The sequence below is a fragment of the Fringilla coelebs genome (assembly GCF_963513975.1).
Source record: "Fringilla coelebs genome assembly, chromosome: 27".
Lineage (NCBI taxonomy): Eukaryota > Metazoa > Chordata > Aves > Passeriformes > Fringillidae > Fringilla > Fringilla coelebs.
The window spans coordinates 1,800,269-2,057,431 of NC_140053.1; the positions used below are offsets into that span (position 1 = coordinate 1,800,269).

At 47.8% G+C, this 257,163-nt stretch overlaps 5 protein-coding genes across 7 annotated transcripts; 1 reads left to right on the top strand and 4 right to left on the bottom strand.

The window, feature by feature from the left end:
• Window positions 1–4,269: 4,269 nt before the first annotated feature.
• DCAF7 (DDB1 and CUL4 associated factor 7) lies at window positions 4,270–15,148 on the bottom strand. Its single transcript, XM_084222028.1, has 7 exons — window positions 14,711–15,148; window positions 9,816–9,974; window positions 9,387–9,498; window positions 8,241–8,359; window positions 6,566–6,775; window positions 5,887–6,004; window positions 4,270–5,423 (listed from the first exon to the last, which is right to left on the bottom strand). Exons 1-7 carry the CDS (start codon window positions 14,846–14,848, stop codon window positions 5,251–5,253), a joined length of 1,029 nt encoding a protein of 342 aa, XP_084078154.1. The 5' UTR covers window positions 14,849–15,148; the 3' UTR covers window positions 4,270–5,250.
• A 994-nt stretch (window positions 15,149–16,142) lies between these two features.
• Window positions 16,143–49,032, bottom strand: KCNH6 (potassium voltage-gated channel subfamily H member 6). Of its 3 annotated transcripts, XR_014616781.1 has the most exons (17): window positions 48,755–49,032; window positions 45,592–45,822; window positions 37,942–38,097; window positions 35,229–35,338; window positions 33,213–33,516; window positions 31,482–31,693; window positions 26,549–26,977; window positions 25,431–25,830; window positions 25,010–25,209; window positions 22,756–23,008; window positions 22,173–22,366; window positions 21,570–21,669; window positions 20,657–20,944; window positions 19,658–19,838; window positions 18,147–18,345; window positions 17,090–17,448; window positions 16,143–16,320 (listed from the first exon to the last, which is right to left on the bottom strand). XR_014616781.1 is itself a non-coding variant. In XM_084222078.1 (16 exons), the coding sequence occupies exons 1-16, from the start codon at window positions 48,828–48,830 to the stop codon at window positions 17,161–17,163; spliced, it is 3,621 nt and encodes a 1,206-aa protein (XP_084078204.1). In that variant the 5' UTR covers window positions 48,831–49,032; the 3' UTR covers window positions 16,143–17,160. The 3 variants fall into 3 exon arrangements, 2 of the variants coding, with proteins under 2 accessions (XP_084078204.1, XP_084078205.1); XM_084222078.1 differs by having other exon boundaries at window positions 16,143–17,448; XM_084222079.1 differs by lacking the exons at window positions 33,213–33,516; window positions 35,229–35,338 and having other exon boundaries at window positions 16,143–17,448.
• A 7,041-nt stretch (window positions 49,033–56,073) lies between these two features.
• Window positions 56,074–73,524, bottom strand: ACE (angiotensin I converting enzyme). The gene is made up of 25 exons (XM_084222223.1): window positions 72,914–73,524; window positions 69,433–69,600; window positions 68,086–68,173; window positions 67,422–67,565; window positions 66,989–67,180; window positions 66,747–66,844; window positions 66,042–66,214; window positions 65,547–65,770; window positions 64,025–64,169; window positions 63,646–63,744; window positions 63,323–63,445; window positions 62,643–62,854; window positions 62,014–62,150; window positions 61,598–61,756; window positions 61,123–61,210; window positions 60,770–60,913; window positions 60,360–60,551; window positions 59,914–60,011; window positions 59,459–59,631; window positions 58,812–59,035; window positions 58,434–58,578; window positions 58,157–58,255; window positions 57,634–57,756; window positions 56,925–57,112; window positions 56,074–56,675 (listed from the first exon to the last, which is right to left on the bottom strand). Exons 1-25 carry the CDS (start codon window positions 73,121–73,123, stop codon window positions 56,488–56,490), a joined length of 3,834 nt encoding a protein of 1,277 aa, XP_084078349.1. The 5' UTR covers window positions 73,124–73,524; the 3' UTR covers window positions 56,074–56,487.
• Window positions 73,525–83,260: 9,736 nt separating this feature from the next.
• Window positions 83,261–85,022, top strand: CYB561 (cytochrome b561; the record flags this gene model as incomplete). The annotated part of the gene is made up of 5 exons (XM_084222305.1): window positions 83,261–83,462; window positions 83,626–83,724; window positions 83,854–83,957; window positions 84,036–84,193; window positions 84,824–85,022. The coding sequence occupies 5 exons, from the start codon at window positions 83,261–83,263 to the stop codon at window positions 85,020–85,022; spliced, it is 762 nt and encodes a 253-aa protein (XP_084078431.1).
• A 6,624-nt stretch (window positions 85,023–91,646) lies between these two features.
• On the bottom strand, window positions 91,647–217,543 carry TANC2 (tetratricopeptide repeat, ankyrin repeat and coiled-coil containing 2). Its single transcript, XM_084222419.1, has 28 exons — window positions 217,495–217,543; window positions 211,489–211,588; window positions 198,783–198,854; window positions 193,896–194,075; window positions 176,724–176,831; window positions 161,168–161,316; window positions 155,476–155,662; window positions 147,298–147,561; window positions 144,034–144,159; window positions 140,936–141,217; window positions 138,118–138,251; window positions 129,635–129,866; window positions 127,721–127,887; window positions 125,704–126,311; window positions 114,182–114,290; window positions 111,500–111,622; window positions 109,521–109,757; window positions 108,002–108,187; window positions 107,034–107,127; window positions 103,742–103,875; window positions 103,077–103,200; window positions 100,982–101,157; window positions 100,001–100,133; window positions 99,415–99,444; window positions 98,436–98,527; window positions 96,799–96,945; window positions 94,847–94,947; window positions 91,647–93,708 (listed from the first exon to the last, which is right to left on the bottom strand). Exons 2-28 carry the CDS (start codon window positions 211,553–211,555, stop codon window positions 91,701–91,703), a joined length of 6,270 nt encoding a protein of 2,089 aa, XP_084078545.1. The 5' UTR covers window positions 211,556–211,588; window positions 217,495–217,543; the 3' UTR covers window positions 91,647–91,700.
• Between the last annotated feature and the right edge of the window lie 39,620 nt (window positions 217,544–257,163).

A 257,163-nucleotide genomic window follows, 5' to 3' on the forward strand; every position in this document is an offset into this window, starting at 1 on the left:
GGGGCTGGAGTTGCATTTTTTGCACATGGAAAGCAAACTCCAAGGAATGGGAGCTGGACCACAGGTTTGCAGTTGCACATGGCCACAATATTTTGTCAGGAATTAGCTTTTTTTTTTCCTTAATTTTGTTAGATTTCCTATAAAGAAACAAACTTGATGGAAGCCACTGAGATAATTTTTTTTATGACTATGGAAATTCTTGCTTGATGCTAAGTATCAGAGACTGCACAAAAGGCCACTGAGGTCCTTGGCAGACACACCTGTCACCTGAAACAGGCAGCACCAACTCTCACAAGTCCCTTTGCATCTGGTGTCTGCCATGAATCACCAGATGAGCCTTCAGTGACTGGTATTTAGCTGCATCTCTAACTACTGTTCTTTTTACTGCTGGTGAAAGGTGCTGATTGGAAGTTCTGGAGATCCCTTCCAGAAAACAAATCAAGTCAGGGGCATCCTAAACTCTTCTCAATACTCTCAAGAATGAAACATTTCTGACTTTTCTTGGGTAAGGAGGGGAAGTACAGCTGCATCAGAAAGTGCTCTTTAAGTGCCACATACAATTAATTCCCTGGATTCCCTGCAAAGATCAAGAGAAACTGGGACAGAGCTGACAGTGACTCGCTCGTTGCTTTCCATGTCCACAGAACAGCAGGTACAGGCTTGCTCTGAAATATTGGTCTGAGAGCAGAAAGCTGGAAACGTGTGTTAGACAGAATTTGTGTTACCTGACAGGATAACAGAGTGCATTTGAGGTGGTGGAAACACTTTGCTTCTGAAAAGAGCAATGGGAAAACTCAGCCCTTTAGTACTTGGATGGGACTGAAACTGTGCAGCCTGCTGAGCCCAGAGCTTGGCTGTGCTGCTGTCCACTCCTTCCAGTGTGTCTGGAAAGAGTTAAAACACCCCAGACCAGCTGGTCAGTTCAATGTTTCAGGCTGTGTGAATTTCCAGGCAGCAGCTGCAGTTTCTCTCTCACAAAATTCAAGTTATCCAAAGACTCCAGGCACATCCTTACACAACCAACCTAGCACTGTCAGCATCATGTTCTGATGGTAAAGAAGAGGATTCCCAAACACCACTGAGTTCCCAAACTAAAAGGACTCTCTGGGAGACATGCAGCAGCACATCTCTTGGGTTGGCCTTACAGGACAGTGTCAGCCCCAGAACATGAAGCTGCAGTTTAACATTTACAGCCTTGTCAAGTGCTCACATTTTTGGCTTTCAGTAAAAGCAAGTGAGGGTCCACTATGTCCCCAGTTCAGGATTTTGGTGACAGTCATTATTTAACATTTTCTACACAACACAGACAAATGCCTACCCTACAAGGGCTGAGGAAAAGATGACTCTCCTCCCAATCTTAGCAAAAAATATACTTGTTAAAGTGCCATCTGCAAGAGAACAAAACGGACACGCTCAGCTCCTTTTTTCCATTGACAACAAGCACATCTGTGAATTCTGTACATCAGATTCCTCCCCTCACCTGGTCTCTGGCAGGCTGTGATCTACACTTGAGACTGAGGCAGCTTCTCATTGCACCACGAGGCAAAAATAGAGCTTTTCACTATTATCCAGAACATTCAGTAGAGTAATTACTGCTAAGTTTTGAAAGGATCATTAACTTTGACTTATGAGAGGCAATGCCTCCCCCGTTAAATACATTTCAAGGTTCCATAAGAAACAACCTGTTTTAGCAGTCTCCTTTCATATTATTTGAAACCACTGTGTTTTCTTTCTAAATAGATTGTCAAAGCACTCAAATCCTTGCCTTTTAAATCCCTGCACACACAAGTCCAATCCCCACAGATGCAAGCTACCATAGCCCTCCTCATTTAGACAGTTCACAGAGTTGGCACACTACACACTAATTCAACATTCAACTCGTTAACTGCAGGGTTTCACCTCCCTAACGAGTTTTACATCATCAACATCTCCTGGCTGAGAGCCAGCAGGCTGCAACATAACAGTAGGAATCTGTGGAAAGCTTGGTTTAAACAGAACATAACAACCAAACAATAGTTTAGTCTCTTGAATTAATCACCTGGAGAAGTGATACACAACTACCTAACTCAGAAGGATTTCTGTCTCAGAATCAGGCTGGCCTGCACCAACAGCAGCACCTGCTTTTCTGCTTTGCCCACCTCACCTGTGTTCACTCTTCCCTTAATATTACTTTCTACTCAAAAAACATGAGGTATTTGCCAGCAGTTGTTCTGCATCCTCTGCTTGTGCAGTAAGCACCAAATAACAGAAATTGAATATTTCAGAGTATTTCTTTTCATGAACTTTGGGGAAAAATAATGCTTATGGAGGCTTCACACCCTACAAAATTGAGTAGGGGAATTGTGATAATCTGTATATTTCAATTCACAGGCCCCAGTGACAAGTGTCAGGGTTTGTTTTATCTTGCAGACAAACACCAAGCAGAGCATTCCCTCCCTGTCACTGGGTCAGCAGCTGCTGGCAAAAGGGCACCAAAGTCTTTCCCTTCCTTGTCTATATAGAAGTGCCATTTGCACTACAGAACATCTCACCCATGAGGATTTTCATGTCTTTTCACTCATTAACCTTTCAAGTGACATCTTTGAAGTTATTTTAAGTATTATTTCCCTGTGCCAAAACAGTCTCTACTGATTTAAAATGTAATTTCATATGAAGAATGACAATGGATTATTCCCAAAGCAATATGCTGTAGATCCAGAAGGCATCCCAACTGGCTAAAAAAACAGGATACAGGCTTTATTTAGAATCCACTGGAGCCTCCAAGATTCCTTCACTTGCCTTTGATGCATTTGGAGTAAGTACACAATTCCACAAACAGACTTCCATCAGTTTCATGGATGCAAGAACTGCCACTGGATCCTCTTCAAGTCCCTAACAGGATTGTTTTCCAAGAGAAGCAGAATCTACCTGGCTATTCAGATCATGAGTTCCTTTACATAAGCTCTCTTCTCATCATCTTAGCATTTATCTTTGACTCATGCCATCTGTACAGGAATAAACTTGGAAGCAAAAAGGGGACATGGGAAGTACTAACATTGCAGGTAGTTCCCTCTTAGTAACAGCACGTTTTGCCTGCCATTTGTAATTAAACAGAGCATGACCAGCCTGTGAATGTATTTCAGATGACTCCTAAAGCTGTGAATGCCATTAGCCACTCCTGCTAAGAAAACCCCAATTTTTGCTTCATCCTATGTAAGTTTTTTCCAGTTTCAGATGAAGTGCTATTGCAAAAAGTGATTGTTTGGCTAACACTGTTCTGACATCTAGTTAAAGCCTGTCTGTGGAACACACTACTCTCAGTAGTGCTGCTAATAAGAAAAATTGACCTTCAAGTCAAATCAAGCTTTGTCAGAAATCCCACAACTGAACACACTGACAAAACATCAGCTTGAACAGTGTTAGTCTCTTGGTTCTCTGCTATCAAAAGGAGTGATGGAATACAGCTGCCCCTGATGAATTCCTATCAAATTCCTGAGGCAATGCTTTTCTGAGCTCCACAGTGAGAAGCAGCCTGCAGAAGAGCATTTCTCTATGTCCAGAATGACAAAACTTTGCAGATTCTGTTCTGTATTTGACAGTGTTCTCAGTGTCAGCTCCAGTGTTCCACAGCAATCGCCTTCCCAACTTGCCTTTCCTGCACAAACTGACAAGATGCAAGTTTGCCAGTGTCCTGCTATTTATAATCTGCCTGCAGTTGCAGGTGAATACTCATTAGGTGGAAAGAATTTTGATGGTTTCTGACATTTACATAGAAACTGGGCTGCACACCCTTCCAGACCAGCTCTGGCTGTCATGTCTTCATCAGAGAGCACTGCAGAGCCTTCAGCACAGGATCTGTGTTACAGTACGACTCCAACAAGGATTTTTATCTTGCCTAATCCACTCAGCTTTCATTGAACAGTATTATTGTAGAGTGATCCACTATTTCAAACAGAAGCCCTCTGGCACATCCCCCAAAGTCAGGAGGATGACAAATGCCAAACCTCGGCCTCAATGGCACAGCTTCTTTCCTTCCAGATCCACCTTTGGGCATCACATTAGGGAGTAACTTCTTTCAAAAAAACAGCTTTCTTTTGGATAGCAGACCAGCTCTTCTGAGTTGTCTTGTTCATTCAACAAGACCTGGCAGTATAAAGCAAATACACTTCACAAAAAGATTGCTTTGTACTCCCTTCAAGACCTCCCAGGAACACAGGCCAAACACTAACTCCAAAGTACAGCCTAACCACAAAATCTTGCTCATATTATTTGCCAATCAAGCAAGCTACAAAGTGTGAAACCATTTTATTTTGATTTAGATAAGGTAAGTCTTCCAAGGGGAAATAATTTGATTGGAAGTGTCAATCCCAAGGCCATTACAAATACATTTTTCAGGAATTGTTTACCTCCTGGGAGCTCACGTCATGCACAGATCTTTCTCAACCTATCACTGCTCTGTTTTCTAACACAACTGCAGGATACACACAAACTCAGTTAGAATTTAAAAATAAGACCTACCATAGTAACAACTGCCTTGAGCATCAGAAAAATGTAAAGAAATTGTGCAACAAGTACTTGTACTTCACAGCACCAGAAAATTCTGCCCAGGTCACCAGATACAGGGAGCCAAGGCAACAGTTAATTCTGGCAGGCCTTTACTGCCAGGGAGCCTGCAGTGTTACTGTGGTTTGTATCCATGAACAGGTCCTGCTTTGGACATTTGGAAGTGGATTACATATCAAAAGTAAGAATTAGGGAGAAAAACCTTACTCAATAGAAAGTTAGCCCAATATATAAAAAACATACAAACGTTTAAACAGTTTAGAGGCAGCAACAACAGGAATGATAAAGATTCCTGCCAAGGTGGCCGTTAACATCATTGTCTTTTTCCCCCCACCTTGTTTTGCACCTGCATCTATTAAACTGGTGGATGTGCTGCCTCAGCTGGCTGACAAACACATGGACATATGCAGCAACTTAAAAGCCTGCAAGCTTATTAATACAGTCAACAAACAAATATACAGAACTTTTACTGAGGGAAAAAGAATTTCACAAGAAAACCAGAACCCAGAAGTTCCAAGAGGCTCAGCACGTCTCTGCATTTTAGAGTCTTGAGAGACAGGAGACCCCTGCCATCCATTCTCGTAACAGTTTCTTGTAACAGTAGATGCAAAGCAACAACAGATACTGGCCACTTGACTGGTGGTGGTCTTACTTTAGAGGGGAGGGGGAAGGACACAGCCCTGCCTCACTGTGCATGAAGCTGCAAAGTTAGACTCTGAGGATCTCCAGGCAGTTGTTGTAGCAGATGGCTATCCAGTCTGGCTGGGTGGATGCCCACTGTACATTGTTGATCTCTCCCTCGGCTGTGTAGGCCAGGATGGGGTCCTCAATGGCACGAGGCATCTGCTGGATGTCCCAGATGAGAGCCTGGTGATCATCAGCTGCACACAGACAACAAATGCAAGTACAGTCAGAGTGTAACAGCATCTCCACATGTCCCTAAGGAGCCAGGTAAGACATGGCTGCTCCAGTCCTGATCCATATTCAAGCCAGATACAACAACACCATTATGCTCCAACAGAATAAACTTGGATCATTATACATTATCCAAGACAGAGCTGATAAAAAAATGATCAGTGGAACTCATAACAGCAGAAAACATTTAAGAACTGCATTACAAAAAAGCTAAGGAGCATTAAAATAACAGGAACTTAGCCAGAGCCAGTGCACAGTTTGGGTACTGGGCTCACCACTTCCACACAAACTCCAGTAGGTGTCTATTTCTGTAACATTTTAGGAAAGTCACCTAATAAAGAGCTTCTAATTTGCAAATATTCTTTAGCAAAAGGCAGGCAGAGAATTGCATATACTTTAGGATGAGATTCCCCTGTAGGTGACACTTACCTGCTGTACAGATGTGGCAGGAAGAGTGAGGTGCCCAGGCAATTCCATTTACACATGCTCTGTGGTTGTTTAACCTGGCAACGGGGGTGCAGGGAACTCTGACATCTAGAATCACAACCTTCAGAAAAAAAAAACCAGCTACATGAATAAAGTGCATTTTTAAAAGTTAATTTATTCCAAATACAAAATATTTTGAGGTAAGGCTATAAACATGGCTCTTATGTGTAGGCAAGCAAACCCTGCTCCTAAAGAACAGCTTCCAGTTGGTCAGTGTGCCGTGTATCAAAAGAAGTCAGACTTCACAGGGGTCTTGTGAGTTAGGCCACAGTGACAAACAAACTGTGCTTCCCTGAAGCAGCCTTGGTAACAAACTAAAACTGGACTGGCAAAGAACAAAGTGACTCAAACAACTGCAGTTAAGATATCAGGTGAAAATTATTGCCCAACTGCTCACGGACCCCTCTTAAAAATCAGCTGAAATATATACAAGCCATAAAGGTCAAATTTATAATCCCAAAATCACTTCTTTAACTCCACAGTGCACTAAGAACTGGTCCTTAATCATACTTCAGGTACTACCACTGCCCCCTTGCCATAAATACCGGGGTATAAATTAGTACCAAGCCACCTGCCCCAGAAAACCCCATCAGCAGGTAGGGGAGAGGAGCTGCTGCCTCACCTCCATGCCATCCATGGCCATTGTGGCCAGATAGTTGGGGTCCTGCTTGTTCCAGCAGAGCCGCAGCAGCGGGTGGTGCTGGGGGTCCTCGTAGATGATGGTGCTGTGCTCCAGGTGCCGCAGGTCGAACATCCTGACCGAGCCGTCGGCGCCCACCGAGGCGAACATGTCCCTGCCGCCACCCGCGCGGCTGAAGGCGATGTCGTACACCTGCGGGCACAGCACGGCACAGCTGGCACCGGGCACAGCACAGGTGACACCTGGCACAGCACGGCTGACACCTGGCACAGCAGAGCATGGCACAGCTGACACCTGGCACAGCACAGCATAGCTGACACCTGGCACAGCACAGCTGACACCTGGCACAGCATAGTAGAGTACAGCACAGCTGGCACCTGGCACAGCACAGCATGGCATAGCTGACACCTGGCACAGCCCAGTACAGCACAGCTGGCACCTGGCACAGCATGGCACAGCACAGGTGACACCCAGTACAGCACAGCTGGCATCTGGCACAACACAGCATGGCATAGCTGACACCTGGCACAGCACAGTACAGCACAGGTGACACCCAGTACAGCACAGCTGGCACCTGGCACAGTACAGCATGGCATAGCTGACACCTGGCACAGCACAGAACAGTACAGCTGGCACCTGGTACAGCACAGCACAGTACAGCACAGTACAGCTGACACCTGGCACAGTACAGCACAGCACAGCTGACACCCAGCACAGAACAAGAAATTGTGCAACAAGTACTTCACAGCACCAGAAAATTCTGCCCAGGTCACCAGATACAGGGAGCCAAGGCAACAGTTAATTCTGGCAGGCCTTTCCTGCCAGGGAGCCTGCAGTGTTACTGTGGTTTGCATCCTGACACCCAGCACAGCCCCTCAGTGCTTCATGCTCCCTGCAGCTGCTCAGCTATTGTATTTGCAGGGAATGCCCCAATGAAGGCAGGAATGATGAATTTGATTTAATGTTTTTAGAAGATTAATTTATTACTTTATAATACTATATTATGTTAAAGAGTACTATAAAATACTAAAGAATACAGAAAGGATACTTCCTGAATGCTAAAAAGATAATAATGAAAACTTGTGACTCTTTCCAGAGTCTCAACACAGTTTGGCCCTGATTGGTTAATGAGTCAAAACAACTCACACTAGAATTCAATGAAACAAATCATCTGTGGGTACAATCTCCAAACACATTCCAAATGATCAAAACACAGGAGAAGCAAATGAGATAAGAATTGTTTTCCTTTTCTCTGAGGCTTCTCAGCTTCCCAGGAGAAAAATCCTGGGCAAAGAGATTTTTTCAGAGAATGTGAATGCCATACTCAGCCACTCGCCAAAAAGAGGCGTTTCTTGCCTTTGATATGAAATTGATTTAAAGTCTAATTTGATGGTTTAGCTAATTTTTCTACAATATTCTGGAGCACAATCTGTTAAAACAAGCATGTTCTTAAGAGTCTATGATGAGTGAAAAGAATTGTTTTGATAGCCAGCAGTATTTAGGTACTCAAAACTGTACATAATTTTAGAAAAACTGTATACACACTTACATAAATTATCTTTTTGAATCATTAAATTGCTCAAGGAAAAAGAGAAGTTCTGTTCATTTTCTACTGCTTTTAGAAGATGCAATGTAAACAATCAAAACCCCACATCACCTCTTTGTCATGTGCAATAAGCTGGGTCTTCACGTGGCCAGACACCAAATTCACTCTTCCCAGAACCTGTCCTGTCTCCAGACCCCAAATAGTGCAGGTTGTGTCAATACTAGAGGTACCTGAAACAAAACCACTTCTATTAGCAAAATTATTATTGTCACAAATGATTCAGTCACTTCCTGGGTTAATGTAACATTCCCCCAACATCTACAGATCAAAATAGCCATGAGAACAGCATAGAACTAAAATCAAGAATGTCAAACAGCCAGCAGTCTTCCATGCATTTAAATGACCCAAACCTTTTAACTGCAGAAATAGCCTTCCACACAGGAATAAAGTGTAAATAGCTCATCTGCTTCAATCTATTCCAAAGCCTGATGCAACTCTGAGATCAGCTTTCCCATCCTGTACATCTCTTGTGTGTGCCAAACCCCAAATTCAATCAGTGTTTTGATGGCGTGTTATTATTAATTGATTGCTGACATGGGCTGAAGGTGGGGTTAGCACTAAAGCTCTTAAGAGATGAGACATGTAACACACAAAAAATAAATAATGTAGTAAATAATTACTAGGACATATTATCACTGTTAATCTCTGGGCAAATCCCCCTGACAAAAATGGCTGTTCTCTTCTGGGAAACAAACCTCTGCATCCTGCATTGACAATTTGTCCCGTAGGCTATAATTAAACCTTAAGTGTTCAGCCCCCTCCTCCAACTGAATTAAGGACTCTTGGCTCTCCTCCTGCTGCTGAAATGGCTCCACAAAACACCCAGCTCAGTGCACAGTTTCAAATCTACTCCAGAACACCCTGAAATAAGGCACAGAGCTGATGGACATCCTTAGTCAGAACTGCAACAGCAGCTCACCAGCCCTGAAGGCCAAGACTCCCTATCCCCAAACGTCCCTAGTCCAACCTGAGTGACCATTCTGCACTGAACAGGGCACCTTTCAATGAAAAGTCCCCATGAGATGATTGTTTTCATTTTTTAATGTAAAACAACAGCAGTTTCTATGATGCAGCAGTCTGTGGTTAATTATCAGATTAACCAGTGGACATTGCAGTGACACAACAGCAGTTACAGCTCAGGCTTCATCAGATTCAATTAGAAAGTGTGCCAAAACCATAACATTTCATCAGTCTCACCTAACAGGTAAGGATCCACTTCATTCCAGTCAAATGATGTCAGTGGAGCACAGAAATCCGAGTTCTTGTTGTTGTTCAGCAAACACTCCAGCCGGGTCTCAGTTTCACCCACCTTTAGAGAAAATGAAACATCTGACTTAAAATGCAACATCACCTGACTTGTTTCCCTGGCACAAAACACTAGGAGTTCATCCTAGGTTTCTTTCCTCTCAGCTTTACATCCTTAAGCTCTGGAAAACACAGCCACCAGCTCCATTTTCAATAAGCTGATTAAACAGCAATTGCCACGATAATTCTGCTTCTCTTATAGTCCTCATATAGCCACATTATTGCAGTCAAGAAAATCTTGTCTTGAGTGAAAAAGAGATCAATCAAGATATAACACAATTCAGTTCATGGTTCATCTTTTCCTAGGGAGGATTTACTCACTCTCCACACTCGCAGGTAGTCACCACTGGTGGCCAACAGGTCTGGGTAGACTCCCTTGGTGTCTGGGATCCACATCAGCTTTGTGGTGGGGTAGGGGTGATCAAAGGTGTTCCTGCAAATGAATTCTGAGCTCTCCTCATCCAAACCAACAAGCTGCACCTGTGAGAAACCATATTTAAAAGAAAACATTTAATCAAAATACTAATTTCTAATAACAGCATTAAGACTGAGTGTGTTTCAGGACATTTTCTGTCACCTCAAGGATGACACAAAAGGATCATCATGTCAATGAAATGAGAAATCGTTGGAAGTGCTGCTGGGGCATATAAGAAAAGAGAATATCCATAATCACAGAGTCCTTTGATTTGAAGAGATGATCCCAAATGAACTGCAATCCAATCCTAAAGGATTAAAGACCACCCTTCTCTTTTCCACATTGCAAAGCCCAGTTTAAATCACAGACTTAAACTGCACAGACATTATTCTAATTCATCCTTAACTGAACTGATGCTGACAATGTCATCTTCAGAGAGCAAAACAAGCTGTAGTTTGCACAGTTAAAGTGCATATCATGGAATTCTTGGCCATAACCTTGCAGACTGTGATGGATCATGTCAGGTAGCTGGCAAGCTTTTTCAGCACCACATGACCCTAAATGTTCTGTCACAAGTGCATGAAAAACTCATAAATTACTCACATCAGAGAGGAAGAAAGTAAAACAGAATTCAAACTTAAAAAAAAAATACTGGGGAGCTAAAAATGGTTACATAATTATTCAAATGTTTTGTGTGAACAGACCAAGAAAGCAGGTCTACTGAAAGATTCTAGGTAACTGAATTCCAAATTAGAATTTTTGCACAATGATGTGCAAAAAACTTGCCCCATTCTGAGAATGATGCAAAACAGAGCAAACAAGAAACTATCTCCACACAGCCTGGTCATCACAGCACCTGAAGTAATGCTTGAAGTCCCAGACATGATGTTATTAGAAAAATATTGACATGTCAGAAAGTGTCCAGAGAACAAAAGGTGCTGGGAGGACTTGCTCAACCTGCAGTGACTACAGGACCCAAACAGGATGAAAGTCCCACTGTGAGAAATGCTGCTCAAACACAAACATTAAGGGGACAACTCATTGCAATTAGTTTGTAAGCTGCTCACAGTAGGAATTTCCTAGTACTTTCCACACAGCAGCTTCCTCTTGGGAACAGTAGTTTAATGGACTTTTTTCTAAGATCTTTATCTGAAAAAATCCTAAATTTATGCTTATCCTGGGATAAGCAATTTGTCTAATAAACTACACATTTCAGCTAGATGGGAAATTGATCATATTTTTTCCCCCATAACAGAAAACCAACAAATGCTTCTGTTGATCTTAAAATCTAATTAATTTGCGGTTTTATGAGCTTATTTAGAGATTCTCTGAAATGCAAAGCCTTGCCCCCGCCATGAGAAGCTCCTTTCCATCTCATAGCAAACACTAAAAGATGTAGCCAAGTATGCTTCCAAAAACTGAAATACAACCTGTCTTGCCCTCTCTTTATTACAACTACTCCTTACTTCACACTCTAATATAAATCAGTCAAAAATCTCCCAGACTTCCAAAGTGATTGACAAATAGCTTTCTAACTCCTTTAGGGATCAGAAGTACTAAGCAGATTTTACAAAGGAAGCAACTTGTCCTTGGTGATAGAAAATCTTGTGGCAAGGTTAGGATCAGAAGACAAATGACCTCTAATCATTTCTCCTTTGCTTATGCTGTTTTCCACTCAACATGAGTGCATTAATCCTACACAAAGCAATCAACATCCTGATCACCAGAAGCAAATCTCAAACAGCAAAGGATCCCCTTTCACTGGTGTTAATGTAAATATTCCTGCACTGCATATTCCCATTTAACCCCTCCTCAGACCTTATGATGAAGCAATTCAGCAATCCAGTATCTCTGATCTTTGACATATTTAGGTGCAGGCTGGGTTAGGGAACAGAAATTGTATTATCATCACCAGAGCTGCTGCAGCTCAGGTGCCTGCCCAGCCCTCAGAGCTGGAGCAGCTGGCAGTGACTGCCAGGGGGAGCAGGAGGAATGCTTGAGAAGCTCTGCTCTTCCAAGCTCTGCAAATTCAGAGCTGTGACTCTTCTCTCAGGACTCGATCACACAGAGTCATTGCAGAACCCCTCCACTCATCCTCTCGTGCAGGCTGAACACGAGGGGATAGAATATGGAATTCTTTCTAGGATGCTGCTTATGGAATTCTTTCTAGGATGCTGCTTATATCAGAGCCCTGTCTGTCCCTTCTGCAAGTGAGGCAAGAATGCTGCTGCACAAAGGAGTGCCTCAGGTCCAGCCCAGGTAAGACTGAGGTAATGCCTACGGGAAAGTATCTGTCAGTCTGGATACAATTTGAACCATTCTGCATCTCCCTGTAAATCCTTTCAGTAAGAAAATGAGGATCAGCATCTTCAGTCTCAACTAGTTTTGTGATTATGCCATGACAGTAGCTAGGAATGCTAAGTATTTATTTGTTGCTCCAACACCTTGAGATAGGAAAATCCACATCTAATTTTAGCATATTATAATCCAAGCACTTATCAACATAAAGCATAATTGCAACAGTGCATGTCAGTAAAGAGCTGCCTTTAATCAGCATTCCTTATCTTCTAAAAAAATCCCATCTCCAACTTGATACTAAAGAATCAGAACTAAATGATGCAGAATTTGGTCACAGCTTCTTTTTCTTATATGGTTGGAGGAACAGTGAAGTCCACAGTAGTTTGAAAACCCCCAAAACTTTAATTAGATTAAATTAGTAACTACCCAAAATGACATTTCACAATTATTTTAGGGTCATGTACAATCAGAAAGATGTCACTGCACCAATTAATCTCCAGCATTCAATCAATTTTTCTTTGCAGTGCTAGATCTCACAGAACAAATGACCTTCTGGCAGAAGAACTGCCCTGAACCCTCTTTGTCTGAGGTGGAAATCTGAGAAGCACCTGGTCAGAACCTGTCCGTCTGCTCCAGCGCCGGGAGCGAGCTGTGTACACCACAACCTCTACTGTCTAATAAACTGGATTCCAGTTTTGTCTTGCAGATAGATCCCAAAAATCAGCCTTTCCTGGTGTTTTACACAGATATCTCCTGATCCATGAAGGCACAGCCAGGAGCATGTGGAGCATTTTAAATAGTAAGACCTACCCTCCCATAGTGACACTGATCCATGGGGGATTACAATGTCTCACTGCAGTTTCCCAGTCCAAGAATTTTAGGAAACACCACCTCAAATTATTTAATTCCTCCATCCAGAGCAAGGCATCTGTCTTCTTGTAGCAGTGATTTGATCAGTGAAGGTGGACAAGCTGAAACAAAACTTGCTGGGGTTCAAACAGGTCTTGGCAAGCAGCTTCAGTCTTTGCCCCAGAGCCCATTAATGTGGTGGCTGACAGGGTTAGCAGATTTGCTCTTTTACCTTCTCAGAGTACAGACTACAAAAATGTTTCCAAGTTGGTCTTTGAACAAATTGGAAGTTCTCAAGCTCAGGCCCTGCCTGTCCCCAGCAGCATTCCCAGAAGCACAACACTCTCCAGGAAAAGGACACAACTCTCACACAGGGCTCACGTGCCTGAATTACAGCGTGTTCAGCAAAGCCCACGTCGAGAACTGCTGCAGGGGCAGTGATCTAACCACCCTAAGAGATGTCACCCCAGCCACTCCCTGTCACCACACCCTTGCACAGAGCCCTATCCCCAACACCAACTTTCTGATGGTATTTTCCACAATCTCCATTAAACACCTTGACAAGGCTACAAAGCTACATGCTATCAACCAAGCTCTCAGGGCAAACCTTGAGTTTCACAGAAATTTCAGGATGCTCTATAACTTCATCCATCTTCTCATCTCTCTCCTATTTCTATGTAATTCATTATAGCAAACCAGCACCTTGAAGGCTGTTCAGAAGTGACTGCATATGTTCTGAGAGATGAACACAGTCTCTGTTAGAAGTGTGACATTCTTCACTTACACTTTGCAGGGAAACACTGAAGATACAATCTCATGCCTCATTACACCCTTGTTCTCAAGGAAAAGTACTGAGGAATCAATACAGAGAGTGGTTTATATACTCTGAGAAAAGTTATCACACACAAGCCCTCCACAGCAAGAAAGTACAATGAGAACAGCACATTTCCAGCACAGTCTCAGACACCCTGTACACCACAGAATCACAGGGGCTGGAAAGGAACTCTCGAGCTCATCCAGTCCAATCCCCTTTTCCAGGGAGAGTAACCTGGCTCAGGTGACACAGGAACACATCCAGGTGGGTTTGGAATGTCACCAGAAAGGGAGACTCCGCAAGCTGCTTGACTAACCTGTTCCACTGCTCTGTCACCCTCCATGGAAAGAAGTTCTTCCTCAGATTGAGGTGTATTCTTTATATCTATAGGCATATATATGTACAAACCTCAGTCCTGGCCACGAACTTTCCTTTGCATTGACCAAAATGCCAAACAAGCCCAAGCCAGAGGACCTTGTTTTATTTCTAAAGCAGCAGCATCCAGACTCATCTCATATTCACACCTTTAGTTCCCAGCTCTTTACACCACAGAGAACTCACAGCACACGGTGCTTATACGGCTGAAGTCAAGCCAATCGTTAATGCCGAAGATCAGAGGTCACGGCAAGCCCTGCAGCAGCGTTATCCCAAAACCAGCAGCACCCAGGGCTCTTCCCAGCGCAGCCCCGGGCTCGCCAGAAGGAGACCAGACCTGGTCCAGCGCCTGCACTTCGGGGGGCACCTGAGGGCTCTGCACAGCTGCCCCTCGCCCAACCCAAGGCCGGGCTGAGGCGGGCCAGCCCCGGTTCTGCCCCAGTCCCTGCGCCCACCGCTGCCCACCTTGTTGTTGTACTCCTCTACGAAGCTCCCCAGCGCCAGGCGGAACCGCTTGTCGGGCCGGACGCTCCAGTTCATGGCGTACACGGTCCAGGGCGCCTCATATTTGTAGATCTCCTTCCGCTTCCCGTGCAGCGACATGGCTGGGCCGGGGGGCCGCGGGCCTGGCCCGGGGAGCGAGCGGGGGAGCCCGGCTGGAGCGAACGGGGAGGCGGGGCGGGCCGGCGGGAGGCTCAGCGCGGCCCCCGGGACGGGGAGCGGAGCAGGCACGGCACGGCACGGCCCCCTGGGTGCCGGGGAGCGGGGAAGGCTCGGCTCAGCTCTCGGGACGGCGGGGAAGGCGCGGCTCGGCCCCCGGGGGAACGGGGAGGCCCCGGCTCGGCCCCCGGTCCCGGCCCAGACCCGGCGGCGGCAGCAGCGCTGAGGCCGTTTGGGACTCGGCCTCTCACACAACGGGAACGGAAGCCACGCGGGGAGCCCCGCCCACTGCGCGCGGGTTGGATGTCTTGGCTGTCATTTAGAGAGCCGGCTGCCTATTGGGTAATCTGCCTGTGCCCTCGGCCCGTTTCGGTTTTCTATTGGCTGCTTTGCCCTTCACTCCAAACGGACGCTCGCGCTCTGGCCGGGGTAACCTACGGCTGCGTTTGGTCCCGCCTAGGAGGGCGGGCGCGCTCGTTGTCGACATCTTATTGGCTACCCGGGGTCGCAGTGACTGGAGGCGGGATCTTGAGCCCTTATCGGTGATCGATTGGCTGGCAGTGATGTCAATCACGCCAGCCCGAGGCGGGTGGGGCCACTTCAGGCTGTCGAGTGTACCCCGAGTTCGAGTCCCGCCTCGGCCGAGTGACGGACGGGCTCGGGCTTATCTCTAATTAACGAGAGGTTAATTATAGTGCTTATTTTTGGAAGGAGCCCTGGCGTGTACTCGGAGCCTTACTGAGAGAAGGGGTGCAGCCGGCTCCCCAGGGAGCTCCTGGCTATGCCCGGCATCCCGCTGGAGGCGGAGCGAGGCTGACGGGATCCCCGCGGGGGCGCGGGGCCGGCTGGGCTCGGCGATGCGCGGTCCCGGCCCCAGCCCCGGGATCCTCCCGTGTCCGCTCCGCGGGGTGCAGGGCCCCGCTCTGGGCAGCGCTCTGCTCCTTCTAGTCCTGCTCGCTGCAAGGACTCGTGGTCCGAGCTCTGCCTGAGTTGTGGTTGTGTGACCATTTCTCATTCACAGCTGCCTGGGCTTGTAGAAAAGCTTTTCCAAATTACTGCAGAGCCTCCAGTGCATCCCTTCGGGAAGGGATTGTTCGGCTAAGCCCCTGCAGGCTCCACCCTTGACCTGACTGCAGGTGGGCTCTGCCAGCCCCACCTGGGTTTGACCGCAGCCTTTTTGGCCTGGGATGAATCCATGGACGCTCCCAACCAACACAGCCGTAATTCACATCAGGTGCCAAAAACATCTTTATTAGCAAAGTGTACACTAAAACTCCGGAGGAAGAGCTGCTCACAGTTTGACTACTCTCGGAGGGAGCTCGATACATTACTGGAGCTGGCGGCCTAGGACTATCACAGCGTCTACCCGAGCGAGCGGCGAGGCGGCAGCGCTACGTGGGCTTCTCCTACGGACTCTGCAGAGAGAAGGGCTGGGCAGGAGGGAGCACCTATGGAACCCTTATCAAAAGAGAGAGCCTGGGACGGGGGACTGGACACTCTGGGGCTTTTCAGCTTTCTGGGATTGTGCTTTTGAATTTTGTGCTTTATGCCCAGGCTGGTAACGAGTTGGATTTAGCTGGGGAGCTGTGGGATGCGTGTTGGGGTTTGCAAGGTGTGATCAGCCTTGCTGGAGGACTCGTGCTGAAGCAGGCTGAGGTGGCAGGGGCTGTTGGCCCTTCACTTCTCAGTGGCAATCAAGTAGGACAAGCTTCTGTCCTCTGTCCTTGTCCTGGGCTTGTCACCTGCAGTTTTCCCTGGACCACACAGTGGAGATCTCACACTCCTCCTGTTGTGACCACCCTTCTGTAAGACCTGCTGGCTCTGCTGGGCTGAGCCTTGTACCAACACAGTGGTCCCTGCTCCAGAGGTTTCCAGCCCAGCAGCCTCACAGCCCAGAGCCCTGGATGTGCTCCCCTGTGGTTGCTGTGGCTCGCTTGGCTTGTGCCCTTCTCGAGAAGAAGCCTTGGCAAGGAGGAGGTGGTGGCCTAGGAGGTGGCCTAACCAGCTCGGTGGTGGCTGTAAGAACTGTTCTAGGTTCACTCTAATGTGCAAATGAAATCTACTCTATGGGGACCGCTGGAAAACGTTGACCTCGGAAGCCAGCCACTCTATACTTCCTGTCACGGTGGCAGAAGATAGCTACAAATTATACCCCTGAGCCAATGGCATTGTCCAATGTCTTACCCTTGCAGTCAAAATCAACATCAACTGGCCGGGCTTGCAGTTGAGGTTCCTCTTGACTGGCCCCCACGTCTCTAACTTGCAGGAAGCACGGGGTCGGAGAGGTGTCTCTGAATGTCCTGGTGCTCGGAAGATGCCTCCAAGTGCTCAGGGAGGGAAGGGAAACGAGAGCCCCGTGAGAGTCCCTGGGTGTTTGGTGCCCTTTGGTGGGGAGGCTCTGGGCTCGGGAGAGGTGGGGAGTGATGCTCCTGCTCGGAGTAGACGGTCAGGGTTTTGTCAGATGACGCAGACAGCTGCATCCCGCTTGACAAGGAGTCCCTGGATTTCAAGTGGAACTTTTCTACCTCCGTGTAGCTCGGGCTCTGGTGGGAAACGAGGCATTGTATGAGTTATGGTAAACAAGCAAAACAAAGTAGCCACACTCTCTCTCCTCATCAGACTTGGAGCCTTGTCACAGACATGTTTTATGAAAAAGAAGCTGAGAGGCCTCAGGAACAAAAGGTAAACAGTGATTACCTGTTGCTGTGGAATGCAACAGATGGATCTGGGATTGGTCTCATGTGGTTGTTTCTAATTAATGGCCAATCCCAGTCCAGCTGTCCAGACTGTCTCAGTCAGTCCAGGCCTTTGTTATTCATTCCTTTTCTATTCTTAGCCAGCCTTCTGATGAAATCCTTCCTTCTATTCTTTTAGTATAGTTTTAAACATAATATAGATCATAAAATAATAAATCAAGCCTTCTGAACATGGAGTCAAGGTTCTCATCTCTTCCCTCATCCTAAGACCCCTGCGAACACCGTCACAGAGCCTCGTCAGGCTCCAAGCCCGAAAATGTTATTTTTCACTTGAGGAAGCCTCAGAGCAGAGGAACCCACTTCCTTCCCTACTGATGGGGCAACCTGGCCGCGTTGGGGATGGCAGCTGTGCCCCAAAACCAGCGATGCTCTGGGCAGATCTGCTTTGCTGGCACCCACGAGTGTTTGGCTGTGCCTTGCCTGGAGAGAACTCGGGGCTGGGGCAGAAGGACCTGGCGGGGGCTGAGCCAGCAGGGTGGCCTCACCTGCTCCTGGGTGGGCAGCTCCTGGTCCTGCAGAGGTGCACAGGGGGCGAGGGGCTCCAGGCTCCGCGGGACGATGCCGTACATGGCCAGGCTCTGGGAGCTGGGAGAGATGGGGCTGTAGGCGGGTGGCACTTGGGACAGCTGGCGCTGCAGGAGCTGCAGGATTACATGAATGTCTGACGACATCCTGGACTCCAGCCTGGGGACAGAGCAGCCAGAGAACCCTTTTGCATCCTGCAGCAGGGCAGGGGAGGCACTGGGAGGAGGCGCCAATCCCGCTACCCTAGGGCAGTGATGCTTTGCCTGCTGCTTGTTGAGGTTTTTAGAGAGCTTCAAACCGGCACTGCCAGGGAGAGATCAATCCTGCCATCTCTCTCCTGCCACACTCAATCATCCTCTGCCCAGTTTTATGTGGAGCCAAACTGGGATCTGGAGCGGGGATTTGAAAAAAGCTAAAATTACCCTGGAGGGGGGAAAAAATTGCAATGGTTAGTTTTAATCTGGATCAATTCTCCAGGCCAGCTGCCTATGCTGACAGATGGAGCAAGGCAGGTTAGTGCCAACCACTTTTAACTCAGGAACAGAAGAAAACAGAAAAGTAGAAGTCTCTTCTTTCTGCCTTGTCCTTGACTGAAGTGATCAGCTCTGGCAGGAGCTGTTCACTTGCAGGACACAGTCACAACATCACTGACAGAGTGGGCAGATCTGTCCCCCAGTGCTAGGATGGTGCACTGGAGAGACACCTAAACACAAGTGTGTGCTGAAATGAGCTCAACAAGGGCAGCAGAACCCACAGGATCAGCCTCTCATGTGGGTGCTGCCTGGGGACCTTAAACCTGCTCCTCCAGTGTGGGCTCTTCCTTCTCCTTCAAAAATCACAGAACAGTTGGGGTTGAAAGGGATCTTAAAGTTCATCCCCAGCCATGGGCAGGGACACCTTCCACTGTCCTGGGTTGCTCCAAGCCCCCTCCAACCTGGCTTGGAACACTTCAGCCACAGCTGCTCCGGGCACCCTGTCCCAGTCTCACCACCCTCACAGGGAAGGACTTTTTCCTAGGATTCAATCTAAGCCTAATCTCTGTCAGTTTGAAAAATAATTTTTTCTTTTTTAGAGGCCAGTGATGGTCATGACACTCATTTGCTCCAGCAAGAGGATGCTTGTAGGTCTGTGCAGCAGGAAGAGGGAAGAGGGGACCTGCAAAGGGCTCCAGTTGTTCCTGTGGATGGTTTAATATTTGCAGTTGCATTGAATTTGGAAGATGGCACTGTGGGACATCCTGGGGGTGGTGATAGATGCCAAGGGTGGTGGCACAGCAGCAGATGAGGGCTTGGGCTGCAGTCAAGGTCAGGACTTGCCCTTTGAGAAGCCCCTGCATTTGCAAAGCACTCCCACCCCCTTGCCATGAATGCAGTGTCCCAGGGGTTGCTGCACACAGAGCCCACTGCAGCCACCTCTAGAAAGCAGAAAGTGATGGCCCAGAGTTCCCCAGGTCCTCTCCAACCCTGCCCACCTGCTGAGCTGGGCCTGCAGGAGCTCCAGCCTGGACTCGATGTGCCCTGGCCTGCAGTCGCTGTGCAGGGGCACGTCCTGCGAGCTGTGCACCAGCGAGATGTGCTGCAGGGGCTCTGCAGGGTGGGCTGCCTGCCGGTCCTCCCAGAAGGTGAACATGTTGGGAATATCCAAGGGGGTGGCTGGAAGGAGAGGAGACATCTCAGCACTTGTCTTGCATCCTCCAGCCCCGCTGGAAGTGTGTCAGATTCTGTCACCTGACATAGATGGAGAGCCATCACCAACATACAACATGGAGCCACCACTGACACCATGGAGAGCTATTCCCACACACATGGAGAGCCATCCCCCACACACATGGAGAGCCATCCCCAACACACATGGAGAGCCATCACTGACATCTTGGAGAGCCATCCCCAACACACATGGAGAGCCATCACCCACACACATGGAGAGCCATCACCCACACACATGGAGCGGTATCCCCAGCACACATGGAGAGCCATCCCCAGCACACATGGAGAGCCATCCCCAGCACACATGGAGAGCCATCACCCACACACATGGAGAGCCATCACCAACACACATGGAGAGCCATCCCCACACACATGGAGAGCCACCCCCCACACACATGGAGAGCCACCCCCCACACACATGGAGAGCCATCCCCCAACATACACGTGGAACCCCCAGTGACATCATGGAGAGCCATCCCCAACACACATGGAGAACCATTCCCAACACACATGTGGAGCAACCACTGACACCATGGAGAGCCATCCCCCACACACATGGAGAGCCACATGGAGAGCCACCACCCTGACACACATGGAGTGGCACAGGAGGGACACAGCAGATCCAGCTGGGGACAAAAGGCAGCCAAGACCCTTGGCCTTGGAGTGTGGCTCCTCTCAAATGCACAAGAGCAGCTTGGCCCTGCTCCAAGACAAGGCCACCACACCCAAGCACGTCTCACCGCCCTCCTGCCAGCCCTGGGTACCTGTGTAGGACTGGCTGCTCTCTGCTGCCTGCTTGCCAACCTCGGTGTTGCCAGCGCTGGTGGTGATGAGGCTGAGCGAGGGCAGAGCCAAGTCATCCTTTTTGGGTGTGGGGAAGGGCTCAGCTTTCACAGGGCTGCCAGTCTTGGCCTCATCATCACTGGCCTGGGAGCAGGGAGAGGTGCTGCTGCCCAGGTCATCCCACTGGTCCTTACTCAGCGGCTCCTGCGGGTTGGTGAGCTCGGAGTAGGTGTGATACTGCTCTGCATCACAGATGCCCGTGTCTGGGTCTGTGGGACAGCACAGCAGGTCACTTTGGGGAGTACCACACATGAAAAAACAGCCCCCCATTCCCTCAGGACGGCTGTAGGGCTGGGGCACCCCAAGGGGAGGGAGGGGAGGCAGCTTGGGTGCCTGCAGGATGGCTTGTAGAGACAGAGTCACCATCAACCTCTGCTTTGGGGCACCTGCCCGGGTAGTAATGGATACTGACCCCACTGTCCTGGCCTGCAGGTGGGCTCTGCCAGCTCAGGGGCACTCACCAGGCTTGTTGGGCTGGCAGGGGAGTAGTGAATACTGACCCCACTGTGCCACCCTGCCAGCTCAGGGGCACTCACCAGACTCGTTGGGCTGGCAGGGGATAGTGAATACTGACCCCACTGTCCTGCCCTGCCAGCTCAGGGGCACTCACCAGGCTTGTTGGGCTGGCAGGGGGTAGTGAATACTGACCCCACTGTCCTGCCCTGCCAGCCCAGGGGCACTCACCAGGCTTGTTGGGCTGGCAGGGGGTAGTGAATACTGACCCCACTGTGCTGCCCTGCCAGCTCAGGGGCACTTACCAGGCTTGTTGGGCTGGCAGGGGGAGTAGTGAATACTGACCCCACTGTCCTGCCCTGCCAGCCCAGGGGCACTCACCAGGCTTGTTGGGCTGGCAGGGCGAGTGCTTGCGGCGGCGAGCCCGGCGGTAGGTGCAGTCGTACTCCTCGCTGAGGGGTGAGCGGGGAACGCTGTCTGCCTGAGGAACGAGAGGGGCTGCTCATCAGGGAAAGGCTGTCCTGTCCCTTCCGTGTGTGCCACGGGGGCTACAGCTCTTTCCATGTCCTCTGAAGGTGAAGCTACCTCTGTCTCTGCAGCGCTGCCCTGTCCCACCCAGTGCCTCCTGGACTGGTTTCAGATTCCTGAAGCTGTCCTTGCTGCTCTGAGACTGAGGTAAGAGTGTCAGGGCCATGGGGAGGGAAGGAGCACCCTGAGAAGTGGCAGGACATCCCAGAGTGGGACAGGACATGCAGGGAATTTTACTTTCTTGTCTATATTTCTTTGAAAAAAAAAATCAGGAAAGCACAAAGTTCAGTCACACTATAAAAGTAGACATGTCCTGCTGTGGGGGAATCATAACTCCCTGGAGAATGCCCATGGAAATGTGGCTGCTGCACTTCCTGACATCCTTGCTTCAGCCCTCCCACTTGCCAGATTTAAGCACTGACTGCATTTACTCCCCGGGGCAGCCCTGGCACTCACATCCCGTAGGTTGAAGGTGATCTCTAGGTTGCTCCAGAAGTTGTCAGAGAAGGCTGGGTACATGTCCAAGACCTCCAGCAGGTCCTCACGCTGGATCTTGTGCAAGTCACAGTAGGTCAGGGCCCTCACGTCGGCGTTGGACTTTCCTGGGCGGGCGTAGAGGCTGATGGGCTCCCCAAAGATGTCATTCTTCCCTGTGCCAAGAGACAGCTCATTATGGAGACGTGGGCACCCACTACTGCTCCAGCTCTTCTGGTCCAGCACCTCTTACTTTGAGGCCCAGCAAACCCAACCCTGACTGTGTGTGTTGGGGACAACACTGTGAAAGCCACCAGTGGTGGTGACACCAAGGCAGGGCAGTGGGTCATCAGTGATGGCTGGAGACTGCTGAGCCATGCCCTGCTCTTCTCACTCCTTTGCATCTCTCAGGGACCCTCCTTTCCCTGTCCACTGGCGTGGGGACCCATCAGATGCTGAGGAACAACCGGGGAAGTTCTTTACCCTCACCCTTCATCCCCTGCTCACTCCTCATCACCCTTTGCCCCTCGCCTGTCACCCCTCACAGAAGGAAGGACTTTTTCACCTAAGATGGCCACCACAATGTCTTCCCTGAGGATCTCAATGGAGCCCCGGGAGATGAAGTAGAGCGTGGTGAGGACGTCTCCGTAGTGCACCAGGGTGTCTCCGGGCGGGGCGTGAGTGGTCTTGAACTTCATGGCCAGGGCGCGCAGGCAGCCCTTGCTGGCTCCCCGGAAGGCTTTGCAGTTCTGCAGCAGCGTGCGGTTCAGGTGCAGGCAGATGTCGGCCTGCAGGCAGTCAGGGAAGCCCTTCAGCACCTGTGGAGAGCCAGGGAGAGATGCCATCATGCCACTGTCCCTGGGAGGGAACGCTGTGACAGAGCTGAGAGGCTGTGTGACGCTCAGCATGAGACAATGGGGACAAACAGGGAGACCGTGTGCCCGGAAAGCCAAAGGTGGGGGCATATTCCCATCCCTGGAAGTGATCAAGGCCAGACTGGATGGGCTTGGAGAACCTGGTCTAGTGGAAGATGTTCTTGCTCATAGCAGGGAGTGGAACAGTTTGAGCTTTGAGGTCCCTTCCAACTGTAAACCATTCTGTGATTCCGTGATTTCGATCATCTTTTGATCTTCCCTTGGTGGATCCCTGCCTGCCTGTCGCTGGCTTTTACTGCTTGTGGCTGGGGACAACAGCTCTCCCAAGCAATAATTAAAGTAACCATTTCAATCTATTTATACCCACTGGTGGCATAGCCCCTTTTTCATCTTTACACCCACTAATCTTGGATGAATGAGAGCAGAAACTGGCACAAAGAGCACAAAAACCTTAATTAAACAGCACCTGCCTGAATGCCAAGAAACAGCAGCGCAGGACAGTTGTGTGCACTGACAGCTAAATATACCTGTGCAAATACCTCATGTTGAACAAAAGCTGAATCTGAAGGTGACATCAAGGTAAAACTCACAATATGGAGAAAGCTGCTGCCACCAATGACTCATGGTGCCAAGGTGAAAACCACCTGGGTTTGGGTTTTTTTTGGAGAGCAGCATATGGCCCTGGGGTCCTCCTTGCTGTCCTCTTTGCTCACATCCCGCTGGTGGCCAAATCTGGAACAGCCATGCTTGGGCTGCTGAGCACGACTTGTTCCTGGCTAGCAGAAGTGTTTCCCTACTGGGAAATCAGGGGTGGACGAATTGATCAGGCTGTGGGGTGATTGATGAGATCACACCGTGTCTCTGCAGCAGCCAGCGGGAATTGCTGTGAGCGGCGGCACGGCTGAGCTGCAAGCTCAGCTCTCCCTGGGGATTTGTGACCTGGGTTTCTACTAAGCCAAGAGCATCCGTGCTTGGTAGGGTGGCACTGCTTCTCGTTATTGCCACTGATGTCCAGCCCAGGGGGTCTCCTCCACCTGAGAGGTTTAACCCAAAGCTCTCCCAGCAGCAAACCCTCAGATGCTGCCCAGTTGTTTCATGTGGCAGCAGCAACTTTAGAGGGAGATGCTGAATTCATACAAGTCTGTGTCCTGATGCTGCTCAGGATCAAATCTTAAGGATTAGAAGGAGCATTAGCAGGGAATGAGTGGGCTGATAACCTGCCCAGGGCTAAGAGACCAGGAATATGAGGTCTCATGTCTCTCCTTGCCTTATCCTTTCTCATTCCTCTGCCTTGCTTCTGGCTGAGCCATCGTGTCTGTGCACTGAATCCCAGTGCTGTGAGTCCAGTCCCCAGCCCAGAACACCTCAGCCAAGCCACATCCTCATCCCCACGGAGCCCCGGCGCTGCCGGCACAAAGGCTCGGAGACACGGCGCCTCTCCAGCACAGCCCTGCCATTGATCCCCCCTTTGCTAACAAACAGCTGCCTCTCTGGGCTCTAATTAAAATGGATCGAGGTTTATTTAAATGCCCTTCTTTCCCTGCTGCGAGAGCAGGATGCACTTTGCTTAGCAACCGGTGGTGTGGAGAGGAGCTGGATCGATACCTGCTCCGCTCCTGTGACACCAACAGACACCAGCCTGAAAGTGCTCAGTGCCAAGAGGGACTCTGAGCTCCCCACCGAACCTGCTCTCTGGCCAAGAAATGTGCTCATGATCCTGGAAAACCTCTGCATAGATGTAAAGGAACGGGCAGAAAAAGGAGGGAAGGAGAAAGGGGGATGCAGGAGGTGAAAATGCAGGAGGTGTATGGATAGAGTCTGTCTCCAGCCTCCTGCCTCTATCCTGATCAAAAGGATGGAAATCTTGGGTGGACCCAGATCTAGACACCATGTTGTTTAGGACAAAGTGCTGTGAGGACACAGGACCTGCCTGCCCGTACTCACCGCGTTCATGTCGATGCCGTTGGTGTAGGACCAGGCATGCTGGAAATACTCCTCCAGGCGCTGGCGCAGGGGGTTGGGGATCTGGTGGAAGCGGATGAACTCCTTGACCCGCAGCATCTGTGTGTGGTAGCGTGCTGTGCCTGAGTAGAGGCGCTGGATGATGGCTGAGACGTTGCCGAAGATACTGGCGTACATCAGAGCTGAAACGAGAGGGCAGGACTCAGCGGGACATGGCGAGGTGCGTGTCCAGCTACATGAGACATGGAACCAGCAGATTCCCAAAACCCAAATCTACCAGGACCTGAAAACATGTATTTCTATCGCCCCATCCATTTGTCTGTGCGGAAGAGGCACAGGCAGAGAGAGATGCTCCAACCTCCAAAACAGGGATGGGAACAGTGGGACGTGCGCAGGCACTCACAGCCAATGAGCATGACACAGATGGAGAAGATCTTCTCGGAGTTGGTGTTGGGCGAGACATTGCCAAAGCCCACACTGGTGAGGCTGCTGAAGGTGAAGTAGAGGGCAGTGACATATTTATCCTTGATGGACGGGCCAGAGGAGAGGTCGCTGTCGTTGTAGCGCTTGCCGATCTGGTCGCCCAGGTTGTCCAGCCAGCCGATCTTGTGCTCCATGTAGGGCCGCTCCACGTTGCCGATGGCGTACCAGATGCAGGCCAGCCAGTGGGCGATGAGGGCGAAGGTGCACATGAGCAGGAAGAGCACGGCTGCTCCGTACTCCGAGTACCGGTCCAGCTTCCGCGCCACGCGCACCAGGCGCAGCAGCCGGGCAGTCTTCAGGAGGCCAATGAGGGTGGTGGTCTGCAGGGGAGAGGTGAGAGACCTCAGGGATGAGCAAAGGATAAATATGGCATGTTCCAAAGGCATGTTCCCAGCTGAGCCATGCTTCCTTTGAAGGATAAAAATGCATTTCTAGAGTGTGAATCACCTTGTCCTGGAGGTGACCTCTGAACTGGGTCAGATGAGTCACAGCACAGGAAGGGCAGTTTGCCTCTGCTGATCATAAAGGCAACAAGCTCTGGGATTAGAGGTGAGCAAGTGAGAAGAGCCAAGGCCAAGCCCATCTTGTTTCCTGATGGCTCCTCGCCTTACCAGACATTGCTCTCAAAAGTGCTGCCTTTCACTCCCAGATGTGGAGCCTCCAGGCAGTACAGTAACTACAGGGTTATCCCACTGTCAACATTTTGGCTGGCAATGCACCCCCAAATTCACCCACACTGGAGTGTGGGGTCAGCCCTTAAACTGAGCCCCCAGCCTGCTCTGCTGGGTCAGCCTCAAAAAGGGGAGTGGATCCACTCTGAACACTTAGAGTAGGGACTGCCTGACTCTAAAAAACGAAATCCCAGGTCCCAGGTGCTTAAAAATCTGTAAAGACACCCTTCTCCCCCCTTTGACCAACCACATGGATTTAGCCATCCACCACTTACATCAAACCGCCCACATCCCTTTCCTTCTTTCTCATACATCTCTCCCTGTCCATCCACGCATCCCCTCCTGTCCTGACGGACCCTGCTCTTACCTCATCAGAGCCAGAGCGGAAGATGAGCAGGTCGAAGGGGATGGCAGCCACCATGTCGATGAGGAACCACCCCTTGAAGTAATGAATGGCGATCTTGCCGGGGTGGCTCACCACCTCGTCGTTGATGTTGACGTAGGTGGTGCGGAAGTTGATGACAATGTCCACGATGAACATGATGTCCACGATGAGGTCAATGATGTTGAGCGGGTCGCAGGAGTAGCTGCAGTCCCAGCGCTTCTCCTCCACCTGCTCCTCGTTGAGCAGGAAGGCGGCCGAGTAGGGGGTGAAGACGGCGGTGTAGATGACCAGCAGGAGGATGAGCCAGTCCCACACGGCCTTGAAGGGGCTGTAGTGCAGGATGGTCCATCGGTGGATGCGCGGCGCCTGCAGCTTGTACTCGGGGAGGACGTCAGCGCCCAGGGACAGCACCTGCCAGGAGAGGGGTGTGAGAAGGATGCGAGGCCAGGAGAGAGGCTGGATAATGCCAGGAACCAGGCAAGGGACTGTGCTGGTAGAGCATCGAGGAGCACACAATGGTTTCCTACAGCTTTTTCACCTTTGTTGGCTGCATATGTGTTTGTCCGGTTCCCACTGTGGTGACACCAAGGTTCTTGTCTGTCTCTGATGGTCACAGCACCCTTGGGGCAGCTTCTTACCTGCGTTATGGCCTTCTGACCCGGCACAGAGGAAAGTGCCTGCTGCTGAGCCTCCTTCTGCCCTCAGCTCTGTGCCACCTGCTTGGGAGCTGCTGGGAGTCCCTGGTGCAGGGCTATGGGTGGGCAGCCTGGAGATGCCCTCGCATGGCTGTGTCACCCAAGGGTGACAGCATATTATGCATCCTGCAAGACTTTCTTGGCCATAGCAAGTATCTTCCCCTGAATGTCCTTCTGGCACATTTGTCCTCCAAGCAGAGGGATAGCTTGGGCCACCTGCAGCAAAGCCTCAGGCAATGCCCATTTCCCACCTCACCTGTGGCCACCAATGTGCAAACACCATCTTGAGTGGTGGGATAGGGTGAGCCCCCTCCCTTGCTGTCATGTGTCCCCATGGCTCACTGGGGATGGGGACACTCCACAGCACCAGAGAGTTCCCCACACGCCCAGGCCTGGCCCAGCTCCCCCTCCAGGACCAATGCCAGCTCCTGGTGACTCTAAAGCCACTGTGGGCACACAAGACAAGACAGTGGGTATGGGAGGGGGTGAGCCCTGCTTTGGGTGCTGAGGGGTGGCGGCATGAAGGGGCTTATTTGGAGCTGGAGGCAGCTGGATCCCCTTCCTGCCTCTGCTGCTCTGCTGTCCCCCAGTGTCCCTGTGGTGCTGGGACCAGTGCCAGTTGCAGAGGAGGGTGAGGGGCACCTCAATTCTCTCTCCTGGCACTGAGCCCCTAGCTAAAAGGGAGCTTTTTGCTGGGCTGCAAAGGAGAGGAGAGAGGAAAGAGAAGAGAGGAGAAAGAAGGATACACATATCCCAAAGGCAACAGTGATGAGCATCACCATGGCTCTGGCAACAGATCTGGAAGAAGGGTGACAGGAAGGATCAAGGTTTCTTGTTCGAGGGTTTCCCGAGGGCTCCTGATGCTGCCCCTGTAGCCCCATCCCACATCCCAGAGCCCCAGGACACCGGAGCGTCCCGTGCCCCAGCGGCGTCCCCTGCTCCTACCTGCCTGCAGCTGGCCCTGCGCCCCAGGCGGCAGCTGCCCCTCGAGGTCCGGGTGTCCACCATGGGGGCCCCCAGCCCCACGGGCCCCGGCAGCGTCCGGCAGGGCGGGCGCAGCGCTCGGGCCGGGGCATTGCCCACGCAGGCTCGCAGGCACTCGGCCAGGCGGGTGGGAGACATGCGGCACGAAGGGCACCCGGGATTAACCCAGCGCGGGGTAATCAAAGGCGATCGATGCCGGGCCCCCGTGGGGACGGCAGCGCCAATGGAGCAGCGGGAGCCGCCGACGTCGGTGGTGGACGGAGAGGGGAGGGATTGGAAAAAGTGACCCGAGCGCAATCGTTGTGGAGGGAATGAGGCACCAGCCGGGCTCGGGGACCGGCTCCTGTGGGGACGGTGGGGAAGGGAACGAGGCAACGCTGATAAAACGCTTGATCCCAAAACTGGGATGCACCGGGAAGAGCTGAGATGGGCTCCTTCACCTTGTGTCTGGGAAAACCAGCAATGCTCCCAGCCTCAGCAGCTAAATGCTTGTTCTGCCTGGCTGGAGACAGCTCTGTGGGGCCAGTCCTGAATTCAGGACACCAAATACTGTTCCCTATGCTGGGGCACCTGCTCTGCCTCTTGTCCCTGGCACCTAGCTCTTGTGGAAGAAGCAAGAACAGGTTAAGCACTCTTGATTTCCAGGCAAGAATGAATAAAAAACCATGGCCCCAAAGATGTGAGGCAGAAAAGGTCACAGAAACAACCCCCAGAAGAGCATCCAAACCAACACAGAGCTAGGGAGCAGCTGCAGCCTGGTTTCTCTCTGCCCCTGAGGGATGGGAAGGTCACCCTTGGGTGACCCTGGGAGTCTCTGAAGGTGGCAGTGCCAGTGTTCCCCATGGTGAGGATCCTCCTGGGTGCCCCTTCCCTTTGTCCCTTTCCTCCTGCACTTACTGGCCTTAGCCACGGCCACAGGCTCGTGGTGTGGGGTGCTGGGTGCTGGCAGTGAGCGAGGGAGTGCAGAAGGGAGAAGGAGGAGGAGGAGGGGGCAGGGTGTGTGTAGGCTGTGGGTGATGGGGAGAGGCTCCTGTGACCCTGGCTAACCCAGGCCAATCCTCATGCCCTGTGGTGCCCTGGCACCCATCACCTTCCCAGTTGTCCCCCAGTGTCCCTTGCCTGGTGCTGGGGATAAGGGGACTGACCCGAGGTGGGGACCACTCCAGAATCACCAGGAGAGCCTCAAACACGAATGACTGGACAGGATCAGGCCCGTGGTGCTGCCTGCAGGCTGGCAGTGACCCAGTGTCACTCCCAGCACGTATCCTGGCACAGCTCAGCCCCCCATCCCTGTCCCCAGCACCCTCCTGCCCAGATGGGGGGACTGGGACACATTCCAGCTGCAGACAGGACCCCAGCCTCACAGCATCCCCTCGTGCCTCCAGCTGTGCTCCAGAGCCCTGGGAGGCTGTGGGACCTTCATTGCACTTGTGGCCTGCCCTCCCTGCCAGCTCAGGGCAGGGCCAGACCATCCCAAAGAGCCTGTCTCCACTCCCTGCCCACCCGCTGGTATTTTTAGTCGGCGTCTCGCCGCTGTCTCTGCCTCACCATGAATTATTTAACAGGCAGGAGCAGGGAGCTGTGCCTTGGGCAGGAGGTGTGGGGGACACTGGGGTGAGGACAGGGAGGGGCAGGTGCAGCAGGGAGGAGAGCTCCATCCTGTCCCATGCCATGCACCCCGTCCCACCTGGAGATTGAAAGTGGAGGGAAGATCGACCTCAGTGGGTGCTGCCCTGCAGGGCCCTGCAGCCACCAGCTCTGGTCACTCCACAACCAGCTGCTGACCCCACAGGGAGTGGCCAGCACCACTGTGACAGTCACCCCAGTGTCACCATTCACTCCTGGTGTGCTCCTTGTGATGGGGACCGGGGCATGGAGGCTGCTCTCTGTCCCTCTGGGGAGTTCAGGGGCCAACCCTGGGTCACTGCAGTCACTCCCAAATTAGAGGGACTAATGAAGGGGACAAGCCAGGGGGAAAACAAGCCTAGAAACTGTTCCATGATGTGTGAAGTGGGGAGCCCATCCCCTGTGCATGGAGGCTGTGAAGTTAAAGGTTTGCTGGCACTGAGACAGAAGGAGAATCCTGCATAGCACCCCACTCTGATGGAGCAAACTCCCAAGCCTGGAGGCTTTTCTGGGGTCAGATGGCTGCGTTTTCATTCAGTTTGCCCTGGGCTGCTGCTGCTAACAATGGGAGGTGCCCTTAGATGTATTCTGTACATTGAGGCTCTCCAGTGCCTCAGTTTCCCCACGGCTAGAAGAGCTCCTTACTCGGGATTGTGGGACACATCAGCATCTTTCAGGCACACCGATATCCCCATGGGATGCACTATTCCATGTGTCCCTCTGGGTGACAGTGTGCAAAGTGTCCCCTGCAGTGACAGTGCAGTGCCACCTGCTGTCTCCCAGGGGATCCTGTGGCCCTCGGTGTGCTGACACCAGGCCAGGTCCTCGGCTGGGCACCTCGGGGCCAGCAGTGCCCCAGGGGCTCCATTCCCAGATCTCCCCACAAAAGAAGCCACATGCACACACAAACATGCAAACACCTGTCCCCTTCAATGCCACCGTCACCAGCAGTCCATGCTGGTGTTTCCCCAGCCACAAATTGCCAGAAATACTCATTCAGGGGACTAAAATGAGAATTTCAGCCATTCAGAGGAAGGCATAACCAAACATAGGGATACTGGCATTTCCTGGGGTGGAATCTCTGGGTGTCACTGCCCTCTCTGCTTCTCTCCTCCCAAAGCCACCAGAGTGCTTGTGACTGCCCCAACCAGCAACACCAGCGCCCCATTTTCACAGACATATTTTCTGAAAAATCCTTTTGTTAGGATTTTTCTCCTGAGAAGCCTCAGAAACAAAATGTAAACAATAATTATCTGATTGCTTGGAATGTGGTTTGGAGGTTGCTTACCAACAGGTGCATCTTTGGTCTCATGTGAATTATTTCTACTTGATGACCAATCACAGGTCCCGCTGTGCTGGGACTCTGGTCAGTCACAAGATTTAATTATTCATTCCATTCCTTTCTTTGCTAGCCTTCTGATGTCTCCTTTCTCTTTCTTCAGTATAGTTTTAATACATCATTTTCTTTTAATGTAATATATATCATAAAATAATAAATCAGCCTTCTGAAACGTGGAGTCAAGACTCTCATCTCTTCCCTCATCCTAGGGGGACCCACAAACACCAGCACACCCCACCACTGCCTTGGTGGCACCTCAGGGCCCCCTTACCTGTGTGACCTTCTCGGTGACGTTCTGGGTGCGCTCCATCACCTTGTGGGGAGCAATTATCTCGATCTCTGTGGTGGAGCCTGAGCGATGCTTCTCCAGGTTGAACTCCACAAAGTTGAGTGTGAACTGGGGGATCTGGCTGATGGTCCTGTACTTCATCAGGTCCGAGTCCGACGTGGAGTTCGGGGGGTTGGGTTTGACGTGGGAAGCCTCTGAAAGAGGATGGAGAGGGACACTGAGAAGGGCAGTGAGAGCAGGAACAGATCCCCAGAGCCCTGGCCTCGTGTAGGACCTCCAGGAGCTGGGGACCACCACAAGGTGCCACCAAAAGGTGCCACCAAAAGGTGCCAAAATCTGCTTGGCCATAAAGGCTTGACTTCAGGCTGGCTCAGATGTGGGATGCCCTGCCTGGGATGCCTGAGAGAGGGCTGTTTTCCCCACACATCACCCATCTTTTCACCATTAAACCTCCTGCAGGAGGCTCACAGCAGCTGCCAAAACACAGAGACACTCAGTGTCCTTTGCTACCCCTGATGACTGTAGTGGGTTGGGGACCAACCCACTGAGATTCACCAGGGAGAGATGCCAAAACTGGCATGAAAACAGACAGGAGGAGGTCGTTCTCCTCCACCCTTTGCCTGACAAACATAGCTCCTGAGCTGCTGTGCTGGTTTTTGGCCAAACTGAACCAGGAGTCGGATGTATCCTCCACCCCCAGCTCCAGGTAGGGAGGTCAGAGCTTTCTCCAGAAGAAGAGCTGTAGTGGGGGTGGATCCTGATATTTCTCCCCGGGGATCTGCCTCTGGGTCACCCCAGGGCAGGACCAGGGAGGAAGCTGTGTAGGTGGTCATGTCATCATGTCATGGTCAGGCTTGTGGCAATGTGTTGTCATGATTGGGAGCCTGGACCCAGACCCAGAGCTCCAGGAAGATCCCCAGGCACTGTACTCAGTGTGTACCAACCTGTGCATCTCCTACAGGCAGGGCAGGGTTGTATTTTCCATTTTTTACCCCTTCTAACCCTTGCACTCTGGCATTGACCCAAGTGGTGGTGTGGGAAGGAAGTGTCTGAAGACATTGTGAAAGTTCCCAGTTAGCACCAGCCATCCTGCTGCCACCCTTCTCCCTTCCCTCCCTCTACATCGTGTCACCTCCTGAGGGTCTGTAACCTGTGACTATTGGAGGATCATGAACCCCCAGCCCATTTTTACAGCCAGATTCCACAGATTGATCTCTCTCATCCCCAGCTGAGAGCCTTCTCTTTCTTGACTTCCACCTAGTTTGTCCTCATCACTCTCATGAGAACCAGAGGTCTGGACGTGGATAGCATGATGAAGGATTGTTCCCTCCAGCCCTTCAGAGTGGCCTGGCCAGTGCCTCACTCACCTCCAACACGTGGACACAGCTCACACTGCACCTGCCTGCAGAGCCCTTCCCTCCCTCCCTCCAGGGAAGGTGGGATGGCATCGGGATGCCCCTTGTGTGGGCCAGCCAAATGCAACCTCACACGGTCTCACACCTCACACACAAACCACGGACAGCTCTACCTACAGAGCAGGACCTGCCTTTGCAGGGAATCTCATGGAGACCAGTGGGGTTTGGGGGGAAGACCCAGGTAATCTCCACTTTGCAGAGGGAAAAGAGACCGAGACCTCCCCCCCGAGATGCGCTGGGGCCATCGCCAGAGCCCTGAGTCCCGCAGTAGAACCGACAGCTCCGGGGTTTTCCCTACCTGAGTTTGCCCTCCTTTCCCTGAATTTTCTCTGGAACTCAGACCTCGCAGCCTCAAAGTTGTCCAAGGAGGAGACCCTGCGGAGGCTGTGGAAGCTGCCCCCGGGGCGAGACCGAAAGAAACCCCATGCGGGGTGTGGGCCCAGCACGGGAGGCTCTTGTTTCGGGGACGAGTGTTGTAGGGTGGGGTCGGCCTCCAGGCTCGGCCTCCGCTCCTTTTCCAGGAGGGATTCGGTCTCTGACTGCATACAGTTTTCCTTGGGCGATGTCTTCAAGTCCCTCAAAATCAGGGAGTCACCACCAGGCTTTAAGACAGCCAGGAGAAAGCGTTGTATTAGAAGGAGTCCCCGCGTGCTGTGGGGGAAGGTGAGGGAGCCGGGGTAGGTAAGAGGAGAGGCAGAGGGCTGGGAAGCACTGCAGTTCCTGAGGTCATCTCCAGCCTGGACCAGGACCTGCTGTGGAGTGGGGCGACCGAGTCCCTGGGGACTTGGCAGCTCCCAGCTCCTGCCAGCTCCCGCCGGAGGCTGGGCGGCCGCGGGGAGGTTTGCGAGGCGATGCTGCACAGGTGGAAGCAGGTGAGAGCAAGAGAAGAGGAGCCCTAGGGACAGGCTTGCCTGGAGTACCTGCTGTGCCATGCGTCTTTCTGAGATGTCCCTGTGTCCCACCATTGGGGCTGTCTTTCCCTCCCCTGCTGCAGGATGCTCAGGCTGCCACCGAGGGTCGGTGCCCAAGCCCTGTGCTGGTGTTCATGGGGGAGGATGTGCTCTGCACCAGGAAGCACTGGAGGAGCTGCTGGGTTTGCATTTTTGGCCATAGTGCTCCTCCTTCTCCTACAGCCACTGTAAAGCATGGCTAAACCTTTTTCCCTGTAGACCTGAAGAGTTTCCAGACTTTAATTTCTGCAGTGGGGTGTGCAAGGCAACCACCTTTGGGAGTAGAAACCCACGAGAACGTGTGCCTGCAGTAATACCCACAGGAGGAACTGGGGCACTTCTCACCATCCCTAAGGCCCTTTAGGGCAGGTTTTAGGATGGGGTGCCTGGAGAGGCTGGCTGCTGGCTGGCCCTGCATCTCAGGGCTGTGGCCACTTGACCACCTCCAGTGAAATGTTGCATCATCAGGCTGTCCTCAATGCACATTTTCCATTCCGCACTGCAGTGCCCCGTGCAGCTCCAGCCTCGGGGCACCCAGAGCTTTTAGCAGTGCTGGTGCCTATGGGAATGATGTACCCAAAGCATCTGATAACCCTACACACATCTTCAACCTACCATAAGCACAACCTTTGAGAAGACAGGCACCTTCCATCTCATTATGTCTATGATTTGGGGAAGCAGATTTATCCAGGCTGCCTGGATACCCCAGACCCTGGCACCCAGGGATGCCTTAGCAGAGCAAAAGCCTCCTGCTCACAGCCTTGAGCTGCAGCATTTCAGAAAACAACAGGTCTTGGACTGGAGGTACCTTGAGCACTGTTGACAGTCAGGAAGCCACCAAGAACAGCAATCTCTAGACAGGCCCCACCAACAGCTTTTCAAGGTTGGTGACAGCATCACCTTCCATCATGGGAAGTACAATCTTTGCTGGAGGGCTGAGAAGCTGGACCTGCCTGTGCTGCCTGGTCCCTGCCAGGAAAACATGGGGAAATGAGCCTGCCAGTCCTTGCTCAGAGCACACCATGCTCCTACAGCCACCAGCACGTCCCCTCCTCGAGGTGGGGACAACTCCCTGGAGCTCCACCATCCTGCACGACTTGGAGTGTGGAGGCAGAGCTTCCTCCCAGCTTTGGCACATCTCCCACTCCCCCCTCGAGCCGTGGGATGTGCAGAGCAGCAGAGTGGAGCTGCAGCCCGCACGGCCAAAGCCCCGCGCTCGCTGCCAGCCCAGCACTGCCCCGTGCCCTGCCACAGGAGATGGCCCAAACCACAGCAGCCAAGGGGGACTGGGGTGGGGACAGCGAGGGGGAGCGCTGGGACCTGGCCTGAGGCGTGGGCTGGTATCAGACAAAGGCTACTGTTACCTTTCCATAGTCAATGGCTACTCCATCAAACTCACTGGTGGGCAGAGATTTCCGCTGGATTTTGAGGCGCCGCAGGGACGGGAGACTAAACTTCAAACTCCTACCTTCACCTTGTTAAAAAGAAAAACAAAACACAAGAGAGAAAGATGTGACCTAGCTGCATGTGATGGCTGGAGCGAGGCAGGACAGAGGAGAGGCTACAGAGAATTTTGGGTGGCTCTGGGGGACGCACATGCTGTGTGGCCCTTCCTCCTCCAAAGCACTGGCTATTCCCATGCCATCACAGTGCCATGTGCTCAAGGCAGACCCTGACCTGGCAACAAGCTCCTCTGAGCTGGAGAAGAGTTTCCTACAACTGCAGATGTGAGATGGGAAAGGTACAGAGCATCCCTAAGCCAATTAAAGAGGTTAAAGCCAATTAAGGGATTTGGTCCCGGAGGAAATCGAGCCTCTAAATCTCCTTGGTGGAACTTTAGGGAAAAAAACCCCACACAATAGAGATGGTAATTTAGAAAGGCATAAAAAGAAAAGTAGTTCTAACAATTTTGTTCCTGGATTTGTTTTGAATTTTCAGTGAGAGAATTTGGACCACAAAACCAGGATCCCTTTCTGCCATCACAGGGGACCACCTCACAGGGGACTGGGGCTGGGACAAGGGCAGCCAGGGCTGCTAGGAGCTGTGAGAGAGGTGCAGGAGAGGAAGAGCCCAGATCTGGAAAGGGCTCAATGCCCCTGGTTGTGACACTCAATGCAAAGTCACTTGTCCTCTTCTAGAGGAGACAATGGTCACTTGCTACTGCAGAGTTTGTGTGAACAGCTGGGTTCACACCCTCGGGGCCTGGGTCAGCCCTGAAGCTCATCCAGCAGCACCAACTCTGCTCCCTAACTGCACAAAAGGTGGCCTAAATCCTGGGGTGGGTGGGATGTGGCAAGAGCTCCACAAAGACCTTGTCCCCTGGGAAAAAGCAGCATGTTGAGGAGCTCTTTGGTTTTGGCAAGATTAGCTTCCCTCATCTGGCCCCAAATCACCACCAAGCTGCTTGGGCAGGGTCCCAGCCTGCCCAGAAATGCCCCTGCTCGTGGGGCACCATGCAGGCTCCCTCTGCTCACCCCATCCCTACTGCCTAGAGCAGCTTTTCAGCTGGAAGAAGCAAAGCATCCGACTTTCCCTGCACACCAGTGAGCTGGAGACCAGCAAGGCAGCCACCTGTGGCTATGCAATGAAAGACTGAGTCAGAAAAGCTGTGCACAAGAGCCTGATCAGGATGGGCACCAGCAGCTCTGGCCTTTCCACACCCCCTGTCACTGGAGTGGGAAAGCCAAGAAACACAACATCCCTTGGGATGCTCAATACAACATCCAGCATGCAGGGAAGGGGCAGGTGCTCTTGGTCTGGGTGCCTCCTGCCAAAGGTGTGTCTTTGGCTGGGATGGGATATGGCTGCATCATGTGTTGAGACATTCTGAGAGCTGGTGGGGGCTGCAAAGCAACACTGGTGCTGGAGTTTAGGATTTCCTCTGCAGGTCATGCATAGAGGGTAGCTGGTACTAAAGCAATCCATCAAAAATACGAATCCCATCACTTCACAGACCTATGAACACATGCACAGTTATCTGTCCATTCACACTCACACATCCACGAGCCCCCTGTGTGCATGCCTGCCCTGAGCATGTACAAACCCTCCCAAAACCCTGCTGGTACCTACACAGACACCTGAGTGCTCCAGGATATAGATATGGACCTAGCAGGAATGCACTGAGACTCACCCAAACTCCAGTTCAATGTCCCCATGGCTCCCTGGCTCTGACCCTGCTGTGCCACCCCATGTGCCAAGGAGGGACAGACCCATGTTGCTCCCACAGCTTTATTTTGAGGCCTGCCCAAAGCCTCCCAGCAGCACCCCTAGGGAATGTCATCATGGAGGCAGAGGTGGGGTTATTTCCTGACTCAAGGAGAGCTGACCAGCACTGAGGGCTGGATGGAAGGAGGAGATTTAGAATCACAGCTCTTTGTCAGGTCTAACATCTGCCTCCCTGAATATCCACATCCCCTCAAGAGCCTCACCACAGCTTCCCTTTGATCCAGTCTTCCCAAAAAAGGGAATTTGAGTTCTCCACTGTCTCCAAAACCCTAGAATGAGCCTAGGAGAGCAGGGAATAGCCTGAAGCTGGGGGCAGGCTGAGCCACTGCAGTGCAGCCATCCTTGTGCCATTGGCCTGCAGTGACACCCCCACAGCACAGCCATGCTCTTGGTGACACCAAATGTCCCCTGGCCCTGCTGGTGACCCCGCACACAGGTCCTGCCCCACACCAGCACCCCCAGCCCAAGCCAGTATTAAATATGGAAAAGATCCAGCAATGCAGGGGGGTTCACGGAGGGGACGCCACTCTCAAAAATGCACCATCCCATGCAGAACAGGCTGGGCAGCCCCCAGCCCTGTTCCCCAGCTCTCTGGGATTTCAGGAAGTGTATGCAGACAGCTGTGAGGACAAGGGGAGCACAGCTGGCTCCAGCAGCCTTTCCCCATCCAGCTGGGCTTTGCCTGGACCACTCTGAGCAGGCAGAGCCGCGGCTGCGCAAAAACACAAACCTCATCCCATGCAGGATCCTGCCCGGACACAGATGCATCCTTCAGTCCCCCGTGCTCCCCAGCAAGCCCTGGGATGAGGCTGCAGCGCTGCCCTCCCGGCCCCACCGCCCCCGGGCACGCACCTTTGCTCCAGTTGTGCGACAGGCGCTGGTGCAGGCTCCGCCCGGTGCTCTTGGCGATCAGCTGGGCCAGGTCCTCGAAGTTGAGGATGAACATGATGACGACGCCTTCCTCGTTCTTCACAGGCACCACATCCACCAGGCAGCGGAAACACGACGCTGCCGAGCAGAGACAGGCTCAGGGGGGCTGCCTGGGAGACTCTGACCTCCCCCTCCCCTCCAGCACCAAAGACTTTGGGCAGAAAAGTGGGGTTTTGAGCACTTTGATGGGTTGATGGGTAGTGGAGGGTATGGAACATGATCTGAGCTCTGGGAAAGGGCCAGATCCCTGAAGCATCCCAATCACACTGATCACATCTCTTTTTTTCTGTCCCAGACAGTCATTTATATTAATGTACTTGAGAGCAGCAATTAAAGAGTGAGTAATTAAGAACTCAGGAAGTCCCAGGTAGTGGTTTAACCTCATTAAGCATCCTGCTTGTAATCATGCTGCAGTTAATTGCCCTGCAATCACCAGGCAGTTTTTGGGGACTGGATGCAGGCAATGGGGGTGAGCCCACGTGGGGAGCAGTGGGATCAGTCCCCAAGGGCATTCCCTAAAGGCATGGAGTGGCCAGGCATGGCCTTGTCTTGTCCTGCCATGGGGAAACTGAGGCACAAAGGACCGGCTCAGTGTCCTGGGAATGATGGAGGCTGTGAGGAGCACCCCAAATATATCCATAGGGATTTTCCTGTTGGATGTCAGCTCGACCCTGCGGCTCGTCTTGTGCAGCAGCCAGGCACCAGGCTGCAATTAGAGGCAACTGAAAACACCTGCAGGTCTTTTCCAAAGCACCCAGTGAAGTGGTTTCCCACCTCCTTTGCCAGCTTTAATTCCCACCAAATCCTCCAAAAACCTATAATGACTGAGTCTCTTGAGCTGTGTGCTGTTGCTTTGGCACTGATGGGAGCGGGACCCCCCCCAAGCCACAGCCCTCTGGCAAAACCCCCCCAGGCTCCTATCCCAAAACTCCCAGAGATGATGGAGCACCCAGGTACCATTCCAGCCACCTCCCTGCCCGGCAGGGCTGCCCGGTGCGGATCGCGGATCCCGCCTTCCCCCGGGGATTAGCGGCCGGGCAGGGATGCGCGGCCGGCCCGACCCAGCGCTCCCGCTCCGGCCGTGGCCGCGCTCCAGCCGGGAGGGGCATGCTGGCCTTCCTGCGTATAATTTTAAGGAGCTCAGGGCCTCCCGTAATCAGGAGCAGATGGCCGGCATCGGGCAACTTCAAAATCTGCCGTGACGTCAGGGATGTGCACATACACGGACACACACAGGCACAAGAACAGGAAAGAAATGGATATGGTGAAACCTGCTTAAAGACCCCAGCAGCCGTGATTTGTTCGTCTGTTCTGTCTTTCTTTCTCTCTTTTTCTCTCTCTTTCTCTACTGCTCACCAAAGGGAGAGGAAATCCACTCAAATGCGTGAGCTGGGGAGGAGAGAGTGGATTTTTGGCAGATAAAGCTGTTTGGGGGCTGCATGGCACTTGTCAGGTTACCTCTGTGTGGAGAAGGAAGAAAAGACTCCTTTCCCTCCCTTTGTCAGGATTTTTAGGGATCTTTAGATGAAGAGATGCCCTGTAAGTGATGCTGAGTGAGGTGACACGGTGCCATCCCTAGGATGCCACAGCTCTGCTGGTGTTGATGCCACTGCTGTGTGCAGGGGCTGTGCACAGGGGAGCCCACTCAGGGATGCTTTCTCCTTTGGTGTGTTAGAAATGAGAAAATCTTTTCCCCCAGGGGTGATTTTGAAGCATCATCGATTTCCTGGAACCCACAAGGTTCATTGACATGGGCAGCCATCAACCCCACACTTCCCCCTGGACTGGGAATTCTGTTCCAGACAGCCCAACCATGGCTCAGGTGCTCTGCCCTCCTGCATTCCTTCACTGCCTCAGGTTTCCTTCCTAAGTTCCTCCCTGGCAGTGGGAGGGGATGGGCTCTGAGCTGTTCTCAGGGAGGGGCTGGATCCTGGCAGGAAAGGGTTAATCCCATGGCCAGTGCTGAACAGCTGAAAACTGGGCCCAGTTACATCCAGTTGGAGGGATAGAAGGAGCAGCTGGGAGGTGGCTGGGGGTGGGTTTGGGTGGCAGCTGGTGCCTGGTTTGATCCTGCAAATCTGGGAGGTGCTGAGCTTGAGCAGCCCTGGCCAATGTCACTGTGAGCCCCTCACTGATCCCTTCTTAAATTAAATAAAATCGACTAGTTCTGTTGGGAGGGAGCTACAGCAATAATCTAGTCTAACTGCCTGGCCAATTCAGGGTTGGCCAAAAGTTAATTCCTCTCCAAAACCAGGGAATCACCCCAAAAGTGACCCCAACAGGCATGCCAGGAACTCAGTGCCTTGCTCAGCCGCACATCTCACAGCATGGAGGTGTCAAGGGAATGAGGGAACATCAGGGTCAGGGATGGGAGCAGCAGATTCCCTTAAGCCTGGCCCAAAGGCAGGCCATTCCCCCAGGATTTGGGGTACCCCCAGCTCTGTGGAGAGGCTGCAGGTGGGAGAGCCGTGGCACTCTCTGCCCTGGCTCAGTTTCCCTGTGGTGAGCCAGCCTGGGCTCTGCTGAAGGCTGAGCCTGCTCATCCTTCTTCCCAAAAACCAGGCACCCCAGAGCTGCTGCAGCACCAGGGGCTGAGCCAGCCCCAGGAGGCTCCTCAGGCCTGCCCTCCCATCCTTGCTCCTCGACCCACTGTCCCCATCCATCTGACTGTCTCTTCCCTTCAGCTGTTCAGCTAATCTGTCTCCATCCATCTAATTTTATCCAGCCACCAAATGATCTCCTGGAGGAGCCCTGGGGGGATTCACAACCTGCCTGTGCTCTGTGGCCACCAGCATGAGGGTGCCTGTGCCCATCTGGGGTGAATCCCAGCCTGGGGGCTGCAGACAGGGGGAAGACATGGAGGGTGGTTTGAAGGGTCCCACAGCCAACGTGGTGGGCTTGTATGAGCTGGGAAAAGCAGCCCATTCCCTAAATTTCTGTTTGACCTTCCAGCACCCAGCCCAGCTCCCCCAAGCTGAGGTTTGTGCTCTCTGACCCAGCGTGTCTTCTGACCTTGATAAAAGCCAACACTTAATAACATTAAAAATGTCATGGTTGGGGGCCCTCCCTCCCTGTCCCCTTATCCCCTGCAGGCACTGGTGGTTAATGCATTTGTCATCAGTATTGTCATCAGTATCATCAGTATTAAACTAATCAACAGGACACGGGGGTTTCCAGAGCCGGACACAAGCCAGCATTGTTATGAATATTAAAAAAGAGAGCTATTAATCTGTGCCTAGAGCTCTTCCCCAGGCCTGCCCTCCCCCCAGAGAGGAGATTTAATCTGCAGGGTCTCATGGCAGAGTGGTTAAAGCTATAGTGGTATTATATAAAGGAGCAGAGGAGAGGGGCTGGGAAGGGCACAGAGATGGGGATGGCTGGCACGGCCAGAGAGGAGCCTGGAGGACCAAGCTGTGCTCCCATCCTGGGATAAATCAGTGTCGGGGCTGGGTGGAACTTCAAAGGGAAGTGCAGATTGCTGGGAGGCTCTAAAGCAAATCCCTGAGGTGGGATGGAAAAAAAAAAAATGGAGAGAGAGTCTGAGCTAGAGGGAGTTTGGTCACTCTTGGGAGCTGGGGTGAGCCCCTGCAGGTCTGCATCCCCCTGCACAGGGAGGGAATGTGCAGCACAGGGTCTGCCCTGGCCCCTCTCCCCACACCCAGAGAGGGCATCAGGAGACTGAAACCTGCCAGGACACCAGGCCAGCAAAAAATGACCTTATTAAGTAACATCAGCGGGACAGAGGCTCCCCTGTGCAGGGATTTGTGTGCTTACAGGCCTCTCTGGCTGGAAGCAGCAGTGGGGAAGGAAAATCAGGAGCTGGCTGAGGGTACCCGCCAAAGTGTTGCCACAAGAAAGATCCAAGCCTAGCAGGGTGCTTTTGGGTGCAGGTGGAAGGATGCTCTGATCCCCAGGAGCCAAAAGGGGTCCTGGATCAATACAGTGGGTTGGCAAAATGCATCTTAATTCTGCCAGGACAGGGATCTCAGGAAAAAGCCTCCTCCAGGCAGCATCCTTAGAGCTGCTGGGGATGATCTGGGCCTGTCCTTTTGTTCATGGGACATCAGGTCCAAGCAAAAAGCACCTGTGGGGATGAAAAATGTATCTCTTCCAGCTCTCTGCCCTGGTCACACTGGCCCTGGGGCACAGCCAGGGCAATGGGGGTGCCTGGAGCTGCAGCACAGCCGTGCCAAGGATGGCAGAATCAGCTCTGCAGGGCAGGATCTCCGGGACCAGAGCTTTTGCCATTGTGAGGAGGGATGTTTATAAGTTCCCATCTGGAGCTGGGCCCTGGTGTCCATCCCCTTCCCGAGGTCACAGACTGACCCTTAAAGCAAACAGCAAGCAGCAAACAGCCCTAGCTTGGCATAAACCCCATGGGTTTGCACAAGCCAAGAGCTCAGCTTGGGGTTGGGGTTTGTCAGCTGGCTGTGCCTTCCTACACCCAAGAAGTCCCCTTGGTCCTGCCTTGACCCCACCATGGGGCAGGAGCAGAGGCTCCCTGGGGCTGCCAGCACCAAATCCCTGACAGTGCCAGGATGCAGCAGCTGCTGGTGGGATTTGCCCTCCTGCTCCCAGCTGGGCACGTCACAGGTTGCTGTTTACAAAGCTGGAGAAACCCTGGCTGGGTCCATCCCCCTGCCTGAGCCAGGCTGCCTGGCAGCAGCTGCTGGAGAGGTGCAGTGCCACGGATGTGCCCTGGGCTGGGGACAGAGGGGACATGTCACAGGGGTGCCCCTGCCCCCTTGGGGTGTGGTGGCACTCCCCAACCCGTGCCTGACTGGCTGCTGGCTCGGGTCCCCCATGGGGACCTGTTGGGGGGATATGTTGAGTGGCACAGGGCACCCCAATCACTCTCTGACCCTCCCAGGGGAAAATCCTGGCTTCTGCACCAGTGTTATGAGTTTGCTGGCCTGATCCCAGTCCCTAATCCCAGTTCCATGGGGACTGACACGAACTGCTGCTGGAGGGGACAAGCTGTGGGCTCTGCCCAGGAAAGGACAGGCTGGAGGGGCTGGGGCTGCCCCACCAGCTGCTCCAGCTGTCGCAGCCACATCTCCCCTTTCATATTCATCAGCATCACATTCATGCAGATTAAGCAGAGCGAGTGCCACCAGCTGCTGCTGCTCAGGCCATGCTACCACGGTGGCACTCAGCACCTGTGGCCACCTCCTGCTCTGGGGACCCCGTGAGCCCTGGCCAGTGGCTTCGCTGCAAAGCACATCCCCACCTGGGGAGGGAAAAAAACCAACCCTGGACGCAGCTCAGCTCCTCGGTGTCATCCTCAGGGGATGCTGGAGGATTTGAGCTCTGGCCACAGTGGACAGTGTGTCTGCAGGGCTGGGGGCCATGGCTGCTCCTTGCTGTGGCAGGAGCTGATCCCGTGCTGACCCCCCTGTCTGGGCCAGTTCCAGCTGTGTAGCATCTTGTAAGGAAATTAACTTTTCACTGATCTCCCAGCTTTGAGCTGGGGATTAGAGCCCACACGCGCTGCAAACGGGCTCTTCCCTCTTTCCAAGGCCTTTTTGGGGCTGGTATGGCAGGGAGGGACAACAGCTCTGCCTGGACTGGTCCCACCTTCCCCCACGGGAAGGTTCCATTCTTGGTTCCATTTTGGAGCTGGGCTAACTCTTGGCACCCCTGGCTCGTTTGGCTCTGTTTATAATTACAATTAGGTGATGACAGCACGGACATCCGGGTGGGGACCGAGCAGCCAGGCTGTCCCCAGGGACACACATCCCCCATCACTCAGCATCCTGCCTGACCCCAGCCACCCTTGGGTGGCCCCTTCCTACCTGCCTCATCCATCCCGCCCTGGCCCTGCTCGGGTGTCTCCAACGGGCAGATTTTGGGTTTGATATTGCCTCTGTCAGCCAGAAAAGCGAGGAAACAACCCCGCGAGCTGCAGAGCCGGGAGTACCGCAGTAATAAACAGCAGGTCGAGGCTGGAGATTGGTGCTGCTGGTATGAAAAAGAGGACAGGCAGGTTCGGAGCTCTGCTGGCTAATTAAGCAGCAGCTCCCTATAATGCAAAAGCCTTTTCTTTGCCGATAAGACCCATTTATAATGGGCCGAGCGGTCGCAGGCTGAGTGCTGGGGGGAAACAATTGGAAAGCATGCTGCTGGTGGGGCTGGGTTTTAAAAATAGACATGAAGGGTTTGCTTCTGGGCTTTTTTATTTTTTCCCCTCCTTTTTCAATAAAAAAAGAGAAGAAAGCAGCTCAGAGCTGCAATGAGAGTTCCCCATGGCCTAGAGGAAGAGCAGGGCTCCGAGGACAGCACCGAGCATCCCGTGAGCCCAGCAGGAATGCTTCAAAGCAGGGAGCATGGTGATGCATCAGGCTCACAAGCCAAGTAGTCCCCAGAGACAGAATGGGAAACCATCCTGAGGGAGGGAGGGAGGGAGGGAATGGACCAGGGCTGCCCATGCTGTCCTTGCCACAGCCAGTGCATGGCCACGCAGTGGCACTGGATGGGAGCAGGGGCACAGCGTGTGCCACTTCCCTGCGTGTCTCCTGCACTGCGCTGGGCTCCAGCCAGGCCCTGCGACTGCTGAAGGGGGGGACTTGCACCCAGACCTGGCACCACTCATGGCCCCTCTCCACCCAGGAGTGCCCCACAGGAAGAGCCTCGACCGAGTGGCCCGATCCTGCCACCACAGAGGGTCAGGTCCCGCCGGGATAACACGCAGAGGTGCTGCCAGTGAATAATTCCGATACGCTGGCACCTGGATGCCAGCCCCGGAGATAGGGTCTGGGAGGGAGGCCAGGACACCCGGGTGCCAGCCCCCAAGATAGGGTGCTGGGCTGGGAGCCAGGGTTCCTGCCTGCTCCTTCCTTTTGCTTCCAGTGATTCTCCTCTAACTGGCTGTCCAGGAGCTGCCAGCAGTGGGGTGCAGCCCTGTGCTCAGGCCAAGCCCCCATCAATACATGGGAAAGCTCCATAGGTTAAAAAAGGGAAACACTTCATATTTTTAACCTCCTGTGAGCACTGGACCTGCATTTCCCTGCCTCTGGGAGCCCTGGCCACTGCTGTTTTGCAGCATCCAGCACTAAATATTTATTTAACTTCCTGCCGTATTAGAACTAATCACTCGTATTTTCCATCAAAGCTTCATTTTCATCTTAACGTAATTCCATCTGTGCACGCACAGCCGCATCCTGCTCGCTGCAAAGGCAGCTCTGAGCCCGTTGGCTGCACCCACTCTCAGCAGAGATGGGGGGTCTGTCTCATCTCATCTTGGACTGGGAGACCCGTGTCCAAGCCTGGCTTCTCCACAGATTCTCATTCCTGGCGCAGGGATCCCACAAGCAATGACACAGCTTGTCCCAGGAGCTCCGAGCCGTCCCCAAAGGCTCACAAATGACCTGATTCCCAAATCATCTGGCAACACCCTCTATTGCTCAAGGTCCCAGTGGCAGCAGAGACGCCTCCATCCCACCAGGAGACGGCAAAGCCCTGAGCCTGGGTGCAATCCCGATGTGTTTGTGTCCCACCAGTGGCTTCCCCCAGCCCCAAGGCAGGGCAGGTCCCCCCGCCCACCGCTGGCTCACCCCGCAGAGCGACTCTTACTGTCTTTGCGGTAGTAGAGGATCTCCAGCTTGCACTCCTCGGAGCCCAGCAGGGCCTGGGTGAGCTGGGCAATGGAGCTCTTGGTGGTGTCAGGCCCCGTGAGGAAGTCGCAGGTGCAGGGCTGCTGCATCACCTCCACGCGGGAGTAGCCGAACATCTCGCAGAAGCCGTCGTTGCAGTAGATGATGGCACAGTTCTCCATCTGGGCGTTGGCAATGAGGAACTTGCGGTCTGCAGGGAGGCAGAAGAGAGAGCAGGAGGCTTAGAGGGGTGGTGGGGATCCACGGAGGCTGGGGACAGCCGGGGTGTGGGGGGCCAGCTTGGGATTTTTGATGTGACACTGGTGACAGCTCTGGGGCAACAGCGGCTGACGTCAGCCCACACAGTCCCAGGTACTGCTCTGCTCTTCAGAGAGAGAAATTATCCCCGATTCAATGTGAATTTGTGACTGTGGGGACAGGGGAACCCAAAGTAGGGGTCACAGTGGAGCCAGTTTTGCTGGGATTGGCCAATCCCTGCAGCCTTGACATTTCACCACAGGCATGTGGGGACTCTCTGCTGTCTAATGGGCAATCTGTCCCTGAACGGCACTGCAGGCAGAGGGGAGAGCTGCTGCAGCCTCTGTCCCTTCCCAGGAGCTTATCAGGGACCTGAGTTATCTCAGAGACTTTCCACCCTTGCTCAGATTTGACTGAAGTCAGGCAAGGGGCAAGAGGAGGAGTGAGTGTAAGGCTTGGCTTCATGGGAAGCAGGGGTGAAACCCATCACATTAATGATTCTCCTAATATTTTATAGCATAATTGTGCCTTTGGGCTGAAGGTGAAATCCAGACTCTGCTGGGCTTTGTGGCCCCTGTGCTCAAAAAGGAAAGTGCTCAAGGGCAGGAAAAGGGAAACTGAGGCAGAGAGTGGTGCTGCCCCATTCCCTCCTGGTGCTGCAGCCACCTAGGTTGGGCTGGGGCCAGACTTGCTGCCTTGCCAGGGTGTGTGGCAGTGCTGCACAGCCCACGTCATCCAGCCCACATGGAGCCACTTCCATCCTTATCTCGGGGCGAGCTCTGATTTGGTTTGATTTTGTGGGTTTTTAAGGATAGCAGGGAGTGCTGGGCTCTGGGACAGGTTTGCTGGGATGTGAATGCCACATCTCCCCCAGCACCATCTCCCTCATCATTTGGCATCAGGTCTGGGCTGGAGCTGAAGGCAAGTCTGAGCAGAGGGTCCATTTGGAGGCTGCCTCCCAGCCCAGACCCCAATTAATCTCCTGGATTACCCAGGAATGGCATCTGCATCTTGCATGGTCCAGAACCCTGCTGCGCTCCAGCCTCACAGGGAATTTCACCCAAATGCAAGAGGAACCTCTGCACAGCTGTGGCACTGAGCACTGGGACCTGGTGGGGTGGGGGGACCCCTCCCAGGCACATCAGGGCTGTCCCCAGTGGCACCTCCAGGGTCCCAGCTCTACAGGATGCCTCCCAGTAAAACCAGTGTCCCCAGGGATGCTGCACAAGTCTCCTGCTTCATTCCACCCTCTGACAGCCCCTTGGTAGCCCTTTATGGGGGACTCCCATTCTGGCACCCTTCTCTTTCCCACACAGGGCTGATGCTGGTGCAAACAGCACAAACCACCATAGAAAAACGTTTCCCAGTTCCTTCTTCCCAACCCTTCTAGATCCAAATTGCTTTGCCAGCACTAGGAGGGGACCTTCTCCCAAAGCCCTGCTTCTGGGGCACACTCCCCACCTGTGATGAACAGTTTCCCCATCCAGTGTCAGCTCCATGGACTGGATCCAGTCTGGATCCTGGCTGGGCTGGCGCAGGACAGGATTTACAGGGCTGGCAGGGCGCCGGAGCAAGCTGTGCTGAGCACAGGGATGTGACCACGACCAAGATGGGAAGGAGCTGCAGAGCCACGTCTCCTTGGGGGGTTTTTTCACCCCCAATTTGCTTTCTGTCCTGCTCTCACCTGCAGATTTTCCCTTGGTCCCACAGTAGCAGGGTTCTGCACCAGCCCTGGCCGGGCTGCAACGGGGACTCCCCAGGAGCAGCTACACCCATGGGAGCTGCGGTGCTGGGGATGAGGGCAGCACCCACAGGCACGGAAGAACTCACTGCCTGTAGCAAAGATCTATTAGGTGCGCTGGTTTGCTGTCTCCCAACACCTGTCACAGCACGAAACTGCCGCGGGGGAGCGTGGGGCGATGTTTCGGCAGAACCCAGCTGGTGCCCGACATGGCTGGCAGGGAGCGGGCAGGGAGCGGGGGCCTGGCTCTGTCCTCGCTGTCACGCCTCACCGCCTGGCCCCGCTGCTCCCCAGCCGCCGCTTCCCAGGGGGAACTGATAGGAGCCAGGGACAGTTTTTCTCACTTTCCATCCCCAGGGTCACGTCAGTCACTGCCAGGCCAGGCAGCGCAGAGCCTGCAGGGATGGCAGCGCCGGGGAATTTGCCCACTCGGGAAACTTGAATACCCACAAAAAAAAAACCAAACCCAGCGAGCTGGGGCAGTCGGGGGTGCACGGCCCCGGCACCCCACAGCAGCTCCCCGAGCTCAGTTTTTGGGGGACCCGGGTCATCCCCAGCATTGTAGGGGGACCCAGCCCGGTTGGGGTACCCAGAGAGTGGGAGCGGAGCCCCCGCGCCCCCACCCAGCCAGTGCTCCCCTACGTGCACGGACTTTTCGCTGTATTTGACACGAAACCAGCCCAAAAATTCATATAAAGAGATTACTCGGAGCAACAGCAAATGGCAACGTTTCACCAGGGACGGCGGCCGCCGAGAGCGCAGAGTTGAAGGCAAACAGGCAGCGAGCCCGACTGCGCTGGGGTACACCCTGTCCCCCCGTGCAGCCGGCCGGGACCCCCTCCCCGCCAGCCCCGGCACCCCGTCCCAGCCCGGGGACTGGGGGGGTCGCGGTGTCCCCGGCCCCCGGGGAAACACCGAGGCCGGGATGGCTCGTCCCCCTGTGTCGCCCTGTCTATAAATACCCGCGGGGACACTGCCTGGCTGTCGCCCACCCCTCTCCCCCCTCGGGAGGTCACAGGGGCGCCTCCGCGCCCCCGGGGACACCCTCCCGCCTTCCCCCCCTCCTCTCCCCGCTGTGCTTCGAAGTTGGGGGGCCGCCCCGGCCGCGGGGGAGCGGAGCGGGACCGGAGGGCGCGGTACTCACTTTGTCCTTCAAATTTGCGAATGATGGTGTCCAGGTAGGTGTTTTGGGGGGCCACATGGCCCCGGCGCACCGGCATCGCTCCGCTGCGCTCTGCGCGCCCCGGGAGCGGCGGAACTTGCCGCGGGCGCGGCGGGGAGCGCGGCCCGGCCCCGGAGCGGCGCGGCACGGCACGGCGCGGCCCCGCTCCGCCTCACCCCAGGGCTGACCGAGCTCTGGAGCCCAGCCGGCCCGGGGCTCCCATGCTCCCGGTGGCCGGAAGGGGGAACCCCTCCGCCCGCCCTGCCGCGCCCGGCCCCGGGCGGGGGCGGCCGGGGAAGATGAGGATGGGAGGGGGAAGCGGGGGAGAGAGGGGGGAGGACCCGCTTGAAAGCGGGAGAAAATAATAGAATAAAATAATAAAGAGTAGAAATCCCCAAAGTGCTTAGTCACCGCTGCCCCGGCCGCCCGGAGGCTCCGGGGGAGCCGTCAGCAGCAACAGCTGCCGGCCGGGCAGCGCGCACCCCCCGGCGGCCCCCGGGGCTCCCCCGGACCCCCCGGCATCCCGCGGCACCGGCCCCGCACGGCCCCGGCTGGCACCGGCCCCGCGGGCGGGGGGGTCCGGGGCGGGGCGCGGGGCGGGCCGGGGAGCAGGTGGGTGCTGAGGGTCCTTGAGGGGCTGGGGCAGGGCGTGCGGAGAGGTGAAAGAGACTTTGGGGAGCCGGGACGGGGAATGGTTTGGGGGTGGAGGGAGAATCCCGATGGGGCTGGGATGGGGTGGGGATGCGGTCCTCGGGGTGCCGGCAGAGGATGTCCTGGAGGGATTGGGGTGGTGGAGCTGGAGGTGGTGCTGGGGATGTGGGGATTTGGTGGGAGTGCAAATGAAGGGAGCTGGGGGTGCTGGAGAGGGGCGCTGGAGGAGGAGGAGGCACCGGGAGCGCCGGGAGCTGACGGGTGGGGATGGTGAAGGAGGATGGTGGAGGAGGGAGTGATGAAGAGCGCTGGGGTGCCGGGGGTGGCAGAGGAGGGGATGCCGGGGTGCAGGGGGTGGTGCAGGTGGTGCTGAGGTGCAGGGGGTGGTGCGGGGGAGGAGGAGATGCGGAGCTGCAGAGGCAGAAGAGGGGGTGCTGCTGGGTGCAGGGGTTGGAGGGGGCAGGAGCAGAGCAGAGGGTGCTGAGGAGGGAGTGTCGGAGAATGGAGTGCGAGGGAAGGGGAGAGGGGGGCTTTGTCGGGATGTTGGGAATGCCGGGGGATGCCGGGGGGAGGGCAGGGTGCTCCCAGAGGTTTCCGAGGAGGAGGTCAGGGTGTTCCTGGGGGGCCGGGGGTGCCGGGGATGCCGGGTGCGGGGCCCCGGCGCTGTCCAGCCGAGGTGGTGCTGAAGGGGCGGGCGGGAGGGGGGACCGGCTGCTTCTTTTAGGGGCGGGGGGCTTGGCATGGGACGACCCTGCCTGGCACAGGGCTCTGCGGGCACAGAAAATCCGTGAGGAACACGGAGCGTCCTGAGACTCCTGAGAGCTCTGAAGGACATGGAGAGTCCAGAGTGTCCTGGGAGCTCTGGTGGACATGGAGAATACAGGAGGTTCCAGGGTTTTGGGGTCACAGAAAGCCTCATGGGCCCTGGTGGGTCCCCAGGTCTCTGTGGGACATCGGGGTCCCACGGTGATGCTGCACTGCTAGAGCAAATGTTCAGACCTAGACCCAATTCACTTCTTCTCCTGCCCACCTCAGGGGTGGAGGCCAAGGGGACCAGCTCCCTTTCCTTCCTGAGAAATCCACTCTGGCTGACCCTCTTCTCCTGTGTCCACTGCTAAGGACAGTGTCCACTGAGGGGCTTTCTATTATTATTTTGTTATGCATGATTTTTCAGGCATGAAATTGCTCTAAGAGGATTATGGTCCATTATCATCAACAGAAGTGTTTTGCTGGGATTTTCAATTAATATTCCAGTGCACCTCAGTGATGTCCATGTGGACCAGGCCATGCCAGTGGGGCACTCGACCCACAGCATGGTTTGCCTGGTTTGCCTCCTGTCCCTTGGCCAGCAATGCAAGTGGGTGAGGCAAGCGCCCTTTCAGCCCATTTTGGAGCCTCAGTGCTGTTTTTATCTCCATCTCTCAGAGAAGTCAGCCTTCCCTAACGCAGAAAAACTTGTTCTATTGTTGAAGAGGGTGAAAAACCCATTATCTCCCCCCATCCACTCTGCACACTGCCTCTGCCGTGATTTACTGCGACTCGTGGAGGATGTTTTGCTCTATATTACACAGATGCAGCTTAATAGCATGGGGGAGGGAGAGGGACACAGAGTCCAGACTCCTGCCTTCTCTGTTTTCTTGTTGATATACTGTGTGACTCAAGGGAGACAGCTCTGTGCTGCAATTTCCTTGAGAAAATAGGGACATTGGTCACTTGGCCTGGTAAAACCTCTTTGAGATTCCTGGATGACCAGTTCTGCAGGGGAAAGCAAACCATTACTACTACAGCTAATATGATAGTAATTATGATTATTAATCACCAGGCAGTCAGGATTTAAGGTTGGCCTCCTGCCCTCCTCTCATCCCATAAATCAGCCCGGGATGTTCACGGACACGTCACGTGGATGAGGATGTGTCTGACAGAAAGGGCACGTGCCAGCTCAGAGCCCTTCTGGGGGGGTCCCCAGACTGGAGTGTGGGGGCACGGGGCAGGGACACAGCCCTGGTCCCTGCAGCCCCTCTGCCAGGGCTGGGCTCTGCAGGGACCCCAGAAAGGCTGGTCCTGCTCCAGTGGGGCCCCTCTGATCCCCCTTTCTCCGAGCAGGGCTTTTGTCCCAGCACGTGGCTGGTGGAAGAGCTTCTCTTCCCAGCCCTCTTCCCCACACAGCCCTTGCATTTGGAGCTGAGTCATGTCATTCTCTTTCAGGTTATTATTGACTCAGCTCCAGGAGCCTCCCATGGTTCTTCCAGGCCCCTCAGTGCATCCCTGTAGGGGCAGCTCATCCATGCAGCTGCCAGCCCATGCCCTGCCTCCCTGCCCTCTTTGCCCAGACTTCTTTCAATTCCCTGGGTTTTAAGCATATGCTTGTAGTTAATCCTGTGCTTACATTTTATCCCAAATTGGAAAAATTGGGGTCTTTGGGCAAATTCTCCTGCTGTTCAAGTCAGCTGAAGGGCTCCCTCTAATTTAACTGAACAGTAATCCTCTCTCTCCCTGCCCTGCTCTCCTCCTCCTCCCTCACTCAGTTCTACTTCTCCCCCCTCCTCCTCCTCCTTTTTCTCCTCACTGAATGTTTTTGAGGTTTTACTCCTTTCCCCCCTTTTTTTTTTCCTTTCCTTCCCACACCCTGGGGAATCAGTGGGAAACTACCTGGTTTCCAAGGGCAAAGGAGACCTGGGTGTTTCCCAAGGGTGTCCTCCCCCTCCCTGCTCCTGGGAGCGCAGGGATTTCTGATCTGTGCAGGAAATTATCACAGGCACCTTGGGAAAGGAGCTGCAGCCTTAATGGGGTGTGGATTTGTGGTGGGAGGTGTGGGATGGAGGGGATGGGAGCCCACTCGGATGCCAGCATGGCAGCTGTCGGCTGGCACTTGCCAGGAGAAATGTTTGCCAACCGAGACACGACATTTCTGTAATTAGAGCCACACTGCAAACACAGCTGGGAAGGGAGAGACAGGGCTTTCATGGTCCCCAAAGCTGCTTCCAGCCACCAGGACTGTCCCCAGGCACTCTTGGGTGTCCTTCTGCCTGGCATGGCTCATGCCCCTGCTCTGCCCTTCACCTCTGGAGGATGCTGACACGGGATGGAGGAATTGGGGCTGTAAATTTATTTTGCAGGTGGAAGGATGCTCCTTGTTTTGGCTCCTTTCTCTGCCTCACCACTCCAAATCTTGATGTATTTTTTCAGGTTCTCACCTCCACACTGTTTGTTTGTTAAGTATGAAACAAAAAACAAACAAACAAAAAAAAAGGGTAAAATGTGCAGCCAAACTGAACTCTCATCAGCCTGGGCCTTCCCAGCCCTGGGAGACTGCAAATCTGGAAAGGACTCAGTGACATTAAACCAAGTCACGGACATTGTTCCCTGACAAAGCCACTTCCCACTTGTGACTGGCAGGAAATGCCACGGAGACTCTGCTCTGGGACGTGGCCACTCAGGTCATGGCATCCCCCTGGCATCCTGCCTGTCCTCACTGCACAGCAGGGGAAACTGAGGCACGGGGCAGGCTCGTGACTCACCTGCCAGGAGGATGGATGGGGCCTGCAGGCTGCAATAACTCGTGATGCTGCAGGGAGGAGCGGGGAAAGGCAGCGTGCAGCGGGTCTGTCTGCTGGAAACTCCCCTGGGCAAGGGGGGAGAGGAGCCCATGCCAGGTTCCCAGCATTTTTGGTGGGGGACAATTCTCTCCCTGTCACCTGGGATGGCTCAGTGGGACAGTGTCAGCTCAGGGGGGAGCTGACAATTCCCCACCAGCGGTGGGACATGGGCAGAGCCTGCTTTGGGGCGCTGCTGCTGAGGCACCCTGAGACAGGGCAGGGACTCAGTGAGGCTGGGGAGAGGGTCGGGACCCCTGGACACATCCCCTGGGGAGGATGGGACCCCACTGGGTGCCCAGTGCCTCCAGCCACAGGCAGGATGACCCCCCTCCATCAAGGATGGGCATTGGGAGGGTAGAGGTGTCGTTTGCCTTGGAGCTGGCCCCGTCCCCCTTGCTAGGGAATTCTAGCTAAGCCATGGAGCTGGGAAGTCTGAACTTGCTTAGGGGGGAATATGGGGTCTTTCCCCCCACCCCCAAATTCACTTTTACACCCCTCAGCCCTGCTTGAGCAGTGGGGAGGGAAGGACGGTGCTGCCCAGAGCAGGGCTGCAGCCAAGGGCAGGGGGCTGCAGGGACGGAGCTTTCCCAGTCCCTCCTGCAGCTCACCACAACTCTGCTGTCCCCTGAGACCCCCCCAAGGCCACCTGGCCCCTCTCCCCTGCCCAGGGTGGCCCCTTCTGCCGGCCCCAGCTGCTGCCAAGCTGTGGCTGTGCATTTCCAGGCGCTCCTTGTCCCCGGGGAGGGGAATGTGAGGAACGCAGCCTGTGCACCCTGTCTGCTCCTGCCTGGCCACCCTGCAGCTAAGAATAGACCTGCCTTGGCCAGCCCCACCAGCACCACGGGGCTGTGGGCTGTGGGAACCCCCAGCCACCTTCCTGAAGGGAAAAAATGGACTTACAAAAAAAAGAAAAATGGGTTTCTCTGATTCCCAAAGGGTCCTTGTGCTGGTGAAGGGAGCCCAGGGTGTTTCTTGCTTTGAATTCCTGTGATTTTAAAGCAAATCTCCTCTGGAAGTTCCATGTACAGGCAAGGGGGTGCAAAGCAGCCCCCCAAGCCTTGGTACCCGCTGCCTCCTGAACTCCCCTCCAGGAGCTCTGTGAATTAAGGGGGAATCTCCTCCTTTTTTCTGCTTTTACATTTCTTTTTTCTCCTTAGGGAGTGATTTCGCTGAGCCTCCTAATTTCAGCTGCAAGCATGATGCAGAAGGCAGAAGGCAGCAAAATCTCTCCAGATGTTATCACAACGGGGAAGGGAAATCATCCTCGGTTTAAAGCTGCCTTGTAAAACACTGCTGCTGGCTTGGCAGAGCCCTTGGGGCACAAGCTGGCCCTGCTGCCCTCAAAAGTCTCACCCAGGCCCCCCATCTCAGCCAAGAAGCTCCAGTGGAGCTCAAGGTGGGACCTTCAGCCTCCCCCTGGGCTGGACTGGGCATAGCCTTGTGTCCAGCCCCATCTCCTGGGTGGACTTTGCACCTGTGCTGAAGGTAGCCTGGTGTCCAACCCCATCCCATCTGCTGCGTGGACCTTGGCCCCGTGTGGAAGGTTGGCTGGTGTCCAATCCCACCTGCTGCACAGAGCTGGGACCTGTGCTGAAGGAGCCTGGTGTCTGCCCCTGTCTTCTGCATGGCTGGTGGGCCTGGGCTGGCTGAGTGCCTCTGGACACAGCTCAGTGCACCCCTCATCCACCCTCGTGGCCGTGGCAGGACAAACTCAGCTCCTGTGTGGATTCTCTCATGTTTAGCTAGGGCTGAGTGTATGTGGCACTCCCTGAGTGACAGTGTTCAGTGTGGTTCTTTTTTTTTTTTTTTCCTTTTCCTTATTTTTTTTTTTTTTAATCCTCTTCTCCAGAAAGCAATTTTCATGAAACTTGTAGGATCTTGATGATCTTGGAGACCTCTTTTCCTCCACTAATGGGGCAGAAAGGAGCCAAGAAGCTCAAAATTACCAGTGAGGAATCGAGCTGGATGGAGCACACCTGCTGAAAATACACTTGGCTTCCAGCTCAGCTCTCACCGTGCCAGGTCTCTGCTCCGTGAGCAACACACTGCTGGGAAGGGGGGAGAGGAGGGAGCCTGGTGTGCTGGGATGGAAAGCAGATGCCCGGGGGTGTGGGGAGGGAAGGACACGCCGTGATCCGCGCTGCTGGGGCTGCTGCTCGGGGTCTGGGGCTGCGGCAGAGCCGGGGAAGGTTGAGGTGCCACCTCCCCGTGGGCGTCCTGCGCTCGAGGAGATGGAAAGCAAACAAACACCCGAGTGTGGGCGGGCAGACACCTGCCTGCTGCTCCTCTGCCAGGTGCGGCAGCCGCTCCCAAGCCTCGGCTTCCTGGCTAAGACACGAGCGAGGGCAGAGGCCATGGGATGGGATAGGGATGGGTGGATCAGCCAGATCCCCTCATTTCCCCTGCTGCTTCGGGCTGCAGCAGATCACAGCTCTTTAAGGCTGCAATAATCCCCAGCCTGGGATTAGTTTTGCACCTAATCACCGCAGAACAAATAGGAAGTTTTATTTACAGAAGCAGAAGAAAGACGAGGCCGGGCACGGGGAGGACGGGGGGGAACGGGTGGGCCTCAAAGCACGGCTGATCCCAAGATAATCAGGAGCTGGAGGGCAGGAGGTGATCACTGACCTTGGAACCCCCTCCCCGGCTCTTACGTAAGTGTGGCACTGCTGCTGGAGCCACAGCAGGGGTGAGCTCCAGCCTGGTGACCCCTAGCCCTTTAAACAGCTCCCGTCTGGACTTTGGGGATTCCTGGCCCTGATTCAGCCCCTCCCTGAGGCACGTGCTGCACTGTGAACCCACGAGCTGTCAGCTCTGACGGGAGCCGGGATTCAGGGGAGGATGGAGATGCTGCAAAGGGATGCTGATCTTTCAGATGGGGAGGGGAGAAGCTGGGTGCTGCAGCTCTGTTGCCTCAAATCCCCCAGGGATTTGTGTCTGCACTGGGTTGGGGTGGCAGCTCTCCTGCTTGAGAACCTCGTTCCACTGAGCCCCCAGCACACATGCAAGAAGAAGCTGAGCTGCTGCTCGAAGGGGGACAAGACATAGGTTTATTTTTCATCCATGCAAGCGAACAGCCTGGTAGCAGGCAAACCAGGATGTGCTCCATCCCTCCCCAAACTGCCCTCCGTCACTCAAGTCTCTGTGGCTTTGCCCACAGAAAAGAATTGGCTGGTGGGTGACCAGGCTGGACCAGCTCCAGCCCTGGGCACAGGGGCAGCTTGTGACGGCTCCGTGCCTGCCGGAGCCTGAACTTCTCTTTCCCCTGATTCAGACATTGACAAATAAATAGCTCTTCTCTGCTCTGGTTCTTGCATAGTGGAAAGGAATGTCTGACCTGATAGGAGAGAGTAATCCTGGGTTGTGGAAACCCATGGCTTCCTTGGCAAGTGTGCCCATGGCATGGCTGCCAGCCTGGCCAAGTGCCCATGCTTGCACCCTGTCTGTGTTGCCCTGCTGGTGGCTGCCTTATTTCAGTTCCATTTCTGAGATGGATGTGAAGGCCTTTCCCCTGGCTAAGAAGAACTTGACACCGAAGAAGATGGTGGTGATCAGGAAAAGGAGTGCCAGGGCGAGCAGGACCCAGCCCCCAGCTGTGGCTTGACTTTTGGTCAGGGACATTCCCAGGAAATCAGTTTTGCTGGAATCATCTTGGGCTGGAAAAGAGAGAAAAGAGAGACATGGTTGTTGCTGGGGGCTCTGGGCTGTGGTGTGTTGTGTCACCTTTGCTGGTCTCTTGGATGCCCTTTGGCCTCAGCTCCACGAGGAATCAAGAAGTATCCAAACACCCTGTGGTTTTTGGGATGGCCAAGCAGCACCAAGAGAGCTCCATTTCATTCTGACTCTGGTGAGGGCTGAGCCCTGGCCAGTCACGGACCTGCAGTGCCTGGCTGAGCCCTGCATACCTGTGTAAGGAGTCCAGCTGTACTCGGGCCAGCCCAGGACCTCCCCGTTCTTCTGGTTCTCTTTCTCCAGCCACGTCATGAGTGGCTCGAAGTAGCTCATCAGGGCCTCTGCTGACATGTTGGGCTGTCCTGTGATGAGCTGCATGGCTTCAGGCCATGGCTTGCTGAAACCCAGCTTCAGGGCATCCCTGTGGCAGGAGAAATCAGCTCCAGTGTGTTCCCCATCACCCTCTTGGCTGCCAGCCCCTCCCTTTCCCTTGGAGTTTTTGGTGTCAGTATCCCTGGGTACAGTCTGAACCCCCAGAACCGTAGGGCTGCCAGCCTGGAGCACAGGGGAGGACATTTATCTGGGGGGGAAGAGGGGTTTGCATGGATTAAAAACCTCCAGTGAATCCAGCCTGATGCAGAGCAGTCCCTGGGTGAAAGAGTTAATTTTGCAGGTGCTTTTCTTGAAGCAAGGGGGTTGTTTTCCCTAAGGAACTGGGGGCTGGGAGGAGGAGGAGGAGGAGGAGGAGGAGGGAGCCTTCCCCCTGCCAGGGGCCTAGCTACCATCTAGTGGCTGCCTTTGCAATCACAGCCCCAGAGCCCAGCCCAGGGTGTCCCCCGCAGGTATGGGATGGGAGGGATGACCAGGGGCTGTGTTGCCTCCTGTCTTGCTGGACTGGCTTTAAGGTATTTGGGGATACTGATGCCTTGGCTTTACACCTACCCCAAGAGCTTCCCAGCCTCCTTGGACTGGTAGATGTCACAGGTGTGCAGGGGACCCGTGTGCCCAGCTGCATCACAGAGTGCCTGGTGGAACTGGAACTGGATCACAAAGCTGACAAAGTACCTGGTGGAGAGGGATGAAGAGATGGGAATGGCCCCTGCTTGTGCCTGTGCAAGAGGGGATGTGGCTCCCCTCATTCTCTGGTTGAACCCTCCCAGTCTAGAGGAGCATCACTGGCTTTGGAGCTACACCTTCTTCAGCTCAGCTCAACCTGCTGAGGCCATTTCTCCCATAATGTGTTTTATGTTTGTTGGAGTGGATGAGCTCATCTTCCTTGGATAGGGAGAAATTCCCCTAAATCCAAACTTCTCATCTGAAGCTCTGTCAGGGTCTCTGGAGCTGCCCAGCCCATGCAGGATGGTACCACCAGCCATGGAAAAAGGTGTCATTGCTGGCATCTGACCTGGGGATCCTGCTTCTATGTCCAAGTGGTGTCCTTCGTGCCCCAGCCCTGCTGGCTCACCTAATGTAAGGGACGTTGGCAGGAATGTGAAACTTTGCCCCGGGGTCAAAGTCATCTTCAGACCTCAGTGCTGGTGGGCACAAGCCCTGGTACTTCATCCTGTGTGAGAGAGGGAGAGTCAGGTCAGCTTGGGGAGGAGGAGATGGGGCAAAGTGGGAAGGACAGAGGGAGGGGCTGTGTATCTCATCATTCCCATTGCAGTCAGCTGGACCACAAGGAGAAAACACCCAGTGGGACAACAGCCTTGTTTCAGAGAGGAGTCTGAATTCAATCCTACCTGAGGTTCCACCACTCCTTGTTGTACTCATCCTCCTTGATCCGCCCATCAAACACCTTCCAGCGCCACTGGTCCATGAGGTACCCGAAGGGCAGGAAGGCAATTTTGTCCAGGGCGATGCTCATCAGATAGTTAATATCACTTTCTGCCCGGGGCATGAAGATGTGAGCAAGACAGTGCTGTATCCCCCTCTCCTCCCTCTGTGGGTCATTCTGCCCCAGAACTGGGTGTCCCCAACAGGTCCTGTCCCCTCCATGCATGCAAAGCCACCATGTATGTCCCTGAGCCCTTCCACCTTGCCTAGCCCCTCCTGACCATCTGCATTTCCAGCTGTTCCCATCAGCATCCCCACATTTGCTGTGTGGCCCTCCAGCTCACCTTCGTTTTCCATGACTTGGTCCAGCAGGTTGATGCTATGGAGGTGTTTGGGGGTGGAGACAGACAAGGCCATGACATCCCCAACAGCCTCGTGGAAGCCAGGGTTGGCCCCATCACGGAAGGAGACAGGCTGGTCCTTGTACTGCAGGAAGTACTGGACGTGGCCCATCTCATGGTGCACTGTGATGAGGTCGTCCATGTTCACCACAGTGCACTGCTTGATCCTGCACCAAGACACAGGGGTTGGGGGAGAAGGGAGGGCAGGGGTGGCATGAGAACCTGCAGCACCCCCTTGAGCTATTTTTCCTTTCTATGTGCCTCCTCCCCATATCTGATGCCAGGCCAGGCTGGTCCTGCTCCACTGGGTTGGTCTCTTCCTCCTCCTGCATCTCCTGCTGACCCTGCCCATTCCTTGTCCCTGTTCATCAGCTTTTCCATTCTCCAGGACAGGGCAGGGTAGGCATGGATTGCCCTCCATCCACCATGGGGGCTCCTACCAGCATCTTGGGTACCAAGAGAAGTGCCATAGTTGGGGTGCCACAGCCACAGAGCAAGATACACTGTGGTGGCCCACCTGCCCTATTCTACAAAGATTTTTTGCCCCAGCACCACACCAGCAGTGGCCACACCCTGCTCCCCAGGGGCACCTGAAGTCCTTGCGGTTGTAGAAATCCCAGGCTGAGGCGTGGCACACCACCTCCCTCCCATCTGATGGCTTCTCTATCATGGACTTGTCCCAGAACTCCTGTGGCATCGGGATGAGGCCCAGAGAGGTGAAGAAATGGTCTGACTCTTCAAACATTCTCTTGGGTGTCCAGCCCTGGGGAAAGAGCAGAGACACGGTGAGGGGCAGTGGGGGATGCTGGGGTACTGGGGGCTGTGGAAGGATGGGAGGACAGGGATAACCTTGTTCTGGGCAGGGTAATCTCCAGGAGTCAGCTAGACCTGGATCCAGGTCTTGGCATATAGAGGTAGGGAGAATACAGATGAGGCATGGATTTTTTTTGGCAACATTAGAGCATTTGGCAGCATGGGTGGTGGCAACAGCCAAAGGTTGCTGGGTCCCAAAGGTTTCCCCAGAGCAGCCTAGAAAAGCACTGACCTGGTTTTTCATGGCCGGGGTGGCATCCACCTTGGTGGCATCTGGGAAAGGGATCACCAGGTCGAAAATGTTGGACCATGACTGAGCCCACATGTTGCCTGGGAAGTGCAGAAGGATGACACATGTCAGGAGGGAGACAGGGAGAGGAGAGCAACCAGTCCCTCCCTCCTCCTGCACTGGTGGATCACCTTGCCTGGTCCCTGCCTTGCCTGGTCCCTGCCCTGTCTGCATAAGGGCAATGTAGGCAGGAGCCCAGCCATGCAAGACAAGTCAAACCATGCTGAGCGTGCTGCCCTTCCCTGGGGCACATTGGCCTCTACAGACCCATCCCAGGGGACCTTTTCCCTTCAGCCAGAGCTGAACAGAGACCAGACTCAACTCTTGGTATGGCACAGAGGCAGCCACACCTGGTGGGAGAAGCAGTGTAGCTCAAGGAGAGCCCTTACCTAGCAGATGGGCAGGGATAGGACCCTTCAGGTTTATGTGCTCTGCACCATACTTTTTGTAGAGGGCTCGGCGTACATAAGCATGTAGGTTGAGGTACAGGGGCTGCAGCTGCAGATACAGCCTCTCCAGATCTTCCTCGAAGGTGGATGTCTCATACAGGGATCTCCAGTAGGCCCCATTGTCTGGGTAGCCTGTGGTAGGGCAAGAACAGAAGCTGTCAGTCTGTCCTTCTTAAGCAAGACTGCGTCTTGCTGTTCAGACACTCCAAGAGAGAGTGAGAGTAGATCTCCTGGGAGTTAGTGAGACATCCAAACCCTTGGGATTTTGACCCCCAGTTGGAAGAAGAGCCCAATCCTCTGCTCACAGGGGGTTAGGGCCATGGGGGGCTCAAGGGGAGCAGGGCACTGACCATTGAGCACGGCTGCCTTGTTGCTCAGCTCCACATATCGCTTGTAGTTGTTCCTCATCTTCTTCCCAGAAGCATCCCTCCAGCCCTTCCAGGCGAAGAGGAGCTCGTCATAGTCCCGAGAGGTGGCCATGATGTCTGTGAGGTCTGAGAGAGAGCAACAAAGCCACTGAGATGCTGTTGGATGGGCTGAGGAGATGCAATGGTTCTATACTGCGTTGCTCAGGGACCATCACAGCAAAGGTGAAAGAACCCTTCATGGCCTTTCTTCATGCCCCATTAAAAAAAAAAATCCAAAATTCCCTCCCTTCTGGGCCAGGTGCTGATGCCCCACAGGACACCCTGCTAGATCTTACCAGGATCCAGTGGGTGACAGGTTTTGTTCTCTCTGCAGACCTTGGCTACACTGTAGGTGGTCTCCATGTCTGAGAGCAGGGTGTTATACTGCAAAGGAAATCAGAGTATATGAAGTGGTTATCCTTGCTCCTGATATTGGAGGATATTGGAGGATGTCCCAGCCCACTGAGGTTTTCAGCTGTTTTACTCTGGTCCCTTCCAAGATCAAGTGTGACCCCAACAGAGGCAACACAGTGTCAATGCAAGAGGGCCTGGGGCCAACATCCAGGCCCCAGTGCAGCCTGGGTTAGGCAACCTTTGTGTGGGAAACCCTGAAGACAAGGATTTTGGCTTTGTGTAGAAGGTACTGAGCTATCACCTTTTTCAAGGCGGTGGCTGCCCAGTGGCATTTCTTAACTTTAGAGAGAAACTTTTGTCTTCACACAAGGTGATGGCCAGGGCCACCCTCTCTTGCTCTGACTCCTTGCCACTCACCTCCTTCAGCTCATCCTCAGGTAAGGCTGCCCTCTCAATGACACTCAGCTTCTTGAGGATGCGGGTGACACTTTCATCCTGGAAATCGGAGGTGTCAAACTGCCTGGCCCTCATGCCGTACTCCAGGGTGTGCTTGGACATGGCCAAGTTCTTCTCCAGCTACAATGGGAGAAGAAGACTTACTTCAGGGAGAAGACAGGCCACAGCTAGAAACACCACCTGGCATCCCATCTTCCCACAGCTGCCTTTGTGGGTTCCTCATGGGATGATGAGGGTTTTCAAGGAAAAGGGTGAGAGCGTTATCCCTTTACAAGGGGTAGAGGCTGCCCTGGTTTTCAGAGCCTCTGGGAAACGTGCCCTGGGTACCACCTGCCCTCCCTGGCTCTCCCTGCACAGCCCCAGGGTCGTTCCCATACCATGACCTCCTTGTTGTGGTCAGTGATGTTGGTGTTGTAGGCCCAGGATGCCTCGGTGTAGGCATTCCACACTTCCTCAGCTGTGCTGTTGTACTCGGACAAGAACTCTTTAGCTTGTGCCTCGTCTGCTATTTTGTCTAGAGGAGGAAATAAATGGGGGAAGAGGTGAGAAAGGTCAGGAGAGTTGCAAGAGCACTATCACATGGAGAAGCCATTGTTAAGCTTTCCCCAGAACAGCAGGTCCATTGAAGGATGCCACAACTTGGGAGCAGGCTGAGCTAAGAAATGGGGGAAGAGATGCCCAGCTGGGGTGTCCCATTGACAGAGGATGGGATGACAGGACAAGTTGCATGGACTCTCCCATGGGAGCACAAAGGATAAAACTAAGAAGAGAAACTCTTCACACCATGACTGATGACATCACTACAGAGCTTCAGACAATGGCACCTGCCTCCAGGGAAGCAACACCCCATGGGACTTCACTGGAGCTGCCTATTTCTCTTTCCTGGTATGGGGACCACCCCACCCACAGCAGAGACCTTCCTCTGCTTCTGTCTGTGGGTTGATGATGTCCCTTGGGGGACCTCTTCCTGAGCCTCCCCAAACCTGGGATGGAGCTGCAGCCTTACCAATGCCTTCAGGGTAGCCTTCAGGGACAGGGGGACGCCAGTCAAACTCAGGCCAGCCCAGCACCTCATTGGTCTTGTTGTTTTGCTCCTGAAGCCACTTGGTGACAGGGCTGAAATACTCCAGAAGGGGTTCAGCATCCATCTGACTGGAGCCAGTGAGATTCAAGAGGATTTCCTGCCACGACTTCGAGGACCCAGCTTTCAACACTTCTCTGCAGAGGAGCAGAACAGCAAGAGCCAGCATGAGGCCAGAGGATGGATGGGAGAGAAGCAGTGATAGTATCTCAGCATCTTAAGGGTTGAAAATGCTGTTCCAGAGTGGGACATGAACCTGGGAACTGCCCTGGAAGACACCACCTGTCTTGCATGTGGGAACTGAGGACTCCCTGTCACACACTCATGCATTTAACACCCAGGGAATCAACAGGAGCCAGCTGTGCTTTAGTGACCTCTTGTCTGTGTGGGAGCTCATGGCTGGGACAATAGCAATACTCTGGTGAGGACCACTCACCCCACCCCAGTGCTTCCATGTATTTCCATCCATCCATCCATCCATCTGCAAAGCTATTTCTCCAGTTAACTTTTCCTTCCTTCCTTTCTTCTTTCCTTCCTTTGCACACCATCAGCTTCCATGCACACATCTGCCCATGGGGATTTTCCTGACCCTCCTCTGTCCCCACCTGAGTTTGTCTCCAGCCTCTTTGGACCTGTAGATGTCACAGGTGTGCAGGGAACCGGTGTGGTTGGCTGCCTGGCACAGTGCCTTGTGAAACTGGAACTGGAGGATGAAGCTCACAAAGTACCTGCCAAGGAAGCCCATGAAGGTCAGAACTGGGGACAAGGGGAAGCAGACCCAAGAGCTCAACGCCACCATTTATGGTCCCAAGCACTGGGAGATCTCTGTGTCTTGAGCAGGAACAGCACATGACAGTCCCTGCCCACAGAGGTGATCCCCCACCCACTGCATCCCAAACCTTGGTCCCCTTGCCAACACTTCTTCTACCTGATGTAAGGAGTGTTCCCCGGGATGTGGTACTTTGCTCCAGGGTCAAAGTTGCTCTCATTCCTTGAAATCGGGGCACAGATGCCCTGGTATTTGGTTCTGTGGACAACATGAGCATGGGAATAATAAAGGGTCAGAAGAATCTAGTCAAAGAATAGGAAGGCTTGGCACAGTGCTGAAGAAATCTGCACAATTAGAGCATGATTCCATCCATCCATCCATCCATCCATCCATCCATCCATCCATCCATCCATCCATCCATCTCTCTCCCACCATCTCCATGGTTACTTTTACGCTTTTTCTTTCCTCTTTCCTGCCTCCTTTCCTGGCACATGCCCAGCTCCCACAGCCACACCCACCCTTGGGGACTGTGCCCTACCTCAGGTACCACCAATCGTAGTTGTAGCGGCTCGGCGGCGTGCGGCCACTGAAGACGTTCCAGCGCCACTGGTCGATGAGGTAGCCAAAGGGCAGGAAGGCAATCTTCTCCAGGGCCATCTTCAGCAGGTAGTTGATATTGCTCTCTGCATGAAACAGAGCCTGAACCAGGCTGGAAAGGAGTCTGCATAGACAGCACTACAGGCACCCCAATTTTAGTGGGCAAGAAGGTGGGCAGATCTGGATGAGAAATGGGGACAGCATCTCAACGCCTAAGCTTGCTCCTAGAGAAGGCTGTGTAGGACACAGGAGGTTTCTCTAGGTAGAGTTACTACCTGGGGCAACACGTGCCTTTTACTGAGTGGGGACAATGAGAGTGACACGTGTGGTGTCCCCTTGCCCTTAGCCCAGCTCTCAGAGTTAAAAGGTCTTTGGTGAATGTAACTCTTCACACTTCCATCCTGGGGCCTCAGGGTAAGGGGGTTTGGGGGAGTTTGTTCTGCAGTCACACCACGTTAAAGGCTCTGATGATTTAAACCCAGAACCAGAGTCAACTCTAGGACAGCCACCACCGTATCATGAGGAGCACAGGGGATGGTCACATCTGTTTTCCCCCCTCAAGGAAACCCAGGGAAGGAAGTTTGGAGAAAGATCTGCTGGAGACCCAGCTGAAGCAGTGGGGTCAGAGAAGGGTTGGCAGCACTGCCCTGAGGGGCTATTGGCTGCCATCACTATGGCAGCCTGGCTGCCAAGGGCTGGCAAGCCGGGCAGCAATGGCTTGAGGCAGAGACCATCTGCTTCCTTGTGTTTATGCAGCACTGGCCCGATGCTCTTGGCTGCTGTGCTGTCTTCTTGTCATAAAACGTATTTAATGACACGGCAGGAGGATCCCAGGACTGTCCCTCCTCCGCCAAGCAGGGCCTGGGGCAGCTCTGGGAGTGCTCAATTTCTTCTGCCACCATCTGCTTTGATGTGTTGGCTGAGGGATGTCGGGTGGGAGGATGAGGCTCTTGATGAGCTGGGCAGTGCCTGCAGCGACAAGTCCTGCCCTGCTGTGCTGGCTGGCAGCTGGACATGTCACCCTCTGACTGCCCTCGTGGCTGTGCACGTGCATGCTTGGGGCCAGCTCCTCAGAGCCACACCGGCAGCTCCAGTGGTGGATGCTGCTTGGGGAGGGAGCGAGGGAGGGAGGGAGGGATGCTAGAAAGGTCAAAGCCAATCAAGCACAAAAGTGTTGTTCTCCAGTTTGGGCTCTGTTGGTGAAAGGAAAGGCACAGACAAGCTCTGGAGAGCATCACTGCTGCCTCAGGGGTGAAGAGGATGGAGCCAAGAAGGGCTCTGCACGGACCCATGGAGACAAGAGGGCGTTGTGCATGAACCCATGGAGATGAGAAGGGGTTGTGGCAGCTCTGGGCTGCATTGCCAGACTGCAACCCACTGTGGCATGTCTCAAACCCTTCCCAGTGCCATAGGCACTGCCAGAGCCCTTCAGCTCACCCCGCTCCCCAGGGTGGCTGCCATACCTTCATCCTCAGTAGCATTGCTGAGGAGACCAATTTTCTTGAGGTGGCCGGGGGTGGAGACAGAGAGGGACAGGACATCACCGATGGCCTCGTGGAAGCCAGGGTTGGCCCCGCTGCGGAAGGACACGGGCTGGTCCTTGTACTGCAGGTAGTACTGGATGTGGCCCATCTCGTGGTGCACTGTGAACAGCTGCTCCATGGTCACCGACGTGCACTGCTTGATCCTGCCGTGGAAAAACAGCATTGCCTGAGCCCAGTGAGGGAGCCCTGTGCACCCCCTTGGCAGGAAGGACTCCCCACAGTCTCAGAGAGGGTGGCAGCACCCCACAGGGTAAGGGAAAGTGGAGGGGAAGGCAGGGCAGCATTGCCACTCCGGACCTCACATCAGAAAGTGCCATATTGGGGTACATGGCCAGGCTGGGGGTACCCAAAGGGGTGATCACCCACGGGGATAGGAGAGGGTCTTGCCCTGTAGCCCTGCACGTCCCCACAGACCTGAAGTCCTTGCGGTTGTAGAAGTCCCAGGCCGAGGCATGACACACCACCTCCCGCCCGTCTGTCGGCTTTTCCAGCATGGACTCCTTCCAAAATTCAGGGGGCATCTCCAGAAGCCCCAGGGAGGTGAAGAACTCCTCCGAGACCCGGAACATGTGAGTGGCATTCCAGCCCTGGTGGGCAGCAGGCAATGGGTTATGGCAGAGGAAGGGGCTGCCTGTGCCCTGGGCATTGCCCCCAGTGCTCCAGGACTGTGGGAAGGAGGTGAGTTGCTCCCAGGGACTGAGGTCTTGCCCCTCTCTCTGTGATGGGGAGGCCCAGCCCCAGAACTGGTGTGAACATTGCTAAAAAGCCCAAAGCAATGGTGGTGGAGCTCAGCAGGGGCAGGAGAAGGGAGCAGGACTTATACCCAAGAAGGGCTTGGAGCTATGTGATGGTGGGAATGCAGCAATGCAGCCCCCAGCCCGGGGACTGGCAGCAGTCCCAGTTCACTGCCCACTTTTGTTCCCCTGCTGCCTCTTTGGTCATTACCAGATATGGAGTAAGATCATTTATTTGTCCCTTCCCCTCCCATCCATGGATTTTCTGCTGTCCCCTATACAAGTATAAGAAATTACTCCCAGGGGGTCAATGTCATCGGTCAGCCTTGGCAACACCTCCTGCTTTTTCTCCCTGGTCCCTCCAATGAGTCCCTCAGCCCGTCACCTGCTCCACCATGGTGCTCGTGACATCAAGGTTGGGCTTCTCAGGGTAGGGGATCATCAGGTCATAGATGTTGTTCCACTGCTGAGCCCACATGTTGCCTGAAATGAGAAAATAACTGGAGCAGAGCTGGTGGCAGGTCAGAAGAGAAACACAGTGATAACTGGGACTTCTCTGGCCTTGTGTGTGCCCCTCTGACCCCACCAGCACCTCTGGGCACAGGCTGGGGGAGTCTCATCTCTTACCCAGGAGGTGAGCAGGGATGGGACCCTTCAGGTTGATGTATTTGGGCCCATAGCGGTCGTACAGCTTCCTCCGGACGAAGGCGTGCAGGTTGAGGTAGAGTGGCTCCAGCTGGTTGTAGAGGTGCTCCAGGTCCTTCTCAAAGGTGTCTGAGTCATACCAGGAGCGCCAGTAGCTGCCTGTGTCATTGAATCCTACCAGGGACACAGGGAAAACCTCTGTCTCCAGACCCCAAAGGCTGCCCCCAGTACCCACCCCCAAAAGGTGGGACCAGCAGCAGGATTTTCCCCCCTCCCCTAAAGCATTGGCACTTGGGAAATAGAGGTTGGATGCCTGGCTGCAGGCGGGGTGGGGAGAGCAGTAGGACATCCCAACATCCCAATTTCCCCCCCTGGTCCCTGCCCATGCTCTGGTTGGGGCCCCCTTGGTGTGTACCATCCTGCGAGTAGGCGGCGTTGCTCAGCTGCACGAACTCCTGGTACTTGGGGCGCAGCGGGTTCCCCGCGGCGTTGTGCCAGCCCTCCCAGGCGTACAGCAGCTTCTTGTAGCTGCGGGACGTGGCCATGATGTCAGATAGGTCTGGGACAGAGGGGACAAGGAGGACGTGAGAAAGCAGCTGGAGAGGGAGGCAGAGGTGCCACCACCACGCCAGACCCAAGCGCCTGTCACTCTAGGACATGAAACAGAAAAATGTGGACGCTGGATTTTCTGAGGAAAAAAAGAAGGAAGTCTAATTCTGACTTCAACATTTATAGATTTCCAAAAGTGACAGTGGATTGGAAGGTGAAAGTGTCACGCCTCCAATGACACTGGACAAAGTAACAGTTTATTAAATTTCTCTTCTTTTACGAAAGAATCCAAAACAATCAGTTATTTACATAAAATGTGTGAGAAAGTTCATTACAAGAATGTAAACATCAGAAGGCTTAGAAAAACTTAAAAAAACAGGGCAACAAGTGCCCATCCTCATACTGGGACAATCCTGATTAACATGAGTGGCACATGCCAACCCCAACCCACTAAGGATGTGGGGACCAGGACACTGTCCTGGCCATGGGGTGCTCAGCAGCTGGCAGGATCAAGGGGACAGGGACCATACCTGGCTCCAGATCCCAGCAGGTGCCATTGGGCAGGCACACCTTGGCCGTGGAGTAGATTTTGTCCATGTCACTCAGGATGGTGTTGTACTGTAGGAAAGGAAAAGACTGCTGAAAGGAAAGGGGCTGCCAGGGGATGGGAACAGCCCTTGAGAATCTGCAGGCTTCCCAGCTCTGGAGTGTGTGTGCCCAGACAGATGTGGGGAAGGATTGGTGTGTTTATACAGCACATTTTTGGTGAGATAAGTGTGTTATCACTCCGGGTTTTGGCGTGGTGGGAGCAGGGAGGCTCTTTGAGACAAACAATCCATGCTCCAGAGAGGGGCTGTTTATAAAGCTGTTTGTCAGCGGGGCCACGGCACAGGCTGTTTATCTAAATGGGTTAAAAAAAACTGGAGAAGAAAAGCCAGAGGATGAGGGGGATTTATTTCTGTGAACTGCAAAACCAGCAAACAATAGCAACAGGAGGTTTCCTGGAACATGCTTGGGAAGCCCATTCCTGGGGAAGGAAATTCCTTTGCTCTGTCCCTCTCTCCACTCCCATTCCTCTGCTCCATCTGGGCAGAGGGGATGGAGATGGAGACAGTGGTGGCTTGGGATAGAGCTGCTCAGGGATGGGAGAGACATGACTGATGTGCAGGGAGGAGACATGATGCTGTCTGTTGTTTGGAAGAGGGCAGGGATGGGTTTCCTGGAAGGAACTGGGGCCGACAGCTCTCTGGAAGGGATTGCATCCCTAGGCTTTGCCAGGGCTTGGCTGGGAATGGCTGTCAGGGAGCTGGGGGTCAGGATGGAAGGGCCTGTCCTGTGCTCATGTAGAGCAGAGTGGCTTCCAGCCTCAGCCTGGGCAATATTTTCATGCATGGAAATCAAAATTCAGATAAACTGCCCTGAAAGCTCAGGACTGTGATGGGGAAGGCTCAGGATGTCCTGATGTCCCTGGTGTGGAACTGTGTCCCCAAGGCACAGCAGTCCTTGTCTTATGGGGACCTCAGGAGCTGGGTGGCTGCCTCAGCCCTTCTTTTCAGTGGGCTGCATACCTGAAGAGCCCAGAGGGGTTGGGCACAGCCTGGCTGGTCTCCAGGTGATGCCCAAGACTGCTCTGTGTAAGCAGGAAATCTCCAGTTCCTGCTGGGACAGCTCCAAGATAAGGTTAGGGCTGTCTAATGAAGGCACCCCACATCCCCTGGAAATAGCACCCCATCTCCTCCTCAGTCACTGTGTAGGGGCCAGTGGACCCTCCAAAATGCAACAGGCCAGCAGTGGAGTCTGGATGCTTGTGAGAAATCCCTCTAAGGCATTTCACAGCACCTCAGCCTTGCCCAGGGCCCCTCTGCCACCTTGCCTACCTGCTCTCTCATGTCCAGGGGCAGGTTGGAGGGTCCCAAGGTCTGGATTGATCCAATGATTTTCCTCAGCTGGGGGTCACTGAAGTTATTCCACTTGTCGCCATAGAGTTCCTTGGCTTTCTTCCCCCAGAGCTCTGTGAAGTTCTGCTCCTCCAGTGATGCTGTGACCTGCATGGTGAGAGGGGACATGGGGGCTCAGGGCCAGCCCTAGGACATGCCACCACCCAGGCAATGGTTTGGGAGCCAGGGACAAAGTCATGAGGGTTTGTGGAAGCCAGAGGTGACAGGACATGGGGTGACAGGCAGGGGTGACAGGCAGGGCTGTCCCAGTCCATGGCACCCAGGGACAGAGGCAGCAGCTTCCACCTGGACTGCAGTGTCTGCAGCCCCTGCTCCCCTGTGGAGCTCTTGATGAGCACCTGCTGGTGGCCTGTGAGGGTGTTTAGGAGGGAGCTCCAGGGTCTCATATGGGATGGCAGTGCTGGGACTGGGTGACCAGGCCACGCAGTCAGGGTGTCTGGGTGCTCCTGGGCTGGCTTTGACATCTGCTGGACCCTGGTTTTGGAAGGTTTGGCTTAATTTTATTTCCATTCCTGCTTTTTCTCACTTTCACAGAAGCCCAAAAGATAACTATAAAGGTGCCACATTCACCTTTCTCCTTCTTCTATGTCCTCACTATGTCTGTACGCTCCTATTTCCATACATTCCTCAATTGGCTGTCTGCACCCTGTGACCTGTAAATGCCACATCTGGTGTTCACCCATTTGCTCTGTGTCCCCAGTTTTGGGTGTCTCTCTGCCACCCAACTCCTGCCAGCCCTGACCTCCCTTCCTGGGGCCATGGGCTGGCAGTAAGCTGCCAGCACTGTGGGGTGTTATTCAGGCAGCTGGGGCTGTGACCCTGCTTTTGGGATGGGGTGCAGTGCAGGTGTCAGCTGTATTTTTGGGAAGCTGCAATCTCTTCAGAGTGTTCTGGCCCAGTGCAGGTGGAGTGAGGTGGTGCAGAGTGCCTGGTCAGTGTCCATGTGCTGTCCTGGTGTGATTTATGGAGCTCATTAGCTGTGACTTGTGGCATTTTTAGCCTGGCTCCAACACGCCTGGTTTGTTTTATTTTAATCTTCACATTCCCTCAGCAGGCAGCAGGGAAGGAAGGGAGTTGTGATGTGGCAGAGTTGGAGGCTGCCCAGGGCAGATACCCACACAGCTGTGGGAATTCCAAAAGTGCCACGTGCCCCTGGCTACCCCTCACTGCTCCCACTGCTTCCCTTGGACATCCCAGTGCCCACAGCATCCCTGGCATCAACTGGCTCCAATCCCCCAACATGCCAGCCCCACAGACACCCTGCTCTTGCATCACCCCTCTAAACAGGAGATGCCTTTACCCCTTCCCAGACCCTAAGCAGAGCTGGAGGCTCTGGAGGAAGCAGAGTTCAGCTGTGTTTTGTTTTCTCCTTGAACAGGCACCTGTGTTTGGTCAGGCAAATTGTACCCTAAGCTCTCCTGACAGCTCTGGTGGAGTGAGTTGAGGCCAGTGGTGCTGCCTTGCCATGGCCATGCCCACCAATCCTGGCCCTTCACTGCCACACCTGGGATCTCTCTCTGCCCCTGTGGGGGGCTCAGAAGCCCCTTGGCACCCACAGCCTCAAAGCTCTGCCCCAGTCCCTCCCTGCTGGGAGCACTCAGGATGCAGCTCAGGACACTGGGACTGCCTTGGCCCAGGCATCTGCAGTAGTTCTGCACCCAAACATGACCAGCCCCAAGCCCCATTGCCTGCCTCTTGCCCAGAATCCCAGCTTGTGAAAGATGGTACATCTATCTGTCTGTCCAGCATCCTTCTGTCCATCCCTGCCCCTACCTTTGACCTCCTGCCTCTCATGTCCCTTTGTCACAGGGTCCCCCTTTTGTGGCAGGCCCCAGAGCTGCCCGTGCCCTGGTGGCCTGGCTCAGTCCCTCTTGTGTTCTGGATGTGCAGGGTTTGCCTGGCCCAGTGCTCTCCCAGATCCCCCAAATCCAGCCTGTTGGGTCCTGCTGGCCAGCTGTTATTCCTTCAGGAGCCTGTGACTCCCCATCCCAGCACACCTACCTGCTGCCCCATCCTGGACTGATCCCAGGGCTTCAGGTCCCCTCCTCTACCTGGGCTGGCTTAGGAGCCTTGACATTGCAGGGAGCTCCTGGACATGATCCTCACACATTTAATGGCACATAAAGGGGGGAAAGCTGCTCTGGAAACACCTCCTGAGAAAAGTCCATGCAAGGTGCTCTCCTGGCCTCAATTATGGACTCAGTGGAGCTGGGATGTTCATGCTCTGCCCCAAGGTCCCTCACCCCACCACATCTGCAGCTAGAGCTGGATGCCTGCCCAGACATCACGTCAGCTTGACAAAAAAAGGCTGAAGGGGCACCTGGGCCCTCTTGAGTGTCCTGCCAAATTGGCAGTGCCCAGACCTGGCAGTGATCTTTCCCCTGCACAGGAAGATGCATTTCCTTCCTGCACAGGACACACTGTGCTCCCGTCCCCACGGGGTCTGGAGGGTTCAGGGCTCTGTGTGCCAGCCCCTGTGTGACTCTGGGCTGGCTCAACACACCGTGGTCACCTATGGGCTGCACTGCCTCTTGTGCCCCTGCAGCCATAGGACTGACAGATGTGCCCTGAGCTGTGACTTGTCCATGACCCCATGCTGGGGACACCGGCAGCTCCCCGAGCACGGCTGGGACTGGGGAAACCACTGCAGCCTGCCTGGGCATTGCCCCTGCCAGGGCTGGGCTGGGCTGGGCTGGGCCGGGCTGGGCTGGGCTGCAGCTCACCCAACAGAGAACAGACCCCGGGCTGCTCCAGCTCCCTGCCCCACTAAATACAACCAGACACACACAAACTCCTGGGAGAACACACACCAGCCTGGGGGATGCACACAGCATTGCTCCCTGCAGAGGCTCTTCCTGCCCTAACCTGGGCTGATGTCTAATTCCCTACAGCCTGGAGTGCTTTCCCACCTCTGTCTTCGGCGCCATGGGCTGGGGACACAGGGACAAGAAGTGGCAGCCTCAGTCCTGATGCCACACAGCTGCTTGTGCACTTTGGGCTCCTGGTGTCCACCCCAAATTAAAACCCTCAGCACTGGGATGTGGTGACACCAGGCAGGGACAGGGACAGGGACAACTGACACCTGGCCCAGTTCTAGGAAGGGGGAAAGGAAAGTGGAAGGTGCTGGGAGCAAGGAATCACCTCTAAAAATAACCTTGACTCTGCTCTGGGACCAGAGCTGTCATTTTGGGGCAGAGTCTCTCTGAAAGCAAATTTGGGGCAAAACCCTACAGCTCCTGGACTACAAGTCCCAGCCTTGGTTTGCCACCCCGAGGTGCTGAGACAGAAACCCGCAGGGAGGAAGGGAACCACAGCAAGTACCTCCAGCGTGACCCAGCCCCCTCAGTCCCCGGTGCTGGGGACACCCCCGTGGTGGCATCGCCCCCGTCCCGCCACCCACCTGCAGCGCAGCATTCTCGGCCGTCAGGTTGGTGTTGTAATTCCAGCTGGCCGAGACGCTGTTGAAGAGGACGATCTCGGCCGTGCTGTTGTAGTCCGAGGCGAAGCGGGCGGCCCCTTCCTCGGTGCTGTTGTGCTGGGGGGGCTCGAGGTCGGAGCGAAGGGCGCCTGCGAGGTTCAGCCAGAGCAGCAGCCCCAGCGCCGCGGGCATCGCGGCGGGAGCGCGGCACCGAGGGGCCCCGTTCGGTGCCTTCCGAGACGGCTTTGCCTCCGCCGCCGGCTGCTTATAAACCGGCAGCTTTCGCGCAAACCCTGCCCACCGAGCCTGCCTCCCCTCGCAGATAAGAGCCGAGTATTCCGTTCTCCCTCCGGCGGTTCCAAGGCTTGCGGGAAGGAGCGGCGAGAGAACGCTGCCTTGGGGTGCAAAGTCCTTTTGGCTCCTGGCAGTGCCGGGAGGGAAGGGGAAGGGGCTGGGGCAGGAGGGAGGGAAGGAGATGGAGGAGAATCCAGGGAGAGGCAGAAAAAAGAGAAAGGAGAAAGGCTGGGGTGGATGGGGAGGGTGAGATGCAGCTCCATCCCTGCAGGGTCCCAGTCCCCTCCCGATTTGGCGCAGGGGGATCCGGCTCAAGTGATCCTTAGCAGAACATCTCCCCTCGCCTGCATCACACGGCAGACGCACCTCGGCAACACCCCGACCACCTGCGGGGGGCTGCAAGGGCAAGTGCAGGCGGGAAACTGTTCCTGTGGGACACAGCCAAGGGACTGTCTCACTCTGCTTCCTGCCAAAGGGACCCCCCCTCCCGACAGAACCTCTTATTTCAACAAAACAGAGTATTTCTCCAGGCTGTGAAGGAAATCACGTCACATCACACCAAGTGTTTTGGACTTGAAGGAATTAGGCTGATGACAAGTAACAAAAAGTTCCTTCAAAATGAAAACCAAACCCATGTTGCTGGGCTTGATAGCTCCTTTGTTTTGTTTTGTTTTCTATTTAATCAACTAAATCCCTTTTCCCCAGGGCCTGGCCTCAGCCCTGGGAATGGTGCCTGGGCTGAACTTAGGCCCTGGGTTGACTGACCTCATGACTCCTTGTTGGAGCAACCACCCCATAGACACAATAGTGAACACCTGCCAAGAGAGAGCTTTTCTGGGGAGGAACGGGTGGAAATCCCTTCACCTTTTGTCCCTGCTGGGAGCTCCAGAGCAGCTGGACACTATCATGGACCCTTGGATTGAATCAGTACGGTGACTCCATGGGGACAGTGTGGCCATTTGAAAAGGGACATGTCCTCCTGTCAGCACTGGGCACCCTATGGGATGTGCACAGCCATTAAAAAAAAAAAAGAACTTAGAAGACTGCAACCCTCTGATGTCTATTAAACATCACTCCAAAAATCACAACTTCACACCTGTTCTAGCACCCTCCAGCTGCACAGGCTGATGTGGGCACACGAAAACCCTTCATCCTCCTGACCCCAAGCCCATGGGGGAATCCCTCATGCACCAGCACCACCTGTGAGCCTGGACATTGTAAAGCTGGAGGCAGAGTCAGCATCTGCCTCCAGCCCCCCTTGCTGACCCCTTTCCCCACCGGCCATAGCTTTCTGGAAAGTCCAGTTTACTGGGAAGTTGGAAAAAAAAAGGTTGGTTTGGGTCCAATTTGGCCGGAGACCAAGCACCAGTGAATGGAGATTTCCTGTCCCCCTGCAGCCTCTGTTCCCAGCTGCACCAGGGAGGGGTTTTCCCGGCCCTGGGTCCTGGGGCAGCCTCTGGCACCAGTGGGACTTTCAGGAGATCAGTGAGGCTGAAACAGTGCGTGCAATGTCACTGGTATCCAGGAATCCCAGCATCTGAGGCCTTTTCCAAGGCTGACGTGTCCAATGGATGATCCTTCAGGAGAAGGGTGGTGCTGAATACTTTCACACAAGAGTGTCTTCCAAGGCTGGTGCAAGAGGGGCTGCTCCTGCTGCTGCTGTACTTTGTGCAGGAGAAAAAGTTCCTCTCGAAGACTGCATCTCCAAGGATGCCCATGGCTCTGTGTCACCCTATCTTATAGAACTCCAGCTGCATCAGGCAGAAAAATATCCCACATGTAGGAGAGCACTGGCAGCTGATGTGGCTGCTGGTCCAGAAAGGCAGGTGAGATGCCTGCAAGCTCTCAGATGCTCGTTGCTACCTCTGTGCTGCCCCAAATCCACTCTGTGCTCCAGCACCCATCAAGGAAGGGCTCGGAGTCACCTGTAGGCATTCTGTGGAGCAGTGGGACCACTCCCTACTCTCCCTGCCTTTCTCAGGGGTGCTGGGGTGGGTGATGGACATCCATCAGCTCCCAGCCTGCAGGGTACCCGGCGCTGCCAGCACCACAGACCAGAGGGGCAGGAGATACCGAAGAATGTGAAAAATGCGTTGCCACGGAGACGGATGCGGAACTGCTCGCGGGGACGTGGGCTGGGGGACGCTGGGCGAGACGTGATGGATGTCCCCAGCATCTTCCCTGGCCCAGAGGATGCTTCCCATCAGTTTGCATTGCCATCATCACTCCGTGGAGACTTTTCCTCCCCCTCCCTGGGGCACGTGTGAGAGGACACGTGTGCGATGGCCGGACTGTCACCGCAGCGCATCGGCGGTGACACCGCGGCCGTGCCTCACACGTGAAGGAACACGACTTGCTTTCAGCATTTTGGGTCAGACCTGCAAAATCTCCCAGCCCACAGTCAGCAGTGCTGGAAGGGGCACTTATTGGTGCAGCCCAGAATTTTCAAAAGAAATAAATAAGGAGTTGTGATGGTAAATGTTTCTTAGGGGGCTACGAAGTGTCCATGGTGGTGGTGTGATGGAAGATGGTAAGCAGGTGTGGTGGAGCAAAGGAGCAGGAATTTGGGGTTGGCCCTCATGCTGGCTGGGAAGATTTGGTGATTTATGTGGGCATATCCCAGCCCTAGGGCCTCTGGCTGGGGATGCTCAAGCTTATTTCCCCCTTCTTTTATTATAAACCACATTTTTGGCTTCTCCACCCCACCATTTCTTAAAGGGTTCAAGGTTGCTTCATACCTTCTGTGTGATCCATCTCTCTAAAGAACCAAGGAGCTTCTGGAGGTGAGAGAAAGGATTCCCTTTTGCAGAGAACTCATTCCTTCCTTATTTAGACCCAAAAGGAGCTTTTTTTAATCCAGAGTGCAGTGCTGTGTGTCACTTTTTCTGGTGGCTGTGGTTTTCATGGGCATGATGACTCCTGCACCTGTTGGTACAAACCACCACACTGAGAATTTTTCCTCCCTCTCCAGACCCTGAGTTTAGAGGTGGCTGCTTTATTTACTGATGAATTCAATCAATTATCATAGCGTATAATTCGCTAAGCTGCTTTCCCAGCTGCGGTGATGCTGTCATGAGGGAGAGGGGAAAAAACACCCCTCCAGTCCAAATTTTTAATCTAAACAAATAGCTTTTTTTTTTCCTCAGCCTTCCAAAAAAATAAAAGAAATACCCAAAGCAATCAGGCTTTTTACCATTTATTTCAGACCTCTGATTGCTAAGATAATTTTCAGCTATTCCAGTGAGTGTTGGGGCTGGTGGAGCCCCTCAGTGCCACCTGGATTTGGGGACTGTAATGGCAAGAGGACACAGAAGTCCTTGCTCCTGCTGTCTGGTTGCAAAAGGTCTCTGCTGAGCAGTTTTGGTATCACTGTGAGGCTGTTTCCAGCTTTTCCCTGGATTTAAGGTGTGTTGAAAGCCTGGTGTGTCCCCTCTGAGTGGGGATGGGGGGCAATGAGCTGTGGGGGAGCTCACCCTGGCCCCATGACAGCAGGTGCTGCTTTACCACTCAACCTGCATACTCAGTGGAACTCAACAGAAAGCTCCTTATCGTCACAATTTCCACCCCACCCCATAAAAACTCCTTCTAGCACATACCTGCCCTAGGACAAGGGTCTATTGTCCCACAGAGACCTGGCACAGGTGTGGGGACACATGTGATCCAGGCTGGCTGCACGGGGCAGCCTGAGAAGGACCATGTGTTTTCCCCAGCTGGGCAGCTCGGTGGGGCTGGAGGTGAGTGGGAAAGGGACAGACGTGGTTTTCACCATCAGATCTCCTCAGCCTCATTCCCAGACTGGGACCAGTGCCAGCAGCCCAGGGATGTGCAAAGAGAGCCCCGAGGATGTGCTGTGACACTGCAAGGCCCTGAATTTGCAGTGTGCTGAAGTCACTGGTGGATTCAGGGCTCCTGAATGATTCCCATGTTTTGGGAGGGTCCTAAATAAATGTAAGACCCCAGTAGTGCAGCCCTTGGGGACCCCCATGCCACAGTGCAGGATATGTCACAGTCAGGAATATCACAGGGCAAGAAGTAAAAACATGGTGAGAAATCATTGTTCTTCATCCTTCATCTGTCTTCCTTCATCCCTCCTTCCTCCACCTTAATTTCTCATCTTTCATCTCTCATCCTTCATTCTTTGTCCTTCATCATTCATCCCTCATCCTTCATCACTCCATCCCCCATCTTTGCCACTCAGCCAGAGCTGGGCACGATACAGGGTGAGCAAAGAGGCCAACATGTTCCCCTCTGCACCTATCAACCCAATAAAACATGGCAAAGTCCATTATTCCCCCCCCCTTTAATAAATGAAAACAATCCCAGCCCTGAGGCGAGCGAGCGTGACTGTTCCAGGAGCATTAATCATCCTCTGGGAGCCCAGCACGGGTTATCAACGCTGTTTATCCAAGCTGCTATTAAAAAATGGCCATAAACTTGCCTTCAGCCTCTCCTGAAGGAGATGAAGTGTCTGCAGGGGCTGTGCTGGGCTGATTGTATCGCCCGCCCCACGCAGCAAAGTTGTATTCTGGCGAGGAGGAGGACAGGGTGGCTTAATTGCTGCCAGGAGGAGAACCAGAGTCTTTTCCAGCTGATTTGCAGCCTGGGAAGGATCCAGGTTCTTGAGGAAGCTTTGTCCCAGCTGGGAATTACCTGTTTTTCAGCCTTCACAGCATCCCAGGGAACTGGAGATCAGCCCTTTTGATGTTACCCAGTGTTTAATCCCAAGCTCCCTCCTCAGCCACCCTCTTGGCAGCCATTGAACCTTCCAACATGACTGTTATTTTTTCCCTTATATTTAGGGAAAAATGGTTAATTTGGCCCCAGGTTTGGGGTTTCACATGGAACAGCAGCAGCTTGAGGTTGTTTCAGGCCGCACCTCAGCTCCTCTGAGGCAGCTGGGCTCTTGAATCTCGGTCCTCAGGAGAGGCATCTTGCAAATTAGCATTTCTTAGCCTTAAGAATTTGATTTGGGAAGGAGAAGAAATAAACCAACCAAAAGAAGTTAGATCAGCAAAATGGTAATTTAATAATCTTTAGCAGAGAGAGGGAAGATGCCCATGCCAAGGTGGGAGGCACAGTTGGGCAAGGACAAGAACTGCTGGTTTTTCCATGAATTATCAGTTGATGATGCTCTTATTGATCCCTGGATTCTTGACAGCCCAGGACAAACCTGGAACAGGTTCCAGGCTCAGCCAAGAGTTGGGGAGCTGGAGCAGCATCTCCACAGCCGCTTCAACTCACTGATCTGAAGGAAGCTGTGGCACACCTGAGCATGCTTGAACACCTCTAAGCATCCCTGAACATTCCCCAAGCAGCCCTGAGCAGCCTTGAACATCCCTGAACATTCCTCAGCAGCTCTGAGAAACCTTGAGCATCCTTGAGAAGCCTTGGGCAGCCCTGAGCAGCTCAAGAGGTCTCAAGCATCCCCTCAACCTGCAGGTCCACGCCAGGACAGCCAGCACAGGTTCTGGTCCCTAAGTGACACATCCCCCTGCCAGCAGTGCCACAAGGATTTCATTACCTCCAGCCTGGGGAAAGCTCAAGCAGATTTAATAAAGCCATTATGCCCCTGGCAATGCCTTTAATTAAAGAGCTCGTTATAAATGGCTGCTGCTCCCTGGTAAGAGGAACTCAGCAGTGAAGCAGCTCATTTGTCCCTGGATTGGCTGCCACCATGGCCCCTCAGCAAACACTGCCATTGTTCCTGCTGTATGGATGGGAGAAGATCCACCTCCATTTATTTCTGAAGGCTTAAGGGCCGTTCTCCTTCCTTGTCTGCTGGAAGTTGAGATAGTTCAGCTGGACACATGTTTATAAACATTTCTAAACCTATTTGGTATTGGGTTACACAGTGCTGCTCTCATCATGCTTTATGTCTCGCCAAGTATCCTAAAGGATGAATCCCCAAATCTCGTCCCCTTTGTGGATTTTCCAAGGGTCTCAGCTGGGTCTGTGGTGGGGGAAGTGCTCCCTGTGCTCTGCCCAGCCCATCCCAGCCATGGCACAGCTGATGGCTGAAGATTTTCAGTTTATGGTGGCTTTTATGGCTTTAGCAGATGACTCTGCCATAAAAAATTTCCCAAGCAGAGATAAAGCCCCAGTGGAGGCTGGGTGCTGACAGTGACTGCTCTGGCACTGCCATACCCCATATCTTGTGCCTCACCTCCCTCTGCTAGGGGTGGTGGCTCTGGGACTCTGCCCCGGGCTGCAGCAGGACCCGGACTTTGCTGCTGCTGTGTCAGGTCTCCATCTGCTCTGGGGCTGCAGTGGGGTTTTGGTTCTGCTGAATCATGCTCTGGTGGCAGTGGTGGGTCCCCATCTCCTGGGGTTTGTGCCCCACAGCACATGTTCCTGCTGGGCAGGGGGAAGGGGATGGGGATGATGGTGGTGGTCTCAGCTGGGACTTGGGGTGCCTTTACTGAGGGTTTCTGCGTGGGTGACAGCAGACTCCAGTGCCCAAGAGAAGGGCTGGGGGAGCAGCCCTGCACCCCAACAGAGGCTGTTACACCTGATCTTCTGCACCACGGCAGCCCCAGGTCCCACCAGCCGCTCCAAGTGCCAGGGTGCCCCAAGCTCCCGTGGGTGGTCGAGGGCAGAGGGTGCTGCAAACCTCGCCATGAGAGAGGGTGCGCTGGTTCCCCGGGGGGCTCTGGCTCCGGGGGTGCCCCGGGTCCCTCTGGGGGTGCAGCCTTAAGGCTGCTGCCGTTCCTACCCGCTCCGTGCCCGGTGTCTGCCTCCTACGGGTGAACCAGGGCCGAGGATGCTCCAGATCCTCTGGGCACTCCCTCCCTCCCTCCTTCCCTCCCTCCCTCCCTCCCTCCTTCCCCAGGGCGCTGCTCGCCGCGGGCTCCTGGTGACATCTAGTGGTGTCACACACAGGGACAGACTCAGGGACAGGCACAGGGACAGACTGAGGGACAGACACAGGGACACGGACACACAGACACAGCCAGGGGAGGTGGTCCGGGGGCCCTGCCCGCACTCGGACATGAAAAGCTGAGATGGGGACACCCCTCCTCTCCCTCCAGTTCCCCCATTTCCCCTCATGTCGGCTCTCCAGGCTCTTTCTCCCTCAGGGATTTTCCGCGGGCAGTGCAGGGTGTGCCCGGCGGCGCTGGAAGGGCAGGCCGTGGGGCAGACGGAGGTCGGGGGGTGATGTCTGCCGTTCCCCTCTGCCATTCCCCGATCCACCAGCCCAGCCAAGGGGTTCTGGTTCCCAGGATGTCACTCCAGGGCTGCTGGTGGGTGCAGGGATGAGCCAGCAAGGCCCAAACACAAATTAAACGGTGACAAAGGCCCTGTGCAGGGCACAGTGCTTGGCCTTGTGCAGGGTCCTTGGGCCGGGCCGGTGGGGCCTGGTGCTCCGGGCCTGTTTGGGGCTGGGGTGTCCCAGGGGGGCCGGGGCTCAGTGGGTGCCTGGAACCGTGTGGGGGTGTCACACACACTGTTAGTGAGCCACCTCCTCGGGGACTGTCCCCAGAACACTGAGGCCCTGCTCGGTGGTGGGACTGTCCCCAGAACACTGAGGCCCTGCTCGGTGGTGGGACTGTCCCCAGAACACACAGACCCTGCTCGGTGGTGGGACTGTCCCCAGAACACACAGGCCCTGCTCGGTGGTGGGACTGTCCCCAGAGCACACAGGCTCTGCTCGGTGGTGGGACTGTCCCCAGAACACACAGACCCTGCTCGGTGGTGGGACTGTCCCCAGAACACTGAGGCTCTGCTCAGTGGTGGGACTGTCCCCAGAACACCGAGGCTCTGCTCGATGGTGGGACTGTCCCCAGAACACACAGACCCCGCTCGGTGGTGGGACTGTCCCCAGAACACTGAGGCTCTGCTCGGTGGTGGGACTGTCCCCAGAGCACACAGACCCTGCTCGGTGGTGGGACTGTCCCCAGAGCACACAGGCTCTGCTCGGTGGTGGGACTGTCCCCAGAGCACACAGACCCTGCTCGGTGGTGGGACTGTCCCCAGAGCACACAGGCTCTGCTCGGTGGTGGGACTGTCCCCAGAACACACAGACCCTGCTCGGTGGTGGGACTGTCCCCAGAACACACAGGCCCTGCTCGGTGGGGATCCCCCTGCCATCCCGCAGCCCCCCTGCCTCTGCTCTTGACAGCCTCCCCCTGCAGCCACGCTGGGGTGCAGCTCCCCCTCGCTTTGTCATCGCTGCGTTGCCGTGCCAACGTTGCCGTGGCCCTGTCCCTGCTCAGACACTGTCACCGCAGGGCCCGGCACAGGCAGCACCACCCGGCACCCACAGGTAGGGCTGGGGAACACGGGGGAGCCGTGTGGGGATCTGCCTTCAGCCCCTCCAATATGTCATTCAGACCCTCCTCGGCTATGAACTGGAGAGAATCCCCTCCCCTGCATGAGCGTGTAGCCCCCATCGAGAGCAGTGACAGTCCCTGAGATCCCCCTGGCATTTTGGAGAGTCCCCCACAGTGAGGGGGGGCCGGGCTGAAGGTGCATCCTCCCCCCAGGGCACGTGGGTTAACCAGATTAACCGGAGAAAACACCCTGCCAAATGTAAGGAGCACTGGATTTTGCCCTGGGAAGGGGGAACTGTGGATGTGCTTGGGGGTGCAGGGGAGACAGAGGTTGGGAGGGGAACAGGCAGGTCCTGGAAGGGGTCCAGCCACCTCCAGCTTTCCCAGCACTTAGTGGTGGCTAATGCAACTCAGAATATCCTGCTGCCACAGACACAGCCTGTGTCCTGCTGCCAGGCCCTGTGGCTGGGGGTGTTCACTGCCTGTCCCTCCATCCTCTGTGCTGTTAGGGACTGTGTTTGCCCTGTGTGGCTGCCAGCAGGGCCAGATATTTGCATCTGGTGGGAGGGCAGGACAGGGATACATGGGTCCCCATCTGCAACCCCCAGATGTGCCAGCAGCCCCTTGGTGTGATGAGAGTTTGGGGGAGGCTGTTGTGATATGGGGGGAGCTGGTGCCTCTCACCATCCCCCCCAGCCTGGTCCCCCTGCCCATCCCACAGAGCACCCCATGGCCCCAGGCAGTGAGGCTGGACACAGGCAGCCTTTGCAGTGCAACTTAATGGGATAAACCAATTCCCTTAACCCACTTATCTGGCTGATCCAATAAAGGTGGCTGGGAATAAAGTGTGTGCGTGGTCTTAATGCATTCCCCCTCCCCACACTCCCCCAGTCCTGGCAGCATCCACAGCTGGCAGAGGGCTCCTCCCCAGAGGCAGTGCAGAAGGGCCAGGGCAGAGAGGACGTTGGAGCTGGGGACCAGGACCTGCTGGCTCTAGGTGCCAGGGAAGAGGAGTGGCTGTGACAGTGGTGGAGGTGGCTCTGATCCACTGAGGAATAACCCAGCACAAAGCATAGAGCAGGTGAGTTGTGGGGGCCAGGGGAAGGGTCTCTGGTGTGGTTGGGTGACACCATGTGTTTGTCCCCCCCACCAGCACAGATGTTCCCTCAGCCCCATGTCCCCAAGGGCCATTGCTCTTACCATGGAGGGGGTCTCTTGCTTACCCCTGCACTTCCTTCCTCTCAGGGTTTGGGGGCTGTTGTGGGGGTCTGGGAGTGGGTGGGCTGGGGAGGGTGTGAAGGTGGGACATGGGATGGGCATGGGGTGGGAGGGATGGGGATTGAGGCATAGGGATGGAGGGAGTGTTGGAGGGATGGGGATGAAAAGGATGGAGGCAGGGACAGGCCCGGAAGGACAAGGAGGGAGGGGTATGGATGGAGGGGCGGTTGTTGCAGGAGGGCTGGGGCAGGAGGAATGAGGCGGGCAGGGCACAGGCAGGGGCAGGAGGATTGGGAAGGACAGGAGCTGGCAGGAGGTGCAGGAGCAGGGGGATGGGTGTGCCGTGTGTGCCGTGGTGGCTGGGAGCCACCTCCAGGTGGGGGTGACGCAGCGGGACCAGGAAGCGTCCGGCTCCGTGGCAGGTGAGGGTGGAGCAGAGGTGACGGACGCTGCTCGGAGCCGGACCTTACCGCAGGTTCGGCCAGCCGGGATCTGCTTGGGGCCACTGTGGCTTCGCTGCCCCTCCTCTCTGTCCCCGCAGGCTGCCATGGATGGGGCCCCGCCGCCCTCCAGCCCCAGCGGGCTCTCGGCGTACGTGGCCGTGTCGCAGCTGCTGGGCCTGACACTCCTGGGCACCACAGGGGCCTGGCTGGGTCGCTACCGGGGCGGCGTGGCCTGGCACAGCCCCCTGCAGTTCAACGCCCACCCCCTCTGCATGGTGCTGGGCATGGTGTTCCTCCAAGGTGACGGTGAGCAGAACGGTGGGACACGTGCCCTGTCCCAGCTGCAGCCTCCAAAGCCTGCAGCTGGGGTCAGGCAGGGAATGAAGGGGACAAAGTAGTGACAAAAGACACGGGGAAGGTGGGCCGTGCTGGGTGAGCCTGTGGATGCTCAGATACCCTCTCTGTGCAGCTCTCCTGGTGTACCGGGTGTTCAGGCACGAGGCCAAGCGCTCCACCAAGGCACTGCACGCCATGCTCCATGGCCTGGCCCTGCTCATCGCCCTGGTGGGTGAGTGCTGGGCTGGACTGGGCTGGAAGGGTGGACTGGGCAGGATCAGCCCTGCTGGTGGTGCTGGACTGGGCTGGAAGGGTGGATTGGGCAGGCTCAGCCCTGCTGGTGATGGGCTCTTCTCCGCAGGCATCATCGCTGTCTTCGAGTCCCACCGGGCTAAGGGCATCCCTGACATGTACAGCCTGCATTCCTGGTGTGGGATGGCCACTTTTGTGCTCTACCTCCTGCAGGTGAGGGGTGGGAAGCCCCTGGTCCCCCCGGCAGGGAAGGGGCTTTGCAGTGCCTGTGACATCCCTGTGTCCCCACAGTGGTTCCTGGGTTGTGGTTTCTTTCTGTTCCCCGGTGCCTCCTTCTCGCTGAGAGGGTGGTACAAGCCCCAGCACATCTTCTTTGGCATCACACTCTTCATCCTCTCCATCACCTCCTGCTTGTTGGGCATTACTGAGATGCTCCTCTTCAACATCAGGTGGGTGACCGAACTGGGTTGAGGAGGTGGCCCCCAGAGCTCCAGCAGAGGGATGCCCCTGTCCCTGCTCAATTTGTGGCTCTTAAATTTCCCCTCAAGGCCTTTATTTCTGCTGCTGCTGAGTCACTTACCAGATGAAGTTTAACAAGGGGCTGGATCCTGCAACAGCTTTCTTTGGGGATGTGGATAAAATGGCCAGTGCCACTTCCCTGTGTCCAGGTGTTTGCAGAGCCACTCAGGGACTCATGGCCCTGAAACCTCTGCTCTTGCAGCTGGAGGACACAGTGATGACCCCAGCTGCACACTGGGGTCACCCCCAGCCCTAGCACTGTGGGGACAGGGCTATGGGGCACCCCAGGAACCACTTCCCCCCAGCAGGGAGGGTACTCGGCTGCCTATAGCCCCAGTACAGGACTGTGCCACCAGCAGGATCTGCTGTCACCAAGTGTCTCTCCCAAAAGTGAGCAAAACACCAACACTTCTCTGTTGCTCTGATTTGGGGAAGGGACCTTTCCCATGGTGTGTGCCTGAAGGATGAGGATGGGGATGAGGATGAGGAGGGGGTCCCAGCCAGGATAAGGATAGGTCACCCATCCCTTAAGGCTTGAGCATCCCTCTCTATGCCTGCAGTGATTCCTACAGCCACTTTGTGCCTGAGGGCATCTTGGCCAACACCCTGGGGGTGCTGCTGGTGGCCTTCGGGCTGGTGGTGGGCTACGTGCTGACACGGGAGGAGTGGAAGCGCCCACCACTGGCAGAGGAGCTGGCCCTGTCCATGGACTTCAAGACCCTGACAGAGGGAGAGAGCCCTGGTGGTGGCAGCCAGTGACATCTGCAGCTCCTGGTCTCCAGCATGGGCTCCTCGTGATGTCTGAAATGTTCCTGTGCACCCTGTCCCTGGTGGTTTGCATCCCTGCCCAGCCCAGGGTGACGAGGACAGCTGGGGAAGGACGTGCTTGGTGCAATGCTGCCTGCTGGACTCAGCTTGGCTTGGCCTTAATCATCCTAAACTCTGCCTTGTCCAGGCCCTGGTGACCCCTGAGCCCATCCCAGCCCTGTGGGAATGGCAGTGCTGTGGGCAGGGCAGGGGCTGGCAGGGGCACAGGAGAGGGGTCTCCGAGCTCTTCCTCTTCCCTGCTCTGGGGATGGAGTGGGAGCAGAGATTTCTGCACTGTGGGCCAAAGCCTACAGGCTGTTCCCAGTGCTGATGGGCAGAGGGGATGTTTGCCACCACTGGGACGTCCCACTCACTGGCAGCCCCTCACCCTCCAGCATGGGGGAACGGTCCCCTAAAGGGCTCCCTGGGGGTTTGGAGTGATCCTGTGCCTGTGCAGGTTCAGCAGCTTCGTGTCTGAAATGTTTTCTCCCCACGCATGATGTGTTTGCTCAGTGGATGCTCCTGATCTAATAAATGTTTGCAGCTAATCCTGTCTTCCTGACTGTGCCCCCTCAGATCACAGTTTTGGGGAACCCTCGAGTTCCCACAGGCTGGGGGAGGAACTGCCTGAGGGGCTGGGGAAGGCTGGGTGGGCATTAGGGGTGGGATTGTCCTGTCCAGCGCTGCAGGCCTCAGTGGTAGCTGTGTGAGGGACCCCATGGGCACATCTCCAGGCTCTGGCCATGCACTGACTGTTATAATTATTACCCACTATATTATTATATGCCTTTTGCTGGTGGCAGCAGTAGCGCTGCCTCTGTCACCTCTCACTCCTGGTGGTTCCCAGGTCTCTGTCCCCACCCCCATGCAGTGACTGTGAGACCCAGCTCTCACACCATCATTTCCACACTGAGAAGCATCAGAACACTCCTTCACTGACCCCAGTCTGGGAAAAACAGCAGCCCAGACACCATTTCCAAGTGTTAACCATTTATAAATAGGTACATTTTTTCATACATACAGTTTTCATTGTACAGATTACAATCTGTATACATTGGGGGGGGGAAATGCATTCTTTTGAACTTTTCACATCTATCTCACAGCTCACATGTACAGACAAGAAAACTCTGCTCAAGCAAATACAGCAAAGGAAAAAATATGTTTTCTTCTTTCCTTAGAGATGAGAGGCGAAGGCCTCTGCTGTTGGCAGGGGCTGCTCTTCCCACTGCACAATATCACAACTGTGTGGTGTTCAATATATCAGAGAGAACAGAACATGCATTGGATAATATACTGTACAGAGAGAAAGTCCTTTACATCTGAATTATAGAAAAGCTAAAGGAAAATTTAAGTGTCTTAAAGATCTTCCCAGCAAGTGTCTCAGAGGATGGCAACCAGGCAGCTGTACAAAGCACAAGGCAGGTGTAGTGGACGTGTTTGTACCCAACTCAGATCCTCTCGGATGTGAAGACAGAAAGGAGATGGAACGCTGAATGCAACACTATGGCAAAGAAAAGGCTGGACAGGGATGAGCCCGGCAGTACTGGCAGAGTCCACACGAGTCTCTGGCTTATCAGTGTAGCAACACAATGGACTTTATGTAGCACACAGTGCTGCTCTCAGTGGCTGGCTGAGCAGTGCACAGCGAGGCAGACCTGTGGGGACCCAGCTCTAAGGGCACGAGGCTTTCCCACCCACCCATTCCCACCCTGACTTGCCTCCCCACCGCCGTCCCTGGACAGCATCACCCAAAGGGACAAAGTCTTTTAGCAAAGCAGCCCTCAGTTTTCACAACCACAGGATGTGATCCCATCAGATGGGACCCGGCTGCTGACTCCTCAGTACCATGACAGCTAGAAAAGGAGCAGGAGGAAGGACACAGCTGGTGGGTTGGGTGTCTGTTGGCTTTCCCCGTGACGGCCGCGCTCGCTGTGACCTCTTGGGTCGGTCTGTACCAGTTTGGTGAGATCCAGCTGTTGAGTCAAGAGTTGGACACGAATGCATCTTGCTAAAGAATTGAGCCCTTAGTGGTTTATATTAGAAAAAAGAGTTTGATTGAATGAAAATCCAGCAATTATTCACATAAAGCTGAAAAAAATGCAGATTCACTTTCAACCATTGTGCTTTGTGTCCAACACACCCTCCACCAGCCTGCAAAGTGCAGTTGGCATGGGGTGAAGGCTTTGATTTGCAGAGGTCCCAGCAGGTACAGCAGCTCTTTCCCTAAGCCCTTGGGTAAAGGCTGATAAACCAGTAGAAGAGTTACCTTGAATTCCCAAGAGTACAGCAAAGTACAACCACCAAGGAGCTCGCGGCAGCGCACTATGGACCCCCGCGGGCGAGGAAGGCGGAGGACGAGCAGGCACGCTGGCTTGCTTGGTTCTCTAGATAAGGCAGGGCTGGCACTTCGGTTTTAGCTAGACCTCTCCTGGGTAACCCTGAATATACAGCAACCTTTGTAAAGGAGACTGAACCGCTCCCAGTTTACTGCCCACCCTGGTTCCAGACCTAATCCCAGCACGACTCCGGTGTTTGGCATACGCACGCTCACACGTTCACACCAGCCACGCGGTTTTCTTCACAGCCAGGTTAAAGAAAAATAATCAAAAAGTTAAGTGCTCAGACAGACTGAGCTGGGCACTGGTGCCACAGCAGACAGACAGATGGACAGACACACGTTTCAGATTGTTGGAACCATCACAGTCCTCCCAAACAGTGACACAGAGAAGGCAGCTCAGGCTGTACCTCCTTCAGAGATGGATCTCAAAGGATCTGTCTTTGTAAAACCCTCCTTTTCCTAAGCACTTTGATGCCCACTCATGACTATGTGCAAAGCCCTCTGATGCCACTCCCAGCCTGGCTGGTGGGACCCTGCAGAGCCCCCCACCATGTGGGTATCCACTCCCCTGGGACCACAGCATCCTCCTGACCCGGGAGAAAAGCAAGAGCCAATGAACCCCACTGAGGGATGGGGCAGACACCAACACCTGATGCTGGGAGAGAAGATTCCAGCTCTGTGGCAGCACACCTGGGTCTCAGAGCAGCCACAGGTGAGGATGAGAGACACCTGGTGGGAAGGTTGGCTAAAGAAAGGGGTCAGCTTCAGCATCACTTTTGGCACTGCCTTCTGCATGTACCCCAAGAATGAAAACTGGAGTTTCAATGTCATCAAGAACCTGCTTTTCTTGGTGGACCCAAAATCCTGCTTGCTCAAAGATGGGGCTTGCCAGTGGTACTACTGCAGTCAGGAGGGCATGAAGGCACCAGCTGGCAGCACTGACCTGCATCTTAATTACTGAAAAAGTAATTAAATACATAGCACAGACATACAGGATAGCTCAATGTCTGAAACTGAGCGTGATCCCACAGTGTGGCCTGATCTTGTCACACCCAGATCTAAGAGTAGAGGATGAAAGGCCCTCAGGGTGAGATCTGACCTTGTGCTCCCCCAAGCACAATGGGGCCATGCCAGCACAACACAGAATGACCTCTGCTTCTCCTCATGCAAAGACCAAATCATGACTCTGAAGACAGGGGATTGAGCAAGAACAGCTTTTCCAGGAAGAAATGTGCTTCTTACCCACCTGGTGACCACAGCAGCCATCCTGCCTCAACTGTCCCTAAGAGAATTGCCAGGGAAGTGCTTTAAAACCACTGCAAATAATTTTGTATTCAAAAATTACTCAATCTGTTGATGCTTATATACAGGAGTCAGTTCTTGTGCTATAAATGTTATGATTCATTGCTTCGTTTCTTTTCTCTTCTTTTTTTTTTTTTTGAAAAATACACTAAGAGACTTGAGCTGTTTTGCTATTTTTCTAATGAAGACACTACTCACGCTTAAATATCCAGTATTTATCATAGTAACAAATTCAAACAGTAAAGTGCACCCATTTACAGAGAGAACAGATGGAAAACCATTAGTGCAAGAATCCTGTGGAAAATGTAACACGTGGAACTGTGAAAAAACCTGCATGCTGCAGTGTTTCAAGCCTTCTTCAGCTTTGTGGTTGTGTTAAAAGCGTGAGCTGTTTTCTTTTTCCTTAAAACATCTTCAGAAACTGGGAAGTCACACACAGGAGTGCTGTGGGGGGATGTTCTAAGGACAGGACTGGGAGCACAAGGCAGTGAGTGGCAGAAGCAGAGCATGGGCAGTTCTCCTGTCACTGCCCCTGGGCCACCCTGCTGGCGTGGCAGGGGAGAGGAGCACCCACGGGGTGGGTAACACACGGACAGGGCTGGACTGGGTTCCTTTTTCCTTTCAAAGAAGCAACTAAAGGTAGGAAACCACTCACTCAGGCAGAAAGCTGGAGGATGGGAGGCACCTAAGCAAAGTGACTGATGCTGCTCCAGACCCAGGATACGTCTCCCAGCAATGGGCATGAGGAATGCAGAGGAGAAATCAGTTATTCCTTACAACACAGAGCATGTTATTTCAGAAATGAAGAAAGAAATCCATCACACCCCATTTGTAAGGAGAGAAACCATGCACAGACCTGGGTGTCCCCATGGAGTACCCACCCCACCGAAGGGGTCCCAGGCAGCCCCCCATTTTACAGAGCCCTGGGATAAAGCAGAGTCAGCACTGGGTTGCACCTCAAGGAAGAAAACACCAACCTCACTCCAAATACTGGCTTTGACAAAGACCAAATGGCCCCTGGGGCGCCCCAAAACTGCCAAAGCTCATAGAGGAACCCCCACTTCCAAATGCTCTCCATGTGTCTATGAGACACAAGCCTCCCCTGGCCCAAGGTGTGCATGTCCCAGCTTGCTCTGAGCAAGTTAGGCAATGAAATAGCAATGAGATGTGCTGAGCCACACACAGGGGGAAAAAAAAATGCCCCATCAAAGCCAGGGTTTGCTTAAAGAGTTCCAGACCCTGTCCTGAGCTGGTGTGAAAGGGTGCAGCTGCAGTGATGTGTTGCTGGGATATGCTCACTCACACCAGCAGAGGTTGGAGCCCGTGATTTGGTTCAAGAAGTCTTGCAATCGATTCTGAGTAGCCCTTTGGAGGTATCACTCCCCTGCTCAGCACTGAATCGCTCCCCAGAGTTGATATGAGTGAGGTTTGGCATTGGGCAACAGGCACTAGTTTGCTTTAAAACAAGCTACAGCGTTATCACTCTCCCTCCCATCATCCCACCCTTCACCCTCAGAACAGAAAAGGCAGATTACAAACCCACCAGGAATAAAGGAATCGGTAAAGGAAGTTCTTCCCCCCACCTCAAAAGAAATTTTCAGCAACTAATTGAAAAAATTTTTGGAAATCCTCTCAAAAGGATTTTGGAACCAGCCCCTGCTTTTCACATTGTCTTGATGTGACTTGCATTTGATTACAAAACTGAAAACAATAGAAAAAACCCAACCTGAACTGGAAAATGTCCTAAAATAGATAACATAAATAAATTATAAATAGGTCTCTCTGAACTACAGCTTCTCAAAAAGCAACACATGGTTTCTACCATGTACAGGTATCAAACACGGTGTCCCTTTCCAGGATTTCAGGAACAGAGAATCTTAGAGGAGCACAGCCCTTGCTACAGCCCCTGCTCCCTGGTAGGACTGAGCCAGAGGGAAGGGATTGCTGCAGGCCTGGGACTGCAGAAGGACCCTTCCCCTTTTGGGACCATCATGCCATGTTCTACATCCTCATCATAAAAAAATGTGAAAAAAAAAATTAAGAATTGCAATTTTCCTCTTTGAATACCATTTCCTAAGTCAGATTTTTGCTCTTCCTTGCAAGTAATAAATCCCCAACCAGATGAAGTCCCCAACACTGACTTGCCCCGTGCAAATGCTGTGGGTGAGGTGAAGTCTGCCAACAGTGTGAAGAAGTTAGTGCAACCCCGGATCATGCACAAGAGGATCCTGGCCAACTCCCTTGGCTGATTAATACACTTAAAAAAGGGCCAACCTTACACCCTCAATGCTTGTAAAATGCCCCAGAGCAAAGACATCAGTGCGAGGACACCTGGTAGGTACTTTGAAAGCAGCAAAGTGCTGTGTGATCCCCACCCCTTCTGGCCAGTGACAAGTTAAGGAAGGAAGGAAAGTGCTGTAAGCCAGCAGAATCAGAATGGGTGTTGTGGGCTCTGTGCAGAGCTACTGGTGCTAAATCACATCACTGAGGGTAATCTGCTCTTTGGGGCAAAGAGCCTAACAGCCTGGCTGGCATGGAGGCCTGTGGATGCAGCCTTGGGAAAGGCTCCTGTGGAATTCCCTAGGAATTCCCATCAGAGTTGAGTAAGAGATCATTGAGACAAAAGAAACCAATTTAAATCCAAGGCAATTATCTCTTGAAAAAGAGCTGGTTACCTCCTGCTGCGTAGGGATATCTCTGGACCACCCCACACCATGGACTAAGAGATCCTGGTTGGAACTTTGCTGGAATTGGGCAAATGATACTGGCCCGGCTGATGTTGGCTTCACAGTCAGCTGGGGAACAAAAGGGCTGGAGCACGTGCATGGCTGTCTGACCATCACATAAAGTACCGGAGAAACTTGATCATGTAGCTATCAAAGAGAAATAAAAATAATAATAGTAATAATAATAATTATAATAGTATGCATGGAAATCAAGCTTGGAAGTGTGTGCTGAAAACATGAGGGTCTCACTCCAACAAGTGTCTTTCACACATTAGACTCCACAAATGGTCTCTTTGGTTTGATTGGGGACGTCTGCCCTTGCCTGGAGTCCCTGGAGAGCTGCCTGTACAGGTTATCCTGGTAGGCCTGCGCCACAGGCAGCGTCCTTGCCACCTTGACGTCGGGGTAAGAGGAGGCTTGGGTGACTCTCTCCAGGAGGTCTCCCCGGGACCCATTGGCCAGCATCCCATGGGGGCTGTAATAGTCTTCCTCTAGCAAATGGCCATTCTGTGCATTGTTGGTTTTGTTATAAAAGGCAATGTTGCTGATTGAAGAGGGTGGGCTAAAGGATTCCGGCTGGGGCAGGTTGCCAGGAGACGTAGGACTAATGACAGTGTCCACTGAAGACACGGCCCAGGTCCGGTTCTGCTGATGGAGGTGGGGGTACTGCTGAGTCCGAGCAGTTTTATCTATGATCCCCATGAAGGGCGTGGTCCGGGAGCGGGCTGGCTCGCTGGGGTAGCCCCCCTGCGTGGGCGAGACCGGAGACAGCTCATCGCACGATCTGTCGTAGGCCGGCTTGAGGGGAATCTCCATTTGCTGAATCGAAGCAGAGGGGCGGAAGTTGGGAGTCAGGTTGGAGGTGGAGGAGATGCTATTGCTGGAAGGGGAGAAGCGGAGGCCGACGCTCTGAGAGTGGAGTAGAGGCCTTGGAGTCGGTGGGTGAGGCTTGATTTCGCTGGGATTGACTGTGATGGGCCTTCTGATGAGGTGAGACACATCTGGAGAGCCCAGCTGGTTGGCGGGGAGGGAAGAACGCTCCAGGTCAAGTTTGGAGTGGCACACCGGGTAGTAGGAGGCGGACTGGCTTCGCCCAATCTGAGGTGTCTGGCTGTATCTCATCCCCCCTCTGTAAGCCGAGGATGGTCTCTGTGGAAGGTCTTCTTTGGCCAGCCCTCCGTGCTGACAGATGGCTCCGGCGCTGAGACTCGCCTGCACGTGCTGCACGGGCCTGCTGTCGCCCACGATGCCCCCGATGGAGCCCTGGTACACCAGGCGGCTCTGGCTGACCCCCATGTCCCCTGATGACGACTGGTACTTGCTGGCCATCGAGTGGGCAACCTGGCTGTAGGCACCAGTTGGGATGACAGTACTGGAATGGACGGCAGAGCTGGGCTGATTGCTCCTCACGATCTGCGCCTTGGCCGGCTGCAGCCTCAGCCCCGGCTGCGGCACGGCCACGGGGAGCTGGGGCATCTGGAAGGATCTCTGTGTCATCTTGGACAGAGGAGACTTGGGCCTGCCAGGGAGCTGGGAGACGGCGCTGGGCTCCTGCTGGTAGCGGACCGGGGAGCCGGACTGCGAGCGGAAGACGCTCATGCTCTCCGCGGGGGGACTGGCGCGGTACTGGGGGCCTCTGCGGAGGGGAGACGGCGGAGGGCTCTGGTACTCCTTCCCCTGGCTTCCCACGGGAGGCGGGCTGAAGCGGTAAGTGGAGCCCTGGTGAGCTGGGGATGTGTGCGGAGGACTGGGTCTGTAATGTGAGTTTTGGTGTGTTGGAGACAGAGCAGGAGATGTGGACTGGTATCCCTGCCTGGTGGGTGAACCCACAGAGCTGTTGGACCTGAAATCAAAGACCTGATGAGAGCCAAGAGGTGAGCCGGAAATATAGGCTGAGTCCCTGTGAGCTGGAGATGGGGGTGGGCTCTGGATGATGGGCAGCCCTTGGTTTGGCCTGGACTCTGTCTGTAAGCCAATGGAAATATTTTCTACATCCTGCTCGAGGTATTCCTCCTCAAAGATATCTTGCACAGAATACAGCTCTTCATGCTGGGCTTCGGGTTCTGGCTCCACTGGGAGTGGAGGTGATGGCTGCTGCTGTTGCTGCTGCTGCTGCTGCTGCTGCTGTTGCTGCTGCTGCTGTTGCTGCTGCTGCTGCTGCTGCACCTGCCTGCACTCCTCCTCCACCCGCATCAGCAGCCGCTGGATCTCACGGTTGTTAGGACACAGCTTGATGGCCTCGTTCAGGTCCTCCAGGGCTGCTGAGAACTGCCTGCTTGACAAAGGAACAAAAATGAGAACTGAAAGTACTCTGGATTTGGATGGAGCTGTTTTCAGAGCTTCCAGGGGAATAAAGTGGCTTGTGCATGTTGCTGAGGGAGAGAGCTGCGATTGCTACTGCTTGCTGTACCTCTCACATGCTGCCTTAGGGGCCTCCCTTGCATTTACATTATCCAAGCAGAGGGAAAATTCTGGAGAAGAAGGGAACACAGTCCTTAGATGGCTCAACCCAGACTAGCAAACATGCCTGCCTCTGCAGGTTAGGGGCTAATTAATTACTCCCCTGAGCACCACCATGAGCTTCACCTCTGTTTTAGTGAAGGGGACACCAAGACATTGATCACTGCAAGCCCAGCTCACCAACAGCTGTAAACAAGCTCTGACAGAGCTACAACCACTCATGCCAGTGAAAATTTAACTCCTGCCTGATGCCAAGACCACACAGCGTCAGGCCTGGCTCCAGAGCTCAGGGGCTCCCACAGGTCAGTCCTCTGGGCAAGGCTTGTCTCTCCAGTTTTGCAGTGGATTTTGGCTAACTTCTTTGGAATGAAGCAATCAAGGAATGTGCCAGAGGCTGTGAGCCCAGGGAAGCCTTTGTGAGGGAAAGGACAGGCGAGGAGGTGTAACAGGGAGGTGGGGGTTTGGGAAGGGGGTTGTCATTTACAGTGACACTGCTCACTCTGGAGCGTTTGAACATGACTGTGATCTGGGAAAACCCACCCAGATGGGGAAAAAGCTCCCATCTGTGATCCCCCCCAGCACCTCCCAACACCAGCTTAATCTTCTGTACAAGCCATGAGTCATATTCTGCTTTGAGTCCAAGTTGTGGTCAAACTAAAGTGCACTTTGAAAAAGAACACCCCACTTTGGTGCGCAGGTCTGCAGTGCTGTAAGATGCCCAGACAAAGCTCTGCTAAGACAAACCTCCCAAAACATTTGGACTCAGAAATCACCAAGTGAGGGAGGGCATTACTTTGGAGTCCAGGACATTTGTGATCTCACTCATGAACGTTTCTTGGCCATTTCTTCCCACGGGGGCACTGCCTGGCTCTGCAGGGTGGGTGCCCACTCCTGATGTGACAGGCTGGCAAAGCCTGGTCCCTCACACCCTCCTCTCTGTCCCTCCTCACCTGCTGCTGCGTTTGGCCCTTGCTCTTGCATAGTAAGCTTCGTAAGACTTCGGTTTCAGCTCCAGGGCTTTAGTGGCAAATTCCTCCGCCATTCCAAAATCCTGTCATTTGAACAGTGTGCAGGTAAGTAACTGAATAAATTCAGAAATAAAAAATACATACAGCATGGAAGAAAACAAACTTAGTGTGGACTTTTTCATGTTGCATGGAAAACTTGATGGTTTTGGAATATTTTACATGGATTCAACATCATTTACAGACAGGGAGCTACGATGGCATTTCCAAAGACTTGGGTGTTGTTAACCCAAGCTGCTGTCATCACCCTCACTGTGTCCCCAACATGTGCATGTAAATCCATCTCCAACAACCTACAGTCTTGAGAAAAAATCTGATCTTGCAGGGGCTGGAATTTTATCTCATGAATGATTTTTTTCCACAGCTGAAAGTAATAGGAAACCTGTCCCATGCCCTTCTGCTTCCCTGAGCACACTGACATTCTTTGAGGGCTGAAGAAAATTGCCTGTGAAGGACAGGGCTGCATTAGCTGCAAACAGGACTTGCCTGGCAAAGGTGTCCTATCAATCCCACTGCTCCTCACTTCTCCACGACAGCTCAGCTGGGAGGATAGTCTGGGAGCAGGGAGAGGGTGGCAGTGTGGGATGGGACTGCTCTGGGTGATTTCCAGGGGCAGTGCCACGAGACCAGATCACCAGCTCTGGTTCAGACCCTGTCACCACCCTCCCTTGCCTTTTCTGAATGCTTCATGTCCTGCTAAGTTCAGCACTTGTGAAAGAGAACTCCTCCTCGTGGGGAGGATTCCATTTCACAGCCAAAAACTGCTTTGGATTGCTGCACTGGGCTATGACCTGAGCAGCTCTGGGAGAAAGGACTGAACAGTGCTGCTCCTGATTTGCTCAAAAAATTGTGATGTCAACTCTTGCTGTGGGCATGCCCTGCCTGGGGAACATTATACTTCTCTTTGTACCTGCAGTAGCAGTTACTGAGCAGTTACTGTCCAACAAACTGAAAAGGGAATGCAGTCATGAGGTATCTTTATGGTCTCATCTATAGGTGCAAAAACTGCAGGAGCAATTACAGCCCTCTAAAATTTTCTATCACAAAAGCTGGCGTTCCCCAGTTAATGATAAACCAAAAATCTTGTCCTCAAAGCACAGGACAAGAGCTGGAGTTGATTAGCTGTGAATTGGCTGATTCAAGGAGAAGGTTCACACTTTTTCTCCAAACTGTGTTTGTTCACCAGCATTAAGATTTTACTCCCTTTGTTTTCCATCTTTTTTCCTGACAGAAAAAAAATAAAAAAGAAGGTGTCCCAAAAGCTCCTTCCCCTCCAGTGTAACCTTTACTGGCTCATGACATCAATTATGTAGCTTTTTGAATTTATGGAGACTTTAATTTGGGGAAGTGAAAGTCCCTGCACTCCAAGTCAGGGAAGGGTGGCAGAACAGGCATCTGCACGAGCTGGTTGCTGGATGCTGCCAGATTGCAGTGGGGAGAGTGACAGGGATCTGGAAGTTCTGGGCTGAGAGGGAGTCTTGTGGAGGTGTTTCTGGATGAGTCACTGCCCTGGGGAAGTGCTAACCCCCTAAGCATATGCTCCTTCATTTGAAATTAATTAGTATTCAAAGGAGCACATCTCCTGGCTCCTCCTCACTGCTGCCCCAGAAATCTGGAAAATGCCTCCACCCCCATGTGACGATGTGAACATCATCATCAAAAGGGAGTAATAAAAAATTCAAAGAGCTATAAACATAGCAATGAATTTTTAATCATCTGAAACACATACTAAACCACTACTGCTTTGGAATTATAAAATGTCAGTGCTCTCTGAAGGACAACCAGGTCACAGAGAGGAGAGATCTGAGAGGCCAAAGCATGATTAGGGGTGGATATGCCTCTGCAGAGGCACAAAGCTGTCAGGTTGGGACACTTACATTCATTTTCCTTCGACACCGGGAGAGGTTGAGGAGCAGGGACACCTTCAGCTCACGGAAAGTTTTCAGGTCCTCTCCAAACCCTTCTCTGGGGAATTTTTTCAGAGCATACTGGTAGCGCTGGGCAGCCTCTTTCACTTTACCTTTCTATTAGAAGGAAAACATGTCAAAACTCATCCTTGGGTTGAGTGTACCTCCCTGCAGAGAATTCACTCACCAGCCCAACCAATGTTTTAGGTGGCTAAGGAAGCACAACTTCACTACTTAGCTCTTTCCTAGAAAAGAAGGGCAGAACATTTGATCAAGGGAACATCTGAGCAGGAAAGGCAGATGCCTTGCACAAGTTGAGATCTCCCACTTCATACAGAGCTGTCACGCTACAGCAGGAAACATGGAGAAATGGTGTTAACTTGATACAACTCCATCTGGTTCTTGGCTGGATGGTCTTTTGAGCTGGGTGATCAGTTACCCATTCCTGGGAAACACCCTCCACCCAAAGCTTAATACACATCCAGGAGGGTAAGGAACACAAATTGTGGGACTTTAGTGGAGCCCTGGGGCTCAGAGAAGCCTCTGCAATAGCCAAGACAAATGTTACAGCACTGCTGTGGCTCTGAACTCCGACAAACAGGGTGAGATTCACCTCCCTGGACTTCAGATGTTTAAAACTTTACATCTAAGTCTGTTAAGTGGGTTCCATTTATAATTATTGGTACGCAACAGTCACCTTCAAAGGTGACTCATCTCTGCTATTTTGGGCAACTAATTTTGGGATGGGATGATGTGCACCCTGAAGGGGGGCAGCTGACAGGCAGGGTGAGAGAAAGAGGGCAGGATGGGATCTAGGACACACACAGCTCCTCAGGACACAGATATAATTTTTGCAGCTGCAAACAGTGATTTTTAAAAACCTGTAGACTCAGGTTTCTCAGCTGTATCATGTATCTCTGGCAGATAACTCCTACTACAATGCCAGCTTTGCCTATTTTCTGCTTCACCCTTAGAGCCTCACAGTGAATCATTGTTGTACTTGCACAATTTCCATGTGTGTGCAAATCCCCAGGTTTTAAAGACTAGCTTAAAACAAACAGAAAGCAAAAAAAGACTACCTAACTGTAAGAGTGGAATGTCTCACATGGGCTAAAGGACACATGACAAAGCCAGCTGTGTCCTGACAATCTGTTCTCATTGCAAGAAGTGTTTTCTGGGAGTTTTTCTGGGATATTCTATCCTGTTGCCTTGATCCCCAACAGTGAGCTCACTAGGTAATGCCAAGGCTGCCAGACCTGATGCAATGACAGCAGCACTCCCAACAAACACTTAGATCCTGCTGTTTTCAAAGAGGAAATGAAGTGCTGGCTCTAATCCAATCCAACTTGGCTTTGCTTCAGCTTTTTTACAGATTTGGGCATTCAATCCCCTCTTCTCCAACCCCACTAACCAAAACCAAACAGTTTAGAACACAAGAAATGCTGTGAGTGGGAGCTTTTACCTGCCATGGCTTAAGGCAGCAGCATTAGGATCACAGAACCATTTAGGCTGGGGAGGACCAACCACTGACCTAACATGGCCAAAACCTCACACCAAGTGATGCTGCAAGCTGCATCTGTTCCATGTTCCAAACCCACCCTTCTCACCTTATAAAACATGTCTCCCTCCTCCATCAGCTTGCTCAACAGGATGATCATGATGTCTGGTTTGGAGGTTGCCATTGCCCAAGTTGCTGGACCTGTAGTGTACAGGATGCATGATGGGTAAAGAACTCATACAATGCAAGGGTGGTAGGAAGCTGGGTGGAAAAAAATACCCTGGGGTGGGAATTTCTGCTGGAGAGAACAACTTGGCATGGTCAAAGGGCAGAGTGCTCCAAAGGACTGAGCTGACAATTCCTCTGACACCTAAATTAATGTCATCCCCCTTGCAATGGTTTTCCTTTGCAGTCATTAAGGCTAATCCCAGTGGTCTGGGAAAGGATGGAGCCGTTTCCACAAGAGGGCAGTGCTGAATATGGGACATGCTGAGATGGGGGAAACAAACTGTATTTAAAGGAAAAATCAGAGTGGTTACATAAAAGCATTTCTAAACTCAAATCTATGGAAGTGTACTAGGGAATCTGCAGTTTGACTGTTGATAGGTGGTTTGTGGTTAAGTGGACTGTGATTTCCAGCTTCACAAGATGTGAAACGCTAGAGTAGAAAATCCATTAAGGAAGAAAAAATTACAAAGGGAAGGTTGTGTGTAAGTGCTGCTGGTGCTGAAGGCATCACTGGGCTGGGGGCACTGGCTCTGCACAGGGGCCACCCTGCAGAGCCAGCTCCTACCTCAAGGACTAATACTGGGAGGGAAGGGGTGGCAAAAATTTGAGGACAGCTCATTAGTGTGGGTGAAGAGTAAGTCAACAATATTCTATAAGTAGATTCAGTACGTTTTGGGGGAAGGAGGTTAGTTTTTGAGTTCAAGTTATTCTCTGCAACAGTCATTAAAAAAATTATTTGAAGGTGAGGTAAATTAAAAGATTAGAGGTGTTGGGGACGCATGCAGACTAAATCAAACAGGAGAAAGCAAGGCTAACAAAGCTATCAGATCGAAGCTGATGCTGACAGCAATGAGATATACCTCGTGGGCGACTCGGTAACGTCTGACAACCTTCAAAGAAAGGAGAAAACAAGAAGTTGTAGGAAAGAGGGGGAAAAAAATGGATGAAGGGTGAAAAAAAAAAAAAAAAAGAAAGGAAAAAAGCAGCTGTGAGAGGCAGGCAGCGAGGAAGCCAATGCACCAGCAAAATCCCCTTTCACAGGAAAACGTAACGTGAGCGGCTGTGTGGCGCAGTGCAGGTACACTGAGGTCTGGAAGCATACACAGAGCGAGTGAACGCAGCAGCTCACAGCAAGGCATGGACAGAGTACACTTGGCAACTCAGACTAGTAAAGATAGAAAAAGTATTACCAGAGGAAAGACCTTGCCAAAGAAACAGTTGTTTATTGATTAACTTTTGCTAAGTAATACGACAGGAAAAGAAATGAAGTCCCCATTTTACGAAAGAGAGCCAAGGAGTCCTGACTTGCCGCCTGCTTTCGGAGCGCGAAGCAGCGGCTGGGCCTGAGGCTGCCTCTGGGTTATACTTGTATTTTTTAGGATGCCAGCCCCATTGTCTGAGTCCTGACTGAGCACAGAGCTGATGGCAGTGTCCCCCTGTTCCTACCTATCTTGGCTCCTTTCTTCAGGAGGGTGACGACGACCGAGGTGTTGCGGCAGCCCACTGCTCTGTCGAGGGGCCGCATCCCGCTGTAGTCAACGTGCTCGATCATGGCCCCATGGTCCACCAGGAACTGAACCTGCAATGAGAAGCCCAATAATCAGTTCTGTTCTTGGCTGAGACCCCCACACACTACTGGGGATGTAGGATCAGCAGAAGCTTGCTCTTCTCCACTGCCTGGGCTAAAAGCACCTCCATGGCATCAGAGGGTACATTGTGGGAAGCAGGACAAGGGAGGGGATTCTGTTCCTCTACTCCATTCTGGTCTCTGGTGAGACTGGAGAGCTGTATCCAGCTCTGGGGTCCCAAGTACAGGAAGGACATCAACCTGTTGGAGCAAGTCCAGAGAAGGCCATGGAGATGCTCCAAAGGCTAGAGCACCTCTGTTAAGGAGGCTGGGAGAACTGGGATTGTTCAGCCTGGAAAAGGCAAAGCTCCAGGAATACTTTAGAGTCCCTTCCAGTGCCTGAAGGGGCTCTAAAAAGGTTGGAGAGGGAGTTTGGACAAGGAACTGGAATGACAGAAAAAGGGGGAATGGCTTTTAATTGAAAAAGAAGCAGGTTTTGACTGGATATTAGGAAGAAACCCTTCCCTGCAGCGCTGGTGAAGCCCTGGCACAGGGTGCCCAGAGAAGTTGGGGCTTCTCCATCTCTTGAAATTTTCAAGGCCAGGCTGGACAGGACTGGGAGCAACCAGGGATAGTGGGAGGAGTCCCTGCCCATGGCACAGGGTGGAACAAGATGGTCCCTATGTTCCCTTCCAACTCAAACCATTCTGGGATTCTCTGATCAGCACCCGTGGAAGCACCTTCCCATAGGGAGGGCCAGGACTATAAGTGTTTTTCACTGCTCTACCAAGCTGAACTATTTGATTTTTTGCCTTTTCCAGCACCTGCCCCTTTTCTCTGGGTGTGCCAAGGCCACTCACCACCTCCGCGTCGCCGTAGAACGCCGCCAGGTCCAGCGGCGTGCGGCCGTTCTTGTCCGCGTGGTCCGTGGCAGCTCCGTTCTCCACCAGGGAACGCACCACGGGCAGGTGACCCTTCAGGCAGGCCCAGCTGAGGGCTGTCAAGCCCTCTTTGTCCATCAGAGAAATGGAGGCACCTGGAAGAACGAGCAGCAGGTCACTTCAGAGCTCTCCATTGTTTAGCACTGTTTACCGCAAACCCTGTGCTCAGCAGTGACAGCTTGTTTTCAGAGAGCTCTGTACATAATTGTTAATTCCTTTATTAACGTTTCTCCCACCACAGATCCCACCCTCTGTGGCAATTTCAAATACACTGATGGGAACTGTGGCAAATGGGTTGATTCACACCGAGCTGCAAACTTTTTCACGCCTACCTCTGCTGGCTTTCCTGGCAAACATCTGAGCAGCATGGTAGATCTGACTCCCCTCATCTGAGACATCATCTTTTTAACTGCTTTTTTTAAAACTTAATCCAACCCCATTCCAGCCTGTGTGAGTCAGAGATGAAGACCATTTTGCTGTTTCAGCAGGTCACCATGGGGAATTAAGTCAATTCAGCTCAGTTATCCTAAAAAAGCACATATTTTCCCTTCTTCACTCCCCTCCCCTTTACCCAAAAGTACACAATTTCCAGCAGTATTTCTTCCTGAACTTTACCCAACATAAATACAACGTTGTGGGATACACTACTGCCAACTGCAAGCCAAGGAGAGGAGGACTTGACGTTTTCTTGGATGAGGAAATGGCGCTGCCATACCAACGGGTCAGTATTGCTCCACACGGCATATGGATACAGATATGAGAGCTGAACAGCAGTTTTAAGTGAACACTCCTCTTCATGGCATGAAGACAACTCCTGTTGCCATGGCACAGCCATGGCTCTGGCTCTGGAGAGTGCAGAGATTATCTGTATCAGCTCTGCTCCTCCGAGGAGCTGCAGCTACCTGCGGGATGCTCCTGCCAGCAGCTGGGATGAATTGCTGCTGCAGTGCTTTTCTCCTGGAGGCAAACTCTAAACCTCCCAGCATGAGATTCCCTGCCTCTAGAACATTCAGCAAAATGTGGGAGTGATGTGAATTTCCTAAATGTTCCTGTTCATCCCAGCTGACACATCCCTGGTCTGCATGGGCTGCCCAGCTGAGAGCAGACTAAGAGGTCTCCCTGCTGGCACAAACTGTTTGTGGAGGAGTACAGCATGGCAATGTTTGCTCCAGGTGTGTTCAGAAACCTCTGGAACAACCAGGAATGCCAAGCTGGGACACAGGCTGCAAGGTACAGGCTCAGGGAGGACACTGTAGAATCACAGACTCATCTAGGTTGGAAAAGACTTTGCTACCATTGAATCCAACTGTTCCACCAGCACTGCCAAGCCCTCCACTAACCATGTCTCCAAGTGCCACATCTTTAAATCCTTTAAATCTCTCCAGGGATGGGAGCTTCACAACTGCCCTCAGCAGCCTGTGCCAGGGCTGAACAACCCTTTCACCCCTCCCCTAGAGCAACCTGAGGCATTTTCCTCTAGTGCCTTATTTCCTGGGAGCAGAGCCCGACCTCCATCTGGCTGCCCCCTCCTGCCAGGAGGCTGTGCAGAGCCAGAAGGTCGCCCCTGAGCCTCCTTTTCTCCTGGCTGAGCTGCTCCCAGCTCCCTCAGCCACTTATTGTGTTCCAGACCCTTCCCCACCTCTGTTTTCTTCTTTGGACACGCTCCAGCACATCAATGCATTGCCAGTGTTTTCTCACGTTGCCCACACTGCACCCAGGAACCATTCTGAAGCTGTGGGAAAGCCCCTTCAGATGGTCCTGAGCTGACCAAGCCCAAATTCTGCTCAGGATGAAGCAGGAGCTGGTGTGGTGGGATGTACCACAGCTGGTCCCCAACACTGTGTTCCCTCACACTGCCCACATTGTACCCAGGAACCGTTCTGAAGCCGTGAGAAAGCTCCTCCAGATGATGCTGAGCTGACCCAAGCCCAAATTCTGCTCAGGATAAAGCAAGAGCTGGTGTGGTGGGATGCTCCACAGCTGGTCCCCAACACCTCCCAGCACGTGCTCTGACCTTGTGCAAGCAGGAACTCCACAGTGCCCAGGTGTCCCTCGGACGCGGCCATCATCAGCGGCGTCCGGCCCTGCTTGTCTGCCATGTTCACGTCAGCGCCGTGGGTGAGCAGGAGATCCACGATCTGCAGCACACAAAGCCAGGGTTACACGTGGAGACACAGCTGAGAAAATGCCAGAGCCAAGGAAGAGCAGAACAGACCCCACATTCTAAAAACTCCCACCCCTATAAGCATGGTGGCCTCTGGGATGGCTGGATGGATGATTAAGGATTATGAAAATGAAGGGAGGTATAAAGACAGGAGAAATGTTCTGGTAAGTCACGAGCATCCCGTTTGCTTCTCATATGGTGAGACAACCAGAGATGCTGCGGCTGCCCCATCCCTGGAACTGCTCAAGGCCAGGCTGGATGGGGCTTGGAGAAACCTGGGATGGTGGAAGGTATCCCTGCCCATAGGAGGGGGATGGAATTAGATGATTAGATGATCACTATTCCATGATTCTATGATAACACAGGACTTAAACAAAGCTGCCTGCAGCCAGCCAAAGCTTGGGGTGACAGAAGAACCAGCATCACTTCTTTTTGCTCTGACCATTCCCCAGAAGAGCTGGGGCTTGTCTTCTCCATGCCTACCCCAGCCAGACAGAAGGGATGGCCCCACTGACCTGCCAGTGTCCCTGTCTGACGGCGCTGAAGAGCGGCACGACCCCGCGGCGGTTGGGCTGCGCCACGGCGGCGCCCTGCTCCAGGAGCAGCCGGCACACCTCCAGCTTCCCGCGCCCCGCCGCCGCCGTCAGAGCTGCACGAGACAGGGGAGAGGTCAGGGAAAGAGCCACACGCCCACTGCAGTGCTCTCCTACCTGGAAATGGGTCTTTCTGCTGGATACCAAAGTGATGGGGCCGGAAATGTCAAAGCTGTCTCATGGTGGGAAAAACCAACAAAGAAAATGGGCTGGATTGGTACAGCTTCCACTCCTGTGATTTTAGTTACCTCAGAGGTCAGCTCTTCCATGAGAAGTTTACATAACGTCACAGAACGAGGCTGCTTGGGACAATCAGCTTTTACTGTTTTCTGCAAGCTACAGTGAAATGGGATGAGAACCCCAATAAATATAAAATAATCTACAGGCACTTGTGACTGAACTTCAGAGGTATCTGAGGTTCAAACTGACTTAGGTTCAAGTTTAGCTGCAAAGAAATGTGATCATGATTTCGTTACTGTTTTCCCTAATGCCAAAGCCATAGGCTGTGAGGCCAAATGTATCTGAGTAGGGGCACAATATCCAGAGAAAATAAAAGTCTTCAGGTACTTGACAAGACCTTCTGCAACCTGTCATTGCCTCAGGTCACCATGAGAACAAGGGAGCAAGTGAGGGATCAAGCAGGAGGCACTGACAGATCCTGCCAGCCACCGATATCAGTCACATTTGTGTCTTTTCTTTGTCCAAACAAGCACAGAGCAGTGTAATCCAGATGGAGGACTTTTATTTTCCATATCCCACTTTAGTCTGCAGATCTTTGAAACCAGGGAAACAACTGGAAAGCAAAACAAAGTGGATTTGTTCACCTATTTTCCAAGTAGAACACTATTTCTGGGCTTTGTTTCTGGCCAGGGCTGATCCTACCAGCCAGGGTCTTTGTGCAAACCCAAAAATATCTCTCATTTTCATATGCTCATGATATTACAAGCGGGTAGAAGCAACACCTGAGAGCTCTCTCCCTGACAAAATGTGCTCTGTTAACTCAGAAGTGTGGCTGAGTTAGAGAACGCATATTCAATCTGAAAATAGTTCCAAGTTCAGGACCTGCCAGTGGCTTGTTTCAGTATTAATTTTAGACTCTCTGGTTCCTCCCTCTCCCTAACTTTCTGTGCACTTCAGCACAGCTCCACTGGCTCCACGTTCTGCTGCTTCTGGTAGGAGTTGGAGCAGAAGGTGGGAGTCTATTTCTGACTGATGTCGCTTGTTTTTTCTTTGAAGTACATTTCTGTGGGTTGGCCGATTACAAGGTGTTGATGGGTTTCCAACTGCAACACTGTTAATGGTGGGGGATTTAATTAATTCTCAATTCTCTTCCATATTATGGCTGAATTTTCTTCTCTTGGGGTTGAGAGACATCAAGAGTTAAATGAAAAATCATTTTGCTGCCACAAGCAGAACATTCTGCAAAATCTATAATCAGATCCATGTGGGTTTTAAACGTAAGCTACAAATATAGAAGGAAGCAGAGGGATGGGCATGTAGGGCTGCTGGGTTCCACTGCTAAACCTGCCTGCATTTGAAATGTTGCAGGTTAATTTGAGGTATTTTACATCAAAATTACTAATGTTTGCAACAATGAAAATATGGTGAATCACTCCTGCGTTTGGTGTTTGTTCTTTGGAGAAGACTTTACTGAAACAGGATGATTTGATCCACTATTTGTCTACTTTCCTTTGCAATTCCTTCTGCCTGGAGTGACACATCTTTCTGCTGCTCTGTTCCTCAAGGTCCAAGCAACTGGAGTGGGGATGTGGCTCCAGCCTGTCCTTTGCAGCTCCAGCTCAAAAGAAGCTCAAAAGCTCCTGTGCTACTGAGCAGCCAGACCTTGCTCCTCCAGGAGGAACTAAGGAGGATGAAAATGGGCTGGTTTGAAGTTTCACAGTCTGCTGGAGAGCTCCCATGGCCCAGCACAACCAAGGTGAGTCCACTGAGCCCAGCCAAGGAGCAGCAACCAGGATCCAGCGCTGGTAAACAGGAATTGTGCAGCTTTTCCATGAGGATGTAATTCCAGAAGGACCACTCACTGTGCAATAACCAAGTCCTGGCATAAACACCACACAACCACTGCTGTGTTTCTCAAAACAGCTCAGACAGAGCCTGAGACCAGGTTCAGGCGTGGATGAGCCCATCTCCATCAGTAAACCACATCCTCCTACACCAGGGATCTGCAACAGTGTATTCTGTTTCTTCTGCTGTGTTTTCTTGTAGAAAAAACGACTTTATCTGGAGAAGGAATCATTAAACTGCTCCTATCCAGCACGTGTATCTGTTTCACAGCCTGGCAGCAAGACAAACACTTTGATGGAGATGTTTTTTGCACCTCCAACTCTGATGGAGATAGCATAAGTGACTCAGACACTGTTCTGCTGGGTTTTGATGTTAGTTCTGTCCCAGGGGGAAATGCTCCATCTGGAATTGGCTAGAGTGTGCTGTCAGCAATTCCCAAACTTATGATGTCACTTGGCACTGCCATTTGGATGATATCAGGCTTATATCATTGAGCCAGGCACTGAGTTCTGCTCTGTGGAAGATGAGACATGAGCAACAAGTACCAAAACTCAGACAAGCCAGGATTCGGATTTTCAGAGCAGATTGCTATTTTTAGGCAGAAACCTGCATTTCTCTCCAAATTTATTTAAACTCTCTATTTACTGGTGTGAAAACAAATAATACAGCTAGCTATGTGAAAGTGAGTCTTCAGTTTCATATGAACTCACAGATTTGTTTCATGTAGACAAAGGCTGCTCAGTTTGGTGGTTGGCTACTTTTGCTCATTTTCCCATCATACCTACTACCCATTTTAATGCAAAAGTGCATATTCCTTTGAGATGGCTCCCCAGTTTGTGTGTGATTTGTCAATCCCAAATCCACATTCCCAACTGTCCCAGTTACTCAGAACCCCTCTCTGATAGAGAAACTCCAAGCTGTGTGGTTAGTCCAGATTTTTGCATTTTGGGGGGCGGAGGTGTGGGACAACAGAGATGGAAAAGGGCAGGCTGGGAATATCAGAGCTACCCAGGGAAGGGAAGGGAAGGGAAGGGAAGGGAAGGGAAGGGAAGGGAAGGGAAGGGAAGGGAAGGGAAGGGAAGGGAAGGGAAGGGAAGGGAAGGGAAGGGAAGGGAAGGGAAGGGAAGGGAAGGGAAGGGAAGGGAAGGGAAGGGAAGGGAAGGGAAGGTACAGCTTCTACAGAAATCACCTGTCTCTCCCCAGAGGCTGTCAAAGCTGTTGATCTGTGCTCTCTCCACCTCCTCTTCATCTTTTTCTGGAAGATCGAGCAGGTAGGAGACGATCTAAAACAAAATATGTGTCAGATCATGAACTCGAATGTGTTATACAGGAACTGCTGACACCATCACACTCTGTAATACACAGAGGGAAGGGAACAGTCTCTGCCTGGCACCTTGAGATCAAGGAAATATTCATTCTGACATTAATCACTGAACTTGCTGCCTTGTACAAATGAAAAACCTTATCAAGTATCTTGATATGATGGCACCTGATGAGACTTGGGAGGGTCAGTTCCCTGTGACTGTGTCTGTTCTGCTGGAGATGACCTGGTGTGTGCAGTAGGTGCATCTCCTGGAGGAGGTGAGGCTGAGAGGAGGTATTTGGTAGAAAAGAAACTAATTCTTAAGGAAAGGAGAAGGAACTGTGGCTTGCTGGGGCTCTTTGGAGTCCTAGTGGCAGTGGTGGGCTTGGCACTGGCTTAACAGTTGGACTCAATGACCTTAATGGTCTCTTCCAACCTAAATTATTCTATATATAACTTTCCCCAGCATAAATCTCTGTCAGGCTGGCAGGAGGAAGCTCTCTGGCTCTTCTCTCCCTCGACACACAGTCCAAAGTTCCACGTTCTCACACTCCCCATCCGTGCTGGAGGAGCGGCGTAGGCAGCGTGTGTCCATCCATCTTATCCCTGCTTAAAAGTTTATTCCAAAAGTTTATTCTGACTACTTAAAGGCTTGTTATCCTTCCTCTCCTGGATGCCTGCCCAGACCACAGGGTTTGCCAAGGGATCTGTCAGCACTGGGATGGGACAGGGAGGAAGAGCAGGACAGAAGCGCTCTGTGCTCCACCTCCAGACGTTCTCTGGTGAGCAGGCAGGAAAATCCCAGCCCTTGGTTTCCCTCCCTGCAGAGGCAGAGAGGGTCCTCCTGGTCCTACCTCGGTGTAGCCCATGCTGGCAGCAGCAATCAGGGCCTGCTGGATTGCGTGGCTCTTCTTGAACACTCCCTGCTGCTGGCCAGCCATGCTCCAGTCACACTGGATCAAGAACTTCACCACCTCCAAGTGTCCCCTGAGAGCAGCATGGACCAGGGCACACTGCCCGTTTTTGTCCAAATGATCCACCTTGAAAAGAGATTCAAAAGTACAATTAGACAAAATCATGAGCAACACATCTTTGTTCCTGCAGAGTTTCCAATCCCTGTTTCAAAATAATGCCACGTGTGCAAAATGTGCATTTTTCTGGTAAACTATTGCTTCCATGACCAGAAAACAAACACTTCCAAAGCAATGTCCCAGGCTCTGGCATTATCTTGGCCACAAACGTTTGCTTTGGGGAAAATATCATTACTTTTTTTTAGGTTTCTCCAGTTTTCTTCAAAAACTCAAAAGACTACAAAAATATTTTTTCTGTTGTGTCCTGAAGTCCAGCATTCAAATTTTCTTGTGCATTGAAATACTGGCCCTGGACACTTCTAGGGATCCAGGGGCAGCCACAGCTTCTCTGGGAACCTGTGCCAGGGCCTGATGCTAAACTGCAGTTATATAATACATATGAGAAATATTTAATATATTATAACACATTCACATCAATAATATATTAATATTTCTCTTTTTCCAACTCCTTCAGTAATCAGTATTGCAATTTTTTGCAAATATCTCAGTCTTCAAACTACACCAAACTGTGTTTTGGGGTATTTCTCAGTACTGTTAGGGATAGTCAAGGAAAACTATGAGTGGCAGGGCTTATGTCACTAAACTCTCTCAAAATATCCAACAAAAGCAAATTTCTTTTTTTTCTTCATACCATCCCCACATTATTACAGACAACACAACCCAGCAAGATCTAAACAGCCCCTCAGTCATCCTGACATCCATACCAAAACTACATAAACCCATACTTTGCCTTTTGAACTAAAATTAAAGATATAGAGAAACCACAAATTGTTTCCAGGAGGCTCCACTTCAAAAATCAGCATAATTTTCTTCTTCAACAAAGTATTTTGACTTGACTCATAATATACAATTAAAACTCCACTCATCACAAAGCTAAACAAAGGGGATTTTTCTAGGACAAGTCTGATGAAAATTTTAGGAGAATGTGTCTCAGGGAGATATTTAAAGAATGTTTTGTGCTGGAAAAACAGTGTTGCCATTTTAACCTTGTGAAGTTCAAGGATTTCTCCAGAACATCCTTATACAGGTCACCAGTGCAGCGTCACTAGCTCAGACCTGAATTCCAGACACCAATTACCGACTCTCAGGAGTTGCTGTCAATGTGGGACTTTTAAACCCAGAAAAAAATTTCGATTTTAGCAGAAAAAAAACAACGCCAAAAGCAGACTGCTGGCTTCATCTGCTGGAGGAAGCTCCCTAAGAAGTGTTCCACGTCCTGCCTGCAGCTCCTGCCCAGCCTTGAGCGGTTCAGATCAGCTTTTGGGCGCTGTGGCTCCTTTACCTTGGCCCGTTTCTTGCACAGCAGCACCACGATGCTCAGGAAGCCGGCGGCGGCCGCGTAGCCCAGCGGGGTCAGGCCGCTCTCAGAAGCTGCATCAACGTTGGCCCCAAACTCCAAGAGCAAGGCCACCATCTCTGCATAGCCCAGGTGGGACTGGACACACAGCACGGGGGCGTTGTTCAGGACTTCCGTGCGGTAATTCACGTTTGCGCCTCCTAAAATCAGCAACCGACTGACCTGCGCAAGGGAGGAGAGAGAGCCTTAGGCTGAGCTTTGCAGAGAGGCACCAGAGCAGAAAGCAGGGCCTCTACAGCTCCAGAGGTGCAGAGCTCTGCCACCCCAAGGTGTGTGAAAAGTCTCTGCTTCGGCCCCTGCGATCAAGGATGAGTCGGAGTTCTTCAGTTCTCGGTCTCAGAATTGTTTATTGCTTCTTATCTATAAAAATTTTCCTCCTGTCCTGCTGAGGTCTGTCCAGCAGGACAGTTCCAGGCACTCTTTATACTAAAAACAACATATAACATGTTTATAATTACTTTCCAACACCTATCACCTATACTAGACAGTGAGCTTCTACTCTAAACCATCTAAAAGTGCCAACATTGCAGCAGAAGATGGAGGCAGAAAAGGAGAAGGAGGAGAAGGAGGAGAAAAGGAGGAGAAGGAGGAGAAGGAGAAGGAGAAGGAGAAGGAGAAGGAGAAGGAGAAGGAGAAGGAGAAGGAGAAGGAGAAGGAGAAGGAGAAGGAGAAAAAGAAGATGAAGAAGAAGAAGAAGAAGAAGAAGAAGAAGAAGAAGAAGAAGAAGAACAAGAACAAGAACAAGAACAAGAACAAGAACAAGAAAGGCTATACACACCCAAATCCTTCCATCTTGCCCCCAAAACCCCCATTCTAAAAATCCCCAAATCTACTTTTTCACCCAGTGATAATTTTATTATTACACAAATTAAACTGTTGGGGCTTGCAGGTCTTCATACAAAGCTGGCAGTTTGCTCCAGGGGTCATAATCGAACCCACAGGTGTTCTGGGCTCCGTGCCAGGGTCTCTGAGCCCCCTGGCAGGGGTCCTGGCAACTCTGAACACCCAGAGGGATGTCCTGAGTTCTGACATCTACACACCTCCAAACAAACAGCAAAGGACATAAAATGCTCAGCAAAACCATCTGCCCAAGAGATGCCCCATGTGATGCAGATGGAGCAGTTTAATCATCTCCCAAGTGGCTAGGAAATGGTCTGAGGGGTGCTGCCACCCTTTGTTTTGGAACACTCCAGCCCTGCTGCAGCATCTGGGGACATGGAGGGGATGGGGAATCAAAACACACAGCTGGAGAGAGCTGTACTCAGCACCTTTCCCATGGGATTCCTCTCTGGGATTCCTCTCTGGCTGTCCCAGAGGAAAAGCCTGCACCTGATGCTTGAGAGTGACAAGGAAGGGACATGGGGACAGACACTGAGCTTGCCTCACCTGGGTGGGAAGGACCTGGGATAAACATCCTCCCATGTGAGAAAACAATTCCAAACCTGTATCTCTGTCTGAAATCCTTTCTGCTGTAGAGACAGGCTCACCTAAGCCAACACATTCATCTTAGCACTGCAAAAGAAGTGCCTGATCCAGAACCTGTGCATGTGCTGTTGGATTTGGTGTCACCGCAGAGTTCATGCCTATCTAAGCCAGAGCCCTTCACATGTCAAGTTCCAACATCAGTTATGGTATTCTACATCTTTGGGAAGGAAAAAATCCCATTTTGCACAGGCACAAACTCACTATTTGTTCATTGCAATGAAAAGGAGCTGACAGACGATCTCACACGGTAAAAAAATCTCAACTGACTAAAGGCCTCTCCCCAGCTCAGGACAAACACCCAGCAAGATGCTCAGCCTGGCCAGGACACTGGAAACAGCTCCAGTGAACACTCTGATGGTCACTGCCCACTGCTGGAGCTTCTTGTGTGAATTGTGAACCCCCCAGCTCTCCTCCAGTACCTTTATGTTTGGGGTGTAGAGATTTCTCAGAGATGCCAACGCCATTGAAAGACCTTCAGTACTGTAGGAGATCCAAAGCCCTTGCAGGATGGAGGAAGATACCCCAACTTTTTTACTCAGACCCTGAAAAAGAGAAAGGAACTTAGATCCACACTTACAAATCTGCTCACACTGGGCAGATCCTCCTGGGTCTCTGGACTTCAAAGGGGTTTCAGGACAATTATGACTACACCCAAGATAAAGTGACAATTTGCCATATCTGACCTTCACAGTCAATTAATAAGCTTGCAGAAAATTACTTATAAAGGTAATGCATTATAAAGGTAATGCAGCCATCTCCAAGGTTGAGGAAAGGCAGGATTTAAGTGTGAGCAACCAGATCCATTCAACACCCTCACAAAATGCCATGTTAGGAACACAGATTGCTGCTTTTTTTTCTTTTTAAATAAAGCACACAGTGAGATAAATTCAGGAACATTCAAGCACAACCTGGAGCAGTATGCCCTGGTATCTTGTACCAGATTGTCTCCAACTTTTCCAGTTGGTGTCCATGATCAGGTTATACATAATATATTGAAGGTCTGACATATTTTCCAGCACCCCTAATTGGCAGAGCATAGTTAAGAAGGTTTCTCTCTCTGTGGTGGTGATCAGAGAGGTCCCAGGATGAGGGAAGAGATGAGAATGTTGACTCTATGTTTCAAAAGGCTTGATTTATAATTTTATGATATATATTATATTAAAACTAAGCTAAAAGAATAGAAGAAATGATTTTATCAGAAGGCTGGCTAAGAATAGAAAAGGAATGGATAACAAAGGTTCAGACTGAGACAGTCTGGACAGCTGGACTGGGATTGGCCATTAATTAGAAACAACCACATGAGCCCAATCCCAGCTCCACCTGTTGCATTCCACAACAGCAGACAATCATTGTTTACATTTTGTTCCTGAGGCCTCTCAGCTTCTCAGGAGGAAAAATCCTAAGGAAAGGATTTTTCATAAAACATGTGGGTGACATCCCTCCTGTGAAAGGAGCCATAATTTCCTCACAGCCGACAGATGGGAGTGAACAGCTGGATGGAAGAGCAGAGGGGTGGGATGGAGCCCTGCTGTCAGGGTGCCCTGAATGCTGCTGCTCTGCTCCTGATTTCCCATGAAAGCCTGCTGATTCCATGGAAACTGCACAGGCATCTTGCACTGCACATTGCATTCTGTCTCGAGATGCAAACCCTGATTTCTGCTCTCTCACACTCCCACCCCTGGTGTAGTTTGTGTGCCTGGGATTGGGATGATGCTGGTGCAACAAAACCCCAGCACAAGGTGGGATTTGTTTCCTCTGAAGGAAGATGAGTGGGAATCATCCAAACCCCTTGCTGGACTCGGCTGCAACCTCTAATTCCTCTGTGTGAAAGATAATCTGCAGCATCACCCTAGCCATCAACAGATTTGTCATTTGAAACGGTTTTATCACCAAAAGAAGCAATAGATTAGACAAGCTCTTATAAATAACAGCTCCATGTACTCGTTTCCTTAAAATTCAGGGTGCTAAATCACAAAAAATACCTCCTTGTGTGGAGGGAAAAAGAGCTCAGGAATTTGAGCCACTGTTGAAACGACACAACTCAAGACATCAGAGGTCAATATTAAATTTCATGAACTGGATGATAAAACTGGAAAGGGAAAGCATTTTTATAATAAACAGTTCAAATAATTTAAAAATAGTTATACTACTACCAAGCCCATAAATAAGCTGCCTGAATCACCATCAGGACCAAGGAAAAGGGTAGATATTTTGAGAATAGCCCTCTGAAAATAATCACAGATGCTACAGAAATCTTGACTGTTGCATTAGAATATATATACACTTAGATATTAGTGCAAGACATAAAAGGTGACATTTACCCCTTAAAGAAAAAGTACATTCAACACCATTATCATTCAGTTGCCATTCAGGCAAAAGCCTGCCCTACTTCTCATTTTTTAGCTCATATCTTCCTTTTCTAATTCCTCCTTCAGAACAGTGGGGCAGAGTGAATCCTTCAGCAAAATCAAATCTCAGCTTCATACAACATCTACATCACACAGAGACCAGATAAAAATACAGCCTTGTTTTTACTAGTGTGAAGCACCCACAGGTCCTAACACTTTGAAGCAAATCTGCATTTCCTGTGACCTTGCAAATCCACCCTCTCATTCCCACCTTCTGCTGCCTGGGCCAGCAGGAAGGATGATATTTAGTTTATGGGTCATATTGGTACTCACATCCAAGTTTGCTTTTTAATTACCCAGGTCTTAAATGTCAGTGTGAAGAGCAGGATGGACCAAATCAGCCAATTTCAAGAACCAGATTTTCCCATTACCTAAATTTTCATTAGATTCTTCAAGATTTTTAAAGATTTCCTTTTTTCCTAGATGCTGCCACAAGAAATCATCTTTCAAGGCAAGAAGCATCTTATGCTAGAGAGCAATTTGAGGTAAGGAGGCTATCTGCTGAATTTACCATCTGAAGGAGGGTTGAATTTTAAGGATTTCTTAGGTACCACAGCCAATTTTCTAAACTCACTTCTACAGGCTTCAGCAGCCTCAAGCAATCACACTTCTTACACCAACCCCACGACAAGACTGAGTGCTGCTGGTGCTGTGGATGAGGTTGGTGGAAACCTTCATCTGAATTTTTGTTACCTTAAAAATATGGGCTTTGAGGATGTGATGTCCCAGTTCAATAGTCTGCTGTCTATTTAATTTTCCTTCTTGTCGAGAAAACCAGAAGGCAAGCAGTGTGTGGCCACTCCTAAAACCAGAAGAAAAAGTATGTTAGTATTTCTCATTACACCAACAAAACAACTTTTGAAGACAAAAATGCTAATCCTTCAACCACATCCAGCTTTGGGAAACAGAGCTGGCTGAATTCTCACTTGTAAACCAACAACTAATTGCATCTTTTATTACTGGTGATCACTGACAGCTCAAAACCTCTCAGACATCAGCAGACAGCAAAAAAACAAACCCCAATATATTTTCTATATATATTTTTAATATATATTTTCTATATATTTTTTCTATGAGTAGATGTAAATTTAGAAACACCAGAGGAACCATGCAATGAAAGCTGAAGTGCTATTTTTAATTGTCATATTGTCATTTCACAGAGGCAAACCACATTTGCAAAGCTTGTAACCAATATTTAAAAGTGCCATATTTAAAATATCCACGCTTTGAATAAAATGTCCTTTAAATGACACCTGCACTCACTACCCTGTGGAGAGTCCCATGGAATGAAACAACTTTATTGCTTTGTAAAACTCCTTCTAAACACGTTCTCCAGCTTCTCCAGTAATAAAGATGCTTCTGGCAATGCCCTACCAGACTGACAACCACAGCAAATTACCTGAACTACAACCAAGTCCTGTTTAAGGCAAAAAAATAATAAAAATAAGGCAATAAATTCTGTTTCAAAGAAGATTTTACATACATTTTTAAACCTTTAAACATTTACAGATTTCCATCTTGTAATGGTGCAGGTTCAACACGGCTGAATCTTCTCAGAGATGTGAGAAGATGATTCCCCACAGACACACAAAGCACACATGGTGCAGAAATGTGAAGCTGTAACATCATTTCTGGGTGAGATCAGCAAATACCTGCTCCTGCAGGTGCCCCAGGCACGTGTGGGTGCCACAGCAGGACGTGCAGCAAGCAGAGCAGGAGCCAGAGAGGCTCCACCCTGGGACCTCAGTGTGATTTTTTTTTTTGGTTTTACCAACAAAATTATATTCTTCCTTAAACCCCTGGCTGATCCCAAGGGAGTCCTTTTAAGCCACTTCATTTCTGGAAGTACATAAAAATGTGACTGCACTAAAAGCAATCTAACCCCTTCCAGCCAATGAAAATAAAATATGATATCAACTGTGGCTTTAAAAGGGCTTTTAAGGACAGGAAATGTTATTAGCTCATCCCTGTCTGGCAAAGCAAAGAAATACCCTGGATGGCCAAACATCTAGTAAATATTACACAAGATAGAGGCTTTCACAGCAGTGGGGATTTACCAGCTCATCCCCATTCAGGGATGAATACTATCCATCTCAAAATAAACTCAGAAAAAAGTGAATGACTTCCAACGCCCTGGCCAGGTTTTTGGCAAGGTGTCCCCTGAGCCCTGCCAATGAAGCTCCTTTTGGATTGGTAACACATGGATTTGTGTGAGCAGAGCCCAGGGATGCTCTCATGGTGCTGGGAGGACAAGAATGTGCCTGCTGGAAAAATAAATAATATTTTTTCTTACGAGGCAGGACTTGATCCCCAGGTTTGTACAGGTGAGAGGGCACCACATCCCATTTACAGGTAATAAAATCTGTTGGGGGATTCTGTTTGTGCTTCATTCCAAAATGCAGCTCTGTTTATAGAGGCACCATCAACTCAAATAACTGTTTGTTGAAATGTTTTTATTGACTTACAGTACTTTCACTCTTAGGTCATAAAAAGCAATTGAAGAAAACCCCTTTTTTTTTTTTTTTTTTTTGCCTGTCAAGCTGCTCTCCACACCTTGGCCTGGCACACAGCCCGTGCTGGGATCCCAGTGCTCCATGCTTCCCCTGAGTGGAGGAAAAGCCTCTCCAGATGGTGACTGTGCCCATCACAACCCTGCTCTGATGCCTCAGCTGAGTGCTGAAAACCCATCACCATGCCCTAGTGCAAGGGAGTGCCTCTGATCCCGTGCATCTGTGCTGTGAGAACTCTCCACACAGCACCAACAGAAGGGACAAAACACAAAAAGCTGGAACAGAAGGGCCCTGGAAGTGGTTATAGCACCTTGAGTTAACCCCAGCTTGCTGCCTTGCCTTCCCATCTTTGGAAAGGGAGGAGAATGTCAGGTCTCCCATCAGACAAGACAGACAAATGAATTTGCTCATTAACCTCTGGGAATGTCCATGGGGAGGAAGGAGATGCAGATCAGAAGGAAACAAGTGACTGGGAAACACAGCCTGAGTGGAGCCAGACACTGCTGGAATCAAGTGGAACAGAATTGCTGGATTGAACCTGCCCCGTTCTGCCAGATGATGAAATCTGTTAATTGCTGTAACACACTCAGAGCATCCCACGAACTCATCAGACTCCCAGTGCTGGGGTGGGTTTGGAGCGGGGCCAAGGTGCTCAGGTGGGTTTGGAGTGGGGCCAAGGTGCTCAGGTGGGTTTGCAGTGGGGCCAAGGGGCTCAGGTGGGTTTGGAGTGGGGCCAAGGTGCTCAGGTGGGTTTGCAATGGGGCCAAGGTGCTCAGGTGGGTTTGGAGCAGGGCCAAGGTGCTCAGGTGGGTTTGCAATGGGGCCAAGGTGCTCAGGTGGGTTTGCAATGGGGCCAAGGTGCTCAGGTGGGTTTGCAGTGGGGTCAAGGTGCTCAGCTCCACCCCAAGGTCGGTGGTGTGAGTTCAAGAACTTGTAATCACTGACCAGGCAGCTGGAGAGAGACTTTGGACAAGGGTCTGGAGTGACAGAAGGAGGAACATCTTCAACCTGACAGAGGTAGATTGGACATTAGGAAAACAGGCTGCCCTGGGAGGGTGAGAGGGTGGTGAGACCCTCAGGTTTCCCAGAGCAGCTGTGGCTGGAAATGTCCAAGGCCAGGCTGGACTGGGTTTGGAGCAAGCTGAGACAGTGGAAGTGTCCCCATGGCAGGGGGTTGGACTGAATGGCCTTTCCAACACAAACCATCCCAAGGTTTTATGGTTCCACCACTCAGAGCCCTCAGCTCCTTCCCTTTCTGGGGAGATCAGGAGCAGGGGATCATGAGCAGCATCCTTCTGCTCCAGCCTGTGACAGGCTGTGCACAAGGACTCTTCAGCCACACCCCTCTGCCTCTCTGTTCCACATCACAGGAGAGCAAATAACACCAGGTTTTTGCTTGTTGGTGAAAATCTCTTTGAGAATGTTTAGGAATGCTCTGATGGATCTGTAACTGCATTAATCCTAAGCATGAATTGAAAATCCAGAAGCTTCTGAGGTGCCTGCTCTTCACAGCAAGAGCTGAAGTGCAGCTCCTGCCTGACACAGCAGTGCAGCCAGCTCCCAAATTGCTCTTCAGCTGCAGTTGGAAGGGTATTTACCTAAATTTCATCACAGACATGACTTTGGTGTCATGAATAAGGCATGGACGAACTACTCCAGAGTGAGGTACAGTATTCATGAGTAATACATTACCTCTGCAATGCTTTCCCAGACCTTGGCTTTCAGCTGCTTGATAAATACTTGTTCTGTCAACATTAATTGGAAACTAAACCAGACTGCAACAGCACAGGCTTTTTTTTTTTTTCCTTTAATACAGCAGAGTGGCAGTAATGATTTCTACATCAAGGAGCTCAGTGAAATGATATGCTTTGAATTTCACCACTGCAGAGTTTATCATCAGAGATTTTTCTATTTTTAATGTAAGTTTTTTTTTTTGGTGAAAAATTAATAGCTCTGCCAGCTCAGCTCCTGCAGCTTTAATCTGCTCTCTGTGCCTGTATCAACTCCTGTCATGGTCAGGAGTCTGCCTAGCTGGGCACTGAGGTGTATGTGTGTGTAGAAATGTGCATATATACAGTGTGCATATAGATAATTATATATGTAAAAAAGACATTAAGATGAGTCTCTGATCATTCCAACACAGCAGGAACCAGTGCACACCTACAGCAGCTCTAAGGAAGGTGAGAGAGGGCTGCACACAAGGTTATGTGGAATTATGGAATGGTTTGGGTTGGAAGGGTCCCTCCCAGTGCCACCCCTGCCATGGCAGGGACACCTTCCACTGCCCCAGGCTGCTCCAAGCCCTGCCCAGCCTGGCCTTGGGCACTGCCAGGGATCCAGGGCCTGCCCACCCTCTCAGGAAAGAGTATTTTCCTAATATCCAATTTAAACCTACTCTCGAGTCATTTTGAAGCCATTCCCCTTTGTCCTGTCACTCCATGCACTTAAAAATAGATGCTGGATCTGATGTCTCCACAAATGTCCCTTATCCACCCAAACATGAGTCACACACAGCTCTGGGTGCAGAGCAAGATGATGCTGGATGTTGGTACCTAAAGCACAGTCCCCAGGTGACCTCATTCCTCACGTCACAGATGGAAAAGGACAAAGTCTCACTGATAAAATACTGGGGTGACCAAAGAGCAGTGAAGGAGAATGATGAAATACAAAAGAAAATATTGAAAGCTTCCAGATCTGTGCATCATCTGAACTCTTCCAGTTCTCAGGTAAAAAAGATTTTAAAGAGTTATAAAATTACTCTGGTGTTAAGGCATTGCAATACCAGAGTAAAAGACAAGTAAAACATTAAATGAGAATCAGTCCTGCTCACTTCTGAACCCCAGCGCTCAAATTCCCTGATTTATACCCACATCTCCCTTCTTCCAGCTAATCCCATGAAAACATTCCCAAATCAAGAGGTTTGACACTGTGCCCAGTGAATCTGCTCTTCAAAAAGATGTGTATTCCCATTTTATTCAGCTCTGCCAAGTGAAATGTCATAACTGCAGTGCAGAGCCTGATGTGTGCTCTGACAAAGCCCAGAGCCTCTCCCTTGCAGAAAGACCAAGCTCAGCTCCAGGAGCCTCTCTCAAAGGAACAGTTTATCACCTAAATTGATTTATTGATTTTTTTTGTAATGTAGTTTCCCTCTGATGTCATAACTGCAAATTAACTTGGAAGGAATTCACATAATTAAAAAAAAATCAAATTAAATAGTCAAGGCTACTCTCTCCTGCACTGCTGGAAGATGATTTTGCTCTAGAAGTGGGTGTTAATATTTCAGGAATAAAGAAATTCAGTAACATTTCTTTCTTCAATCAGTTTCTGGTTAACTCTACTCCTGTCTTCCTGGTGGCTCAGTGCCACAGGATGAATTATTCTGTGAATATTTTCTTCCATTTAGATGTGGAAATGGCCCAGCAGACAGAAGTTTAAAGTCCAGAAGAAAAGAAAAAGAGCAGATTTTATGAGGACAGTAAATTAAGAGACTGAATATCCCCAACCCCTCTCTGCATCCCAGTGCTGAGGTTTGCATCATGAGCCAGTTCAAACGAGCTGCTCTGCTGATGTCCTTTCTGGTGGCACTGCCCACATCTGCTCTCCATCTCATCTGTCACCATTTCTCATCTGTGCCTTTCCTCCTTGTCTCTTCCAACTGACACTGCAGCTGCACTTCAGGGCAAAACCTGCAGAAAAGTCACTTCACTGCACTGCTAAATCCTTCTTACAGATTCCCAGCTTGCTACCAATGGCTTTAGGGATTGATTTTTGACCCCTGATTTCTGCATGAGATTAGAAAGGGACCCTAAGACAGCTGGAGAGGGCCTGGAGTGACAGGACAAGGGGGAATGGCTTTCCATGGTTAGATGTGATTTGGGAAGAAATCCTTCCCTGTGAGATTGGTGAGGTCCTGGCACGGGTTGCCCAGAGCAGCAGAGGCTGTCCCATCCCTGGAAGTGTCCCAGGCCAGGCTGGATGGGGTTTGCACCATCCTGGTGTAGTGGGAAGTGTCCCTGCCCATGGCAGGAGTGGAACTGGATGGGTTTGAAGTCCTTTCAACACAAATCCCTCCATGATTCTCTCACTAATGCCTTGAGATGCTGGAGATGTGGAATTTGCATCTGGTAAGTTTTCTACACTCCCTTTGTTGAGTTACCACCCATTCTTTCTACATTTCAAAATTACTGGGTTCCAAGTCATGCAATCAAAAACATTTTTTTCTGGGAGACATATGGGATGCCTGAAAGTTGTATTCTCAGAGTCAGCACTCCATACCTGGTGAACAGATTGGGTTTGCCTCTCCAATTTACTGGAGGACATGATGATGGACTCATCTCTGTGATTCACAAACATGGCACTCAATGAATATGGCTTGAGAGGTAAAATAAAAGAGTGAGGAATGTTGTACTCTCCTTCCTTTCAATGGGTGCAGAGGAAGTTCTGCTCGAAATGACAGCTCAGCCACCACTTCCACCACACTTCTGCCAGAATTAGAGCTGTGAAAATGATGAACAACCAGATCTGGTCTGGTTTGGAAAACCTGATTATTTCATCTCTGGCCCCACAAGGTACTCTCGGGCACTGCATTATTTTTAATTTTCTGCCTAATATATAAGGAATTCAAATAAATTCTAAACTCATTATTCTGCTTCACCTTGAATTGAAACGATGCCTTTGCTTTGCTGAGTAAAATCCATCCCTCATGGATGGATTTGAGATTAAGAGCTACCCTGGGTTTTGGTGAACACTTGATCATTTCAGCTAGCAATCAATCTGAGTCTATCTTAAGAGCTTTGGAGAGTCTTACAATAAAAAAGAGAAAGAAAATCAATTAATCCATGCACCATAATGCCCAAGTGATGGCCATATGGAGGACTGATCTGGGAGTAATTTTTAAGAAGTTAAGACATGTAATGCAAGGACCAACTCCCCATTTAAAGCTGTTTGTTGCATCCCTGAATTGCTAGAAATATCACTTTCACCAACTTCTTTTTTTCTCCCAACTTTCTAAATGAATTATCTTTACACTGAGGACTGTTATTTGTCAATCAGGTTCAGCATTCCATCAAAATAAAACAAAACCTCCAATTTTGCTCTAAAGCCTTCACTCTATCATTTTGCTGGGTAATACATAAAAACATTAATTTTGTGCAGGAAAAGTCTCCACTTGCAATGTGATCCCAAGAGAGAAAAAGGAAAATGTAAAATACCTACAGAGTATTGTACTGAAAGACAGAAACCATGGCAACTGGGGTGTTAGATGAGAGCTGTTTCCTTCTGCCTGGATTGCTGCTGCATGTTTATCCATGCAGGGTATCTTCAGCTGGGGTTTGACAAACAGATTTGGTTTATGGATGTTGAAGGGGAGGGGAGAGGTGAGGAAATGGCCTTGTTGTGGGTTCAGAAAATGCTTATCCTTCAAAACCCACTGCCCTAGTGTCGTCCTGATTTTGGAAGATTTTCTAAACCTTCTGATGTTGACATTTTTGTAGTGAACTTTCTCACACACTTTCTGTAAATAACTCATTGTTTTGCATTCTTTTATGGAGGAGGAGAAATTGGACTGTTGGTTTGTGCAGTGTCATTGGAGAGGTGGCACTGTCACCCTCCAATCCACTGTCACTTTTGGAAAACTCTAAATGTTGGGAGTCAGAAAATCAACTTCCCTTTTTTCTCTTCACCTTGAGAGCAGAGGTGTGAGCTTGTGTCCCACAGTGACACCCTGGGAACAGCAAATCTTCACCAAAGGCACCAACCCCCTCTGCTGCTTCCATCTCTGCCAAGCCCCAGTCCTGCACGGGTCACCTCCCTGGGCAGCATGGCTGTGCCTCAGTGACCCTGGGGGTCACACAGGGACTGGGGCTTCAGCTCACCTCAGTCAGCAGCCAGAAGAGGCCACAGGAACTGCTCCAAGGACTCCAGAGGATGGGAGTGTCTGCCTGAGCAACACACACCTGGATGGCAGGCCCTAAAATCAGGGGAGATTTGGCTGCACCAAGCCAGAGGTGAAGCACCTGAGGTGAAGATGTAAAATGCTTCATTTTGCTCAGGTCCCATGGATGCTGGGACAGCCCCAAGCAGCACAAAGAGCCTCTTCCTTCAGCCACCACCACCAGCACACACAGCATGGGCTGGTCCAGTGCCACCCTGAGACACAGAAGCCCAAACTGGGATGCTCACACAGCAGCAGCACTGAGAGTATCTTTATCCCACCTCAGCTTTCCTGAACAAGGGAGGAAAATCTGTGAATCTGCCTCAAAACCCTGTGTGTGGGGTAGAGGAGCAGCCTGGAAAGATTCACTTCATCCAGCCTTGTGAGTACTGGAAACATCTCCTGGGGAGCCCATGATCCTGAGATTCCTCATAACTCAGCTGGAGGAGAAGCTTCCCAGGCACTCCTCATCTGACCTACTGCAGCCTTTTAGCTCAGGATGAAATTAATCACTCTAATTTCTCTCCTCTGGCTATAAAGCAAGTCTAGACAAGTAACTCAGATGTTTACACTTAAACCTGGATAAAGTAATTTCACTTCTGGGGTTCATATCTGACTACAGCTCTCTTACTGCCTTGCCAGGGAAAATCACTTCATTTCTGTCTTGCTCACAGCCCTTTCAGCAGCAGCAAAAGAATAAAACATTTATTAGTGTTGTAAAAACATGGAAAATAATTGCATAGAACTTTCTGATTAAGTCTGGGTAGGAAAAAGCACTGCATTAGAGCAGAATTGAGGGTTAGAAATACAAGTGTAGGAGGAATGTGTAGTAAGAACTCCTTTCTCCAAGCACCAGTCACAAAGGATTGGGGTCTTTCCCTAAAATGTTTTATGCTATTTGTCAAGGAAGCCACTTGGTTGATGTGCTGGCCTGACAGGCTGGGGAGGTCGTTACTGCAATGCTGGTTAAGTGCTCTGACAAATGCCTCACTGGAGCCCTGTGTTAAAAAACAGAGGGGATCCTCTCTGGGGAGAGCAGCAGTGAGAATGTTGCCCTTCAGAGCCAATTAGCCTTTGCTTTGGACAGCAAACACATGATGAGGGTTCAAAGAACAGGGTCAGCATCTCAACAGGCTAACCCAAACCCCACAGGGTGGAGAGCTGCTGTTTTTCTTAAAAGCATAGAAAAATGTGATAATTCCTGGACAGGGTGTTCCTCCTGTCCCCTCCCCTCTTTTCCACCCTTCTGAGAACATGAGAACTCGCTCTCACTAATGAAATCAGGAAGATTATCCCAGCTGCAGTGCTGGGAGAGGAGTGGACACGAGGCCCATTATCCCAATTTCCTTTGTAATGGTCTCACACCTGGACACACTGTCAGGGTCAGTCAATTAAAAGCAGCTTCACAAACCCACATTTCACTTCAAAGCTCTTCTTGCAGGGAAAAATATCAGCCTCAGCAACCTGACTGTCACTGTGCTGACACGGGAGGGTCAAACTGCTTCACGTACAACAGCCCCCAGGACTGCTCTGTACAGTTGTCATGTCTTCTCAATTCCCAAGTGAGCAGAAAGAAATCCATCTGGCTGTGAACAAACCAGATGCAGACACATTTTCACAGGCTACTGCTGTGAGCTCTGTCAGTGGCCAGCTCTGCTTCTCTTCCAAGAAATAAAATGAAAAATCATGACTTATCTTAATTGTTGCTCAGGGTTTCCCCTGCTCTGAGCTCAGTATCAGCAGGACAGGAGGATTTTGTGGGGTGTTGTAACTCAGGGATCCCTCTCTATTAATCCACTCTGGTTTCATTAGTTAGCAGCAGAGCATAATGCAATTAGTGCACATTATACATCAGATATATATATATATATATATATATATATATACTAGTGCTCCAGTATGTATGGGCTCATGCCTGTGATAGTGAGAGCCTCTTGATGAACTGGAATTTCTTTTTGCCTGTGGGAAGGAGCTAAGGCAGGTCAGCTCTGTGGGGATACCCTGCTTGCACAGAGCATCAGTGGTCCCCATAAGGTCACCATTAATTTCCTCACATTAATGGAACATATGAAATGGAAAGTGATATCTGAAAATCTCCTAAAAAGTCTTGAGGGCAGCACAATGTGTTTGTGATGCTCAGGAAAGGCAGCACCAAACCCAAATGTTGAGCAAAAATCTTTCTGGTGACTTGTTGAGTGAACACAGTCTGATTTGTGCCTTCGTGCTGATTACACACTTTGTTTCAGTGCAGAAACATCTAATCTGAATTTCCTTCTGAATGTGGTGCTCTGAGAGTGCCCTTTCCCACCACTGTGAGGATGAAGAGAATTTCTGGACCCACACTGCCCAGGTTACTCAGCCACAGGCACTGCAACCACCCACAGCACCCAACACACATCTCACCCACCAGGGAAGCATCCTGCACCCAGACTCCATTCCCATGGCAGTGAGGAAAGCAGGGATTTGGAAAGCAGGGATTTTTCTGAGTTGCTCTTGTTAGGGGTCATTCTGGCAGTGATAATTGCCAGGAGGACTGGCTGCTGTCCCCTCACCCAGCTCAAAGCAAGCTCTCTTGCAGCCAGGCCCCACAAAACCAGCAGCACCAGGGGGAGTGACTGGGGTGGAGGAAGCTCTCAGCTCCACTGGGGCAAGCACCACACAGACACTGCAAAAGGGTACAACAGCAAAACGTGGTGGAAAGCACTCAGTGACTTCCAAGTAAGGATATGAAATAATTCTTTGATTGATCTGAAGGCACCTGCTGATGTGAGATGCTTTACCAAGGGCTCACTCAACAGCAATGTTGTGAGAACCCACTAAAAACAAGAAGATGCCCATTGGGAGGAGCTATTTTGTATTTTCCTACTGCAGCCTGTTTACCTTGAAATTTAAAGTGTAAATTACTCTGACACCACTAACAGCCACAGCTGCCTTTCAGCCAGGTGCTTTCCAGCTCCAGCAGACACCATGAGATTGTCTTCAGACTGACCACTGGGTCACTGGGCACATCCTTGAGTGTTTCCCTGATGATTATAATCAAATTTTAAGAAATGGGCAGAAAAATGGAGCAAAACTTATGAGGGGAAATGATGAGAATGACAGTCAGATGGTCTGTTTCCACTTGTCACCAGAAACAAAAGTCATGTTGTTGATAGAGATCACTGGGCTTAGAGAACATAAATCTAACTGTGATTAAATTCTGTTCCCTGTGAGCTAAGCCAGGAACTCAGCTGCTGTCAGGCTAGAGATTACAGATGCATTTACAGTGCAAAATCACTACAGAACAATTCTGCTCTTTATTTTGTTTTCAAAAAAACCTTTAGCAGAACTACGAGGAACACAACTTGAAAAATAAGCAACTACAAAAGATGTATCCACACTATTCATCTTTCCACTTCTTATCTTCTACTTCCTGTGCTTTTGATACCTTTGGAGAAAGGGCATCATTGTCCCTTTCTCCAGCACTGAGCTGGCAGGAGTAACCTGCTCCTGGTGATAACCCAGCTAGGCAGCCTGGGGCCTTCTGAGGAGCAGCTCATCTCATTCTCAAGATGACTGTTAGGTTTGCCAAGTCAGGTGTGTGCCCAGGGGTGCTTGTTTCCTTCCATAAAGACCTCAGGTGATGGGGACAGAACGCAGAGACCGACAGCGTACACAGAGCAAACTCTGTACAAAGTAACTGCAGCCGCGTGCAATTCATAAAACAAGATGATTCAGGTACCAGTGTAGAGTAACACATTGGTAAGCTCTGATTTCTCAGAGCAATTGCTTACCTTGGATCACAAAGAAACTTGGTTTTTTCACCTTCTTCTCTCCAAATAAGCCATTCTCGGAAAGAGGGATGAACAAACATTCGCGTCATGTCTCTACGTTTGATAAGAAACATAGAAAGGTTCTCCATCCTCTGCTGAAAGTCCTCCCACTCCAAAGTGCCCTCAATGTTACCTGCATTAATGGCCTGAAAAATATGTTCATCTGTTAAAGGGTGCAGAGAAGCCACTGCTACGTTCAAGAGAGGCATGACCCGATCAAAGGAAGACTGTGTTGGGAACTTCATATTGCACTGCAACAGGTACACTTCGGACAGGGACACTGGGACCACTTTGTAGCTGGAGCTTTTTAGAACTAGGTATCCTTTCTCTATGAGATCAAAAGTAAGTTTCAGGTATAGGTAGGACCCTTGGCTCAAGGTCTTGAGGTGAGAACTGAGTTTGCCAAACGTAGTGTTGTCCATTTTGCCGTTGAGCGAGATGTTGTTCTGGATCTCGGAGCTGCTGTGTATCCTGTGAAGGATGTATGCCTGCAGGTCCTGGTCGATGGCTTCATTCTCTTCCAGTCTATCCAAAAATATTCTGTGGAAGGGCAACAGCTTAATTATTTCCTACAAAGAAAGAAAGAAAAAAAGATACTCATGCCTGCAGTGTTTACTATTTAAGTAAACTTAGTTTTTATTACAATAGCACCTTTGAGACTCCTTTAAGACCTTCCATCAGGGCAAGAACACAAACAGCAGTTTGTGCCCTCAGGGCCTCACACTCCCATCCATAATCAAGCAGGTTGTGTGTGACACATGACTGACATAAAAACAAGGGACACTTTCTAACAGTGCATCCAGGGAAAGGGCTGGTAAATTCCCACAGAGCAGTGCCCTTGTTGCTCCTGTCCCTCCCAACCACAGATTGACCTCCCATCCCTTCTGCTGTCCAGGACATCTAGATGACAAATCTGAGAGCACAAGGAACTTGCTGAAGCTGAGACCAAGAAGCTCCCTGGGAGCATCCTTCTGCATTCTACTGCACAGATGCACAGAAACATCAGGACAGATAATAGTGAGTAACCTCCAGTGCAAAGCAACTGTGTCTGTCTGTCTGTCTGTCTGTCTGTCTGTCTGCTGCAGGACACTGCGCTCAGGGAAGGCTCATCTACTGAACTCCCTGGTGCAACATCCACCAAAGATCACCACAGGCCTCTCCAAAGAAATTCCTGCCTCACATGGTCTCAGCCACTGTGAGGAGGGGAGAAATGATGCAACAGATCTGCACAAGGCCAACTCCAGGAAAGCCATAAGATTTCCAACAAAACAGAGAGGGAGAGCACAGTGCGAGCTCCAGCGGCAGTGAAGACTTTACGGATGCAAAAACCCAAATTAAATGAGGAATTCAAATCATTGGGATCCAATTTACTTACAATTACAAAAAGATTTCTTCCAAATGATATTTAATTTACTCCATTACTGAGCAAAAAATGGACCCCAGCACTGAAAAACAAATAGTCTGTACTGTCCTGGATCTTGGGAAGCAGCTGCCATTCCCAGTGACAATGACTATGGGGGTTGGAACCACTCAGCTCCCTGCTGACCTGCTCACAACAGTCTTGAGCTGAGTAACATCTGACTGAAATCATCCTGCTCTGGGCCACACTGAAAGGAATGAAGATCCAAATTCCTCTGCCCTTCCACATGGAGCCATTAGGAAGGCTGCCAGACACCAGGCCCTGCTTTCCTAATGGCTCCATGAGTCAGGCCCTACTGGCATGTGAACAGTCTCAGAAAATGATCTGAGCTATTTGCTGATGAACATTTATTTACATGAATAAGTGATGATGGATTAGATCCTTCCAAAGCTGTAGAGTGAGCCTAGGGACATGGATGTAAATCCAAGAATAAAAAAGCCAAAAGGATAACCTGAAATAAAGGTTTTGAACAAATCCAGAACATCCAGTAAGATCTTCTTTACCAAAGTCCCATCATGACAATGACACAGTTTATCCCTGTTTTGGGTCTCAACATACCTGTAGACTTGTCCTGACTGTCACAACCAGCTTCAGCCAGGAAGGGAATTTTCCAATCATTTTGCTCAGGAATGATACTATGGTGTCTCCATAATCTGGCTTGTGAAATTCAGCCTCATTTAAACCATCAATTAATATAATGAAATCTTCATCAGGGATCTTCCTCTCTGAGAGAAAGAGAAAAAGCATTTATTGGATAGGCTACAGACACACAACCATAAAGTACTGCAACGTCACTACAGAGTTTTAAACCATGACCAGATATTGCCAAAGAAGAAAACACCTACAGTGCAAAAGTAGCACCTTTTTAATGATACATTAATTGCAAATTGACCTTTACAGGTCATCTCGTTCCACCCTCCAGCTGGGGACAGGGACATCCTGTTGTTGTTCCAACCTGGCCTTGAAAATCCTACAAGAAATAAATACTGGACTGTTTAAACAGGATTTTTTTTTCTCTATGTCAGACACTGTGAGCTGAGTATGGTTTTACAACTAATGCTGGAGATACTTCTGGACTTGTATCTTAAGCTCAGTGGGTTCTTTCTCAATGGTAATTTTGCCTAATAAGACTCAAAACCAGGTGTAAAATGTGAAATCTGCGTCTACTGATGGCATATGCTATTCACAGGTACTACATGTCAGAATTTAGGGCAGATGGGGGTCAACCTCCTTGACAAGAAAAATAAGAATCCTCCAAAACACTCTGAAATCAAGAGCTGAAACATCTCCCAAGGAGCTACTGCAATAACCAAGAATTATTTTCCTCTAGAGCAGCGGTTCCTAAATGTATCCTTTTTCTTTTTCTTTTTGCCAAGAGTGATGATAGGAAAGAGCAACCACGCTCCTTCCACAGTGACATTTCTCCATGCCAGGAAAACCAGCCACTGTCATGCTGTGCTGGCTCTACATATGCTTTGTGGAACGGGGCAGGTTGGACCCAGATGCTGCTGCTCAGAGCTTGGACACAGTTTTGAAGAATTGATTTGAACATCAGGGCTTTGAATCTGCCAGAAGCTGCATCTCCTTCATGTTGGATCTTACACTGTAGTGTGTAGGGTGGTAACAAAATTAACTGAACTATTTTTGCAGCCAAGATGCAGCACAGGCACAGTAATAAACATGATTCTGCAGGACAACAGTCTTGAACTCTGCAATGCTCTGACAGTTTTCATGGCAACGAGCAAAGATCTTATATTTAGTGACTGTCACGATGAATTACTTATAACTTGCAGAGGGGAGAAAGAAAAGAAGACAAAATCGATGCTGTATTAGAAAAAGCTCTAAGTCTGTTATCAGAATAAGGCAAGTCACCACTCCCCCAGCAGCTTTACACCTGATGTCTATGGACTTTTTGATACCAGTCCTTTGGTGAAAGCTTCAGATTCTCCAAAACCCACTAAAAAGTGACAGGGAAAGAGAAAAAATGTCCCCCCTACACAATAAATCAGAATATTTTGCTGTAAGCAGCGCTGTGAATGGAACTGGTTGCTTGTTTTTACCTTGAGAACTGCAAGGAGAGATCTGGGATACGAAAGAAGCAAGAAAAGGGAAGGCCAGATTGGATATTGGGAAAAATATGTGAGGGTGGGCAGGCCCTGGCACAGGTTGCTCAGAGAAGCTGTGGCTGTCCCTGGATCCCTGGCAGTGCCCAAGGCCAGGCTGGATGGGGCTGGGAGCACCTGGGAGAGTGGAAGGTGCATTGGTGGGACAGGGTGGAATGGGATGAGCTTTAAGGCTCCTTCCATGATTCTCAGCATCCCCAGCTTCACCATCTCCCACCTCCTCCCTTCATCCCCAGAAGACGAATCCATCACTTCCTTTAAACGCCCAGAACCCGACCAAGCATCCTTCCAAAAACCCCACTAAAAAAGCGCTCAGGGGAGGCCGGGGCAGGGCGAGGAGCAGCAGTACCTTTGTGCAGGCTCTCCAGGGGCTCCAGGACCCCCCTGCGGAAGGAGGCCATGGGGTCCTGCACGCAGGAGCGGAGGCTGAGCAGGCTCTGCAGGTGCGGCTCGCGCAGCAGCTGCTCCCGGTAGGCCACGAACTGCGGCGAGCGGCAGAGCAGGGCGGCCACGTTGTGCACAAACTCGGGCACCAGGCAGGTGTAGGCGTTGTCAGCCTGGCAGTAGTGGTAAGCTACGACCTAGCAAAGAGAGAAAAGAATGAAAAACTCCGTGTTCTTCATCAGAGCCACGACGGCTCTGATGCCATCGTGCATCAGCAGCATGTAGTGATGATATTTTATGAAAAATCCTTTCCTTAGGATTTTTTTCTCCTGAGAAGCTGAGAGGCCTCAAGAACAAAATGTAAACAATGATTGTCTGCTGCTGAGGAATGCAACAGGTAGATCTGGGATTGGTCTCATGTGGTTGTTTCTAATTAATAGCCAATCACAGTCAGCTGGCTCAGACTGTCCGAGACTCAAGCTTTTGTTATCATTCCTTTTCTATTCTTAGCCAGCCTTCTGATGAAATCCTTTCTTCTCTTCTTTTAGTATAGTTTTAATATAATATATATAAAATAAAATAATAAATCAAGTCTTCTGAACATGGAGTCAGATCCTCATCTCTTCCCTCATCCTAAGACCCCTACAAACAGCGTCACAGCAGCGGTTTTTCCTTTGGTGAGTTTGAGCTGTTCTGGCAGGTGAAGTCTTTAAGAGCAATGAGTGTTAACTACCTATGACAAGAATCCAGACAAATCAGTTGGTAAAAACAGGCAGTGATCCTGAAAAATGACTGGACCTCCCTCCTGAGGAATAAATGAAATTAAGCCATAGCTGTTTGCAGAGATGGACAGTGACAATGGTTGACATCTCTGATGTGTTGTGCTGAGCTTGTGCTCTGAGTTCTATTTAAGAACTTGGTGCCAGTAAAGAGCTGTTGTGATTGCTTTCTTGAAGTTAGTCTTTATTTGCTTTGTTTTCACATGTCAAGCTCTGTGGAAGTGGACAGACAGCACTCCCTGAGTCCATCAGAGTGAGGCAGCACCACGGGTACAGAATCTCCTGAGCTGGGGGCGATGGCAGGCTCACTGTACTTTACTCATACATTGTGATCCCACACTTCATTAAAAAAATTAATTCAATTTTTAAAAAAAAGAAGTTCCCCTTTTCCCAGCTCTCCCCTGATTTTTCCAGCTCAGCAAACTCTGTTAGAACCCTGCTACATTCTGCCCACCTATTTAAATAAGCAGAAAACCAGTGATATCTTCTCAGGCCATGCTGCCAAATTTTTTGTTTTCTTTTGCAATATAAAAAAGGCCCTCAAAAATCTGTCTCTGCTTGCAAATCCCCTGGGAAGCTGCTCTGGCACCACTCCAGCCCAGCTCCTCCTGCTCCCTTGCTGCCTCCAGCCCCAGGCACTGCCTGCCCATTTGGAATGAGCCTCTGCCAGGGCACAAAGCTTTTCTCCAGCTCCCATTCTGGACTGGGTTTTCTTTTCAAATATCACTGAGTATCCAAAAATATCCCAGCAAGGCAGGTGGGAGCAGTTCTGTACCAAAACCACCACTGCCCTGGAGCACTGTAGCACAGAATGTTGCAAAATAAATTTCATTTTTGAACTTGGGAAAGACAATATAGCTGAGGACACTGTGAAAAGGAAAAGCTCCTCTGGAGCTCAGGATGGGATGAAATGTGCCCATGGCTTTGGACATGATAAAGGCTTTCAGGAGGCTGCAGGGTGGCTAGGGCAGTGAAGGATGGTACCAAGGAATGAACACATCAGGCTGTGGGGTCCTCACACATTGCTGGTTCAGCATTGGCTTTTAATTTTCAACATGAAATTACCCATGGGATATAATGCAGTAATTTCCTTTCCCAGTCAAAACGAGGTGTGACACATGCAGAGATGAGAAAGCTGGGCTGTTATTTCAAGCATCAAGCTCTAATACATGTATTTAAGTTTTAATGGATACCTCCAAATTCCTTACAGAATTTTTCCTACCAGACAGTTAAAATATAATGAATTCCCTTAGAGAACAGCACTATGTAAAGTAATTATAGAGGTAATGATTTCTTTTCATCAATCCTATTTATTTGGGGATTATAACTTGTGCATTTCACAGAATGAAGTTCACAAGTTGCCATTCCTTGATATCAGGTTCCACTAACAGAAATTACTCTGATTTCCTATGCAATCTGTGTGTAAACACAAAAATAAAGTCTCTTTTAATGAAAGACCAATTAATTTTTTCCAGGAATCTGAAGAGTCATGTCATGGAAAAAGGGTCACCCATAATCATCATCACCATCAGATTTTGGGACACACATGCAATCACAACCCAATTAATTTCAGCCACTTCCCACGCATTACAGCTGGACCTGATGACCTTCAGAGGTCATTTCAAACCTTAGCAGTTCTGTGATTCCATGATTCCTGATCCCTGTGCTCAATTTACTGGTGTACCAACCAAGCCTTATGACCAGCAGGATAAACATAATGCTTAATGGGTGGATCAGAAGCTAAAGCAGTGAGCAAAGGAAGATTCTGAGAAGTCAACCACAGCAAAGGCAGAATGACGTTCTTAGAAAATGCAACCTGAGCCAGAATTTCATCTTGATGTTATTTATTCTCTGTGACATTTTCTCTATCTTCAAATCACAGAGAAGCTGCCAAAAGCCAGTGCTGAGAGTGGAGCCTGGTGCTGGAGATGGGGCTGAGAATCCCTTCCATGGAGCTGGGTGGGAAGCAGTTTTCTCACACTGTAAAACTTCTTAAGGTGTCCAAATCTGTTTCACCCTTGGGAATGAGAGCAGGTGAGTGTCTCATTCTCATTTATGAGGAGGGAATGTAAGAGCCTCCAGGATGGCCATGCCTGGTGTGGATGGGACTCACCCCAAACAAATTCAAACTGCTCTTTCTACCCTGGATTTACTGAATGCCAGGAATGCTCTGGGAAAAGTCCCTTTCCAATTATTTCACCTTAAATACTTCATCAATTGCTCAAGGTTAATTTCTCCAGGAAGAGGGATGGATTACCAGCTTCACTGCTAAGGATTCTCTTCTATGATACGCAATACCACATGCAGACTTTGCACAGCATCTGAAATGACCACTCTCTGTTCCAGTCATGACTTGAGGTGATTTTGGTCTCTCCTCCTTTCTGTTGACTGGATAAGCCAAAAAAAACAAACAAAAAAGCCCCCTTGTATACCCTGGAAATTAACTTTTCCCTGGAAAAACTGCTCTCTCTCAATAAAAGCTTCATTTACCACAGATCTAGCTATTTTGCCTTAAAATAACGTTTGAACAAGTTCCAACCATACCTTATCATAAACAAATCCTTGAGTTAAACATTTAATTTTATCTAGAAACTATTACAAAAAATGAAATCACCCAGGAACATCATGTGGTTCCAAAAGTATGGGCACGCCTGGATGTTGTGTTCAGCAAATTGTTCTTTGTGTCTGATACAATGTAAGACATAATTTTTCCTAACTGTAGTTTCAATTTGAACATTGTCATCCCATTGCTATAAACACTAAATTAGACTTCCAAAACCTTTAAACCTTTATTTCAGCTATCAGGTTTGTTAAGTGATTTCCTTGTTTTAAAGTTTGACTAAATTCAAATCACTGGACTGCAAAGCACACAAGGCCTAAAAGCAACCCCAAAGCAAGAAGTGGGTAACTACAAAGGATGGGAAAAGTAACACCCATATCCAGTCAAGAGCTCAAAGTACCTGCTCATTTACTCTGAAATGACACAAATTTCATCTTTGTAACTGCCAAAGCAGAATGACAAAGACATTATCTGTATTCTCTCTAGGTGTTTAACCCAGTAGGTCTTCAGGAGTGTCTTCTCCCAACCCTTCCAACACCAGTCATTCTTTCTCTCCCTTTTTGCCACAATCACTGCCCAATTCTGCCTCCATCCAGCCTCATGTAACCTTTACCTTCCTCCTGTCTGAGAGAAACAGCTGCTGGATGAAGGATGCTAAAAGGAAAACAGCTGTTCTGAGGAGAATGGAAAATGCTGGTGGATGAGCAGGCAAGAGCCACATGAATGGAGCAAGAGCATGAGGGTGAGAGGGCAAAATGAGACACAAAAGAGATTGTGTATCAGTCATCAAGTACAGAGGGGGAGAAGGGACTGAACTGTGAGGAGGAAAAGAAAAGAAGGAGAAGGGGAAGGAGTGACATGGCAGGAGAGGGAGAAGATGACAGTAACAGGAAAGGCTGGAAGGACAGCATGAACATCAAAGGAGAGGGAGGGTCAGGAGATGTCTCAAGGGAAATAAGCTATTTTTAATTATTAGCACAGGCCAATTTTAAGCAGTTCTCCAGCAATGCTTCTGAAACAGAATCTACTGCATTTAGCCAGCATTCCTTTGCCATCACACCTCCTCTGTGGTTTGTCTTGCCTTCCTTTGGAAGTGTGTGGTGCAAGGACAGCCAACCCCCCCTGGACCAACCTCCCAGACCCCTGAGCTCACAGCAACACCCCACTCCCTCCAGTGCTCTTAAAGGGCTTCAGCATTGTTTTTTAACCTTTAACAAGATTTTTTTTTTTTGACCCATACAAAATAGCCTCAGATAAATGCAGTGTAACACTTTCACCTGCCACTATGCCCCATGCCAGGCACAATGCTGGCTGGGAAAATGGAAATGGCCATCAGCACTGCATGTGACTGTGACCCAGCACGTGGCACGTGGTGACCCAGTTTATTGGGAATGTTCATAGCTGAGTATGCTGGTAAATGCTTTCTGAAACTCATTAGTGGCCCAGGGCAGCAAGGCTCAGCAGCAATGAATCCCTTCACCTCTGTGTAGGGTAGGAGCACTCTGTTTTTATATGCCTGCAGCAATGTTAGTGATGCTTTGGATATGGCTTGGAGGATGGGGGGAAAAGCCTCTGGAGCCACCAGCTGTGTTCAGCATCAGAAAAATGAACTAATGCAATGGATGTGCAGCTCCTCCACCAGCTGCTCTGCACAGGGCACAACCCATTAGTGTAGCTGAGCTGGGTTTCAGGTCCATTTGTTTAAGTGCTGCTACCACAAGCCACCACACAGCATCCAGAAACCCGAAGAATAAAGCTGTTCAATGGGTTAGTTAAAACTGGGCAGCCAGTCCATTAAAAATCCTCTGTGAGTAAAGGATAAACCTTCAGGGAAAAGGAAAGGTCAGCATGGCAGGACTGAGTTGAACTCCTGCTTGCCAGTCAGCAGTTACTTCATTCTAAAATTAATGGTTTGTTCATCTCTGACATTAAGAGCTAAATGCAAACTTTGCCCCCAAGAATTTACTGTATAAAAACCAGGCATAAAAGTACAACCCCGAGTAATCCAGAGGAGGAAAAGCAACTGTTTGCTCACCTTTCATTTCTGTCACCACAGATACACAACTTCTGAATATTGGGATAAGTGACATTTTCAGAGGGAAGGGGAGTGGGTGAGAGGACAACGAGCTTCCCACCAGCATTCTGGAGCCTGTACCAGCCATTACCTAAGACTGTTTGTATATTATTAATCTGCTTTTGTAATGATCTCCATTTCTCCAGCACAGGGACCTCAGCCCAATCTGAGAACATTCTGCTCTGCTCAGTGCAGGCAGAGGTGGAACATCTGCACACAGCTTTCTCCAGCTCCTCACATATGGTTCATCTAGCTCCTAAAATAACCCTGACAATTGTGGTTGTCCATCACTGTCAACACTTTCTTCTGTGCTTCAATTCTGACTTCGGTGTAAACATAACTATAAAACACACACATCCAAGAAATACTTTTCCATCCAGACAGACCAAAGGACCTTAAAACCCTTCCTAAAGAGTCTGCAGCCAAGGTACAACAACCTATTTTTACTTTAATTTTGGCTGTAAGGATTGTTTTTAGCTCTTTCTCCAGTGATCAGAGATGCAAAAAAATCTTCAGTGAGCAATCTATGCCGTGGATGTGACAAAGTGTTTGAAAGAGCCATGTTCCTTACCTTTTCCAGGAGGAAACAAGCTAAACCAGCCCCCATTTATCAATTACATACCCAGCAGGATGACTTAAGCACTCAGGGGAAGTGATAGATGAGGTATTTTCAGCAGAGATAGCACACTTTACTGCCCTTTCTGGTAGTCTGCAGAGCTTCAGATTTGCAAGGAATACAATGACTAATGCAACCTGAACAAAACCAGACCTGGGCATTGCATTCCTTTCAAGGACTCCATGTGGAAGAAGAGAGTATTAAATCTTAGTATTTGTTTATGCAGCACATGCTACCTGCCTGGCTATCTGTGTGCAGCAGGAAAGCAGACAGGACAAGACAGCATCTGGCACAAAAAGCCAAGCAAAACATGTCCTGGTAATAACTTCAAACAGAGACTTTTCTTGCTATTTTCCTCTCTGAAGTGGGAGCAGGTGACAGGAAAGCATTACCTGCTCCCATCCTCCCAAAAGGTGGAGGAGGAGCAAGAGCAAACTCCTTGGATTTCAAACCTTCCCACCACCACAGAATGAGGGTTAAATCTCAGTAATACAATAAAATTCAAGCTGTAAATCTTACGTACATAAGTGACAGTGTTCCATATGTTCCATACAAACCATTCCTGCCAAAACAGCAAGTAATTTGTGTATTGTTCCAAAGGCTATGATCTACTTTGGAGAATTTTCCAAAAAATTCCCAAGTGCACACACAGCATTAACACTCAGCTTGTGCCTTCCCCAAGTACAGTACCTGCCCTTTTCAAACAAAATACTGCTCAAACACTGGGCAATTTTGTTCTCAGTGCTGAAGAAAAACCACAATTATTTCAATTATTGTGTCCTATCCTAACATCTGCAATGAGAAAGTAGGGTGGCTATGAAAGACAAACCCTCAGAGTAACAGGGAAGTGTATTTCATCTAGAGGGAGTTTCATTTTAGAGAAATAACCCCCCTGGGCATTAGAACTCCACCCAGAAGTCTCTCTCGAGGCTCCCCAAGCGAGCATTTAAACACAGGGATTTCTCCAAGTGACGTCAAGAGGGAGAAGTTCCAAGGAGTGGCTTGAGAAGTTCCAAGGACTAAAGCTGCCCTTTTCCCAAGGAGCCCCCAGCCCTGAGCAGGGGGCCAATCTCCCCATGGCCCTTTCCCCAAGGAAACCCCAGCCCCAAGTGGGCAGTACCAAACCTCTGAGGCCAATCTCCACATGGCCCTTTTCCCCAGGAGACCCCAGCCCTGAGCAGGAGGCCAATCTCCCCATGGCTGCCCTTTCCCCAAGGAGCCCCCAGCCTCAAGCAGGAGGCTAATCTCCCCATGGCCCTCTTCCCCAGGAGCCCTGAGCAGGCAGTGCCATACTGGCGAGGCCAATCTCTGCACAGCCCTTTTCCCCAGGAGCCCCAGGAGCCCCCAGCCCTGAGTGGGAGGCCAATCTGCCCATGGCCCTTTCCCCAATGAGTCCCTAGCCCTGAGCAGGTCAATCTCCCCATGGCCCTTTTCCCCAGGAGCCCCTAGCCCTGAGTAGGAGGTCAATCTGCCCATGGCCCTTTCCCCAATGAGCCCCCAGCCCTCAGCAGGTCAATCTCCCCATGGCCCTCTTCCCCAGGAGCCTCGAGCAGGCAGTGCCATACCTGTGAGGCCAATCTCTGCATGGCCCTTTTCCCCAGGAGCCCCAGGAGCCCCCAGCCCCGAGTGGGAGGCCAATCTGCCCATGGCCCTTTCCCCAATGAGTCCCTAGCCCTGAGCAGATCAATCTCCCCATGGCCCTTTTCCTCAGGATCCCCCAGGAGCCCCAACCCAAGCAGGCAGTGCCATACCTGTGATACCCTTTTCCCCAGGACCCCCAGCCCAGCAGGCAGTGCCATACCTGTGATGCCCTTTTCCCCAGGAGCCCCCAGGAGCCCCCAGGATCCCCCAGGAGCCCCAGGCAGTGCCATACCTGTGATACCAGTCTCCTCATGGCCCTTTTCCCCAGTCTCCCCAGGACCCCCAGCCCAGCAGGCAGTGCCATACCTGCGATGCCAATGTCCCCAGGACCCCCAGGAGCCCCAGGCAGTGCCATACCTGCGATGCCCTTTTCCCCAGGATCCCCCAGTCTCCCCAGGAGCCCCAGGCAGTGCCATACCTGCGATGCCAATGTCCCCAGGAGCCCCAGGCAGTGCCATACCTGCGATGCCAATGTCCCCAGGAGCCCCAGGCAGTGCCATACCTGCGATGCCAATGTCCCCAGTCTCCCCAGGAGCCCCAGGCAGTGCCATACCCGCGATGCCCTTTTCCCCAGTCTCCCCAGTCTCCCCAGGATCCCCAGGCAGTGCCATACCTGCGATGCCCTTTTCTCCAGTCTCTCCAGGATCCCCCAGGAGCCCCAGGCAGTGCCATACCTGCGATGCCAATGTCCCCAGGAGCCCCAGGCAGTGCCATACCTGCGATGCCCTTTTCCCCAGGATCCCCCAGGATCCCCCAGGAGCCCCAGGCAGTGCCATACCTGCGATGCCAGTCTCCTCATGGCCTCCTCCTGGCGCCGCCGCATCTCGGGCGTGCCGGGGCAGCTCCCGCTGGCGATGGACGCGTGGGCAGAGGGCGGCTGCGCCAAGGGCAGCTCCCGGTTGGCATCCACATCTGCCCAAGGAAAGAGGTCAGGACAAGCACTGACATTATTATTGAAAACTAGGCAGCTGCTGTTTCCTAGGTTAAAAAAATTCTGGTTGGGATTTCAGGGGTTTCCAGGCCAGAGGCTTCTCAAGAAACTTCTTTTGGAAGCAGAAAAGGACCACTAAGAAAAAGCCTTGAGTTTGTCTTATTCATCTTCCCCACTGTAATTTCATTGACTTCTAAATAATGACAATAATGGAGTGAACTGGGCCCTCAGGCAGGCTTTGCCTTCAGGTTTGGTGGATTTGAGTGCAGAGCTCTCCTGCTCTCCACTTCTGCCAACAGACCTTCCCTTGTTAGGAACAATCGCTGGTTAATTTGGTTCCAAGTCCTCCTTCAGCACAGACAGCCAATTTTTCTGAATTACAGGCCTATTTTCTAACACAAATAAACGAAGAGCCCCAGCTAATACAGCCATCTGAAGCCCATTAATTTAATCAGGGGGAGAGGAGCAGGAGCAGCACAAGGATCTGGAAAAGGCTTGCAAGAAAATAATAAATTATCCTGGAATTATCTCTGGCAAGTTTAACTGTGTCCTAGTGCATTTTAGCTGCTTCTTTTGCCTGGTAAAGCAGAAACTGGTTTTACCAGCAGATTGCTACAGAAGCTCATCCACCTGGCCTTTGTGGATAACATTCCCAAACTATTTTTATTTTCATTTCAAAGTACTAATATGGAGTGTTTTTGAATGGCACCACAAAATGCAGCACTTGGTGATGCCTAATTATTGATTATTTTAAGAACAACACCACTCTGAAGTGCAGTCTGTGCTGGCAGAGGATTCTCCTGACTGGATTGCTGCAGTGCATCCCTGAGCTTGACTGGAAATAATCATGCAAACAATGACCCATTTAATGGCAAACAACAGAGGAGAACGACTGCTGCCTCCATAATTAAACCCTGAATGTGTTAGAATGAGGCAAGTTCTTGATTCTGAGCATAACACCACTGTCACCTGTATTAATTTTCTGAGAGAGGAATTAGAAGTATGAGGCTGCAATGGAGCCAGTTTAATTAGCTGATTGCACAACTGCCATAGCAGAGTCAGACCACCTGATTAGCATGTATTAATTAGCATATATTTAATAAGCACATTAGTTTTTTTTTCAGCATGTGGAAAAAGAAATAACAAAGAAACTTATCACAAAATCAGAGATCAATCATAGAATATCCTGAATTGGAAGGGACCCACAAGGATCTTGCAGAATAATTATTATCTTTTATAGCTAGACTTGTGATCTCTTTAGGAAATAAATTACTGATTAATTAATTACTGATTCTGAAGGTTTGCATCCTAATAACCAACACTGAGGAATCATTCAGCTTTCAACTCCAGGGACACACTAGAGTGAACTAAACAATGTGTTAGGTGGGACCAAGGATCTTCATCAGCTGTGGACAAAGGATGCAAAGCACCCCATGTGAGAAATCCAGCTTTTAGTCCAGAAGGAGTTCAGCATCTTTAACGTCCACCATCATCCTAAGGAGACTGGGGACACACACTCACAGCTGGTGCACTGCAGAGCTGCTGGTAAAATATAGAAACAAGCCCTGCCTTTCACTACACATTGTTTATTTAGCTCTGACAAGTGACACTGTTCAACATGCCAACCCCAGTGACATTTCAGCTCTTCTGATAGGGCAAGAGCACAGCACTTCCAGTAAACAGATTTAACTACAGCTTCACTGAGATACAGTGACCTACATCCTTAAAGATACCTTCAGGTACCTAACTCAGTATTTTTAGTCCTGTCTTACTCACTCACTGCAAACTGAGTGATTTTAAAATGTTGTCATCTCTACCTGCAAACCTGCCAGTGTGTGGTGATGGGAATTGGATGGGACCAGAGGAGGTAGAGCAATCTTGGGTCCTGAGCCTACAGGGGCTCGTGACCTGCATGGAATATTTACACCATGATTCAAGGAGATAAACAATCTGTTTGGGAAGAAGAATGCATTGGCATGGATTCATAATCACAGAATACTAGCTGCCTGATCTGGCTGGAGATGTCACGAGCAGGGGGATTGGACTACATGACCTTTAAAGGTCTCTTCAAACCCAAACCTGTTCTGTGATTCTGTGATTCTAAAACTGGAGGCTTCCCAGCCAGAGAAGGTCTGTGATGTTTCTAAGCCAGACAAGTCAGACACAGACAATTCTGACTCTTCAAAAAGCAGCTTTGGAACAGGAGCAGTATAAAAGCTGCCTGAGGGACTCCAAGAGAGCTGAAGAAGGACTTTACACAAGGGCATGGAGAGATAGGACAAGAAAGAATGGCCTCAAACTGAAGGAAGGTAGATTTAGATTAGGAAGAGTTTAAATTAGGTATTAGGAAGAAATTGTTCCCTGTGAGGGTGGGGAGCCCCTGGCACAGGTTGCCCAGAGAAGCTGTGGCTGCCCCATCTCTGGAAATATCCAAGGCCAGACTGGATGAGGCTTGGAGCAACCTGGGCCGGTAGAAGGTGCCTCTCTACAGCAGAAATGAGATTATCTTTAAAACCCCTTCCAACCCAAACCATTCAGGGCTTCTATGACATTTCTCAAAGGTCCTTCCAACAAAGACTAAACCGATTCCTTGTGCCTGAAGAGAGGCGCGATTATCCCAGCCAAGCCCACCATAAACCCTCTGATTTTTGGAGACCCTCCTTACGTTTTGGAGAGGCGTGGGGGCTGTCTGAAGCGATCTGCCTCATCCTGGTGCCGTGGCAGCTGAGCGCCACCAGCCTGGAGATGATGGCGGTCTTGCCGAAGCCGATGTTGCCGACGATGACCACGCCGCGGTTGACGCTGGCGTTGGAGCTCTGCAGCTGCGCGTCGATCTCGTGGAACACCCAGTCCCGGCCCACGAACACCGACTCGGTGGTGATGCTGGGCACCTCGAAGAGCAGCGGCTTCAGGGAGATGTCGGGGGGTCTGTAGGGCGCGAAGCGCACTGGGGAGGGAGACAAGGGAAGAACATCAACATCCACGCCCGTTACCGTCACATTTTCTGCAAAAATCCCTTCACCAGGATTTCTCTCCTGGGAAGATGCGAACCTTCAGCCTGATTTTTTAAGATTTTCTAAGCCTTCTATGTTGACATTCTTTTAGAGAACTTTCTCACATTGTTGTGCATTCCTTTATGAAGGAAGAGAACTCTGATAGACTGTTGGTTTGTCCAGTGTCATTGGAGACGTGGCACTGTCACCCTCCAATCCACTGTCACTTTTGGAAAACTATAAATGTTAAGAGTCAGAAAATAAACTTCCCCTTTTTTTGCTCTTCCCCTTGAGAGCAGCGGTGTGAGCCTGTGTTCTTTTGTGTTCCACAGCAACACCTCAGAGAAAAAGGAAAACAATATTTGCTTCTCCTGTGTTTTGCTGCTTGAGAATGTGGTTTGAAGATTGTTTATCCAACAGGTGGTTGTTTCATTGGTTTCATGTGAATTGTTTTTATTTATTAGCCAATCACAGCCAAGCTGTGTTGAGGCTCTGGAAAGAGTCAGGAGTTTTTCATTAGTATCTTTCAGCCTTCTTTCTGTATCCTTTCTGTATGCTTTAACATTTTTTAGTTTAGTTTAGTTTAGTATTAATATATGTCTGCTGGCATTTGCTTTCTGGAGAAGAAAACCCATGGTAAATCACAGCCATCAGCCTGTGCCTTGGGTTCCAGCACCCTGAAGAGCCTCAAATCCCCAGGGATGAAAATGGGGAAAGCAAAAATTGCCTTCCCCATCCTATTAAAAAGCTGTCACTGGGAAGAATCCTTATCACACTCTTAGTGTTGGGATTCCTCTATTGCTCCCTTGCTTAAAATAATTGATTTAACAAAAAATAGCAGAGACAATCTCCCATTTAGTGTCTCTCACTGGGGTTTTGGAACCCTGGGAACAGACAGTGGGCTGTAATGTGTCCCCCAGCACAGGCCCACAAATGCCTTCACTATTTCAGCCCAGTGCCAAGACTAGGGATAATAAAATTAAACACAAGTTTAGGATTTCCAGCTGGAACAAAGAGCTGCAGTTTGTAACAGGCCAGATTGATGCAATTTCACATCAATAGCTGCAAAATGCAGCATTTCAGGGAAGAGCCCCCCCTTGCATATGCAATGACATGAAAATATTTCCAAATAGTGATGATTTGCTTTTTCACATCTGCTCTTCCCTCTCTTTTTAAAAACAGCACAGAACCTCAGGTAGGATAAGAAACAAACTTTAAAAATTTGAAACACTGCTGCTATTCTCATGCAACTGTCACAAAAAGGGGAAAAAAACCCAAAAAGCAGAAGGAAAATATGTAGTGCAACAAGGGTTTCAAAAGTGTGTCTGGAAAACAATTTGATTCTGTTCCTACAATAAAGCTGAATGTTTTGGATGCAATCACTGCAAATTACACAGCCTTGGCAAGCTCCTGCCTCTGAACATATGGAAATTTGGTCTGTCAAACTTTGCTTTCTTCACTTACTGCCTGCTAATGCACTTCTAGAACTGCCTCAGCAGCCAGGAGGATTTCATTGCAGACTTCCATCCAAAGCTCACAAACCCAGTCTTTGGGAGGGTCATGTCTTTGGTACAAAGTCCTGCCAGGCTGTACCAGGTCGAGCATGTTGGGTGAAAACCCAGCCTGTGCCTTGCAGCTCCCCAGTTCCTCACCCTAAGATGGTGAGCTCAAAAAAAAAACCTGGAGAACAGGAAAGTTTCAGGTATGGCCAAAAGAAACCCCTCTTCTATGCACAGGGGAGAATAAAGCAGTCTCATGGCACAGAAACAACCTGAAAATGTCCCAAATGAGCTTTCTTGGCCACTTACTCATCTGTGCAACAAAAAAATGATGGGGCTGAAGCATTAGCCTGGGGATCTGCAGACTCAGGACTGTCACAGTGACAGCTTAAGCACGTGGTGGAAGACTGAGCTCAGATTAAAGAGGGATGTAAGTAGAAAGGAGGGCTGAAATCCCAAGGACATGGAGCAAATCGAGCTAGAGCTGCCTGGGAATAATAACCAAAACACTAAAATGTCAGCCCTGGCTCCTCTTCTCATTGCTAACGTCTTGTTTGTGGAATTTGCCACAAAGAACCACAAAAATTTCCCCTTCAAAAGGCTTTTTAGAACTCAAAGAGCTGCCTGAATACAGGCATTGTGAGCTACCCTACAAGCAGTGGCTGAGCTGGTGGCCTCATCACTGCACTGGGCTCCTTCCCCACTGGCACACTGCAGAATGCAAGGGGGAACTGCAATCCCTGGACTTGATTGAAAAAATAAGACAAAACAGTAGTAGTCCATAAAATTTCTCATTTTTAGTAACTTAGCAAATTATTAAGAGCTGGTTGAGAGCTGGGGGTAGTCATCCTGGAGAAGAGACAAGAGAAGGGTCTGGGATGACCTTACTGCAGCCTTTCAGTGCCTAAAGATGCTCCAAGAGAGCAGGAGAGGGCCTTTGGACAAGGGCCTGAAGGGACAGGACAGAGGGCAGAGTTGGATGAGATATTAGGAAGGAATTGCTCCCTGTGAGGGTGGGCAGGCCCTGGCACAGGGTGTCCAGAGCAGCTGTGGCTGTCCCTGGATCCCTGGCAGTGCCCAAGGCCAGGCTGGACGGGGCCCTGGGACAGCGGGAGGTGTCCCTGCCATGGCAGGGATGGCACTGGATGAGCTTTAAGATCCTTTTCAACCCAAAACATTCTGAAATTCTGGTTTTCCCAGGGACATGGATGAAGTTCCCCACGCAGACACCCCCAGGATGGGAAGTCCTGAGGGCTTTACTGTGCTCCTACCTCGCAGGTCCTGCTGCGCCCGGGCGCTGGCCACGCTCTGCCGTGGCATCCGCAGCGACGTGCGCAGGGGAGTGTGCCTCTGCTCGTCCAGGTACGCCAGATCCTCCAGGTGTGCCGAGCTGGTGGCTGCCATGAGAAAGCAAAGACGTACATCAAGCCTGGCTCTTGGATCCCATGCTCTGATTACTGTATTTTTTCAGTTTTTAATGAAAATACATGGAGATGTAAGAACCGTGAGACAACAGAGCTGACGTGAACCAAGTACCATTTCCCCTAGCAAGGAGTGAAGTGTTTTGGTGACTTTTTCTCCTGCTTCATTGGTATTTTCTTGTTGGAACTCAGGACATCCCTCTGGGTGTCCAGAGTTGCCAGGACTCCTGCCAGGGGGCTCAGAGACCCTGGCACAGAGCCCAGAACACCTGTGGGTTCGATTGTGACCCGTGGAGCAAACTGCCAGCTTTGTATAAAGACCTGCAAGCCACAGCAGTTCAATTAGTGTGATAATAAAATTATCACTGGGTGAAAAAGTAGATTTTGGGATTTTTAGAATGGGGGTTTTGGGGGCAAGATGGAGAGATTTGGGTGTGTACAGCCCTTCTTCTTCTTCTTCTCTGCCTCCATCTTCTGCTGTGGTGTTGGCACTTTTAGATTGGTTTAGAGTAGAAGCTCACTGTCTAGTATAGGTGATAGGTGTTGGAAAGTAATTCTAAACATGTTATATGGAGTTTTCAATATAAAGAGTGCCTGGAACTGTCCTGCTGGACAGACCTTGGCAGGGCAGGAGGAAAATTTTTATATATAAGAAGCAATAAACAATTCTGAGACCGAGAACTGAAGAACTCCGACTCATCCTTCGACCGCGCGGGCCGAAGCTGAGACTTTTCACACACCTTGGGGTGGCAGAACTCTGCACCTTTGGAGATTTTCTCTGGTCTGGTCTCCTGCTGGTGTTCCCAAATAAAAGAAGACAGCTTCCACTATTCCAGGGTGCTCCAAGCCCTCTGCAACCCAGCCCTGGACACTGCCAGGGATGCAGGGGCAGGCACAGCTCCTCCGGGCACCTCACTCCCCTCACAGGGAAGAATGTGTTGTAAGAACTGCACCCAGTTGTAAACTGCTCAGTGACACAATACATGCAGTGACTGCACTTTGTAGGCTGCTATAAAAATGGGTATTTTTGTGCTGTTTTGGAGGAGATTTGGGGAGAATCTTAAAAAAAAAAAAACAACTAAAAAGAAAAAAAGGAGAAATAAAAAGAGCCAACACGTGTAAGTGCTGCTATGCTTTGCTTCCCAAGAACAGACTGTATACAAACTCAACTGCATTTGGAAAAAAAAGAGAGAAGAAGAACCTGTTTTAGCAAAGCTGTGAATTCATGACTACCTTAAAATGTGGAATACCATGGAATACCACTAAAAGAAAAGCAGCTTTTTGCCCCATTCCCAGCTACACTGTCTCCATACTGATGACCTTGAGGCTCAAAATTAATATACCTATTTTCTGGTGGGTTAATTTTCAGTTGGATTAGTCAACTAATCTGGTTTATCAAGTGGTTACCCAACGTGTGTCACTGGAGCAAGGACATGGAATTGGCAGCTCAGCATTAACTCTTTGAGCAATATCACATTTGCAGACAGACTTAAATCAACTCTGAAACTACACTTGGTTTCTCTTTCTCATCACTCAGGCACAAAAATAATGAGGTTAAACTCTTTAGTGAAAACCACCCAGATAAATCCACTACCTAAACCCCATCATCTTCTGCTGTCATAAGCATATAGAGCTAATATGTGATCATTTGATGATAAAATCTTAAGCCAAATCTTCAATTCTCATCATTCTTTCCACGATTTAACCTGAGATATGAACTGTGTTAGTACTTCAAAGCAGCAAAATCTCTACCAAAAATAAACATCTAGAAGGAAAAATTGTTGGATAGATAGTTTCCTCCTGAAATAGTATTTGCCTCTAAGTGCACTAAGCAAATCAACAACTTCCAAAGACAATTAAATGAACACACATGGATTTAAATTTATGGTGCTCAGCCTGCTCTGTTTGCTTTGGGAGATGTTTACAGTGTCATTTAAAAGGAATTCATCTAAAACAAGCAGGCTATGAAAGCAGAGTTTTTGAGTTTTTTCTATGCCCTCTCTTCAGTCTGAAATCTCAGGTTTTCAGTCTGTGCTGCACCTCCATGCTCTGGGTTTGTACTTCACCATCTATAAATCTAATTTCTGCGTTGCTTTTAGGTCTGTGACCGGCCAAAGCAGGATTAAAAAGGAAAACTAATCCAGTTATGCAATGCAGCCTGGTTCACCAAGGGATGCTGATTTAACAGACAATAAATATCCCAGGCTCTTTGGGGAATCTCTCAGAATTGTCTCTGGGTTTTCTGGAGCAGCATCCACCAGGACTCAGAATTCAAAGTGTGGATTTCTCCACATGCCTACACAGACACACAGACAACAGGTTTTATCCCAGAGAAGCTACCCAGCAAGAAAAAAATACGGGGCAATAATGGAACAGGGAGTAATTCCAGGCAAGCAGCTTTGCAGCAAAGCTTTAATATTTCTAATCCCATCTCTTTTTCTGCCCTGCTGTTACCAGCTTCAGGGGAACGCTCAGCAGGCTGGTAAAAGACATCAATAAGGTATGGCACAACATCACTTAGAAATGTTTCAAAGAACAAACATGAATTTAAATGAAATTAATGTTGATTTTATGCCAGGAAAAAAAAAATGTCAGTCACTAGCAAACGCCAAGAGCTGTGAGGTGTGAGATGTTTGGGGCACGGGACCCAGAGCAGATCTGCAGACAGAAAGTACCACCATTCCCTGAACTCCAGAGCTCTTAAGCTCTTCAGACAACATGAGACAGGTCATTTTATCTGCAATGAATCCTTTGAAATAGTAGAAATGGCTAAGATGTTGTGGCACCTTAAACCCAAGACATTTGCATTGTGATGACAGTGAAGAATCTTGCTTTTCTTTTTAAACATATTCTCCCATAATCTTGTGTACAATTTTGTAAGAAAGTGATCATAAACTGCTGAAATAACCATTAAACACCATCAGAAACAGTTTTCCACAGAGGAATTTTTCATTTAGAACCAATAAATCAAACAAAAACCCCAATTTTTGTCATTCTTAAGTACGATGACTCCAGGAAGGAGATTTCCTTTTGGATAAGGAAACACAAGAAGGGTTGTGGCATCTGTGTGCTGTGTCTGGCTCTGACCTAAAGGCACAAACATGAATTTCTTACCTGCTACTGAATTTGGCCGTGGCATAAGGTACAGAGGAATGGACTGCACTGACTGGGACAGGACTGTCTCCAGGTTCCTCTCGGGGATTTTGTTGAGGCTGTAGGTGGAGGCTGACATGTTCTCATCCACACGGTACAGGCACGAGTCCATGCTGGATTTCTGGGACTGCCACTGCTTCAGGTTTCCCCCAGATCCAAGTTCCTTACTGCTTTCCCCTCCATATTTAGTACGTTCCACATTCTCAGAGTAACTTGTCAATGTAGCTTGAAGGAAGAAATGATAAACAAAATGAGTGACAAAGAAAGAATGGCTTGAACACACGCTGCTCAATGCTGAGCTGATCCATGCAAGAGCCAAAAATGATCTTCATCATATTTTCCATATCCACATAAATCAGAGATTATGGATTTTAGTTTAATGATACTGTTTCTGCTTACGACTTCTAAAAGAACATTTAAGCTCTAATGTTTTGGCTCATACTGTTAAAAGCCATTTGTAATTACAGAGAGTATTAAAAATTCTCTGCTGCATTGTATTCAAATACACCATTCCAGAAAGAACAGAAATTATTTAGGAGGAAACATTACCACAGCTCCTCATGTCTTTTAATTGGCATCATAGTTTCTACCTTTCCTTTTCCAGGGAATGTTTGCAGAAGTTTGTGAGGTCTTGCAAGGTCTGACACTGAGAAGCCTCCACTGACCTGCCTGAACAATGAGCTCCCATGGATTGGTTTGGTTCAGAAACTGAACCCCTTATCTCATCTGACTGCCAGTAAGTTTTTATGAAGCTTCAACTGTGATCCACTCAGTTTCCCCTATATTATTTCATTTCACAGATGAGGACTGTTGCTATATTAACTTTCCTACTGGGAAGTGACAACACTCAACTGATCCAGAACATCCCCACGTTCTCCCCATTTGTAGTTGCTCTTCTGGCTTGCAGTGCAGTAAATCCCTTTGAGCTATTGACTTTTCTCTCATCTTTAGTCCCTGATGTATTCATTCAAGGTCATAATCTTAGTTACAAGTTGGGACGAGGTTCCCAAGCTTATCTGAGTGTTAGAGAATCACAGAATGGTCTGGGTTGGAAGGGACCTTACAGAGCCAGTCCCACCCCCTGCCATGGGCACCTTCCACCATGCCAGGGTGGTCCAAGCTCTGCTCAACCTGGCCTTGGACACTGCCAGGAACAGAGCAGAAGCAACCTGGGATAGTGGAAGCCACAGCTTCTCTGGGAAACCTTTTCTTTATCCATCCTAACAGATCCCCAACAGCTTCAATCTTCACTCCTACTTCTATGGCTTGGGTTTCCTTCTAAGGAGCGGGCTCAGTATCTTTGCATCCCATCAAATGTTCCAAAATTTAGTTGCTTGCAATGTATTTTGAAATTTAAAACCAACACATGAAACTGCTAAGAACTGGTATTTGTTGGCATTTATACATAGGCTTGGTGTCAGGTAAACATATTTATGATTTAGGATAAGAAAATCAGATAAAAACAGAAAACAGCTATTCATACACTTCTCTTGCTCCCTCAAATTGTCTGAGAAAAACCTTTGAAATTATTCTCTATTAAAAAAACTCCATTACAAAGACTGGGTTTGCAGGGAAAGGCATGCCATGTTTTCTATTCACAGAAAAAAATCCCCATTGATCCATTAGGATCCATTAGAATCTGTTAATTTTAAAGGCCTATCTCAGTATGTGTCTAATTAGTCTTTGTAGAAACAAATCAGCAGCTGACATCAGTCATCTTCCAACACATCAAACTGAGGAAAAACAAAATAACCATGTGTCAAAATAAGTTTTCTTTAAGTGAAACAACAAAAAAGAAAAAAGAGCTATTAAGTCCTGCTGCCCCTTTTTCTAATCAACAATTTGTGTTCATTCTAAACATAATTTTCTCTAGTTTACACTAAAGCTGTTTTATGTGCAAACTCATCATTGAAGCAGATATTTAGGACTGTTCCGTGTGGATTAATTTACCTGCTGAACAGCCCTGGATGATCTAAGTGCTGCTACACATGCTGAAGTGATGGCTCTATGGATTTAATCTCTTCTAGGAGCTATTTTAAACCAAAATAATTTCAACTTCAGTTAAAAAGCAAAAGCATCAGGTTAGCTGTGAGTCAGCAACATGCACTGACATGCTGAGCACATCTCCCATAGTGTGACCCCCAGAGCTGCTCAGACACTGCCCCTTCACTGTGACAACTGGAGAAAGCAGATTTCAGAAAGATAATTTCAGAAAATTTACATTACCTGCAACTATTAAGATGCAGAGTGATGTTCAGGGGAGAAAAGTTGTGAACACCAGATTGGCAGATAAATACAATCAAAGTGCAAAGATTTGGGCAGCCCTGAAATAGTCAGGGAGTTGGATCAGGTGGTCATTGTAGGTCCCTTCACACTGAAACATTCTATTCTATTCTATTCTATTCTATTCTATTCTATTCTATTCTATTCTATTCTATTCTATTCTATTCTATTCTATTCTATTCTATCCCATCCCATCCCATCCCATCCCATCCCATCCCATCCCATCCCATCCCATCCCATCCCATCCCACCCCATTTTATCCCATTCCCATTCCCTTCTTTTCCACTCCATTCCATTCTGACAGGATTAAAGGAAACAGCCTCAAGTTGCACCAAGGAAGGTGAAGGTTGGACATTAGGGAAAATTTCTTCATTGAAAGGATGGTGAAGTCCTGGAATAGGCTGTCCAGGCCAGTGATGGAATAACCATCCCTGGAAACATTAAAAAAACATGTGGATGTGGTACCTGGGGACAGTGGAACTGGAATTAGCTGGTCCTGAAAGGTCCCTTCCAACACAAACCACTCTATAATTCTATGATTTTTAAACACAAGGACACCTCATTAATCAAAAGCTCAAAAAAACTGCAACCTTTGAACTGACAGCATGCTCTAAACTGGGAAGAGATAAAACTGATCAACTCAAATCCATCAAAGAGCAGGAATTTTTGCCTTAAGCCATCTGCAGAGAGGCAGATCCTTCAACCCCAGGCTCCAAGGGACAGGTGGGACACGCTGGGGGTGCCACAGGGAAGAACACTTGAGGCTCTTCAATTGCTAAATCCAGACAAAAAAGCACAACCCTGGTGAAAAATAAATCAGAACTTTGCCATTCTTGGGCCCTGCTCCATCGGGTCATGCCAACCACAGAGCGTGCTGGAGAGCTGGGAGCAAACAAGGCACTGCAAGGATGGAGAAGGATGGGACAATGTGTGAGTCACACACAGAACAAGAGAAACCTGACGTGCACAGACAGCTGAGGTTCTCTACAGCACCCAAGTAACACCACAGGGACATAAATATAGACGTGTGTGCATATAGATTGGGTATTTATAGACACAGAGCTGTGTCTCCAGTCTCCACTGGTGCAGTCTCACGCTATTTAATGTGAGCACAGACAGAATTTGAGGCATCCAGATCATCTGACTGCTGGAAAACTCATAATGAATGATATCCCATGGAAAGGCCCTTGGATGAGTGTGGTGCCTGTCTGCAATCCTGTCTGCAGCTTTTTCCTGGGATTTGCTGGATCTCCCAGTCCCCATGGCCACAGCACCAGCTTCAAGCAGCTTTGCAGGCACATGGACTGTGGTGCCAGGAGGGAACACACTCCAGGAGTGCTGGAGTCACTTCACAATCCCACCCTGCTTTGAGCACTTCAGATTTACCCCTGCGTTTCCTCTGTCAAACTTTCCTTTTCCAACGTGGCTTGTTTCCCTTGGAAACAAAAGTTCTGATTAGGACTTTTTGAAAATAACATGGGTGAAATATTTTAATTTCTTTGGGCAAATAACAGAGCTATACTGAAGCAGCAGCAGCTCCCTCAAGACAGCACCTCAGCACTACAAATCTCCAGACAGTTTTGTATATTTACAGGCCACAAATGTTATTTCTCATTTAGTTGAAAGCTGGCCTATGCCCTGAGAGGTTTTCAACGGAATTTTTACCATCCCATCCAATTCTCCTCGAGGCAAAGACCATGCCTGGAAAACATCAACCTTTACATTCACCTTCCAGCTGTAGCTGTGGGAGCAGCAGTTTTTGTAGGTCCCACGTGACAATGACCAACAGCTGTATCATTAATTATATCTAAAGATTTATAGTGCCTCAAGTAAGAAAAAGGGTTTTGTTGATTTAAAGAAATAACTGCAGCAAAGCAATGAGCTTTCATATGCTGCACTGCAACGAGCTCCAAACCCAGCCTGAATTAACCTCATTTCACTTCAGCACCTCTTGCCTCATTCCATTAGAGACGTCCCAGCTAACACGTACAAGTTGGCAAGGAGTGAAATAAATTTTTTACCCTAATCTACATAAGCCTCCATAAACTCAGCCACAGAAGGATACACCTAAATATAGTCACATCACCCCAGACCACTCCAGCTGCCAAATAGAAAAACTTGGCAGGCAGAAAATGGAAGTCCAAACCGTTCCCAAGGGCAGGCAGCAGTCACACACTGTCTGTGCCCCAACAACCTTGGTGCATCTTTAGAACATTATTCTCTGCTGGACACCACCTGGCAGTGAGTTTATGGCATCTCCACACAAAAAAAAAAAAAAAAAAAAAACAATCCCAAAACCCCCAAGGTGTGTCCTGCTCAAGGCTTGAGGCCAAAATCCACACCACTGGCTGGATGTTTAACTTCTGGTCTCAAATAGGAGAAAAAGAAAATTAAGATTACTGGCTGAATTCACATAAACAATCCCACAAATAGACAGACATTAAACAGGTAAAGCCATTTCTGTGTCAGGCCTGGGGGTGTTATAAATCATGGTGAGCATGCAAAAGGTCTTAAAACGAAATGAAAAATACCTCGACAGTAGCATCACCTGACCCTAAATCCATTCTGTGCTAAATCTGAATTCCCTCCTGCACCACCTGACAAGCAGGATGAGGAATGGGATAAAGAATGGGATGACAAATGGGATGATTGCCTTGCAGGGCTCTACCCTGGCTGCTACTCAGGCTAGAAATGCAAGGTCTGGGTAAAACAGAACGAGACCCTCCCGCCTCCTGGGCCCACTCCCTGCAAACACTGTGAGACAGAACAGCTCAGCAAAGTTTCTGTTGAGAAACTGCAGTTTATTACTTGCAGAAACAAGGTAATTAATGTTGTAAAGCACACTCCACTACTGTAAACATGAAAGAAATCTGTTAAAAAGGTCCCAACTCTACAGAGGTAGCAGCCTTAATGATCATTCCCCAACTCTCTTTGGGGAATGAGCCCAACTAGAAGCCATTGAGATTCAAAAAAAAGAATCAGAAATGTTATTCATTATTAACAGAGCATTTCATAATACTGATGAGAATGTCAGAATTCAAATGCTTTAACTGTAAGATCACAAAAATATTTAACCTGAGTTAAATTTATCTTGATGTGCCTTTTGAGCTTTGTTCCCTTCTCAAAGCAGATGAAGTTGGAAACAAATCCATCTTGTTTCATTGTCAGCAGCATCTATTCTGCATAGCAGCATCTATTTTGTTTAGCAGGCACTTAGACAAATTTATTAACAAACCTATTTTTAACCCAAAAACACATACATCTGTAGAAGGCAGCATCTTGATGAAAGCATAGGAATAAAAGGAAAAAAATAGCAAAAAAAGAGTAACTGGAAGGAGCTACAGGCCAGGGATTCCTGGGAGGGAATAGGGCTCCTTTATATGTTATTTTCCATCAAATAAATCCACAAAATCCATACAGTATCAGACCTGTGCACTTCCCTGCAGCTGCAGGGCCAGAGGATTTGCACTGCTCACTGCTTTCCCTTTGAAGCTGCTTCCCCCCCAAACCTGTGTCCCTGCACAGGATGATCCCCTGACACTTCAGCAGGGAACAGAGTGCAGACCATCACAGGCAAAAAGTGTGGCCCCATTTCAACTTGAACTTCTAAATGAAGATGCCACATGGAAAGCAGCCATTCCTCAGGAGATTGCTGCTAATGACAGAAAGTGCTGCTTGGACATCACTTGGATAAGCTTTGCACACTGGCAAGGAAAGTTTGCTGCTTATTTCAAAGGATTGCTAAGACTGGTGGAGGTTTTTCTGGATTCTGCTGCATTCCAGGAGCAAAGTTTCCATGCTCACACTGGAGGGGCTGTGAGGTGCAAAGTTCCCTCAGATCAGCACATGATTCTTTGACCAGTTTTCTTTTCAGTAGCAGATTTTTGAACATTAACAGTTGGCTGCTTTTACATAGTGAGAGCCAAAAAATCCTGGAAGCTATTCAGAGGTTACAGTCAGGTCAGGATTTTCACCAGCCACTCTGTTTTACATGGAAAGGATCTCGTGGCATCCAAGAGAAAGGGCTGACTTGCTCCTACCTCTGCTCTTGTCTCACCTTCTCCCCCCTTCCCCACTGCTTTTCTTTTACAAATAAAGAATATCTGAATTTGAAGATCTGGGCCTTGTACCTTTTTTTTTTTAATCCTTTCAACCTTTGCTCAGCTCTTAGAACCGAGTGACAGCTTGGGCAGAGGCAGGACCCAGCTGGGCTCAAACACCCACTTGTGACCCTCCAGGCCAGCCCAGCTTTGGGGCTGGATGTGGGAGAAGGTGCAGCTCTGACGGTGGGATATGGTGAGCAGGGAAGTGAGGGGGTGGGATCCTGCAGTGACTTTGCCAGGATTCATTAACCTACTTCAGCACACAGCTCAGAATAGCTCACCCATTTGCATTTTAAGATCACGCAGGCAGAAGTGCTGCAAGGGTTGCTGTGGCATCCAGGAGCTGAACTAAGCCCAGATTCCCTGATCAGCCAAGCAAAATGTTAACCACTAGTGCAACTAAGCTCCCTAAATTATCAACCTGCCTCTCTTTCTTTTTTTTTTTTTTAACACCACATAAATTGTTAGCAAAATAAAATCTTCTTAAATTGGGGAAATAATCTAGAACATGTGGCAAAGACACCCAAGTGACAATCACCCTGTTTGATATCATATAAACATTAATGTTTTCCCATTATGCCTGTACAGTTACTGAACAAAATTAATCTGTGTATATTTTCTCCAGATTCTTTACACCTGCAACCCACAGATCACTCAAATGAAAAACCTGCTACAGCACCTACAGAAATTCACTGAAATTGGTGATAATTTAGTTCAGCTCCTGCCCAAAGCTTCTTCTTGCACCATTTAAATTTCCAAAAGTAAATTAATTGATGCAAAGTTATCAACCTCATACATCCCAACTTTCACCAGCTACTATGTAGTTTTACCTATGAGGAATGAGGGGTACAGATCACCTTGGTCACTGCAGTATAAACCTGAATAATGCAAAACCATTCCCCTAATGAGCAATCAGGATAAATAATAATATCTAAACAGAGCACTGCATCCAGCTCTGGGGTCTCCATGAGCTGGGGTGAGTCCAGAGCAGGGCACTGAGCTGATGACACGTCTGGAATCCCCCTGCTCTGGAGCCAGGCTGGGAGAGCAGGGGTTTTTCAGACTGGAGAAGGCTCCAGAGAGACCTTAGAGCCCCTTCTGGTGTCTAAAGGGGCTCCAGGAGAGCTGGAGAAGGACTTGGGATTGGGACAAGGGCCTGGAGTGACAGGACAAGGGGGAATGGCTTCCACTGCCAGATGGATGGGATATTGGGAATCAGGAATTGTTCCCTGGGAGGGTGGGGAGGACAGAGCAGCTGTGGCTGCCCCTGGATCCCTGGCAGGGCCCAAGGCCAGGCTGGACAGGACTTCACCTGGGATAGTGGAAGGTGTCCCTGCCCATGGCAGGGGGTGGAACTGGATGGTCTCTAAGATCCCTTCCAACTCAAACCATCCTGGGATTCTCTGACTACAAACCAAGCCTTGTTAGACCATCCCAGCACACTGGGGCTCAGCCAGCAGCTGTGGAGGGATAGAAAGTAAGAAAATAAAGACAGTGCAGGAAGTAGTCTCACACCTGAGGAGTTGCAGCTGTACTGATCACCAAAGATTAGGAACAGGCCTGCCCTTAACAGCTGTGTCCAATAGGAAGAATGCTAAAAGAGTGGGTTAGCTGGTTGAGATTTGTTAGCTGGGAAGAAAAAGAGTGCTGTGAGGAGCTGCCCATGAGAAACCACCAAGAAAGTACGAGACTTTTAAAATATGATGCCAACAAGCAGCAGCGAGGAAGAGGAAGGATACGGCGCAGCACTCACCGATGATGCCGCTGTCTCTGCTCTCCAGCGTGGATGTGGGGCTGGTGACAGCCCCATAGGTGCAGTCCTTGGTGGTGACAGTGGCACTGACGGGTGGCAGGGTGGAGCAGGGGCTGCTGGCGGGCGGCGAGGCCGTGCTGCTGGTCAGGGTGGAGCAGGGGCTGATGCGCTGCGTCACCGCTGAGCTCTGCGAAACCAGAGAGCAGGAACACATCACTCACCACAGGCACTGCCAGGGGGAAAGGCTTTCTCCAGCTCACACTTGAGGATTTGCTTTGTCTGCTGAGGTTAAAAAGTGCTTTACAGTTTGAAATGAAAACATCCGTTGGGCCACCCCCCACCCGTGGCAGACACTGGGCTCGTTTTCTCCTTCACGCTCCAGAGATCCCAGCCTCTGTGCTCAACAGGAGCCACAGGAAACATAAACAGTGGCATTTATCAAAAGCCTGATTCCATACTTGATCAGGAGTTTCGGTTGTTTTGTTACCACTGAACTGAAAGCTTAAAAAAAAAAAGGCACAAATAAGCAAAAATCGTGACAGAAAGGTAAATTTGGTGCTTCTGTTGAAGTGGAGAGCTCTGGGGTGGGAAACACACAGTGTGATCTCACCTTTACTTACAGTTACAGTCACCATATCCAGGAAATCCTACAAAGACCTCTGGGCCACTTCCATCTGCTCAGAATCCTTGTGGGGCTGCAGTTTTTATTTTGCTCTATAAATGTTTCCTCCATTCCAGTAAAACAACAGAGGTCCTTTATCTAGATACCAGATGGCCCTTCCCTGCCCAGGCATGCCTTCCCCACCAGATAAAGTTGAAACAAGCCCTCAATAATAGGGAAAATAAAGCAGCAAAAAGAAGATGCTGGTTTAAAGGTGATTTTTGGTAAGACCCTACAGGATACTGTGTGCAAGGAACCTGGAAGAGTTCATCCATCTGACCCTGTGCAGGGAGATGGGTTCATTAAAAATCCAAAATCATTCTTGAATTCAATTTGATACATGACAGAGCCCTTGTTTTAACTGCAGGCTACTGGATACAGAAGCTCCTCTGGAAAAAGCTTCTCCCTGCTGAAGACACATCCTGGAGCATCTGCAGGGGACAAAACTGCTGTGCAGGGCCAAGGTGCAGGTGGCTTCTTGTGTTCTAACTTCATCACCCTTACACTGGACTTCAGAGCTTTTTTTTTTAATAAACAGGCAATTTCAGCACTTTCCTTGCACAGGACTGAGTGACAGAACAGGCAGCCACTGACAGGGTGGGCACTGGAGGAGCCTCACCCTCCTCAGGAGGGTCCTGCCCTCGAGGATGGGCAAAAAGCAAGGTTTAAAAAATGGGAGTTTCAGCATGTCATCCTCCCTTGAGTTCATCTTTAGGGTTCTGCAGAGGGAGGTGAGCCCACATCTCCCACAGCTCTCCTGCACTGCTGCTCTTGGCACCTCACTGAGCCCAAGGAAGGAACAGCAGAGGTTCACTTCTCATCTGGAATTTGATTAAATGAGATTTCTTTTATTCTGTGGGAGCATCCCCATGTGATTGTGTGGCTTTGTATCCCCTTCTCTGTGGCACAGAAAGCAAACTGCATAACAGGCTTGACCTGTAATTTTTTTTCCTTCTCCCTATTCCGTATTTGAAACTTTAAAAATGTCTGTGAGGGACATATTGAAGTCAAACATGGTGTTTTATATTAGGACACCATAATGGCAGCTACCACGTGAAACCACCAGGAAAAAAACCTACTTTGTTCAAGTATCCCCATGGGGTTTGTAAAAATCCTTACTCAGAGAGTAACTGCCCTGGTGCTGGAGGCAACACAGAGCATCCCTGGCAGGGGGATGGGGCAGCCCCCTGGCCACCCCACAGCTCTGCTCTCATGCCAGAGGGAGCTGAATTGATCTCAGCCTAATTACAGAATATCCCAACATGGATCAGTGCATCAGCAAACCAGGGACACAGTGCCAATGTCACAGCTCTGCTGGAAGGTTTGTGTATTAACACAGACATCCCAACACAGCAGAAAATGAACTGTGGGAGTATTTCTGTGCTCATTTATAATTCCCCCATGGATCCATCGGGGTTGGTCTCTTCTTCCCAGCAACATGCATCAGGATAAGGGGAAATTGCCTGGAGCTGGGCCAGGGGAGGTTCAGGTTGGATATTAGGGAAGATTTCTAGAGTGGTCAGGCATTGGAACAGGCTGCCCAAGGCAGTGGTGGAGTCACCACCCCTGGAAGCCTTCAAACAACCAGCAGATGTGGCTTGGTGACATGGTGGGATTCAGCCAAGGACTTGATTATCCTGCAGGTCTTTTCCAACCTTAATAATGATCCAGTGATTCTAAAACACCAGCAGTGCACATGATGGCTCCCAACACATGGTCATCTCTACTGAAGTACCTGGGACAAGCAAAGCAACTCTCTCCTCTCTCCATCCTATTTAAAGTGCACTGGTAAATCCCATTTGATCAGCTTACATATGGGGTCTTCAAGAATGTAAAGCTTTATTACTATTATAAATTCCTGTGGAGTTTTTCTATGTCTTTGTTTTAACTGTCATTTTAAACAAATTCCCACTGAAACTTATCTCAGTATAAAATTACATCCACTAAGTTTAAAACATAGAAATCATTGCACTATAAAGCAAATTAAAATTCAGTGCAAGGATGGTACACTTATCTTCCCTCCAGCTGATAAAACTATTGTTTCATGAAATGCCACAAGTGATAAAAGTTCCTTTATTTGCTGTGTTATCAATGCAGCTCCTGAAGAACAAGTTCCTTGCAACTGGAAATTATGAAATAACACAGTATATCACTTGGCATTGATTGACATGTTTTATTTTTGTATTGATATAGAAAAATGTTCCTCTGTGTGAGTTTTAAATATAAATTTCCATTGACAGTACATTCTGTATTATTATTGCTGCTGTTTCATCTGTCACATTTTCACTGAACTTTGAAAAATTACTCTGTTCTGCCAGAACCTCAGTGTCCTTTGTGCTGCTCTGGCAGACAACACAGTTAGAATTTCCCAAAAAGTAGGAGAAAAAGGATTTAGTCCTCAGCATTTGGGATCTCCCATTAAGGAAATCACGATTAAAAGCGAAGAAAACATTCTATTTTATTACAGTCTGGATTAGAGAATATATCCTTGGATATATTCAAAATAAGGCATTGTAGAGATGCACAGATTGAGCAGTTTCAGTGCAAATACTCCCATTCCTTATCTTCCTTTCAGCTCAAGCACTGGTGAGATGGCAAATAATTATTGTCTCACCCGAGAAGGGAAAGCATGGCTGGAATAACAAGCAGCAGCTTTTGATACAAAGAAGGTTTTCTTTGCTGAGCTCATGTAAATTAACACATTAAAACCCAAAAAATTGTTCTAATTTTTAGATTCAAGTGCAAACTATTGGTCAAAGTCTCAATCAGAATTTAATCAATCAATGGCTAATAGAAGAATTAATTTAATTAATGCAAATCCCATAAACGTCTCATTGCACGATTTTCAACATGATTGGAAGTAAGGCAGTGGAAGAAACTCAGTGTGGGATGGAGATCTGGAGAGGTTTTACCAAAATTTGCTGCAAATCAGAAGCAGCTTTAGCTTGGACAGGATTTGTTTGCTGAGAACAGCCAGTGGGAGATGGCAGAGTCAGAAGAGAGCCCCAAAAGTGTGAGATGGCTGAGGAGGAGAGGCTGATGGGGAAGGTTCATTCAGCCTACAGAAAGGACAGGATAGCTGCATCCAAGGATAGCTGCATCCTTCCACTATCTGCAGGGCCTGGAGAGAAGACACAACCACGCTCCTCTCAGAACTGGAAAGGGAAAGGACACGGAGCTGCAGTCACAGCTTCCATCCAGGATGTTTTCTACCAGGTAGAAAAATTATGTTTTAAAGGTGGTGAGCCCCATGAGAGGCTGTCAGGAGAGACCTCCATCAGTGGAGATGTTCAACCCCTGCCTGGATGAGCCCTGAGAACCACAGTCCCTCCCTGAAGCCAGCCCTGCCTCCAGGGCTGCATGGATGGGTTGACCCCGCGAGGTCACTTCCAACCTTGAGTATTCCAGGATTCAAGGCAAGTGCTGACATCGGGAGACACTCAAAAAGGAAGGAAAAAATTAACTTGGTAATTGAGGAACCAGCCTCTCTTTATCTTCTCCTGAACATGAATAGCATTCAAAGGCCCTGGAAAACTTTTTCATGCAAAAATTAGCACACAGCCCAAGATACCAATCTAGTTTAGAGGACAAGTCTGCTATTTCTCTTTAGATTTTTTCTTTTATTTATTCTCCAAAGACATCTTTGGCTTTAGAGAAAAGATTGGATTTTAATTTCTGTCAAAAGGTAACAACAAAAGGAACCATTTATAGTAGAAAGCTCTGCTTGGCTTTGAAGTATTCAGTTGAAATAGGCGCCTGTTAAAAGGACATTTTCTAGCCCAATGTATAGTACAGTCCATTTTAAATCCACAACTTGCTTTAAGAAATTGAATGGGAAGTGTTAAAAGTGTAACATACGTGTTAAAGGCAAAAACTTTATATAAAATCACATTTCTTGGCTCTCAATCAAACTAGCTCATGCAGGAGATCAAAAATGTCTTGTGTCAGTCAGTCAACCCAGCCTGGCCCTGGGACACTGCCAGGGATGCAGGAGCAGCCACAGCTTCTCTGTGCCAGGGTCTGCCCACCCTCACACAAGGAATTCCTTCCCAATATCCCCTCTAACCCTGCCCTCTGGCTGTGAGAGCCATTCATGTCCCTCCAGGCTTTTGTCCAGCCTCCCTCTCCAGCTCTCCTGGAGCCCCTTTAGTCCCTGGAGGGGGCTCTAAGGTCTCCCTTCTGTGCTGAGGACAGGCCACTTTTCACTGACTCTCTTTTTAAGGAATTCAGGTTCTCTGAATTACATTTATGTTAAATATTTGAGTGACTCATGCAGAGTCATCCAATGCTAATTAAAAGAACAGAGAATTGGAAGTGGTTGATGAGTTTTGTGCTCTTCTGCTACATACTGGATTAGCCATCTGTCAATTTAAATACAAAAAGGGGTGGGGAGGAAAGGCCTCCTATTTTCACTCAGCAAAACTGCTAATTGTCCATACCTGAGGAAAAGGAGGGAGAAACTCAGGCTCAGGCAGTTTCTACAAAACCTGTATCATAGCCCAAAGCTTTCCAGCCAGCCAGGGTGTAACAAGCTCCATCACAATAAAGATTTTGTCATTTGCCTGCTTTATCTGTTTTCAAGCATGAAATCATCTTGTTGGGCAAATATGAGCAAGAACCATGACTATCTGTAAAATCAGACTATTACTATTTCCCTCTCCCTTCTGCAGAGACTGTAAGTCTTTATATAACACCACTGAAGTACTTCTGAAATATCACAGAGAAGATGCCAGGCAAGTACAGATTATTTTGGTCACCATAATCTGATTAGAAACACTGCCCACTCCTACATTTGCAGAAACAGAAAAACAACAGAAGCTGTCTCACAGGGCTGATCCTTGAACCGTGGCCTGCTGTTCTGCGAGGATGAGTCACGGTGAGATGAGGAGGTACAACCTTTACCTCAGCACCATGATTTCATTGTTACACTGACACACCTGGTTGCCATGGAATTAAACAACAACCACCCCATTCCAAACTCCACAGGGATCCCAACCCATGGCACTGGGGATCAGGGGATGGGGGCCATACCTGGTTCTCGTCCTGCACCTCCATGCTGTACTGGGGCCCTGGCTGAACCTCCGTGACTTTCTCTCCCAGGAGGAAGCCCAGGCGAGTCATGAGTGTGTTCGCTGCCTCATCTACAGATGGAGGGGGTCCCAGCTCTTGCTCAGTATCACCTAAACACAAGAAAACCAGATTCAGACAGGAATTGTTGACTTTTGGCTGCTTACTTTTACCCTCAGTGTCCGGGTTTTCAGGTTATTCACGTTATTCAAGTCTGTTTTACACTCCATGCTGGTCATTAATTTTAGGTCATGTACCACAGACAGAAGTTTTCTCCAATGTTAACTGTTACTGCTCCTCTCAGTGCTCATTATTTCCTCAGCACCTCCCATGGAAGCACACCTAGGTGTTTGTTCCTGTAGCAGAAGCACCAGAGCTACCAGGAATAAGATTTTCTGGACCAGCATTGGAGAAGAATGTTTGCTCTCTTCCCTCTGTTTCTCACAGAGAAGACAAAGCCACGAGAGCCATTTGGAAGGTGCTCCACGAGCTGCAGAGCAACCAACCTGTGCTACTGAGCAGTTAACAGGAAAGACCAGGACAGAAAATACATTTGTGGAAGTGAAACCTCCACTGTCACCTGCTGTCCCCAACACACCCATGGTCATACAGAAATCAAGTCTCTCCAAATACAACTCACTTTCTGCACTCCCCCTATGAGCCATGCCACAAATTCCCATCAGGTCTGCAAAACAGGCCAAACCCAACATTCCTAATGATTTTTAAATTTTTTTTTTTCCACCACCTGTACGTAAAGAAGCACAGATGAGCTTCTAGCTAGCAAGGCACACTGGGAAAAATGGCATTTCTGTATCCTTTTAATTTTATAACAAAAAAGGAGGAACAAAAACCTGTGGAGGCTTTTGACTTGCAGTATCACACATGTAATTTGGGTTCTGAAAGTCAAGTTCCTTCCTGCTCACACCAACAGCAGGGTTAAAGCCTGAAGGTCAAGTTCTTACCACTTTACACTGAAGTAATACTGTGCTTAGTGCAGTTATAGGAGACTAATTAGGGTTTGCAATTAGTCTACAGTTAATTATTCATCTGATAATGTACAATCTGGAAAAGAGCCCATCTCCATTTCCTAGCTCTGTCCTGCTTTGGGCTCCTCCAGCACTCAGCGTGCAGCAGCAGTAAAAGGATGCTACTTTAAATAAAATATTGCTTTTTGATAACTGTAACTGAAACCCACAAAACCTGGGATATGTACAAAACCTCAGGAAATTTAAGCCAGCTGCTTCCAGAAATTCACATTTAATCTCACAGAGCACAGCTCACAGAAGTTTACAGCAATTTTTGTACATCTCATCTGCACTACTGCAAATTAAAAAGCCGGGAGCATCTCCCATGAAACCACGACTGCATTCCTAAGCACCAGCAGCTCTGGGAGCTGAGCATCTGGAGCTGTCCTTCCACTGTGGCTCCTCTGTTATGAAAATGGATGATACAGCAGGTCCACGTAAGCTGAGTTATTGAATCCCCATTGTACTGCTGGAACCAACGCTGACGTGAATCCGATGGATTTAAGAGAGACAAATTTAAACGGATGGCCCAATTTGAGGATCTGCTGACCACCCACAGTCAGTCTGTGGGCATTTACTGGCTCTAGGAGCCCAAGCCAGAACAGAGACATTTATGTAAAGTGAAAACTAGAGAGACTTTTATTTCCAAGGTTATTTCTTTCTTTAAAAGGCAGACTGCATTTTTAAAGGTAGATTTTTTTTTGTAAAAGCCATTCCCTGGATATGGCTCCACAGCTTATTGTGCATTCCCATTCTGTCTTCACAACCATGACATTAAAAATATTAAAATTATGCTGACTTACACATCTGGGGCAGAAAGGAACAGCTGGATCTACCTCTACACTGCCCAGCTGGGAGGATTTAGGAGTGCCCAGGTGAGGCAGCTGCAGGGCACTGGGCACAGCCAGTTTCCTTTGGCTCAATACTGGGAACAACTCCCAGCCAAACTTCACTCATTGAAGGTTTAACTTTGTCCTTAACCCCCCCACTTCATTTAAACTACCCTTTAAACATCTCCAAGGGGCACAAACCTGCCTTTCACCTGTAAAATACAGAAAATCTTGCCTCAAGTCATTTGTACAGGTACATTGAAGATAAAGAGGACAAGCTTTGATAACAGTCCCAATGGCAGGGCCTTGGAACCACAACATCTTCAAGATCCCTTCAACCCAAACCAGTTTGTGATGCACAGAATCATGGAAAGGTTTGGCATGGGGAAGACCCTAAAGCCCATCCATTCCCACCCCCTGCATGGGGCAGGGACCCTTTGCACCATCCCAGGGTGCTCCAAGCCCCCTCCAACCTGTCCTTGGACACCCCCAGGGATCCAGGGACAGGCTCAGCTGCTCTGGGCACCCTGTGCCAGGACTCAGCAGGCTCACAGGGAAGGATTTCTTCCTCAAATCTGATCTTACCCTGACCTCCTTCAGCTTAAGGGTCTTCTGCCTTGCCTTGTCACTCCATGCTCATTCCCTGCCAGATGTTGGTCACAGCACAAGGTATCACCAGCTGAACCACAGCAGTGGAGCTGTGAGACTTCCATATTTCATCTAGATCTATCAATTATTATATTATAACCTGGCTTTCAAAGTACAGATAACTTTGAATTTAAGCAAAGCATCATTGTACTGGATTATCCCTTCCTAAAGTCTTAAAAAATGAGTGAATGTCATTTAACTGAATGTCAAAGAACAGAGAGAACAGCTCTGAAGTGCCTGTGAATGGGTATTATGGAAAAAAGCTGTATGTTGCCTTTCAGGGCTGACAGTAAGACCTAATATTCTCTTCCTAAGTTCAGTGAAAGGGCATAACTGGTTTTTTCTCCCTTCTCCTGTGTGTTATCCAGTTGGTGCTGCAACCACATTTTACTCTAACTTCAACTCTCAAATGAGAGTCTGTGTCTTGGCTCATTTTTACCCCTAAGGAGAGGTCTGCTGCAACAAGTGGAGATACCTGAGGCTCACACAGATACCTTCTCCTCTTTATTTTGAACAATTTTAGCAGATCCCAGCAGTGAACACCCCCATACTTTCCATCTACTTCTGCCTCTTTTTCAGTTAATGACTTTTTCTTTGACTGAACTGTAAAAATGCAAATTAGAAATACAACTTGAGCTTGTCAAGCAATTTAATATCTCTGATCCTCCCTTCAAAAAATTCAACCCACTTTAAATACGTCAGCAGATCTCTGCAATTCACCCTGGAATTTACCTGATTTAGGCCATTTAGGAGCAATTTTACAGAGCCTGGCAGCTCTCTCAGATATCTTATCTAGAAATACCCTTTGGATTTCTGAAAGGGTCAACTCTGACACCTCTGTAGGCATTACATGCAGCAAGACTGAGTTCATAAGTGCTCATAAATGTTCAGAGTATTCCTTGAGAACCAAATATATCATTTTATGGCAGAGTTATTAGGTTTGCTCTTCTCAAGAAACCATAACATTCAAAATGCCCAATGTTTTTTTGTACATTGTCATTTTCAAATAGTGTTTCTGTTACCTCCTTTCAATTCCTATATGAAAGCTACCACATATTTCAGCTGTGATTGCTCACAAGCAAATGAAATTTCTTCATGATTCATTTGGCAATTCTGTGACTGGTTTGATAGCCACCCTCATCTAATTCTAGATAAATGGTAGAGGGTAGTGCCCCTGGGAGACATTAACAATGTAGTCCAGAGAATATTTTTAGTTTAATTGCCATACTTTTACTTTCAAACCAGCTGAAATCTATTTCAGTGAGTGGCTAACAAGAACTGGGTAACAGCACCCTTAGAGGCAACCATCCCCAAATCTGCCTGAGTATGAGACTGATTTACCTTTAGGAAATCAAAAATTAGCAATGAAAAAAAAGAATAGTTACGTGCAAAAAAGCAAGCACTTATGGAAGAGCAGAAATAAATGCCATTTAGGACCCTGATCTTCAATTACATAACTGCAGAGTTTTATCTAACAACTTCCCTACCTCCATGTGACCTGAATCTGTCCCATTATTATGTACATCTGCTTTAAATTATTCTGGATACACTTGAGCTGTATTTGGAAAATATCCTTGACCATTTCTGCATATCCCCCTAATCTCAGAATTAATGGAAGATTTTTTCATTAGTCTTGTTTACATCAAGAAGAGATTTAAAAACATTTAACCACTAAGGGATGAAGGCAGCCCTATATGCATCTCTAAAAATGTCAAATTTTGTACTGCTGCACCTCCAATCCTGGGGTCAATTTTGGGGAAGACATTGAGGGGCTGGAGCAGGGAAGGGAACAGAGCTGGGAAGGGTTTGGAGCCCCAGGAGCAGCTGAGAGAGCTGGAAAGGGGCTCAGCCTGCAGAAAAGGAGGCTCAGGGGGGCCCTTCTGGACCAAAGAAAAAGAACTGGGGAAATGAGAGACTCATTACTGAACATATATATATATATATATATATATATATATATATATATATAAAAGGCCAGTTATCATAAATACAAGGCTGGGCATCTGGAATATCTCCTGGAAGCAGGATTACACTTTGATCCCTGAAAATGTTCCTGAGCTCTTTAACAAATCAAGGACACCAGGACAGAAGCAGTAAGTTCCCCACTGATGGAAAGCAGAGGTGAAATTGTTTCTTTCTTTACAGTTTTTAGCACTTTAGCTCAAAAAAATGAATATGGGGCTGTGCTCCAGCTCTGGACGTCCAACACTGGATGTCAAAGGCCGTCCATCAAAGGCCTTGGCTGGTAAATAAAGTTATTTGTATTTATTTTTAGGTCTTAAACTGACCTTTTCTTCCAGACAAGTTTGAGGGTAGTGTATTACACTCTTATTGATGCAGAAGGCTTTTTTAATATCAGAAAAAAAGAAATGCTCCTTTAAACACTATGTGTTTGCCAAAGCCTGTTTTTATTTGGCAATATTAGGCATGTATCTTGGTTTGAAAGGCAAGTGGGAACCTCCCTTGGAACGGAGAATGTGACCCCTTTTCCCCTGAATTACTGTAACCCAAAATTACAGGGCTTTCAGACAAAGGTACGGGAAAAGAAACCTCAATTCTTGACCAGGACGAATATGTTTATACAAGGCAAACAAACAGCTCTGGCACTGCTAGAAACAGGCCCAGATTCCAGGTACTATAGTGATTTCAGCATTTCTTACAATAAAAAGAAAGGCCCAAAGCAAGGGGCGAGCAGGAGCGTTCCCGTTGAGGATGCTGCAGCGCCGGCACTGGGTCTTCTTCAGCAATGATGTCCCCGATGTTCCAGGCGGAGCAGCACAGCTTCCCTGGGTCAGATGATCCTTTTTACACTGTTTTTGGTCCCTTTGGATTGGTTTCTTCTTGGATCCTTCATACAAATCCAGTTTTAGGTGCTTGATTGGCCCATTACAGTTCTGTCCAGGCTTGCTCGTTTCGCTTTGGGGGTGGTGTGCTTGACTTAGGTGCATTTCATTGAGTGCTGCATTTCTTATAACTACCCTTTTACCATAACCAAACTAACAGTACAAACTTAAAGATTACCAGCTATTTTTCAACAGTTTCTAATCTAATCTATGTTTAACAGTTTCTAATCCATTTTTAGCAGGTATGACCACCGGAGCCGACCTTCCCCTGGGCGCAGTTCCAGGCACAGCCGGCAGGGGCGCTGCTGGCTCCCGGCCGGGCGGGGCGATGGCTGCACCGCAATGGTTGCCCTGCAGGGGGCGCTGTGCTGGGGCAGAGGCGGGCACAGCCCCGGGGGTGGCACAAAAAATGTCACAGATAACTTGGCACGGGTGAAATAAACAGGGCAGGAGATCTTTCTCCTTTTTAATGCCTTTTTTAAAAGTGATCAGCTCAGGTGGGGAGAACTGATGGGGTCTGCGCTCACGCCGCTGCTGCTCCCAGGAGCGGCCCAGAGGAGGAGGAAAGTGCAGCTTTGTCTGCTAGTCCACAGACAGATCTGAGGGTTCTGTCCTCACAAGAGCAGCAGGGATACCCCTTGTTCCCTTTTTCAGTTTGACCTTACGACTCCTCCCTCCAGCCAACGTCCCCCCTGGCTAGGGCAAGAGGCAGAAAGGGTCTCAGCGTCTCAGCAGGCTACGGATTCTGTTCCTTGAGTCCAGACATCACTTTGATCTCTTAATTCTAGGCTGGCTTGTTGTTTTAGGGGTCTTTTTGCTAGGTTTGGTGGGGGGCTTTCCCATTGCAAGCTGGCTCCGAGGTCATTTTCATGCCAACTCCGCTATCCCCTGCTTTCACTGTCCAGAAGGGCCATCCACCTGGCAGCAGGCAGGGTGGTACTGACAAAAATGAGAATTCTCAACAATACGGAGTAAGGACCAACTCTTAACAGGTGACTACAACATGAAGCTGAACTCTCCTCTGCCAGCAACCAGCTCAACTTGTAACTCTGCAACCTTTAAAAACATGGGTAACCCTTGTTTTTACTCATAATAGCAGGAGTGGGACAGACACGGGGTGCTGGGTTTGATGCTCCTCCGTAGCATCCACCTCAGCCGGGGAGATGCGCCCGCTGGGAAGGGGTCCCCGGTTTTCCTCTGAGGCATCCCAAGAGATGGTTGTCATGAGTAAAAGAGAGTCATTTTTTTAAAAGGTTGCCAAGTTACAAGTTGAGCTGGTTGCTCAACTTTGTTAGTCTCATGTTGTATCACCGTTAAGAGTTGGTCCTTACTCCGTCTTGTTGAGAATTCCCCTTTTTGTCAGTACTGCCCTGACTGCCGCCAGGAGGATGGCATCCCCCCGCGAGGGTGGAAGGAGGGGACACTGGAGTTGGCATGCAGTGACCTCAGAGCCAGCGTGCAGAGGGGGAAACCCCCCACCAAATAACCCCCTGGAAACAATGAGCCAACACAGAGTTGGGAGATCGGGGTGATGTCTGGATGTGAGGAACAGAATCCAGAGCCTGCAGAGACGCTGAGACCCTCTTTGCCCCTCACCCTGGCCAAGGAGGACCTCGGCTGGAGGGAGGACCCTGAAGGTCAAACTGAAAAAGTGATCAAGGAGTATCCCTGGTGCTCTTGTGAGGACAGAACCCCCAGATCTGTCTGTGGACTAGCAGACAAAGTTGCCCTTTCCTCCTGCTCCGGGCCACTCCTGGGAGCAGCAGCGGCGTGAGCGCGGACCCGTCGGTTCTCCCCACCTGAGCTGATCACTTTTAATAAAGGCATTAAATAGGACAAAGATCTCCTGCCCTGTTTATTTCAATGGTGAAGGTCCCTTCCAGTCACATCGGGTGGAACAAGGTCCCAGTTCAGCAGCTGCTCAACAAGCAAAGGCTCACCCACGGCAGGAGAAGCAGTGGGAGGACAAAGCAGTGAATCCTCCCGGCAGCGAGTGCGGTCCCTTGGCTGTCCCTCAGTCTGGCTCTGTCCCTCAGTCCGGCTCTGTCCCTCGGTCCGGCTCTGTCCCTCGGTCCGGCTCTGTCCCTCGCTCCGGCTCCGTCCCTCGCTCCGGCTCCGTCCCTCGCTCCGGCTCCGTCCCTCGCTCCGGCTCCGTCCCTCGCTCCGGCTCCGTCCCTCTCCCGCTCTGTCCCTCCTGCGAGGCCGAGAGCCCAGCCCAGCCCCGCACCCCCCACCCAATTCCCACAGCATCTCCATCCTTTTAAAGAGAAAATCCCTCAGGTAAGAGAGTAGCCAGCTGCACCCTTCTCTCTCCTCCTCCTCTTCCCAGCCACATCTTTTGTTCTCTTATGTATCAGTAGTTATTGTCTCTTAGCAACAAATGGGACAAAATTTCATGAGAGAAAGGGAAAAAAAAAAAAGAAGAAAAATAAATCCTAACCTCTACCAGCACCTTGCATCACAACCACCCAAATAATTTCTTTAATTCCAGCAACTCTCTTTCAAAACCTCTCACATTCCTTCCTCTTATTTTTCACATCATTTATTTCTATCAGGTGGTAGAAATCTGACAAGAATTTTGAGAAACCTGCTCCCTTTGTGCTAAGGCCAACCCTGGCCAACCAACAGGGGCACAAAGAAAGTTGCAGGAGACTTTCAGAAATACACACATACATATATAACATAGTACTCCCATCATTTTCTTGGGGAGAAGAGTCTATAGAAGAGGATTTTGACAAACACCTTTCCTTCTTTCAAGGCAGCTTTGCCTGGTCAAAACACAAGGAGCATTAAAATGAGCCAAACGTTTAGCAAGGCAAATGACACTTCACTGTCACCTTTGACTACTGTTAAGTGGGAGGTCACCAGCAAGAGACAAGACAGTACAAAGACCTTGTCCTTACCTGATCTGATCTATCAGCACATTCCCAGGAGAAATTTATTAAAAGAAAATCTGACTAAATTATGGTCTTTGCATTTACAACGCTGACAACAATCTTGAAAACCTACCATTACGTACCTGAATAAGGCTTCAAAAGTTCTGTTTGGATGTAATAACTGCTACAGAAATAGACTAATTTACTGTTGCCAGTTTTTAAAATAACAAGTCAGACTGAATAGGACTTAAACCTGGTCTAGTGGAAGGTTCCCTGCCCTTGGAAGCAGGTGGAATGATCCCTTCCAGCCCAACACAGTCTGTTCTTCTCTGATTCTTTTGGGGGCTAATTTCTAACAGAACTGTGATAAATGATCAGAACCAATGTCCAGGGTTGTTGCAAATTGTGTATATTCAATGACTGGAGAGGGAAGACTACTATCCATGTGGATAAGATCAATTTAAATTTTGTTCTTTCTCTAAAACATAAATTATATTTATCAAAATCTTACCCCACTCAAATAAAATAAAATCACCCACACTGTCCTCACAGTTCCCTGAAGTTATACAGATTAGGAGCTGTAATTTCATCTGTAAAATGCAGGTGGAGAAACACCACTGAAGTTACTGAAGGGGGCAGATACAGGTGACAGGTAACTGCACACATCAGCACAGCTCCTCTTTCAAGGCAAGACAGATGCCAAGAATAGATGGGAATAGAGCAGGAATGCTACCCCAGGCAGGTTCTGCCAGCAGGAGTGGAGAGCAGCAGAGGGACCTGCTCTGAGAGCTGACCATCTGTGGTGGGACAAGGCTTCCCCACGGGGATGGGGCTCCTCATGGGAACATATGGAAGAGCCAGTGGGACTTAACTCTGAGAAACAAAACCAGCAGGCACAGGAGTTGGGGTGGAAGGCTGCTGCAGTCTCAGTCCAAATGTGAGGATTTTGGAACCTGCAGTGAGTTCCAGGGCACTGGAGGAATTTGAAGCCAGGCTGGTACAACCAGGGCTTCCAAGCAGGGCTGCACTTTCAAACTGGCAGCTGGCCAAAATGGTCATGTTTGGACTCAAGGTAATTATTTTCAAGCGATTTGGAGCTAAATAATTAGTGACATAAAAAGTCAAAAATTCTGCTTAATGAGGTGGAAAATCTACTGTGGTACAGGAGGTTATGCACAAGTTGATCTCCTTTCTTCAGGGTCCAAGGGCAGCTGTGCTGCCCTGGAGAACAGAGCAGATGGGACAGAGGGAATGCTGACGAGTGAAGCCAATTTCACCAGGGGAACAACAGTCACGCTAGATAAGAATAAAGAAGTTCTTGTTCTGCAACCCTGGGGAGGGTGAGGAAGTCACAGCAACTGGCAAGAGAGCACAAGTCATGGTGTGGCTTTCAGAGCACTGCGTATTTTCACTTATGGGCAGCTCTCCATAGCACCACTGAAATTCAAGGACTTTCATCCATAGGCACTGGGACATGGGAGCCAGGCTCATAAAAGAACAGAGCAGTTTCCTACAAATGCAACCAACCCTTCTTCTATTGTTACAGCTAACAATAATGGTAAAATGAATACTGAGGGGGTTGCCTCCATAGAGAGGTGAAACAAATTAACAGCATCTCAAAAGACTGCAGGAAAAAAAGTAGAATTACTGACCACTTCCTCTTTCTTTCCCCTCTCCTCCAGGTACATTTTTATGACAAAACCCAGCTGAATGGAGCTTGGAGCAACTTGTTCTAGAAGGTGTCCCTGCCCATGTCAGGGGGTGGGATTGTATGATCTTTAAGGTGCCCCAACCCAAACTCTGCTGGGATTCAAGAGCATCAGTGCTCCTGTTGTCAAAAAATAATATGCTAGAAGAGAAAACTCCTCTGCCAGAGTCACTAAATCAGTGAGAAATCTGCCCCACCTGCTCAGATATGGAAGAAAAGGTTTTACACTGATCCTCACAGGCCCAACACTGACAGTTTCAAAACCATCAGGGTTGGTTTGCTTATGTACATATTTATTCGCTGACAGAAAGCTATAAATATTCAAAAAGCCAAAGTATTAGCGCAAAAATGTTACTGTTTCCCAACAGATCAGTTGCAAGTAAGCACTGCTGCTTGCTGAGGCAAAACAACTCCTTAGATTCCTGGGATCCATCTGGATGGGCAGCCAGAGGTGCTAGGCTGCTGCTGCTGAAGTATCTGAAGCAAAACACACCTAGGGAGCCATCTAGGTTACATCTGTGAAAGCAGTCACAACACTTAAAGTTGGGCAGTTCATCACAAAAACTGAATTTGGATCATTTACAGCCTTTCCCTCTCTTTTTTCCCTTTTTTCTCCTGCAGGTAGACTGAACCCAAACCTGTAAGGGTTGGGTATTAACAGATTGCACCAGGAAGCTTCAAGAAAAGCATGTTGTCTCCAGTTATTTAACAGTTAAAACATATGGGAATAATCTATGGGATTAGTATTATTTTTGCTTCTTATCTTGAACAACTCTGCTTTGGTAAAATTCAACAAACCCTAAACTCTGGATCCTGCCACTATTCCCCAAGTTGCAGCTTTCAGTCCAAGCAAACTCAGTGATACCTAACGGCAACTGGTCCGTGGCCAATCCCAAAAGGATTCACACCCAGAACTCCAGCAAGGCCTTCAATATTCCTCCCTCTGATGCAGAATTTCAGGTACCAGACTGGGGCTTGTTTTGTAATCCACGAGTTTATTCTGAAACTGGTTCCATCTCTTGATCTAGCAGAAGGAACCAACAGCATCCTCCCAGGAACAGCATGAGAAAAGTCAATCGCTTCCATAGCAACCAATGTGCCAAATTATGGCTCTCCTGCAATTAGGGCTGATCACAATGATTTCCCATTCCCTTCAGGTCAGTGGGCTTGACAGTGCTGGGACAACCACAAGATTCAACAGTAAAACCATTTGTCAGATCACGGTTGGTTTGATTATTTCCTCTCCTTCCCCCCAGTTCATCACTGTTCAATATGAGAGAGGTTGGACCAGAATCCTGCTGGCTAGATTTGTTTGGGGTTTTGTAGGATTTTTTTGGCTCAGTGCCTGTATTTTCACAATGAAAAATCAGAGAGGAGTGCTGGTTCCTGCATTCCCTCCTAAAGGGCTTTTTCTAAGACCTGAGAAGCATTTTGTTGTGTTTAGGAGAAACACGTGGATAGTGTAAAATGAAAAATACACGTTTCACATGATAAAAAGAGAGAAGCAGCAGCAAGCAGATGCCAAGCTCAACGATTCTTTAACCAAAGGAAGAGAAAAAGGAGCGATGAGATGAACACAAGTGCCGCTGCCATGGTAAATCACTCCCCTCCCTGTCTGTGGCAGGAGCACCGCAGTGATCCCTAACTCAATCAGGGATGAAAACAGATGCCTGCCAGCCTAATGTGCAGCAAGCAAACCAGACACTCAAGATCTGTGGCCCAAAATTTCTGAAGAAGGAGTTAATAAAATTAAAAGATAATGTCATAACAGACTTAGCCTTTGGAACACAACACCAAGGTAATAAATTACATAAATGCAACTGCAAACATTAATCTGAGGCAAAAGGCCATTACCTGAAAGCACCATCCATCTCCAACAGATTTTCTGAGCACTTAGAAGTCAAAACATGTTTTAGCTACCATGAAAAACAAAAAGCAGCTCAAAGAAAGATGCTCTCGTGACCACAGCTAAGAACCAAGAAGCCAGGACAGTGTTACCACGCAAGCAGCGCCTCTTGGCAAGAGTGAGGTGTGATAAAGTGGGGGGAAAACCCCTACACATTAAACTGAGTCACTAGAATCACTGCAGAAAAGGTTTGACAGCTGAACAAGAGAGGTTTGAAGGTCAATTCCTGCTATTCTACCTTGAAGAGCAATGATGGGTGTGAGGGCGTCATCCCCAGCCTCCCTGCCTTCAGAGGGCTGACAAGAGGGAAAACACAAATGCCTCTGCTGAACAGTGTCTTCAGGACTGGAGCAGAGACAAGGAGGAAGATGGATCAGAAACCTTCCAAGACCCTCCTTATAAAGTCTCTGCTAAGTCACAGAGTCCCAGAATGGTCTGGGTTGGAGGAGACCTTTTAGCTCATCAGTTCCACCATCCACTAGACCAGGTTGCTCTAAGCCCTGTCCAACCTGGCCTTGAACATTTGCAGGGATGGGAGATCTGTGCCAGGGAAGAGACAAGGAACTCCTTCTCCACCAGGGGCACTTCAAGTCAAGGACTGAAATCTGAACAACCTCTGCAACTAAAAACATCGACAGAAACATAATGTGACTCAATGATCCTTGTGGATCCCTTTCAACTCAGTTTATTCTGTGATAACTTTGGTAGAAAGGGGTTTTTCAAAGTCATGGAACAGCTTTTTCTTGCCATCATCTTAGTTGCAACAACTATAAAATATGAAATTAATTTAAGAAGATTTATTAATTTTAAAGTATATACATCCTTTTCTCTATACAATGAATTTAATTTAAAAAAAAATATTATACCAAGCTTAAAACTTCACTATTTGTGCTTGGTATTAGAATGTCCCTCCATGGTACCACTCAGTATTGTGATCTTCTTTCTCCTTGCTCGGCACTGGAACGTCGGGAGCACGTCACTCCCCCACACTGACTCACACTGAAGATGTCACAAGCAAATCTTCCCCCCAGCAGCATGAGGGGCACTGCAGTTGCTCAGGAAACCACCTCCCTGGAATGTGCTGAAATTTGCCTGAAGCCTTAAAATAAACATTTTGATACTGAGCAAAATTTCACCTCTCGGCATCTCAAATTGAAATCGTTATTCCTATATATGCAGAGTAGCTAATGTTCTCTTTTCTTTGCTATTTAGTGTTTTAAACTGCTTTCAAGTGTATAATTAATTACATTTTTTGTCAGGCATCACATTAAAAACCACTCCACCTCCCCTCCACTGCCAGGCAGATCATCAGCCTAATTTTTCTCCTTCTTTCAACTCACACCGTTATTCTTGGAAACGCTCGAGATTTAGCACGGTGCGCTACATCTTCACAGGATGCACACGTTTTAGAAGAGGGTTAATATAAGCCTAGCACAGAAGAAAGGAATTGTATTTCCTTGGAAAACTGATTCCAAGCAGTGCCTGAAGCTTTGCCATGATCCAGAGCAGGACTCTTCCCATCAGGAGCTGGATGCTCTGTCCCCTTTGGTTCCTGTGAGTTGACCACAACTTAATTCTTTCTTTCTTTCCCTCTTTACACAAGGATCCTCCCCCAACCACCTACTTCTTCCAAGGTGGTGTATCTCGAGCTTGGAATCCAGCCTTCCAGACCAGCAGAACCTCCAGGCCCCACATTACTCCGACTTTCAAAGAAGGATCCATAAATTTGGGCAGTTTCTTCCATTAACAGCTTCAGAAACCCTTCCCCAATGGATTCCATCCTCCCCTCTCCCCCTGCCAGTCCCCTCTGCCAATATAAACCTGGCCACAATCCCTGGACATGGCACACATGAAGAGAGCAGCTCCCTAACAGGTCCCTGGGGTCACACTGAAGGAAACTGGAACAAACTGGAACAAACTGAACCCCCAACCTGCAGTTTCTACCTTGACTCCATTGTATCTTCCCTGGCATGTACTGCTCTGCTCTTATCTCATTTCCCTTTTCCAAGTACACCAAGATGGCACTTGGGGACATGGTCTCAGGGTGGCCTTGGCAGAGCTGGGTTTACAGTTGGACTCGATGGCTCTAAAGGGCTTTTCCAACCTTATTGGTTCCACTGTGACAACTCTGCCATTGTCACTTTTTTCCTTCCTTAATGACACTTCATGTTCCTTTAATGACACTTCAAGGCAGTACAAAACTCCACTTTTCCTTTCAGATCACTAAACTATCAGCAAGAGAAGGAGATCAAATAGCAGAAAAAGAAATTAAAGAAATTGCAGATCCCATTGTCAAAGCCCATCCCTGGGCTTGGCAGGAGTCCTGCCCTCCAAAGCTCTGGAAGAGGGGAGGCACATGGCTGGGTGTGGGAATGTGGAATTTATGTTTTTACAATCTTACAATGCAATGATAATTCTCTGTGGATGCAATCATAATAAGTTTATGATTATTAACAATTATAAACATGACAGTTGAAGCCGTTCAGTTAGAAAAAAGGGCTGCAGCAGCACAATTTTAATTGTAATTCATGATGATTGAAAAAGGAGCAGCACTTTTCAAGGCAACTGTGGTCTCAAATTAGGCATTGCCAAGCACAGGAACTGTCTTTTGATTTTCTGAGACAACTTCTCTTTCAGACAATACATTCAAGAAAGCCCACATTCAAAATCTGGACAACATTCAATTAATTCCTCCAATTTTGAATACTGCACAAGTTCTTTTACAAATTCATCAGCCACAGGAATAAGCAACACCCTGATTTCACAGTCATTTATTAATATGACCTTGGCTACAGTAGCTGCAGAATTCAGAGGCAGATGTCACACATTTGCACACCATTTCAACATATTAAACATTCCTTTTTCCATCCAAAGCCTACAGTGAGTCTGGATCCCTTTGGTTCATCATCAAGAAAAGCCAGGGGAAGAATCTGCAGAATTCAGCACAGAATCCACCACCTAAACACTTGCTGCTGTTTTCAGCCTTCTCCCAGCACCTCCACAGTCTCTAGCCTTCCCCAGGTTGCCACTTCCAAGTGGAAATGATAAAAAAATGATACTGAGCTGCAGATTCCAGGCACTCACACGTGCTGGGTTTGCTGGGGCTGGGGGGATTTAGGTAAAGCCTGCCCGAGCTGACAGACACGAACAGGGCTGAGCCAGGAAGGGACATGACCCACTTTATTTATTTTTCAACCAGAGGCCTCAAGCAACACGTATGCATTTCAGAGCAACTGCCACAGGATCCATAAATCAGAAGGTATTTCTTAACAAAATAAAAGTTAACACCCCAATATTCCTTGATGCAAGTAACAAGGTCCCACAGTTTTGCTTTAGCTGATTTAATGATGTTTCTGAGACGTGGTTTTATTCCAGCCTCTCTGCAGACCAGCATTAAAAATTAAATTTAAAGCAAGTATGGTTATTGGCTCATTTTTATCTTCTCAAAAGCAACTCTCTAGACCTTCTAAATGATTCTGAGGGATAGCAGCCACATGCAAAATTGCAAGAAACAAACGTAAATGGGCAGTTATCAGAAATCAATGCTTATTCAAATTTCCAAGACAGTGAAACTTGGTTAGGGAAGCTCCAACCAACCATCTAGCCAAAGGAGCCACATTATACATTTCAAAAGTCTTTCTGCCTGTTGCCCCTGTTTGCACAGAGCCTTTGCATGCAGCTTACCAGGGCAGAATGCATCAACGTCCAGCTTCTGGGCAGAGAGGGTTGGGGAGCCAAGCTCGGACTCTGGGATTCGAGGGCTCTCAACAAACTTTGCTTTCCTCAGAGGGGCTAAGGGAGAAGGAGGGGGAGAGAAAAAGAGAGGTCATGAGTAAGGGAAATAGCAAGCAACAGATGGAAGCACTTAACTAAACGACACTGTCAGACTCATATCAGGTTACCTTTTTTTTTTTTTTTGCCAGGAAAAAAAATTATCTGCATTCTTTACAAAGGAGATGGCTCTTGGTTAAACTTTCAAACTGCACAGGCTGATTTGAAAGTGTGTGAACACTGAGGCACATTCCTGATACTCTAAAACATTTGCTTTTCTCTTATTTTATTAAATATTTTTAGAGGAAGCAAATGAGCCTGGAACCAGCCAGCAACTGTGGAAAAGCAAAGATCATAGAGAGGTACACAGAGCCCATCAGGTTTTAAGATATTTAACTGTAAATATCTGAACTGAACACATAAATGTTATGTTCAGTAATTGTTTCCTTGAACATAAAATTTCAATTTCAAGACAGTCTCATTGTTGGACCAAACAGGTTTGGTGTTCAACACAAAAGAGCAGAGCAAAGCTAACACTGTGCAAGCCAAAAAGAAGCACTCCTGTTTCATCCTTGCAAATCCATAAAAGACCAAGAGACTTAACAGAGGATGGGGAAAAGGTAAAAGTGTCTGTAACAAAGCATCACTGACCACTAGTGCTAGAAAAATCAGATTTTCTCCACATTTTAACAGTCTGAACTCTAAAAGACATGAAATCCTGTACAACATTTTTTTAGAGTAAAACTAATAAAAGTGGTTTAGTAAAAGTCTTTAAATATATTCCAGACCAGAGAAAGAGAACTAGAGAAAAAGTTACATGCAGAGATTGTCATATTGCATTTCCAAGTTAAACTCTCATGCCCATTACAATGAAAGGTTAATTTGAAAAGTCCCTCAGCACTGATTCTGGGGGTCAGTGGCTTCTGCCCCTCCATCTACATAATTTATCTTTATAGTTCCCTGCCTTGCAAATTAAATTTGGGATCTGCAGCTAAAGATTGGGAGGTTGTTCTTTTGCTTCTCCTCTGATAAAAGCTCAACAGATCAGAGAATGATCTCTGAGGCAGCAGAAAATCTCTTGGTTTTAGGGAGCTGCTGTGGTGCCAGGAAAGGCTGAGAAGGTCCAAGGATGGGGAACAGACAATGCACAACCAAATCACTCAAACTGAGCTACACATTAGTGATCCCAGATTGGTTTTTTTTTTAAATGGAGTGTGCAAAACAGAGATGCAGAAGAAAGGCAAAGGATCAACCCCCCCATCTCTGCCCCAAAATAGGTGTGCTAAAACCCCTTCTCTCTACCCCTCATGATCCACCTCGGGAGATGTGCTGAGGGAAAAGGGGTACCACACTTCCATTTTACACACAAAACCCTGCAGGAACACGAGACAAACTGCCAGAACATTCCCTGCAAGGAATGGTGTAACAGGAGCTGTGCAGGGCAGGAGGAATGTGAGAAACTCAGGGAGATAAGGACAGCCTGCAGCCCCCTCTCCCCCCATCCCACCATGGTCATGCACCACTCAAACACACAACCTGATGCTGAACATTACAAACCAACAGTCAATTCTGTATAATCCCCCCTGGAAAAAATCCCACAAACACCCCACAGCCACAAACTGGCCAACACCCGAGAAAAATCATTCCCAGTAACAATCTTGTGCCAAATCCTGATGTAATGAAAACATTTTAATATTGAAAAGATTATTGCTATGGCCTGAAAATTGTTTAAAATAATAATTCTGTGCTGGTCAATCCTTTAATATTTAGTTTGTAATTGCAGTTTTAATAAATATGTTTTACCATAGTCTCAGTAACAGTCATTTCTAGAATATATATTAAAATAGTCTGTCTTTTCTTTATCATTTCTGGCTGACATCAGGACCGTGTATCACCCCATGCACATGTGGCAGTGCTCACTGTGTTCTAAAATACGAAATCCACAGAATTTTCACAGTTCAAAAATGTTAAGGACTGATGGGATTGTCACTAGAAGGTTCTGCACTATGAAGTATTCTTAAAAAGAGGAAGGAGAATTTTAATAAGCACGGAGAGGGCAATGTGGTCACTACCCCACTTGCTGTGTGGACACACAGGTGTGGAGAAGATGCAGGACAGATCTGCACTGAGCAGTTTTGCCTTTCACCTGTAAGCAAGGAAATGATCTCCCATTCCATTTGGTTTAATTTCTACATTTACTCTGGATCTTTTTCTCCTCACTGAAGTGCCCACTGCCCCAATAATTCCTGCCTTCTCCACAGAACTGACTGATGACCAAGGATGTGGATTTTGCACCCAACAAACTGATCCACCATTTTTACTCTTGAGGGCAATCCTATCACAGAACATCCTATCACCAGTATGGTGAAATCTCCATATACTGCAAGTTCAGCCATACACATAATTTTAATGCATTTCACAGCATCACAAAATCACAGACTGGGGTGTGTTGGAAGGGAATTTAAAGCTCATTCAGTTCCACTCCCTGGAACTGGGCAGGGGACACCTTCCACTACACCAGGTTGTTCAGACCACTGTCCTGTCTGGCCTGGCATCTATTTCATTATGTTTTTGTTCCCTCAAAAGCATGACCTGAGCTCTAAAAACACTTCCACCAGCCAAGACACACCATGTCACCATGACTCACAGACAACAGTTTACTTTAAAAGGCTCAAGTCAATACAATCCTCTCCATGTAAATACAGGTGGGGAAAAATCACAGAAGGAAGAGTTTCTGTTCTTACAAATACACTAAGTGTGGAAAAGACAAAAACTCCTCCTAACTCACCCATAACCCGATTACAGGAAAGGAGGATTTTCATGTACAAGAATTAAGCACCTCTGACTCATGTTCAAATGAAGATTATCCTGACAGATTCACATTTGGGCATTAGTCTTCTACTGGAATAAATAACAAATGGAAATATAAACTCTAAAATCTGGTTTGACACTCTACAGCCAAATGTTAATGGACAACTCTGATCTTTTTATAAAAGTGGCTTTTCAAGGCACAATGGTTTGCCTTGGTCCTGAACCCCTTCCTGAGAGCAGAAGCAAATCTTATGATCATAGTCATGGGATGAGCTCCTGGCACAAATTATAAAAACTGACAAAAGCATGAAACAATTATTTGAAGTATTCTGTACCTGCTCAGTCCTTTAGGTCTCTTATTCCTGTAAGGATTTTCTGTATGGAACTGACCAACTCCAGGTATTAAACAGCATGAAAACAGCCCTTTGTGTTACACAACTGGAGCTTTTCTGAGCAGAGAAAATTATGTCTTCCAAGAACACCAGAAAAAAGAATGTCTGCAATAACCAGCTATAAAAATAGAATGGATTGAGTAAAGATGGCAGCCACTAGCAAGACTGGCTTCCCAGAACTGCAAAACTAGCTTTGAATTCAGAAAAGCATGTTGGTTACATGAGCCTAAAGTCCCAACCTTGTGTCTGACACCATGATCTGTGTCCACTCACAGGCCAGTCCTGTGCCCAATGGCTTGATGACAAATTTGCATCTTACAGGACCTGACTTGCTACTACTGAAGAAGGAACTTCAATTTCAATGGCTGAGATGTTATTTCAAACCAACACTGCACATTTTTGGGGCCAGTTCTGCAGTTTTTAGTGGGATTAATCCCAACTGGTATCCAAGCCAGCAGAACAAAACTGAAAATCCTTCTGTTGATGCAAATAAAACTCTCATTTGACTTTGCCAGCAGCTCTTCCTGCACGAGGAAAGTGCTGCTTAATCCAGGGCAGGAATTAACCATGTAATGTAAAACACTCAGCAGGGCCAGCAATCAGAAAATGTCATTAGCTGGCTGGTTTATGACACTTGCTGCAGCAGGCTGTCTGTCTTCCAGTGTCTGCTCCTTGTGGCAGTGGGGAGGCCCTGGCACAGGTGCCCAGAGCAGCTGGGGCTGCCCCATCCCCAGAAGTGTCCCAGGCCAGGCTGGACAGGGCTTGGAGCACCCTGGGACAGTGGAAGGGGTCTCTGCCATGGCAGGAGATGGCACCAGGTGGGTTTTAAGGTCCCTTCCCACCCAAACCAGGTCTGGGATTCTGTGACAGCTAACACCAGGAAAGGATTTCATCAGTAATTGCAATAGCAGCAGCCTGACTTTTTAAGACTCTCTTTAAAAACAGGGAGCAAACTTTGGAAGCTTAGATCTAAAGAGAGGAAAAGCTCAGTGCATCCTCCATTCCCATCTTTCACTCATGCCAGAGCCTGACTCATGTTTGGAAGTGTCCCAGCAGCTCTGCAGTGCTGTGCAGAGCTGACTTTATTGAAGTCTCCCTCGAACTGAAATGTTTTTAGTGCTGCAGAGTTATTGATCCACGGAGCTCCTGGAACAAATTGCTGTCACATCCAGCACAGCTGAACCCAGCACATGGCTGATGAAGCTTTGCTCCTTCCTCTGGCCCAAAGGACCCTTTATTTGGCTGAGGTAAGAGCCATCAAGAGGAAATTATGGACCACATGATTATTTTTGCTGTGGCACTAATCCTGAAGGGTTTGAGTTAGAAAAGACCTTAAAAAAATGATCCAGTCCCACCCCCTGTCATGGGCAGGGACATGTTCCACCAAGCTCCATCCAGCCCAGCCACCAACATTTCCAGGGATGGGGCAGCCACAGCTTCTCTGGGAAACCAGAAGAAATAATATACCAGCTGTGTGAAATAAGGATTTTTAGGTCTATGTATTTTTTAAAAATTAAAATTAGACCAGTGACAATACACACAATGAAGGTTAACGTCCTCTTTACATAATCCAGTATTATTTTATAGAATCCATTGTGTAACAGTTTTTTCCTCTTCTATTATTTGAGACTATAAAAGCTTTTTAAATTACATTCCCCTGCCTCTCTCCTCTCATCCCACATTATCACAGCAGTGAGGGCAGGGCAGCACAGAAAAGTGGTGAGAACAATGTGTTGTCTGGAAACATCATACTTGTTCCAAAACTTTCAGAAAACATGTTTAGTTTAGGAGATAAGGCCCTGAAACAAGAAAATTGAAGGAAACATAGGTGGAAAGAGGAAAAGAATAAATAAAAGCAGGAAGAGAGTTCAGCCAGCTGGTGATAGCAGGACAAGCGATGGGAAAGGAGAGCTCAGAAAAGGAATTACATTAATATAGAAATTCTTCTTTAAACTGTAGATGTGTGTAACATGAAGGTTTTGCCTATTACTGCCCCTGAAATTGATTTTTCCTTTGCAAAACTGAGGAAAAACCTTCTCCAAAGCACTGGATTCTGCAATCCCATGGGACCACAGAAACCTCTTGGAAGATTCTTTCCTCCTCTCTGTCTCTCTCCAGATGAACAAGGCACAGCAAGAATATGTTCAGTGACCTCAAAAAGGAATGAGTCTTCTGAAAAAGGATCATTAAATCAAATTATTACCCATGTCACCAAAATTATTACAAAACCTCCCAAATAATTGATCAAAATGGTTTTCTGTCTGAATAGACATCCCTAATCAATGCTCAAGGGAGAAAATCACCTGGTCTTGAAAAGGCTTATATGAATTTTAAATATATGTAGAATAAAATAATACAGATTTCTGCCTGAAGTGTTCAATAATGGCAATACAATGATGCTTGCAATACATTTATATATTCAGAGAGAAACTAATTCCTCCTAAAATACTAACCTGGCTGTACTTTGTGCTTCCAAAAGGAATTCAGCTCGATTTCCATTTTGCTTATTATTATAAACAATTTCCTGTCATTCAGAGAAGTGGAACAGTGATTTTCCCATCAAGCTCACCAGGCAGCAAAATCCCCTCTCCCCCAGTTCAGCCCAAAGGGCTTTTTGGAGCATCCCAGTCTCAATCTCCTGAGCAGATGCTCCCTGGAACACTCTGGCAAGCCTCAGGAAGAAAGTTGCTCCTATTATTGATCCCAGAAAGAAAAACCCACCCTCACTTTCCCCCTAGATAAGGATTTATCCAACATGGGCTGCCAACACGTCTTTGTCCATGTAGGGGATGGCTTTGAGGAGAAAGAAGTTATTTAATTAACAGATAGACATGGCAGGAGGAGGAGATGGGATTTTCCTCTTCCCATCAAGTCATTTTGACTCCTTGGAGCTGTGGCACACTCTACACTTCTCCATGTCATTTCCCATCGAAAATTCTTCTTTTCAGCATCTTCTGAAGCCTCTCAGAATTGCCTTTTTTAGCAGAAATTCCTCATCTGTGACTCAAGGTAGAACCCTGTGCATGAAATGAGGAAGATGAAAGCAGAGAGAGGAAGGCAGCACCACTTGCTCCAGCTTTCTAAGTCATCTTGTTATGAAAACAAGCAATAAATTTCTGTTGCAGTCACTCTTGAAGTTTCAGACTTTATTTGAACTAAAAAAATATAAATAGAGTGACTGGAGAGCTGGGACAGGATGAAACCACGTCATCAATATTTTAAGCCTACGTAAGATCTGCTCAAATACCCCAAAGATCCTCCCAAAGACAGAAAAAGGGTAGAGCTGGAAGGGAAAGAATTCCTCAACCTCTTGTATCCCTTTCCCCAACAGTTTTATTTCATTAAATGTTAAATTGAAAACAGATGAGAGGAGAATGCCACAAAACACAAGTACTGAATTGCATGATTCCCTTCAATCTCCTACTGTCCTGGACTCCTTACTGTAATTCAGTGATTCAGATATTGCACTAAAAATGAGCAAAAATGCCCAAAAAGGACCTGGATGTACTGTAAAGGAGATTTAGTGTACAGAGAGCAGCAAAGATCTCTGTCACTTTAATCAAATTATAGGCAACCCTGGTAATTCACTGGTTAGAAAGAACCTGCCACACCAATTTCTAACAATGCTCAGATTTCAAGCTGACAGAAATCAGGAACTAACTGAGCATCTGCTGAAGCAAACACATTTCCCTCTCTCTTGCATGAGGCTCAGGGAAAGCTGCCCAGTGCCACTGTGTCCCCACCAAGGAGCTTTTTAAAATGGTCCATGCTGAACATGCCAGTCAAATCCTTTCTGGACATTGACAAAGCTTAATTTAGCTCAAGGCACTAGAAAAAGAGAAAATATCTTTAACTGATGATTCTTCCCACAGAAGAAAAGAGCAAGTGAAATACAAACAGCTCTGAAATGCAGTTTATCTCCCTATGGTTTACTCTCTCTCACAGCTCTTCTAGAACAGCTTTAAGGTCCCTTCTCACCCAAACCATTCAGCAAATCTACAATTCTCTCCATCTTTCTTTACACTGAGAAGTGAACACAGGAAGGTCTCCCTGCCCATGCAGGGGCTGCAACTGCATTCCTGTTCAGCTCCTTTCCAATCCAAAGCATTTTGTGATTCAAATCCAAACCCTTCTGTGATTAACTCTGCCCTTCAGCCCTCCTGCCATTGACATGTTCCACATGCACACCAGGCCAAGGGGTCTGCAGCTTCCCAGAGCTCCCTCCAAGCCAGAGAAGTAATTCAGCACCCTTGGCCACCTCCTGCTCAGCCCAGTTTGCTTCCATGACCTGCTCTGCCTTCCCAGACAAAGCTCTGCCATCCTGTCTTTGCAGTGCCTGCACCCACTGCTCTGATTCTCTGTAATTAGAGCAGTAAAAAAATTAAAACCTGCACAAGGGGTTTGGAAAAGAACAGAAAAAGAATAACAAATGCGCTCTAGACAGCACTGCAAGAGTGCTGCTGAAGTATTTTACAAGGAGCCAAGAATGATCAAAGGTAGGTATCAAATTATAGCAGCAAATTAAATTGGAACAGGAGTGGCAGGGCAAAGGCCAGCAGTAAGCCTAAGCTGCACATAAACAAAATCTCATTCATTCTCCCACCATATCCTTAAGATCAAACCAAGATATTGTAACCATAAAAGAGAGAAGAGTGAACTGTAAAATATCTGACTATTCCCAGCCCAAGTAATCCCAGGTTAGAGCACATGAGAGACTGGATCCTGTTCACTATATAAACCACTGTTTGTGACCAGGACCAGACAGCTACAAGCCAAAATAAATTCACTCCTTGATAACATTTTAAATAAATTCAGTCCTTGATAACAGCATTTTAAATAAAGGCAAGAGATTAAGAACAGCTAAGGTAATTTTATTTCTGTGTGAGTAATTCAAATTTTGTGATGCTAAAACTAATTTAGTTGGGTTAGTTGATACCACCAGAGCTGTAATTACATTGACACATATGCAAAACTGTTCCATTCATATGAAACTGGATTTAGGATCCCTATTGCTCCGCTGGTAGCAGCGTCACAGAATATTCTATCCTTAAAATGAAGCTGCTTATCTGGCAAGGCACAAGCCTGAATTAGCTGAACTTGTTTGTTTGTTGAAACACTGCATTATGCTGCATTTACAAGGTGGGTTTTACCTAAGAAAATTGCTAATGCAGCCATCTGTAGTTTTCAGTAATTTATTTGCTTCTCTAATTCTTCATTTCCTTGCAAAATTAAAGGAGCTGTTAGAATTTTCTCTTTTGAGGAGTGATGACTGCTCATCATCCTTTCCTCCCAGAGGAGCAGGGACAAGGACACATGGCATGCCTCAAGGATTTAATTGAAATATCTAATAACCATGTGATTATTTGTGTGAACACAGATGGTTGAAGCAGACTGTCACTGACACAGGAGTGCCATGCTCCTCATCATGAGCGGATTTAAAACTTCTCCGAGGCTTTGGTGCACACAAATCCTGTGACACCACCAATGTCCCAGGACCAGGGGACACTGAAATGTAAATAATGGGAAGGCAGCACTTGCAGGGCCCCTTTCCAAGCTGAAAGGGCTTCAGCCATGACATGCAACAGGGCCAGGACCATTTATTGACAGAAACACACCCATCTGGTGACTTCCCTTCTAAAAAACCACTTTCTCACTTACACCTACTCACTTCCATGGCTGAGAAGATAAAAAGAAAAGCATAACAGGGATAAAACCTGTTTTGTCCTAATCCTGCCTTCATCTCTGCAGAGGAAATGCTTGTAAAAATTTCAAGTTTAAGCCTTTCACTGCAACCAAAGGGGTGGGGACATCTTCCACTCTCCCAGGTTGCTCCCAGCCCTGTCCAGCCTGGCCTTGGACACTGTCAGGGAAGGATTTCTTCCTAATATCCAATTTAAACCTACCCTCTACCAGTTTAAAGCCATTCCCCCTTATTCTGACATCACAAGCCCTGGTGAAAATTCCTTCTCCATCTTTCTTGCAGCTCCTCTAGTTAAGAATCTAGGAAATTTATCTAGCTCCAAGGCTATCTAGGAATTACTGAACATCAACAGCTACTCCAGGAAAAGCACCACAGAGCAAGGAAAGAGAAGTGCCAAAGCAATGGTCCAGAGCCAAAATCCAGCTCAATCCTCAACCTCCTGTATGGTCTGGGATCTGTGATGAAAACTTGGCCTGTGACTCTGCAATGAGCCCACCAGGACCCTCTTCATGTTGGAACATCTCACGTGTGGCATCATCCCAAACTTGGTGATAAGACCATGAGTTTAACTGAACCTGATCAAGGTTTCCTGCATGGTTAGAGCCAGGCAGGTACAAATCACATCAGAAATTAACTTCTGCAAAAGTAATGCTCAATCTTTGGGCGTGTGACTCAACCCAACACCTCTGTGTGTTCACCCAGGATGAAGTTTCCAAAGAGGCTGTCCTGTTGTGACAGAAGTAGGAGAGGACCAAAGAACATGCCCAGCTGGAGATGAGGCCTTTTCCTTAGAATTCCTGTGAGTTCCTTTCTGCTCTCAAGTGCACAGGACACCTCTGAAGGCACGTTCCAGGAGTAGGAGGAAAACGTAGCCAAGGGACGAGTGATGGCCTGATTTAACTCCACAGGAGGCTTTCTACACCACCTCCTCTTGCTATAGAAACCTCTTAGCTATGTCTAAAAATTAAAAATTCTCACACACCAGAAGTGTAATCGTGACAGATGCTCCATTTTGTGCAGCCCCAGTGTGAAATAAGGACAATTTCTCTCTCTGAGCATCTGAAAACCCATGAGTTAAAAGGCAATTTTTTTGCCTTTTAAACACTATCAACACTAGAGAAACTTTTGAGGTTCTCCCTCTGTTTGAGCATCTACACAAGTGTCTGAAATGCAGAGCTATTATCACCTTTTCCCAGCTCCAGTGCTGTGATGACATGTTTACCACATCCTCTGCAAGGCTGAGCAGTCCAACAGCCTTGATGCAAATAAAAATACCCTTGGGAAGAGAAAATTCTAAAGGTTCTGCAAAAACCTCACACCACCACCAAGGGAAAAACATGGGATTTTCTGCACACCTCTATTGCAATTCTGCTCTGTCAAAATGAAAGACAGTTGGGTGTCAAAATAAGACAGATAGGGTTTGTCTGGAAAACAGCACTAAGGAAAATCCATGCTAGAAGTGGTGCCTTTCAAAAGCCAATAAATATGACATGCCAGTTTTTTCTTCCCTTTATTTAAGAAAATAAAAGTTACATCCAAACTATCCTGAAATTAATGCAGAAATATCATGAGTTTGACAGGTCTCCAACAAACAAAAACCCTCCAGCACAGGAATTGGTTTAATTCCAAAAATTACAAACAGACACACTATTTATCTGAATAAATTTCAGGGATAGTTTTGGAGCTCCAAAAAATTTAAAGCAGAAATTTTCTCATTTCCCACAAAGAATTAGGTTGGTTTAATAGAGACAAAAGTCCATCTGTGAGCACACAGGGACACATTCACCCACCTGTTCCATCTCTGCAAGCTCAAATGGTTTCCATTTGAGTATGAGCCTGTCAAAACAAATCACAAGTCCCAAAATAATGGATGAAGAATCCCAAAAATGGATAGTAAGAACTGGCACACCAGGAAAAATATACTCAGCATATGTGATTGTAAGTGAACGAGGATCCTCCTTCTCCAGCAGGTTTCATTGCTGGAGACAGAATCCCAGAATCACTGAGGCTGGAAAAGACCTCCAAGATCATCGAGTCCAACCTGTGCCTGACCCTCATCTTGTCACCAGTGCAGAGCACTGAGTGCCACATCCAATTACTCCTTGGACACCTCCAGGGACAGGGACTCCACCAGTGCCACCCTGAGCAGCTCCTTTCAGTGCCTGACCATCATTTCCATGAAGAAATTCTTCCTGAGACATCAGGATTTGCCACATTAAGAGCATAAAACAGGACCCAAAATCCAGATGGCCAAACCACAATGAAAAGTTGTGTGCATTTTAGGTTTCTTTTTAAAAAAGGAACAACTCAGTTATTCTGACAAAACTCAAGTTTTCTACTCATGAAACCTCAAGGCAAACAGAGATTGCAAGGGATGAGGGAAACTTCAAAAGAAAATTAATTATGCCCAGAAAAAATACATGAAACACCTGGAAGCACTCAAACCTAATGGCACTTTCCAGGTAACTGGGTCCTTGGCACTGCTCTGCATTCTGAGACACCCACCCAACCTCCACTCCCACACAGGAACAGGAATTTCAGATCAGTGTCATGCTGACAGCATGACAGAGAATTCAATGAAAAGAAATGTAAGCCTACTGCAAACACTGTGGGATAAAAATACTTTAAAAAAGAGCAAAGTCTCTCCTGACACCAACAATTTTAAGTACAATATCCTTCAAAAATTAGCTTCAATGTGAGCATCAACAGCTTTTCCTCAAATTCTACCTTGGTAATGATTGTTTATTTACTTTTATTTCTAGAAGCTCACTCTTTCAGTGAAAAACAAATATTTCTTTCCCTCAGCACAAAGGAGTTTTATAATCCACTCAAACCGAATTTGTGGTCATTTCAGAACACAAAAGGAAAACATTATTTCAATCCCATTGTTCTAACATTTTGAAAACAAACGACTTGGTGTCTGTAGCATTTTCAAGTCACTCCTCAGCAGTTCTATTTCAGCAATGCTCAGAAATCAAATTTTTTCATTGCACATTCAATTTATGTTTTTTATGAGAAATTCTGCACATCTGAGCGAGGAGGTGACAAACTCAGATTATGTAAAACGATTGCAACAACTAAAACACAAATAACCACCAGCAGCATCACTCTATCTGACACTAACTCCCTCCTAGTAATGGCTTCCTCACCAACTAGGAGCCCCACAATCCCTTCCTGTACATTGATTTTCTGCAGTTAGAGCAGGCTGAGGAATGACCAACACAATCCCAATCAAAGAGCGCGCACGACAAATTGTCCAAATACTCACAGGGCTTTGCTCGCTCTCCCCATCAGCCAGGCTGGGAATTCAGGGGTACAGCTGCCTGGAGAGCCCTCTGGCACAGATCCTCCTCTGATCCCTCCCTCTCCCCAGCGCTGGCTCCATCCTGCTGCTCCCCACGTCAGGCTGATGTTACAGGTGACACCTCCCGCTGCTGATGTCAAGCTCCGTTCCCAAAAATCACAAGCGCCGTCTCCCTGCGGCGCTCGCCGCTCCTACGAGCATCACCTGCACATCCTCTGGCTGCCAGGAAACGAGCTCCAGAAGGATTCCAGAGAAGCTCATGGACACACAGCTTTCCCTCTTCGCCAAGTCTCCCAGTCTTACCGAGCTGCTTTAATTCCTACCAGAATGCTGCAGCAAATGTAGCCTCTACGCCTCCCCTGGGGGGGAAAAGGAAGGATTTTTACAGTTTCTTTCTGTGATGCAGCTTAATTTGCTCTTTTTCCTAGAGCAAAGTGCTGAAAGAACAGGGATCAGGATCAGGAGAGCAGAGTGACTGACTCATGGATGCTCTCCCGAATATTTCGGAGTAAGCTGAGGGGCTGGTGATGCAGCCCAGGACCAGAGCTGATGAATGGCGCAGTGCTGCTGTTGTCATGGCAACTAAGAGGAAAAGAAAAAAAGGCAGCACCATATAAGGAGTTGTGACATGGATTCTGGGAACAATTTATACTAAAAGGCTGTAAGCCCTAGGATACTTTAAAGCTGCAGTACCCCCTTGGTTGGGGTTTTGCTCACATTGAAGCGGTGGGCACAGATTTCTGACAGGATCCAGCCCAGACACGTTTGCACTGGGAGGGCTGCACCAAAACAACATGATTCTGCAGTGTGTGTGCAAATAACTGGAACTGAAATAATTGAAATTATTAAATGGCTGGACACTAATAAGGACCCAAACTAACATCTGTGAAAACAGAGTACCCACAGGTAGGCACAGCCCCACACAGGTGAGGAGCTCTGTCCCTACAGAGCGAGGCTGAGATGAGCCAAACTGCAGCACCATCAGGTGGCTGAGTGCCTGAGTGGCACTGACACCAACACAGATCCTGCCAGGCCTCCCAGAGACACGAGAACATTCCCAAACAAACCCATAACCCAGACACTGCCGGGCAAGGGAGGCTGGCAGAGCCCCCGAAGCATCTTCAGGTATGGCAGAGCAGGGAAAGCCAGCTCACACACACTGCCACCACAAGCTGTGAGCAAGGCCAAGGTTTGTATTCCATGTGCAGCACTGGGGAAAAACACATTATTTACCAGAACCATCATCAGCTGCTTTTCACTTAATGCAAGAGAGAATGGCCACTGCCCACCCAGCACAACCACAGCACTGCAGGGCTGGAGCCTGGGCTCAGCCACTGAAATGCTGTCAGAAATCCTTCCCATTGATGATTTATTTTATTTTTAAACACAGAATCCCAGAATGGCCTGAGCTGGAAGGGACATTAAAGATCATCCAGTTGCCACAGTTGCCACTGCCCTGCCCGTGGGCAGGGACACCTTCCACTGTCCCAGGTTGCTCAAAGCTTTGCCAGCCTGGCCTTGGGCACTGCCAGGGATCCAAGGGCAGCCACAGCTGCTCTGGGCACCCTGTGCCAGGACCTCACCACACTCACATCACAGAATCATTGTTATGGCTGGAAAAGACCTTGCAGATGATCAAATCCAACCATCAACCTTGCAACACCATCACATTCCACACTAAACCACGGAATCAAGTGCAAGAGCCACACATTTTTTGAGCACTTCCAGGAGTAGTGACTTCACCACTTCCCACATGTGCCAGCACTGACAGCTTCCCCCCAGCACTCCCACCCCTGAAGCTGTGCCTCATCCTCTCACGCTCCCACCCAGCTGAGCTGGTACAACAGTTTGGAGAGAACATGTGGTCCTGGGGGCTGCAATCATTAATCTGGGTTTCTTACCACTAAACAAGAAACAATAAAGTTTTCAAATAGAGAGATCTGAGCTTTTTGGTCCCACAATTACAGTTAACATCAAAGAATACTGAAGCATTTGCTGAAGATACAGAGAAGGGAGATGTGACACTCCTCATGAGATGCAAGGGTATCCCATGAGGGATGGGGAGAAGACAAGACCCCAGCACCACCAGTGACATGTGTGATGGTGGCACAGAAAATGTTGTGTGTTGAGGTCCCCAGCCCAGATGGACCTGGAGGGTGTTGAGAACCACAGTGGTGAGTCCTTACTGGTATCACTGGGAAGAACAAGTCTCCATCCTGCTCAGCCCTGCTCTCACCATCTCTGAAGGATCTAGTGAAAAAACATCCATCTTCTGTAGGAAAGAGGCTGCTATTAACTGCATGAACCCACTGATTTATAGGAATATTCCTACTGATTGATATGAATTCTGTTCTTAGAGAAAGTTCCCACATTCCCCAAACACAAGGGAGGAATGCTCTCAAAGAGAGGGTCTGCAATGAAACCAGTTCCCCAGGCCCATATCTTTAAAGACAATGAAGCAGCTAATTCACACTGCATACAGCAGGATCAGGCCTCTGAGAATCCAAACTGAAACATCCAGGCCAGGCTTTTGTTAGAAAAGCACGATTTCTTCCCTAAATTTCTTGCTAATATTCTCCCCTCCTCACTCTGTGCACAGGCACTCACACACATGCTCTTTCTAAGAGAATCCCAATGCTTGCAATCTGTCATTCAATAGAAAAAATAGCAATAGCCCAGCACAGTGATGAATAAAATTATCTCTGTGCATATAAATGTACAATATGTAAATGAACACTCCTTCCTGAGGAGGAGGAGGAGGAGGAGGAGGAGGAGGAGTGGGAAGCAGCACAGGGCTTTGTGCAAACCCTCTGCAAATGGTGGGTTCCACAGGAGTGGAATAAAAAATCATGAGCTGAGTCTTTCAGCCCAGTATCTCCTTTATTAACCTAATGCATGTATTTTTGGCATCAATTCCCAAAAGCACTTACATACATTCATCCCTAAGTATCCTCCTGGAAAGCACTGCTGTCCTCAAGGCAGGTACACAGAGCACCTGCATTATTTTCATCACAGTTATGGCTTTGAGTCAGCAATAACACACCCTTGATGTATTGTAGAATATTTAAGCCCATTGTTTCAACATCAGCTGCTCTTTGTGCAGCAAGCACAGTAACTTTAAAGTGCTAATTTTATTGCAGACACAAACCAAAATGGTGTCTTCCATTACTTAACCTGGCCTGGGAGGGTGGGGAGTTTTCTTTCCCTTTATTACATATTTTTCACATTATTTTTGTTAATAATGTCACTATTATAAAATAAATAAATAAATAACTGAGATTATAACAAACTGAGATTGAAGAGCTGATTTAAGTATGCTTTCAGCCAGTGCTAAACAAGAGGTGACACAGGCAGGAGGGGGAGAACTGATTACTTATGCTGACTATTACTTCACCCCTTAGAGGGACAATGATCTTAGTTTTTTTTAATCACCAGACTATTCAGCAGAGTGGAAACTGCACCCACATGGAATATTTATCACCCTCTGAACCCAGCCAAGTCTTCATATCCAGCAAACCCAGATACCAAGATGTGAGTGAGTGACCTGAGTGCCTCTGGGTAGAAAACTCTCACTCTGTGGAATGTGTTCCTGAGGCTTTTGACCAAAAATGGACATTTGAACTTTTCTGTGGATGAAAAGCTGCCTTGGTTAAAGGCAGACAGATTAAGAACTTTAAAAGATTATATTATCATAGAAATATGGAATGGTTTGGGTTGGAAAGGACACTAAAGCCCAACCCCTGCCATGGGCAGGGACACCTTCCACCATCCCAGGTTGCTCCAAGCCCCATTCAGCCTGGCCTTGGACACTTCCAGGGATCCAGGAGCAGCCACAGCTGCTCTGGGCAACCTGAGCCAGGGCCTCACCCTCTCCACAGCCAGCAATTTCTCCCCCATATCCAATCTAAATCTCCCCTCTTGCAGTCTGAACCCAATTCCCCCTTGTCCTGTTGCTCCAGTTCCCAACAGAAAGTCCCTCTTTGGCTGTAGGCTCCTTCAGATACCAGTAAATGGAAATAAATTTTTATTAAAAAAAAATTAAAAGATAAAGGTTTTTATGTACCATAAGGGTGAGGGTCCCATCCCCTCACCAACTGCTCTGCAGACACAGAATTAGGACAGGAACAGAATCTCTCTCCCCTTTCCTTTCCAAGTTCTCCTTTCACCAGAGGGCAGAGGAAACAAAAGGCACCAAGTGCATCAAAGCTGCCTTTTGTACACATAGATCAGATTATATTCCATACAAGCTCTTTTTGGAGATTTCCCTCAGCACAAGCACAGGACCCTGGCTGACCATAAAGCTGGGCACAGATTTAGGCAAAAAGTGAGTTTCTCAAGAACTGTTACCAGTGGAAATACTTCTTTTCAGGCTTTTATATGGATGTTGGACTCCAAGTGCTTTTGAAAATCACACTACTGCACCATCTCTAGGTATTTATACCACAATCCTGACAGGTTAGATAAACAAAGCAGTATCTAAAAATATGCATGAACACAAAAAAAAAAATCACTTTGCTATAGAAGTTCATAATTTCTCTGATGTTCTCTCGACATTCAAAATTCAAGCATCAACTTCTTTAAAATCAATGTAATGCTTCCACAGTGTGTAACAGCAACACAAAGTAGAACTGAAACACCCTCTGATAGAAATTTCTCAAAAATGAGAGAATATTTGTAAACCAGAGAGACCTTTTTCAGCAAAGAAAGATTTCTCTGTCAACACAAAAACCCAACCCATCCCCAGGTTTGACTGAAGCCAATGCTGTAACAAACAAGGGAACGACTTCCACACAGAAACCATTCAAAGCTTTTTTTTCTTACAGATTTTTGCACCAACGGACCTTAAAAGCCCCAGTGAACTTTATTTAAGTCCTTACCAGTTAACTTCTTCACAGGTTGGAGCCGAACACTGATAGACTGATGTGTGAGTAAGGGGGAGGATGGAAGGGAGCGGGACATGCCCTCCATTATCCGAATGTGCTGCATACCTTCGGTCACTGGGAGTGGCGGAATTGCGTAGTCGGGTTCAAAAGCACAGTCGTTCTCTGTGGAGGTGCCTAGTGGGGAGAGGAAAACAAACACCAGTTGGTTCCAAGGCAAGGGAAAGAATCCTGCTTCCATCATTCCAAAAGGGCTGGCTGGAGGGAGCACTGTGCAGAGCTGACCTGCCGACTGCTTGTTGGCTTTGCACGCTCGTGGCACGGCCCTTGAAGAAATTTTCAAGAGCATCTCAGCACCTCCTCTATGACATGAACAGCAAAACCATGAAAATGTCCCTTGAAGAAATTTTCAAGAGCATCTCAGCACCTCTCTCTATAAGATGGACAGCAGAACCATGAAGATGTCCCTTGAAGAAATTTTCAAGAGCATCTCAGCACCTCCCTCTATGGCATGAACAGCAGAACCATGAAAATGTCCCTTGAAGAAATTTTCAAGAGCATCTCAGCACTTCCTTCTATGACATGAACAGCAGAACCATGAAGACGTCCCTTGAAGAAATTTTCAAGGGCGTCTCAGCACCTCTCCCTATTGACATGAACAGCAGAACCATGAAGACATCCCTTGAAGAAATTTTCAAGAGCATCTCAGCACCTCTCTCTATAAGATGGACAGCAGAACCATGAAGACGTCCCTTGAAGAAATTTTCAAGAGCATCTCAGCACCTCCCTCTATGGCATGAACAGCAGAACCATGAAAATGTCCCTTGAAGAAATTTTCAAGGGCATCTCAGCACCTCTCCCTATGAGATGGACAGCAGAACCATGAAGAATTTCAATGTTCTTAATTTGTCTTTCAGAGTCTTAAAGTCGCCAGTTTTCAATAAAATGACAGTAGTTTTTAGATTGTTGGTTTCTAACAAAAACGTCCCAGCTAAATTAAATTTCAATAAGAGGACCTTTAGCCTAAAAAAACCCACAAACCCCAAATAAAATGAAGGACAAACGCCTCTAAAAACGCCACCAGCTCCAAGTCTCCCAAGAGACACACAAAGCCCACGTGGGGGTTGCATCCCTACACATCCACAATGCAATATATGGAACACCATGTGTACAAGTGAAGATAGAATAATAAAAGGACTCAACCCTAATTGTAATCAATATTAATGAAGAGTGAAGGGAAGGTGCTTCAGATCAGCAAGAGTCTGGAGCCATAAAGTTCCTCCTGTTAGCAGCAGATATGGAAATCTTGGGATCAAGGACACCTGGATCTCCACTCTTGTCAGTAAGATGAACAACCTAACCCAGACAACTAATAATTCACATCCAAAACCAACCCAAACTGTTATCATTAATATTTCACTAATTTTTCAATAATGTGAGAAGGCCAGACTTGTGTCACAATGTTACAAGATAGATTTCAGCTCTTATTGAGTGCTGATGCTTTCCCTCCATAAAGACATTCCTCACTGGATTTCCACTGGATAGCTGTGCTGTTCTCAGTGGCTTGTGAGAGTGTTTTTAAAAGAGAAAATGGGAGATGGGCAAGTGTGGGAATAAGACTGAAGGGTAAGAGCCTCAAATGCATGGTAATTCAGAGAAGATGGAAAAGCTGCATTCCCAATATCCAAAGTACAATGTGAACAACCCAACATATTGCTTATGATCAGCAGAAAAACCCATGTTGAAATAAATGCCAAAAATCTTGGGCCAGTTCCCAAAGGGTTCTAGAGGGCTGCAGCACCAGTGGCTGAAATGCATCCACTGCTGGTGCCAGCAATCAGGAATGTCCCTCAGCAGCTCTGTAATGCTCTTTACATGAAAGCCAAACAAGCACTAACACCCTTCACACCTTCACTGGTTTTGACAGTTCAAAACACAACTCACTCCCTGCTTGCTCATCACTCACCAGGAGCTCTCTGCAGGCTCTGCCAGCCCAGCCAGGCTCACCACGAGGGTCAGGAGGACAAACCTCCATCTCTGCCAAAATTAGCATCCAAAAAGCCAACCCATGATGGGCTTTTAAAATACATTTTTAAAATACACTTGGCACCAGGCAGGAAAAAACAGATTTGCCACCAATGATTTTGATTCTTAAAAATAATTTCAATTGCCTCAGGCTAAATTTTAGGGAACCATAAACCATGGGCATCTCCTGCAGCTTAAAGTCTGGGAAAGACTTACAAGTCTATGTGTATTTCACTGGTTATTGTGGTGTAAGTTCCCAGTGTCTTTGATCAATCTGCTTAAAATCAAGGGCAGTATATTTTATAAAAATAAAAGTAATTATAGGTGGGTAAAGTTTTCCCTCTTAAAATTCAAAGGCTTTACAACAAAACAGTGAACTCACAAAACATCCACAAGGTACTACCTTCATTTCACAAATACCATAATTTTTCTCTCCTCCTTGGCAGAGTAAATAAACACACAAGCAAAACCCCTGAAACAGTCTGAAATTTGTTTTGATCAGAAAGAATATTGGTCTTATCAAACCCTAGAATTAGGGCTCATTGATGGCTGAACTGGAACTTTAACCGTTTGCTTATATAAAATATTTAAATAAAATGTTACTGCAAAGTGCATATTTGAACTAATAAACTATTTCTTGGAGTTTTACAAGATTACCACAGAATCATTCAGGTTGGAAAAGACCTTTAAGATCATCAAGTCCAGCCATCAACCCAGCATCACCACGATGTTCACCACCAAACCACGTCCTTAAGTGCCACATTCACATTTGGAACACTTCCAAGGATGGTGACTCCACCACTGTCCTGGCCAGTCTGTTCCAGGGCTTGACAATTCTTTCCATGAAAAATATTTTCCTAAACCAACCTAACCAGAACCTCTGACCTAAACCTCCCCTGGCACAACTTGAGGCTGTTTCCTCTTGTCCTGCCAATGAAGCTTTGAAGACACCTGGGCATCACACATGGTAAGGTCAGACAGCAGGAAGACAAGTGCCCCATTTCAGCTGGATGCTTTATCCAAGGATAATAAACTTCCTCAACCCATCATCATGAAAAACACCCATCAGCACGTGCAGAAAGATTTCAAGTGATGGACACAGAGCTGGGAAAAGTTAGAGATAATGCTTCTATAGAGCTTCTTCCATGCTGCAGAAAGCCTGCCTCTACAATTGTATCCACTGATCAAATGGAAATATTTAGATCAGAAGATTGTTGCTCCAAGAACTTGGAAGATTTTTAACCTTTTCCCCTTCCATTCCCTCTCACGCTCAAACTTCTTGCTGGTTACTGCAGTTTCTTCAGTTAGTCACCAAAGAGGCACAGATCAGTGATTCCTGAGAAAGGATTTGCAAAAAAATGATCCCCTCTTACTCTGCCAAAACCCATGCCTTCCCCACAGCAGCAGAGATCCAGAATAGCTGGGCTGAAAAGGAACTTGAGAGAATAGAATGTGTTCAGAGAGCTCCTAGCAGCTGCTCTGCCCCATAACAAGGAACCACTGGACACAAGCCAGACACAGAGAAGGACATGCCAGGCACCCACAGCACAGCCTCTAGCACACTTACACAGCAACAACTTCATCTGAGCTCAGAGAGGGAAAGAACAGCCACTCTCTCTGCACATCAAAGCACTCCTCCTCCTATGCAAGCTACCATGGGATATGTACAGCTATAAATCCCCTGGTTCCTTCCTGATTTTATTTTAACTCTATTTTAAAACAATAAAATTAAATATAATTTAAATACAGTAATTGAAAGATCCTATGTGAAAAGAGCAGTTGACACTTCTGAGCTTCAGGGTTTTAACTACCAATTCCAATCACACTAATTCTGAGCACAGCTTCAATGACTCAAAATCACCTCACCCAGGCAACACTGGAATACTGCCAAAAAAGGACAATTCTCTGGAGAAAATGTCCCCATAATAAGTCATTAGGACACCATGACAACAACAAGCTTGAGCCTAAATGAAAGGAAAATTATTGCTGCAATCCCAAAGACAGAGTAAATCAATGAGCATAGAGCCTACCAGATCCCTTACTCACAAAAAATGCTGCTCAGTCTCAAAGCTGCGTGAGAATACAACATTTTCACAACCCTCACAAATGAGAAAATGCTTATAACTTAGTAAAGCTGCTTCAAAGGACATGTAACCCAGCACACATCTAAGACCAGCTGCTGTCAGGGACAGAAATCCCCATTACAGGACTCTGTGTGGGATTAACCAACCATCAAACCTACTCTGAGCAATGGATACTCAACTAAAGAGTCAGCTGGATTGTTATTTAAAGAATAAATGGTTTTAGTATTTCAAGAATACTGGGTTTAGTACTTCCTTCCTTGGACCTTTTGTCCTCTTCCTCTGGGATGAAAAAGCCAAAGATGTAAGGTGGAGCTGTTCAGCCCCCAGACAGGCACACACAGGTCCTTTTCTATCACATCCCAGGGCTTGGGGAAGGATCACCTGGTTATGGTGAACCTGCCTGCTTATGGTGAATCTGCCTGAAGCTCTTTGATATCAAGGGGAAGAAAGTATAAACTTGGAAACCGAGCGCTGGTTTGGGCTGGAATGTGCTGAAGAATTCCAGCAGCAGAACACTGCCCCTGTGGCTGCAGTACAGGGATACCCTGCAGCTCCAGCTGTGCTGCACCAGGAGTTAGGTTCAACTCCTTCAGCCACTCCAAGATTGCCTGGTTTGTCAATCTCAGTCCGTTGGGAGCTGTGTGGATCACGGATAATAATCACGGGTGCAAAGTCTGTCAGGTCACACAGTTGGACGAGAAACACGACACGTGGGAAATATCAAAGGTGAACAAATGAGACGAGTCCCCGAGGCAGAACAACACTCAGGTTTTACCTTGCCCAGCTCGGCTCTGACGGGAGTCTACACTTGCCTGTCTTCGGTCTGGTGGCTCCTCGTTCCCTCCATCTGCACGAGAACCAAAACAGCACAAGTAGAACATCATAGTGGACAGGTCAGGCAGATGCAACTTTTCCTTGAGTCCCATCACCTATCTCAGAGGAACAGCAGGACAAAAGGTCCCTCTGGCAGACTGAAACTGGGGAAACTGCTGCTTGACTCTGCTGCTCCTTCCACCTTTGCCCCAGCTGACTGCAATGAAATCCATCAGGTCCTCGGGGATAGAAGGGAGGTTTTACTTGCTCCTATTGATGCCACAGACATCTGAATGAGGTAAAACCAAATTGTGCATCTTCAAAGAGCTCCTTCACTTTAGACTGTTATATCAAAGTATAAATATATTAAGCATTGGAATAGAGAGATCCAAAAAAAAATTTTAAAAATATCTGAAATACAAAATTTGAAACTATGTCCCTCTAAAATTATTTGTCTGCTAAAAACCAGGAAAGCTGTGAAGAATAAAATCTCTTATTACATCCTCTTGAAACTGTTTAGGAAAGCAGCTAACAAATCCCAAATCCATCTGTGTAAATGCAGAGTGGGACATTGTGTACAATATTATAGAATTAATTACAGGCTGCTCTTCATTGATCAACTGACCAGATTAGAAACAATAGATACACCCATCAATAGAGATGCTTGAGTACACGGAGTCTCTGGCAGCTGAGAGCAAAAAGAAGCCCAACTCCACAGACTGGCAAAAAGCAATCCCAGGGATTTCAAATTGTATTTCAGCAGCTCTTTCCTTATGGTAGAGGAAGGGGAAGCTTTTAAAATCTTTAAAAACAGTTTTGAAATAACTGAATTCTTAAAGAGCTGTTTAAAAACTCAATAGCCGGTTTAGCATTGATGTGTTTTGATGATACTAAAAGCAACTGCATTTTGATATATTTGTATCTCTGGATAGCTCTACAGAAGTTTTTTGGTGGAGAGGCCTGCTCTGCCATAATTTAACTTTATCAACTCCTGCTACATCTGAGCTATATGTGGCTTGATGGGAAGTTGTGAATTGCAGCACAAGAGCAAAACTAAAATGGGGACTAAAAATATTAAATCTATCCCCACCCCCAAAAAGAGAGGAACCCAAAAAGAGAGGAACCACACCCCAGGCTGGGAGAGGTTTTCTGCTCCCTCTTCCCTTGGTGAAATGCTCCCAGCCCTCAGTTTTCCTGAAGCAATGCTCAGGCACCTTGAACAGACGCCAGGCAGGCCATTTCTGTCACCTTTGCATCTCTCCCTGCTGACACAGCAGCTGCCTGTGAAGGTCGACTGGCTACAGCAGCCCAGAATGCTGACTGTAAATGAGCTGCACCCACCCCAACAAGCCAACAGCTGCCAGGGAGGCCACAGACCAAGACACTTGCCCAGTTCCCTTCTGCACTCTGGTTGCCAGAAGGATGTCACACTGCAAACACAATTACAACTGCAATATCATCATCATCATCATCATCATCCCTAGTGGCCCCTGGCTGAGAGCCCCCACAGACAACCTCTAAGTCATGGAGAAAACAAAACCCCTTCTGAGCTATGAACATAAATGCAAAATAATTGTAAGGACTAAACATTTCAAAAGACAAGAAAGTCCCAGTATTAAAATCAGGAGTAAACCCCCGTATTTATCCAAAGCAAAAGACAAACTCCCTCCCTGAAAGTTTCATCATCCTTGCAAGTGTTTGGCACCAAACTCCATGGGGCTCGCTGGGTGGAACTGGATGAGCTTTAAGGTCCCTTCCAACCCAGCCCTGAGATCTCTGATGATTCTGTGGATCAACCTCCTTGATCACATGGAAAGACAACTCCTCTGCTGTACAGTCACCCAGGTGTATCAAACCCTGCCTTGGGAGGGGCTGGGGGCCCCAAAATGCTCCAACACTCAATGGTGGGACACAAAATGGCGACAACAGGCTGCCAAAGCCATTGGGCTGGAAAAGAGGAACAGGAATTAAGAGTCTGGGATGGATCTCCCTGCAGGTTATATAACATATTAAGGGGGAAAGAAAGCTCACAGTAAATTAATCTCCAAAATGCATTTAGCGGGTGGGAAAGGAAAAAATAAATCAGATGACTCAGCAAATATTAAATCTTCAGTCAGCATACAACCTCTGCTGCATTTGATTTGGATGCAGCAAAGGTGGAGCTGGGTGGAAACCAAGGATGGAAAGGAACAGCCACAGTTAACAGCAGAATAACTGAACTATTTAATTCTTTTTCTCTTCACTCCAAATAAAAATGTTGAGCATAATCTGCTCCCAGCAGTGGAGGAGCAAGGTTAGCAGGGAACAATACCACACTTAATTATGAAGTTATCTCACTGTACTTGCAGAAAAGGGGAGATTACTGTTTCTAAGGGAATATTAATTCTCACATTTTTTGAACTTCCAAGTGCTTGTATTTACATGCACCTCTGTGTGAGCATGGGGACTCTGTCATCGCAGCAACACTCCTAGATATTTTATTTATGCATGATTTTAGGCAGTTGTTTCTATTTGCTTCAGGAATAGCTATTGTTTATAGACATGACCTACTATTCAGACAACATTTTGAGTATCACTCCTGAAGTTCGATTGACTCAGTTGCTGTAATGATTGCCAGGGTGGTCAAACACCAAAGTTATTGGCAAATCCTTCAATGCAACAGCTAAAATAGGTCACCAGAAGTAAATCAGTTGTGAAATCATTGCTAGAGACCACAGCTATCCATGTTAATTTAAAATAAAGACCAGCATAGACTGAGATGAACCTGTTTAAGGAGCTTTACAGAAGTTGTCAAGCAAAGAGAAAACAATCAAATGCCATGAGGGAAGTGAATAATATTGTAAATATTGACTCAGTAATTCATATTCTCTTGCATCTCACTATGAAAGGGAGAAAAACTTTTGTGATCCTTAAAAAATCTCAGTGTTAATAAAATCCATTTAGTCTTACAGAATATTTTAGGTTTTGAAGGCTGCTGTCTCCTCAGTGTCCAGCATCTGTCTGCCTGGGATGCTGGACACAGGTCAGAAACCCGACAAGGCTTTGGAGATCCTGATTCTGAGCCAAGAACAGAGTAAACAGCCATGGCTATTAACTCTTTCTCTCAGTTACAAGGAGATGAGGGGATCTCAAAGATCATGATTAGTCACAGGATCCACAGAGTAGCCTCTCCTGCTATAGCCAGGCATGAGAAACACTCCTGCCTCCTCTTCTGCCCCCGTCCCCATTCCACCAGTTCTCCATTAAAATCCATGACACAACAAATCTTCCCCAACACACACAACTGGATTCTCTGAACTGACTCCTTTGACAGGGACAGAAAATCTCAAGGTTTCAACATTCCTTAACATATCCCTTGCACAAAGCACCACAATTAGTATGAAGGGGCTGCAAACAGGAGCCAGATCTGCACCAGCACATCTGATGTCAGTAAATCCCACAGCACCTCTGTCAGCACCTCCTGCCAGGCATTCTCGTTAAAGGCAAACATAACAAGTTTCATACAAAATCAAGTGCTAGCAGCCCAATATTTCTGGTTTCCTGTTTAATTAAAATGCCTTTAAAACCCACACTGTGACTGAACGTCTCTCAAGATCTCTGATCTGACAAAGCAATTTTTAAGGCAGAAGAATCCAAGGGTGGGTGAGGCTGCTCCACGCATGCTGGGGAATCTGCGGCAGGAACCGACTGCATTGGATGTGCTGCTGCTCTCACAGCAACCAGCAGAGCACACTCCACTCTAAGAGCTGATAAATCAATAGTTTAAATCCATATCATATCAAAATTGTATCTGCAAAAGGTGGAAGACTCACACAAAGCCAGTCAAGCTGTTAGGGACGGATCCGATTCCAGCCCAGCCCAGCATCCCTGCAGAAGCATCCCCGCACGCACTGCACGGCGTCTGGAGATGTGGCTCCCAGCTGCCATTGTGCTCCCAAAACAAAGACACAGAGGGGGAAAAAACCTTGAAATAAATAAATCAGACAGCTGCAGGGGCTGGAGCCCACCAGGAGGATCCTGGAGCTGCCAGCAGTGCTGCTGCAGGAGCCAGAGCAGAGTCTGACCCTGGAACCCGCCGCAGCGATGCCGGCGGAGGAGAGGGAGCTGCAAATCTTCTGCTCAGCATTCCCGATGGATTCCAGCCTGGTAAGAAATGACACGTGCCACATGATCTGCCTGCTGCTCTCCCAGGGTGAGATGTGCCTGGAAAGGGGCAAAGTGTTTCCCAGCCAGAGCAGGAGAGAAGAGGGAGCGCAGTCTGGTACTGAAAACAATTATTTTAATCAGAAGTCCTTCCTGATCATTTAGTTTGTGAGTATTTTTCAGCCTCAGAAAACAATATGCACCCCTATTCCAAATTCTTATTATGCTATGATTAATTCTATTATAAATTCTATTATATATTCTATTAATTCTATTAATTCTATTATTATTGTTGTTGTTGTTACTATAAAATAGCAACGTGGCTTAAGAGGCTTTGTCAATTCATAAACACACTGAAGTCCATCTATTTATCATCCAAGTTCCTCTGTCTTTGAGGAAAGTCATTTGGGCAGAGCAGGAATTACAGATTTGTTTGGTTTATCAAGGGAGCGCTAACACGGATCGAGGGAAGCATCACCCAGCAAATGTGATGCTAAAATGCCTCAACACCTTCCAAAAGTTGGCTGTTTTTTTTTTTTTTCTCCACCTGCTCCTGCTACATTTTTATGGCAAAAACTTCCTCTTTTTAGGAACAGAGCATGGACACTTGCTGGGATGGTGCATGACAACACAGGAACTTCCTAACAGATTCCCAGAGCAGCTGTGGCTGCCCCTGGATCCTTGGAGCACCCTGGGATAGTGGAAGCTGTCCCTGGATGGGCTTTAAGGTCCCTTCCCAACCCAAATCACTCTGCAATTCATTGATAAATGGACTTCAAACTGTCAAGGTCTGTTGTGGGATATCCTGCATTAACTCCCCACGTTGCTTATTAGTCATGAAAATCCAAAGGAGAAAAAAAAAAGTCAACAAACCAACAGTAAAACCAACCCAGTGGTCAGAGGCCAAAAGACTTCTTAGAGGAGCCACAAATTAATAAAAAAAAATTCTTTGCCTCTGCAAGTACATTTGTGTTTATTTTTACTGCTGCAGTACTTGGAAGCCTGAACTGAAATTAAGGTCCTACTGTGTTGGCAGCTTGTACAAAAAACACAGCAAGAAAACACCCTTGTCATATTAAATTTATTAACTGAAGTCCTATTCCTACAAGAGACATTGCCAGCATTCCTGCCCAGGAATTTCAGACACAAGTACAAATGAAGTTTTTCTCCAGCATGTATAGGAAATCAGAAATCACATCTGCCAACATCTGAGTTATTCTGAGCAGAATGAATCCTAAGTAAGTTCAGATATCAGTGACACAGATCTGTACCTTCATCATCTCAGGAGCTGTTATTTGTCATTGGAAAAAAGCAGGTACTTCTAATCTGGGGTACAATTCATCTCACCTATTTCATGCAGAAAAAGCAGCATCCTTCTTTCTATTAACATCAAGTGACTCTTTTATCCACACACACCTATACTGAATATGGAAATCAAACACAACTCCTCTTTTTTTTTTTAATGTGGGAAGATGACTTCATGACAAAAATATATGGAGTAAAAAACTGTGTTGCTAATAATATTTGGAAATTATACAGTGTATTTCATTCATTAATTTTAAAGCCACCATAAAGATGTGTAAGTCAAAAGCAGATTATATTTAGTATATAATTAAATTGTGTCACTTGAAATCATAACAAAAAAAAATCCAAATATAACTTAAAAGCCTCTTTTTTAATCTGTATGTTGGAATAATGAGATAATCCATGATCTTTATTTCCAGTTCAGTTCAACAGATTAGTTTTGTCTACCAGCAAATCAGTAACAGAGTCCCAGAGGAGAAGTGATGGCTGATCACCATTCTGAACTTTTCAAACATATTTAGATGACAAAAAGTATGTTTTACCAAGGTCTGGACAACTTATTAAAGCTTCTAATAAAATGTCCATAACTTGCTTCAATTCTGAGGGGTTTTTGTACACTTAGAGAATATGGGTCGGCTTCTATACTGATCTCATCCTCAAAAAGAAAATTATATAAAAGGAAACATAAATCCTCCCACTTCAGAAAGAACTTGCAGCAAAAATTTCCACAATTCCTTCAAATAGGTCAGATATAGATGGAAGCTCTAGCAAAAATTATCCATGAGTTATCTAAAAATATATCTGATACTAAAAAAAATAGTCCTCACAGACATGCTGAGGGGAAAAGTTTGTGCAAGCACTAGAAGAGGCTGAAGAGGAGAAACTCCTGAAAAGGTGCAGCTTAAAAGTCAATCCCCACCCCAAAAAAAGATGATTTTTCCATTAAAAGTATTAGTAAGTTATAGGGATTTACTCTTCCTTAAGGAAAAGAAGAAAAAGGAAGGGCAACTGCAACTCCAAAAAGAGAATTTAATGATGGAATTGCAGAGTCATCCCTCACACCTGGCACAGGTAATTCCTGCAGCCAAGAAATGCTTTATGGATCCAAGTGGAATGTGTGCCTTGGAAAAGCTTCACATGTACAGGGCTGATCTTAAAAATCCCTCAAAAATAAAAACATTAGTCATACCTGGAATAAAATCCTAAAATGGATCAAGAAGGATTCAACATCTGTCAATATAATAAACAACTGCAAGAATCTGCACTAACACCTCCCAGGGACAAGCAACACTGAATATAAATAATATTTATCTTTAGGAGCTGGGGGAAAAATTGATATGGAAAACTCTCATATCTTGGACAAGAAAATTTTATGTATTCAACAATTTTATGTATTCAACACACTGAGGTATAATGGCAAAATCAACATGCAGGTGTTGAGTATTTCTAAAACAATTTATTTCTTTAGAACCATTTAACACTTGTAAGTTTCTAGAATTGTGAGAAACATTACTTTTAGGTTGCTTGTATAAAATCCAAAAATCCATTTGAATAGACCAGATTACAGATTTTGTTTAAATCCTGTTTGAGCGAAGGAATTCAAGTTTGATCCTGAGGCTAGACCTCTTCCAGCAGAAAACCCAAAGTTATAAGACATCTCAGTGATTTCTTACTGATTTTCCAGATGAAAATGCTGAATTCACTGAAAAACACATTATTTTCTTAAAAGATTTGATTGGATTTTTAAACTTTTACAGATATACAAATCCTTAAGGTTTCCTCAGACATCCTGGAAAGTACATTCCACTTTCCAACAGTTTGAACAAATCCCTCAAACTGATATTATTTCCTTTTGAAGGTAGTGTGTATACTCTCTTTGAACTGTATATGAGAATACATTTTTTATGTTGAATAAGAGAAGACAAGGTCATCTGATGTGAGAAGATGCAACTTCATCTCCTTTGTACATCAGCACAGGAATTTCAGTGGGATTTGATGGAAAACTCCTGCTCCCTCTACTGGCTCCAATATTTCATCACAAATCTGTCAGTAAATGGGAGTAAAGCCACAAAATCCCACATGTATCCAAATATCATGTGAAAATATTTGTGAATCAGAAGGAAATAAATACATATTATATTAATGCAGGCTGCTAAAATTCCCTTTATGATAGTGATGCAGGAGAGAAGCAGAAGCTTCATTGTCCAAACATCTTGTATTTGTCTGGGAAAAGAGTTTGGTACATGAACATGACATATTTTGATCAAATAAATCAGAATATTAGGAACCAAACAGCATGCCTGTGTACATACACATCTTCCTGATACATTGCCTTCTTCAGAAGGAAAACTCTGAATTACATAAATGCAAAACAAACTTTCAGGAAAGGTCAGTTCATGCTTAAACAAACTCAAGGAAAAACTTGACTGTGGTCAGAGGATTTATCAACATATTCAAGCCTTGTTTAAAAATGGTTTTATGACAAACCAGCCATCTTTGTGGAACAACAAGATCTGAATTATTATTTAGGTGGAATACCTTGAAAATGTGGATTCAGTATTCAGGAGCACAATACATGATGGGTCTTTTCATACCTCATTTCTAACACTTCATTAAATTCAGTTACCTGACATCTGTAGGACCCACTAACTGCATCTCATCACTCAGCAATTTCTTTCAGAAATGAAACTGAAAAAGCATTTGTGACCCTCAAACTCTTCTGGGGTAAAAGTTATCCTCAGACAGACTTCCACAAGAGATCAGATAGATGAGAAACTGCACAGAGATCTGGCCAGGCAGAAATGAGACCTTTGCAGAAATGCCTTTTATCTTCAAAAGGCAGGAATGGAAGGAGAAGAGAATTTAACAGGGGCCCTTTCAGTCCCAGAATTAAAATCTAAAGTGGCAGGTTCCAAAAACCCCTATAAATACATTGGAAGGGAGAAGTAATTGGGTCTTTTGCAAACCAGCAAAGAAGAAGAGGCTTTTTTAAAACCCTGTGCCAAAAATATTCTGAATGGCAGGCAGGCTCCTGGCTGGGAAGCTCCAGATAAAAATTGTACATTTTATAGTCAAGAACAAGCAAGATGTAATTCCTGACTAACTCAGAAGAGAAAAGCAGACCCTTTAGGCCAAGGATGACATGTCTCAGATTTTAGAGTACTTGCCTTGCCTTGATTTATTTTTTTTGGTTTTTTTTTTCTCTGTGTGGGTGGGGTTGTTTGTTTTTCAGTTTAGTTTTGTTGTTGTTATTGTTGTTTTCTTGTTGTTTCTTTGTTTTGTTTCATTGTTCTTGTCCTTTTGTTGTTTTTTTGGTTTGTTTCCCCCCCTGTTTTTTTCTTTTGTTTAATGTAACATTTATCTTGGCCTCTGTCAGAAAGAAACAGCACAAATTCTTGGGCTTACTCCTCACAAAGTGAAGGGAAATACAAAACCAAACCAAATGTGCAGTTTTGCAGCTGAATTTTACCAGGTTCTAAAGGAAATCCAAACTCTTACAGCAACATTAACTGAATGTGATCAGGTAAGAGGGAAATAGTCCATCAGCTTGGAAAAGAACAAGGAAAACTGTAACAGGTGGAATGAATCTCTTACATGGATTTCTTTCCCTAACAGCATACTGGAATGAACACAAGTGGATTGATTTGATGTGCAGTGCTTCAATCCACACCCAGAGCAAGGAATGATTGATACAAGCAAGAAAAATGCAAATAAATGAGGCAGGTCCTTAATAAAAACAAATGAAAACAACAGAGAATTTCATAGTCTCAGAACAGAACTGAATTAGGGGGGAAGAAGCCACAACCATCTCTTACAAGCAGCAGGTTTGTCTTTCTGCAGATTAATACACTGCTAGGGCTCTGGCCACAACAATGCTGCTGGATCTTCATCCAGAAGGAACAACCCAGGAGAAAACCACATTTTTTTATAGTTTTATACTTTAAAACAAACACATCTTACATAATATAGCTCTGGATATAAATAAATGAGAACGTTTGTATGTCTGCATACCTCTAAGTTAATTTACACTGGGAAAACAAAGGTAATCTGCAACTAGACTGAGATCAGATTTCAGCACCACAGATGCTTTCTGGCAGCTTTGTGGAATATCCATTTCTATCAGAAAAAAAACAACCTAATCAAAATACTGTTGAAGGCATTACTGGAAACCATGCTGAGCTCTCTTGAGTCAGGGGGGAATTTTTCTCAAGACAAGACATGAAGTATGTGCACACACATGTGCACTGAGCACAAACTGTGAAACTCCAGCACTGAAGCTCTGAAAAAACACCCAGAATTAATCACAGGAGATTCCACAGGCTGATGCTGCAGTAGAAATTAATTGATTTTAATTAGCACTACTGTATGTAACTGTCTATTCAGATTCATGCAGTTGTACTCTTCTTTTATAAACATTTTGTGTCTTTCTGAATCACAACACCATCAAGCAGCAAAGGGAAAAATCCACCCTGGCTGAGGTAAAATAAATGTTAATCACAGTTCTCAGAGAAGTTGCTTAGCAGTTTCTAAAGGAGGAAAATTAAGAAGGCTACTGCTGTCATTACCAGTGTTCTTTTCATCACCAAGAATTATCAAAACCACATCACATCTAGGAATCATTAGCTTGACTCCACTGCTCCTGTTTGTCAAGTGCTACTGCAAATGAAAGACATTGCAAAGCACAGGAATTTCAAAGCCAGTCTGCTCCTTTGGATTCCCCAAGAAAAGAACACAATACCTTTAACCCTGCTTCAAAGCTTTATTCCCACCCTGGAATGCAAAATGACTGGAGAGTAGGAAATGAAGACACAGGACAATTTCACAGAGACAGCTGGGTGGGCTGTCACCAACCCACAAGACTCAGACTCAGTCCATGGCACACCTGAAACCTCCAACAGATGATTTTCCTAATGTGGAGTTTAGGATTTTGTTCACAGTTCTCAGAGATGGGGCAAATCAGAGCACCAAAACCATCAGGGAAGTTTAATTTCCAGCTTCTAATTAGCATTCTAAATCATCTTAATGATAAACAGAATTTTAAAATTTCAATAAACATAATCTTTTTAGAGCTCTTGAATGAGAAAAAATCCAAAACCAGCAGTGTCCCACCTGTGTCCCTATAGGAACTGCCAAGACAAAACCACCAGTGAAGACAACACTGCTGGAGGGACCTGAAGGACAGCACTGAATACCAAATTTGTAATTTGCCAGAACTGCAAAGCAAATAAACACAGCAAGTTTCAGGCTTACAGTACTGCATGCAACACAGAAAATGTACACTGAAGATTTACTGATTGTTTTCCTTACTGTGTTGAAAAAAAAGGTTTAAATATATTTATCTTTAAAAAACCATCATGCAATGGATTCATCTGATGTCATGTAAGAGTTTAGAAGATTAACAACTATCTGAAAAATTATTATGCAGTGCAGGGATGTTTGCCACTTAGTCACAAACAATATAAACAAACCTGATCATCTCATTTTCCTATTCCCTCTCTTGCTCTGAAGAATGCCAAACAGAACTTCTCAATAAAGCAACTTATTTCAAGGGCAGAATTGCAGTAAATTTAACATACACTCCAGTCACTAGGCATTAGAGAAAAACTCATCAATTCAATTCTGACATATTATTTTTCAATATAAGAATGAGAAAACCCATCTCCTCTTCTGCTTTGCCCAAAAGCAGACTGTCGAATCTCAGTACTTCAGAACTGAAATTTTTCATTCACAAAATAAGAAACACATATTTGCAGAGCTTGGCATATACAAAATCCTTAATATTGCTTCTGGGAGGTAAGCCAAAAGGAATACCAGGGCCTGTGAGCAGCACATCTGACAAAGAGAGGGCTTTGTACAGAAATCACAAGTTAAGGTGATTTGTCTCTGTACAGTTTTCCAAAGGTATCATCAAAGGACTTGTACTTTCAAACAGCAAACGTGACACAAATCACAAGAGGATGGAGCCATCTGCTCACATGTCTTCCATCTGAATTTTCATGCAGGAAACTCCCTCACATCAACCACTCCTGCTACAAGAGACTGAGGAGCTCCTATGGGAAGGAAATCTTCTCCACAAAGCAATGAACAGCCAACACCCCAGGCCTGAATTCTTCTGGTGCCTTTGCAAAACAGACTTTTACCTGCTTTGAGAGCCACACCACCTCCAACACCAGGACAAGCATCTTCAGGACCAACCAACACCCACAACTGGCAGCAGACTGGAAAAAGGCACCACTGGTGTCCAAGATATCAGTGCTGCCCCACAGCAAAGCCCCACAACTCTTCTACCCCAAGTATGACAGGGCTGGGAAGAATGGCCAAATTCTGGCAGAACAACTTCCTTAAAGCAAAGGAAAACAGCTCATTTTTTCCACTGCCTTTACCAGCATTGTGTCTCCTCATCCTCACCTCTGGTTTCTCAAGAACATAAATATCCACATGAACACAGATGCACGAGCACAAATAAACAGTGTATCCCAAAATATTTAAAATGTGCTGCCAGATGGCTTTAACATTCAAAATGAAAGATCTAATTAAAAGCTCTTCTCCTGCCAACACTCCATTTTTGGAAAAAAACTACAAAAGTTAAATAAAAATGTTTTTAAAAGCCTATCAATATTTTGTGATTTTGTTTTACAATTACAATCTCCCCCAATCTCTGTCATGGATGAAAGAGGCCAAGTCACATGAACCAACACTAACTGTAAACTCCTTTCCTGAGATGGTGGAAAAAACAAAATTGACATAAATGATGACTAAATTTGGGCAATTTCTCCTCCAATTTCAACCATTCCCATTCCTCTCTTTCCCTCCTGTTTAAAAATAAAAGCTTAAAAGAAATTGCTGCTGCTCTCACAAGTTTTGGTTGTAATTAAGCAGGTTTCACTGCCACAAAATGAAAAAAAATTTCTTACTTTCCACAAATGAACCGTAAACCTTGATGCTTGTTTACTACAAGATTATGTAGAACTCTAACTTGGTTTTCCCTGCATCTTATCACCCCAACAAAACCAGATGATGGTTTAAAAATAAATATACAAATACAGTTTCAAATTAAAAGGACAGCACAATATTAAAACGAAGTATAACGACGGTTGGAGTCTACAAGATCATCAGTGTTCATTAAGAAGAAGAAAGTCCTGCTAAGACCAAAGCAAAGATAAAAGGGATGGCTTTGGAAGTGCCAGGACTGCCCGTGCACGAGGAGGTGACTGACTTACCGCTGGACCTGTTTTTGCGGTTTGACTTCCCTCCCGTCAGAAGCATCTTGAGACTGTTCCGAAACATGGCGATCCTGCTCCGCTCGGTTTCCCGCGAACGCTGCGGAAAACAAAACGACAGACACACAAAATCAACACTCCCAGCTGGAGCACTGCAAGGCACCATGGAGAAGAGGTCAAGAAGAGCTAAAACCAAGGTGTGCAGCCATGATGGTTTATGAAAAATCCTTTCTTTAGGATTTTTCCTCCTGAGAAGCTGAGAGGCATCAAAAACAAAATGTGAATTATGATTATCTGCTGCTGTGGGATGCAACAGGTGGAGCTGGGATTGGGCTCATGTGGTTGTTTCTAATTAATGACCAATCCAGCTGTCCAGACTTTCTCAGTCAGTCTGAACCTTTGTTATTCATTCTTTTCCTATTCTTAGCCAGCCTTCTGATAAAATCCTTTCTTCTATTCTTTTAGTATACTTTTTAACATAATATATATCATAAAATAATAAATCAAGCCTTCTGAAACATGAAGTCAACATTCTCATCTCTTCCCTCATCTTCAGACCCCCATGAACACCTTCACAAAGGTAAAATGATGAAAAATTGGAACTGAAAAATTAAAACACACAACTACATTTTTACAGAATGCAGGGTCACTATTAAAGAAGAGCTAAAAGCAAGGTAAAACGATGAAAAAGTATTTTGCCAATAAAATTCCTAACAACAACATCCACATAAAGCCTCCCATTCTGTTTGCTTTCAGTCACCTAGGCTTTATTTCCAGCACAACACAATTCCAGTGCTGCTGGAAGAGCCATAACCAATTTTGCCAACTAATTTATCACCACACACAAGTGGGAAAGACACAGCATTTAGCAAATTGTCTCCATTTCCCATCACTATTAAAGCAAAACCCATCAGAAGGAGCTGCTGCCCTTCCTGTTGCCCAGAAAATCAATCCTGCTGACACCAACCACAACTCCAGATGCTCTGCAGCTCCTTGGCTGCTTGACTGTCAAATTCTCTTGTGAGCTGAATAAATTGTCATGAGGAGACAAGTCACTCAAACCCAGAGTAACTGATGCAAAAAAATCAAACAGAAACTTTATCCCTGTATTTTCCTTGCTGTATATGTCTGGGGAGTGAAAAAAAAAAAAAAAACCAGGTTGTTTGAGTATTGCTGAAGATAAAAGAATGTCTGGGATCACCAGGCACACTGACAGCCTGAGCTGGGGAACAGCCACTTATTAAAGCATGTAAAGCATGAAAACACCTACAACAAAAGCAGTTCAAACATGACCAAAAGAATTGTGAAGAGTCTTTGATCAGTACATACAATAAACCACAATTTTCTTTCTATTGTACACATGATATTCCATAGTTACAAGATAACACATCTTGTAAAAATAAATAATGATTTTTTTTTCCCTGTAACAATATTTGGTTCCTCTTGGAGGATGCTCAGTAAATGCCACCTCGCATTTCTTCCCATTTGTCTGATACTTTCAAGTCTAATAATACAATAATGCTCAGTTCAAAGAGCTTTAGATGTATATTTAAAGCCACTGAAAGTGCTTTTAACATGGTGCACTCACTCACTGAGAGACACCAGCATTCCAGGGCAGCAGCTCAGAGTACATCCATCCCAAGCCCCAGTGAGCAAACAGGGATGGCAGCAGCAACAAGCTCCCATTCCCAGTCCCACAAACAGATTTGGGAGTGTGTGCCTGCATGGATGAGTATTAAACATGGAATCAGGATTTCCTTTGCATTTATGAATCACTTGAGCATCCCTGGCACCCTTCTGCCACCAAAACACAAGGAGCTGATGTTCAGGCTCGTTCCCAAGGCTCCTACACGAGGCTTAGGTCCCTTTCAGAGCATCCCACTGTTACATGACTATGCCCAAAAAATTCCATCTGGGTACACAGAGAATTGTTTAGGGACTTTCCCCACACTGGCTGCACTGCAGGGAGAACTGAGCAGAGCTCACCAGTGCTGAGCTACAACTGAATTCAACCAAATTCTGTCAAAGAAACCAGCCAGCCTGGGGCTGGGCCATGCCAAAGGCAAGCCTGACAGTTTGCTAATAATTCTATTTACCTGCATCTTGCACATGGCAAACAGGGCCAGGAGGTGCAGTGCTGCTACTGGGGCTGAATTAAGGCTCTGCAGAGGGCACAGAGCCTCCAGGAATTTGCTCCTAAGAACCCCAGAGTGGAGAGAGAACTGATATCCTGCATAAAGACCCTGGGATAACAGCCCAGGGACATCCCAAGGACTAATTCCATCTCTCAGGGGACTGCTGGACCACAGGAACTCTGCCCATGCCAGGGGGTTGGAACTAGTTGGTCTTTAAGGTTCCTTCAACCCAAAGCACTCAGTGATTCTGTGGCTCTGCTTTTCCTGACTGGCTCCTCAACACTGATTTATTCCAAGTGTAAGCACTCATTAGACTCACATCCTGATCAGTTAAGGTGTTCACAACACAGAGGAGCAGGTGATGAAAATCAGCTGCTGGTTTTCATTTTCATGCACAACTGGGTCCCTTTGTGGCTTTGAGCAAACATGGTCACAGCTCTTCCTCTGTTCAGCCAACACCACTAAGCCAGAAGTAATATTTAAGAATAAGCACTCTAAATTAAAAATCCTGTTGGTTGTGTTAGTTCATGGAATTAGAAGCATTAAACAGCAAACAGAATTACAGTATTAGGAAGAGCTGGATCATCCTAACCTGTGAACTCCTTAATGCCCCTGACAGCCCAGGTTAATGCCTTTCTCCAGGATCAGCAGCAGCAAAAGCTGCAGGAATGTGATGGGGAACCTTCACACCTCCACTAACACAGGATGCCTCTGGCAACAATTTGGGCAAGCAAGAGCTACTACATTTGATTTGTCCTTTATCTTGTCATTTGTAAGTTTACCAAACAAAATGAAGGCATTTTGTATGAGCACAAGTCTCCAAACAGTATCAGCAGATGAATAAAAATGATATAATCTCTACGCAGCATTTTTAGAAAAATACAGCTCAAGAATCTCCTGGTTTGTGTCCAGACACTCTGACACATGTTGTCTGATCTTCTAACAAATCTAAATTTCAATGAAATACACAAACAAGAACAACTTTAGGAGCATGAGAAGGCAGCAGTACAAATATGATGAGGAAAAAGCCAAAAAGTGGAGGGGGCAGAGGCAGACTGAGCCCTGCAAGCTGCAAACTTACACCAAATGCTGAGCTTGAACAAGTCAGAGACATCTCATTAAATCCTTCAGGATGACTAAGGCCTATTTGTTTTCTTAATCTTAAAACAGAGTTTGTAGACAGGCTGCAAAAACCACCTCATGTTTCCAGTGGCTACACATTATTACAGCCCACAGAAGTAACTTTTGCTTCTTTTTATAGAGATATTGTCTGTCAGACACAGAATTACAAAATCAAAGCAAAATTTTTTTTTTGCCTATATACCACCAGTAGAACAACCAGATCCCTGTATTCTCCTCCTCTCTGATTGCCCCACTAAAAATAAAATTTTATTTCATATAAAGCTGATTAGCAAAGCTAAGCTCTTGTTCAAAAGAGTGTTTGATGTCCAGTGAGTCGTACAAACATTGCTGGCAAATTTTGTGCATGTCAGCATGAGAAGCTATTAAATGTATATCTTAAGATTAGAATTCTGTGTTTTTTTCCAATAAGACCAATTTCTTGACAAGTGGCAGGAGCTCCATGAACTCCATGATGATCAAATCCATTAAACTCTGCCTCACAACAGGGTGGGAATAATTGGTTACAACACTGAAGTCTAAGGAAATATATATTTATAAGCTTGGTCCATGCACATTTAAACACACAGGAGCAGAATTTAGAGATTAAGTTTAGAGATTAAATATTTCCAGGAACTTTAGGAATGAAAACAGCACTGTTGTGACCTAGCAAGCCTGCCAAGAACTTCTAGGATTATTTGGAAATACCAAAACAGCAAAGGTATTAAATGCACTAAACCCTACCAATTAGAAGTTTTTAAGCAATTAAGAGTTTATTAAACAGGGTTCTCTAATAGGCTTTAGAACAAAATTAATTGTTTGATGTTATGTTTCCTCACAAAAGCCTGAACACCAAAAACTATCTCGGGGGGCCTGACATGAAGGCCACTCTTAAACAAAATATTTGGGGATCTCTGGGCAGGATCTTTCCTACAGACCCATCCCATAATCCCAGAGCCCCTGCACATGTGCTCCTTCTGATATGACCCCACTGTCTTTGCTTCTCCGACTATCTTTGACAGAAACACATAAAAATATAAAAAACCCACCTAAGAGCATTCCCACTGGAAAAACGTGTGCAGGAGGTCAATGGAATGCTTCACAAGGAAGCAGGAGGTTGGCCTCAATCCCTGATTTTATTTTATCAAAAGAAGCAGCTGTTAATGCTCCAGTTAAAAAGCAATTCTGAGAGCATAACAAAGGAACATTCCCAGCTTTGTGAAGTTCCCAACAACAGCCCTAAGGTGAACGCGGCCGTACAAATTTCTTGATGAGTCTGTGGTGATTATGTTCACTCAAAGTCTGTGGCATTTCTGTTCAGAGGTAATTTTTATACAGTTACAGCCTGGGAGGAAGGAGACAAGCAGTGTGTTATTATGGAAACCCACACAATTTAGCAGAGGAACAGCTCATTTTGGTGCTGTGCTCGGAACACAGCACTTCCAGAGGCTGCAGCTGTTTGTACCTGGAGCTGCAGCAGCAGAAGATGCAAAGCTCAATCCCTCAGCACACACCTGCTCTGGGCAGGCTCCAGCTTCCCCTTCTCTGCTAACATGAAATTGTTTTTCTTTTTGTCTGGAATACAGTCATACCTCAAGTAAGGACAAAGGAGAACAAAAGCAAGGCTGCTCTCAAAGAAAGACTGCACTGACAGACAGCTCATGACTCACTCTGAACCCAGAGCAACTCACTGCTCTCAAACAATAACAGTCCTGATGAAATAACCCTGCCAGCCACAGAATACCAGCTAAGAGACTTTGTAACCATAACTTTTTGGTCAACATTTGAATTTGCTTTTCTGGGAAAAAGATTTCTCCACCAATGCTTAAGTGTTGACATTTAACAACGAGATCAGAAACACAGCAGAAAAGAATGCAATCACCTCACCAGGAGAAAGCCAAAAGTCAGTTCTCACCTCAACATGAAAATGGGATGACCTTGAAATTCAGGAAATTTAATTTTGAACCAGGCTTTGTCATTTTGCATAACCTGGTTTCTAATTCTAGATTAATGATACAGATTGAATTCCCAAGAGACACTTCACAACATCATAATTATCCAGCCTTGGAGAAAAATGACAACCAAACAAAAGCTAGAAATGCCATCACCTCACTTTCATCAATTCACCTGTGGTGCTTTTAGTGTCTTTTGTGTTGCTCTTAACAGTAAAAATGATTGCTTTGCTTTTAAATATTACTAGTAGCTGCCCAAATCAACAACCAAGTGAATAATATCTAAGCTTGAAATAAAATGTGGCACAGTTCTGCACAAGCTGAGTCTTGCTAAACTGCCTTGAAAGAAATCTTAGGGCACTTCCTACAACTGGAATCATAAAATGGCCAAAGCTGGAATGGACCTTAAAGTTCACTCAGTCCCATGGCAGGGATGGCATGGCAGAGACACTTTCTATTGTCCCAGGGTGTCCCAGGGTGCCCCAGCCTGGCCTTGGGCACTGCCAGGGATCCAGGAGCAGCCCCAGCTGCTCTGGGCACCTGTGCCAGGGCCTCACTTCCCTCACAGGGAACAATTTCACAATCTAATCAAACCTAATATGTGAAAGCTCCTACATCTTTTTCTCTAATACAATCAGGTTAAGAATTGCTAAAACTGTTATAAAAAAACAGTGCCCTTGTTCAGCTTTCAGGTGCTCACACACTAACAAAGAAACAACAGAAGACAACTGCAACTCTAAACAATTAAATTATGCCTGCAAAAGAACACATGAGATTGTAGGAAGAAAAAATTTTCCTACCTTGATATCTTTAGACAAGTTAAATCTTTAGCAAGAAGTGTCCTCCTCCATTCACTGCAAGTCCTGAAAGACAAAAACACAACAGAATTTAGTGGCATCTTCTCAGCACCCTCTGTGCCCCATCCTGTCCAGACTCACACATAGAGATGCAATAATCCCATCCCAGAAATAACCCCACAACCTTTCCAGAGGATTACTGTGTAAGCATCAGGCAGACCCCACTCTTCCTCCTTACACTTACAAAGTGAATGCTCCTGCTTTTAACCTGCTGTTAATCCATACTAACTTTGGTCACTGCCTCTTCCTTCTCAAATGGGAAAAGAGCAGATACACTGCCCTTTGACTCACATCACATAGTACATGGTTTAACAAGTATATTTCCCTTCATCCTACCAAGTCCTCCTGCTAAAAGCCTACAACCTCCCCACTGTGGTTTTTTTTTTTAACTCAATCCTTAAATAAACATAATTCCCAAGAGGGATCCAGCACTAAATCGAGGGTTCAGTACTTGGCCCCTTGCTCTGTCATCATGTACTTAGAACATGAAGTTCATCAACAAAAAGCCACAAGAAATAGATCTTGCCACTTACTGAAAAAGATGACAGCAGCTATTTTATTCCCAGCCTGTGTTTTATTTGTGCTGAGGTTATTGTATTACAGCCTTCACCAATCTATTGTTTTAGAAATCTCATTTGAGAACCAGCAAGAAGAAGGAAATAGAGACACATTTCATTTGTCATGCAACAAACAAACAAACAGAATCCAAGGAAATTGAGGCCATCTTGTATTTGCAAGTTTAAAGCAAAGTAGAGTAAGTGTTCAGCTGCATCAGTCAGGTTTTTTGTTCTCCTGCAAGAGGATCCTGAGAAGTCATTGACAGCTTTCCTTAGGATTCATGGTGCTCCCAGAACTGTAACAGTGACTTCTCCTCTGGTCTCAGATTAACAGTTTTGTATGTCAAACTAAGACATTCTATAAATTAATCTAAACCCCTATTTTATTTCCCAGGGCTGCCAATTACCTCCCATCTTTCAATTTTTCATTTCTTTGGGAAAACAAACAAGGAGCTAGTAACCAGCAGAGCCCTTCCATGGGAGCAGGGAGGTTTCCTTCATCAAGCAAGGAAACACCTCCAAAGGCAGAGCTCATCCTGCAGCAGAGGGGATCCCTGTGATGGGAGGAATGTTCCACAGCCCCTGCAGAGACCCCAGCTCACACTCAGAGCCCACCAGCTGCATTCTGCTGCTCTGCCAGAGGATGCTCCTTCTTCAAACGCCCTTCCTGCCTTGTACAAACTTCCTGTGCCCCAAATCACCCGAATACCCAAGCAGAAACTTGGCAGAAACTGCTCAGAAAGACTCAGCTACAAATTTTTCAGTGTCCAACCACACAGAGCACAAGAGCAGCATGGAACCCAAACCCAAACAGGCTCAGATCAAGCAAGACTTTTATTGGATATTACTTCACATGATTTAAATCCCTAGAGGGGGAGTTTTTGTAAGGGCAAGGAGTGACAGAATGAGGGGAAAAAGGCCTTGAGCTGAAGGAGGGCAAGGTTAGATCAGATACTGGGCAGAAATTGTCTCCTGTGAGGGTGGGGAGGCCCTGGCACATCCCTGGAAATGTCCAAGGCCAGGCTGGACAGGGCTCAGAGCAGCCTGGAAGAGTGGAAGGTGTCCCTGCCCATGGTACAGTGTGGAACTGGATGAACTTTGAGATCCATTTCACCCCAAACCATGCTGGGATTCTGTGATTCTAAAAAAAAAACCCTCTATTCCTTAGATCCTTTTTCTAAAAAAGATCCTTTTTCTAAAAACAAGATCTAAAAAAAGATCCTTTTTCTAAAAAAAACCCCTCTATTTCTTAGATCCTAAATACACAAAAGAAAAAACAGATCTTAAAAGAAATATCTGGCCTTCTCCACAATTCTTTTAAACAGTCTGGGTACCTGTAAACACCTCAGGTGAGTGAGTAATTTTTTTTTCAAAAGAAGCAACGCTACAATTTTTGGAAAACTGAAAACATTCATGGAATAACTAAAAAAAAAAAACTCCTTATAAATGTTTCAGTGTGCTGCCATCTATCTTCTTAACACAGCCCTAAATGTGATACCCTGTAAAACAAAGAGCAGGAATGGCCTGTGCTGTGTGAGCTGCAGACAAGCACTTACAACCCATCAGGAAGTCCCCATCTGCATTCCATGAGCAGATCCAGTGAGTCTGCTTTGCATTGAGCTTTTAAACAGCAGAGCTTTTATCTGCTCCCAGGATTACATCAGAAATCTTTATGTGAATGCAGCAGATATTAGTGGGTTGTCAATAAAAACTGAATATCATTAAAGTGCTTTAATTCTTTAAATGCCTTTAACACTCTAATTATATTTGTAAAATTCTGCTATTGAGCTGTAAGAAAGTTATAAATTCTGACATGTTTTATCACAACAAATACATGTAGAGACTAATACACAAACAGTTTTGGTGGCAGAGAATCACTTCTAGAATCATTCCCTCTTGATTAAACACACAAATCACCAACCAGCACACATTGGAGCTGCAATATTTTCCTGACAGCCTAAAATCCATGAAGGAAAAAAAAAAAAATTAAACCTTTAAAACCAGAAAAGCTGCCATCCATGGAAACTTGACTACATAGTCTTAAATCACACCAGAATGTTTGATTTCACAGCAACAAGTCTGAGAAATGTCTTGAGATATCTTGAGCTGAATACCACTCATGCTATATTTGAAAATATTGAACATTAGTACTGAGAAACACCAAAAAAAAGGCTGAACTAAGAGTAGTTTTCTGTTCATCCTAGAGTAAACAAAAGAACCTTTTTTCCCCTCAGTCCAAGCAAGCAGGTAAAATAAAAATTCACAGCAATTTTGAAAAGCTAATTGAATCTGAAGCCTCTGGACCAAACATAGCACAGATCACATGTATCCTGATCTCAACAGTTTAATTCTATTTTCCCAGAGAAATTAGCAACTTACTCATACTTTTATCAACAGAACATTAATACACAGACATCCAACACAATGGCCATCTGTCTTTGAAAACCAAAACTACCCCAATGATCAGAACATGCTGCTCAACCAGTCCTGCTGGAAAGCAAAGGCTCTAAAATGCTCTCATGAATAGGGATTTCCATCTTTAAATGCAGTTATTTTTCTAGTTTTGGCTGTCAGATGCACCAGCTGGTATAAATTGAGTAAGCCTGGATGGTATCCTAAAATCAAATCACAGTTTAAATTCTTTGCACATATATACACGTTGGAAACTAAATACATACTGACTAAAAATAATCTTGATTTCAGTTCTAACTTGCATAAATTAATTTTTTAAGCAAAATGGGTGTTTTAATGATGTCTGTCACGCAACAAATCAAAGATCAGGAAAGTGACAGCATTCTTTAAATTATTGTCATGTAACTATGACTGCCCTAATTTTACTGAGGACAAATCCAGGAAAAAAAATCTCATGTTTCCATCTTGACAAAGAGTTTTTCTTCTTAACCTCATATACTCTAATTAAAAGTAAGATTTGAATCATATGTTGCCATACATAATGACTGCACTCACACAGTTCATTACACAGGAAAGCAGACCATTGATAAATCAAGAATTCCACAAATAAAACCATACAACATCACACTCCAGTCCAGAATTAGATACCTCTTGGCTGATTTTCAACAGCATTAAACAAGCATCCACTCTACCATATTTTAAGTTGGCAACAGATTCTTCATGATCATCACTCTAAATAACTATGGGAAAGCATCCAGACCTCAATGGAATCATGAAAAAAAGAAAAATCAGAAAACTGACCATGCTTTGAATTAAGATTTTTTTTTTTTTGCTTATCACATATGCCTTAAAAAAAACCCACCCTGTGTGTTAAATCTAGATGACATCCACATTCTGCTCTTCACAACTCAGACTCCTGCTTTTATATTGCAATTATAAGGAGCTCCCATTTTATTTTCTGCTCACAAATAATTCCAACCTATTCATGCATTTTTCAGCATCTTAATCACGTTTATCAAAATTTACAAACTTACCTATTCACCACCTTTTCCCCAGCAATCTGGGGGCAGGAGCTGTTACTGTTTTATGGTACCTGGTGGTCCCCAGCCCTCACCTCTCATATTTTCACACCCTAATTACCATCTTATGTTTAATTACTCAATGTAGGAGTTAGTGGTGTGACACAGCAGAAAGGAGCAATAAGTAAGTCTTGGGTCCTGCTACTCTTACCAGCCAATCTGTCAATGGCTTTAGAGAGAGAACAAGTGTGAGTGAGTGTTGATTATTTCTTCATTTGAAGTATTCCAATACTGTAGGCTCCAGAAGGAAAGCAAGCCAGTTATTTTTGTTGTTTCTTCTTGTTTTCCTTGGTTGTGCACGCTCTTCAATGCCAAGAAATGGATAGAATTTGGGATTTGCCTCAGTGAGTGATGACATAAGTTATTGATAATTATACATGCCTACATTTGCATTCCAAATGTAGGGGAAAACACATTCCCTCTCCTTCCATCTCTAGGAGACATTAGATCTCCTCCATAGGACAGACTATAGATATAATTTTAAAAATCAGTTTATTTTTGTAGTTTTGCAGCTTTATGGAATAATCTCACCCAACGCTGCTGAAGTTTTATTGAAGCTAAAAATGGGGGAGCAGTGGAAAGGCTCTGTCTAAAACCCCAAACCAACACTGCTGTATCCAGTCAGTGTTATCACTGACTCTGACACACACTTTCTGATACTCCTTGACTACATCCACGAGTCATGCACTGAGCATTTCCTTTCCCAGAATGAAAGGGAGCAGTGTCCCTGAGCATTGTGGGGCTGGAGGGGCTCAGAAAAGCACTGGAACTGCAGCATCACCAGCACCCCTGCTCACTTGGCTCCCTGTGAAAGCAGGGCAAGGACTGTGAGTAAAGCAGGCAGGAGGGGCAGGGCAAAGCAAACTGCACATCTGGTTTTCCCAATGCTCCTGAAGTGACTAAGGCACTTCTGAGCCATGGGCAAGGATCCTGAGGCCAATAGAATGTTTGGGATAAGTTAAGAGGGTACTTGGTATTCAAAGCCATGGTAATGCAATTTTCAGGAGTCACACTGAAAGTAACTCAGTCTGGGATTTGGGAAGTGCTCAGCTCACTCTGGCTCTCTCACTGTGAATGTTTTCTGCCTGCTACTGTTTATCTCCTCAAGGCTTTGTGGACTTTGTTGATTCCCTTTGTGGACCCCTAACAGCTTGCTTTATGGTTAGCTGATTTCTCCTGTTAAAAAAAACCTCACTGGGCTTTCAGTTCTCACTTGCATCAGACTGAGGAACCACAGTTGTTTTTGCCAGAACTGTAACTCTGTATATCTCCATTTTTGCTGCTGGTTGTGGGATGAAACCATAAACTCCTGATTGTTGTTAGTTGAGGAGGACAGTGTGAAGTGGAGTTCGTGTATACAACACTGAATTCTTTTGAAGCCTGCTATGTGCTGTAATTTCAAATGTACTCATACAATGGCTTCATTTATAACTCATAGTTTAAACACACTGTCTGAAGTAACCCCTTTGGTTACATTCCCAATTCATTGGTCTCAGCCTTAAACAGCAGCCCATTGTCTCCTCTGCTGTAGCTAACACAGCCAAAATGCCTGATTCACCTTTATTATATTCTGAAACAATGTCTATTAAGAAACAATAGTCTGAAATTTCCTCAGGCAAGTTCTGCAGAAAAACATTTCTGACATCAAGATGCGTTACAGCAAACACTGCAATCGTCTGGCTGCATCACCACCCCTATCAAAAAGGCTTTTTTCTTTAGCAAGAATGAGTCAGAAACATGAAAAATTGTTACATGTTCAGAATCTTGTAGCTAGATGGGATTATCTTACATCTAAATTAAGAATGGATAGCACGTTTTCCAAAGTTCATTGCTTTTAAAGCCAAATAATGCAAACGATACTGCAGAAACCACTTCAGGATAGTCTTAACACCAATCTAAAAAAAAGCACATTTCCTCAGCTACCAGAGAGCCTTTATGCTCTATAAACATGCACAAGGAAAGCAAAGGAGGAGAATCTCTGCTCTCAGCTTCTGGGCTCTTGCTATTAAAGCAATATTCATAATCCCTACTGCCCAGCTGTGTGATCCAGTCATTTAAATTGTTAACCTTTAGAGATCACAAGACCCATGAATAAATCCCTCCTTAATACACGATGGAAGCAACTCCTCAGCTCAGCAACACCTCCCAGGAACTGAGCCAAGGCAAGAAGATGAACACAGACATTAAAGAACACAAGAAAAGCAGCATGACCTCACTTCCAGCAAAGATTTAAAGGCATCATGCTGAGAGATAAGCATGGTCCATACCATGTACATATGTATATTCCACTTGAAATTCATTCACTCTTTTTCAACAACTGGTTTTAAAATGCATCTCCTTCTCTGCTACACAGCTCCTCTGTAAGCCATGTCCCTGTTTCAAGTCTTCCTCAGCTCTAAAATATCTTCTACAAAACAGCTGAAAAAGAACGAAAGTGACTCTTAGGAAAATTTCTTGGTTTACTTTATTTACAAGTTTGTTTCTATTAACCAAACCACTGAGCCACTACAGCATCCCTCCATAACAACTGATATAGATCTCAAAAATTCCTTTAAGGTGAAACTATTAAAATACTAAGGGAAAACATAGGAAAGCTGCTGACTAAGAAATCATTTCTCTGCTCTATAAAGCCCAGGCCATTAAGATTACAGTAAATGAAGCCTGCAGAAAAAGAAACCAAAAATCTTCCTTCTCCCAGCAAGCTCATTGTGCAGAGCCAACAGCAAGTGTTTGCCTTTGGTTTTCCGGGTATAGGAAGTGCATTTCCTCTGCTGCTCCTGCAGCTCACTGCAGGAGAGATTCACAGAGCAACAAAGGCCAGAAAAAGAAACTAAAATAAGAAAATTTCAACTGAGTCAACAGTGAACCTAAAATTACCCCTTCGGTGTCAAGCTAAGGTCTCTCCTGTTAAAAGGTTACTCTGCTCATGAGTGACTTTTTGTATAATAATTACTTTTAATACACAAATTAAAATACACAAGCAGTGTGATTTCATTGTAGTCCCTATGCTGCTCTATCAAGAAAAACAAGGACTTGCACCAGAATAAAGAGGCTTCCTCCTTTCCAACACAGCTTGAATCATGTATCAATGTGTGACATATCATACAGATTCTGTGTTAGTTCTAGGTAATTTGACAGCAGAGAATTAGATTCCAAACTTGAAATCCTTCTAGGAAGTTATTACTGCTACAAAATTACTATAATATGACTACTGGAACAGTTAATTAAAAAGATCTGTCACCATGCTCAGGAAAGAATTTTTCACGGGTTGTTTTTGCTACCAACTCCACCTGCTTTAAGTACTCACACTAAACTGGCAGTGAAGTGGAATGCTTAGTTGAATCTATGTAAGCAAACTTAAAATAAATACACCCCTGAAGTAATTAAAAGAGGAAGATAAGGAATGACTTGCAATATTATTAACAACACCCCTTCTCTTTAACTCTCAATTATATTTGTTTGTATAAATTCATTTGTGTCAGGGCACATTTTATTAGCTTGCTCTAAAACATCTGTAGGAAACTCAGACAGCAATTAGACAGATTAATGTCTAATACTGAAGAGTAATTTACCCATTCCCCACTGCCAGCTATGAAATGCTACTTAGCCCTCTCTAAATGTACTCTTGCTACATTTTTCCAGAATACTGCAGAATATAAATTATTATAAATACAGAATATAAATTATTATAAATACATACACACAGAAAAATTTTAAGGACTATATCAAACTGTTAGAAAAAGGGAAACCATATAAAATTCTCTATTAAAGGTTGCAGTCAACAAGACACCAAGTCCCAAAGACCTTCCTACAAATACACATAAATAACATGGTAAATTCAGAAAAACTTGAGGGAAAAAGAAGTCATGAAGATTTACCAGCTTCTAACACTCAGCTAATAATTAAAGATGTGAAAATCCACTAAACATCCACAGAGAAGATGCTGCTTAGAACAAAAGGTGACCTGTAACCTTTACTATGAGGGTGTGTAGAAAAATAATTCCAACTCAGTCTCAAGCCTGCCTGCCCTGCAGATAAGATAAATGCATCTGTAACACCAGGCAGTTTTCAGCAGAAACAAATCCCCAGCTCCATTCCTTACAGCTCAGTCTCAGCAGCACCCACCCCCTGAACCACTGCCCCACATACATAATGCATCATTCTTGCAAAAAGTGCATTAAATAAAATTTTAAATTCCTTTCCTCGCATTTATTTGGAAATAATAACAATAATTTTTAAAACCTTTGATGCAAAGGGCAATATGTGTGCATTCAAGGAGAAAAAGCAGCTGCACACTGATCCATGGTTGATAGGGAGTCACCCTGAGAGCAGTGATCCCTTCTCTTCTGAAGGATGTTGACTGGCATTTGTAGCACAGGTATAAATGTGTCAAAATCCTGTTTCACTTCTAAATCACTCAACCAAGTCAGCCTTAATCTTCAGATGTGATTTTTTTCTCTCTAAACGCTCCATTAGAAGATTGGGAGCCTTTTTCACACAAGCTTTTCAAAAGACATTATTACTGAGTTCACCACTTTTGGTTCCTCTTCCCACCAGCCTTTACATGCAATTATCTATTCAGGAAACACATTTACAAATTCAGAAACATCTTGTTGCTGTTCTCTCCCTCAATGTCATCTTCACTACCTGAGTTCTCCAATAATTCATTTGCTCATCTTCCTTCACCCTCAAGGATGCACAAGACAATAGTGAGAAATAAAAGCACTGATATTTACAGACCTGCACCTGTAGGAGCAACTCAGAGCAAGGGAGAAGAAAATAACATTACTCTCACACACAGGCAGCTCCTGGGTCATCTTGACAAGCAGGACAGCTCAGGAGGGAAAAGGATCCAGGAATGCTGGAAAAATACAGAGATTGCCATCCTAGAAAAAGATTTCCTTTCAGCCTACTGAAAGGCACAGAGCAGAAGCCAGAGTTCCCAGAGTGCAGAATGGGGATGATGACCTGACATCTTTTTGGGAGAGCTCACAGGATGAAGGACAAGCAGAATTGCTCAGCCCAAGGGTGTTTGGAAGGTGACACTGCAAATAGCAAACACCACTCAAGGCCCCTCAGTCCTGCACACACCAGCACAGACTGGTGCTCTTTGGAAGAAGAAGAATTTCTCATACACTTCCTTTATTGTCACACACATGGAATTCTCTCAAAGGCCAGGTAGAAACACTTTCCCATGGCTGCTTTTCATGGTTTAAAAGCTTGATGGAAGAGGAAAGTGAGAAAGGTGTGACTTCAATCCTTCCCTTTACTAACAAGCAGAATGATAAAAACCACCTAAGCATGAGGAGGTGGAAGACTTCTCTTCATCCAAAGGGTTTCATTTCAGAAGATCTGAGCAGAAGGGAAATCCATGGTGCTTGTGCATGGTCCTGCCCAAGGCTCTACTGCACCTGAGCGACCAGAGATCAATTCCTGGCCCTGCTAGCCCAATTCAACAAGGCCACAAAGATAAAACAACAGCAGGATGAGAAGGGGGAGGGAGGAGGAAGAGGAAGAGCACAAATAAAGGAAGGAAAACCAAGCTGATGTTCCTCTAACGAGCAACGTGCAAATCTCGTCATCTGATATCTGTACTGGGTAAAAACAACTTTTGGAGGAAAACAAACAAAACACAGTTGAAAAAATACCAGGTTCTTTCTGGGGCTTTCTTACAGTATTTCCAGGCTACTCCACATTTTTGCCTACAGTATTTCTACATATTATTTAGTAGCTAGCAAGCTGCACACAGATAAATCCATCTCCTCCAGGAAAATCTAGAACTCCCAGAGGTACACAAGTAACACAATACAAAATCTGGAGACACCTCTCCTTTATCTAAAAGGCAAATATAAATACTGCATCTTTCCATCAAATTAGGCACATTAAACATGCAAGTGAAGTGACTAATATTTTAAGTGGTTTTTTATTTGGAAGAAAATAATAAAATTCAATTTTATGAAGTATTTACACTTTCAATCATTATTTACTGTTTCTGTTTAATATTTTTTAAAAATCAGATCAACTCCCACTAGCATGAGCACTTCAGACAGAGAGAATGGACACAGAGTGCTTTTTCCTGGGCTCTCTCTAGTTATATTTGATGTGAATGATGTGTTACAGAGCATCTTAAAAATACAAACAGGCATCCTACACAACAATTCTGTAGTTCCTTTCAATCACATCCTGCAGTTTACACCCCAACCAGCCACGCTGCATCCTTTCTTACACATAATATTAATATTTATTCCCATTTTCTTGAAAAACTTATCTAGAAATCAGTCAGTCAACAACTTGTCGTGATTTATGGTTGGGTTTTTTTTTTCCCTGATTATTCACAAAGAATATGGAATAGCAGGCCTGCTGCCAGCAGACTTCCTGTGCTCCAAGCCTGAAGCATATGGATAAGCTCTTAATACAATACAGAAAGGCACTTCTTGAATGTAAGCAGGCAGGATTGCTTTGCACAGAAGTTCAGCACAAGTGTATAGACTATGAGCAAAGTGCCAGCAGCTATAAATCTGGGGATTTATGGTAGAGATGGTTGACAGGAGAGGTTGAAGCTGCCCAAATTCCAGAAGTGCACATTGCAGCCAGCGCTCACGTCCATCAGACACAAGAGCACAGGTGGCAGAATGTGACATCTGAGAAGGGTAAATAAATGTCCACATCTACACTCAGCTCTACTGCACCCACAGCTAAATCATTAATCATTAAGGTAATCATTAATACTAAGATTATTCTGCATATTATATTAATCTTAAACAGAAAAAAAGCAACCCAGAGCATGTGGTACATAAAAATGGACTCACCACTTGGAAGGTTTGTGTGGTTCTTCAGTTTCCAGATAATGATAAACAGCTAAATAAGCTTATGTTACATGATTTAATCTTCCTTTAAAGATTGTTTTATCCAAACTTGGAGAGGTTTTTTGTTTGCCTCCATTTATGAAGAATGTTTATTTGCAGCTGATTTTTAGTGGTTATGCTGGAGTAAAAAACCTTGACTACACAAAAAGCCACATGCACGTGTCACCAGTAACGGTGACAGGCAGCTCCTTGGAGGGCCTGATCTGCTTTTTCAGCTGCCTGTCTGCAAGGACAAAAGCAGTGCAAAAATTTATTGTACTGGCTTTTTTAGTGCAAAATTTTAATTAGAGAGCACACAGTATACAGTGAGTTACACCAGGTACCTACAGGCCATGCCATGGATTTGGTTTGGGTGAGTGCTGGAACTTGACACAAAAAATTAACTAATTAGGGTGACTATTCCAAAATGGAATATCTGACTTAAACTGCATTTCTTAACAAAAATAATCTGGTAAACTGACTAAACAACCACATGCACACACTTACAAAATAGCATTTGTTAACTCACTTTAAAAATCTGCACATGTATCCACCAATTTCAACTCGGATTTCTACTCCCAAACTACAGAAACACAACATGGGAAACTGACTCAGTGCAAGGATTAGGGGTGTATTCAGTAGGCTTGGACAGAATCTTTATTGACCAGATTTGGTAAAGTGGGCTTCTGGACATTTACAAGAGGCAGAAGCAGTTAAAAAAAAAAACCAAAACCAAAACAACAACAAAACCACCAGACAAAGAAATCAGCGAAATCAGAGTGCAAAGCAAAGCTCAGACACGTTATGAGGATTCCTGACAAAGTCCCTGTGCTGAGCCAATGTACACTGACAGGAAAGCAGCTGCATCTCCCCAGAAAATCTGATGAAGACCAAAGCCCTCTTTGAAAGCCTCTCTGTGTCTGGGCAGAAATTTTCTCCACACTGATCCACAGTATTGACAGAGTCTGAGCAAGACCACAACAAGAACCCAAGTCTGAAAAAGGGCACAAATTCACAACTCCCCCTAAATTTCCCTTGCTCTGTGTATGTGCAAATTACATTTCCCAATTTTCATTTCAGATCTTTCACAGCACTTTGTGCTGCTCCTGTTCTTCTGTATTTACAGTGCTGACCATTTTTATTTCGAATAAACGCTGAGAATTTAACTTGCTCATACTCTAAGCTTCTAATTTTTTCAAGACCCACTTGAATCTAATCCTTTCTTCCTATCCCTGCAGCACCTTGAAAGCCAATGCCATCCACAGGTTTTAGCAGTACACTCTCAATTCCTCCATCCAGGTTACTAAGCAACCTGGTAACCAGCTCTGATTATGCCACATCCAACTTTTCAAACAAAAATACCACAGAATCACCATACTGAAGTGATTCTAAAAGCAAGACAGAGAGTTCTCCACCTCATTACAAAGTTTCTCTAATTTTAGAGCAGCAATTTGTTCAAGACTAGCTAATAGTGCCAAAGCCTGAGATCTTCAGTCCCCGTTGGGTAAAGTCTAAATCAAATCAACAGATCACTCCATTATATAGCCTTCAAAAAAAATTCCCCAGTTTCATGGATTCATCAAGTTGAGGCTTACATAATACCAAAAAAAAGCCAATTTTTTTTTAGTGCCTAGGAATTGGTCTAGCAGGCATCACAGCCACACTCGTCTGACTTACTCCCCTCACACTTTCCCTCAAATGCCAGCAACCAAAACCCCAGCAGAGCCCCCCATGACTGAAAATACTTCTCAAGCTGGCAAAAATAAATACTTGCATCTCTTTCTCTTTGAAAACGTACACTGATTTAGAATGACACCATTTGGCCTGTGATCACAACTTGTAACTGGCAAGAACTCCCACTGTTATTACTTTTTGGGATAACTGCTACCCACATAGTGCCAGATGGTCCTTTCCACCTCTGCTGAGGAGGTGGAGCAGCACTGCCTGCTGTCAGCATTGCAGCTTCTTCACTTTCTCTAAATCAAGACAGAGATGATATTACCAGAATGAAGAGAAAGCAGGTGGGCACTTGTAGCTCCATGACAGTTTCAGCCCTCAAAGAACAATAGTCATTTATTTTGTGGTGCCTGTTGCATTAAATCCCCACTCCTGAAGACAAGAAAACAAGGGATGTCATGGCCCCCATGCAGGTATGAACCAAAGGCTGGTGCCAGTGAAAAGCTGTTCAGAAAGATTCAAGATTTCAATCAAACCCAGATGTTCTAACTGTGAAGCTGAGTATCTCATACTAACAACTGTGTGAAGCAGCAGGAAACTGAGTTGGGGTCTTCTAATCAATTCTTACACTGAAAAATTAAATAGGAAAATCATTTGAGTGAGAGGAGAAAATCCCATTAAGTAAGAAAATGGGGAATTTGTCCCTCCATAAAATATAAATTATCTGTTAAACTAAAATTACGTGGAACTGCAAAAGCTGCTGGGAAAGATAATCAGCATTAGACTCCAACTTATACAGAAAGTAACAGATGAAGCAGCACACAGCTCCACGCACAGAATACCTGCCACAACCCAGATCATTTTGCAAATATCCTTAAAAATAAAGTCACATGAAGAACACCAGAGCCTGCAAGCTGGGATGAACCAGCAAAATCTGCAGACATGAGCATTTATTTTCATCATTCAAATCACACTTGCATTTGCACCTCTTCACAGGCTCAGTTTAACAGCTCTCATAAAAGTTACACACACACACATACTTTTGTCTCTCTTCTCCAAGCATCACTGGTCTCTAAAAATCAATCCTCACTATTTTACTTTGGTTTTTCCTCTCTCAGAACCCTTCCATATTCTATTCCAGAAAATCCCTGAAGGATAGAAAGTTGTTTATCTGTTTGCCTGCTAAACTGCCCTTTGCTGAAGACTTTCCTCTAGAGCACTTGCAGGAACAGCCTGGCTAAGCCCATTCCAATTATCCACTCAGTCACTGACCCCTTCTGCTCCCAGATCTTCTGCTCAGACACTCAGCAGAGCCCAGACAGGGAACCAGGAATGTTCCTGCTCTGAGAGAAACAGGAGCACAGGGGTCTTAGGCCTGAAAAGACAACATTTCTTGACCAATTTCAAATTGCAAGCACCCTAAATAATAAATAAATAAATGCTGTCATCCCCCAGTCCTGGTGAGCTACAGAACATCCAGGCTTTCCCACTGATACCTCTCAGCATTAAAAACATGGAACTCATTTCTACAAAAGCACTTTGTACCTTTATCTTCTTGTTCCTGGGCTTCTTCACTTCACTATCTGGAACATTAAGGGCACCTGACTATCAAAAATAATTTCTAGACAGAGAATAATCCTACACAAGACAATGGAGGATAAGGCAAAAGGGAAAATCGTTTGTTATTAAAGAGGTAAAAAGGACTGACCACTACAAATATTCCCCCTCCCATTCTGAAGGATGTTATACCCTGCCTTTAGTTTTGGTATTTTTCATATGCAGTGCTGGTTTCTCTGTTTTATCAAGGTTCTCATCCAAACTATGAAGGAAACACAAATTTTTAGGAAAGACACCTGAAGAGAACACAAAAAAAGAGGAAACCATTTACAGCCATATACAAGCCTTACTCATTAAGGCATACAAAAAATATAAATTGCAGCAGAGGTGTTTCCTACTGATTGCTTTGTAAAAGCATTTTGCTTAAATAATCTGAATGCAGAAAAATAGCAGCAATCTGTCAAATATTATTGTATCTGCCATGGAAATCGTACAGGCATGAAGGGGAAAAACAAATAAATACCCAAAATACTGAGAAAGAAATAAGTAAACAAGAAGCTCCCCATCATAAAATAGAAATTAACCATCTCTTTTCTCACTCTTCTTAATTAATAACAAATTCTCAACATGACTTGTACTGCAAATAACAATTCACCTGTCCAAAATACTTCTTTCATTAATGAGATTGTTAGAAATCTTAAATTTGAGATCACTACAATTCAACCATAACCAGCAATTACAGCTGATGTCAGTAAAAATAAGACAATTAAATATTCACCAATAAAGTGAGGAACTCAGAGAAAAGTGATGCATTTACCCTATTCATTGCTATTTGGGAATTTTTCCTCAACTGTCAAGCTATTCTATATTTTAATCTTAAATATATTCCCTGCAGATGAGGGTAAAAGATGTAGTTCAACTAGTCAGCTGAATTTCATTAGTGGTGTGATATGAGCTTCAACTATTACACCCTGGAAATGTGCAAATCTGATCTCTGAAAACCAAGTCAGCTCATTCCAATGGCAGAAAACCAGAACATATGGAAATCTGGATGTAAAGACAAATAATTTCAAACGACAAGCAGACCTCCGCTGCCTCACATGCAACCTAAACTAAAAGAAATTATCACAAATTTACGAAGAACTCGAGGGAAGGGCAGCAGGAAGGCTTGTCTCCATCCTTGCAGGCTGGGATAATGGCAGACACACTCTTGGTATTTGCAGCAGAGCGAGGAACAAACGCAGCTTTCAGCCCCTGCGCTTTGATCGGCGCAGCAAGGTCACAAATGCTCATCAGATGACTTTTCAGTAACTTCTGAGAAATGGGGCACCATGAATAGAACTGCTTGTGGTGCAAGAAAGGATCATTCATCTAGCCCAGGTCCTCCACTCCGGACATACCACTGGATTCTTTCTCATTAAGTACAAGCGAACAACTAATGAGCAACAAGTTGCTCCAAGATTCTGAATTTACGTCTCTGAAAGGCCTCTCACAACAAATCCCTCTGCAGCCAAACAGTGAAATTAACAGCGATCCTGCAGAGCTGCCAGTCTGCTCAGGAAGATGTGCCTTCGGTCACAAATATGTTCTTTTCATAAAGGACAAATAAATAACAAATACTGGTAAGAGCTGAAATGTCAACATGCATGATTCATTGCTCTCTTCATTAATGATGCCAGCTCAAGAGACAGCAGCACTCTCCCAGATTACTTCCCTGCCATTAGCTCACACAGCATCACTCCTCAGCAGCACCAGGGCTCCAGCAGCATGCAGGGACCTGCCTGGATAGGAATAGTAACATGAACTCACCAGGATCCTGTGTGTTCCTCAAGTATCTGCATGTGCCTCTGCCAAATTGGCTCTTAAGGATTCCTACCTCGGGTTACTCCTTCAGTAAAGCTAAATAATCCTCATCTTTACAATGCAACAGACGGATGGGAGAGGAAGGGGGGAAAAAAAAAAAAGCTACTTAAATTTTAAGCAATATTTTTAGAAAATAAGACCTGCACTCAGAGCAGGAAAAAACTTTGCCAAAGTGTTATAAAAATGACTGAGGAAGCAAAACTTTGGTCTGAGTTTGCTTTATGCAGAATACATCGAAACCCAACTATTACACAGATTTTATAAAAGCCATGAATAAGTAATGATTCCTTCAAAATCAAATAATGATGCAACATGGCACAAACCCAAAGCTGAGTCAAACAAGCACATGGTACTTTTTATGTTTTATCATTACTGTTTTCTTACAGAGTATTTTTCAAGATAGAGTTTCTCATGCCACAGTATAAATTCTGTTATTTAATGAATTTTGGAAGGATAGGGAAAAAATGCTACCCAGGCTGCTCAGGGGACTCAACAGATTATTCAATGATTTTTCTTCCTGCAGAGCTGAAACACCACAGTCCCATTACCACAGCACCCAGAACATACAGCATTTTTATTCACAACTGATTAAAGTAACTTCTGCTCTCTCCTCAGAATCCCACTAAATTCCATGCCAAATTCCTCTCCAATGTGTCCAGCATCCTTGTTGCACTAGATCCTTTCACCACAGGCTGCTGAAGTAGAAACTTGAGGAACCAAGGGATGGGACAGCTTCACAAGGGATAACTCCAAGGTGGGCTCTAAATTCCCAGTTTCTCCCTTTCTAATGCAAGTCCACAAAATAAGTGCTATTTCCAATAAGTAGAGTTTGCATTTAAAGTAATTACTTTTCAAATTAATGTAAAACAAACAGCTGCATCTTAGTCCCACACAATAATGGGACTGGAACCATTCTAAGGAACGCAACCAGAATTTGGTTTTCCCAAGCTCATAAAATCCAGCTGGCAATTAACTAGAGACAAATGACCCAGTTCACTGGATCAAGTATTTCCAGGCTCCAAATACTAATTTATCTCCAACGAGGGCATGTGCTCCACCTTCCAGTTAAAATGAAGGTGCCATTCTGGGTCAGCTGGAGCTAATTTTGCTCACAGTAGCTCACACAGGGCCATGTTTTGGTCGAAGACTTGAACTACAGGAGTCAAAACCAACCAGTGGGCCCAGTTCTGTCACCACTGAGAACCACAGTAACTTCTCAAAACCCTTACTGGCAATGCCACCATGTCCTGTGTCACCAGAGCTTCACATGCTGAAAGAATTCCTAGAGGTGGGCACACATTTATCACACTGGAAACAAAAACATGAGACAAAAGAAGCAGAAATTACTGATCAGGCTGACTGCAAGGGTTATAACCAGTGATGTAACAAAGGCTGCAAGACTGTGAGTATTTGTGGAGTACTAAACATAACCCACTCACTCCCTGTACACCAAAAAATGCCATTTTCAGGCTTTGTGCAACATTCCAGACACAAGTTCCCAACTGGCATCAACCATTCAGAGAGCTCAGGAAGGATCAACCCAGCCTCTCTATTTCCCACTCCTGCATCCTCCTCCCGGCACTTTCGGGCTCCACAGGTGAAGTGCAGAAATGAACTCCACAAAATAAATAGCTGTCACTCACACAACAGCTGCTCAAAAGTTCAATGCAGCACATGAGAAGAGGGTCCACAACAGGGAGAACAGGATGGTGATTCAGCACCACTTCTTAAAAATCTGCCTAACCTCATCAAGAAACAACACCCAAAGCCATTTGCTTGTCTGGATGTCAAAGGAAATTACCTTGTCAAAGGAAATAACCCTTGTGCTCTAAAGAAAATTCATCCTCAAAAGTTGAAAGAATCAATGTTTATACATCAAAGAGACAAGGAACAAGGATTTTGCTTTTGAAAAAAAAATTTCAAAGCGAAAGATTTTTTTTAATAGTGCAAAATATGGGATTACAGGTGTTACCAGGATCTCTGCTGATCTCACGTTTAACCACCTCTAGAAAAGGCAAACCTTGATAAAACATAAGAAAGGACATAATCCTTCTCTTTTTCTAATGAGAAAAACCATGCACAAATTTGGGACAGTCACAGGTACATTTTTTTGTTTTTAATGTACCAAGGGGTTGTTCTCGTTTTCTGGTTTCCCTCTTATTGTTTTTCTTTTGCAGTCTAACAAAAAAGTAAAATATACTACTATGAATTTTAACAAGCATCCTGAAATTAAACAAAATACAAGATTATAAACTAATGAACACACAGTATAAATAACTTAAATGTGTCACAAGCAGGCCTGGCATCAAAGTGTTCTTCTGGAATTTTATATAAACTCACACCTGCAGAACTCAAGAGTAAACAGTGCATAATGCTGTGCATGATACATATTTGGGCCTTAAACCATTTGCATTTGTGGTCATTAATATTAATAAGTGAGAATTTGCAAGCAGGAAGTTAGGGATGCTTGTCTGTAATGTATTAAAAAATTCATCTTGCAAAAATTCCCTGCACATAATAGGTATGCTCATGGATTTCTCAACATTAACATATACATCACTGGTATTTCTAAAGGTTTAGCTGAAAGTAAATCTACTGTATGCAACCTGAAATTTAAAACAACCCAGAAGCTCACACAGGATCATGGGAAAACCAATGGAAAAGATGAGAACAAGAGAGGAATTGCTACAAGGCAATCAATACTGATAAGGAGTTTATTTTATAAAATTATATTAGTCATCCAGTTACCCTGAACATGTAAGCAGTAATTCACAGAGTAATTACAAGTCTGCATTGCAGGCCAGTATGCTCCAATATTCCAAGGCCACAGCAGAGATCCAAACAAGATCCAAGCCTGCCACTCCAAGAAATTGGGGTAAATTTGGAGCACACAGTCTTTCACTGTGTAGGACGCCCCTAGGATGAGTCACTACAGAAAAGAAGCACAACTCTAAGCAGTTTGTTTATTTTCTTAGAAGCCCAAGAGTCATAAAAGCCACAGACCTCAAACTGGCTAAGATAGTCTTTGCCTAAGCATTAATGCTCTCCTTCCACCAACAGTTTGTTTGCAGAGTCAAAAAAATGAGATTCTGATTATGGCAAATGGCAATATATTGTATTTTCTTCATTCAACCATAGGTCTGTCGTGCATTTCGTAAGTAAACATTCCTCCACACCAACTGCCCATAATCTGAAGTGTCTCTCACCACACAGTAAAAAGCCTCATGTGACTGTACCCAGCAAATCTTCTTCAAAATCATTCTCACCAAAAGGCACTTATTACACCAGCTCCTTTTTCCTCTTTAATTCACGCCTTAGGAACGGATGTTCCCAGGTGCAGGTTTGGAAATTAAGTTCTGAAGATTAAATAAGGAAAATAAACAACACCCAACCTCTAGCATTTTGCAGGAACCATTCCATGCTCCAGCCTGAGCAATGCTGCTGGCAGGGTCTCCTGGCCATGTTGCTGCTCTCCACAGCACGCTTGGAGAATTTCTTCTTCTCCTCCCAATCCAACATCGATTTGCCTTCGCTCCTATACCGCAGCTATGTTGCATTCCCCAGCCGCGCTCATTAGCCTCCATAATTTATTTAAGTTCTCCAGCTATTTCATTTTCCTTGCGCTATTTTCACCTCGATAAAAGCCTAAAACCCACACTGGTCCATCATTGCCTCAACACTAAGCTCCGCAACTTCCCAACACAAACGGCGATGAAAATCCGCCTTTTTCTTCCAAAACACCCATCTGAGCGCCGTCTGCCTCATCATCTCGCATGGCTTTTTTGCATTTTAGCCCCCACCGACCAACCCACGCCTGTAACGGAGAGATACAGCGTGTGTCATTAGACTCCGCACGCCTTACTCAGCCCTCGGCGGGCGCACGGGGAGGGGGTTTAACCCTGCCGGTGCCCGCGGCGGCGGCGGCGAGGGCGGTGTGCGCTCGCATCACGTGCGCGGTACCTGCGGCACCTCCCGCTAAACACGGGGCGAGCGAAACGGCCTGGCCACAGCCTCCGCCGGGCCCGAGGGGATGGATCGGCGCTCCGCAGGGCGGAAAAAACACCCAGCACCGACCCCTGCGCGCCGCTCTCTCGTCAAACGGAGCAGTCGGTTGCTTTTTCAGCTAAATAGTCAATTTCTCATTGAAGAAACAGAATTTTGGGGAACTCGCCGCTCGCGCCGACCCCGCCTTTCCCGGCGCTCGCCGCCGCATCCCAATCGAATGAGCGAGGCACCGACAGCGCCGGCTGCCCCTGCCCGGGAATGGCGGGGAGGAGCCCCCCGCCCCAGCCCTGTTGTTGCGGTGCCCTCGGCCCCGTCCCCCGCCCGCGGGAGGGGCGTGGCGGGGATCGCGATCTCTTCCCCCCCTCCGCCGCCTCCCCTCAAGACCGCCGGGCGTTGCCCCCTCACGGTGTGTCCCCGTCGCGTCCTACCCTCATCCGCGGCCCTGGCTGCCGGCGCTCCGCCGGTCCTTACCTGGCGCGGGAGGCTCCCGGCGGCCCCTCACAGAGCGCGGCTGCGCCTCCCTCTCACCGCATCGCCGGGAGCCGCCGCCGCCGCGGCGAGCGCGCGCCCGAATGGGAGGGGACGGGGGGCGGCCGGGCTCGCCCCTCCTCGGCGGCTCCTCCGCCGCCCGCTACAGCGCCCCCTCCGCCCGTCCGGCCGTGCCCGCCGCGGCCTCCTCGGGGGAGCCGCCGCTCCTCCCCTGCCTCTTTCCTCTTCCCTTCCCCCGTCCCTTCGCTCGCTCGCTCCGAGCTCGCCGCCGCCGCCGCCGCACGGGAGCCCGCGGAGGGCGGGGAAGGGAAGCGGCGCGCGGGCGCGCGCGCTCCCGGGGCTCCCTCCCCACCGCCCCCCGCGGGCGCACGGCGGGGCGCGGCCGAGCGCGGATCCGTGACGAGGGCACGGTTATACAAAACAGGCGCGCCACGCTCCTCCGGAGCGCCGCGCTGCCGCCGGCTCCGCGCTGCGCGCATTGCCTTTCCTGCCTTTCCTGCCTTGCCTTTCTCTCCCCACCCCTTCCTCTCCGGCCGTACCTGGCGCGGCCGCGGGAGCCGGCGGGGGATGCGGCTCGCTGGCACCGCGCCGCCGGTGCTCAGCCCCGGCCGGGAGCGGGGGAGCAGCGCCCGCGCCCGGCCAGCGACTGAAACTTTGGGGGCGGGCGGGGGCAGGATCCGCCGGGGAGGGGGAACCGGCGGTGGCCGTGGCCGTGGCCGTGGCCGAGCAATGGGATGTGCCCCCGCCGTGTGCGCTCGCAGCCCGATCGTACCCTGGGATGTGCCCCAGCCGTGTGCGCTCGGAGCCCGATCCTACCCTGGGATGTGCCCCAGCCGTGTGCCCTCGCAGCCCGATCGTACCCTGGGATGTGCCCCAGCCCCTGTGGGCAGCAGGTCCAGGGCCCCTCTGCCCCGCTCAGGTGAGACCCCCACCTGCAGAGCTGGGTCCCAAGAAGGACGTGGATTTGGATGATTAGAGGGTGGAGCAGCTCTGCTCTGAGGAAAGGCTGAGAGAATTGGGATTATCCAGCCTGAGTGACCTAATTGCTCCTTCCAGTACCTGAAGGCAGCCTGCTGGAAAGATGGAGACATTTACAAGGGCCTGGAATGACAGGACAAGGAATGTATTCAAACTGGATGGTCTTCAAGGTCCCGTCCAACCCAAACCATTCTGTGAGCTGCAGGGAGGGAGCAGGAAACACTTTCCAGAGCAGCTCCACGGGCCAGGAACAGGTCTCTGCCCTGCCAGGACCTGCGCAGGGCCAAGGCACCGAAGCCACCTCTGAGGGTTGGACCTGTTCCTGCAGGTTCTGCTCGGCCTGGGCACTGACACATCATGGTGTGATGGAACACGATGACCCCGGTGCCTGTGTGCTCCTCCAGGTACCTCTGCAGGTGTGCCAACACCCTCACTGACTTCCATGGGTTCTTCTAAACAAATGAGACTTCTGGGAACAAGAAATGGTCTCTCTCCATCTTTATTGTAGGCTCCCTTCAGGTACTGGAAGGTCACAGGTCACCCTTGGTCTCCTCTCCAGGCTGAACAATCCCAATTCTTTCAGTCTGGAAACCGAAATGTTTTACTGATCATCACGTACAACTGAAGACCAGAGGCACAAGGAGCACACAGGAAATGCTGTATTACCTGTTAAAGCTAATATAAACATTTATTTAAATTACCTAAACAGTGTAAGGTAGCCACTGAAACCAGCAATCCAGTCAACATCTTGGCATTGCTTAATTGCCCATGTGAATGAAATGCAACTGACAGAAATTTGGGGTTCTTGTCAAACTGAAAAATTTTATTTTTGCACAATAAAAATATATGGTAAACAGAATATTGGGTTTTCACTGGCTATTGTCCTTTAAGAAAAATAATATTTATGTCTTAAGTCAACAAAATAATCTTTTTAGTCCAGTACAAAATGTTCTCTTTAATTAAATTATCTCCACTCCCTTGGGATGGATGCCTCATTAAACCTCCTGGGTGCAGATTGCTTGCCTCCATCTCACCCTGGAATGGTTAAGAGCTTTACATCACATCTGCCCACAGTGCCAAATTAATCACCAAATAAATGAAGCAACAGGGTAATCTTCAGTTGTGAGTCAAGAAAACGACATGAACAAAAAATAAACTGCAATAGAAAGAATCCTACCTAGAAGGTGTTAATGAGAGTGTTCTGCTTTGGGTTTTATGCATATTTGTAGCAGAAGTGATGAAGAAGATGCCAAGTTTCTGGAAGGAAGCTGGGATCAGAGTGAATGCAGACTTGTCATCCACATTATCTGTCAGTGCAGTTGCTGGGTTTGCCTTCACAGGAGAGCAGCATCACAGGAAACAGTGCAACAAGCGCTTCAACAACAAATTACAGTAGGGAAATCTTCCAGGAATGTTTTCATCTCAGCCTAAACCCTCCTGCCCCCCTTGATCCCTGTGGCAATGGCTCTGCTTTCCTCAGCATCCCATCCTCGTTGCTCTTGGAGGAGCACAGAGGACAGCAAGTGACAGGGACTGGTGACAGTGTGGCTTGTGCCACTCCTGAGCCTTTTGTGGCGCTTCTTCCCTGAAAGAGGGAGATGTGATAGACCAAAGCTCTCTGAACACAAACAGGGACTGCCTGGTGCTCTAGAAGGAGTTCAAACCATTCAAGCCACAATAATTCAGAGCACCTTTCAGCTCATGCCTAGAGCTTTGCCGTGCCATTTTTTTATCATGAATATCTGTTGTGTAACAGCAGTTACTTTGCAGCTAATTTTTTTTTTTTTTAAGGTAAATCATATTTGAACAGAATCAAAAATAAGCAGGAGCTAAAATATCTGCAGTGCTGGGGCTGTGCCAAACACCCACAGATTCTGTACCCTGTACTCAAGCCTTGTCAAGTACCTCAGCACATCTTTATTCTAATAATTTACTTTCATTTTATGCCTAACAGAGAATTGTCCTGATTACTCAAGCAAAGCACAGCAAGAAAAGCACAGAAAACGTTTGGTCAGCTTTGGGTCCTTGGTGCTCCTGGCATAGCTTGAACTTCCACAGTGCCTTACCATGAAAGATTTCGGTGTATGTGCAGTGATCACACAGCTCTTGACTAAATCTCCACTGAATCTCTTCAATAAATGATTGGATCACTCTAAACAGAGAGGCAGCAAGAGCTGCTGGAGGTTATAGAGTGACTTGAGCAGCTGAAAAAATCCAGAGGTTCAAAACTCTTTGGGCAATGCAATTCCAGCCAGGAATTTATTGTCTCAGTCGTGTCCATGGACACCCTGACACAGCAGGGGATGGACTGAAGGAGCTCCTCTCACTTGGACAGCTCTGCACAGACATTCTGTGATCAAATCACAGAGCCAGGGAATCATTAAGGTTGGGAAAGACCTCTCAGATCATTTGATGACCCTGGAGGTCTTTTCCAACCTTAATGGCTCTAGGATCATTGAATCCAACCATCAGCCCAGCACCACCACCACGTTCACCACTCAGCCATCTCCTCAGGTGCCACATCCACATGGTTTTTGAGCACTTCCAGAGATCTGAGTCCACTACTGTCCTGGGCAACCTGTACCAATGTTTTACAACCCTGTCTATGAGAATATTTTTCCCTAATAACTAATCTAAATCACCCCTGGCACAACTTGAGACAGTTATCCTGTCGAAGACAGAGGCACTTATTCCATGTGACAAAGATGAGCATTACAGAACAGTCACAGACAGGGAGAGGTGCAGAGCAGGATGGACAGACAGAGCCCCAGGTCCCCAGCCCTGCTTGCCAGTGCACTGGAAGCAGCTGGGAAAGGAGCTCCAGCAGCCTCAGCTGTTGAGTGAAGGTATTTGGCAAGCCCAGCAGCAGCACCAGCCTCTGCAGACAAGTCCATGCAGCCTTCTGCTCATCTGGCAGTTGCCTGGCATGACCAGCATCACCATGGGAACGTTTCTGAAGTCATTCTAAAGAGTTCCAAAAAATCCCTGTTCTGGTGAGAATGGGCACAGCTACCTGGGATGGTTTGGGTTGTGGTACTCACTGTTACCAGGGGTGGAGGTGATTCTCCCTCCAGCACCCTGGGAGAGGAGCTGCCCTAGCTGTCCTTGCCAGAACTCTGGATTAGTGTGCACAGGGAATGCTGACTGCACCAAAACAAAGATTTCCATGATAACGTGCCCAGCCCAAAGGCAGGAGCAAGGCAAAGCCAAACAGGGAATGTATCAACTCCTGCTGCTAGGGAAGGGCTGGGAGGACTTTGTGCTGCAGAGCAGCAGGTGTAGGGCCCAGGGCACTACAAATGAGTCCTGACATCAGAGACCCAGGAGCAAAACCCTCTGGAGTGTTAATACCTCCTGCAGCTGTGCCACTTCTTGCCCTGTCCTACCCCCAGACACTCATTTTCACAGAAGTGCCTCACCTTCTAATACTCAGTTAATGATTGACTTTTCGAAGTATTCCTCGGGTCACAATAATAATAAACCTGCCAAACAGTGTGACCTGAGGGGCAAAAGTAACCTTGTCCTCCATCTTTCAGAGCTAGAACTTCAGAGCTGGAAAAGTTTGGGTGCAGTAGATTAAAAGTTAAATCAAAGTTAGAACAATTAACTTGAAGGAAAAAAAAATAAATTACAAATTCCAATCATTCAAATACTCAAAGTTAAGGTGGTCCTGAAAGGAAGAAGCCTGAAATAGTACATAAGCACTATCTGAGCAGGAACTAGAAAATGATTTTTGGGCATAGGCCATGATTTCAGTGTATTGTGGTGGAGCAGTGTCTGCTACATACAGGTGATAAACAGAGACTCCTGGTGAGATTATTTGATCAAGGCTAGATTTCTTAGAATAGGAAAAATAAGTAAATGCAAAAAAAAAAATCTTAGATTTAAAAAAAAACTCAGCTGGATTTCTTAGAATAGGAAAAATAAGTAAATGCAAAAAAAAAAAAAAATCTTAGATTAAAAAAAAACCTCAGCTGGATTTCTTAGAATAGGAAAAATAAGTAAATGCAAAAAAAATCTTATATTAAAAAAAAACCTCAGCTGAAAAACAGTTTTTTGCTGAAGCAAAGGATGATTTTCCTGGGACAGAGATGTGTGCAGCAAGGTGAGGCACCTGCTAAAGGCTGTGACCTGCTCCTCACCACGTGCCCCCAGCTGTGCTATCCATGCCCAAACTGTCCTGCATCCACACTGCCTCCTTTCTATCCCCTTTCAATACAGGAAAAATCCATAACCTGACAAATGCTGATAGTACAATCCCAAATATTCATATTTACACACCGGAGTGCTGCTGTTGTTGACGGAGCCCCTCTCCAGTGGCTGCCATCAAACCAGTCATTTATTCAGCCAACTCTGTTCAAACACAGATTGTTTATTCAGTCACTGCTGACATTTCCTGCAGTTTGTTTAATCCACCCAACAGGGGAGAAGGGGCACATTCAGCACCAGTGGGAGATCCTGTCACAGCTCCCCCAGCCATTCCCACTTGGTTATAAAACAAGAGGCAATTTTAGCATCATTCCTTTTGGTTTTTTTTTTCTCTGTTTAGACAACAAAAGTTAAACCTTCTGAGGAAGCTTTGGGAACACCTGGAGAGCTGCATCCAGCCCTGGGATCCCAGCAGAGGAAGGACAGGGACCTGTTGGAGGCACCAAGATGATCTGAAGGATGGAGCAGCTCTGCTGTGTGGAAGGACTGAAAGAATTGGGATTGTTCAGCCTGGAGAAGAGACCAAGGGTGACCTAACTGTGACCTTCCAGTGCCTGAAGGGAGCCTACAAGAAAGATGGAGAGAGACTATTTACAAGGGCCTGGAGTGCCAGGACAAGGGGGAAAGGTTTTAAACTGCCAGAGGGCAGGGTGAGATGGAATACTGGGAAGAAATTGTTCCCTCTAAGGGTGGTGAGCCTGGCACAGGCTGCCCAGAGCAGCTGTGGCTGCCCCATCCCCAGAAGAGTCCAAGGCCAGGCTGGGGCTTGGAGCAGCCTGGTCTCATGGAAGGTGTCCCTGCCATGCAGGGGATGGGACTGGAGGATCTTTAAGGTCCCTTCCTACTCAAACCATTCTGATCCTGTGATACCTTGACCTCAGCAGCACCAACACAGCTGAAAATCTTGGACTCTGGATCAGGGTGCAGAGCTGTTGGGACACTCTGAGGGCAGGAGCTGCCAATCTAGGAGATATTTGCCTTTCAGCCAGCACTTTTATTCACATGCAGCAAAGGTTTTCCCCTTTTTCCTTGCTTCCCACTGGCTTTCCAGATGCTGTTTGGCTGTGTGTTTGCCACAGAACTGTAAAAAGCCAAAGGTTTTCATGCCAGCCATTGAGCCACAGCTCCACTGGAAATATCCCAGCTTCGTGCTGGGGCTTTGACAGCTCAGTGTAAACACACAATTGCAGGCATGCAGGTTAAAGGAATAATGAACAGAGAACAGCTGGAGACAGGAGTGCAGTGCAGCATTTCCTCTGCTCTACACACTGAGTTATTCCTGTGCAGCCAGGCTGTGGAATTCCTACAGCAGCAGCACGGAGGGGCACACGTGGCCATGTGTCAATAACAACCCAACAGGTGATGGAAAACAAAATGAAATGTGTAGCAAGGACAGCTCAGGCCTAAATAATGAATGAAATCAATCAGGAGCCTCGATTTCCTCATTTCTTAAATCCTTGGCTTGGCAATTCTAACATAATTTTCATTAATTGCTTGATATTATTTCCTAGAGCCTCTTGGATTGTTAATTTTAGAGGAATAGGAAAAGGAAATGCTCCACCCTCCACAGGAGAATTTAAATGGGTCTGAAAATTTTTACAAAAGTATTATTCTTAGAAAAAAAAAATTTAATTTCATTGCAACTTTTTTTGAAAAGTCAAATTTTGATTAGTTTAATTTTATTTAATTTCAACTGTACTTGGAAAAATATTTCTTCCAAACATGTTTCCAGGCTTTTGCAGAGTGAGCTTTCCCTCCTGACATGCACACACACTTCTCTACTATTTTCCAAAATTTTCCAGTTGGAAGACAGTAGAAATATGTGGGAAATGCTGTCAAGCTATGGAACACTTTTCAAATTAAAATAACTTTCAGTTCTGAAAGTAACACCAGGTGTTGAGTGTTTGATGAGTTCATTTTTAAATGACTGACTGCATAACCCCAAGGTGGATTTTAGGCTTCAACACACAGATGTGGGTTGTTTTGCTCAACCAGCAGAGCTTCAGGCTGGACATCAGGAGCAATTTCTTTGGAGGAAAGGGTGGTGAGGCACTGGAAGGAGCTGCCCAGGGAGTTCCCATCCCTGGAGGTGCCCAAGGAATGACTGGACATGGCACTCTGGGCTGGTTGACAAGGTGTGGATCTGCCACAGGCTCAATGAACTTGGAGCTCTTTCCCATCTGCAACGATTCCTGGATTTTCTTAAAGCAAATAATGATTTAAGAGTAGCTGTTGCATTTTTTTCTTTAATCAAGTGCAGATCTATGTGATTACATGATGAATTATGCAGTAATATTATGACCCTGCCGTAAAAATGGAAAATCAGTGGGCAGTGTGTGAACTCAAAGATTCCTAAAAAACAACCTGTAAATATCTGTAGGGGAAGCAGCCTCGTTGGAAAACAATGATTCACACAGGTTTTGTTTTCTTTCCTTGCCATCCTGAGCACAACAGGGAGCTAACATGGGTAGTAGCTGCTGGCATGTTTGTCTTACACCAACTGCTTCATGTCTGAGAAGAAAAGGAATCCTTTAAAACATGATAAAGATAAATATTTGTCCTGGTTCTTTTTTTTTTTTTTATCATTTTCCCATGGATGAAGCACTCCATTCCTCGTGTGTCCTGGCTTTTGATGTTTTGTTTCCCTATCTCAGAATTAATTAAATCAACATTTTGCCATAAAGAGATTCCCAAATAACCTGGAATGATGGGGGGGAGGGGGGTTAAGCACTTATAGAGAACAGAGACTGTAAGGATAATTCAGTCCCAGGTGTATGTCTGAGCAGGATGGATTCTCTCAACATAATCCAGAGGGGGGAAGATGCTGGCCTACAGGTGGATGCGATATTTTATGAAAAATCCTTTCCTTAGGATTTTTTCTTCCTGAGAAGCTGAGAGGCCTCAGGAACAAAATGTAAAAAATGATTGTTTGATGCTGTGGGATGCAACAGGTGGATCTGGGATTGGGCTCATGTGGTTGTTTCTAATTCATGGCCAATCCCAGTCCAGCTGTCCAGACTGTCTCAGAGACAAACCTTTATTATTGATTCCTTTTCTATTCTTAGCCAGCCTTCTGATGAAATCCTTTCTTCTATTCTTTTACTATAGTTTTTAATAATCTATATATAATAAAATAATAAATCAAGCCTTCTGAAACATGGAGTCAGGTCCTCATCTCTTCCCTCATCCTGGCACCCCTGTGATCACTGTCACAGGTGGATCCTTTTCATCTAATGCCATAATATACAGACTGAAGCAGGAAAAGGTTTTCCACAGCAATCACCACCTGGCATAGCTGTTACTCCTGAACAAACATCTTTAGCCTCACCATGATAGAATATTTAAAATGAAAGTAATATACTGAATGTTGACATTAAGTCATAGGACAGTTGAGTTGGGAGGGTCCTGAAAGCTCATCTTGTTTCCACCCTGTGACTCTAGACCAGGTTGTTCCAAGACCCATCCAGCCTGGCCTTGGGCATTTCCAGGGATGGGGCAGCCACAGCTTCTCTGGGCAACAAATTATTGCAATGTTACCCTTTATAAGCTAAAACTATTCAGGCAGAATCCCTCCAGAAGTATAAAACAAACCAGATTTTAAACGGGATTTACAGGGCTGGTGATTCACAGGCAGTCAGAATCCCCTCACAGATTGTGGATAAATGGGAAATTGTTACCTTTGGAGCTGTCTGTTCTTCACCAGCATTGACTGATTAAAATTAATCATTGATTAAAAGGACCAGTTACAGCTGGCAGCAGACTGGATTGAAGCTGTGCAGGTGCAGGAATCTGCTCTGCCTCGGTGAGGCTGTGACACACCTCATTCAAATAACACTGGTCCGTTTTTGGGAAGGTGATAAAAATGTTTTCTCTCAAAACAACAGAGATCAACTTTCACAATGTTTGCTAAATAGGTGGAATGTGAAATGACTTCCCCTGACAATGAGCATTCTAGGGGGACAGTACATGCACAGGAAATTTGAAATAAGAGCACACAGGGCGTTATTAAAGTGTCACCATTTGTTGGTGCTGGGACTACTCACAGTCCCTTCAGGGTTGATGTTAAGTTTATCATTTTTACAAGGATTGAGTAATGTTAAATATCACTGTGCACAGGTATAATTGTCATTTAAAAGAAAACTGATACCAGATATGAAGGATCATGTCTACAGTTGGTGTAACAAGCTGGGACTGCCTCTTTCAGGACAGCAGAGTGAGCCCAGATGAAATCACAGAATCACCATGGGTTGGAAGTGACCTTAAAGATCATTTTGTTTCAATGCCCTGCATGGGCAGGGACACCTTCCAGTAGATCAGGTCACTCAAATGATCTAGGAGCCTTCTTGCTGCATCCAAACAAATTCTCACATGCTGCTAAAAAATCCTCCAAACTCAATATAAAAGCTGTGCAACCAAATATAGTGTTTACATCTGCCTCAAGAAGCACAAATTAATCTCAGGCTTTGGCACACACAAATTCCATGGCCAAAGTTAAGGGCTTGCCCTTGAGCTCAGAATATCCATTAAATGGATCATCACCATCCTCATGAGTTCCTGTACTTTACTGATTCACATCCTTCTCCACGAGCAGATTGTTGTTCAAACCCCTCCAAGTCCTGGGGAGACAAAACAGAAGGAATGAGAATCAGAGCAGAAACGAAGAGAAACTTCCAAAGAGCATTTCAACACCTGCATTTTGGGAGGCTTGTCCTGGAACATGACACTGCATCAGGTGCAGACCTGGGAAGAAAAGGATGCAGCTCTTTCCACCCTGGCAGATGGTCTACCTTTAATTATTCTTCAGCAGCATGTGTTGAATATGATGTGAATATGATGAATATAACCTTTTTTTTTTTGGACTGTTGCCTTTGCCTTCCCATGAACGTTCCCATACTGAAAATTCATGGATGGGGAGGTCCCCACAAAACAGAGATCTACCTGTAGTACTCCACAGCAATCATTTTGCATCAGGAAGACCAAAGTTGGCAAAATGAACATATGATCAAATTCCTGGGCAATATTAAAAAGCACTGGCTGCATTTCCTAGTTCTGGGAGCACAGGAGTGGGTTGCTTGGTAACAGCTCCTGCCACGATCTGCTCGGAAATCAGCCTTAAAAGCAACTCCCATGCCATTGCAGCGTTGCTACAGCAACATGCACAAGTGATGGATCCCAAGTTAGAGACACACCTTAAGCAAAAATATGTTTCCTGTCATTTTAAACACTTTCCAACCCATAAATACGTGGTGTCTGCCGTTCTGAGCAGCTCCCAGCAAGGCTGGCTCCCAGGGGCTTTGTCAGCATTTGCATCAGTTGAGAGTTTGTACGTGTGGGGAAGCAATTAGCGAGGGGAAAAAAAACCAAACCGTGATGTCTGCAGCCCTGGATTGCAGCACTTGATCCAACACTGAGGTGCCAGCACAGCAGCCACGTCCCTGCAGCCACCCAGGGCGTTCAGGAACACGGCAGAGGGTTCTCCCTGCAGGTGTGAGCTGCGCTGAGGCTGCAGCAGGGACCGTGTGCCAGCTTAGAAAACCCTCCAGGGGCTCAGCAGGGATGCTGCAGGTCCACCTGTGCCTCACACAGGTGGAGACCCAGTGTCTGCTGCTTCTCAACCTGTGGGCAGCGTCCTCATGGACTGGAGGTGAAGCCTGAGACGCTGACCAAGCAGGGAGGAGCGATTTTGCAGGAGGGCAAATCACACCTTTGGATGACTGACCGTGTACTTGCTGTTCAGGACCCCTGAGTGACACAGGATAAACAGCCCAGATGGAGACACCTGTGCACAAGGCACCCACTTTGGGCTGAGAACCTGCCCTGCTGCTCTCTCAGTGCCCCTCTGTGCACAGCTGTAACAGTTCTGCAGAATCATGGAATGATTTGAGTTGGAAGGACCTTAGAGCCCATCTCATTCTTGTAGCCATGGCATTTTATGAAAAATCCTTTCTTTAGGATTTTTTTCTCCTGAGAAGCTGAGAGGCCTCAGGAAAAAAATGTAAACAATGATTGTCTGCTGCTGTGGGATGCAACAGGTGGATCTGGGATTGGGCTCATGTGGTTGTTTCTAATTAATGGCCAATCCCAGTCCAGCTGGCTCAGACTCTCTGCTCAATCCAAGCCTTTGTTATTCATTCTTTTTTCTATTCTTAGCCAGCCTTCTAAATAAATCCTTTCTTCTATTATTTTAGTATAGTTTTAATATAATATATATCATAAAATAATAAATCAAGCCTTCTGAAACATGGAGTCAACATTCTCATCTCTTCCCTCATCCTGGCACCCCTGTGAACACCATCACACATTCCACCTTCCAGGAGGAGGACCAGGCTGCTCCAAACCCCATCCAACATTTCCAGGGATGGGGCAGCCACTGCTGCTCTGGGCAACCTGTGCCAGGGCCCCACCACCCTCACAGGGAAGGAATGAAATCCTTGATATCCCAATATCCCATCTAGCTCTGCCCTCTGGCAGTGGAAAGCCATTCCCCCTTGTCCTGTCGCTCCAGGCCATTGTCACAAGTCCCTCTGCTGCTCTCTCAGAGCTCCTGGAGGTGTCTCTAAGGTCTCTCAAAGCCTTCTCTGCTCCAGGCTGAATCCTTCCAGCTCTCTCAGTCTCTCTCCATAACAGAGCTGTTCCAGCCCTCTGATCATAAAAACCAACTAAAGAGCTGCCATGTCCTAAAAAAACAGTCTGATGGGGAAAAACTTTAGGGAAAAACTGATTGGGAAAAACTACAGCCATGTAGAGGAGTAAGTTTATTGACTCCCAGAATTTCAGTTTATTTCACTCCCTGGAGTGAAAGAGTTCAGTCACTTCATGTCAGCCTTAACCCAAAGTGTGCTTCACAGCAGCTCTGTCCACGACCTCTCCTCCACACAGAGATCCTGCCACTAAGCCAGACACTCACTTGGGCAGGGAGCTTCACTTTTCAAAGTCAGTCAGTGCCAGGGTATGACAATGTCAAGCCCGTGCTCATCTCACGGGTGGTGCTGGATCCTCAGGCAGGAACCGAGTGCAAGCGATGAGCACAGACACAGAGCTCCTGTCTGTGCTGCCACACGCCACTGACTGGCAGCTGAGTGTGAAGGGGGTTAACAAAAGCTCAATTATTTTTCTCTGAAAACGTCTAAAATGGCCCCACAAACCAGAATTATAAAATAATTACACCCCGCCTCGAGCTGAACACAAAAAGGTTATTCACTACAAAGCCCTAGCAACCATCTTAGCCTTGAAGGAAAAGAAAGCAGACTGCCAAAGCAGTAATGAAATGACACACAACTGCTAATTTCATGTCTGTTTTTCAGAGGTCTGTAATAATAACCAGTAATTCCTTACAAAGCATCCATTCTTGCTCCCTAATTCCCACCTGAGGATATTGAAAGGCTTAACCATTCCCTGGCTGTATCTTTTAGGAAGATGATGTCCACTTCATGCCTTAAGTATAGGTTGGCTTATTATTTTTTAAGGGTAAAAATCAAATTTTTAAGGCTCTATAAAGGGGTCAAGTGAGTCCAAAGGGCTAAACAGGACCAGCAATGACACCTGGACAGGTGGATTGATTTATTCTGTGGTCCAGCATGTGGCAGTTCAGTGACCTCAGCACAGTTCTGCAGGGCAGAAGGTCACCTTGCAGAAAAGAACGAGACCTGCACCAAACAAAGCTGCACAGGTTTATGTTGTAATTAGCTGAAAAATATATTATTTCATCATCACCATTTGTGTGTCTTCCGAGAGGCCTTGTGTTCATTCCTGAGTAAACAGAGATGTGAAAATAATAGCAAAGGCAGGCAGGATTGGGAAGAACTCCTCTAACTGTGCCTCAGCACAATGCTACCACATAATCACAAAGAATTCAGCTCCAGAAGCAGAAATCTTTGTGCAGCTCCTGTGATCAGCCACTCGAGAGATGGAACTGCCTGGAAAGGTCGATCCTGCTGTCTGACATTCATAGATCCACTGGTCTCACCCAGCTGCTCTGATGTACATGGGAATAAACCAGGCTACAGAGAGACTTGTGGTGTCAGAAAAACACCAAACATACTCACATGAGGTCCCTACTCAACAGACTGTGCAGGCACAGAAATGTTGTGAGATGAAACAGGAGGAATTTCAGTGAGCCAACAGATGGCTGCCACTCCTGGAGGATTCACCCAACACTCATTCACCTCCCCAGCATCCAGGGCAGGCTCTGCTCCGAGCTGGAGCACCCCAGGGAACTTGGGTTAGGGGTTAGTGTTCCAGATTGCAAGGCAGGATGTATTCTATTATCATCTGTATGGCAGTTGTCTTGTGTCAAGTGGGCAATGCTCCTTATCTCTCTCTCTGAGTGATCACAGTCACTCCTCCCTGGCAGGGGACATCTGCTGATAACAGACTATTGAATGTCACCCCATGGCTGATAAGAACTATAACATCCCATTGGGAGATGCTCCGCCCAGAGGGAGGAGCCAAGCGTTGCTACCCAGATATAATCTGGAGGTTCTGACACACCAGCACAGCTTCCCACTGCATTCCCCAGAGGAACAGCAGCTGCTTCTTCTTCCAGGGATCTTTGGAGGAAGAATTCACCCCTTTCCTACAGGACCCCCCTGCTCCAACAGAACCACGCCTGACACTCCAGGAGGACTGCAGCCCCTTTTCCACCTGGACTGCCACCAACAGCCTGACCCACAGGGTGTCAGGTTGAGTTCTGACTCTGTCAGTGTTGTTCTGGTGTATTGCACTGTTTTATTTTATCCTTTTATTTTTTCCCTTCCCTATTAAAGAACTGTTATTTCCTGCTCCCATATTTTTTGCCTGAGAGCCCCTTAATTTAAAATTCATAGCAATTCAGAGGGGTGAGGAGGATTTGCATTCACTATTTCAGGGGAGGCTCCTGTCTCCTTTAGCAGGCACCTCTCTTTCCAAACCAAGACAGCAAGGCAGTGGCTGCAGAGGCTCAGTCTCTGTTGGAATTCCTGGGGCTCCAGGACTGAGCTCCTTGTTCTCTCTCCGAAGGAGAAGCTGTGCTCTTCACCAACGGGGTGCAGTGATCCAACCCTCTGCCTCAGCACCCATCCAGCAGCACCATCAGACCACCTCCATCATCTCTCAGCTGCTTCCAACTCTAATCAGCCCCTGAACGTATGGGTTTGGTCCCCAGGGCCAATTTCTGCCTCACATTCCCCAGGAATTCCAAAAGGGAACCTAGAGCACAGCCCTGCAACTGCTCTCCATCACTCTGTGCTGGCTAAAAAGCAATTCAATGAGCATTATGTCTTATTTACATCTGAAAGAGCTGAAGTAAAATATTCTGTGCAGACTATGCATAAATACACGAAATTTCTTGTTCTTCACTAATGAACTATTGTGTTTAATAAAATTAATGTCTTTTCATCCATGATAGATCTGGTTTAATTTTTGAAGCAGGGAAATTTATACATGTAATTTGTAGAATGGGGGAGCCAAAATTCAAGAGATTCACTTTAAACCAATCAGGCAGTTGTTTTATTTATGTAGCACCCTTCAGAAGAATTATCTGAAGGCACTTGACAATGCAAAAATAACTCCACTTGGCAAACATCCAGGAGGGTGCTTGCTGCTGCTGCTGCCCATGACTTCAGACACTGCTTGTATGGCAAGCAGATTCCTTAAGGCTGGCTTTTTCCACCCAAATTTGCTTTGTATCCTGAAGTTACAGCTGCAGTCACTCCACACAGGTATTTGTTGAGAGCTCAGACATGAAGCTTGTCTGTGGGCCAACCCCAGCTGGTCTGTGGGGTGACACTCACCTTCCTCCCCCATCATCTGGGATATCAGTATTCCCTCCTGTGCTCCAGGCAGGGCTCTGATTTATTCCTGCATTTGGGAAGGCTTTGGGAGGGGACAGGAAGCTGGCAGAGCCCTTTTTGCATTCTGCATGTGCTGGTGTCACACAGGGCTGTGTGTCCTAGAGCAGGGAGCTGCAGGACAGACTTCACGGAATCTTTGTAGAAAATACTCCCACAGCAGACTGAAAAGCAAAGTCGAGCTCCAGGAAACACAGCAGAGCCTGAGGAAATGCTGTGCTGACTTGTGCCAGCAAGCCCTGCATGTTTTCATTATTTATGGAGAGCTGGAGCAGCGCACAGCGATGTGCACTGGGTACAATGCACTGTACAAACAAGAGGCAGCTCCAGAAATGCACGGGCTGGCAGCAGCAAAGGAGCTCAAAAATCAACACAAAACACGCTGGGATGCAGGGCAGCATTTTGAGTGGGAAAGGGCCACGGAATAGGGTCGGTTTTAGGAACCATCTTTAGACAAAAATGGGTCTTTGTGAACTCTGGATTAGAACAAAGGGAAAAGCACAAAGCCAGTGAGAAAAGAGGGTGTGACGGTGATTGCAGGGGTCCCAGGGTGAGGGAAGGGATGAGAATCTTGACTCCATGTTTCAGAAGGCTTGGTTTATTATTTTATGATATATATTATATTAAAACTATACTAAAAGAATAGAAGAAAGGATTTCATCAGAAGGCTGGCTAAGAATAGAAAAAGAATTAATAACAAAGGCTCAGACTGACCAAGACAGCTGGACTGGGATTGGCCATTAATTAGAAACAACCACATGAGCCCAATCCCAGATCCACCTGTTGCATCCCACAGCAGCAGGTAATCATAATTTACATTTTCTCCTGAGGCCTCTCAGCTTCTCAGGAGGAAAAATCCTAAGGAAAGGATATTTCATAAAACATGTGGGTGACAAGAGGGAGAGAAGGATGGTGAACTGAGTAGGACTCAGGATGCCAAAGGCACTGTGGATGCACATCAGAAGAGAATGTTCAACAGCACCCTGATGGGCTGGAGCATGGAATGGAATGGATCAAGAACCTGAACCCACCAAAGGAAGCAGCACAAGATGTTTTAAACAAGGGGAAGTGAGCCCTGGCACAGCAGGTAGATGCTTCACTGTTAGTTTTAATTTAGAGGCCCAACAGCCAATCTGGAGTTTAAAGCTGTGCTGTCAAATGGCAAATGTCAAACTCAACACGGTGGCACTGGCATTTCAATTTATGCATTGTCATACAGGATTAGTTGCAAATGGCTTTTTGCTATGTGGCTTTGTCTCCTCTGTCACAGACATGTTTTATGAAAAATCCTTTCCTTAGGATTTTTCCTCCTGAGAAGCTGTGAGGCCTCAGGAACAAAAGGTAAACAATGATTGTCTGATTGTTTGGAATGCAACAGGTGGAGCTGGGGTTGGTCTGATGTGGTTGTTTCTAATTAATGGCCAATCCCAGTCCAGCTGTCCAGACTGTCTTGGTCTGGAGAGACAAACCTTTGTTATTCATTCTTTTTTTATTCTTAGCCATTAAATCCTTTCTTCTATTCTTTTAGTATAGTTTTAATATAATATATATCATAAAATAATAAACCAAGCCTTCTGAACATGGAGTCAACTTTCTCATCTCTTCCCTCACCCTGGGACCCCTGCAATCACTGTCACACTCCTCTGCATGGCTTTCTGAAGGAACTGCTGGGATTAGGTTCAAGCTAAAATTCAGCCTCAGCTGTCGTAATCTTCACTACAAGAAGATCCACCAAGCCTTATAACGAGATGGAGAGAAAGAGCTCAATGGGTACAATGCAACAATTACATTTATTCTGCAAAGATTGATGCTAAGCATTTTTTCCCCAAGTATTTTACCACATTCTGGATAAAACCTTTTGTGCACCACAGACAGACTTGATCAACAAAGGCCTCCCATGCAAAACCATTGAATTCAGTCCCTTCTCTAACCTGGAGGTGCCCCTGCCCCAGAGTGGGACATACAATTGAGGACTGGACCCCAAATCCTCTCCATGGGGAATGATATCCCTACAATTGTTAAGATCTTGATTCCAGCATTGTCTTTTCTTCTCTTATCTCCCCTCTGCATAAAATCCTTTGTTAAACACTGATGTCCCAATAGTTTCTGTGCTGAGCTCCTGAGTAAAACCCACTCCAGCTGTAACTGTGTTCAGAAGGTCAAAGGCATGGAACTGAGGCTTTGGTGTTTGTACAATGAGGTGTGTATTTAAAGGTGAAAAGCAGGATGTGTTGAGTAGTTAACTCTCTGCCTCCCTGCTGGGATCACTGGGTGTGCAGATTGTACTCAAGGCTCTTCAATATTTTCTACTGATCACACACTACAAAAATATGTGCTTCAGCAGGGGAAAAAAAAAATAAATTGGCAATTGTTGGCATGGACCCAAAAGGCATCAAAGGGCAGATGCTGAGTGGCAGACAGTAAAGTCAGTGCAAAATCAGGTCCTGCAGCATTCCAAGAGAAACACTGGAACAGAGCAGCTGTGGGAGCCCCAGCACTGACTGAGGACAGGCCAGGCTGGAGGGGCTTGGAGCAAGCTGGGATAGTGGAGGGAGGATGCTCTGTAAGGTCCCTTCCAACCCAAACCTTCCTGTGATTCTGTGATTTTAAAAAACTCAAACACCACCAGTGAACTGACTAGTTCCATTTTCCCTCTCTGAAAAATGCTGTCTCCAAGTTCCTGATAAGTTTCTCCCAACACATTTAATTTGGGACCGTAAAAAATTATTAGATCCCATTCTTTTCCCCAGGAAATTCTGTCAATTCCTCCTTCCTTCTACAGGAGGGGTTAGCCCCAATATTTTGGGGGGAAGGATGCTCAGCAAATTGGAACAGGAATGTGCCCTGCCAGGGGAAGGGAGGACTTTGTCTGTGCTCTCACCTGAGTTTCCAGGTTGCCAACACATGCAGCACTTTGTCAGACAGACTTTAAAACTCTTTCAAGCAATTCAGAATTCCCCTTTCTCTTCCCAAGTGAGGTGGCCAGAACAGGGGACGTGACACATTTGGCACAGAAAAGCCTGTCCTGTTCTTGATGGTGTAAGCTGAGGGCTTTTCCTTCACTCTGCAGATTTCCCAGTGTATTTTGCATGCTGGTTTTGTTGGTTTTAGCTTTGGTTTGGGCTTTTTTTGGGCTTTTTTTTTTTTTTTTTTTTGGCTTAAGACATGTTGTTCAACAGAGCTTTTCCCATTCTTTTCTGGGAAGAACACGCTATTTTGGGGAATTTTCATCCAATGACCCCTAAAAGAAAGGAAAGCACAGGAGTGAAAATCAAGAGGTTCAATCACCTCAGCAGCACTGGCTTTTTTTTTTAGGAATACTGGATAAATAGACTATTGTGGGGATTCCCCCCTACCCCCTGCAGAATTTCTGCATATTTACACATATGCACTGTGTATCTACAAGATTCAAGCCAGTAATTGACCCTCTGCTTGCAAAAATATCAAATAAACATATTTAGTGGGCTTGAAAACACTTCAGGGATCACTTTCTGAGGCATGTGAGCAAGACACAGAAAATAAACTCCTCAACATCCACGGGGGTTTTAACATGTGTTTGCCTCTCCTTCCAACCTTCCTGAAAACACATGAGGTGTGAGGGGGGAAATAAATTGCATTGTGGAACATATCTTCCTGCTCTTCATGAAGTGAATGCAGAGTTTATAATTGAGCAAAACCAGAACGTGATTGAGCCAGCCCATGTCACAGACAAAAACCACAGAATATCCTGTTTATTGTTTTTAAAGTATATTTTCTCCGCTCACTGCCCGAAGCTCCATTAAAATTCTTGAGGCTATACCAAAAGGAAATTCTGCCAAGAGCTGCCCATTAACAAGCAATTAATATACAAGGTTTAAAGTCCAAGGTTGCCCATACCATCCCACAGAATATATTCTTTGCCTACTATTTCTCACTGGAGACATTTTTTTGACAGAACATTCTAACTCTGCCAAGGATTTCAAAAAGTAGGCTATAATTCTCAAGAAAAAATGAAGTCTATACTTGCTCACTCTCAAAATACTTGATTAAACTTTAATCTTAAAGGCTGTTTTCTGGCCCAGTTAACAACTGATGTAGTAACAGAAATGACACCATTAGCTCAGCTATCAGACCA

Excerpts from the sequence above, each read along its gene's own strand:
- DCAF7 (XM_084222028.1), bottom strand. The coding sequence starts at position 14,848 with ATGTCGCTGCACGGGAAGCGGAAGGAGATCTACAAATATGAGGCGCCC. Across the intron at positions 9,499-9,815 it reads ACTACCTGCGAGTGTGGAGA|GTGGGTGAAACTGAGACCCG; the intron begins GTGAGTAAATCC and ends TTTTCTCTAAAG. Across the intron at positions 5,424-5,886 it reads CTGCCACATCTGTACAGCAG|CTGATGATCACCAGGCTCTC; the intron begins GTAAGTGTCACC and ends GTCTGTGTGCAG.
- TANC2 (XM_084222419.1), bottom strand. The coding sequence starts at position 211,555 with ATGTTTCGGAACAGTCTCAAGATGCTTCTGACGGGAGGGAAGTCAAAC. Across the intron at positions 176,832-193,895 it reads ACCTGTGAAGAAGTTAACTG|CCCCTCTGAGGAAAGCAAAG; the intron begins GTAAGGACTTAA and ends CTTCTCCCTTAG. Across the intron at positions 93,709-94,846 it reads AGGGCCAAACGCAGCAGCAG|GCAGTTCTCAGCAGCCCTGG; the intron begins GTGAGGAGGGAC and ends TTTGTCAAGCAG.
- KCNH6 (XM_084222078.1), bottom strand. The coding sequence starts at position 48,830 with ATGCCGGTGCGCCGGGGCCATGTGGCCCCCCAAAACACCTACCTGGAC. Across the intron at positions 26,978-31,481 it reads TCACCGAGAAGGTCACACAG|GTGCTGTCCCTGGGCGCTGA; the intron begins GTAAGGGGGCCC and ends CTCTCCTGGCAG. Across the intron at positions 21,670-22,172 it reads TCACCTTCAACCTACGGGAT|GCAGACAGCGTTCCCCGCTC; the intron begins GTGAGTGCCAGG and ends CTCGTTCCTCAG.
- ACE (XM_084222223.1), bottom strand. The coding sequence starts at position 73,123 with ATGCCCGCGGCGCTGGGGCTGCTGCTCTGGCTGAACCTCGCAGGCGCC. Across the intron at positions 63,745-64,024 it reads TACGATTGGTGGTACCTGAG|AACCAAATACCAGGGCATCT; the intron begins GTAGGGCACAGT and ends TGTTGTCCACAG. Across the intron at positions 59,036-59,458 it reads TACAACCGCAAGGACTTCAG|GATCAAGCAGTGCACTGTGG; the intron begins GTGCCCCTGGGG and ends GTCTTGGTGCAG.